Source organism: Capra hircus, chromosome 17, assembly GCF_001704415.2.
Source record: "Capra hircus breed San Clemente chromosome 17, ASM170441v1, whole genome shotgun sequence".
NCBI classification, from domain to species: Eukaryota; Metazoa; Chordata; class Mammalia; order Artiodactyla; family Bovidae; genus Capra; species Capra hircus.
In genome coordinates, this window is record NC_030824.1 from 1,529,875 (window position 1) to 1,800,223 (window position 270,349).

Consider the following 270,349-nt stretch of genomic DNA (forward strand, 5'->3'; position numbering starts at 1 on the left):
TGCACATGATAAAAATTCAAACAGTATAAAAGGCTGGACCGTGAGAGCAAGCCCCGCCTCCCCCGGCCCCCAGCGCTCTCCCCCTAGAGTATCTGTGCTGAGCAGATGCGCATCTCTGTTCTGCCTGTCTCACTCAGTAGATCCTGGGACTTGTAAGAGTTCACATCGGTCTACTTTATCGTGACACCACATAGCATTTCAGTGTCCTGGATGTACTGTTAGTCACTGGTCCCATTTATAGACATTTAGGTTTACAAAAAATTCCATGATGACTATCTGTGTGTGTGTACTTCGATCTGTGTTTATTTGGATGAATTCCAGAGAGAAATGTCTGTGTCAGAAGGTGGAGGCATTCCAGAAGACTTCACAATTTCAGTCCCCACCAACAGTGCATTCCTCACCTCCCTCCTTGCCTGTCCGCAGTCTCTTCCATCTTAAGAAAGGTGAAAAGCCTATGGATTTTTGATTTGGTCTGAATGAATTATGTGAGGTCAATCATGTGTTTCCTTCTGGGACAGGGCTGTAGTTCTGAGTCTTGGGTTAGGGACTTAAACCAAGGACATCAAACCAGTCAATCCTAAAGGAGATCTGCCCTGAATATTCATTGAAAGGATTGATGCTGAAGCTGAAGCTCCAACAACTGGCCACCTGATTGGAAGAGTCAACTCACTAGAAAAGACCCTGATGCTGGGAAAGATTGAAGGCAGGAGGAAAAGGGGACAACAGAGGATGAGACGGTTGGATGGCATCACCGACTCAACATAAATTTGAGTAAACTCTGGAAGATGGTGAAGGACAGGGAAGCCCGTCATGCTGCAGTCCATGGCGTCACAAAGAGTTGGACATGACTTAGATACTGAATATCAAAATCAGATGAAAAACAAGGGGTGAGTTTTCTGGGAAATGTCCACCTTATACTACCCGTTCAGCCCTTAGGTGTCCCATGGATTTAGCATTAAAAACCCCACATCAGTACCATATTACTAGAAGACAAGGGTTTGACATTGTTTACCAAAGGAAGGCAACGGATTAACAACAGGATGAGGGAAACTCTTGTTTCTCCTGCATGTGTGTCCGAGTGATACTGCCTTCTGGCTCCTCTTGTTGAGCCCAGGTCCCCTTGAAGACATGACTGTCTTTCAGGCCTGTGGTTCAAGCAGTGTTGGGCAAGAGTTCATGGCTCTGTAGACCAACAAGTGTGAGATAAAGCTCAAACTTCCATGTCTTTTACATAGAACACAGGTTTGGCCTGCGTGGGTGGTGCCGCCACTGGCTACTTGTCCCCAGTGAAAGGCTGTCTTGCAGGTGGACCAGGCTGCAAGGGACCAGCTGGCAGCTGCCCAGATGCCTAAACATCCTCAGAATTCCACTGCAGGGTTCTGCCCTTTTTTGCAGATGGAACCTCTGAGGCTTCCTTTGGAAGGGCCCTATTGCTCTTGGTTCCCTAAGAAAGTGGACAGGCAGTTTGGCCATGGGAGGCAGAGCTACAGAAGAGTATGCCTTCTCCGCTGCCATACTTCAGTGCTCTGACTGTCCTCAGCACTGCTGGGGGCACCCTCTCCATAGTGAGCAAGACAGACTGGAGAGAGAAGAGTTTCGTGAGGGATCGCCCACTCGGCAAGGAGCCAGAATGTTGCAAGCCTGTGTTTCAGTCTGATAGTTTTCATCTAGTTACTTGCAATGTGCCAGCCCCAACTAGGACTCCTGATGGATCCTGCAGAAATTTCCTTTCAGTTCACAAGGCATCAGACAAATCACTGCCCATTCTGGGTTCCCCTTTCTTCTCTAAAAAGAGCTGGATGACAGTAGAAGTCTTCTGACTTACTAAGCTGAATTCACCCGGAGAAGGCAATGGCACCCCACTCCAGTACTCTTGCCTGGAAAGTCCCATGGACGGAGAAGCCTGGTAGGCTGCGGTCCATGGGGTCGCTAAGAGTTGGACATGGCTGAGAGACTTCACTTTCATGCATTGGAGAAGGAAATGGCAACCCACCCCAGTGTGCCTGGAGAATCCCAGGGACGGGGGAGCCTGGTGGGCTGCCGTCTATGGGGTTGCACAGAGTCGGAAACGACTGAAGCGACTTAGCAGCAGCAGCAAGCTGAATTCACCAGAAATTTATCCAGAGGCCCACAGGGGCAGCGAATAACTGGTCTCATAGCAAGGAGAGACAAGAAAGCCTCCTTAAGTGAGAGGAAAACAATAGAATGGGAAAGACTATAGAGATCTCTTCAAGAAAATCAGAGCTACCAAGGGAACATTTCATGCAAAGATGGGCACGATAAAGGACAGAAATGTCAAGGACCTAACAAAAGCAGAAAAAATTAAGAGGTGGCAAGAATACACAGAAGAACTGTACACAAAACGTCTTAAGGACCCAGATAACCACAATGATGTGATCACTCACCTAGAGCCAGACATTCTGGAGTGTGAAGTCAAGTGGGTCTTGGGAAGCATTACTACAAACAAAGCTGGAGGTGATGGAATTCCAGCTGAGCTATTTCAAATCCTAAAAGATGATGCTGTGAAAGTGCTGCACTCAATATAACAGCAAGTTTGGAAAGTTCAGCAGTGGCCACAGGACTGGAAAGGTCAGTTTTCATTCCAATCCCAAAGAAGGGCAATGCCAAAGAACGTTCAAACTTCTGTACAATTGCACATTTCATATGTTAGCAAGATTATGCTCAAAATACTTCAATCTAGGCTTCAGCAGTACGGTGAACCTAGAAATTCCAGACCTACAAGCTGGATTTAGAAAACACAGTGGAACCAGAGATCAAATTGCCAACATCCGCTGGATCATTGAAAAAGCAAGGGAATTCCAACATCTACTACTTCATTGACTAAGCTAAAGCCTTCGTGTTGATCACAACAAACTGGAAAATTCTTCAAGATATGGGAATACCACACCACCTTAACTGTCTCCTGAGAAACCTGTATGCAGAACAAGAAGCAACAGTTAGAACCAGACATGGAACAGACTGCTTCAAAATTGGGAAAGGAATACAACAAGGCTGTATATTGTCACCCTGCTTATTTAACTTCTATGCAGAGTACATCATGAGAAATGCTGGGCTGGACAAATCACAAGCTGGAAGGAATCAAGACTGCCAGGAGAAGTATCAACAACCTCAGATATGCAGATGATACCATTTAATGGCAGAACATGAAGAACTAAAGAGCCTCTTGATGAGGGTGAAAGAGGAGAGTGAAAAAGCTGGCTTAAAACTCAACATTCAAAAAATGGTCATGGCATCCAGTCCCATCACTTCGTGGCAAATAGAAGGGGAAATAGTGGAAACAATAACAGATTTTATTTTCGTGGGCTCCAGAATCACTGCAGATGGTGACTGCAGCCATGAAATTAAGACGCTTGTTCTCTGGAATAAAAGCTATGACAAACCTAGACAGCATACTAAAAGCAGAGACACCGCTTTGCTGATAAAAGTTCATCTAGTCAAAGCTATGGTTTTTCCAGTAGTCACATAGGATGTGAAAGTTGGACCATAAAGAAGGCTAAAACACCGAAGAATTGATGCTTTTGAATTGTGCTGGAGAAGACTTCAGAGTCTTGGAAAACAAGGAGATCAAACCCGTCAATCCTAAAGGAAATCAACCCTGAATATTCATTGAAAGGACTGATGCTAAAGCTGAAGCTCCAATACTGGCCGCCTGGTGTGAAGAGCGGACTCATTGGAAAAGACCCTGATGCTGGGAAAGACTGAAGGCAAGAGGAGAAGGGGGCGACTGTGATGAGATGGTTGGATGGCATCACTGATTCAATGGAGTTTGAGCAAACTTGGAGATAGTCAAGGAGTTCCTCACGCAAAATCAACTATCACAACACAGCACGAGCCCTAGTACTGGCTGCAACTCACCCGGTCCCGGCCCTCGGCCATCACTCCAATGGCTTTTAGGGTGCCCGACGTTCACAGCCATCCGGGAGCATGCCTTCCCCGAGGCCACCAACGGTTGCGGGACACGCAACCCCCACCCTCCCAACGCTCCCCTCGCCTAGTCTCGTGGCAGATGTGCAACTGCGCATGCGTGGCGCTGACGCCTGGCGCGTGCGTGGCGCTGACGTCCAGCGCTTGCTCTACGCCATGCGCATGCACCTTCGAGAGATCCCGAGCCCGCCGACTTGCTGAGTCAGATGTGCTGGCGTCAGTGTGTCAGGCAGAGGCGAGGCGGTCAGGCCCGGCTGTGTGAGGCCCGCCTTGGGCCCACCCTGGGGACTGAGGCCTCGAGGGTCCCACACCCTAGGGCCCGTGGAAGGCGTTGGAATCCAAGCGAGAAGCAGGGATTTCTTTTTCCCGCCGCCGGAGACCGCGTATTCGGTCTGGACACAGGTGAAACTTTTTCCCCGGTTGTTTCCCAACTTGTGGCTTACAGAAAGCTTTTTTGTATGAATGTCCTTAATGGTGTGGTGCTTTACATTTGCAAGACGCACGACCCACAAGGGAAGCTGCATGTGTTACGTATCTTCTCTAGGTAGTTTCCCCGGAAGGCCCAGCCCTCTGTAGGCCTCTTGTCTGTCACAGCTTCAGCTCACAACTTTTATTTTTTCTGCTGGTTTATCTGTGCTGGTGGCTTAGTTGTTCAGTCGTGTCCGAACCGACCCTTGCGACCCCGTGGACTGTGGCCTGCAGGGCTCCTCTTTCCATGGGATTTATCTGTGCTAGGCTTGGTTTATGGTATTTCTTGAAAGGTTTTGGGGTTTCGTCTCACGTTTAAGAGAATTCTTCCCCCTCTGCCCAATTCTCTTGTATTTTGTCGCACTGTTTTAAAGTTCTTTTCTGTGTCACCACTCCGTGTGGGAAGTATTTTAGTATCAGCAGTAAGGCAGGTGTCAAATTTTGGTATCGGTTTTTCCAGATGGAAATTCACTTACGCCAGCCCCGTGTTTTGTTTTGTTTTTAACCTATTTTTGGCTGCGCTGGATCTTTGTTGCGGCTCATGGCCTCTTGGTTGCTGTGCGCAAGCTTTCTTAGTTGTGAGAGTGGGGACTACTCTGTATGGCAGCGGTGCACCGGCCTCTCATGGTGGTGGCTTCTCTTGTGCGGAATGGGTGCTGGGGCTTCGGTAGTTGCCCGCTGGTGGGCTCACTAGTCGTGGCACACTGGGCTCAGTTGCCCCAAGGCATGCACAATCTTAGTTCCTGGACCAGGATTCGAACCGGTATGCCCTGCATTGTCAGGCAGATTCTTGATTCTTAAATTGCTTAAATTACGGAAGTCCCAGTCTCATTTATTAATTACCCCTTATTTATATTTCACTCTATTTGGTTTTCAGCTTGTTGGTCTTGAGGTGATGCTTACATGTATTAGTGGAGACATACTGTTACCTGCCGGACAGGTAATTCTGATGGGAAGGGTGACGTTCTAGGTGAAACGAACATTGGGGGCATCATCAGCATATAAATGGATCAATCTTCCTTGCTGTTTTTCTTATTAAAATATTTTCCCAAACTATTCTTAGAATTTCTTCTCACATGAAATTTAAAATCATGATAGTCCAGTTTTCTCCCGTTCCTGCACACCCCCAACCAAGTTCCATTGGGATTTAAATTTAAATTGTGCTAAATTTAGATGTAAGTTGAGGGGAGGGTTGATATTTTTACGATTTTAAATTTCCCTAGATGATATGAAATGGTTTTTCATTTGTTTGAATCCTTTACATGTTCTAATAAGATTTTACTATTTCTTCATACGGGTTCTGTAACTTTCTCATTTTATTCCTATATAATCACCATTGTGAATGCAATTTTCTTCCCCATTTCTATTCCTGGTTATTAATATGTAAAAAGCAGATTGTTTAATATAATTTATTTTCTATCTTATAAACTCTGGTAATTTTAAAAATAAACCTGTATTTTATAAATCAAATGTGCAGATTTGCCAGTGTGCCGTTTTAATTGCTGAACCTCTAAAACAGTGTTGAATAACTAATTATTCAAATCTTCTTGTTGATGAGGATGGAGATTCATATATTGGAGTTGAGCAGAATATTGTCTTTTGGTGACTGGTCTTTAAAAGTGTGGAGTTTCTGTTTTTGTTAAAAACCTTGGGATGAAGTTTTTAAACTGGGCTGAAACCGGGGTTGCCGGTCTTGTCTGAGCTGAGCACCAGGGGGCGCCAGTTACACAGGCTGAAATGGGGGCTGTGCGCCCGCCGTCCCCGGTTGTCAAATGCCTTTTCAGCATCTTGATAAAATCGTCTGGAGTTTTTCACCTTTAATCTACTGTCTTAGCGGTTATTTTTGTTAGGCATTGAACGACTGGGTCGGGAAGATCCCCTGGAGGAGGAAATGGCAATGCCTTCCAGTATTCTTGCCTGGAAAATTCCATGGACAGAGGAGCCTGGCAGGTCACGAAGAACTGGACACGACTGAGCGCACACACACACATACCTACAAAAGAAAGCTGTGTTTATAAAATATTTATAAGATAGGAAGAATATGCAGTGTATGTCCATCACCTAGTTTTAAGAAAACACTCTATTATTTCTTTATAATCCCTGTGTGTTCCTCCTGGGTCCTTTCCTCTTTCCTCCTTGCTCAGCGGTCACTGAGAGGAACTGGCAGGAAGGCTAGGGGCCTCCAAACGGAGGAGACAGGCTGCAGGTGTCAGACATGTTCTATCCCTGACTCAAGCAGCAGGAGGAAACAAACTACACGTGTCAGAGTCTCTCCCTTCTGTATTCAGAATTAAAAGGAGGCTGTTATTGCCATGATGACACCTGGTTCCACGTGCTGCGGCTGCTGCTAAGTCGCTTCAGTCGTGTCCGACTCTGTGCGACCCCATAGACGGCAGCCCACCAGGCTCCCCCGTCCCTGGGATTCTCCAGGCAAGAACACTGGAGTGGGTTGCCATCTCCTTCTCCAATGCATGAAAGTGAAAAGTGAAAGTGAAGTCGCTCAGTCGTGTCCGACCCTCAGCGACCCCATGGATTGCAGCCTTCCAGGCTCCTCCGTCCATGGGATTTTCCAGGCAAGAGTGCTGGAGTGGGGTGAACTTAACTTTTCTCAAACCTTGAGCTAACCAGTGCTGTTTTTCTTATGGGAATGTTTTCCTTAAGCTATGTTAATGAACTGTGTATTTACCGTAAACTCTTTCTTCAGGTCAGTTCCACATAAGACTCAGACCCGATAAAGGCGCAACGAACCAGTATGTTTTACTCATACAATTGCTCTCCTAATCTATGTTAATGAAGCTATGTGTATTTTTAAAATTATTTTTTATTGAAGGATAATTGCTTTACAGAAATTGGCTGTTTTCTCTCAAACCTTAACATGAATCAGCCATAGGTATCTCCCTTCCCTTTTGAACCTCCCTCCCATCTCCCTCCCCATCCCACCCCTCTAGGTTGACACAGAGGCACTGTTTCAGTTTCCTGAGCCATACAGCAAATTCCCATTGACTATTTATTTTACATAAAGTAATGGAAGTTTCCATGTTACTCTTTCCATACATCTCACCCTCTCCTCCCCTCTCCTCATGTCCATAAGTCTGTTCTGTATGTCTGTCTCTCCATTGTTGCCCTGTAAATAAATTCTTCACTACCATTTTTCTAGACTCCGTATATATGTGTTAGAATGCAGTACTTACCTTTCTCTTTCTGACTCACTTCACTCTGTATAATAGGTTCTAGGTTCCACCTCGTTAGAGCCGGCTCAAATGCACTCCTTTTCATGGCTGAGTAATATTCCATTGTGTACGCGTGCCACGACTTCTTTATCCATTCATCTGTCGATGGACATCTAGGTTGCTTCCATGTTCTAGCTGTTGTAAATAGTGTTATATGTATTTGCTTGGAAACCTGCCTTTCTTCAAGATTCATGTCGATTGTTTTACGACCCAGGATGACTACCTTGTGCCACCATTATCTCAAAATGTATGTTGTGGGTGAGGGGCCTGGTGGCACTCTGAGTTTTGAGACATTTCCTTTCTCTAATTAGCAGCCTGCTGATTGGTGTATAACATCCTGCTAAAAGACTAGCAGGGGGCACTCTTTCTGCCCCCTTCTGATGTCTGTGTCAGAAGCTTTCTCTGTCTTTTCAGTTCAGTTCAGTCCAGTCATGTCCGACTCTTTGCAACCCCGTGGACTGCAGCATGCCAGGCCTCCCAGTCCATCACCAACTCCGGGAGCTTACTCAAACTCATGTCCTTTGAGTCAGTGATGCCATCCAGCCATCTCATCCTCTGTCGTCCCCTTCTCCTCTTGCCCTCAATCTTTCCCAGCATCAGGGTCTTTTCCAAGGAGTCCGTTCTACACATCAGATGGCCAAAGTATTGGAGCTTCAGCATCAGTCCTTCCAATGAATATTCAGGACTGATTTCCTTTAGGATGGACTGGTTGGATCTCCTTGCTGTCCAAGGGACTCTCGAGAGTCTTCTCCAACATCACAGTTCAAAAGCATCAATTCTTCAGTGCTCAGCTTTCTTTATAGTCCAGCTCTCACATCCATACATGACTACTGGAAAAACTAAAGCTCTGACGAGATGGATCTTTGTTGGCAAAGTAATGTCTGCTTTTTAATAAGCTGTCTAGGTTGGTTGTAACTTATCTTCCAAGGAGCAAGCGTCTTTTAATTTCATGGCTGCAATCACCATCTGCGGTGATTTTGGAGCCCCCCCAAATAAAATCTCTCACTGTTTCCATTGTTTCCCCATCTATTTGCCATGAAATGATGAGACCGGATGCCATGATCTTCAGTTCAGTTCAGTTCAGTTGTGTCTGACTCTTTGCGACCCCATGAATTGCAGTACACCAGGCCTCCCTATCCATCACCAACTCCCGGAGTTCACTCAAACTCAGGTCCATCAAGTCGGTGATGCCATCCAGCCATCTCATCCTCTGTCGTCCCCTTCTCCTCCTGCCCCCAACCCCTCCCAGCATCAGAGTGTTTTCCAATGAGTCAACTCTTCGCATGAGGTGGCCAAAGTACTAGAGTTTCAGCTTTACCATCATTCCTTCCAAAGAACACCCAGGACTCATGTCCTTTAGAATGGACTGGTTGGATCTCTTTGTTTTCTGAATGTTGAGCTTTAAGCTAACTTTTTCACTCTCTTCTTTCACTCTCATCAAGAAGCTCTTTAGTTCTTCGCTTTCTGCCATAAGGGTGGTGTCATCTGCATATCTGAGGTTATTGATATTTCCCCAGCAATCTTGATTCCAGCTTGTGCTTCATCCAGCCAGGCATTTTTCATGATGTACTGTGTATAAGGAGAGGTGGCAAGAATACACAGAAGACTGTACAGAAAAGATCTTCATGACGCAGATAATCATGATGGTGTGATCACTCACCTAGAGCCAGACATCCTGGAAGGTGAAGTCAAGTGGGCCTTAGGAAGAATCACTACAAACAAAGCTAGTGGAGGTGATGGAATTCCAGTTGAGCTGTTTCAAATCCTGAAAGATGATGCTGTGAAAGTGCTGCACTTAATATGCCAGCAAGTTTGGAAAACTCAGCAGTGGCCACAGGACTGGAAAAGGTCAATTTTCATTCCAATCCCAAAGAAAGGAGGTTCCAAAGAATGCTCAAACTACCGCACAATTGCACTCATCTCACACGCTAGTAAAGTAATGCTCAAAATTCTCCAAGCCAGGCTTCAGCAATACGTGAACCATGAACTCCCTGATGTTCAAGCTGGTTTTAGAAAAGGCAGAGCAGCCAGAGATCAAATTGCCAACATCCGCTGGATCATGGAAAAAGCAAGAGAGTTCCAGAAGAACATCTATTTTTGCTTTAGTGACCATGCCAAAGCCTTTGACTGTGTAGAACACAATAAACTGTGGGAAATTCTGAAAGAGATGGGAATACCAGACCACCTGACCTGCCTCTTGAGAAATCTGTATGCAGGTCAGGAAGCAACAGTTAGAACTGGACATGGAACAACAGACTGGTTCCAAATAGGAAAAGGAGTACATCAAGGCTGTATATTGTCACCCTGCTTATTTAACTTATACGCATAATACATCATGAGAAATGCTGGGCTGGAGGAAGCACAGACTAGAATCAAGATTGCTGGGAGAAATATCAATAACTTCAGAAATGCAGATGACACCACCCTTATGGCAGAAAGTGAAGAGGAGCTAAAGAGCCTCTTGTTGAAAGTGAAAGAGGAGAGTGAAAAAGTTGGCTTAAAGTTCAACATTCAGAAAACTAAGATCATGGCATCTGGTCCCGTCACTTCATGGCAAATAAATGAGGAAACAGTGGAAACGGTGGCTGACTTTATTTTTCTGGGCTCCAAAATCACTGCAGATGGTGATTGCAGCCATGAAATTAAAAGACACTCCTTGAAAGGAAAGTTTTGACCAACCTTGACAGCATATTAAAAAGCAGAGAGATTATTTTGCCAGCAAAAGTCCATCTAGTCAAGGCTATGGTTTTCCAGTAGTCATGTATGGATATGAGAGTTGGACTATAAAGAAAGCTGAGCACTGAAGAATTGACGCTTTTGAACTGTGATGTTGGAGAAGACTCTCGAGAGTCCCTTGGACAGCAAGGAGATCCAACCAGTCCATTCTAAAGGAGATCAGTCCTGGGTGTTCATTGTAAGGACTGATGTTGAAGCTGAAACTCCAATACTTTGGCCACCTGATGCGAAGAGCTGACTCATTTGAAAAGACCCTGATGCTGGCAAAGATTGAGGGCAGGAGGAGAAGGGGACGACAGAGGATAAGATGGTTGGATGGCATCACCGACTCGACGGACATAGGTTTGGGTAAACTCTGGGAGTTGGTGATGGACAGGGAGGCCTGGCACGCTGTGGTTCATGGGGTCGCAAAGAGTTGGACACGACTGAGCAACTGAACTGAACTGCAGGGTGACAATATGCAGCCTTGATATACTCCTTTGCCAATTTGAAACTGGTCTTGTGATTCCATGTCCAGTTCTAACTGTTGCTTATTGACCTGCATACAGATTCTCATGAGGCAGGTCACGTGGTCTGGTATTCCCATCTCTTGAAGAATTTTCCATAGTTTGTTGTGATCCATACAGTCAAAGGCTTTGGCATAGCCAATAAAACAGAAGTAGATATTTTTCTGGAACTCTCTTGCTTTTTCAGTGATCCAATGGATGTTGGCAGTTTGATCTCTCGTTCCTATGCCTTTTCTAAATACAGCTTGACATCTGGAAATTCATAGTTCATGTATTGTTGAAGCCTGGCTTGGAGAATTTTGAGCATTACTTTGCTAGCGTGTAAAATCACTGAAGATGATGATTGCAGCCATGAAATTAAAAGACACTTACTCCTTGGAAGGAAAGTTATGACCAACTTATATAGCATATTGAAAAGCAGAGACATTACTTTGCCAACAAAGGTCCATCTAGTCAAGGCTGTGGTTTTTCCAGTGGTCATGTATGGATGTGAGATTTGGACTGTGAAGAAAGCTGAGTGCTGAAGAATTGATGCTTTTGAACTGTGGTGTTGGAGAAGACTCTTGAGAGTCCCTTGGACTGCAAGGAGATCCAACCAGTCCATTCTAAAGGAGATCAGTCCTGGGTGTCCTTCGGAAGGAATGATGGTAAAGCTGAAACTCCAGTACTTTGGCCACCTCACGCAAAGAGTTGACTCTTTGGAAAAGACTCTGATGCTGGGAGGGATTGGAGGCAGGAGGAGAAGGGGACGACAGAGGATGAGATGGCTGGATGGCATCACCGACTTGATGGACCTGAGTTTGAGTGAACTCTGGGAGTTGGTGATGGACAGGGAGGCCTGACGTGCTGCGATTCATGGGGTCACAAAGAGTCAGACATGACTGAGCAACTGAACTGAACTGAAGATGAGTGCAATTGTGTGGTGGTTTGAACATTTTGGGGGCATTGCCGTTCTTTGGGATTGGGATGAAAACTGAGCTTTTCCAGTCCTGTGGCCACTGCTGAGTTTTCCAGATTTGCTGTCATATTGAGTGCAGCACTTTCACAGCATCATCTTTTAGGATTTGAAATAGCTCAACTGGAATTACATCACCTTCACTAGCTTTTTTTATAGTGATGCCTCCTAAGGTCCACTTGACTTTGCATTCCAGGATGTCTGGCTCTGAGTGATCACACCATTGTGGTTATCTGGGTCATGAAGATCTTTTCTGTATAGTTCTTCTGTGTATTCTTGCCACCTCTTCTTAATATCTGTTGCTTCTGTTAGGTCCATACCATTTCTGACCTTTATTGTACCCATCTTTGCATGAAATGTTCCCTTGGTATTATTGCGGAATCTGGAGTCACAAAACACACCTCAGAGGACACTCAAAACAGTGGAGTACAGTTGATTACGCCAGCGGGTCCAAGGGGAATCAGTTCCCAACAAGGAGCCTGATGTTTTTGAGAGGCCCAGTTTTATACCCCTACTACGTGATTGGTTACACGTTACATGTTTCTCTTTTATGATTGAGTTTTACAGCAAGTAGGTGCTAGGAGAACCAACAACTAAGTTTAAAGGTGGGGGGACAATGATTGTACATCAAGGGGGGATGTTTCCATGGTTAATCTAACAGGGGCACCCTGACCTCAACTGCAGTCTCCATTCGCCAGCTGTAGGGAGGGAAGTCTCCAGGAGACCTGGTTTCCACTAGTAAAGGTTTCCCCACTCCTGGCCGGGTTCAGGCCCAGTTCACATCCTGTCTTTAAGATGGATGAGAGGCTTCCGGATGGAGTCTCTCCTGCTTTCCTCACACTGGCCCCAACAGTATCTCTGGTTTTCTTGAAGAGATCTCTAGTCTTTCCCATTCTATTGTTTTCCTCTATTTCTTTGCATTGATCAAAGAAAGAGGAAGGCTTTCTTATCTCTCCTTGCTATTCTTTGGAACTCTGCGTTCAAATAAATGGGTATATCTTTCCTTTTCTCCTTTGCCTTTAGCTTCTTTTCTGTTCTCAGCTATTTGTAAGGCCTCCTCAGACAACCATTTTGCCTTTTTGCATTTCTTTTTTTGGGGATGGTCTTGATCCCTGCCTCCTGTACAGTGTCATGAACCTCCGTCCATAGTTCTTCAGGCACTCTGTCTCTTTTATACTTTAATAAACTTTATCACACAAAAGTTGTGAGCAGACCAGCCTCGTCACTGGCCCCAGATTGAATTCTGCTCCTCCAGAGGCCAGCAATCCTGGCATCTTTCACAGCTCAGCAACAACCTTTCATAACCGTAGTCCAGAATTCTCTGCTTTTCTTTGCTCTTTTTATACTTCCACCGCATTGGTTTGTATTTCTGAAGACTTATTTTGCCTGTTTTTGGACTTAAATGGATAGTGTTTTATTTACTATTCTGCAGTTTGTTTTCTTTTCCATATTATGTTCCAGAAATTCACCCCTGTTGTTGAGTGTAGCTATAATTTATTAATCTTCGCTACTATATAGTAGTGCTGAATATAGCAATGAAAACAAATTACATCTACCATGAAACGTGAAATGCTAGTCGCTCAGTTGTGTCCCAACTCTTTGCCACCCCGTGGACTGTAGCCCACCAGGCTCCTCTGTCCAGGAAATTGTCCAACCAAGAATACTGGAGTGGGTAGTCATTCCCTTCTCCGGGGGTCTCCCCAACCCAGGGACGGAACCTGAGTGTCCTGCGTTGCAGGCACACCACAGTTTTAAAAATCCATGTCTCTGTGATTGACATCTGGGTGGTTCTAGCTTTCTGCTGTTGCAGTACAGTCGTGGATATTCGTGTTCATGCCTGCTGTTGCTTGGATAATCCTTGGAGTACACCTGCTCCGTCACGGGCCATGCCCAGATCAGCTTTTCTAGGTAACGCTGATTTTTTTCAAGAAGCGATTGTGTCCGTTCACATGCCTGTTGGCACCAAGCGCTTCATTCCTGTGGCTCCTCACCTACCCTTGCCGTTGCTAAACTTGACTTGTTTTTTGCAGTGTGATGGGTGCATAGTGATCTCATTATGGTTTACTTTGCTTTTACCGGATTTCTCCTGTGGTTAAGCATCTTTTCATGTCTGTTGGCCATTTGGATTTCTTCTTCGGTAAACTGTATGCTTAAGACTTTTGGTTATTTTTCTATTCTTTTGTCTTTTTATTGATTTATATTTTTGCATATTCTACATACAGGTTATTTATAAGTTATATGTGTTGCAAAAATCTTCCATTATTTAGCATACTTTCTTTTTCCTTTTTATAGTCTTTTGATGAAAACTCTTTAAAATTTAATATAGACTGATTTATCCATTTTTTCTCTTCTATTGTTTGCATTTCTTGGAGCTTAAGAAATCCTTTCCATCCTGAGGTCATGAAGATGCTGTTTCGTATTTTCTTCTGCAGTGTTTATAGCTTTGTTGTTCACATATTTAATTGATCTGAAGTCGACTTTTGTAATGGTGTGAGGCAGGGCTCCAGTTCTGTCCTTCTTCCTGATTGTCCTTACACTCCTTATTGAAAGTCTTACCTTCTCTGTTAATTGACAGCACAGTCTCTTGTATATGAAATGTTCATGTATGAATCTGTTTCTGGATTTTTATTCAGTTGCATTTGTTTTATCTCTTATGCCGGTATCTCTATGCCAGTGACTTAATTATTATAGTTATACAGTAAGTTTTGACATCTAGTAGAGCTAGTTTTACCGCTTTTTCTGCTTCAAGAGTGGCTTGACTCTTCTCAGTATTTTATAGTTCTATACATTAGAACCATTTTATCAAGCCTCATGAGAAAAGCTTATGGGGGTTTCATTGGAATTGATTGTATGTCATCAGTTTGAGAAAATTGATATCTTTGTAACTCTTTCAAACCAAGAAGATGGTATAACTCCCCACTGATTTAGATCTTTCTTTAGCTCTTTCAAGGAAGCTTTGTAATTTTCCCTTTAAAAGTCTTATATGCCTTTTGTTACTATGTGTGTACCTATGTAGCTGATGATTTTTGATGCTACTGTAAATATATGAAAAACTCGATTTCCTGGTAGTTTGTTGCTAGTGAATGAAAATGCGATTGGTACTTGCATATTGATGATTCTAATTCCTCTTTAGATTCTACGGGTCTTCTAAGATGCGTGGTATGGGAGCGATGACAGCTCCGCCAGTCCTCATCTTGTCTGATGCGCGTTGAATCTTATCTCAAGTGTTCCCTGCCTCTGTGGAGACGACCATTCCGTGTTCTTTCTTTTGTTAATGTGGTTGGTTTTTCACAGGTTAAGCTGGCTTTGCGCTTCTGGGGTGACTGTAGGGTTCTCACGTTGCTCAGTTCAGTCCGGCACTCAGTCACGTCCAGCTCTTCGTGACCCCATACTAGATTTGTTCATACCTTGCTTTGAATTGTACCAGCCTTGTGAGTGGCACTAGCTTATAATTTTCCTTTCTCGTACTGTCCTAGTTGGGCTTTGGTGACCAGATTTTACTTGTCTCAAGAAATGAGTCGGGGAACATGTGTCGGGATAGTTTCTGTAAGGCTGGTTATTCCTTGGTCAGCTAGGTCTGGAGTTTTGTGTGTTTATGTGTAAGGCGGTTTTTTTTTAACTAAATTTTTTTTTAATGGTTATAATGGTATTCAGGTTTTTCTAATTTTTGAGTCAGGTTTTATTTTTCTAGAATTTTATCTCAATTTTCAAAGATACTGTTACAGAATTGTTTGTAACACCCTTAAAATATCTCTCTGTCTTCTTTTCACTCCAAATGTTTTTTTGGGGGTTCATCTGTTATTGTCCTTGTCAGTAAACTTTGTCAGTTTCAGTTTTTCTAAGAATCAACTTCGACTTTCTTGGTCCTTTCTGTTACATTTCTTCTCTCTTTCATCAAGTTGTGATCTTTATTTCCTAATGTGTCCTTTGGATTTATCCTAATGGTCATTTTCCTACTCAGATTGGGTGTTTAGTTCATTGTATTTTAGCCTTTGTTCTTTTATAACCTGAGCTCTTAGGCTGTAAATTTCCCTCTAAATACAGCTTTATCTGTGTCCTTTAAGGTTAGGTGTATAATATTTTATAATTTCTATATTTTAGAAATTTAGAATTATAGAAATTTCCATAATTTCTGTATTTTCTGGTTTTTGTTTTCTTCTTTGACCCATGAGTTATTTTAAAGTATATTTCTTAATGTTCAAACATGGTTCTTTTTTCAAATTATCTTTTTGTTATTTATTTTGAACTGTTTTCATTGTGATCTGAGAATGTGGTCTGTATACCAGTCCTTTGAAATTTGCTGAGGCTTTACAACTGGTCCATGTGTGTGGCTAATATTCACAAATGTTCTGTGTGCATTTCAGAAATCAGTATTCTGCATTTACGTGTAATTCCCTGTATGTGCCCACCATACCAAGTTGCTAACTGTGGTTTTGAACCAGTGCTGACATCTTTTGTCTGAGGCCTCATTACTGGGCGGGACACGTTGAGGCCTTTGTGATTTGTCTGGTTCTCCTCTCGATTGTGTCCGTTTTGCTTTACTTTGGGATATTAGATGCCTGTGAGTTTTGGAACTTGGAATTTCGCTTTTTGCTATTATAAGTGGGTGTTTCATTTTCCGGACGTTGACATCTAGTAATATTTTTCGCCTTAGGGTCTGCCTTGTTGTTACGTTTTAGGTGTTTTGATATCTTTTGTTCTTACCAGAGCATTTAAGTTACTTAAATTTTGTGTAATTATTATGTATTTGTTATTCACTTATTCCCATCTTCATATTTGTGATTATTTAAAAAATTTATTTTAATTGGAGGGTAATGACTTTACAGTATTGTGCTGGTTTTTGCCATCCATCAACATGAATCAGCCACAGCTGTGCTTTTCCCCCCATACTGAATGCCCCCCCCTTCCTCCCCACCTGCCCCTCCAGGCCGACCCCGAGCACTGGCTTTGCCCCGCCTCATGCGTCCCGCTTGGACTGGCCATGTTTCACGTATGGTCGTATAGATGTTCCAGGGCGACTCTCTCAGATCACCCCGCCCTCACCTTCCCCCACTGTGTCCAGAAGTCTGTTCTTTGCGTCCGCGTCTCCTTTGCTGCCATGCATGCAGGATCATTGTTACTGTCTTTCTAAAACTTCCATATATGTGTGTTAATATACAGTATTTGTCCTTCTCTTTCTTCCTTCACTCTGTTGTAATAGGCTCCAGTTTCATCCACCTCGTTAGGACTGCCTCAAGTGCCTTCCTTTTTACAGCTGAGTAATACTCCGTTGTGTATGGACCACGACTTCATTAGCCATCTTCCGACAGACGTCTCGGTTGCTCCCATGTCCTCACTATTGTAAGTGGTGTTGCAGTGAACACTGAGGTACATGTGTCTTTCATTTCTGGTTTCCTCGGGGAGGAAATACAGTGGGTCATATGGCAGTTCTATTTCCAGTTTTTTAAGGAATCTCCACACTGTTCTCCATCGTGGCTGTACCAGTTTGCATTCCCAAGGGTTGCAAGAAGGGTTCCCTTTTCTCCACCCCCTCTCCAGCATTTATTGTTTGTAGACTTTTTGTTGATGGGCATTCTGACCAGCATGAAGTGATACCTCATTGTGGTTTTGATTTGCGTTTCTCTAATAATGAGTGATGTTGTGCATCTTTTCATGTGTTTATTAGCATCTTTTCATGTGTCTTCTGTGTGTCTTCTTTAGAGGAATGTCTGTCCATTCTTTGATGGGGTTGGTTGTTTTTCTGGTGCTGAGCTGCATGAGCTGCTTGTATATTTTGGAGGTATTATTTTCTCCCATTCTGAAGGCTGTCTTTTCACCTTATGGTTTCCTTCATTGTACGACAGCTTTCAAGTTTGATTAGGTCTTATTTGTTTACTTTTGGTTTTGTTTCCGTCATTCTGAGAGGTGGTCATGGAGAATCTTGCTGTGATTCATGTCAGTGTTCTGCCTATGTTTTCCTTTAAGAGTTTTATAGCTTCTGGGGTCTTGTATTTAGGTCTTTAATCCATTTTGAGTTTATTTTTGTATATGGTGTGAACAGTGTTCTAATTTCATTCTTTTGAGTGTAGTTGACCAGTTTTTCCAGCACCACTTGTTGAGGAGACTGTGTTTTCTCCATTGTATATTTTTGCCTCCTTTGTCAAAAATAAGGTGTCCGTAGGTGCGTGGATTTATCTCTAGACTTTCTGTTTTGTTCCACTGATCTATATTTCTGTCTTTGTGCCAGTACCATACTGTCCTGATGACTGTAGCTTTGTAGTATAGTCTGAAGTCAGGAAGGTTGATTCCTCCAGTTCTGTTCATCTTTTTCAAGATACTTTGGCTATTTGAGGTCTTTTGTGTTTCCATACAAATTGTGGAATTATTTCTTCTAGTTCTGTGAAAAATGCCATTGGTAGTTTGATAGAGATTGCATTGAATGTATAGATTTTAGGTAGTATACTTATTTTCACTATGTTGATTCTTCAATCCACAAACATGATATATTTCTCCATATGTTTGTGTCGTTTTTTATTTCTTTCATCAGTGTTTTATAGTTTTCTACATACAGGTCTTTTGTTTCTTTAGGTAAATCTTTTCCTGAGTATTTTATTCTCTCCATTGCAGTGGTGAATGGGATTGTTTCCTTAATTTCTCTTTCTGATTTTTTTATTGATAGTGTATAGGAATGCAAGGAATTTCTGTGTGTTAATTTTATCTCCTGCAACTTTACCATATTCATTGTTATTCCACCTTATCTACATTTTTTTCCTCTTCTTTCCTTTTGATTAACTGAAATTTTCTCCCCCTCATACAGTGTTCTTCCTGTATATTAGAAATGTAATATTCCTATTTTTGTATATGTTTTACATAGTACTTAACTCATCAAAGTCTAACTCTATAAGCCATTTTATATTGATGTAATAAGATATTTTGCTAATGTCTTTATTTTCCTTCGGTTCCTGAAATATATTTCCACTGGGAATACTAACATTTTCTCCTCTACTTTGGAGCAGTCACTTTGTTGTTTTCTGGCTCTCTTTGGTGGTCAGAGGAAGTAAACTCTGATCAGTGCTCATTCAGGGTGTCCCCCACCCAAATTTGGGTCCTTTTAAGATCTTGTTTTAAAGGTTTTGCAATTTATATATATATATATATATTATATTTTATATTATGTATATATTAATATATAATAGCTGTGGATGTCTTTGTATTTATTCTGACTGGGGCCTGTTGGAATTGACTCTCTGTGTTGTATATTGGTGTTTCTTGTTAAAGAGCGGATCTTTTTGGTCATTAGCAGAGTGCTTCCCCTCCAGTTTGATCAGACACACATGGTGCGTTTCCTCTTTATCCTCCAGGTCTCATGCTTTTCACCTCTTTGTGCATCTGTGTTGTTTTCTGGACACTTTGCACAGATCACACTTCCATGTCATTAATATTCTGTGTGTAGTCTGTTATAAAATTATTCATTATTTTTAGTAATTTTTAATAACTTTTGTAAGTTCTTTAGTATTTTTGAATGCTTTTAACTTCATTTTCAAGCCACCTGTTTCTAGAAACATATTAAACATGTTATTGTGTCTCGTTAATTTCACTATCCGGAGGAGTTTTGTTATTTCTGATTCTGCTGTTATTTTTGTAGGCCAATGCTTATACCTGTTTGTGGTTGTATTTCCTTGTGTGTTTGGAGCTGTTAATACTGTGAGCTGCTCATTTGCCTTGCAGTTTTATGTCTGGGGTTCCATGAGGCCTGGAATGAAGGAGAGAGCCTCTAGAGAGGATTTGCTTCTCTCGTGTGACTGAGGACATTGCCAGTTTGGGAGCATGCCGTATTCTCTACTAGAAGTTTTCCTGGCTCATCCTGATAGCATTTGGGCTGTGAAGCCAAGTGAGAGTCTACTCCTGATTATACATCCTTAGATTCTTTTTCCTGCTTTGCTTATGACTAACCTTTAAGACAAGCAATTTTCCTTGCTTTTGTAGAAATTATTGATTCCCCATCATATTGAAGGTATAGCCCTGTGGAGGCCAAGCTTTAGGAAGAATATCTCCTACTGGATGCCCTGTATCAGGCGGGTCATTTGAGGCAGTGAAAACTTAGGCTCAATGGCGTCAGTAAATGGCTGTGAGAAGCAGGCTTTAGAGCTCTGATCTCCCCGGGTTTCCACACCCACTTAGTTCTTGGCCTGAGGATTCCTTATACTTCTTTCAGCTCATGGATACCTTTAAGGTGTTCTAGAATTTGACCCTACATGTCTAGTTTTCCACAAAAGATTATCCAGGCACCTAGTCTACATCCAGGAGAAGTCCTTCTTAAACTGGTTGGTATAGTGAATGATTTACAACTAAAAACTTAACGATCTTGCCCCATTCTTGCATTTCTGTGTAAAACCAGCTTGGGCATATGCTCACCAGTTTGGAGTGTGCGTTTTCTGTATGTAGCTAGCTTTCGTGTATGTTGGAGAAGGAGATGGCAGCCCATCCGGTTCTCTTGTCTGGAGAATCCCGTGGACAGAGGAGCCTGGTGGGCTGCAGTCCATGGGGCCTCAAGAGTCGGACGCGGCTGAGCGGCTGAACCACCGCCACCAGCTCTTACATGCTGCTGGCGTATTTGGACATGAAGATTCTGTTCTTCGAGTCTCTTCCCTCCCCTAGCAGGCCCTCCTCCCCTGCCTCCTGGTCAGGCCATCCGGGGCTGTCTCACCCCTGCCCTTCTCTCCAGGGAGAGCTGCCCTTCCAGCAGCTTGGCCAGGACCCCCTGGTGCCTGCCTCCCACAGATGGAAAGGAGGGTGCTGTGTGTGGTTGCCAGTCTTGGATCCCACAGCACTAGGGGGCTGTGACAGATGGGTGGTGCCTGGTTCTCACCCTTGTGGTGCCCTGCCTGACTCCCTCGCACCTGGAAGTGCCGTCAGTGGGAGCACCACCCACTGGGCCCGACCAGCCACCCTTGGATGGGTCCCAAGAGCTAGTGATCCAAGTTGCTTGGCAACCTGGGGCAACAGTGTCTCAGGTAGTGGTTGTTGAGCAGCCCTAGAACTCACCAGGACCAGTGTTCCCGTGGAGAGCGGTGAGAGCCTTGCCTGGGCCCCGGGCCAAACGGTGACCCTGCCGGGTGCCGCGCCAGCCCTCTGCAGCTTCTTCCCCGGGCCTTGTCCCACCAGCTCTTCTGCCCCCTCACCCCATCCGGACCAGCCTCCCACCGCCTGGTGCTGGCACCAAGCAGCATAGAGCCCCGCTCCTCCCCTGTGCCCCTGTGGGCGCTGCCTGCTCCCCTGTGGCGGCCGCGCTCCACCCAGTCACGGACAGACGCAGGGACAGGGCCGCGGGAAACTCCAGATCCAAGGCTTCTTTATTACTGGTCAGAAGGTGCTCACTCACAAACAGTTCTGAGAAGAGGAACACTGAACAGCTCTGCCACAGTCTGTGCAGGGCTGCCTGCCTGCCCTCCAGTGGGTACCCTAAGGCCTTTCATACGTTGATGTTTTCACTTTTGTATTTTTATAAAAACAGAACCAGTCCTGGAGTAGAAAGTAAAACCCTGTGATGACTTTTTAGGACCAAACCGAAGTGTGACAGGTTGGAATAGGAGTTCTGAGGGGCTGGGAAAGGGCCGCCGTGGTCCAGTCCCCCCGCCCAGTGGTTGGTAGAAGCTGCTGGAAGGGGGCTTGAGGAGAGGGTAGGGCATAGCTGACAGGAAGGCCAAACTCAGACAGGAGCACCCTGTCTTCATCATTTTTTCACTTCTACATACCATAGAAATTTAAGCAAAATAGCTATTTTATATATATTTATACCTCATACATATAAATCAGGCAAGTAAAGAGCTCAGGGGCGCTGAGATGGGGTACCCCAGAGGCGGGACTCTGGGTTCTCGGGGGCCCCGGCCACCAGCCCAGGCCGGGCCGAGGCTCAGTTCTTATTGCTGATGCGGGCGTGGTTCTGCGGCGGAAGCGCCTCGGGGCGCGGAGCAGCCCAGGTGCCCGGGCTCCACAGCGGCCCCTGAGGGCCCCTCCGCAGCCGTGGGCGCGGCTGCAGCTCCAGAGACTCTGCTCTCCTGGCTCCTTCCTCGGGGGGGTCCTGGGCTTCCAGCGGGCCGGCAGCTCAGACACAGCCGGCCTTGCTAATTGAGCTGCACAGCGCTCCCAGCTCAAAAGGGTCTGGCTGGCTTCCTGATGTTTTAAAGAGAAGGGGCTCTTGCCAGGACACTTGTGTGGCAAGAAAGCACACTTAGGAAGTGGTCCGCTAAGTGCTGTACTAAAAATATTTACTGAACATCTTGGCTGAAAAGAAATGGGAGATAACTTTTTTCTAAAAAACTGGGAAGTGGCTCCCTGGGAGGGGCCGGTTCCTCCCTGGGGGGGCTGGTGACTGAGGCAGCCCAGGGCCTGGACCGGCCTGCCTGAGTTGCGGGAACTGGAGCTGGGGGCCCCAGGGGGCCCGAGTCCATGGTGAAGGCGGGTGGGAGACCCGGGGCACCTGGGGGCTTGAGAGAACCCGGGTCAGCACGTCCTCCTTCCAAGGTGAGAACCCCAAAAAGTGTTATTAAGAACAGAAGGGAACGGTGGGAGGGGAGGGCCAGGGAGCACTGGACTGAGCGCGTGCAACGGAGGCGGGGCGGCGCTCAGAAGATGTTGGGGCACATGTGCCAGTCCTGCCTCTCCTTGGCCTCCCAGTAGCCCCCCTTGTACACGCAGGCCATCTCCCCGGTCAGCGGGTCCAGCTTCTTCTCGAACCACAGCGGCACGTACACTTCGGCCTCCTTCTCTGTTGGGCGGCACGGCGGGCGCGGGCGTGGGCGGCCTGCCTGCGAGGCTGCACCCGGAAAGCCGCTCCCTGGCCCCCCTCCCCGCTGCCGGAGGCCCCCAGCTCCTCCCAGCCCCTGGGAGGCCCTCTCCCGCCCGCCCCTCTCCCCGCGGCTCACCTTCGTCCACCCCGCAGCCCCGGGAGCAGGCCTCCAGCCGCCGGCGCCGGTTGACGCGCTGCTTCTCCTCGAGCCGCTGCTTCTCCGTGTTGGCCTCGTCCCAGTGGCCCTTCTCCATGAGCCGCTGGTCCGGCCGCAGGCGGCTGTCTGTGGGCGCCACGCCCTCCTCGTTCTCATTGAGCGTCAGGGCCAGTTCGGAGAAGTAGTACATGTTCTCCGCGTTGTCCCTGCGGGGTCCCGTGGGATGAGCAGTCGGGACACACTCGGCCCCTCTGCTTCCCCTCCTGCGTGTCCACCCGCTGAACCCCCAAACCCAGCCTGGCGCCCGCCTCACCCTTCCCTCCCTGCATCTTGCAGGCTCCACCGACCTGCATCTGTTTTGCTGCCTTATACTTCTCTGGGAACTTGCCCATTTCCTCCAATTTTTCATGCTCTCTGCCTGAAGTGTTTTAGAATGCCACTATTCCTTTAATGTGCGTGTAAAAGCACATCTTGTGCTGCTGTTTTGAAGCCGTAAGCAGCGCGTACTGCTGCTGTTTTGGACCTCAGGCAAACACCTGAGGATCAGTCCTGATCCTTGGTATGTTGGCCCTTACATGGCCTGCTTGTATTAATGCAGCCTTCCCACCTAACCAAAAGGTAGAATCCTGACAAAATCTACATGTAACCACAAGGAAAACTCACCGATCCACTCCCTTCTCAGGTGGCCACGGGAGGGTCTCCTGGGTTTATCAGCCCTTTGCTTTCCTTTCAGTACAATTTCACTGCATCTTTGTGTAGTCTTGAGTGTGTATGTGTGTCTCTGTGTATTTTAGATACTTGTTTTTCAGTATAAAAAGAATGTCATGATACATATAACCTTCTGGGACTTGCTTTTTTAGACTTGATGTTATATTACCAAGATGCCTCTATATTGTATGTTGCTGTTCATGTGTTTCATCTACTGTGAATCCTGCTCTGTGTGAATATACTGGTTATTCATCCTGTACGTTGGGATTGTTTCCGTTGTTTCCAAGTTTTTGCTTTGGAGTGATCTTATGCATGTTTCTTGTTATATACTTAGAGGAATTCTCTGGAGTACCTAAAAGTGGGATTTCTGGGCTACAGAGTGCGTGATGCCCTTCTTTAGGAGGTAACAGCGTGGCCCTACCAGCTCACGTTCCCACCAGTGATGTATAAGAGATACTGCGGATCCGTATCTTCAGCACTTGATATTACCAGACTTTTCATTTTTTCAAATCAGATGATGGTAAAACTGCATATCCCGTGCGGTTCTGACCTGCATTTCCCTGATGAATAACGATGTTGACGATTTCATATGATGACTGGCCATGTCGCTTTTTCTGAGAAGCTCGTGTTGATGGCCCTTGCACCTTCCTTGCACTTTTTTTGCTTTATTAGTTAGAAGTTTTGAACCTTTTCTGTATTCATCTGCATTTGGCTGTGCTGGTCTCGGTTGCGGCGTGGGCTTTTCCCTAAGTGTGGTGAGCAGGGGCCCCTCTCCAGGCGCAGTGCGGGCTTCTCACTGCAGCGGTTTCTCTTGCTGTGGAGCGCAGTCTCCAGGGCTTCAGCGGCTGCAGTCCCTGGGCACTGGAGTACTGGCTCAGGAGTTGTTGCGCACGGACTTAGTTGCCACATGGCATGTGGGATCTTCCCGGACCAGGGATTGAACCCATGCCTCCTGCATTGGCAGGAGGATTCTTTACCACTGACTCACCAGGGAAGCCCTAGGTAGATCTTTATGTATTCTTTTTTAAATTATTGTTTTTAATTGTAGTAGAACATGTACGTAGTCTTAATACTAATTGTCAGATGTAAATATTGTGATTACTTTCTCCAAGTTTATTTATTGTCCTTTCACTCTCTTTAAATCATGTTTTAATGAGCAAAATGTCTTTTAATGAACAAAAGTTTAATTGAATACATCAGTGTTTTTGTCTCACTTAATAGGTAATTCCTTAAGTTTTAGAAGATACTCATCTATATTTTCTACTTAAGTGTGTAACTTATTGTTTAACAGTAAGTCAGACTTAATACTTATTCGAAGTCCTTTATTTGGAGTTGATTTTTGTTAGAATGTGAGGGAGAGAGTCACTTAACCTTCTTCTATATGGATAACCATTTTCCCTAGATCCCTTTAGTGAATGGTGCCACCTTTGTTATGTAGCAAAGATATATACACATCCAGGCTGCTGTTTCCAGGCTCACTATTCTGTTAAACTGCAGCTTCAGAATAAGTCCTGGGGTCTAGTAGGGCAAGTCCTCTTTTTTCTGTTCTTCTTTAGAAATATCCTGGCCCTTTATTCTTTAATATAAATTTGAAAATCCTAATATCACGCTCCATGAATAGTTCAGTATTGGGATTTTGCTTGACTTGCTGACTGTGTGTGTGTGCTCAGTCACTCACGGCGTGTCCGACTCTGTGATGGCGTGGACTGTAGCCCACTAGGCTTCTCTGTCCGTGGGATTCTCCGGGCGAGGATAGTGCAGTGGCCATGCCCTCCTCCAGGGGATCTTCCCAACTCAGGGATTAAAACCCATGTCTCTTATGTCTCCTGCATTGGCAAGTGGGTTCCTTACCACTGAGCCACCGGGAAAATCACTATTGGGATTTTGTTTGATTTACTGACTCTTTAGATCATGATACTTTTATAAATATTTAGTCTTTCTATCCATGACCATGGTATCTTTCTCCATTCATTAAGCTCTCCCTTGATATCTCAGCAGAGTTTTATGCTTTCCTCTGTGGAGGTCTTGCATATATTTGTAAGGTTCACTGCCTGGTGCTTGATATTCTCTAATGTGATAATTGGTGTCTTTTCTTAAACTGTACCTTCTGGTGATCTTAGGGTGTAGAAAGGCAACTGACTTCTGCAGGTTAGTCTTAGGTTGAGTCACATAAGATGCTTTTTCTGTATCTCTTTAGATCTGTTAATGGAACAAATTGATTGATGGATTTTCTGGTATAAAATCCTCCTTGTGTACGCAGGATAAACTCGAAATATGACTGAAGAATGTTTTTGTTTTGTTTTTTTAGTACTGTTGGATTTTCTGGTGTGCCATTTTGGGATTGTGCTTATTACCCATGAGTGGGTTTACTGTTCTGTGTTCCTGCTGATTTGCTTTGTTTATCCTAATTTGGTGCCAGTTATATTTGCTTCACAGTATAATATTTTTTCTTTTTTCTATGGTCTGGAAGATAAAATTGGGATACTTATTTATTTCTTAAAAACTTGGTAGAATTCACCTATAAAATGACTTGGGCTTTGTGTTTTCCCTGTCGGAATTTGTTAACCACTGCGTCACTATCTTTAATTATAGGACTATTCATGCTTTTTTATTTCTAGACTCAGTTCTACCAAAAAAAAAAAAATTGTTTTTAGAAAAAATATATTTTTCTAAAAATGTGTCTTTCCACTCTGAATTTTAATGATCTGTTTATACTTTAAACATCATAATAAACATAATGAAAACATCAATAATATGTATTTCCATATTCTCTTGATCAGTCTTGCCAGTAGTTTTCTATTTTTTTCCCTCAAAGATCTACTTCTTACTTTTTAAATTTTATTTTACTTCTACTTTTTAACTGTATTTTCTTTTTTCTTTCAGTTTGTATGTTGAACTTTCCCTAATTTCTTAGAATGAAAAAGACTATTTATAAGCTTATATACCTATTTTAAGGCAAAAATTTCCTTTGAAGCATTGCCTTTAGTACATCCAGCCAGTTTTTTTTTCCCTCAGAAGCATTTAAAACTTCCCATTCTAATGTATTATTTTCCCCATGGGTTGCTTAGCAACCTGAGTTTTTTCCCCGGCTCTGTGGGGACTTTCTGCTGCTTCGCGGAGGCTCTGGTCCGGCGGGCCGCCCTCTGCCGCGCCGCATAGGCTGCTCCGCGCCGCCCCCTGTGCTGAGGCTCTCCTTTGGGTTCAGTGCGCAGTTGAGTTCCACATATGCCCTGTGTATGTTCGGGAAGAAGCGTGATGTCTGTTGCAGCCATGAAAGTGAGGTGAAGTCGCTCAGTCGTGTCTGACTCTTTGCAACCCTGTGGGCTACAGCCCACAGGCTCCTCCGTCCATGGGATTCTCCAGGCAAGGGTGCTGGAGTGGGTTGCCGTTTCCTCCTCCAGGGGATCTTCCCAACCCAGGGATCGAACCCAGGTCTCGCACATTGCAGGCAGATGCCTTCACCTCTGACCCACCAGGGATTACTGAGCCTACACCTGTGCCAGGCCCTGCAGCCATAACTGTATGTATATCCGGTGGCTTTTTGCTCTCCGTTTTGCTGGGGTGTGTTTCCCCATGTAACTCTCAACGAGAGAGAGGAGTGTACTGAAACCTGCCTCCCATTGTGGGGGTTCACCCATTTCTCCCTTCACTGTCCGCATGCGCTTCGACTATTTCTGAGGCCCTTGCTCTACACGCATAATGCTGGTATAATGCGTACTGTTGATACCTTCCCAAAGCACCCAGCCTTTATCATGTAGCAACTCTTCCATTCCTGATAATGCTTTTGCCTGTTTTTGCCTGATAACAACATGGCTGTTACAGTTTTTTTGGTTAGTGTTTTCATGATATATTTATCTTTTACTTTCAATCTTTGCCCATCTTTATACTTTGGATATTTCTTAGAAGGTGCATGCATCTGGATTTTTAAAAATTCAGTCAGTATTTTGCTTTGTAACTAGTGTTTCATCTATATATTATGCTTTCTGTGTTAACTATTTTTATTTGCCTTTCTTTTTAAAAAAATATTTTAAGTGATTTAAAAATCTTCTATCCATCTCCGCTTTCACATCCCTTGGTGTCCTTTGTCTCTCTAGACCCCATTGTGTTCACATCATCTACACTCTTTAATTATGGATTATTGTGGGAATATTTGCTCTTTTCTTTGATCTTAGTAATTACTTTAAAAAAAAAACCATTCACACAATCTTTTATTTTATGTAATGTTCTATAGCACCTTCTGGGTTTTTCCCTTCCCTTTTAAAATTATGTCCAGTACTGTTTTCTTTGTGGGTTTTTGTGTCCCAGACCTTTTGGGGCTGTTCACCTGAGATTTTTTTTTTGTAATCACAGCCTTGTATTTGAATGATAGCTCAACTGGACAGAAACTTTTACCTTCTAATTTCATTCCCTTCATTACTTTGAAAATATTACTCCAACATTGGCTGTTAAAAAAATTTGATGTCAATTTGATTTTTCTTTCTCTACTGAGATCTTCTCTGTTGGGAAGCTATTAGAATTTTCTCCTTGGTATTCTTAGTTTTAAGTATAGTATAAACTAGGCAGACGTTTTTCTGTATTTTTTGTGTCTGGGACTCTAACGGGCCCTTTAACCCCAGTCTCTCACGTCTTCACTTTTATACGGGGAAATGTATCGCCATTGTTCCTTCTAACTGTTTCTCGCTCCTTTCTGTCCTTCTTTCTTTTCCTTTCCTTCTGGGACTCCAGGTAAGCATTGATTTCATGGCTAATCTAGAAGGTTCAGCACGCCTAGTAGACACAGTCCGAAGCCACTGTGCATCTTGGACCTCCCCTCGGGCAGCAGAAAGGCCTTTGAGAATTTTCCTTCCAGCTAATCCTTTTCTGGCCTTCCCTGGTGGCTTAGAGGGTAAAGAATTCACCTGCAATGCGGGAGACCTGGGTTTGATCCCTAGGTTGGGAAGATCCCCTGGAGAAGGGAATCAGCTATCCGCTCCAGTATTCTGTGCTGGAGAAGTTCATGGACTGAGGAGTGCAGTTGTATTTAATGTTTAGATTTTGAACTTCATAAGAGGTTCTTATTTCTTCACTGTTCATGTAGGTTTGGTTCCTCATTTCACACATCTTGGTTTTTCCATCTGGGAGCTCTGTCCTTTAGTGCAGGTCTGCTGGTGGCAAAAGGAGTTGTTTGAAAATGCCTGTTTCAACTTCAGTCTGTGAAGATGTTCTTGCCAGGTGTGCAGCTAATTCTAAGCTGGCAGTGAGTCTTTCTGCACATGGAAGGTTTCATTTGAGTTTTTTCAAGCTTGTGTGACATTGCCAATGAGGAGATGTCTGTCTGTCTGCTGTTCCTTGGAAAGTAAAGTCTTTCAGAAATCTAGCTACTTAGTATTTTCTCTGAGGTAGTTTTACCATTTCATTGTACAGATTTAGATGTGGGAAATTCTCTGCTGCTCTCCCCTCTGCTGGTCTCTTTCTTCTGGACCCTGACCTGCCTGCTGGACCCTGCTCTCAAACTCGACGTGCACTGCCCATCCCCACTGCATCCGGCAGGCATCCACGCTGGGTCCCCGGGTGGCCAGCCTTCTCACTCTAGCTTCTTGTCTTTTTCAGGGTTTGTCTCCTTATCTGAAGATTCTGGTTGGTTGGTTCTGACCTGTAGCCAGTCAGTGGGTTTGCTCTAGTAACCCTTTCTGTGGAGTTCTCAGTCTCAGTCACTTTATTCTCCTTTTGTAGAATTTGCCTCCTTCCCTTTGGTCAGCTGCGCCGCTGTTCACAGCCTCCTGTTTGCTGTGCTTCCTGCCGCGTTTGTGTTCCTGCCGTGGCCCGTGGGGCCTGCCCGAGTCTCTGTGAAGGACTGGGCACTGCCCGTCACACTGTGCCACGTGGGACTCCAGCTGGGCGTCTGCCCCTTCCACGGGGACAGAGCACGCTTCCCGCCTGGCTGGGCGGTCGCCTCTGCTCGCCCCTGTGCCCCACCCCACTCCGTCCGCTCCTGGCCCCGCGGCCCGCTTGCCCCCATGCCCCCACGCCTGGCCCCGCGGCCACTCACGGCAGCGGGTGCTTCTTCCACAGCAGCTTGGCCGGCAGCGTCTGGTAGACCGTTTTCTGCTTCCCGTCTGAGCTGGGGCTGCTGGGGCTGCTTTGCACGATCTTGGCGCACTCCATCTGCTCGTCCCAGGAGCCTGACAGCACGTAGTGGGCCTTGCCCTGGCTGTCACTCACCACTCCTGTCACCTGTGGGCATTGGCAGGGCCGGTGTGGGCACGTGCCCCGCCCCAGGGTCCCCCCAGACGCAGAGAGGCGGCCGTGCTCACCTTCCGGGCCACCTCTTTGGAGAAATAGCTGTAGGGCAGGAACTTGAGCTGGCACCGGTCCTTTGTCTTGTGGTTCACAATCTCAATGTCCCCTGTCTGGACCGGGAGGGGTGCTCAGTGGCTGCTGCCTGCCCGGGCCAGCGGCCCTCCCTGGGGCACCCCCTGACCTGGTCAATCCAGAGCTTGCCCACGATGATGTTATGCACAGTCGAGGTGCTTTTCCTCCACACGTAGTGATTCCCACTGGCCTGGAACTCTAAGTGGATAGCACCTGGAAGCCGGACACACGGTCAGAAGTCATAGCCTGCCAAGCTGGGTCCCAGCCGACCTGCCCCACCCACCCATGATCCTGGGCTCCTGAGGACCAGAAGAAGCATTTGTAGAGACTGGGGACAGAGGATAGGCCAGGGGGAATCCAGGAGGCCTCTGGGGGGACTCGCATTACCCTCAGAGGCCCCAAGCTGGCTTCGGGGTCGGCAGGCCCTCCCCCTCGCCCAGCGCGTCTTTCTGCCCCTGCTCACCTAGCGGCATGATGGAGAGGTATTTCCCCCGGAACTTGCTGGCGATGGTGATCTCCTGCCAGAGGCTCCAGCCATGCTTGGAGAACACGTAGTGTGCGGCGGACGGCGGGTGGTGGCTCACCTGAGACCAGGCCCACAGGTCGCGAGTGTCTGTGGACACGGCCCAGGCCCCTCCCCAACCAGCTGGGGACAGATGCACGGGGGCCCCTGGATCCCCCAGAAAGGAGAGCCACACAGCAAGGGCGTGGCGGTGGGAGCAGCCTGGTTGGGGGAGGCAGGCCGGGCGCCCCACCACTGCAGGCCTGAGCCAGGGGCCCAGGGGTCTCCACACCTGGCTTGGGCTGTGGGGCAGGGTGGCAATGGGGTGAACAAGTGAGCGTGGTGGGCTCTGGGGGGCCTTCGGGCCACTCTCGGGTCACGCTGCACGTGTCTGCAGAGGCCTCATCTGCTGTGCTGTGCTGCACCGAGGAGGCCTGGACCAGGAGTCCCCCGGCCAGCCCGCTCCTGCCCCAGCCGACAGCAGCGCCGCCTGCTTGGCCCTCTGGGCACCTCTGCCCCCCCTCTCCTGCACCGGGCTCCCCGACTGTGTCTCTCTGAGGACACTGCATCCACCGCATCAGCGTTCCTGCACCTGGTCCTTCTCGTCTGTGGCTCCCGGTCACAGAGTTGGGGTGAAGCCCCTCCTGTCTTGCGGCCACCTGGAGCGGCGGCTGTGGGCTCAGCCCTCCCCCAGAGGCTCCTGACACTCCCCACAGTGGCACCCCCACTGCTTCCACAGCCCAGACCTGCCAGCCGCTCCTGGGTGATGAGTGAGCTGCCAGGGTCCCCACTGGAGCCCACCCCCACAAACTCAGGACGTGACCCTGCGCCCTGGAGCTCTGCGTGGCCACCTCCTCGGACAGATGACCCCGTCCGTCTAGCGCTCACACCAAATGCCTGGCTCCTCTTCTCATGCTCCTCATCTAATCCTTAGCAAATCCTGGCTGTATTTCAAAGCAGCATCGAGTCCAGCCTGCCTCCAGCCCCCGGGTCCACCCTTACACACCGCACTCTCCCCATGGCAGTGGGGGGCTCCCCATAAAACGGCCTCCTCTACCTCCAGTGACTCCTCCACACACAGAAAAGCCGGAGGCCTCCTGCCGCCCGCCCCCTTCTCTCTGACCTCAGCGGCTGTCTCTCCTCCACTCTGTCAGCCAAGCTGCTCCCAGACCACCCCTCTTCCTAAAAGAGCCAGAACCATCCATTCACACAGTATCTGTCCCCGTCCCGGCCCATGAGACCCCTCAGCGCGAGCACCTCCTGGTCCATCGTGGGCACGGCTCAGCTCTGTTCCGCTCAGGAGCCCTGGTCATCGCCGCCGCCTTCCCCGGCCCCACTCCTTACAGCCACCCCTCCTGAAGGTGCCTCTGCTCGACCTCTGACCTCCCCTGGTCCGCCTTCCCACAGCCCCACGCGGCAGGCTGAGCACGCCTTTGAAACCAGCCACTGGGCTGCAGACTGGCGGCGTCCTGACTCATCCCTGGGCCCGCGGCAGCGGCCGACGCTCAGCGGCAGCCCGACCCAGCCTGTCCTGGCTGCCTTGCCCCCAGCACGCAGTGCTGCGCCGCTGGGACTGCCCTTCCGCAGACGAGGGTGCCAGAGTGGGGCCTGGGGATCCTCACCCCCAGCCTCCGCCATCGCTGACCGCAGCCCACGGGGCGCAGGCCTTCAGCTCAGCGGAGACCCCAGCAGCTCTAGCCCCCCGGCTCCCTGACAGCCCCCTACAGACGCCCCTGCCCCACTGCTCCGGGGCCTCCTCCCCCCAGCGCTCCTCCCACGTGCCCCACCCCGGGGAGCCTGCACCCCGCGGGAGACCCAGCCGCCTGACCGGACCTTGGCCTGATGGCCCCGAGGTCAGTCCGTGTCCCGTTTGTCTGACCCTGACCCCCGGCCTGGCTGGAGCGGGCGTGGGCCTCACCTGCTCGCAGAGGGAGCGCAGGCCCATGTCATCGAGACGGTCCAGCTCGAAGGTCTCGCCCAGCATAGGGTTGAAGGGCTTGGCGATGCGGTGCACAGTGGTGGAGTAGGAAGACACGGAGAAGGCGGCCACCAGGCACATCTGCTCCACCGCGCTGCTGCAGCGCGCCGCCGCGTCCAGCAGGCGGTGGTACTCCAGGTCCTCCGTCAGCCGCTGGAGCATGGACAGCGGCTCGTTGAAATTCACCTGTGGGCGGGCGGGGGGTCGGTCCGGGCTCTGCATAGACCTGGGGCCGTGACCGCAGCCTTGCTCTGCTCCCGTCCAGGGACGTCACCGCTCAGACCACCGTCACCGGGAGGCTCCTCTGCCGCCCTGCCTGCCCTCGCCCGCCTCCGTTTTCTCCGGGTCCTCTCCACGGTCTGATCTGCGGCCCTGGCAGAGCTGTGAGGTTTACCTTTAGTATCCCCTCCCAGGATGCAGGCGCCGCGGCAGTGACGCCTAGGAGTCGGGGCAAGCAAGTGAGCGGACGACGTGGGCCCACCTTGTGTTCTGAGCCGTCACACAGCTTTCTGCCCTGGGTCACAGGGCGAAACCAAGTCTGACCTGGAGCCCCGGCTCCTCTCTGTGGGGAGGCCGCTGTGGTCGGCAGCCCGCGGTGACCTCGCTGGAGTGGGGGCCCAGGGCAGCCCGGTTTGGAGAGGGCAGGCTCACTCGGCCCACACCCAGCCCAGCCCTGCCAGGGCAGGGGCAGTCCATGAGCCCCTCGTCTGATCAGCAGAGCCCCTCCCTGGCTCCTTCCCCGAGTCCGAGACCTCCGCCCTGGGGCAACGTCAGCAGCGCGGAAGGACACGACTCAGTAATGCGGCACATGCTCGCGTGCCGTTAAAATGACACCAGGGCTGCGTGCACTTCCCTCGGGCCACTGCGCGCACAGCCCCTCAGGGCCCCTACCGGCATGGGGATCTTGGAGAGCTCCCGGCCGATGCAGTTCTTCATGATGCTCCAGAGATTAAGGCTGTAGTTGGGCTTGTCGGGGATGCGGACACGCCTCTTGACTTTGGGGGGCCCCTGGGGCATAAGCGAGGCGCCATCTAGCACCTGCCAGAGAAGTAGAGCTCACCCGTCAGAGGCCAGCGCCGGCTGGCACATTGCTGCGGGGAGGGGCAGGCTCTGCCTGGGCTGAGATGAAGGCCCCCAGGGTGCAGGGCCCCCCGAGGGGCCTGAGGTCAAAGTGCCAGCCTCCCTGCTTCCCCCCGCCAGGGTCCTCTCACTCACGTTGTCTGCCGTCCATTCCACGGAGCCCATAGTCCCTGCCTCAGTTTTTCTGTGGGAAACACAAAGAAGGCCAGTTGATTACAAATCCCAAGGCCTCCTGGGGGCCTGACCCCCTTCTGTCCAGCCCCCTGGGCAGCCAGAATTTTAAAACTTTGTTTCAAACATTATTGGGAAAGGAAGATGACTCTGAGTTGGAAATACTCTGCTGAGCCGACCAGAAATTCTCTAAGGGGTAAGAGGACTCCAAACCAGGCCTCTCCCCGGAAGAAGCCAGGACGGAGGTGGTGAGACGCGCTGGTCCACGAAGGCAGAGGAGGAGCGGCCACAGGTTCTCATGGGCCCCCTCCTGCCTGGCTGGGTTTCGAGGGGCCGGGGATGGCCGCCTGGGCTGGGCAGTGGCACAGGCGTGGGTCTGGGGCTGCCGGGAAGCCAGACGCACCTGGCAACCGGCAGGGAGCCTGTGGTGGGCAGAAGGCCACGGTCCTGTCGGCGTCCCCGGGACGTGGAGAGGCAGCTCCTCCCCAGCTCAAGGTCGGGGCCCCCATGCCAACCAACGCAGCCCCACCGGTTGTCAGCCTGAGCCCCCTGGCGAGAGTGAGCGGCCCTGGCGAGGCCCGCGCCCTAAGCCTGTGAAGCCTGCGCTCCCGCCCCACGTGCTGCCTGCCCACAGCCCCGCCTCCCTCTGCTCCACCCACGTCCTGCCAGCTCGCCACACGCCTGGCTGCGTCCTGAGGTCCCGAGACTCGCAGCAAGGCTGTCAGCTGTCCCGGGTGCTACTACCGTGTGTTTAGACAGATCCTTTCTGAAAGAGCCGGCTTTTATGAGAAATGAAACAAAAGCTTTGAGGTGGAGAATGAGAGGCTTCCCGTCTGGCTCTGGAATGCTGACACAGAGCGCCCCGGACCCTGTGTGGCTCTGCGGCAGGGCCCTGTCTGCCGTTTAAAGTGAAATCCCCGTACAAAAGCCACCTGGGTATTTCTGATTTAAGGAAGAGTACAACCTAATATAAGCAAAACCAGCATCTGGAGCAAGACTGAGAAGAAACCACGAGTGCAAAGAGCCGGAGGCGCGTGGGGGAGGCCAGCCCAGGAGCGGCTGTCCGGGGGCCCACCCGTCCTCGCTGGGCTCGGCGGTCACGGTGATGAAGGACTCGGCGTCTTCCATGGCGTCGAAGTACTCGGTGTCATCGTCCTCACTGTCCTCGGCTTTGCTGGTGAAGAGGCTTCCTAGAGACACACACCGCGCTGCCTCAGCCGGCAGCCGCAGCCTCCTGCCCTCCCCCCTCCCCTGCCCCCGTCCCCGGGGAATGCAGAGCCGCCTTGCTCCCTTCCCCAGAATGCGCATCCCTCTCAGCCTCCTGCCCAGGGAGCCTCCCTCCTTCTGGAAGCTTCCCCCATCTCCCAAAATGCTGGCCAGTGGCCCAGCTTCCCTTTCCCGGGGCGCCTGTGACCTCCGAGCCCCAGGTTAGGTGGGCAGCCACCTGGCACCCAGGAGGCCCAGCCACGGGGCTCATCTTTGGAGCCTGTGCCCGTCATGGGGGTGCAGGGGCACGGGCGGGCACCAGGTGTGGGCAGGAGGGGTGCGTGCCCGGGGGGGCCGCGGAAGCCGAGCCAGCTGGCAGAGGGGACGCCGAGGGAGCAGGGCGGGTGGCCGGGCGCCGGCTCACCCTCGCTGAAGCTCTTGCTGGGGCTGGCGGCCCGGCCCGGGGCGCTGCGAAAGGCGCGCTCGAGGCTGTTGTGCTGCCTGGCCAGCTGCTCGATGGTCTCCTCTAGGTGGATGCGCTGCTCCTGCTCATACTGCAGGGCTCGCTGCCATTTCCGGCTGTGCGTCTCCGCTAGTTCCAGGAAGTCCCTGCAAGCCTGGTGGGGGGGATGGCCCGTGAGCAGAGAGGGAGGCCCCGGGGGGCCATCCCCAAAGGGCTCCGAAACACCTGCGCTGCCCCCTGTGCCTGTCACAGGGTCAGGAGACCCCAGATTTCTCAGAGCCAGCCTGGCGTCTGCCCTGGTTGGCAGCCCGCACGCGGGGGCCATTCCCCGAAGGGCTCAGAAACACCCACACTGCCCCCTGTGCCTGTCAGGGGTCGGGAGACCCCAGGTTTCTCAGAGCCAGCCTGGCGTCCGCCCTGGTTGGCAGCCGGCACTCCCTTACACAGGCAGAGGCTTTACCGTCTGAGCAGCCGTGGAAGCCCCCAGTTCCAGCAGAGGAACTGGGACTCAGAATTCTGTACCAAGTTAGCACACAGTCAGTTACCACAAGTTCCCTTCAGACTTGTGGCCCGCTATGCCATCCAGATTCTGTTCAGCCTGCTGGGTCCACAGGTGGTTCCGGCACCCGCTGAGGAAGCAGGGGATGGTCATTCTGCCCCCATCACCGCAGTGGAGAGGAGGGTCCGGGCCTCTCTTGTCCCTGGAGGGCAGAGTTCCAAGCCGGACACCTCTGGACTTGCCCTTTCTGGACCCCTTTAACGTGGTCAGAAGGGACACTGGCTCCCAGCCCAAGCGGCATTGGTGGTCCCAGGCCGCCACCCTCCCCAGCCACTGCGCTCCATGAACATGGCACTTGGCCCCTCCCCACAGGTTAGAGCCGAGTCCTGCAGGGAGAAAGGCACAGGGGCCACGCAGCACGACCTGAAGGGCTGCTGGGAGGAGCCAGGGGGCAACGCGGAGCTCAGGGCCAGGGAGCACTTGACGGACACCCTCGTCATGAAGGTCAGCCCTGAGCACGCACCTGCACCCTGCCCAGGCTCAGCCAGCTCTCCCGCCCCACAGGGAGCCGTGCCCCCAGCGGGGGCGGCCTGGCCTGTAGAACGGGCCCTGGCCCGGGGCTCCAGAGGGCCGGCTGCTCAGCTGGCCCTGCACATTGCCCCTTAACAAGCCTTTCCCAGGCACCTTCCCTCCGACACCCCATCTCCTCTCACCACCCTCCCCACCCCCCACGTGGTTAGGGCTGCCCTCAAGGAAACCAGAAAACCGTGAGAGATCAGAGTGGGAACACCCAGTTCCTGCATGGGCCACTCGGCTTCTGTGAGTGCATGTCCTGTCCGTGAACCCCAACAGGAATGCCCCGCAGACCCCGCACTCGTGGGCCCCTGTCCCTGCTCACCCAGCAGAGTCCTCGAGGTGGGAGGAGAGGCACTGTCCCTATCTGACAAGAGGAAACAGGCTCAGCCCCCAGCAGCTCCCCTGCAAGGCGCTGGGGAGCGGGTGTGTTCAGGGGCCCCTGCCCTCCCTGGCAGGTCTGACCCCTGCCCGGCCACACCTAAGCCACTGTAACTCGCTTCTCCAGCGGGGCAGGGATTTGTGACAGGTGTCCCAACATGGGCTGGGGCGGGGGGAGAGACTCGTGGGGAAGGGAAGAAAGCTGCTTATGTGCTCAGCAGGCTCTGGAGGTGAAAGGCTGCAGCCCGGCTCTTGCAGGCCTGGGGCTCAGTGGGCTCTGTAAGGCTCACCCCCTGGACTGGAGCTGCAGCCACGGACTGCCGCATGACCCGGGGGCCCCGAGGTGGGTCTGGGGGCCCCGCTCCAGGCCCAGCCCTCCTGCTCCCGAGTTTGTGAGCTGGAGCCAAGCCTGCCACCCTGGGTCCCCCAGTGGCCCCAGCTTCACCCCTGCCCCGCCCCTCCTACAGTAAACCTCAGGGTAGGGGCCCTGCCAGCAGCGCTGACCACCCCTGCAGGGGCCACACCGCCAGGCACCTCTCTCCTGGGTCTGCCCTGGCAGGTTAAGAGGCAGCAGAGGGGTGGGGGGGCCGAGCACCCCTCAGAAACGTCCCCCACGCTTACAGGAGCCCCAGCACCCCAGGTCCTTAACCCAGAGCTCAGCCCACCCTGGGGAGCTGCCAGCCTTCAGCAACCTGAGCGCACACCACCCCTCCCCTGCTGACCTCAGTGACCTGCGTGCATGTCATTTCTCCCCTGCTGACCCCAAGTGCGGCCCCAGTGCCCCGTCAGGTTAGTCTGGACTCCGGCCACCTGTTTGCCACCCGAGGAGGGAGCCCAACTGCAGGGTGCAGGTCCACTCTGCTGCTGGTCTGGGTGGCTCTCGGGCCACTGAGCTGGGGGTGTGGTGGTGTCAGAAACTCACCCCAGAGGCCTAGCGTTGGCAGGTGGGGTGTGCCCTTGTCTCCTTGGGCCCACTGCTTCAGGGAAGACCCCTGCTGGGAGCTCCTAAGCCCCCAAAACTGAGGCCCAGGGAGGAGGGGCTGCCTAGGTCAAGAAGGGGCGAGCAGGACAGGATGCCGGGCCCCTGGCCTGCCCGTGCCCGTCTTGGGTAGGGCGTGAAGGGATCAGGGCTGCCATGTGGGGCACGCGTGACGGGTATTCACGGGTTTCTGGCTCTTGGGGTCTGTGGGTGCCCTGCCCGGTGGCTCGCTGCCTGCCCCATCGGACTGGCCTGGCAGCTCCACAAGGGCCTCTGCCTAGCACTGCTGCGTGGCACCTGCAGCCGTCACTCCCCAACCCTGCACAGATCTGCAGTCACCCCGCGAGTTCTAACATGGGTGGATGCTTTGCTTTTATATAACTCACAGCATTTAAAACAATACTTGTGAAAGAGCCACAGGTCAACCTACATAATTCATACAGACTCAGAACTCCACACGGCCTGGGGTCCCTACGAGCAAAAGCAAGGAGGGGAAGATAACAAGGACCACTGTCCAGCACAGGAAACTCGACTTCGTGTCTTGTGACAACGTGGAAAAGGGTCGGAGAATGAATGGATGAATGAGCCATGTTGCTATACACCTCAGGTTAACAATGCAAATCAGTTTAGAAAAGGGGCTTCTCTGGTGGTCCAGAGGCTGAAATTTCACTCCCCCAATCCAGGGGCCCCAAGTTTGATCTCTGGTCAGGGGAACAGCTCCTGCACGCTGCAACTCAAGATCCTTCGTGCTGCAGCTAAACCTAGAAGAGCCAAGTAAATCCTTATAAAATGACAAAGCCAAGGAGGGAAAGATGACTGGTCTGAAGCTGAATTAGGCTCCCTTCCTCCTCCTCTTGATGTTCATGAGGCTCTAAATATTCTAGAAACGACCGTTTTCTTGCCCAGCTTCTCTCAAACCTAGTCCTAGACCTCCTCCACACTCATCTGCGGCCCGGTCCTTCCCCACACCCCCTCCCGCGTGGCCCCCGTGTCTTCCTCCCTTTCTCCAGCCCCACCACCCTCTGACGCCCACAGGCTGGGGTAAGGGCTGTTGGCGTCCTCACAAGCACTGAGGAACTGTTACAAGCATGGTGTGGCGCAGGGAGGCCAAGGGACCTGCCCAAGACCGCAGGTTGTGCTTGCAGGACCAGGGTCCGAGTCTCCCTTGTCGAGCTGGGTCCTTACACCTGTGTGGGCGCCCCCTTGGGCTGGTGTGGCCCCCAGGGCCTCCCTGCAGTGGAGCCGGGCTCCTTGGGACGCTGCCCCGCCTGGGCCCTGAGGCGGAGGCTGTTGCTGACACAGCCAGGGCTGCCCGCCAAAACCCCGGCGGCTCCCCACCTCACCACCTCTGAAGGACAAGGCCGACGTGGAGCCAGAGGCACAGGGCTGCCTGGACCGCACGTGGCTGGGGTGGGCCATTCCCACCGATGCCAGGGGTCAGGGGTAGGGGTCGTCTACAGGTGATGGGAGCCCGCGCCTTTGCTGCCCCGAGCTGCCTACCTGGCATCCGTCCCCAGAGGCAGCGGTTTCCCCTGAGGCTGCTGCCCTTCCCCGGGCCCCATCCTGGCTGATGTAGAGGGAGCAGGGGCTGGCCTGGCCCCGCTGCCCAGAATGCTGAGCTCTGCTCGCTAAGCTGGATTAGGCCTGGGGCCCGGCGATGGGCAGGCAGCTGGGGGTGGCGCCTGGAGGGCCTGGCTGGCCCTGGCCGTGAGCACAGTCACCTCTCCTCCCTCCCGAGGCCCTGTGCCCCGCCCTGTACAGGAGCAGCGCCCCAGCCGCCGCAGAGCCCCCCACACTGCCCTGGGCCCACACCGGGGCCCTTCATGGCATCACCTTGCTGCCCACCCAGGGGCAGGCCTGTGAAGGTGGCTGAGGGCTGCCCACCTGGGGAGCCCGTTGGGGCCCAAGGGAAGCGGCTGCTGGGCACCCCAGCAGGTGTCCCGTGGGGCAGATGCCAAGGGTCTGGGCTGCGCCCCCGGCCCAGCCACACCCAGAGGAAGGAGGACGCGCACTAATGGCTTTTGTCCCCCCAATCCTAATCCTCATCACAACCGCAGCCTCCCTGCTCCCCACACCGGGGCGGGTGAGCAGGGCACTGGGCCTCCACCTAAGTCTTTGCACCCCTCTCCATGTGGCCCAGGGAGCCTCCCAAAGTCTAGGAGGGTCTGCAGAGCTGGGACCCCTGCTTGGGTCTGGCCTTCCCAGCGGCTGCTTGGTTTCCCATTGGTATCCTGTCTGGCCACAGCTGCCCCGCTGGGCCATGAGGGCGCCGGGGAGTCTGTGAGTGTTGACTGGGTGGCCCTCGGAGCCACAGGGCAGGTGAGCTCAAGGGCCAACGCCCAGGACCGGGTCGGGCAGGCGCCCTGGGCCACAGGGCCAGTTCGGACGGTCTCCAGCCCTTGACACCCAGCAGGTTCCGCTCACCCAGCTCGCAGGGAGGATGGGGGAAGGGCCATGCCTCCCCTGCAGCAGCCAGGCCATGCCCGGGTGTATGGCCCCGTGGCTGGCTCTCAGCCTCGGGCTCCCAGGTTGGCGGGCGGCCAGCCACTTTGCCACATCAACCCTCCCACGGCCCGCATCGTGTGGACTGGCCCCCAGTGCTCTGTGGTACTAAAGGCGGTGAATAGGGGGAAATTCTGCTGAGTCAAAGGTTCTGTGAGCTCCTCTGCATGGCTAGCAGCTCATGCCAGGTCTGGGGAGCTGCCTTCCCCTCCCACCCAGGAGCGGCAGGCTGGCCTCCGTACTCGCCTCCCAATGGTGGGAAGGGACTGCCCAGGTCACAGGTGGCCACCTGGGTAGAAGCACAGCCATCCAGGCTCTGAGACTGAGAACAAGGGTCCCCGAGGAGCCACAGTGGTGCCGAGCTCTCCAGGGGGCCCTGTGGCTCAGGACCAGCCATGTAGCCACACTGCACGTCCACCAGCCTTGCTGCCCCTCTGGGCCGAGCCTCTCCCGGGGCCAGGCCCCCTGCTCCTGTGGGCTTGGCTCAGCCCGGCTGCTGCACACACAGGCGAGCCCTCCCTGGACATGGAGGGCACTCGCTCACGGCCCTGCGGGGGCGGCTTCTCACTTCTGTCCATACTTTAAAATAGCTCCTTCCAAACTCAAAATAGTTCACCCTTGTGGGCAGGAGCCAGTCCCATCTGGACGCCAGTTCGCCAACCAATTTTAGACGGTCCCGGAATCTATTTTTACTCCTTTCCCCAGGCCCCGAGTGAGCAAGCTACTGGGAGTCAGGCAGCAGTCAGCTGGACGGGAGCCTGCCCGCAGGCCCTGGAAGGACCCGGAGGGTGGCTCCACTTGGGTGGGTGCAAGGGGCCCCCCGTGCTCTCCAGACAGGGCTCAGAGCAGCCCCAGAGGGTCTCCAGCGAGAAAGGGCCCCTGCTGACCAGCTCTGTTCCTCTGATGCCCCACAGGTGAGGCCCCGGCCCAGTGCCCGGAGTCGCTGCCTCTGTTTCCACCGGCCTGTTCTGCTGCGGCGGTTTCCCCCTCGCCATCCGCCTCCCCAGCGCCCAGCACATCTGCTCAGCCCACCTTTGTTCTCAGCTCCCCCAGCTGGAGCTGGGCACCCCCCGCCCCAGGTCCAGCTGTGCTGGTTGCGTCCAGTGTCCCAGCAGTCAGGGTCCGCAGTCCCCCGGCGGCCAGCTCTGCCGCAGGCAGCAGGGTGTGTCCCTTGTGGGCTGCTACCTTCCCTGGCAAACGAGGGACCCAGCATGCAGGTCCATCCTACTGGGCCCTCGTCAGGGGACTTGGTGGCCCCCGCCCCCCAGCTTCCTGCACCTCAACTGTCTTTGGTCTTTTGGGGGGCACACCCACCCCCAGCTCTGCTCACTTGCAGGCGGCCCTCACCCTGTTCTGCCCAGCTCGGAGGCGCCGCATCAGGAGGGGGTCCCAGGCTGTCAGCCCACCAGGGGGCACCTCCACACTGGGGCTGCCCTTGCTCTGGGCCTTGCGGTAGCACCTGAATGATCGAAATGACGGTGACAAGGAAGCTGTAAGGACACCAACCTCGTGTGGCCGTTGCAAGGAGCAAACGATACCAGGAAGGAACCGGGGTGTCCTGGGCGCCTGCCATCACTGCCACCCCCCAGAGGCCGGCCCCAAACCAGGGCATCTGCTTCACCACGCAGACAGGCTCGAGGGAAGAAGACAGGAGCGCGTTCTTTCAGCCCGTGGAAACTAACACCCGAAGATGCGCTGGTGACGTGTTAATTCTGCCCTTCTCCGCCTCAGGCCCTGTCACGGAGCCACTGCTGTCACACAGGTGTGTTCTGGCGCTCTGGGGCGGCTCGCGGCCTCCACACCCAAGCCAGGGTTGGGGGTGCCCTGCACACACTTTGAGGCTCAGCCTAGGAACCCCGCTCATTCACAGCGCTGTCAGGCTCCTCCTAAATGGCAGTCGGCAATGCCAGCACGGGCCCGCCTTTGATCAGGCTCATGAAATCGCTCACTAGGGAATTCTGCCAGACACAGCGTGGGTCACTCAGTCGCTCCTGCCTTCTTTCACAAGCCTCTGCCCCACCCCGCGGTCTTTCTCTCTCGTTCACTGACGCTCCCACCTGCCAGACTCTGTGCCACGCCTGGAAGTTACAGGGCTCCTGCAGCATGAGGGAGAGTGGGTCCAATCCCTGCAGGCACCCAGCTCAGCGAGGAGGACGGGCATGATGCTGGGGTAGAAAAGCCCGTGAAGCAACAGGGTCCTACCGCGTCAGCACCCTGGATAAGCCACAGTGGGAGACAACAAAAAGGGGACGTGAATGTGTGCACGACGGAGGCGCCGTGCGGTGCAGGAGATACTGTGCGACCTCCAGAATCAGCTGCACTCCAATTGAAGTAATTTCTCAAAGTCCCAGAGGTGCGTGGACCTGCCGACAGGGCAGAGTGGGATAGGCGGGGTGAGGGCGCGCAGAGGGGGGCTTCCTGACCCTCCTGCCCCCTAGGAGACCACAGGCTAGAGTGGGGAGCTCTGGAGCCTCAAGACCTGGGCTCTTATCCTTAGCAGCTGCCTCAGTCTCCCTACCATACGCTGCTGAGTGGGCCAGGCGTGCAGAACGCCTCGTTGGCAGTGTGACCACGGGAAGTTGGTTCTCTTTCTGTCTGGCTCCCTGTGGGCCAGTGGTCCATCCCAGCCCCTGGCACCAGGGCTGAGCCAGCCAAGCAGACTGTGAGACGGGCCTGGGGGTAGCTGTTGGGCTTGTGGGTGGGCTCAGGAAGACCCTCCCGTGAGAAGAACACGTTTATGATCTGACGGCATAAAGCCCTGTTCCTATTTCTCCGCAGCTGGGCCAGGTCACGCCTCTGCAAGGCCAGGTGACCGGGGTGGTTCTGCACCCTGCTCTGGGCCTCGTCTGGGGGCAGAGCCCGCACTTTCTTACCGACGTGGCAGTTGGGAAATGGGGCTCGGATGACTTTGTAGCAGGTTACTGAGATGTGGGCCACTTGGAGCTGCTTTCCTGAGACGTGAGGCCCAGTGCGACTCCAGCGTGGTGTCTCGGGCAGCCCCACTGGGCCACTGTTAGGGCCACAGGTAAGACCTGCACTTGGCCTTGAGGGGTACAGTGTCTGGTGGGGATCAGACGTGGAAATGGCAGGCTAAGTACTGCTTGGCTGGCTCAGTGGTGCCCCCTGGGGACTGGGGGATCTAACAGGAGGCCCTTCTGGCTGTGGTGACGTCCAGGGGCCTCGGAAAGATGAGCAGGGATCTGCCCAGCATCGGTGTGGAGGGGGAGGGATATTCTAGAAGGCGCAGCACAGCAGAGGCAACACTGCAATATCCCTGATGCAGAACCCCTAGCCTCCCGCTCCCTCGAACATGCATCACAGGGGCCACCCTCGGGGAGCAGGGCCACGGGGAGGCCTGCCTCAGTCGCCATGGTCCCTGGGGCCTTGGAGACCGTCCAGCATGCCTCCCTCCCTGCCCTGCTGGGAGCTCGGGATCTAAAGGCTGAGAACAACGCTGCCTCCCCACAGATCTGAAGGAGGTTCAGCAGCCTCATCCCGCTTCTCTCCTGAAGGCTGGTCAACCCCAGACTCCCAAGGAAAAGTGAAGGTCCGGCAGCCGCCTCCCCGGGGCCCTCCCACGGAGGTGACCACCTAACCTGCCGGCCCCCGCTTCCTGCTCCCCTGCCACGACCCAGGCTCAACTGGAGCCTGTGAGGTGGAAAACCCACCGCTGTTCACCATGCACAGGAGGTCAGGGAGAGGCCCCCAGGTTCCCATGGAGGATTCCCCCGGGTGGGGCGGGGTGGGGGCCGGAAGTGGGGGGGAGAGGTCCCAGGTTCCCATGGAGGATTCCCCTGGGCGGGGTGGGGTGGGGGCCGGGAGTGGGTGGGGGAGAGGTCCCCAGGTTCCCATGGAGGATTCCCCCTGGGCAGGGGTGGGGTGGGGGCCGGGAGTGGGTGGGGGAGAGGTCCCCAGGTTCCCATGGAGGATTCCCCCTGGGCGGGGAGGGGTGGGGGCCGGGAGTGGGTGGGGGCGAGGTCCCCAGGTTCCTGTGGAGGGCTCCCCACAGTCAGGGCAGGGAGCTGGGAGGGGGTGGTGGAAGGCAGGGGCTTGCAGAAGTGGGAGATCCAGCCTCCTCCTCCTCCCGTGAGACCTGGGGGGTCTAGGGGACAACTAGGGCGGCTCCTGCCCATCCTGGGTCCCCACCATTGCAGGAAAGACCCTGGTCCGGCTGCTGCCCAAAGGTAAGAGGCGCATCAGGGTGTCTCAGCGTCTCGGCATCTGAGACGGGGCTTGGGCCTGGGCAGAGGCCACCTTCCCTGTGTTGACCTCAGAGTAGGAGGGGCCTCTGTGGCCCTTGGGGGTCTCACCCCAATCATCATGAGGACTTAACACTCCCCCCGCAGGCTGCACGGACCTGAGCTGTGTCCAGCTTTGGTGGCCCCGGGCAGCTCTCCACGTGGGTATTAATGGTGAGGCCATGGGGAGGTTAAGGGGTCCTGGGCGGGACGGGCCTCGGTCACAGCTCTTTGGTCCAACCCCTCCTCAAAACCAGGGTGGAGGCCGAGGCCTGGCCAGGGTGGGGGTGTGGGCACTCGGTGTCTGTCAGCCACACCGACTCCTGCCGGGTGAGGAGCAGCTGAAGGGAAGGGCCCCCATAAGGAATGGGGCCTCTGCTCAAGCCTGGACCCCCAGCAGCTCACTTCTCTGCCCCTCATGGGAGCTAGACGGGGCGGGGCCCTCCTCAGGGTCACGTTCGCGGCGGGCAGAGCGCAGGCTCCACCATGTGGCTATATCTCCTGGTGCCAGGGCCGCCCACGGGCTTCCTGACCAACCACGGGGCTTCAGCTTCCTTCCCGCCACACAACTCATCACGCGCTCAGGTGGCGAGCCGTCTTGACGGCTTTGTAAACAGACAGGCCTCTGATGCCCGATAAATTCTTTTGGCTAGAGACGTCAGCTGAGCAGCTCATTATTTGGGAAAACCCAGAACAGCCCGTGGAGACGATGCGGCTCCAGGCTCGGCAGGCAGGGAGGCTGTGCCACGGGAGCTGCGAGCGCATTCTCGCCCTCGGGCCTGTCACCAGGAGACGCACGCTGACCCAGGCCCCTGAAGTCCGGGGACGGGGTGCAGGGGCTGGGCGTGCAGTGGGCTGCAGCCCCCGCCATCCCACTGCCCTCGGCTCCCCTGCTGCTGGATGCACGGCCTAGCCTCCGCCCAGGCCCCTCGCTGCAGGGCCCGAGTCCCCAGCCGGGAATTGCCCGCTGCCGCTGTGGCCGTCCTGACACCTGCCCTGGGCCTCGTCCTCTGGACCCGCCTCCACTCCCCACGCCTGGCCCTGGCTCCCAGCGCCACCATCCTGGGCCAGGGTGTGCCCTCCTGGGGGGCTCACCTGGAGGGGAGGCTGTGGCCAGCAGGCCTGTGTCCAGAGGGAACGCTCATCAGGCCGAGAGGGCGGGCCCTGCGGCCCGGCTCAGCCTTGTCCTCCGCCACCACCGAGAGGCCCTCTAGGTTCCTGGTCACGTTGCCCTGTGGCTCCTGGGACCCATGCAGAGGGTGACCCCTGGGGCTGACCCCTCAGTCCACACATGTGGCCCCTCGTTCAGCCCCTTACTCTCAGGTGGGCAAGACCGTGGCGATCTCAGCTGGGAAGCTCTGCTGGCCGAGGGACCCCTCCAATGCCAGGCACCCCCTACATGCACAAGCCCCCCTGCTCGGGTCCCGGACACACCATGTCTGGGCTGGACACGAGAACTGGGGGTGAGCAGCAGCTGTGGTGGGACAGTGTGGCAGCCACTTCCCTGCTGTGGGCACGGAGCTCACTGCTCCGCTCAGCACGGCCTCCCGTGCCCAGGCCCAAAGCGCCTGCCGGGCCCCATGACCAGCTCCGGGCTCCACCTGACAGTGAGGGCCAGTGACCTGGCCCGGCCCCAGGGGCATGGATGGGGTGACGCGGAGGAGGTGGAAAGCAGGGAGGGGCAGCCCGGACCACCCACCCTCCAGTGGGCCCAGGCACTCACGTTGATCATCGCATTGGACGTGATGCGGAAGAGGGTGGCCCGCTCGTTGACCGCCTTCAGCTTCTCGCTGCTCTCAGCCGGGATCCGGAGGCCGTCCAGCTCGTTCAGGGAGCGCTGCAGCGCCACACCGTGCTTGGCCACGAGCTCATTGCATGTGCTGAGGTCGTCCAGCTTCAGCGAGAGGCTCCTGATGGTGCCGTGCAGCTCGCTCTTGTCAGCTGGGGAAGGAGTCCCGTCCTCGTCGTCCCCAGAGTCATCTGTGGAGAGACGTGGCGTGGTTCTCAGGGACCAGCGCACACCACACACCGAGGCCCCTGGGAGGGTGATGCCGGGATGGAAGGGCAGGTAGAGCTGCCCGGGAGAGCAAGCAGGTGAGGGTGGGGTGTCCCCCAGCCCCCTGGTGGGTGGGATGGAGAGGGGAACCAGCTTGAATGGACAGGGCCTGGCTGAGCTCTGCGGGGTGCAGGCAGGGGTGGGCCACTCCCATCCCAGACCTGCAGAGGCCTCGAGTCACAGGCCAGGCTGGCGGACCCCACTTCCCCCAACTCCCCGCACCTCACCTCGCTGTCCGCTCTCCGCCCGCCCATGGTGGCACCAAGCCGCCTGCTCCCTGCAGACACACCGCTGCTCGTGCCCCCGTGCCCCGGAGCTTGCCGGCTGTGTCCCTGGCCCGACGCTGGCCCACCTTCAGCGCCCCCCGGGGCCCCTCCCCCAGGCCACAGTCACAGTCCCTCCCTGCTGCTGCAGCGCTCCCCCAAGGAGCAAGGCCACGCTCGCCTGTGGGCGCCCCGCGTAGACACACTGGCCATGTCCTCTCAACGGCCTTGCCAGGCAGGGGCTGTACCGTCCCCGGGGGGCAGACAGAAGGGGCTTGGAGAGGTGAAGTCTGGCCCCAGAGGTGAAGTCTGGCCCCATACTCCTCCCACCGCTGCCGTGGGCTAGTCTGTCCGCCTCCAGAGCAGCGCCCTCACGCCGCGCCGTGGGGCTCCCCGGCTCACTCCCCTCCCGCCACCCCTTCACCTCTCACAGGGCCCCAGGTGCCCTCGGCGCCCCATCCTGGGAGTCTGGGGTACCTTGGAGCCTGGCACCCGGCCAGCCCAGCCTGCGTTCGAGGGGGCCTCTGTGGAGAGTGGGGCGGGGTGGACGGCTGGCCAGGGCCCTGCAGCCGCTTCAATACCAGCCTGTGAGTGCCCAGGGTTTCCAAGATGCCTTGTTTCAGAAATAATTAGCAAGAAACATATATATATATTTTTTTTTTGGTGACGAAAATCTGTAACCCAAGAGACAGATTTTTGAAAAAAGTACACAGTGTGAGGGAACAGACTTCCTCCCAAGGCAGGCAGGGTGCGTGGGGGCGGCCGTGGCTGAGTCACCACTGCACACGCCCTGAGCTGGGGGCAGTGCCTGGCCAGCCGCGGAGGGCCCGCCAGCAAGGAGGCGGTGGGGGGCAGCGGGGCCGGGGACAGGGCTCACGCCACCCATCCAGCCCCTCCGCAGCCCTGAAGCAACCTGGCGTCTGGAGACTGCACGTGCTGGGCCAGGTCCTGACCCCTCACCTAACCAGTGAGAATGCTGAGCTGCCAGGTGGCCGGCAGACAACGACTGCTCCCGCTCTGCAGGCCTGAAAACGCAGCTCCTGACACTGAATCGCGGGTTTAGGGCCCTGCAGCTAGGGGGTAGAGGTGGATCTGAACCCAGGTGGTCTGCACGGAGGCGGTTCCTCCTCCTGGATCACCTGAGAAAGGCTCGAATGGCTGGGGCGTATCTTGCCGTCCTGGGCGCCCGGCCCTGGGTAAGGCGCTGCCTTGGTGAGTGCACGCTGATGACCTGATGAGGAGATCTGGGGGGCAGGAGGTGCCCTGAGATCACCCAGGGCCACGGTCGTGGGTTCTGCAGGCTCCAGGCCTGCCAGCTTCAGAGCCGGGGCTCTGAGTTACAATGCAGCCTCCCCTCGCTTCCAGGGTTCACCATGTCTAATAACCAGAATGGCCACTGATCGGTCAGTGTGGCTGCCGCTGGGCACCGGGAGGGGCATGGGGGGCACTCTGGCTGTGGTCAGCCTGAACGTGAGCCCCTGTACTCGAAGCAAGAACTGACTGCCCAGACTCTGAGCATCTTCCTGCAGGGTGGCCGGGAGCTGGGGTCGGGGGGAGGTCACTGCACCTCAGCAAGCAGCTCTGGGGTCCGGGTCCGGTCTGGCTGCCTGGGACGCAGGGAGCCGCTCTGCTCCCAGGGCACTGGCTGGGTGTCTGGGGCAGGATGGGAAGGCGCGAGGTCAGCAACTTTGGAGCAGCACAGCCTGCCCTGTGGGGAGGGCCAGTGCCTCCCAGAGAGACGGTGAGGGCATGAGGAGGGGAGGGGAGGGGAGGGGACGGACGGCTGGTCTTGGGTGCATCCCGGGAGGCCTGCACAGGGGCGGCAGTCACACACAGGAGGGCAGGGTTGGGAGAAGGGGCACAGAGCCGCAAGCTGGAGCAGGGAAAGGGCACGCTGAGGAGCCTGGGCCTCCATCCTGTGGCCAGACGGACTGTGTGGGCATTTGAGCAGAGGTCCATGTTAAAGAGGAGGCTCGGGTGGCGGAGTGCAGGGAGGAGCCGAACGAGGAAGGGGACCCTGGCTCCCAGATGGTGCACTCTGGCTGTGCCGAGTCCCAGGCCTCGGTTCAGGGTCTCTGCAAGCAGCAGATCCAGGCTGCACACACAGATAAAGCTCAACATCAGAGACGCAAATGAAGCCACTCGGTGTGACACTGCTCAGGCTGGCAGAAAGGACAGGTGGCATTAACTCCGCTCGCGCTTTCTGAGAGAGAGACCGGCAGATCCCCTCATGCGCATGAACAGGGCGGCTTGCTTCACCCCCCCAACTCAGAAGGGAGCTCTGCTGGCGGGCACGTCGTCTGAGGAAGGAAGGCGCTCGTGTGCAAAGTGGCTTAGGCTGCGGTTCTTGAGCAGGTGGCCCTGGGGGTTCTCAGGCTTTTCTGACCCCACATGTCCTCTGTCCCCACCTCCACTGGGACTAAAACTCAGGGACAATGAGCTTGTGAGAGGAACAAAGTGACCACCCACATCACAACAACACACAGACACTGAACTACCCATAGACTCAAACCCACAGAAATGCAACTGCAGGAGCAGCAGCACCGAATCCCAGGGCCAGGCCGAAGCCACGCTCCCAGCTACGAGGGAGCCCCGGCCGGCGGCAGAGCCCACGCGAAGGCCAGGACCCGCACAGCGCAGCCGCGGGGAGGGCCTGCCAGGCTGCCCAGGGGCGGGAGCACGAGGGGTCGGAGAGCAGAGGCTTGGCCCGAGGGGGCTGAACGGAGTGTCTGTGAGGGGAGAAAGATGGGCAAGTTGGTGGGGACGGCGAGGAAGAGGCCGGGGTGGAGGGGAGCAGCTCTGCACGCTGCTGCTCCTGGGGCTTCTGGCGTTCAGATCAAACCTGCACACAGGACTTCCCTGGTGGTCCAGTGGTTAAGAATCCACCTACCGATGCAGGGTACGTGGGTTCAATCCCTGGTCCAGGAAGATTCCCTGTGCCACGGGACAGCTAAGCCCGTGAACCACAACTGCTGGGCCTTGCTGCTTCGCAACAAGAGAAACCACCACAAAACTGCACGTCGCAACTGGAGAGCGGCCCCTGCTCTCTGCAACCAGAGGAAGCCCGTGTGTGGCAACGGAGACCCACCGGCTAAAATAATTAAAAATAAATAAGAATATTAAAAAAAAAAAAAAACTCGACAGAAAAGCAACTAAGCAGGAGCCTGGCGAGCTGCTCCACCAGCCACAAAGGCCACGACTCCTGAGAGTCGACGCTGGCCTGCAGATGAGAAGGTCGGGTCTGCCCTTCCTCCCCAGGGAACTCCAGGCCAACACGCTGGCACCTTCTAAGAACGACATTCCTCAGCCAGGGGTGCCTGGAGCCTCCCTGGCTCAAGTGACAGCAGCCAACGGCAGCTCCCGGCTGTGGAGCTCGGGAAGAGCCCCCAGCCTGGCCCACAAGCCGGGGAGTGGGGCTGGGGAGGCGGTCAGGGCACGATGCCGGCGGCTCCGGGACGGCGGGACCACGTGCTGCAACAGCCCGTGGAATCAAGGGCTCCAGCCTGTTCTCCCGACACCACCGTTTCTAGAAAAGCACCAACTCCCAAAATACCCGTTGGATTTCACCAGCTAAATGCAAGGACGAATCCTCCTTTTTTTGCTAGAAGAGAATAAATCCATGACATTCGGGTTACTGATGCGTGCCCCAGGTAGCAGTCGCAAGTTCTCCATCCACCCGGACCGGGCCAGCAGAGCATGGCAGTCCACGGCTGGTGCAGGAGTTTCCAACCCTTGGGGGCTACCCTGGGTTGGCTAGTGTGTCCCCCCCAAATCCGTGTCCTTCCTGAATCTTCAGAATGTGACCACAGGACTCCCTGCTGGCACAGTCGATAGGAGCCCACCTGCCAATGCAGGGGACACGGGTTTGATCCCTGGTCCGGGCAGACCCCACGTGCCACGGAGCAACTAAGCCTGTCGGCCACAGCCCACCGAGCCGAGAGCTGTAGCTCCCGAAACCTGGGCACCTAGAGCCTGTGCTTCCGACACGAGACGCCACCGCGATGAGAAGCTGCGACTGGAGAGCAGCCCCACTCACCCCAGCTAGAGAGAGCCTGCAGCGAAGACCCACTGCGGCCAAAAATAAGTGAAAAAAAGAATGTGACCTTGTTTGGGCTGCTGCAGGTGCCATTGGTTAAGATAACACCGGGGTAGGGCCGGTCCTCGGTCTGCTATGACGGATCTTACAGGAAGGGAAGCAAAGATGCAGAATACACGTGTGCTGATGGAGACTGGAGCAAAGCACTAACGAGCCCAGGGGCGCCAGCAGCACCCGCAGCGGAGACAGGCCTGGGGCTCACTCTCCCTGGGCCGTCACAGAGGAGCCCCGCCGACACCTTGACCTTGGACTTGTGGGCTCCAGGGCCGTGAGAAGGTAAAATTGTGTGGTGTGAAGCCGTGGGTTTGTGGAGACTTGTTACCGCAGCCCTGGGAAATGGTTCCCGCAGCTTCAAGTGGCACAGACTTAATTTGCTACAGCCGTGGAGGGCAGAGGCCCTAAGCGCAGGCTCGTGGCGAGGCTGCGCTCCGCCGAAGGCTCCTGGGGAGGGCGTGTCCTCCTTTTTTCTGGTTTGTAGAGGCCGCTCCCATTCCTTGGCTCGTGGCCCCTTCCTCCATCCTCAGAGTCAGCAGACCGGCATCTTCCAATCTCCTGACTCTGACCCTCCTGCCTCCCTCTCAAGGACTCCGTGATTACCCCAGGTTATCCAGTCCCGCATAACCTCCCCAGCTCAGGTCCTCAGCTTAACCCTGTGGCTGCAATCCCTCTGCCACGACGGTAATACGTTTGCAGGTTCTGGGAATTAGGACGCGGACACCTTGGGGGCCGTCACTCAGCCACTGCACCGAGGAGCAGTGCACAGAGGCCTCACAGGCCCCTCCGAGCTCCCGCCAGCCTGGCACACACGCCTCTCCCTGACCACTCGGGGGGTGTCCTAAAGCCTCCACTGACTGCTGTGACTGAGGAGCCCCCAGGCACTGGCCGGACCAGGGCCCCTGGGACCCCTTTTCACCTGGAACTCCTGGGAAGGAGAGGGTTGCCACGGAAACAGCCAGCAGAGCAAAGCCAGGTGGCTATTTTTAGAAGCAGAACCTTTTTCTTTCCCCCTCCATCTTTGAGGAAAATGGATCAACTTTCTGGGTGGGCAAGCCCTGTCGGGGGGCAGGGCAGACTGGGCTGGAAGGTGCAGGAGGGGCACCGGGGGGATGTGGAGTCGGGCGCCCGGAGCTGCCCCGTCTTGCACTGTTTCTCACTTCTCTGGGCAACCTGGCGTTGCCCTCACCTGGCCACAAGCTCCTCCAAGTCTAGCACTGGGTGAAGAGGACCGTCTCCCCTCAGCCACTGTGGCTGGAGATGAGTGAGGGTTGCCCTGAACCCACCAGCTCGCTCCCCAGTGCTCGGCTGGGACCTGCCTCCATGATGGGAGGAACACCTGAAAATGTGAAGAGAAGGTGGGGGCTTCTCGGAGGTAAAGGCTCAATCCTTGGTAGGCGGGCACCAGGTCACAGACCAGGCAGGTGCCCCGAGCAGGCAGGGCCATCAGAGAAACCTTGTCCCGCTCCCCAAGGAGGCGGCCCACAGCCGTTCGGGTGGGCGGCGGAGGCAGGTGGAGACCAGCGGACAGCAAGGAGCGCCACTGGCTGGCGGGGGACAGGACCCGGGCTGAGCGCGCACCCCCGGCCGGCCCCCTGCCACTCCACAGAAGACAGGGCGGGAGCCCTTGGGAGGAGGGCGCTGCCCTGCAGGTGCGCCCTGTGGGAGGGTGGCATGGTGACACCATGGAGGAGGAGGGGGCTGCCCCAGGGAGGGGTAGCAGGTGCGCTGGGCCGCAAGTGGGGCGACCAGAGCCCGGAGGAGGCGCACCCCTGAGGTGCAGCCCCCGAGGCAGGCCAGGGGCCTCCGTGCCGGACAGTGAGGCGGGGGGACCAGGCCAGACGTGACCGGCGCCACCGAGGGCCCCTGGGAACGGGGCTGCCCCTCCACCAGGACACTGTCGGGCCTTCCTGACTGGGGAACCCAGAAGGAAAGCAGGGCTGTCTTCCCAAGGCAGAGTCTGTGGGTCACTAGTCCTGCAGGGGGCTCTGCAGAAAAAGGAACCAATGATTAAAATAAAAAACCACTTTCATAAACAGGGTGAATGACGTCCCTTCCCCCGAAGCAGGTAGGTGACCAAAAGCTCTGAGAAGCTCGGCCTCGAGGACCCTGGAGGGCGTGTCGGGATCTGGTGGAAACATTAGGTAACAATCAGGAGTAAATCGCGAAGCCCCAGCAGGCAGGGGGAAGACGCAAGCCAGAGTGCAGGCATTGGGTGGGCCTATCTCCCCTCCTCCCTCTGGCAGTAGGCACGGGGTGTGCCAAGGGCGGCTTCCTCTGCAGCGGGGTGCAGGGGTGGCCCCCTGACCAGGACAGCTGTCGAACAGGCTGAGTGGGCCACCAGGGGTGGGCAGCCCGGGCTTCGCTCCGCTTCCGCCGGAGGCATCGGGGCACAAGCCACACCCCGCCAACATGAATCTGGAGGCCGTACCGGCGTGACTCTGCTCTCCCCACGGAAAAACAACTCCTGGGGAACCTGTGCTGGCTGGAGAGGCCAGAGGAAGGCTGGGCAGAAATCTCAAGAGAGCGAAGAAACACGCCCCCCTCCTCTTCCTGGAGGGGCTGGGGCCCAGGGTCAGAGCCAGGAGCCATGACAACGAGTGAAAGACGTACACAGGGGGCGCCAGAGATGCCCACCGACCCGGCGCCTCCCTCCTCGGCAGCGCCCAGGAGCCGGGGCCACGCAGCGTCCTCGGGGTGACGGACGGCTCTGGCCGCAGGGCCCCCTCCGGGGAAGCGAACCCTGGTGCAGAGATGCAACATAGAAAGAGACACACAGTTTCAACTGCGGCATCTGCTGCGACACTGGAGGCAGCCTGCCGCCCACAGCCCCTGCCCGCTGGCAGAGCGCCCCGCCCAGCCAGCGCTTCCACCCTAGCCAGGAGTCCACGGGTCTCCTGAAGGAACAGGGGTGCACTGCCGGGGGCTGCTGTTCCATGGCGCCCCACCACCACCCCCGCCAGGCCCCCAGACTCACTCATCTGCCTTGTCCTGGTCTGTGGCTCGCCTAGGGTCCCAAGCAGCAGAGGTGGGCTGCCCCTCAGCCAACCTGAGGTAGAGGTGTGAGGGCACGACTCCACGCCACCCGGGTGTGGGCAGAGACACTGCAGCCCACCCCCCGGCGTGTGAACCCTTGTTAAGGGGCACGGATGCTCCCCTCCCTCTGACCTGCTGATGGTGGGAGCCAGCCCACCTGCGTCTCAGCATGCGGACCCTCCCCAAGGCGCCTGGCCCGCCCAGACGATAGTGAGACTTCTGATGGCGGGGGGAGCTGCCGTGTTCCCCCAGCCTCCACCACAGGCCCCCAAACTCCACCCCACTGACCGCTGGCTCCTGGCTCACAGAAAGCCCAGCAGGCCCACCCTCCTTGGGAAGGGCCTCAGTATTTTTGGAAAAGTGTCTCCAGGAGGTTTTACACCGCAGCCAGATGAGAACTGTGAGGCCTCCCCAGCTGTGTTGCCTTGATGCTGTCTGTCTGTCCCCCGCACCCCAGCTCGAGTGTTGCCCCCTGCCAGCTCTACAGACAGCCAGCAGGGCTGAGGGGCTCCCACAGACCCCGGGCGTCTGGCTCTGGGGCTCCATATTTCCGGGGCCCTATGCTGCCTTCTGAGTAACCACAGAAGATGAAGTTCTATCGTCTTGGCGGCTCAGGAGATCACACAGAATTTCCACGCTGGAATCCAGCCTTTGTCCACGGAGCCCAAAGGCAGCTGGGTGTCGGGGTCTCGCCTCTGCTCCGAGTCCTTTTCTCCATGGCGGCATCACCAGTGAGCTGCCACCTGGGTCCCATCTCGCCGTCAGCTGCGGCCCCCGTGGACTTGGGGCCGAGCTGGGGACGCCAGGAGGGCTTCTTTCTGCCCCCGTCGGCCCAACCCCACTCCCGTTCCTCCCCGCCAGGCAAGGGCGCCCACCCCTCCGCTGCCTGTTGTGGGACCAGAGGCCCCAGAGCAATCAGAGCGTCCTGGGATGGATAACAAGGAGCCCCACCTGTGGGATACCCCAGCACCCACACCGGTCGCGAGTTCAAGGTCTGCGGCAGCACAGCTGAGCTGCTCACGGGAGCCGCCGGCTTACGTTTCCCCGGCCTGACGACGGCCATGGCTACTTATCGGAAAAAATCGGACGTCCACGAGACCACACGAGAGAACTTCCCATGCAGGGCTGTCTCTGGGCCTCAGGGACAGAGAGTGACTACGGCAGGGGGCTCATCACCTCGGAGCCGAGGGGCCCCGGGCGGGCGGGCAGAGGCAGCCTCGTGTCTCTGATGGCAGCCCCGGAAGAGGAAACCTGGCGGCATGTGCTCAGAGTGAGGCCGAGAGAGCGTGGCAGGGGTGGGCTGTGTTTGGAGGCTGTTGGCTCCTCCCAAGGCCCTTTTATTCCTCTCCTCGTTCTGGGTCCCCGTCCGTGCAGCTGGGAGCCTGGCCAGGCCGTGTGTCCACAGGCCTCTGAACATGCCTCCCAGAGGACATGAAGCACAGTGGACAGTCCTCGTCGTGACCCACCATCCTGGGGAGAGCCCCGACCCACAACTGGCCAGGGAGGCTGGGGATGGGGGTCAGCACGGCCGGGGAAGGCATTCCTGCGCCTGGACGACACCGAGGCTTCCCAGTGCCCAGTCCCTCCTCCGCTGTCTGTCTCCTGTGTCACCGGGGACACTGCCGGGCCGGCGGGGCCTCAGCTCAGGTGTTGGTCTGGCCACCAGTAGGCTGTGTGACTCTGAGCAGGTCTCTACCTTCTCTGGGCCCCCGAGTGTGCTCCTGAAAGGAGGGGTCTACCGGGCAGACCCACACTGCTCCGGGGGAAAGGTTCACCGCTATGGTTAAGACAGAAGTTAACGCAGACGTGCCCTCGATCCTGGGGGCGCCTGGGTGGGGAGGAAAAGACCCTGGGACCAAGCAAGCAGCCCCACCGCACCCTGGTTTGCTGAAGAAGCCCTGGGGGCCAGGCCGGGGGCCAGGATCCACGGAGGCCGGGCCACCGGGAGACGGGGCAGAGCGCGAGAGTAACCGCATCCCGGCAGAGCAGGCAGAGCCCAGATCTACCACCTGGGAGTCGAGACTGGGGCTGAGACCCAGAGCCGGGGAAGGAGACGGGGCCAGGGGAGGGCCTGCGGGGGGAGAAGCTCAGGGGAACCGGCCCCCAGCCCTGCCCTCAGCACGGTTCCCTCCCCATCACCTCCCCACCTGCTGGACTAGGGGGTCGGGCAGCCACCCCACAGCTCAGAGGGCAGTAGCAGCAGGATCCCTGCAGACACCGCCGCGGGTAGGGGGCTTCCAAGGCTTGGCCGTGACGGCTAAAGAGGAAAATCAATCTGAAAACAGACCCCAGAAAAGTCCACATTCGAGAGGGAAGCTTGGCCTTTTGAGGAGCTTGGCCAAAGATGAACGAGGCGGACTTCGCTGGCCCTTGGCTCCCGAGAACGCGGGATCAAGGCTTGTGACCCCGGACGTCTGATGGCCCCTGGCTCCGCCCTCCTGCTCGCCCAGCCTCGGTTGGAAAACTGTTCCTACAGGGCCAGGGAGCGTTATTCTCAGGTTCTTGGCTGTTACGTTTCTCACTGTAAATCAAGAGGTTGGTTTTCTGCTTTCCAGAAGAAACGGAAATTGGAAACTCCAACTTGTGATGGTATTTGTGAAGACACTAAAGTGACGGTCCCTAAAAACTGCAGGGGGTGACCAGGAGCTGGTGCGGGGGCGGGGGGGCGGGGAATACGGCCACGGGGAACCGTGGGGAGGGGCACATGGTGGAAATAACAGCCTCCGTTGAAGCCCGGGGAGGGGAGATCCAGCAGAGACGGGGGAAGAGGGGGCGGGAGCTGGCAGGGAAGAACCCTGTCTCATGGAGGAGGGCCACCTGCCCGCCTGGGGCTGTACCTTGCCGTGGGCTCCCTACCCCCGTCCTGGGAACCCCTCCTCAGCAGCTGCTCCCCGAGCCCCCGGGGAGGCTCCTCAGCCTGAGCTGAGGTCCTCTGAGCCTGTCTGGGAGCTTCCCTCCAACTGCAGAGCCCAGGGGGTTCTCACTGAGGCGGCGGGGCTGAGGGAGAAACCTGGGCGCACGGAAAGAAAGATGTACACAGCGCTTGCGGGCGTCGGAAGACAGTCCTGCGCAGCCTGACACCCACAGCTAGGCAGGCTTGAATTACAACCCCGAGGTCTGCAGAGACCCAACATCTTTGGGCCAAGTTTCCACCTGAGACAAGTCTCCAATTGGCTCCACAGTGGCTGGGGTGGGGCTCCCCTTAAATAGGTCAACTTTCTGCGGTCCTGGTCCCAGGCCCACCTGGGCAGGAAGGGGAGGGACTGAGGGAACAGGTGGTGGGGGGCCTCTGGGGGGCTGTGCGGAGGGATTTTTCAAGGCCACTTAGGATCGGAGGACCTCGGGGCCATGGGCTGGCTGTGTGCTACAAAAGGCCCCTTTCCTGGAGCTGGTGAGGCTGGGGCAGAGACCCAGGCAACGACAGAGGGTCCCTGCCTACTGACAGCACATAGTCAGCCTGCAGTTCGCGCAGCCTCCCGGCCTGGGTCTCACCACACCCCGGCGCTGTGGGCTCCACTTCTGGCGCCCTCCAGTGGCAGGGGCGCTGCAGAGGTCCTGCCCCCGTCACCCAGTGGGCAGCTTGACTCCGGGATCTGGATGCTGGGTCCTGAAAGCGGACGTGCCTGGGCGACGGGCACATGAGCCAGAAGACAAGGAAGGAACGGCTTCCTTACAGAGCAGGGAGAAAGGACCCTGGCACTTTACAGTTCATAAAAATGTCCTTCAAAAGTAAAGGTGGAAGAGAGATATGTTCGGATAAACAAAACCTGAGAGAATTTGTGGTTCGTTGACCTACAGTAAACTTGAAAGTAAGTTTGTCAAGCTGAGAGGAAGTGATACCAAATGGCAACTCAGATCCACACAGAGGAGCAAAGAGGGCTAGAAATGACGGCAGGCAGGACCCTGCAGGGTCTCTTGGTGCAAACGCCCCTCTGAGTCTGGTTTGTAGGAAGAAGGCTTTAGTCCCCCTGGGTTCCAAACTCGTCAGGGAGGAGGGGGGATGCAGAACGAAGGGAAAGCGGTGAAGGGAGGAAGGCGATGACATGACTCCGCATAAACCAAAGTCCCGGTTCCTCCACGAGGCATTCACACGACAGTCAGATGCGTCTTGGGCTCTCTGCAGGATGGTGACCCTCACGCAGGTGGAGGATGCTGACTACGCTGAGCACGCTGAGCGCAGGCACACAGACCCCGGACTGGTCGGAACCAGAAGGCTGACGATTCTGGTTCCGGAAACGTCCCCGTTACCACCCACCAGTCAGAGGAAGGCCATGCACCCTATAGACCTCACCCCAAATGTCACCTTTAAACTCAAACTGTCCCTGAAAGCCTTCAGAGTTTGGGTCCTTTGAGCAGGAGCCTTCTCTTTGCTTGGCGCCCTGCAAATAAGCGCTGAACTTCCCTTTGCCACAGACTGGTGTCAGCAGATTGGCTTTGCTGAGAGGGCTGAGAGGACCCAAGTCCGGTTCGGTAACAGAAAAGATAAATGTGTGAGTGAACATAAGAGAGGCTGGTTTTCCTCCCTTTTAAATGTTGTTTAAAGGTAACTCATACAGCAAGTTTAAAAAGTGTGTTGTGTTTTCAAAAGTAAAGCAGGACGCAGCAGAAAGAGGGGGAGGGACCGTGGAAGTATACTGTTGTTAAGGGTCTGACTTATAGCTGAAATGGTGTATGATTTGAAGGAAGACTGTAATAAGTCAAAGATGCCTAATGTAAACCCTACAGCAACCACTGAAAAGAGAGGTATGCAGTTACGAGCCAATATAGGGAAAAAATGAATACTGAAAACATCACAGATGGCAGGAAAAGAGAAAAAAGAACAAAATAGATGAGACCAAACAAACAGCAGAATAGTAGAGATAAACCCAAACACATCAAGCATCGCTGTCGTTTAGTTGTTAAGTCGTGTCTGACTTTTGCAACTCCATGGATTGTAGCCTGTCAGATTCCTCTGGCCATGGGATCCTCCAGGCAAGAATGCTGGAGTGGGTTGCCATTTCCTCCTCCTTGGGATCTTCCAGACCCAGGGATGGAACCCGAATCTCCTGCACTGCAGGCAGATTCCTTACCACTGCGCCACCTGGGCTTCTCATATCAATAATTACATTAAATTAAAACGTTCTCAACATTCTAAAAGTCAGAGCCTTTATCAGATTGGATTAAAAAGCAAGACCCATTATAGGCTATCTTCAATAAAAACCCCTTTAAATATTAGAGCATAGATAACCAGCCACATGCTTTCTACAAGAAACACACTTTAAATATAAAGACATTGATGGGTTTCAATTTTAAGTAAAATACTAGGAAAGGAAACACCAGGCATACGGCAATTACAAGAAAGCTGAATGACCTTAATAACATCTCAAAAGAGGCTTTAGGACAGAGATAAAGAGGGAAGTTCCATAATGACAAAAGAAGTCAATTCATTAAGAAGACACACTCCTGGTTGGGCATGCACTTCCTAAGAGAGTCTGAAAGTAGATGAAGCAAAACCAGAAGTGAAATCTACAGTTACAGTTAGAGATTTCAATACCACTCTCTTAGCAACTGCAGGAAGGTTTAGACAGAAGAGAGATTCGGAAGATGGGAATCTTCAAGTATCCTCTATCCATCAACTTGAGTTAAGCGACGTTTATAGCACGCCACCCCTGCAATGGTAGAATACCCATTTTTTCCCAACAATATGTGAAGTATTCACCAAGACAGAGCAGTGCTAGGCTGTATATCAGATCTCAAATTTAAAGTGATAAGACGCATGTTCTGTGGCTACTACAGAATTAAATTAGAAAGCAATAACAAAAATAAACCTGGAAAATACCCTAATGTATGAAAATTAAATCACACACTTCTAAATGACTAATGGGTCAAATAAAAACCACAAGGAAAATTCGATAATATTTGTAATTGAATGATAAAGAAAGTACAATATATCAAAATGTCCGGTAGTTAGAATGCGGAAAAGGAGTCCAAAATGGCAGTGGCTAAAGGACAAGGAAGAGAAAAGCCCGGGAAAAGAGAAGAAAGGAAGGTCCGAGGACCGGAGTGAGGACCTCAGGTAAAACAAGCAACACTCCTGGCTGGCCCAGTTCACACAGGACAGGCCCGGGGGGGAAGGCAATAAAAAGAGGAGGCAAAGGGCTCGCTCTCGCTCCGTGCGCTGGGGCGCTCTTCCCCTCGCGTCTTTGGATCGACACGCCCTCACGCCTCGAAGATGGGTTTTCCTGCTATCTTCTAAATAAAATAGAGCTGTGACACTGATTTGTCTAAGAGCTATAACACGGTCCATTCGAGACCTGAGAGCTATAACACGGTCTGTCCAAGACCCAAGAGCTGTAACACGCCGAGGGGGCTTTAATGCCCGTCACTCCAAGTCTTTGTTGTGACGAGACAGAGAACCGAGGAGCATACGCTCGCCTGAGAAAAATTTACGGGATGCAGCCAGGGCAGCGCTCGGATGATGGTGCGCGGCGTGACTAGATTCTTACAAAAGAAGGGAGGTTTAAGATGAGCGATCTAAGCTGCCACAGTAAGAAAACTCCCCTGGCGGTCCAGCGGCTAAGACTCCCAATGCAGCGGGCCCAGGGTTCAGCCCCTGCTCAGAGAACTCGACCCCACACGCCACGGCTAAGAGTTGGCACGCCACAGTGAGAATGATCCCGCATGCCGCAACAAGGGTCAGAGGTCCCCAGTGTTGCAATTAAGACCTGGCCCAGCCGAATAAATAAATGTTTCTTAAAAATAAAATATGATACAAATGAGCTTACTCACAAAACAGAAACAGACTCACGGACATAGAAAATAAACCCACGATTACTAAAAGGGGAAGGGGGTGGGGAGGATGCATTAGGAGTTTGAGGTCGGCAGATACGCACCACTATACATGAACAACGAGGTCCTACTGTGTAGCACACAGAACTGTATTCAATCTCTTGTAATAATCCATAATGGAAAAGAATATTTAGGTGTGTGTATGTGTGTAACTGAATCCCTGTGCTGTACAGGAGAAAGTAACATAACACTGTATTAATAAATCAAATGTACTTCATTCTTTTTTTAAAGGAGCTCAGCTGACAGATTCGACCAAACATTTAAGGAAAAAACAATACAGGTTCTACACAAACTCTGTAAGAAAATTAGAGGAGGGAACACATCCCACCTCACTTTATGATGCCAGGATTACTTGATAACAGAAGGACAAGGACAATGTCCAGACAAGGACATCACACACACACAAAGAACAAACAACAAAAACAGCTACAGCCCCATAATATCCTTCACGCACAGAAACAAAAATCCTCAGATACACAAATATAATCCAGCAATACATAAGAAGGGTAATACATCTTGATCAAGTAAAGTTTGTCCCAGAAAAGCAAGGTGAGTTCAGTATTTAAATATCAATCAACGAAAGACAACCCAATTAACAATGGAATTTGAATAGACATTCCTCCAAAGAGGATATACAGATGGTCAATAAACACATGAAAAAATAGGACGCAGCTGCTCTGGAAGACAGTTCGGCCATAATAACCCAGCAATCCCATCCTGGGTATCCACCCAAGAAAAATGAAAACTTTGTCCACATGAAAACTTACACACGAATGCTCACAGCACAGCAGATTCCTAGTGGCCCAAATGTCCGTCAACTGACGAATGGATAAAAGTGGTATATCCATGCAGTGGAATACTTATTTGACAACTTTTAAGGAATAAAATGTCAACCCTAAAGGAAATCAACCCTGAATATTCAATGGAAGGATGGCTGCTCAAGCTGAAACTTCAATACTATGGCCACCTGATGTGAAGAGCCGATTCATTGGAAAAGATCCTGATGCTAGGAAAGATTGAAGGCAAAAGGGAAGAGGGTGGCAGAGGAGGAGACAGGCAGACAGCATCACCGACTCAATGGACATGAGTTTTAAGCAAACTCTGGGCGATAGTGAAGGACAGAGGAGTCTGGTGTGCTGCAGTGCATGGGGTCACAAAGAGTTGGACACGACTGAACAGATGACACCACCCTGATGGCAGAAAGTGAGGAGGAACTAAAAAGCCTCTTGATGAAAGTGAAATAGGAAAGTGAAAAAGTTGGCTTAAAGCTCAACATTCAGAAAACGAAGACCATGGCATCCGGTCCCATCACTTCATGGGAAATAGATGGGGAAACCGTGGAAACAGTGTCAGACTTTATTTTGGGGGGCTCCAAAATCACTGCAGATGGTGACTGCAGCCATGAAATTAAAAGACGCTTACTCCTTGGAAGAAAAGTTATGACCAACCTAGACAGTATATTCAAAAGCAGAGACATTACTTTGCAGACTAAGGTCCGTCTAGTCAAGGCTATGGTTTTTCCAGTAGTCATGTATGGATGTGAGAGTTGGACTGTGAAGAAGGCTGAGCGCCAAAGAATTGATGCTTTTGAACTGTGGTGTTGGAAAAGACTCTTGAGAGTCCCTTGGACTGCAAGGAGTCCAACCAGTCCATTCTGAAAGAGATCAGCCCTGGGATTTCTTTGGAAGGAATGATGCTGAAGCTGAAACTCCAGTACTTTGGCCACCTCATGCGAAGAGTTGACTCACTGGAAAAGACTCTGATGCTGGGAAGGATTGGGGGCAGGAGGAGAAGGGGACGAGAGGATGAGGTGGCTGGATGGCATCACGGACTCGATGGACGTGAGTTTGAGTGAACTCTGGGAGTTGGCGATGGACAGGGAGGCCTGGTGTGCTACGATTCATGGGGTCACAAAGAGTCAGACACGACTGAGCGACTGAACTGAACTGAACACACACACACACACACACACACACACACACACACACACACACACACTAACATCTGAGAACTTTTAGAAATGCAAATCTTCAGGCCCTATCCCGGACCTTCCAAACCAGAAGAATCTGGGGGTGGTGGGAAGGGCCAAAATATAAGAAGCCAATATAACTCATCATTTTTACAGACTGCAAGAAAAGTATTCGACCAAATTCAACATCCATTCATTATAAAATCTCTCAGCAAACTAGGACTGCAAGGGAAATTTCTGCAACATTATAAGAGATGGGCAGGGACTTCCCCGGTGGTCCAGTGGCTAAGACTCTGCACTCCCAATGCAAGGTGCCCATGTTCGACCCCTGGTCAGGGAATTGGATCGCACACGCCCCAACTAAAAGGTAAAGAAAGATACCGCACGCCAAGACTGAACATCCTGTGCGCTGCAACTAAGACCCAGAGCAGCCAAGTAAGTAAAGAAAGACACAAATATTAAATAATCTTTTAAAAGATCTGCAACAAACTTATACTTAATGTGCATCAAAATGTTTGTATGTCTGTGGGCTTGTGCGTTTTTATTTCCTCAAGTTTTGCTGTGTTTTCCCGTTACGCTATAGGCATGAGTCAGGCCTGATTCTTACCCTTTACATGATCGCATTTCCCGGGGAACCCTAACGCTGGCGCCCACGCTGGAAGGGAGGCACGTCTCACCTTCAAGACTGCTTGTGCCACAGCCGAGGGCCGCAGTGAGTGCTTCGGTTCCACAAGGCTGTTCCGGGGACCGTCTCAACTGGACAGCTTGGTGCCACTGAGGCATGGTGATGAGCTCCAGATGTTAGGAGCTGGGCTCGACTGGTCACTCCAATATGGCCCAGGATGTCACCTCTCCAGTTTCAGCTTTCTTATATGTAAAATGGGAAGAACTCAACAGCACACACCCTGAGATAAGCTGGGGGATTTGAACTACTTTATTGTAAAGTACTTAAGGCAGGGTGATACTGGCACATGAAGGGGGAAAAAAAAAAAAGGCTGAAGGGTGAAATGTTCATGGCAGTTCAAGGCTATTATTCGTAACTGCCAAAAAAGGAGAAAAACTCTGCTACAACAGCAAGTGTAGAGGATGATGAAGGGAGTTCACCTACTGCCAATGGAGGGTAGAAATAATCCCGGGCTGGCCGAAAAGTTTGTTTGTGTTTTTCATAAGATGATACGGAAAAACCCAAATGAATTTTGGGGCCAACCCAATATAACCACTTTGGGAAATGACGTGGCGTTATTTTCCAAAGCTCATCATTCACATATTACACAACCAGAAATGGCCCTCGTAGGTATACTCTTGACCAACTTCTGTGCACACGTGCCTGGAGATGTGTACAATAACGTTGTCAGCAGCAAAGTTCATTTTGCTAAGCATCAGAAACATATCCCATGTCCATCAACAGAAGTAGTGTAAATGAACTGTGATGGAGTCAGCATTTCCCCTCCTGGGTATTTATCCAAGAGAAATGAAAGCAAACGTCAGCAAAAAGGCTCGCACGGGAATGTCCGTAGCAGCTTTGTCTGTGACAGCCCCCACACTGAGGAGAGGTCGAGTGGCCATCAACGGGAGACCGGATCAACTGCGCTACATTCGTACAGTGAAATAAGTACTAAGCAATGAGCAAACGAACTTACGATCGTGCGACAGCATGGGTGAACCTCAAAAACATTAAGCTGAGGACTTGCCAGGCGGTCCAGTGGCTAAGACCGAGTTCCCAAACAGGGGGCACACGTTCAGTTCCCAGTTGGGGAACTAAGATCCCATATCCTGCATGCCGCACGGCATGGCCAAGAGAAAGAATAGATAAATACATTTTAACTTTTTTTAAAAGAATGAGATGCCGTTCCTAGCTCTCAGCAGGTTGTGTGTATGTGTGTGGGTGCTCAGTTGTGTCCGATTCTATGCAACCCCATGAACTGTAGCCCGCCAGGCTCCTCTGTCCATGGGATTCTCCAGGCAGGAATACTGGAGTGGATAGCCATTTCCTCCTCCAGGGAACCTCTCCAACCCAGGGATCGAACCTGCGTCTCTTATATCTCCTGCACTGGCAGCTGGATTCTTTACCACTAGCGCCACCTGAGAAGCCCCAGCAGGTTTCAAAATGCTATTGAATGCTGACGTGGGTGTGTGGCAAGATTAGCTCTGGGTTTGAATATTTACCAAGGCTGTTGTTGTTCAGTAATTGAGTCGTGTCCGACTCTTTGCCACCCCATGGACTGTAGCATGCCAGGCTTCCCTGTCCTTCCCTATCTCCCAGAGTTTGTTCAACTCATGTCCTTTGAGTCAGTGATGCCTTCCAACCATCTCATCCTCTGCTGCCCTCTCCTCCTTTTGCCTTCAATCTTTCCCAGCATCAGTATCTTCTCCAATCAGTGGGCTCTCTGCATCAGGTGGCCAACATATTGGAACTTCAGCTTCAGCTACAGTCCTTCCAATGAATATTCAGGGTTGATTTCCTTTAGGATTGACTGACTTGATCTCCTTGCAGTCCCAGGGACTCTCAAGTGTCTTTTCCAGCACCACAGTGCAAAAGCAGCAATTCTTTGGTGCTCAGCCTCCGTTATGGTCCAACTCTCACAGCCACACATGACTTCTGGGAAAACCATAGCTTTGACTACGTGGACCTTTGTAGGCAAAGTGATGTCTCTGCTTTTTAACACACTATCTAGGCTTGTCATAGCTTTCCTTCCATGGAGCAGGCGTTTTAACTTCATGGCTGCAGTTACCATCTGCAGTGATTTTGGAGCCCAAGAAAATAAAATCTGGACTGTTTCCACTTTATCCCCTTCTGTTTGCCATGAAATGATGGACCAGATGCCATGATCTTAGTTTTTTGAATGTTGAACTTGGTTTTTTAAATGTTTAAGCCAGCTTTTTCCCTCTCCTCTTTCACCTTCATCAAGAGGCTCTTTAGCTCCTCTTCCCTTTCTGCCATTAGAGTGATGTCATGTGTATATTTGAGGTTGTTGATATTTCTCCCTGCAATCTTGATTCCAGCTTGTGATTCATCTAGGCCAGCATTTCGCATGATATACTTTATATAGAAGTTAAATAAGCAGGGTGAAAATATACGGCCTTGACGTATTCCTTTCCCAATTTCGAACCAGTTCATTGTTCCAGACTCCATGTCTGGTTCTAACTGTTGCTTCTTGACCTGCATACAGGTTTCTCAGGAGATAGGTAAGGTAGACTAGTATTTCCATCTCTAAGAATTTTCCATAGTTTTCTGTGATCCACACAAAGGCTTTTGTGTAGTCAATGAAGCAGATGTTTTTCTGGAATTCTCTTGCTTTCTCTATGATCCAATGAGTGTTGACAATTTGATCTCTGGTTCCTCTGCCTTTTCTAAAGCCAGCTTGAACATCTTGAAGTTCTTGGTTCATGTACTGCTGAAGCCTAGCTTGAAGATTTTGAGCACTACCTTGCTAGGATGTGAAATGAGCACAACTGTACAGTAGTTTGAACATTCTCTGGCATTGCTAATTCTCTGAGACTAGAATGAAAACTGATCTTTTCCAGTCCTGTGGCCACTGCTGAATTTTCCAAATTTGCTGACATATTGAGTGCAGCACCTTAACAGCAACATCCTTTCAGTTCAGTTCAGTTCAGTCGCTCAGTCGTGTCCAACTCTTTGTGACCCCTTGAATCGCAGCACGCCAGGCCTCCCTGTCCATCACCAACTCCCGGAGTTCACTCAAACTCACGTCCATCGAGTTGGTGATGCCATTCAACCATCTCATCCTCTGTCGTCCCCTTTTCCTCCTGCCCTCAATTCCTCCCAGCAACTGGAGTTTTAGCTTTAGCATCACTCCTTCCAAAGAAATCCCAGGGCTGATCTCCTTTAGAATGGACTGGTTGGATCTCCCTGCAGGCCAAGGGACTCTCAAGAGTCTTCTCCAACACCACAGTTCAAAAGCATCAATTCTTTGGTGCTCAGCTTTCTTCACAATACAACTCTCACACCCATACATGACCACTGGAGAAACCATAGCCTTGACTAGACGGACCTTTGTTGGCAAAGTAATATCTCTGCTTTTCAATATGCTATCTAGGTTGGTCATAACTTTCCTTCCAAGGAGTAAGCATCTTTTAATTTCATGGCTGCAGTCACCACCTGCAGTGATTTTGGAGCCCCAAAAAATAAAAGTCAGCCACTGTTTCCACTGTTTCCCCATCTATTTGCCATGAAGTGATGGGACCAGATGCCATGATCTTCCTTTAGGATTTGAAATAGCTCAGCTGGGATTCCATCACCTCCACTAGCTTTGTTCATAGCAATGCTGTTGTGAAAGTGAAAATCGCTCAGTCGTGTCCGACTCTTTGTGACCCCATGGACTATACAGTTCATGGAATCTCCAGGCCAGAACACTGGAGTGGGTAGCCTTTCCCTTCTCCAGGGGATCTTCCCAACCCAAGGATCAAACCCAGGTCTCCCACATTACAGGTGGATTCTTTACCAGCTGAGCCACAAGGCAAGCCCAAGAATACTGGAGTGGGTAGCCTATCCCTTCTCCAGAGGATCTTCCTGACCCAGGAATTGAACCAGGGTCTCCTGCATTGCAGACAGATTCTTTACTAACTGAGCTATCAGGAAAGCCCATATCAGGAAGTAATGCTGTTATTGGGGGTTATTTCTGTGCAATGGAATTACAGGCACTTTTAATTTTCTTTTAAATGCTTTACTAAATTTTCTACAATGAACTGAATTATCTTTGCAATCTGGAAAAAAATGTCAAAAATTATTTTAACCACCAAATGGCAATCATCCCACTCCACTCTGACAGTCAAGGATTCTGAGGCTACATGGTTTTCCTTTGTGTGGATAACTGAACACTTCTCAGCCGAGTGTGAGAACTCTCACACTGACACCTTCCTGATTCAATCTTTGAAAAATATAGAAAACCCCCCCCAAGTATAAGGCTGCATTTCCCATGAGAGTAAGAGCTAAAGCAAGCCAGAGGCCATTTAAGAAAGCTCCAAACTCTATGCAGTTCATGGGGAGAAACTCCTGGAGTGATGCTCCGGCTGCTGCATTCAGCCTAGGTCCCATCCCCTGAGGAATGCCACTTCCCAGATGACACACAGGGTCATCGCCCTCCTTCTATGGAGGCCCAGAGTCCCCTGCAGAGTTAACACCTGCCGAGGGACCACCGCTGTTTAGAAGGGAGCCTGGGGACTGAGATCTGGGGGAGAGACCGGCCTCCCTGATGATCCACAGTTATCCGCAGCCACTGGGATCACCAACTTCTCACTATGTAAGTAGCAGCTCCTCCTAGCCCCAGGCTGGCAAGAAGAAGGCTCAGGAGGGGAGGGGAGGGAGAAGTGGGTGAGGCAAAAGTGAAAGCTCCAGCTGGAGAAACAGCATGGCATGTTAAAATATCCCGGATGGTGAGCGGCCAAAGCAGGCGACGACGAGCCAAGGGCCAGCTCTCCACCAGAAAGAGCTGCCGGGGGTCAGGGTGAGGTGAAAGTGGGCACAGAAATGGCCACAGAGGAAAGGACAACTATCTCCAGGGCTGAGGAGATGGGGACGGGGGTGGTAGGGAGCTGCGTGGCTAGCGTTGCTCAGGAGCAGGGGCTGCAGGCGGCCACAAGCGGCCCCACGTCAGAAGTCCACCCGTGCCTGGATCTGTGTCTGAAGAGACCCTTGGGAAATCAGGTGGCTTAGGCCCAGTCAAGCAAGCCACTTCCAAACTCTGTCCACTTCCAGCCACGTGACCCCACAGCATGTGGCAGGGTGGCCATCACAGGTGTGTGACCTGTGCAGTCACCCCAAGGCCCCCAACCGGAAGGCTCCCTCCCTCTGTTTAATGCTTAGCTGTCTCTGTCTTGAACCCTAATACTTTTTGAACAAGGGGCTCCATAGGTTACACAGCAGAGCCTGCTAGAGGACGACTAGGTCCAGGGGCCACTCCTCTGAATCCCACCCGCTGAACAAAGTCGAGTAGTGTCGGGGTCTCCAGAAGGTCCTGTCTGGTTTGTCCAACATAAACCAACAAGATTTTTGACGCTTCCCTTTGGGTGTCTACACAAGGGCAGGAGAAGATTTGGCTGAGGAGCCACATGGGGTAAACACAAATAACAACCAAACTTGGCGGGGGGGGGGGGGGGGGCGGGGAGGGTGAAATTCATCTCCCTTTGTTTCGTCAGTTGCAAGTTAAAAGCCTGACAGCACAATTTTACGCCTGGTCTAAACACACTCGCAGAAAACAACGAACGCAGGAGAAGGAGAAGCAGACCTTCACACACAGCCCCGAGCGCTTCACGGACCAGAACCCTCTGGCCAAGGGCGGTGGGGTGCCAGACGGCAGCAGTCACACCCCTTGACTCAGCGGCTGCGCTCTTGGGAGTGTGTCCCAGGACGAAACAGCCGAGAAAAATTTCTCATGCTGCAAAGCCGCTCAGGCGGCAGTCCGGCTCTGGAGACAATCGGGGAAGAAGGGCAACGTCTAACAGAAGAAAAAGGCTCTCCGCAGGCATTCAGCGGGCGCACACTAGGCCTGCGATAATACCAGACATTGCTTATGACGCACAGCCATGTGACGATGGTGACGTTTTTGTCTCAGTGATGTAAACAGGACGTTCACAGAGAAGGAAAAACAGCGGCGTGAGGGGTGAGGAAGACGTGGAGAAACCATGATCTCGAACATCCGATATTGCTGCCTTCATGGTACATTACCCTTAGTGAGGGAGTGAAAGTCGCTCAGTCCTGTCCGACTCTTTGCGACCCCGTGGACTATAAAATCCATAGAATTCTCCAGGCCAGAATACTGGAGTGGGTAGCTGTTCCCTTCTCCAGGGGATCTTCCCAACCCAGGGATCGAACCCAGGTCTCCCGCATTGCAGGCAGATTGTTTACCAGCTGAGCCACCAGGGAAGCTCAAATAACCGTTAAAAATGCTGAACGTACAGGGTGCAGAGGACTGGCCCAGATGAATCTCAGAGTCTGACCGTGAACAGAGCGTGTGTGTGTGTATGTGCGTGCGTGTGTGTGTGTGTGTGTTGGGGACAGGGCTGGGGTGGGGATGTCATCAGTCAGGTAGAGCGGTTGCCAAATGGTTAATGAGCTGGTAAGAGTCAAGCCCCCGGGGCCCCATCCCGTACAAACTGCAACAGCACTGCTTCTAATGTAAAAACATCCCAGGCGGAGGCATGTACCCGGGGGCTTGGCTGGCTGTCATTTCTAGCCTCTCCAGAAAAACATGTGTCTTTTGACCAGCTCCCATAAGGACCACAAGGACTCGGGGCATGCCAGGCCGGCACGCGGAGAGCTGCCGGGGGTGGGGGCAGGTCCATCTCCAGCCTCGCCACCCTGCCCAGCCTGAGCAGCTACTATTCCTGAAGATGTGCGTCAGGCGTAACAGCACCCACGTCAGAGGGAAATGGGACATAAAAGGAAATTTATCTTCGCCCGCCCGAGGCCCGTAACTTCATCTTTATTCATATTGCTCATCTATTTGATCAGATGCTGCTGCCAGCTGGTCTGAGCTCACTGGTGTTTTACAGGAAGACTGGGTGTCGGGGTGTCGGGGGGACTGACTCCTATCCTCAGGGGTGGGTGCTAGGAGCTGTAGGATGCCCTGGATGAGGTCAGGGAAGATGAACCCAGAGCTGACCTCTCAGCCTCGGGTAGAAGGGGCCTGGGGCTCAAGCCTGACCGCATACAGCCAGTCTCAGGCTGCCCCTCTCTCCACAGTGGCTTGGAGGCCCCTCGCCACCCAGCTTCCCAGGACCACTCCAAGCCTGGCTCCCACTTCGACCTCCTCCAGTCCTCATGCGGGGTCACCTGGCTTGGCACTTGGGGAGTCCATCCACTCTCTCTTTGCCTGGAGGTGACAGAGGGCACTGTGTCATCCTCTGGACTAGCCAGACGTTGCTCCTGGTCCACATTTATATGAACAGAGCTGCTGCGCACGGTTGAGCAGGTTGCGCACTGCACAGCTGCAGGAGGCGCCATTCGCCAGACACTGGGAACTTGTTTCTATTATAACACGCATCCAGCAAATTAGAAAAAAGATTATTGCTCTGACAAACCAGAATATGACAAGAAGTCAGAATATGACAACAGTCTCAGGACACGTGGGAGCAAGGAATCTTGAGGAAGGGGTGCCTCTTCCTAGAGATGGGCACCAAGTGGGTCATTGCAGCCCTGTACGTCCAGCCGTGAACGCAAAATGAACCAGCTCCTCAGAAAGAGCGCGTCACTCCCATTTCTGTGAGGTCACCGATGAGAACAGAACCGTGGCTGGGGCAGCCCAGGACCTGTCATGGTCTTGTCACCTCACGCTGCCAGTCCCCTCCTCTCTGTCAGGCTGCTACCCAAGGGGATGGCCCAAGTGCCTGACGGGTTCCAGTTCTCTGCTGCCCCTGAGGCAGAGACCGTGACCCTCTTCCCTCCAGAGCCCTCAGGACCTGGCACACCTTTCCCCACCCTCCCTCTCCTCCCCTCCCCTTGCCCTTAGCACCCTGCCAGCCTGCCCCCCAACACAGTGCCACCTGCAGGCTGTTCCCGCACCTGGGACAAGCCTGCACGTAGACCACCCCTTGGCTACCTGCCCACAGAGGGCCCTCCATGCCGGTGCCCTGCCCACCTCTCTGCCCCTTGGCGCCCAAGGACCACTGTGCCCTCAGGCTGTGTGAACACGCTCAGACCTCCTCTCCACAGCATCCGGGTACCTCCTGTGCCCCGAGTTTGGCCAGCCAGAGCTGTTCCCCGTCACCTGTCCCTTCCCAGCAGGGACCCGGGTGTGCAGGCGGAGAAGAACGCTGGCTGGGCCGGCACGCCCAGCCCCTTGGGGTTCAGCTCCAGTCACCTGGCTGTGGACACTGCGGGGCCCACACAGCCGCTGGGCCACGTTCTCACACAGTGTGCAAAACTGACCAGATTTTCTGCTAAACGGAAGAGACGGGCTCTTCTGTTTTCTCCTACCATTCACTGCTCTTCGCGCTGACTCAGAAACATGCACACATTTTGAGACTTCTCCTGGCGTTCAGCCTCTTTCAAGAAGGAATTCCCCCAAGTCACCACGTTCTATAATTGGCAGGTTCTGCCCCAGAAATCGGACCCCTGGCCCCTCTCACTGAGGCTCTGCTCAGGCCAGGCTCCCCGGAAGTCCAGTGGATTCTCGGTCTGTAGTTCCTGGCACTGAGCCCCATCCCCTCTTGCTTCTCTGACACATCACCCAGTCTTTGCCAAGCTCAGTTCAACTCTGCAAAAAGGGCCGAGCTCAGTTCAACCCGCCGCAAAAAGCGCGGCCAATCAGAAGGTGGAGGCTGGCTGGTGGACACCCAGGGGGCCCTTGGAGGCACCAGATGAGAAAGTGGCCCCCTCAGCAGTGCCATGTGCAGGGCCACCCAAGGCCGCCTGGCCCTGAGCCCTGGAAAGTCTGCCTTGCCAGGGTGAGGAGTCTCTATATTCTGCACTGTCACGGCTTTGCGTTCTGACCAGAAAAGATGCAGAAATCCTACAGACGCCTGTGCGCACACACAGAGGCAAAGGAGTGCCTCTTTCAGCCGCCTAGGGCTGAATTCGGAGGTTACCAATGACCCTGAAAGGGCATTTCCGCATTTGAAGCACCTGTCTCAGTTTGAAGCACAGAGAAAGAGAGACACAAATAAACAGACAGACAGACTGATTAGTAGGTATAGACATGGATTATCTCATTTTAACCTCCTGGCCACCTTGTCAGGTAAGTTGGTGCCATCCGACTTAAAGCCATCCTTTAGACAAGGAAATTAAACATCAAAATGGCTCAGGGGACTTCCGTGGTGGTCCAGGGGTTAAGAATTTGCCTTCCGATGCAGGGGACACAGGTTGGGTCCCTGATTAGGGACTCACAAAGAGTCGGACACGGCTGAGAAACTGAACTGAAACTGAAGGGAAATAGGATCCCATATGCCTCAGTGCAACTAAGCCAGCAGGCCACAACTGCTGAGAGCACACGCCACAACCAGAGAAAGTCCGTGCAGCAAAGACCCAGCACGCTGAAAATTAAAAAATAATAGTAATAATCTTAAAAAGAGAAAAAGGCTCAGAAGCTAGTTGAAGGTCAGGCAAGTGGTGGGGTTTGAACACGCCAGTGCCCACTGATGAACTGCCTCCTGTCAACGGACTCCTGGGCTCTTCCTTCTGTGCCCAGGTCCTTGTCAACCCACTCCTGCCCTCACTGACAGGGTTGGGGGCAACTGAAGCCCACTGAGGAGCAGACACTGGCCTGTGGTCACAGAGCCCACCAGCAGAGTCAGGACGGTAACCCAGGACCCCTGGCCCCCCCAGCCTACCCTGTAGGGACCCTAGAGCCCCAGCCTCTGTGAAGAGCCTCCATGAGCCCAGATGCTGTCCTGCCACTGAATCAGTCACTGCCTGGAACTCAAGGCCTAGTCCCCTGGGGCAGGCGGCAAGCCCAGGTCCCCTCCAGCCTGCACAAAGCTGGGCAATTTCACTGGGACCTTGTTTTCACTGGGACAAATTTCTAAGGGGAAATTTGTCTGGAGCGACCTCTCGAGTCTGAAAGGAGATGTGAGACCAGTCTCACCACGTCTGCAAGCTGGGGACGAGGGCCCCTGCCTGTGTCTGGCATGCCCAGGGGGTGAAGGGCCAGGAAGCTCGCACCCTCCTCCCCATGGAGCTGACAGCTATCCAGGCCTTCCACAGCTCCCAGCTCTGCCTCGTGCGCCTCTCTCTTTGGCCAGCAAGGTTCATCAGGCATTATCCTGCCCGCAGACATACTGTTTGACCTTGAAGAGTGTTTTCAAAATGTTTTTTTGGCCAACCTTTAAAAACTGAGAGATCTCCAGTTTCTCCTGAAAACTCCTCCGTTCTGGCCTTCCTAGGCCCACTTGACACAGGGTGCCCAAGGGAGACACTCTGAAGGCTGCCCATGGGGCCTCTGACACTGAGGCCATCCTGGTGCCGTGTGGGCGCTGGGGCTTCCTCTGCCCAGCAAGGCCAGCCCTGCTCCAAGTACCGTGTCAGACACACCACGTCCTGAGTTCCTCGTTCCCAGACCCACCGTGCAGAGTGGATCCATGAGGGGTAGGAAGGCATGCCTGGCCTGCGGGGGCTCTGCCAACAAGAGGCCACCCTGGCACAACTCTCCAAGCACAGCTGCCCTGGCCACCTGAGCTTCCAGACAAAGGTGAGCGTCCCTCCTGCAACCAAGCAAAAGCAAGTGCACACCAGGCCCAGGGCACCGTTAGCAGTGAGCCTTCTGGAGAACGGCAACCTAGACAATCATCGGCCAGGCCAGTAGATGGAAACCAATTTTAACACTAAACTGATATGAACTTTACCGTTTTTTTTTTTTTCCAGGCTCTAAAATTCACCCTCAGAATAAATCCATCCAAATCACATGAAGAACAAAGCTGCATTAGAAATGACACTACATCCAGAATAAAAACTAGAAATTAAGACCAATCTTCTAAAACCAGAGAAGGCAATATTTCGGACAAAATTCACTTACAAGTTTCTTTAAAGGATTCTCAAGACGGAGTTGTGGTTATTAGTTCCCCATGAAGTAAATTTAAAATGCATACAATTACAAACATCCTAAGACTTCAGATGGTGTTTTCAGGTGAGCTTGCAAGATCAAACGTGGCTCCAGGAATGAAGCTTGGAAACTGACTCCTGGAATGAGGTCTATGCAGGGCCTGGGCCTTCGGAGCCATGAGTGTGATCAGTCAAGCAGGCGAAGTTAATTACAAGGTTTATTACAGATCAGAGGGTGTTAATTCCTAAAAGGAGCCAGTTTCTAATAAATTGGTATTAAGTGAAATTAACTCCCTCTGTGTCTTTCAGGTCTACCTGGTCAAAAAAAAAAATCCCAATTTTCCCCCAGTTTCAAATGATAACATAAACAGCAAGGAAACATTCATTAAGGAAAACACAGCAAGTTTCACTCATGCAAAATCTCCAATAATGAAGGCTTCGAGCATCAGAAATTGCACTAAGGAACTTAAGAAGTTTGCAAGGCTTTAGCCTTAAGACAACTAAATTTTTACCCCCACTGCTGACAAAGGGCTCTCAGGCCACTATGCCTGCACTGTCGTTCAGGACCGCTGTGCCTGCGGAACAGCATCCTCAGGGCTCGCTCAAACCCAGGCGGCCACTTACAGTGACTCTCCTGGTCTGTAGCAGCTTGCTCAGAGGGCAGACGTAGAGGGAGGGGGTCATGCACTGAGCAGAGCCAACATGAAGGCGGCCCTCGGAAGCCAAGAAGCCCTTCCAGGCAGAGTAGGAATTCTGCCCAGGCGCCACAGCACGCGGGGGCCCCCCAAGCAGACTCTGGAGCAGGAGAGCTAAGTGGGTGGATTGAACAAGGCCGCCACTTCCCCACTTCTTTCCAGAAAGCTCTGGACTGTATTTCAGTTCCTTTTTGCAGAGGTTAATCACGGACACATCTCTAGCCGCAGCCCCCTCTCCAAAATACCCGGTGAGGAAAGCGAGTTCGGAGCTCACGCCAGCAGGGAACAGGGACAGGGGTTCCCCGAGTCTCCCCGCGCTCCCCACGCCGCGAGGGAGTGACATCAGAGGCTCGCCGGGGACTGGTCATGCAGCAAGCCGGGCGCTTCGGCGGGCGTGCGCAGGGAGCCGGGCCTCCGGGTCGAAGCTGGGCAGCACTAACCCTTCTTAAATTTATTCAGGCAGCCGGAGCTGCAGAAGGAGCGCACGGAGGCCGCCTCCCAGCAGCCGCGTCCCTTCATCCCCGCGGCGGGGCGGCCTCCAAGCGGCCGGGCGCTACATGGCGCCGCGCCCTGGGGGGCTCGCAGGAACGCGCGCCGCAGCTCGGCGGGCCGCCAGGCGGAGGCGGCGGGCACTCGCGGGTCCCGGCGCCGCGTGACCACAATGCACCACCGCCGCCCGCCGGCCGCCCGCCGCCCGGTGCACGAGCCCGCTGAGCCCGTTAACCCCGTCGGCGCCACGGGGGCCGGGCGCAGCGCGAGCAGCGCGCCCCCCTACGGGAGCGCGGTCTCGGCCAGCACGCCGCCTGCCCGCCCGTGCGGCCGTCCCAGGCCAGCGGAGACCCATTTAAACGTCATATTCTAATATGAAAACCCGAGCGAAGGTGCCGCCCCCTGCAGCAGCCGCTAAGTGTTGCTTTATTTCAAAAGTAAAGATGCCCTTGAGAGACAAGCGCCACGTGGGAAATGGGGATTTCCCCTCCCACCCCCACCTCCAGGGCGGGGGGTGGAGGGCGGTGGTGGTGATTCCGGGAAATCGGGGTCAGTTCTGAGACTTGCTGGTGGCTCAGACAGTAAAGAATCTACTTGCAATGCAGGAGACGTGGGTTCGATCCCTGGGTCGGAAGATCCTCTGGAGAAGGAAATGGCAACCCACTCTAGTATTCTTGCCTGGAGAATCCCATGGACAGAGAAGCCTGGCGGGCTACAGTCCGTGGGGTCTGCAGAGTCCCACACGACTGAGTGGCTGACTAACACTCTCGGAGACTTGCTGGGGAGGCCACCTGTCCACTGTCCAGGAGGAAGGCACCAGGCGGGACCCCAGGGAGCCCACCTCCCTTGGTGCTGCCACTGCAGAGCTGTGGGCATCTGGGCGTCAGACCTCTCTAAACACAACGCTCCTGTCCAGCTGCCTGCAGGACCTCTCCGCGGGATGTCTGACCGGGCATCATAAACCCAATTATCCTCAGCTGAGCTCCCATGGCGCCCCTGGACCCGTGCCCCCGCCCTTCCCAGGTCCCCACCTCAGCTAGTGGCGGCACCATCCTCTAGCTGCTCACGCGTGGACAGACACCGTGGGGTCGTCCTTGACTCTTCCGTCCCTTAGACCCACCTCCCCGTGGTTGGCACATCCCCACAGCCTTGCCCTTGGATGGCAGCACCACCGCAGCTGCCACCTGGGCCGAACTCCCCCTCGTCCTGCCTTTGGACTCTTCCAGAGCCACCCAGCGCGTCTCCAGCCTCAACATCCCGAGAGCACCTGTTCCGATATACTCCAGACTCCATCACTCTCCCCGCTCAGAGGTCTCCAAGTCTCTGAGCGGGCCCCTCGAGTCCCCACGCCCAGCTCCGGCCACACTGCCATCTCGGCGGGAACATAGTCATCACAAAGCAGTCGGAGCCGGGCCCAGCCCCACTCACTGGCCTCAACCCCCGCCTCTCCCCACCCCTCGTCTTGTCGCTCCCACCATCAAGCCCTGGGGTTGCGTCCTGGCCTCCCCAAACAAGCCCCCCTCAACACCACCACCTCAGGGGAGTTCCGTCCATGCAATTTATTGAAGCTGAATCAATTTTCACCAATTTACAGGTTTTCAAACAGTCCCTGTTGTAACATGTAATAGACTCGGGGAAGATGGTGCTGGGTCAACACTTCCCTTCTGGGCCTTTGAAGCAACTGCTACTTCTCCTACCTGAAGAATGAATCCTTAGTGATCATGTCAGGTTCACTGGTCCAGGGGGATAAGGCATTTAGCCACTGTGGGCCTTGGTGTTGGGCTTACAAAATGAAGAGCATAACCGTGATGCAGATGGCCACCAGGGACGGAGTGCTGACCCGGTGCTGGGTGCTGGCCTGTGAGCTTTGCCTGCATTCCCTGAGCTTCTGCATTTAACCCCCAAGGATGGGTTCCTCAACACCTTCTTTACGGATGGGGAAACTAAGGCTCTGGCATACAGGGTCAGCGTGCTCGGAGCCGGCCTGCTCGGGCTGGCCTTGGAGGCCACACGCTGAGCTCTGCTCTGTGGGTCCTTTAGGCAGACTGCTGCTCCCTGGGACCCCGGGTGCCTCACGAGGAAAGATGAGGTGAGACGGGAGCAGGGTCCTGGATGCTCTGGGACACGCTCATGAACATACAGGAGGCTTTCACAGGATGGGTGTGTGCAGTGAACCCAGGATATTGAACCAGACACTCCGAGGGTCATGGACTCAGAACTGGAAGAATCTTCTGAATGCAGAGCTGTGCCCTCCGGCTCAGAGCTGAGAGAGGGGAGGCAGAGGGGCTGTGGGCCTGGCGCTGTCATCACAGCCAGGGAACACTGGGGCTGCTGACCCATCCATCCCCACCTAAAGCCACGCCTGGCCGACAGAAGACCGTGGACAGAGACCCCCGGGGAGGAAACTAAAATAGTACAGGTGAATACAGAAGAAACTCATGCCGTCCTACTGAAGCAAACGCCGGCCGTCGCTGTTTCTTCTTTCTATTAACATATAGTTCCTTTGGGATCCCCGGTGGCTCAGTGGTAAAGAACCTGCCTGCCAATGCAGGAGACGTGGGTTCGATCCCTGGGTGGTGAAGATCCATTCCAGTATTATTGCCTGGGAAATTCCATGGACAGAGGAGGCTGGTGGGCTAGTCTGCACGACTGAGCACGCACACACGCAGTTCTTAAACATTACAAACCATATCAACAATGGTCAGATTCTGTTCATGTGGAATACTTAACAAGCTATGACCTAGCTTCACAAGTGCTCAGAAGAGTGCCAATTTGTCCTCAAAGAAGGAAATACAGGGATTTCCCTGGTGGTCCAGTGGCTAAGATTGTGTGCTAACAGTGCAGGGGGCCCCAGGTTCCTTCCCTGGCCAGGGAACTAGATCCCGCATGTCTTGACCAAGACCCAGCACAGCCAAATAGATCAATTTCTTCTTTAAAGAAAGAAGGAAATACATTAGCTGAAAAGTCTTAGTTGGCCCAACAGCGAGAAGGCCAAGAGACCAAGCAAATGACGACGGGTGGTTAATGCCATCCATTCTGCTGGCCACCCGTCCAAGTCTGCCTCCTAACCTTGCGTGGGTGAGGCTGAACCCCAGCCCTGCTCCCTCCCTCGTCTGCATTCTCACATCGAGGGCATCTCCTGAACAGCTCCATGGATGGCCCCCAACACTCTAAATGTGACTTTCTAAGACCAAGGCATTTACTCCATGCCCTTCCTGAGGGCCACTCACCCCCAAACATCCCGTGCTGGCAACCCTGGAGGCAGCTGCGACCTCCCCTCTAAGCTCTCTCCGACCTCCCATCAAGACCAGCTGATCTGCTGGCCTCAGCATCTTTGGTTTGCTCTCACCTTGACGGTGACCGATCACCTTGTCGCGTCCCACTTGGGTGGCAGTGGCTGCAAGTCTCCCTAGAGGCAGGCCTCCCAGCTTCCACTTGCTACTAGAGCAGTGCTCATCAGAGTCTAGTTCTGACATGTTCCCTGAACTTGCTCAATAATATGGCGCGCACGCCCCCTCAACTAAAATCCGTACACATGTATCCGAGTGTGTCGGTGAGTGGGTGGATCTGTTGTTCATCCCAGTGCCGGAGGCAACAGAGAAACAGGTGCCCGGAAGCTGGTGTGAGGCGTTGCGGGGGTGGGCATGTGGTCGTGCTGTATAAAAAACATAACCACGCCCACACCCTCCCGCCCAGAGTGAACAACGGGAAGGGAGCGCAAGGCTCTGCAGCCAAGGAGCCTAACGGCAGGTGAACGCTTATTTCACCACCTTCATGGAATATCCTGGGACCATTTAGAAGTGTGTATGTGATGACTTTGTAGAAATAAGAAACTGCGCTGAAACACACACTGCTGAGAGGAAAAAGGCAAATTGTGCAATATAGCGTGTGAAAGCCATGTATACGTGGAAATGTTAAAAATAATGTGATCACAGGGAACTTTCTCAAGTCTGGGCTCCCAGAACGCCCGGGGGCTTCTTTCCTTCCCGGGGCCTGGCGTGCCCTGCTGTCGGTTCCTTTTGCTTGTCTGTCTCCCACACCAGACTGTGAACTGCGGGGGGCAGAGACAGTGGTCTTCGCTCACTGCGCTTGGCCTCCAGCGGGGCTCAGCACACGGCGTGTGTGCACTAAATGAGTGAGCCCGGGAGTAAACACGTCGACCAGCTGACCAACGAGTCCATGGATGAAAGCAACTGCGTCACCTCAGGAGCCCTGTCTGGCTCAGTCTCCACCCACACCGCCCTCTGGCCTTGCCAAGTCTTCCACCACTGACCCCATCGCTGACCCCGCTCCCCGACCCAGCACAGGGCACTTCTAACGCACAACACCATGCAGGCCCTGCCCCTCTGCCCTTGTCTGGACCCTGACTGGACCTCGCAGAGGGGAGCACAAGTTTGGGAGTCCCACAGGGGCAAGCTCTGACTCAAATAGGCCACAAATTTCAACCGCTGTGGGGCTCAGGGACCGCCGGACCCCCCCGGGGCTCCCGGGCTCACCACTGTGTGGGGGCTCAGCCTGCAGAAGAGAAGTACTGACCTCCTCTGTGTTGTCCAGAGGACCAAGTTCTCTGAGGGTCTGTCTGGCACACACACTCCTTGTGGGGATGTCTTAAGAATGAAGCCCTTTAAAACAGCAGTGTTCTAATAGCCGTGCATAGATGCTGACTGCCACCATCATTAATAAAGGATTCCACACTGAAGCCAGAGAATTAATTTGAGAGCAATTTATGACAATGTGTTGCTAGGCAATTAAAATAAACTTCCGAGGGGGGAAATTTTTTTAAATTTATCGTTGATTATTTTAGATCAGAAAAATGGAATGGGGGAAGAGCGCACCATTCAAGTCAGTTTGAAAGAAGGTAGAAATGAGACAGATTCCACCAGGGACAGTAGCTGGGCCTGACTCTGCTCACACGTGCCCTCCACTTGGAGAGGCGGCTGAAGAGGTAGGGAGCTGAGTCCGCTGGGCTTTGCCCCTGGGGTAAGCAGGGGCTACGGGAAGGGGTGGCTGGCTTGAGGACCGGCTGGAGAATTAGGATCAGGTCCCACCAGGTCACTCTGAGGACACGGCCTCTTCTCAGCCCCTTCTGCTCCCCGGAATGACCAGCCCACCTGGCCCCACTTCATCACTTGTGTTCGTTATTGACCAAGAGGCCTTTTCTCTCAAAATCAAAGTACTACTTTTAGCAATAAAATCCCTCAAGACAACCAAAGAAGAGCTGGGATTCCCAAGGAATTAATATCCATCTGTCTAGTCTCCAATTCTTTCTCTTTTTTTAAAGATAGTGATGACAGGAACTTCCCTGGTCGTCCAGTGGCTAAGACTCCATGCTCCCAATACAGGGAGACCAGGTTCGCTCCCTGGTTGGGGAACTGGATCCCACATGCTGCAGCTAAGAGTCTGCATGCCTCAACTAAAGATGCTGCGAGCCACAGCCAAGACCGGGCACAGCCAAATAAACAAATACAAACAAATATTTTTAAAAAGAAAGTGACAAGGCTTCCCTGGTGGCTCAGACGGTAAAGCGTCTGCCTACAATGTGGGAGACCCGGGTTCAGTCCCTGGGTAGGGAAGATCCTCTGGAGAAGGAAATGGCCATCCGCTCCTCAAACAAAGATGCTGCAAGCCACAGCCAAGACCTGGCACAGCCAAATAAACAAATACAAACAAATATTTTTAAAAAGAAAGTGACAACCAAAAAAGGTTGAAAATACAGATCTATCGCAGAATGTTCCTCCTTCTTTGTTGCTTATTAAGGGAATACAAATTAAAGCCACCTTGAAGCAGGTCCCCCTTTAAGTATATTAAAATGGTCAGAGACTTATTTAATTAGCACCTAATGCCCGTGGGAGTATAGAGAAGCTGGCATGCTCACTCATCGTTGGTGGCACAGAGCACTGCAGGCTCCTTCCATAGAGACATCCTAGCTCATCAAGGCCTGTGATGATCCCGTCGCCCTTAACTCAGTAATCCGACTCCTGGGAATTTTCCCTCGGGAAACAATTCAAGAGAAGCGAAAAGCTTTCAGTACAAAGACATTCATCACATCGCTGTCTATAAAAGTCCAGATGGGAAACTCAGATGCTCAACAACTGGAGTAAGATTCAAACCATTAGAGCACTGCCACTCGGTGGAACATTACGCAGCCATTAAAGTCACTGGCATAAAGACAGGGAAACTGACAGTGACCATGTGCAGTGGGAAGGGCAGAGCATGGCGGGCCCTGTTTAGGTGACACCGGAGCTGTGAAACACGACTGTTTGTGCTGAGGGGCGAAGGGAAGGGCGCGTGCAAAAGTCAGGAACAGTTTTGTGGGGCTGTGAGGTTACCGGGGAGTGTCCTGTATTCCAGATGCTCTTTATCTTACTGTGTGATCTTTCCCACAAGAACAAAAGCTGAACAAGATACGGTCAAAAAAGTGAATTCTTATATGAAATCCTTTCTTGCGGGCACAAAGGCGATGCAGAAGAGCGGGCTGGGAGCAGCTACCCTGCTCAAGGGAGCATGAGTTATGAGGCTGCAGGATGGCGGGGACAGACGCCAGTGACCAGCGGGCAGGACCTCAGGGCAGAGGAGCCAAGACAGTCTTCACAGCAGTCAGGCTCCTCCCGGGAGGCGCGGGCCGGCGGGGAGGGGCCAGACGCATGGGTCTGAGTTGAGATCTGCAGCCCACTCCCCGGATGACTGAAAGCAAGTGCGGGAGCCCCGGCTCCCTGATGCTCATCCAGACATGGGGCTGCCTTCCTGTTTTGTGCTCAATTGTGCCCCCAAGTTCGCATGTTGAAATTCAAATCTGCCAGACCTCAGCATGTGAGTCTGTTTGGAGGTGATTAAGGTACAACAAGGTCATATACTGGACCCTGATCCAACATGACCGGTGTCCTTATAAAAAGAAGAGACTGGGACACAAACCAAGGGGTGACCATGTGAGGAGACAAGGCGAAGGCAGCCACCGACACGCCAAGGAGAGAGGCCTGAGGATGAAGCCGGCCCCTGCCAACACCTTGACCTTGGACTCTGGCTTCCTGAACGGTGAGAAAAATTCATCTCTGTGCTTTAAGGCCCCCGGGCTGTGGTATCTGGTTATGGCAGCCGGAGCAAACGAGCACGCTTCCTTTGCAGGGTCATGAGGCGACATCACCAGTGTGGGGCAGGCTCTCAAGAAACACCTGGCAAGAGACTCCCCTGCTGGTCCAGTGGCTAAGACTCTGTGTCCCCAGGGCAAGGGGCTCGGGTTCCAGCCCCGGTCAGGGAACTAAATCCCACGTGCCCCAGCTAAGATTCTGCATGCTGCAGCTAAAGGATCCCACGGGCCACGACTAAGACCCGGCACATCTAGATAGACAAACAATGAGTGCTGAACAGCACCACCACCCCCGGGGGAAAGTCAGAGGCAGGGTCCTAGCACCCTGAAAGCCACTGACACAGACAGGCCTGTATCAGAAGACTGGCTGTCAACGTCCATCAACACACCGGTTTAACTGGAGTTCAGAATGGCCGTGAAGCCCGGGAGACAGCTTCTCTGGTGACCCTCATGGCAGGGGGCAGGGCGGGGGAGGCCGGGAAGGATAGACAGCGGCAAAATGGAAGTTCAGTGATGTTGCGGGTTTTGTTCAGAGTCGAAGAGCAAGCACAGGCCAGAGGAGGGTTGAGAATGCGACATTTTAAACCTCCAAGCTCCTTTTCTTCCCCTAGTACTAAAAACAAGCCTCTGATTGATAGATCGTTTAGAAATTCCATAGCACCACAGCCGCCATAAACAGACAAGCAAGGAAGAGAAAACACTTGCAAAACATATAACCGACAAAGGAGAAATAACCATGACTTAAAACTAGTCAGCATCAAAAAAAACCAAAACACATATCAGCATCAAAAAAAAACCACACACACATCGAAACAGTAAAATGGCAATGAATATGAATATACAAGTCACAAAATGCATGTGATTGGTCAATAAGCAGAAAAAAAGTGAATTCAGTCTCATTGGTAGTAACAGAAATGCAAAACAGAGCAAGGAAATGCCTTTTCATTTGCCCATTAGAGTAACAAAGAGTAAAAAGAACGATGGGGTAGATTTTGCTGACAACTCACACTGTTGGGAGATGTAAGTCTATGCATTTTGGGGGGACTGATGATTTAATAGTGTCTATTGATATTTATCATGGCTATGCCTATGCAACCTAGCGATTCCACTCCTAGGAATCTATGCTTTGGAAAGGTTGGCACGAATACACAAAGACACACGAACAAGCAGCAGGCTCACCAGGGGACTCCCTGAGATAGTAAAAGATGAAGGAAACGCCTGTCTGAGAGGAGGGAAAGACTGCACAGATTAGGATACACGACAGGATGAGATGGTTGGATGGCATCACTGACTCAACGGACATGAATTTGAGCAAACTCCGAGAGCTAGGGAAGGGCAGGGAAGCCTGGCATGCTGCAATTCGCGGGGTTGCAAAGGGCTGGACGTGACTTAGTGACTGAACAACAACTGTTCAATGTAACAATGCTGTTACTGTTTTATTTTTTAGCTAGAAATTATAGTGGTTTTTTTATTTTTAAAGACAATAAAAGCAAAAATAAAACAAAAACCGCCACCTATATCAATAACTGTGACATACATGACGTAAAGGTGTATATATACATATACACATATATACTCATATGTGTACAATGAAATTTCATGAAGAAAAAGCTTAGGAAGACGTTTGAAACCAAGGATGATGATGCTGTCTAATTGCTCAGTCGTGTCTGACTCTGCGACCCTGTGGACTGTAGCCCGCCAGGCTCCTGTTTCCATGGGATTTCCCAGGCAAGAATTCTGGAGTGGGTTGCCATTTCCTCCTCCCATGCTGTTATTTTAAAAATGAGATACACCTGATACTTCCCTGCAGGTCCGATGGTTAAGACTTCACCTTCCAACGCAAGGGGTGCAGGTTTGATTCTTGGTTAGGAAGCTAAGATCGCAGGTGCCTCACAGCCAAAAAACCAAAACATAAAAACAGAAACAGTACTGTAACAAATTCAATAAAGACTTCAAAAATGCTCCACACACACAAAAAATCTTTTAAGAAAGTGAGATACGCCTATTTGTGTTGACATGTAAAGATCTACAAAACATATTGGTAAGGGAAAAAGCAAGCTGCTTGTCAATATGCGTGATATGACCTCACATATATGCGTATAAGCCTGTGTGCACGGGTGCCTGTGGACTTACATGGCTTTGTAAACGCACGGGGAGAGCTGGGAAAGGACCATTATTAAAAAAAAATAATAATAGGTGTGTGTATCTGTTTAGCAGGGCGTGAGATGTAGGGAGGTAATGATGGATGCCTTAATTTTGTTAAGTTGAGTAGCCAAAAAGTTCATTCAGGTTTGCCATACGGGGAAACCCTGAACAAACTTTTTGGCCAAGACAATATATTCTGGAATCATTTAAATATTTTACAGTCTTGCGTTTCCTAACCTGAAGCAATCTCTCAGCCAGTCATCGCTGGAAAGAGTGCTGCAGAGTCAGCTCCTGCTCGTGTTGAAAACGGGAGCCTCTCTCATGGTGGAAGGTCAGGCACAGAGCGGGGACAGGAGGAGCGAGCGGGTTCGGGAGCAGGAGGGCCCGGAAGTCGCGTCAGCAAAGCCACCACACCAGTGCACACGGACCAACCTGGCAGGCAGCAACCAGAGAGGGGCTGGAGCATCTGCCGCACCCGTGGCACAATCCCCATGAGGCGGAGCGGCAGGGCCGCCCATGGCGGTGGGCCCTGCAAAGAACGGACACGGCTGCAGCCGGGCGTGGGGGGCAGTGGGCTCAGGCACCTGTCATCCGGGCTGGCGGCAGGCCTCGCCACCCCCGCCCGCAGCGACCAGGGAAGAGGCCACTGCGCTCCCCTCGCCAGGCTCGCTCTGGGGGAGCAGTCGGGAGAGGCGCCAGAGGGGGAGGGAGGCTGTGGTCGGCGGTGCCGACAGAGATGCAGGGAAGGGAAGGCGTGACAGGCCCTCTGCGGCTCAGATGAGCCACCCGAGCGCAGCCCTCCTGACGCCCAGTCCGATGCCCTCCTGGGGCCCTTCCTGTGGCCGGCCCGGGTCACACCAGCTGCCCCCTGTTCCTGGCCCATTGCCACACACCCGTTGCCCTCCAGCCTCCTCTGCCCCCGCCCCCAGGCAGGAGTCGGCTTCCTGCTCCGTGCTGGGCCCGAGGGATGGTGTTCATGGCCAGGGCGCCAAGTCCCATCTCCCTGCTCACGCTTCCCCATCTGGACCTTCAGAAGAGTCCTCCCCTCCAAACTCCAGACCTCCACAGCCACCCGAGTGACCCCCAGCTGAGCCCAGCACTTCTCCTCCGCTCCCTCAATGCAAGCTTTCCCTCTCCAGACAATTCTCTCTCTCAGCTGACCTGAGGGTCAGCTCCCGGGGTCTCTCCCTCTCCCTGAGCCCCTACATCCGAAGGGCCGCTGGGTCCTGACAACATTAAATCCAGAGCAGTTTGCAAATCTATACGCCTTTTCTCCAGCCCCTGGCTCACCTCCAAGGTCTCAGCTTCTTTTACCCCTTCTGATTCATCCTTCCTGCCGCCATGAAATCATTTACTGAAAATACCATCTGCTCCCCTGTCACCTCCTCTCCGTGGTTCCCTGACACCCACAGCAGCAAGTTTTAAGTTCCCACTTCTTGGCCAACTGCAGCCCACCAGGATCAAAGCGGCCCCCAGCTCCCCGCTCCCCAGCTCGCCCAGCTGCCCTTCGCTCTCAAGCCTCTGCTCACCTGGCCTGGGATGCCCTCCCTTTCCCCCACGTGGCTGGCTCCTGTCACCTCTGGACACCGGGGTGTGAGCCTCCCCAAGGGAGCCTTACTGACCGCTCGCCACCTGGAGACTGGATGGTATACTGCTCAGAGGAGAGCCCTTCCTCGGGGTTCCCATCACAACGGCGTGCCTCTCTGCACTCATCACAGGGACTCAAAAGAATGCTGTCTGCCCCCTGCAAACAGCACCTCTCGGGCCAGGAAGGGCTGGGACTCACTGTATTCATTTTCTACCGGGTGGCTTCAAAGAAAGGAAACGTATTCTCCCACAATTCTGGAGTCTAGAAGCCCACAGCGGAGCTGTTGGCAGGGCCACACCCCCCTGAGGGCTGCAGGGAAGGCCCCCCCTTGGCTCTTCCGGCCTCTGGGAGCCCCTGCCCTGCCGCAGCCTAACTCCAGTATCTGCCCCCTCCTTCCCACGGCATTCCTGTGTCCGTCCTCACATGACCTTCCCGTGTGTGTGTGTGTGTGTGTGTGTGTGTGTGTGTGTGTGGGTGGGTGTGGGTGTGGGTGTGGGTGTGTGCATGCGTGTGTGTGAGAGACCAAATTTCCCTTTCTGTAAGGACACCAGTCATATTAGGGACCCCCCTCTTGACCTCATGTTGATTATATCTGCTAAGATCCTATTTCCAAATAAAGCCACATCCACAGGTACTGGGGGTCAGGACTTCAAAATATCTTTTGGGGGGGGGGCGCGGTGCGCAACACAACCCAGGGCCGCTCGCTTTGGCAGCCCCGTGCCCAGCACTAAATCTGAGCCTGAGTGAAGCTCTGCTGATCCCTGTGATTGAGCGGATGATGGAGCCAGTGTGTTCTGGGTCCAGGCAGGGGAGGGAAAGTCAGAGAGGGAGGGCAGCTTGGAGAGGAAGCTCTGAGGCTGGGCCTGGAGAAGGTGGGGGCGAGAAGAGACGTGTCCAGGCCTCGGGAGGACCACTGCCTGGGAGAGGAGCAGGGCTGGGCTGCACGAGAGGCCTTGGCTCTGCGCTGTGCAGTGCAGGGAGCTGGCCTGGCCTGAGGCATCAGCCCTCGTGCTGGAGGCAGAAAGGGGCCAGGGAACGTCTGTCGGGAGAACAGTGACAAGAGCAGAACCGGTGTTCCTGAAAGATGAGTCTGCCGGAAGCACGCTGGGGTGCGTCTATGAGGGGCTGCCCAAAGCAGGGAGGCAGCTGGTCAAAGGCTTGGGCAGAAAGTCAGCAGATAATGAGGAACTGAATCAGAGCAGCGGCAGCATGGCCGGAGGGGATGGACTGAAGCCAGAGGAAGTGTGGTAGGAAAATGGACAGAGCGAGGCTGGAGGAGGTAAGAGAGGAGGAGCCGAGGCCCACAGGGGCTGAGGTTCAAGGCTGGAGACTCAAGAGGTCAGGAGCCAGTGACTGCCAATAGCGGCAGCCCAGGAAGAGCAGCACGCTCGCAGGGGCTGCCGTTAGTTTAGCCTCATGAAATGCCATTCAATTAAAAAAGCAAGCTCGTGGGTACACTCATTAAGGCACCGTTGAGACAAGGCATGTGTGCAAAGCAGCTCTGAGAGACCCACGCACTTCACCAATAATTCGAGTTTATGGGCAACAAGCACGTCTTTCTATATCGACGCCTGGTGTCCAGGCTGTTAGCAGGAGGTGTTCTCAGAGGCAGGCCTCAAGCCAGAGGGGCCAACAAACAGCTGAATAACCTTCAAATTACCTCATCACCCAGAAGATGGAAATTGGTGCAGTCTGCAAACGCACCCACGTGCCAGCAGAGGCCAGATGGAGCGGCTTCCTGGGCCGGGCAGCCGGACCCGACAAGAGCTGCCCACTCGGGTCTTCTCTGGGATCATAGAGGCCCCTGGCCCTCAGGGAGCTGTTTTTGACAGAGCCACCAGCAAACCCCAGGCTCCCCAGAGAGGTCAGTTAAGGGGGGTTTTACCCTGGGAAATGGAATAAAGACCCTCCTCCCAAGGATGAATCAGTCCCTCTCAGCGCCTCAGGCTCTTCGTATCCTGGGAGGTCAGTCCTGCTCATTTCCAAGGGCCCTTCCCCACCCAGCTCTGCTCACGGCCTCGGCCGCTGCTGTCCCAGCCCTGCCCCGGCGTGAGGACGAGCTGATTCGGCGTGCTGGGAAGAGAAGGTCTCAGACGCTGACCCCTCTCCTGCTGGGATCCTGTCCGGCCCACCCTGACCCCCGCTCATCTCCCCTCCTCCTGCCAGCGTGGTGTTGCCAGTGCAGCGTGAGGCTGGGCACTGGACTGTGAGCCTGGTGATGACGGCCCCTCCCTTGCCATCGGCTCGCTGGGGGCCCTCTCCTCGTGCTGGAGAGGCGGGGGCTGCGGTCAGACCTCGGGTGCCTGTGATCGAACCTCTCCAGGCCTCAGTTTCCTCATCTGTATCCCAGATGTGGTGATGGTTCTCACAGGGCTGACATGAGGGTGGAGGGCAGGCAGGAAAGCCTGGCCTGAAGTGAGCTCCCACCCAGGGTCAGCTGCTGTGACCACAGGGCACGTGGGACAGAGGTGGGAGGAGAAGACACACCATTGTTGGAGAAAAACCCTGTCTCAGAGAGAAGAGAACCTTTGGCAACAGCAGCAGCCACAAACCCTTTCCTGGAAGGGGCTTCTCTGGACAGAGACCCCCTCGTGGCCTTTGGCATCTGGGGAGAACAGTCCTTTTATCTGAGCTCCACCACTGGCCAACCAATGTCCTCAGACCCAGGGACAGTCCTCACCTTGAAGACCACCTCCAGGGTGGGACCAGGCTACCCAAAGGCAAACCACCGAGTCCTGTCACAGCCCGCATGGCTTGAGACCGAACACCCGCTATGTGGAGATCTTTGCCTCAGCACACTCACATGCTCCTATTAACCGGCGACAGGGACTTCTTGGGCAGTCCAGTGGTTAAGACTCCCCGCCTCCAAGGCAGAGTGCGTGGGTTTGATCCCTGGTCGGGGGACTAAGGTCCTACGTGGCAGGTGGTGCAGCCAAGACATTAAAAAAAAAAAAAAAACGGTGGTGGTAAACTGTGGATATTATTATTATTGGGTATTATATAATAATAATAATATACCATTATGGACATTATTATTCAGCAGAACACTGAGCACGTACCGTCCTGTGCTAGGTTTACATACTAGGCAGCTGTAACTTTCTCTATTTTACAAATGGTAAAACTGAGGCTGAGAGAAGCTACGTCACGGCATACCGTAAATAAGAGGTAAAGATGGGAACTTGAACCCTGCTCTCTCAATCTACAAAGCTGGGCCTCTTTTCATTCCCTTATATGACACAGCTGTTATGCCATCCCTGACACCATTCCACCAGGAAACCAAGATCAACTGCTTTCATAAAAATAAAAGTTCATTGTTATATCTTTACTTTCTGCCTTGGCCTTGAGAAATCCATTCAGAAAGGTTCCTTTCCTACTTTTCATACCCATTTGACAGATGTGCACAGATGCAGGCTTGCACGTGATACAACCAAGTGCAGGACTTCTGAGCAGAGACTGAGAGTTGGGTCTAAGACTGCATACCATCCAGGCACCCCCCAAGTGTTATCTTCTTACATTACAGAGAACTTGAGCCCACCTTAATTATTGAGGAGGTTTTAAGTTGCTCAGACTGTGAATAAAAATAGGTAGTCTGATTGCATTACAGGTGTGGAGCACGCTAAAAATATACACATACCTCAATTTGATCTAGATATGGAAAACTTTGGGGCTATAAATGTATTTTCAAAACAAACAACACATGAAGCTCAAATAACCCTGTTTCCCCAAAGCAGAAGCAATGGCCTGCTGCTTAGCTGACCTGCCATTATATACTTTCAGCCTCGTACTTTAATGAAACAAGGATGTCAACGAGGATGTCAAAGTACAGCTATGTGTCAGTCATCCTTCCAGACAATGATGCTAGATCTAAAGAGGTTTATTCATCTGGCCAAAAAAGAAAGTATTTACGTGAGAGTAAAAAAACTTACCTACCCAAAACAAAAATGCTCTGGGGTCGAGAAAAACAATCAAGAATAATGTAAACTGAGTATGTGCCGGAGGTGCGGTTGCCGTGCTCTCCCCCGGTGACCTTTCCTCTTACAGAACATTGGTCAGAGATAAATGGGACCTGGCTGCCAGCGGTCTGCTTTATGCAAGTAATGCGAGCACATCCTTGGCATGCGTTTCTGTCAACACTGCAGCTCCACTGCAGCCCACACTGACCCTAAAATCAGCACATCATTTTGCACACCTTCTCCACCTCTCGTTCATCGGCACCGTCACACACCCCATGATCCAAGGAAGCTGCCCACCATAGCAGTTTCTGATGCCCACAGCCTAGGCTAGACAGACGGAACGAAAAACAGACCTCAGTCCTCCGGCGCAAGCCTGTGGAGATTTGGAAGCTTCACTTACACCCATCACTTCCACCCATCCAAGGGTAGAACAAGCACCTCACACAGCTTGGAATCCGGCACAGCTAGACTTCTCCCCTTCCCTTCCAGCCCCTCATCTCCCCAGTACACCCAAAGTCCTCTCTTGAGGCAGGAAAGGCCCCCCAACAGCCCGCCCAGCAGGAATCAAGAGGTCTCTCTGTCTGACCTTGCCAGGTGATGGAGATGGGAACCGAATGCTGGTGGGATCGAAGGCAGAGGTGACCCATCAAGTTTAAACACATCTCCCCCCAGCGGACGGCAAGGCGGGGGGCAGCTTTAGGGACGGAGGGAGCCCAGGGCTCCTCGGACTGGGTAGTTGACCAGCGTGACCTCAGACTGCTTACTCAGAGGCACAGGCCGGCTGGAGAAGGGCTTTTCCTGTGACAGGCACCACCGGAGCTTAAAATCCCCTTTGCTGGGAAAATAGACACACACACACACTAGCGGGGGGTGCCTGCCCAGTACCCACTCCAGAGCTCCTCTGCCTGAGTCCAGCCCACGGGCAACGGGCAGGTGCACTGTGACCCTTGCCCCTGAATTCCTGCTCATAGCAGCTCAGGTGTCAGGAGACCGGAGGAAGGCAGGGGGAGGTCTTTACCTCTCACTTGCAGCCCCAGTGAAGGCTCAAGCCTGTTTTCCCTGCTAAAAGATGGCTGGCCTCTGTCTGGGCTGAATTCCAGTGGCCAGGCTGCCCAGAGCCATCCCCCTGGGGACAGACAGGAGAAGGTGCTGCTCTTCTGACAACAGCCTGGACAAACAGCCCTTCCCAGTGCCATGCAGGGAGCTGCATCCAGGGTTGGGAGGAGGACATGCCTTGGAACCGTTCTTAGACTTCTGGCTGAACCCTTTGTCCCCTGGCTTGCGAGGGCAGAGGGACCTGCCCTCTATCCCAGGGCTGGGGAAGTACCAGGGCAGAGATCTGAGCCCTTAGCCCTGTAGGCTACTCAAGATCAGGGCTGGAAGAAATTTACAATGGGGAAGGGAAATTTTAAAGCCCAAGAGAGCCCCATGCTCCAGTACTCGTCTGCCCCAACCCGGCTGCGCCTGCCCCTTACTCACCCCAGGGAGGGGCTCCTGGGTGTGGAAGCGGGTCTGGCCCCGAGGCTGCGGGGGCTCCTGCAGCTGCCGCTGCCACCGCCGCCGCCGCCGCCTTTCCGTCGCCGCGCTCTCAGTCCATCTCGGTGCAGTGCCGGCTTCCACCGCCGCGCCGAGCACGGGAGGAGGAGGGCGGTCCCCGGATTGGGTGTGTGCTGCCCGGCGGCCCCGCGCCAGCCTCCCCGCCGCGGCCGCCCCTTCAGCACCGCGGACAGCGGCCAGCCCGCGCGCTCCGAGCGCCACCGAGCCGAGAGGAGCCGCGCGCCCCGCTCCGCCCGCCGGTCGGTCAGCCAGAGCGCGGCAGGGGCGCGGCGCGGCGCGTCCTCATTCCTCCAGCCTCCTCCTCACCGGCTTTATGAGGCCACCTCTGCCCCCCAGGGTCCCGCTCTCCAAGAGCGAAGGGCTCCCCGCGAGGCCACTCGCCAGTCCCCGGAGGACTGGACACGCTGCTTCCAGCCCGGTCCCAAGCAGGGACTAGCTCTCCCCCAGCCCAGCAGGCTAGACAAAGGCTAGCTCTCTCCCTGGCGGGACGAGGACGGCGGCGGACAGCGCAGCTCAGCCTCTTAAAATGCGCCAGCATGGCCCGGAACCTGACCCGGCATAAGGGTGCTACCCAGCCCCATCGAGGCCAAAGAAGGCTGGCCCTTCACCAGAATCCAGAGAGGGAGGGGCCCTTGGGTGGCCCTTGGCTCAAGCCCTCCTTTCCCCACTGTCATACACCCTGGGGATGCCAGGAGTTAACCAATTAAGAGTTCCTTTCAGAAACCAGGGAGGGAGGGCTGTTAGGGGGTCCCCGCCTCACCTGAATCCAATTCCCTCCCTCATATCCTTGGTGCCAGCGTATCAATCAACCAACAGATGGGGCTGCTCAGGGGGCCTGGTGACGTCACTCGGAACTGCTTCCACGTTTCTTCATTTCTGCTCAGATCCCTCCCACTGCTCCTCATCCCCGGCCAGGAAAGTCCCAGACTTCAATGGGGGAGCCCTGGCTCTGCCACAGACCAGAAACACGGCCACCATTGGCCACCCTCATGTCCATGCTCAGCGAAGCTCAGCTTCCCTATGGGACATGCAGATGGTGGGCGTGGCGGGGGGCTCCTTCTGGTAGCAAGTCTGAGAAAACCGAGCCTGTCTGGCCAAGCAGAGGGGACTCCACAGAATGGACAGTCACCCAGACCCCGCCTGCTTCATGACCTCCCTCAAGCCTTTCTGGAGTCCAGGACGAGGAGACCCTTCCCTTCACTGGCCTAAACTGGCCACTCCTGCTTTAACTCTCTTTAGAACAACAACTTTTATGCCTCATTAATTCAGGTCCAAAGACAACTTCATTTTTACCATTTGGTCGAGGCTCCAGTTGAAGGGGAAAACCAAAGGAGTGAGTTCAAGTCAAGGTTAATAAATGCTGTCCAAGAAGGCATGAGGGACTCTGCTAAGCAGTCCTGGACTGCGGCGGCTACACAGAGAGCGCAGGGCTGACCACTCACAAAGGGCGCAGGAGTGGGTGTCAGCCGTGCGGGAGGGAGGCGGGACGGAAAGGGTGGGGGTGCGGGCTCCTTCCACTGTCACCCAAGCAAGAAGGGTCACAAGGCACACGTGGTGCCTTACAAACAAGCAGAATCACGACCTCGACCATCTTTTAACATCTTCTTTTTCTCCTTTGAAAACGACTTCCAAGAGCATTTTCCCCCTTTAAGGTAGCATAGCATCAAAATCCAAAGATAAGAAACAGGTCAGGGGACTCTCCTGGTGGTCTAGTGGTTAAGAAGCCACCTCTCAACACTGGGGATGTGGGTATGATCCCTGGTGGCGGAACTAAGATCCCACAGTGACTCAGAGACCCTGCATGCCACAAGTAAGACCCAGTCAAATAAACAAATATTAATAAGTAAATAAATGCACTATCTTACAGAAGAAGAAGCAAGTCAGGCTCCAGGAGAATGGGCTGTGTGGGCTTCCTGCTTCAGTGGCCACAGACATCAGACGAGGGGGTGGGGCACCTCCCAGCTACCTTCCAAACACCCAACAACTGCCAGGCGGACATACTGACACTCCTGAGGAGAGTCTCAAATCTTGGTGCATTTCCTCACTCGGAATGGACTTTCTTGAGCATTTTGTAACAAATGATTCCTTCAGTTTAATTCCTTTGTCTAATGTATGGCATATCCAGCAATCACCAGCATGCCTGCATCCTCACCATCCCAGAGGCCAATGAGAGACCAAGGGAAGTCCATTTCCACACACACACACACACACACACTGGTAGCATAAAGCCCAGAATTTCTACCGACATGACAGGCCACATCTATACTGAAGACCCCCAAATATTCAAGATTTGGAACTAACAGAAACAATCCAAGTCATACAGCAAGATTTTAAATTTCTATTCAGTTGTTTTCTAGGTTCTGGAAAAGCCTAAAGAACTGGGACACAGGCCACGGATTCTTGTCCACAAAAGCAGGATGACACTCCTGCCCCCAGGATGACTTCCCCGCTCTGCCCCGCGGCTCAGGCCCTGCGCCTTGACCTCCTTACACACTCTCGTCCTGGTGGGTAGACCAACTGCCACTGCTGCTGACAACCAGTAAACCCCTCCTGCCCCACCGGGAAGGCCGCCTTTATTGCTGGTGTGGCTGTTAAACCCCAGCCAGGCCCGCCCTCTGCCCTCCCAGCCCAGTGGTGCCCTGCTGGGCCCTGAAAGCCCAAGCTCTTGCATGGTGCAGCCCCTCCTCCCCGCCCACGAGCAGGCTGCCTCAGCTCCACCGGCCCTTGGCCCCCCTTTCCTCCTGACCCCAGCCCTCCTCCTCCTGGCCTGCCACGGCAGCCTGCCGCCTGCGCTCTGCCTCCTCTCTGGACACTTGACTCCTCCTAAGACACTGGCACAGACTGTCACTGCCCCTGTTATGAGCCTGAAATGCCAGCACCCTGCTTCTGACCAAGCAGGGTTCAACTTCCCAGCCAAGGGGCTCTCAGTTAGGCGGCTCTGAACCTAGATAACTGAAGCAGATAACCTCCATAACTCTGGAGGCGCATGTCCCCACAACTCCTGGGAAGTTCTCAGAAACTTAGTGTTCTCCCTGCACGGAGCACACGGGCAGTCAGGGAAACCAGAGATGAGAAATGTGGACTTTCGGAAGTACAGATGGCTGAAATGTCAGGAGCCAGTGAGAAGAACCACTTGGCACGCCGAGTGTGTCCCAAGCAGCTTGACTGGCAAGAAGTTAACTTCAAAATAATGATGATTAATAAGTCAAATAAAAAAAGAGGAAAGGACAAGATGGGTACATAGATGGAGCATTTCAATAGAATTGGAAGTCTATAAAAATAATCAAATGGATATTTCTAGGATTTAAAAATACAGTATCTGAAATCAAGAGTTCATTGACTAAGCTCCATAGCAGAAAGGGTAAGCAGAAAGTAGGATTAATGAACTCAAAGCTTGGTTAATCAAAAATATCCAGAGAATAAAGATGGAAAAGACAGAACGAAGCATGAAAGACGCGTGGCAGGTGGGTCCAAGGGCCTAAAATATGTGTATTTTGTGGCCCATGAAAGGAAGAGGAGGGAGGGCAGGCCAGAAGCAGTCAGAGGAGAAATAGTGGCCATGAATTTTCCCAAATCGCATGAAAGATTTTTAATCACTTTCTTCAAATCATCCTTTTAGCTGAAATACAACCTATGGTAGACTGAACAGGGCAGAGGACTTGCAGACAGCCAGACCTGGGTCCAAAAGCCAGGCTCGGCCACTTACTAGCTCGGTGACTGCAGGCAAGTTACTTGAAGGATGACACATAAAGCATGTAGAAATGCCAGGCAGGTGCACGCGGCAGTGATTATTAATGTTACTCTCGCGGGCTCCAGGTACCTCTCTGATGTCAGGTGGGCTGGGGAGTGTTAGACTCTGGGTTCTCAACATGCCGTGAGGAACATAATTGAGGGGACTTCCCTGGTGGTCCAGGAGCTAAGACTTCTCAGTCCCAAAGCAGAGGGCCTGGGTTCAATCCCTGGTTGGGAAACTAGATCCCACGTGTGGCAACAGAGTACCCAGCGAAGCCAAAATAAACAAACAATTTTTTTAAAAAAAGAAAAACAAGATACTTGAGGCTTGTGTGTTGTTTTTCTCCCCACAGACAAGAACCCAAACCAAAACATGTAACAGCTGCCAATAATCAACATTTATCCCGATAAGACATGTCAACCAATGATAATTGGCCAAAGAGCATTTTACATTCTGCTGGAAAATACTGTTTCTCTTCATCTGAGTTTCACTGCCATGCGCTAGTGGCAAACCCAGATTATGAATGATTCATGCATAGCCACAATGACTAATTAAACCCCGGAGAGATGATTCATTACAAAATACAAATGGAAACTTTTGTTCGTGGGCTTGCAAGTGGATGTCTGCAGGAAGCAACTGCAAGAAGGTTTATAACCTCAGTTTCTTCAGTAAACGAGACTGCAGATGGTGGATGAAAAAATACTTGTATTCATAAATGACATTCTTATCATGCAAACCCTGGTGATTGAAGCTTCTGTACATGGTTCTTAAATACTGAGTTTCCTGCTGCTCTGATAAATGCTTACAGATTTTTTTTTTTTTAATAATCAGCCCTCTGGCTCTACTGCTGACTTTGGTGATATGTACCCACTAGGGATAGAGAGGGAGGCTAGCTGGGTTCTGAACCAAGCCATTCACGGCAAAGGCTTCTGTAACCCCCACTGGCCTGTGCCCAGCCCTGGGAGACGACCGTGACCGTCTCTGTCTTGCCAATCTGAGCTAGCTAAGGCACTCTGCCGTTCCATACGCTTTTCTCTATCCACAAAGTAGAATTAAGAGCGACAAGTATTTCACAGGACAGGACTGTGGCACGGATGCCAGGAAGAGGCAGGACTAACTGTGTCTAGGATCCTCCAATATGTGTAAGGTCTCACAACCGGGTAAGGGCAGTGTTTGGATCAGGGATCATATTGGCCCTGACTGTCAAAGTCCTTCCAAGCAATGGACTTTAAAAACCAATTACCAGGCACTTCCCTGTGGTCCCTTGGCTGAGGCTCCGCACTCCCAGTAAAGGGGAGCCCAGGCTGGATCCCTGGTCAGGGAACTAGATCCCACAGGCCGCAACTAAGGCTCAGCATAGCCAAATCAATTAATTTACACAATATATATTTGCATAATAGGATAATGATTCAAGAGGAATATTTCTCTGATATGAACTGAGTGTCTCAAACATGTATAGAGAAAAGAAAACAATCAATTTTAATGAACAGCTCACTTACCAGCAAAGATCAAAGTCCTGCATGCCACAACTAAGGCCTGCCGCAGCCAAATGATTAATTTTACAACTCCGATTACCAGCTCTTAGTCCCCTTAGTTTCAGGGCAGCCATTTTATGCAGTGAGGCAAGCACAGAGACAACAGAAGAAAAACCCCTTAACTGATTTTTAAATGGTTTATCCAAAAGCTTGCTGGTCTTGAAAAGACCCTTGACCTCATTTGCCAGTGCAGTCTCAGAAAGTTACACCTCAAACCGAAAAAGAAGCAAATAACTAACCAATAACCTATCAAGTCTTCCCCCAACTCTCTCCCTCTCTCTTTAGTAAAAGGCACTTTGCCCATTCCTTTAGGGTTGGTTTTTGCCTTTTGCTGACAGTCTTGCTATTTTGCATGACCTGAAAGCTACCAGCACACAAGCTGTAAGAGCAAACAGCTGTGGAAACTGCAGGAAACACATAAATACACACGCTCCAAATCCAGCTCCCACGGGCAGATCCTGAAGCCTCAGGACTAACAAGGGCACCCTGGCTTTGCTCTTTCCTGCCTCCCCTCAAATCCGTCACAGGTCACGTATGTGTGCAAACTAGGCAAGCAGCTAAAACTTCTACAGAATGGGTGATGCCGTTTCAGGCTGTCCAGTCTTTGCCATCCCTTCTTTCTCTCTCTCCCTAAAAACTGGGCTCAACAGCAGCGTCATGTGGGGCTACATATCCAAAGTCTTTCCTGACCCGGGAATGCCCTCAGGCTGAGGCTCAAACCTGACAATAAGCCCTGCGTGTCATCCAGCCAGCTTCACCTCCAGCCCACGGAGCCCACCACCTATGGACACCTACAACGAAACGTTCTGCGTCTGCCAACCCCAGGAGCCTACATCATCTTCCTTCAGCCCGACCGCCTTGGACCAGGGGGACGGAGTCACCCCCACCACCTCGGTTTCTTTCAGACGACTGCCAGCGTTGCGTGTGTGGAGAAGGGCACAAGATTCACATCCCTGCCACCCTCAAACAACACGCACAAAGTCAAATTAAGCTACACTCTAAAACGGGAACAGAGTTTCCACTGGAGGAGGAGGCAGAGCTGTTACAGAGAAAGAATCTCAAGGAAAGGAAATCTTGCTGTTTGCTGTGTTCTTGGGGTTAGTACTGAGGTCTGTCCATCAGAATTCCTGTCCGTGGGGCTGCCTTCCGGAAGGGCTGCACCCAAACCACCTCCAATCAAACGTTTCCCTCCCCTTAGGGTTCTCCAGGGGCCTGGGGAGCCCAAGCAAATGCCTGTTCCATGTGCTGAACCCCTCAGAGCGGCCCCAGGTGGCCCCAGGGGCTCTTCTGTGTCCTGTGTTTTTCTCCTGATATTTGTGTGCTCTGAAGGTTGATCTTTTCTCTCTGCAGTATCTGACCTGAGTTGGTGGGGTCAATGGAAAGGAAACCTCGCCCATGTGTGTTGGCCACTGGCCCCTGGAAACAGTGGAAGACGTGCAGTCTGGAAAGAAGATGGGCCAGGTCATTTCTAAGAGAGGGCTGATCTCACAGCCCAGTAGTCCTGGCTTTTGCATCAAGGATGCGGTCACCATGTGCTCAGGGCCTCCCCTCTGGTCAGCGCTGGGCTTCCTTTCAGAACCTCTCCCTGAGGCCTCCAGAGATGGCACAGTGCACCCTCCAGGAGCCTCCCTTCAGGCTGCTGCTCGCTCAAGAGGCTGCCGCAGTCCGAAGCTGCCGCACCAGCCCCAGGAGCACCCCTTCACGCTCACTCTTCCTGCACGGTTCGAACTCTGAGGCAGCCAGCAGAGTTCAATATCCCTCAACGAGCTGATGTCGAGCCTTTTTTTTTCACCCTTTTATGATATCTCATGTAAATTTGTACAAAGCTATTAAAATTAATTACTCACCCCCTCCCCTAAGAAGCCTTGAACCAAAAATCAACGTTTACAACTTATTAATTACCACGGTCCCCGGCATTAGAGACTCATTATGCTGGAGCCAGGGGGGTAATCTAATTTTACATGAAAGGGCACGTGTCATTGCGGGAGCTCTGCAAGCCTGAGCTGGCAGACTTGTTTTATGCTCCTCTTGGCGTCTGTCAGGGTCAATCACACCAAAGGCCTTGGCTGGTCTGTCAGCCACCTGAGAGCACGTTCGGCCTTTGGAAAGAGGACGCTGAGTGCCTGCAGCCCAGGGCCTGCTTTGAGCGCGTGGCCACCACTTGCTCGCCACGCGGCAGGGCCTTGGGGCTCCCTGCTGAAGGTTATCCTTGCAGCACGAGGCTCCCTGGGAACCGGGTGGGACTCCGCACGCTGTGCCCCGGCAGCGATTCCAGAGGGGCTGACGGGACACCAGGGAAACGGGAGACCCCCAGGGGCCGGCAGGATGCCTTCCCCTCCCCTTTCCTAGCCCGCAGGACACCCTGCAGCCGATCAAACTCCCCCCACCCCCAATCACCACCATCGCCTGTACTGGCGCCACGTGGGCCAGGCGGTGCTGACACTTTATGCGTCCTCACAGAGTCCGACTCTTCGAAATAAAGGAATGGGCCGGGTGGGGACGGGGGTCTGCTGCCTAGTCTCTCAGTCGTGGCCTCACAGACTGCAGCCCGCCAGGCTCCTCTGTCCATGCAGTTTTCCAGGCAAGAACACCGGAGTGGGGTGCCATCGCCTACTCAGGGAGGGGGTTGGGTTAGATCATTTGTCTTGGGTCGTGTGGCTAGAAGGTGGCACAGCCAGGATCCCAGTTCAGTTGGGTTCTGGCACCTCAGACGCCACGAGCAGCAGGCAGGACAGAGCCCGGCTCTGCCCCGAGGCTCTCTCAGATCCCGGTACTCTTCTCCTTCCCCACGGCCATCACCCCCGGCTGGCATCACCTGCCACCTGGATCCACTGGCCCCTCTGCCACCCACCGTCCAGCCTCATTCTGACACATTCTCCACCTGCCACCAGAGGAGCAGAGCTGAGGCTCCCGCCACCAGCCCTTGGGGTCCAGAGGGGAACCTGGCTGGGAAGACCTTTCACAACCCAGGATCTGGCCCGCTGGTCTCTCCAGCTTCATCTTGGGACGTCCTCACCTCCCTACTCCTCCCTGCTCCTCCTCTCCCACCAAGAACTGTCTTCAGCTCAGGACGGCCATGCTCTCTGCCCGCTCTGAGCCTCACTTTCACTGCACTCCACTCACCATCAGCCCTCTGGGTCTTGGCTTATGCATCACCTCCTCCAGGGAGCCTTCCCTGACCATCCAGACTGGGTTAGGTGCCTTTCACTGTGCTTGCTTTGCCCCGGTCAAGTGTCAGACACAATCCGCCGTGACTGTCTGTGGCTCCGTCTGCCTTCTCCCAGCAGGCAGTGAGGTCCCTGGCTGCACAGACTGGTTTTGTTTTCCACTCAATCTTTATCTCCAACACTGTCTGGCACAGAGAGATGTGCAGTAAGCATTTGTTGTGTAATAACTTAAAATATACTGATCTCCATAAAATTTAGCAAGAAAGCAAGTTTTCTAACTCAGAAGGCACTGCCTGCTCCAGATCTATGATTAAAACTCATCAAAGGACAAACATGGTCTGCAAAAACGGCGGTTTCTGAGGCCCCTTTGTGGGAGAAAGCAGTCATTCTGCGGGTCTCAAGTCCTGGGGATCACTTTCCCTTAGCACAGTCCTGAGTGACCACCCTCATTTCTCAGACAGGGCGGTCTGCTCCAGCACTGCCTGGCTGACGTAAGTGGCAGGGCTCTGGGAAGCTTCTGGGTCCCAGGGACAGGGTCAGCAAGGAACACCAGCTTGAGAAAAGGCGTGTTTTGCATCAAGGTATCATGGTTTTTCTATTTCCAAAAATAACGAATCTCCGTGAATTGCGTTCTCGCTCAAACATTCCCTAAGGCAAAGATTTTACACGATCAGTCATATTTTGGGAGCGACAGTATCAGTGGTATTGCAGAGCTACTTGTTTACTTTAAGATGTGGTGCTTCAGGCCCCGGGGGAAAGAAAAGAGGCACAGTCTGTATCTACAGTGACCTTCCTGATCCGCCTCCACACTAGGGGTCCCAGTGAATGTGATCTGCGCACAGGCCCCTTGTTCTCTGAAGCAAAGAGGACACACAAAATGCTGTAACGCCTGAGATAAATGTCCAGTCATTTTTAAAAGGCAAAATGAAGGCTTCCCTGGTGGTCCAATGGTTAAGAACCCGCCTGCCAATGAAGGGGATGTGGGTTTGATCCCTGGTGCAGGAAGATTCCACCACTTGCCGCAGAGCAACTAAGCTCTTGGGCCACAATCACGGAGCCCAAATGCCTAGAGCTCCTGCTCCACAACCAGAGAAGCCGCCGCAATGAGAGGCTCCCGCACTGCAGTGAAGAGTAGCCCCCATTCACTGCACTACAGAAAGACTGTGCGTAGCAACGAGGACCCAGTGCAGCCAAGAATAAATACATACATTTTTAAAAAGAACTTTAAAAACGGCAAAATGAGTGTGTTCGTCAAGGAAACCTGACTTGAACACTTCCCCTGCTGGGTAGGACTTTCCTGGGTAGGCTGACTCGGTCTCCCTGAGCCTGGGCTCCCCCACACTGCTGGTGGGCATATAAAATCGTAGAACCACTTTGGAAGACAATTTGGCAACTGCTTAGAGAGTTAAACATCCATCTACCCTCTGAGCCAGGCAGGCCACCCCTGGGTATTTACCCAAGAGAAAGGGAGGCACATGCCCACGCAAATGCTTGGACACAAATGTTCATAGTGGCTCCACCTGCAGCAGCCAGGTCCTGGCAACGCCCTGAGGCAGGAGGCAGTGGGTGAGCTGCAGCTCATCTCCAGGGAAAGCAAGTGACACGTGCACAGCGTGAGTGGATTTCAGAACAGGTATACCGGGCGAAAGAGGCCGAACGGAGGGCGAGAGGAGACTTCCCGAACAAGTCCACTCGCACACAGCTCCAGCAAATCAAACGTCACTGTGCCTGGGCAGCTCAGTGTGGCCTGGGGAAGTCGGAGGGGCTGGACACAGCGCAGTATGGGGTGGTGGATATGTCCCTAATCTTGACTGAGGTGGTGGTTTCACAGATATGTACTTACATCAAACTTACCAAATCGCACAGTTTAAATATAGGCAGCTATGCTCAGACTCTCGGTTGTGTCTGGTTCTCTTCGACTCTGTGGACTGTGGCCCGCCAGGCTCCTCTGTCCGTGGGATTCTCCAGGCAGGAATACTGGAGTGGGCTGCCATTCCCTCCTCTAGGGGATCTTGCTGATCCAGGAATTGAACCTGGATCTCTTATGTCTTCTGCACTGGCAGGAAGATTCTTTATTGCTGGCGTGACCTGGGAAGCCCATAGCTGGTTACGGCATGCCTATTTTCCCAGTGGTCATGTATGGATGTGAGAGTTGGAATATAAATAAAGCTGAGCACCAAAGAATTGGTGCTTTTGAACTGTGGTGATGGAGAAGACGGTTTGAGAGTCCCTTGGACTGCAAGGAGATCCAACCAGTCCATCCTAATGGAAATCAGTCCTGAATATTCATCAGAAGGACAGAGGCTGAAGCTGAAGCTCCAATATTGTGGTCACCTGACGGGAAGAACTGACTCATTTGAAAAGACCCTGACACTGGGAAAGATTGAGGGCAGGAGGAGAAGGGGACGACAGAGGGTGAGATGGTTGGATGGCATCACTGACTCGATGGACATGAATGTGAGTGAACTCTGGGAGTTGGTGATGGACAGGGAGGCCTGGTGTGCTGCAGTCCATGGGGTTGAGTCAAACACGACTGAGCGACTGAACTGAACTGATTATGCCCAGTAACAGCATTAAAACAAACACGTATTGAACACCAAAGAGGATGGCTGTGCATCAAATCGTGGTGCTGTACCCCTTAAACTTACAGAGTGCTGAATGTCAAAGACATCAATAGAACTAGAAGAAGAAAATACACGAATGTGTCAAATCAACACACTGTACGGCTTAAACTTACATGAGGTGGTACATCAATTATATCTCAATTTGGGGGACTTCCCTGGTGCTCCAGTGGTTAAGAATTTGCGGGACTTGGGTTCAATCCCTGGTCGGAGAACTGGGATCCCACATGCTGGCCCATGTGCCCAAACCACTGAGCCTGCACGTCACAACTAGAGAGTCCACGCGCAGAGTCCAAAAGATCCTGCGTGTGGCAACTGAGACCAGACGTAGACAAATAAAAATACACAAATATTTTAAAAAATGATATCTCAATCTTAAAAAATGAAAGCTAACTTTTAGAAAAGCGAGAGAGACAGAGAAAGGCTGTCCACTGAGAAACCGTGTGCTCCATACCCTGCAGCTGGGGCAGCTGCTGCAAGCCTCCGAGGCCATAAGACCCAGCACCTTCACGTGGTCAGACCTCCCACGTGGCCTGCTGAAGGCCCAGCTGTCCCCTGGGAAGGCCCCACTTTCCCTCACTGAGAAGACCCTACCCACCCCTCCCCATCAGCCCACATGAGGCCACCATACCGGCCATGACGCTCAGGGCCACCGTTCAGGTTCCCCGGGGCATCCCCGCCCTAACCGGCCAGGACTGACTGTTGCGTGAGGCAGAGGTGTTCTTCAGACGGAATTCAATTTGTGATTATAGATTATCTTCTTTAGCTGCTTTTAGGCAAAAGGACGCCAGCATGACAGCCAATGAAAATCCCACTCACGTGGCCCGTTTCCCTCTCCCCAGGCTCAATGCAATGGAACAGAGGCGATCCCAGGAAGGCGGGAGTGCCTGGGCTCTGGGGAAGCCGCAGTGACTCTTTCAAGCTCCAGGGCCAGCGTCTAAGCACAGCTCCCTGTTCCTGGGTTCCCCCACCAGGCAGCAAGGAAAACGACGCTTTCTGCTCCTGCTCTTCACTGGGTCCTCATCCAGGGAATGTGGCAAAGCACAGCTCCGAGCTGGAACACTCTACATCAGGATTTCAGCACCACTGCTCACACACTCATTCAAATCCTGGGCACCTACTATGTGGCAGGCCCTGCGCTCTGCACGCTCCTGGCAGCCAGCAGTCTAGCTGAGCAGACAGATGTTGATCAAAGCATCCCCACTTCCTAACAGAGATCTCGGGCAAGGTGCTGAGGTCGCCCCTGTGAACAGGGGTAAAGCACCTTCCTCTCAGCAGACCATTCATGACTCACTGAGCCGCTGCCCCAGCCATGCCTGCACCAGACCCAGCTCCGCCTGGGGTCAGCCTTGGTGGCGGGGTGCAGGGAGAAGAAACGGGGTGTGCGCCTCCATGGGTCTCTCTCCCTCTGCTTGGCCCCAGGACAGAATGCTCCGGCCCACCTGCAGTCACCTTACACACAGAGACAGCAAGAGGCGTGTGTCTGAGGAGCGCAGGCTCCAGTGGAGAGGTGGACAGTGGGTACCCTGGCCAGGAGACCCCCAAGTCCGGCCTGCTCACACCCACAACTCAGGTTGGGGTCTGAGCCCAAGGGCAAACGACTCGGTGTGTGGCAAGGACCACGACGCAGGAGTGACGGAAGGCTGCGTGCAGGGGCCGCTGCTTTCCACCGTGAGCACGACTTTCGCTCCTCCTTTCCTGTGTGTGTGTATTAGCGGGACAAGAAAAATCCATTTTTAATATTAAAATTGGGACACGGCATTCACTTTTGGGTTGCTTGAAACGCAGTGGTCTGACAGAAGTCAGATCCACAAATGCCAAGGGGATTAAGCCAAAAGGGCTTAACGGTATTTCAGTGGCCTGAGCACACTGCAGCGGGCTGTGGGAAACGCAGAGTCACAACCGTGTTGCATGTGTCCCCATCTCACACGTGACGAGTCGCGACTCCGCAGGGGCTGAGCCAAGGACAGCATGCTGCTCAGAGTTTTAGCAGCTCCACCGCTCACTGGTGACCGAATGTGCCCTAGGACCCTCTCTGGACAACCGCTTGGCCATTTTCTGAGAGGAGACGGATCACTGCGGCACATTTACTGCAAAAGGGCTGGCACTGGGAAAGAGAAAAACAGCTCTGGACGACTTGTAGTTTTTAAACTCACACTAAATAACCGTGCCTTTCTGCTGGTTGGGGCCTGTGAGCCCCGTATGGACTGAGTGCTCAGCCCAGGAGATCATGCGGTTCGGGCCCCTTCATATGGTTTTAAATAGACTACAGACATTAAGAGTTTTCACTTCGTATTAAATTGAGAATCTGACTGGCACACCTGAAATGCTATATAAGAGGGAAAATAATGAGCTGAGGAATACGGAAGAGCAGGAAGCGCGTCTGAAGCAAGGGGAGTGGGCTGGTTTCTGTGTAACAGGAGCTGGACCGGGCGTGAGAGGAGGAGAAGCAAAGGGCAGGGCTGGGCAGGGGGCGTGGGGTGGGGCACCTATCAGCAAAGGCGCCCCATCACCCAAGCTCGAGACAGCCCTCCGCTATCCCTTCGGGTCTATTGCTACTTCATTCTGGAAAGAAACTGGACATGCTTTTTTTAAAAAGAAAAAGTGTTTCCTGGGACTTCTGAGGCGATCCAGTGGTTAAGACTTTGCCGTCCAATGCAGGGACTACAGGTTTGATCATGGATCAAGAAGGTTAGATCCCACATGCCTCACGACCAAGAAGCCAAAAAACAAGAAGTATTGTAACAAACACAAAAAAGATTTTTAAAATGCTCCATCTTAAAAAAAAAAAAAAGTTTAAAAAGTGCTTCCTGGACTTCCCTGGTGGTCCAGTGGATAAGAATCTTTCTGACAATACATGGGACACGGGTTCAGATCCTGGTCCGGAAGATCCCATGTGCCTTGGGGCAACTAAGCGCGTGCGCCACAGCTGCTGAGCCTGTGTGCTCCAGAGCCCAGGAGCCACAAGAGAAGCCACCGCAGTGAGATGCCCGGGCTCCGCAGCAAAGAGCAGCCCTCACTCCCCGCAGCTACAGAAAGGCCACTCGTAGCAACAAAGACCCAGCACCGCCAAGAATAATTAACTACTTTTTTTGTTTAAAGTGCTTCCTGTTTTTTCTGGTGCTTTCAGGGGAGGGCAGGCATGGGTCCCTGTTACTCAGAGTCTCATCTGTCCAGCTCCCGCAGCTGCACGCAGCCCTGGAGGTGCAGGGGGGCCTGGACGGCAGAGGCTGGAAGCAGGCAGGGCTGCCTGGGGCTGCCTTTCGGGAGCACCTGTCAAACATCTGTGGGATGTGCTGACCGAAGGCACAGAGAGGGAGTAGAAGGTCCTGTTTGCCCGGCCACTTCAGTCGTGTCCGACTCTCTGCCACCCCATGGACTGTAGCCCACCAGGCTCCTCTGTCCATGGGACTCTCCAGGCAAGAATACTGGAGTGGGTTGCCTTGCCTTCCTCCAGGGGATCTTCCTGACCCAGGAATCGAGCCCATATCTCCTGCATCGCAGGCAGGTTCTTTACCCACTGAGCCACCTGGGAAGCCCCGCAGAAGATCGTACCGGTTCTCAAAGAACCCATAGGCCTCACCACCAAGCTGCTAACGGTCATGTATTCCATGCGATAAAAGGTTTGATTGTGCGCCCACAATGCGTGAGCATTCTAGATGATACACACGCACCTCGTGCTACTTGACTTACGCTTGACAAACCTGTGCTCTCTGGGTCACTGGAACTCATATGTTTCCTTCTTGGAAACAATGAGGCCAGGGGAGAGGAGAGTAAAGACCCATGACACCATCGCACCGCTACCCAGCACAACGTTTCCTAGGGAGGCATCAGCAAAGAGAGGGAGCTGCAAAAGCGACAGGGTCCGTGGGCCGTCACCTGTGCGGCAGGCTGGAGCCGTAAGATGCCCGAGCGTCAGCCGAAGGACGGCGGGGTGAGGAAGCTGGGGGCCGGGCTCTGCACAGAACAGAAGCCGGGCATGAAAAAGGGACAGACAAGCCTGCAGAACACCAGCCCGGAACACGGATGCTGTAACGCTGAGTGGAGGAGAGCTCTCGGCTCGCGGTGCGGGGATGTGCGCGGGGAGCCGGGAGGGAGCGGCGATGGCTGCGGCACGGCCGTGTTTTCATTGCTTCTTTCAAGCTGCCTTTCCTGTCACGTTTTAATGGCACAGAGAGTCAAGCTGAAGCAAGAGCGGAGGATGATTTTTCCCGCCGGTTCCCCCTTCCTTCCTCTTCTCCACAGGAGAGTGTGGATTTCCTCCCACAGTGTCCCCGGCTTCCAGCCTGACGGGCGTGTTTGCAAACCAGCCTGTCTCTGCCCTCGGGGCCTCCTGAATTCATCCCTCTCCAGGATAGCTCCTGCCTCCCTCCGCGGACGGGCTGCCTGGGCTGTGGCCGCAGGTGCGCCGTGGCATTTTTCTCCTGAGTGTGGGTATCAGCTGATTGCCATGAGCCGTGATCGCATCTGGGAGACCCTGAGCCTGATGCAATGGGGGCGTTTCCATACAAATGGGCAAGCATGGGCACCTCTGGATAAGTTATGATGGCCAAGGCTCACGGGAGGGTATTTGTGGGTTTACCTTCCCTTAGCCATGCCATGCACTTTCTGCTGAGGCAGTGTTTGCTGGAACAACCTTTATAACTTGCCAAGTATCAAAATGGAAAGTGTGCACTCAACCCAGTAATCCTTTCTCTAAGAATTTACCCTTAGGAGATAATCACACCACAGCCAAAGAAAAGAGAAAGTGAGCACAGAAATGCTTGTCCCAGTGCTTTTTTAGGATAATACGGAAACACAGCAAGCAACCCGAATGGCTAAGAAAATGTTTGATTAAATTGTGCTATATCCACCCAATGGATATCATGCACTATTAAAAATGACATTACAGGGACTCCTGGTGATCCAGTGGTTAACGACCCTGCCTTCCAACGCAGGGGGTGCAGGTTCGATCCCTGATCAGGGAACTAAGATCCCACGTGTCACAGGGTGCAGCCAAAGAAAGAAAAAAGGCACTATAATTAGATACCCGAACAGGTGATAAGATTAAAGAATTGCTGTTTCAGGTGTGACAGTGGTCTCGAATTGATGCTTTTAAGAGTCCTTGTATTTTTATTATTCATTTACTTGTTGGCCACACTGCGAAGCATGTGGGATCTTAGTTCCCCAACCAGGGATTGAACCTTCGTCCCCGGCAGTGGGAGTTTGGAGTCTTAACCACTGGCTTGCCAGGGAAGCACGGAGTCCTTGGATTTGAGAGAGACATGTAAAATACCTGCAGACGGGGTTTGGTTTAAAACAACAGTGGGAAAGCAGATTAGTGGTTCCCAGGAGCAGAGGGAGGTGGGGCACAGGGAGTGAGCGCTAATGGGCACGGGGCTTCCTCTTGGGGATGATGGAAGTGTTCTGGAATTAGAGGCGACGGCTGCACGACGCTGGGAGTGTGCTAAATGTCGCTAATGGTGAATTTCATGTCATGTGTATCTATCACAATAAAAAATAATAATAATGGAGGGTTACCAGAAGATGGGATGAGGTGAAACACGATTGGCCGTGAATTGATAATTGTTGGAAGGCAAGTGAAAAGAACATGGGGCTATGTATGGTATACGTGTGTTAGATACACATGCATGAAACATATTGGATAACTTCCATAATAAAAAGTGATGCATATTTTTTTGGCTCAGAATGTCTGCAACATGTTGAATTTAATGAGCCAGTTTCAATATTGAATATTGTGAATTTTCCCAGTGGTGTGAAATTACATATAAAATGCATCTGTATGCATAAATTAATGTTTCGATGCTATTCAGTAAAGATTTAACTGTGATCATTTCTAGGTTAGTAGATTTGAGATTTTTCTCCCTTTTGTTCATTTCTCAGTATGGTTTGCACTTTTCTTTTTTCCATTCGATCTTTTTACAAAACAATAAAGGTTTTTATCTCAAAAAGCGGAAATGTTTAGGAACACCCTTTTTACCTCAGGCAGCCTCACACAATGGCCCTGGGAAAATGGCAGATTCCCAACATGAGCCACCGCCCTCTGCAGTGGCCGTCTCTGCTGCTAGACGCCCCTGCCAATGATCGTTACTTACCCTCACAACCACCTGAAGACACAGGCAATGATCCTCCCTTTGAGGAGCAAAGAAATGAAGGCTTAGTGAGGTAAAGGGCCTCGTCAAAAGTGACGCAACGGAAGGGACTTCCCCAGTGGTCCACTGGTTAAGAATCAGTCTTGCAGTGCAAGGGACACGGGTTCAAACCCTGGTCAGGGAACTGAAATCCCACATGCCGCAGAGCCCGAGTGCCACAACTTGGGAATCTGTGCATCTCAACAAGAGATCACACAACTTGAGAGACTGTGAACCTCAACAAGAGATCACACAACTTGAGAGACTGTGAACCTCAACAAGAGATCACACAACTTGAGAGACTGTGCACCTCAACAAGAGATCACACAACTTGAGAGTCTGTGCACCTCAACAAGAGATCACACAACTTGAGAGTCTGTGCACCTCAACAAGAGATCACACAGTTTGAGAGTCTGTGCATCTCAACAAGAGATCACACAACTTGGGAGTCTGCGCCTCAACAAAAGATCACACAACTTGGGAGTCTGTGCACCTCAACAAGAGATCATGCAACTTGGGAGTCTGTGAACCTCAACAAGAGATCACACAACTTGAGAGACTGTGCACCTCAACAAGAGATCACGCAACTTGAGAGTCTGTGAACCTCAACAAAAGATCACACATGATGCAGTGAAGATCCCGTGGGCAGCAACTAAGACCCTGAGCAATCCAAGTAAATTTTAAAAAATTGTTACACAACGGAAAAGACAAAAACTCAAATTCAAAAAGGTATGGGTGCCCCAATGTTCACAGCAGCACTAGTCACAACAGCCAGACGTAGAAGCAACCTAAGTGTCCATCGACAGAGGGATGGGTAAAGAAGATAAGGAATATATATATATATATATATATATATATATATGTACACAATGGAGTATTACTCAGCCACAAAAAAAGAGTGAATGAAGCCATTTGCAACACATGCGTGGACCTAGCGATTATCATCCTAAGTAAGACAGAGAAAGACAAATAAAAAGTGACGGCACTTATCTGTGGAATCTAAAAAAAAAAAAGAACTTATTTACAAAACAGAAACAGACTCACAACCAATATAGAAAACAGTATTATGGTTATCAAAGGGGAAAGTGCTGGGGGGGCAGGGACAAATTAGGAGTTTAGGGTTAGCAAATACACACTCCTATTACTAGGTAAGTAATTAGTTCCCTGTCCTGTACATTCAGTATCTTGTAATATCTATAATGGAAAGGAATCTGGAAAAGCATACACATACATATATATGTATGTATATAAAACTGAATTACTCTGCTGTATTCCTGAAACTAACGTAACGTTGTAAACCAACTTTCAAAATTTGTTTTTAAGTTACACAATGACTCAAGGCAAAACTAGGATCCCAAATCTTGTGCCTGCTTTACTAAGCCACATCCCTGCACACCATCATGCAAATGAGACTCAGCTACGCCCCCTGTCGGGGTGAACTTGCCCGCCTGCTGGTTCCACAGCCCTGAATGCCTAGTCTTGAGCTTTGCAAGTTTCTCTCCAAATCAAAAATCAAGCTGGCAAAGGAAGCCAGGAAGATGTCCCACCCCAGCTCGCCTTGGGTTCAGGTCACGTATTTTGCCACTAGTGACGAAACGAGCTGCCAACCCCACCCACGACACAGACTGGTGCTCATGCCCACAGATCCAGGAGTAGGTTAACATTTAAAAGGCAACAAAGCATAAGCCTTCTCAATCTGATAATTACACAGGTAAGTGCTACTATGCCCTTTAGTTACAAAGGAAACGGTCAGTATCAGGATAATTGCCCTGGCAGGAAAAAGATGCTTAAAGCATCTTAATGGTAAGAACGGAGGGAATGCAGACAAGCAACTCTTTAGTTTATCTTTCTGGTCAAACGACTCTGACCTATTAATCCTCATACGAAGTCCACCTCCAATACAAACATTTCAGAATGCTTATTTTTCTACTGAAATAAGGGGGCCACCTCTGGGCCACGGGCTTTTGGGCTCTGCCAGCTGGCAGAGGGTCTGTGGGAAGAGTCGGAACAAACATCGCCCTCGCTTTGGAAACCCTGCTCAGCCTCCCCGAGAGCTGAGCTATCATCCTGCTCGCATTCTGCGCGTACATCCCAACTCGCTGGTGAGTGACCCAGTTACCCTGAGCCTCTTCCGCCAGCACTGACTTACATGAGTCCCTCAGGGGTAAGCCGCTGCCATCTGTATGGGCACAGGGTCACATCTGAATCCAAACTGTCAACACCTCTTACACAACAGAACACTGTTGCTCTGCTAAGTTCCCTTCTGGTGGCTCTCGCCTTTGCTGATGAGGATACTTGAGAACTGACTCCAACTCACGTCCCTTCCCTACCCTGCAGGCCCTGGCAAGGCCAAGCCCTCCAGGGCCTCTGTCCTTCCAGGAAGCCCTGTCCTGTGCCAATTTCTGCTTCTTCCGGAAGGGCCAGAATTCTCTCCCGGGGACACTAACTTTCCCCTTGGTTTCTTCAGACTGAAGAAAGCCCAGCCTTCTCTGTTGGAAGCACGTATGTGTCCCCCTTTCTCAGGCCCTGACCCCCTTTTCTAGTTCCCACCCGACCTCTGAGTCACCAGGGAGAGTACAAGTTCCTTTAAAAAAAAGCCTCAGTGCACTGCATTATTAATTTTTCAGATATGACAACAGTACCTTGACTATATTAAACTTTTTTAAAAGGCATCCTTATCTTTTAGAGACACACCCTGAAATGTTGACAAACATTCAAGTGATGCAGGGTTAGGGAAGAGAGCAGAGACACAGAAACAAGATTGAGTTGATAACTGGTGACAAGTATGGGCCAGTTCCTGAGACTTCTGTCTGCTTCTGTCTGTCATAAGGTTTCCATAACAACAACAAGACTTTTGAAAAGTCCCATCCCCTGGGTTCTGCAGCATCCTTGAGTCCACCTGCACCCTCCTGAGGCTTTTATGCCTCTTTCAACTGGCATGTTCACTGAGCAACAACTCCACGGAGGGGGCAAAGTGAGAGCAACTGGCCCTCCTGCAAAGAGCCCTTAGGATGAGCAGGCTGGTCCTCGATTTTGACAAAACCCCCCAGGGCCTCATTTCTCAAAGTGAGCACAGATTTTTCTCTCCCCAGATACCAGGGTAGGCCCATGAAGTGGAGTGGGGTGAGCTGGGCTTCCTGTCCTGGCATTGCTGAGGGGAAATCTTAACTGCCCCCACCCCGTGCCTCTTACTGGATGAAGTGGCCCAGATGTGAGTCAGGGCAGAGAAGAGTTTGAGAAAGAGAGAGGCTGACTCATCCATGTTTCAGAGGGTTTGGGTGAGCTCAGCCCCTCTGTCCCGAAACCTGTGAGCCAAGGACTACAGGCAAGGACAAGGCCTGCCTCTTGCCTGCGCTGGAAGCTTGGAGGGAAGTGCTGAGACCACCAGGGGCTTCGAGGCCTGAACACCTGAACGCTGGACACCGCCTAATCCAAAGGGCTAGAAACCAGAAACAGACCCCCTCCCCCCCAAAAAAAACTAGGCACAGATCTGTTTATCTGCACATGGGGCCGTGTAGCATTCTGGGGGCCCCGAGTCCACAGCCAAAGCAAGCAGAGAATTCCCACCTCGAGCTGCTGACCTATTGATGAGCAATGGATGCCTACCCTCTTGCCCCCGGTACCACTGAATATTCATCCTGGGGCCACTAGAGAAACGGAAGCCAAACCCTCTGGTCAGCAACGCCTTTTTCGCTGCTATCAGCCTCAGTGACCAACAGTTCACACCCACCGTCCCACTCTCTCAGTCCAGGTGAGGACCATGCAGCCAGAGTCCTCGTGGAGAACGGAGCAGCATTCCCAGGACAGACACAGTCCCTCTTCTCACGGGGAGAGAAGGCTGCAGCCGCACCTGGAAGACAGGCTGCAGCCACACCTGGAAGACAGCGGCCAAGGATACAGACACCAGTGTGCCTGGTGGACCCCCCACACTGCCCCTCGTCTCTCAGGATCCCGTTCATTAAAAAAAAAAAAAATACATGGTAGCGAAATGGAATAAAACCCTCATTCCACAGAAAACATGCCGTTTGGAAACGGGGGAAGCAAGACGGCTGCAGGAAGCCATCCAGGAAGTCTGAGTCGACCGTGTTCCTCACAGGAGACCCATGGGGCGTTGACAGGAGAGCTGCCCAGAACGCATCTTCAAATGGGGTTTCCCGGGCTTCTCTGATGGTCTGAGGTTAAGACTTCAAATTCCCAGTTCAGGGGGCCCCAGTTCAATCCCCGGTTGGGGAACTAGATCCCACATGCCACAGCTAAGAGTTCATATGCCGCAGACTTCCCTGATGGTACAGTGGATAAGAATCCGCCTGCCAATGCAGGGGACACAGGTTCAATTCCCACTCCAGGAAGATTCCACGTGCGGCAGAGCAACTTATCCCATGAGGCACAACTGCTGAGCGCATGGTCTAGGGCCAGCGAGCTCTGACTCCGCGCGTCACAATGGCTGAAGCCCTTGCCACGGGGGCCTGTGCTCCCCGAGAGTGCGAAGTCGCTTCAGTCGTGTCCGACTCCTTCCGGCCCTGTAGATTGTAGCCCACCAGGCTCCTTTGCCCATGGGGTTTTCCAGGCAAGAATACTGGAGTGGGCTGCCATTTCCTCCTAAAAGGGGTCCTGACCCAGGGATCGAACCGGCATCTCTTACATCTCCTGCTTTGGCAGGCGGGCCTTTTACTGCTAGCGCCACCGGGGAACCCATCGCAATGAGGAACCCGTGCACGGCAATGAAGAGTAGCCCCCGTGTGCAGCAATGAAGACTCAGGGCAACCAAAAATTTAGGAAAAAAAAAAAGAGTTCACACGCTGAAACTAAAGACCCCACATGCTGCAACGAAGCTTGAAGACCCTGGGCACCGCAACTCAGGCCTGGAGCAGCCAAGATAAGTCAAAATATTTTTTAAAAACAGAAATATGTACGTTTAAAACGGGAGTTCCTGAGCACCACCTGATCATCTCGTCAGAATCTCAGTGGTCCTCCCCTAAGAATTTTAACGTGCTCACCCTAGTGGCCTTCGTGCCCACCTAAGTTACAGAGAAGTTTTTCAGGGTGTGTGTGTGTGTCTGTGTGTCTGTGTGTGTCTGTGTCTGTGTGTGTGTCTCTGTGTGTATGTGTCTGTGTATGTGTGTCTGTGTCTGTGTGTGTGTCTCTCTGTGTGTGTGTCTGTGTGTCTGTGTCTGTGTGTGTGTCTCTGTGTGTGTGTCTGTGTGTGTCTGTGTGTGTGTCTGTGTGTGTGTCTGTGTGTGTGTCTCTGTGTGTGTGTCTGTGTGTGTCTGTGTGTGTGTGTGTCTCTGTGTGTGTGTCTGTGTGTGTCTGTGTGTGTCTGTGTGTCTGTCTGTGTGTGTGTCTGTGTGTCTGTGTCTGTGTGTGTGTGTCTGTGTGTCTGTGTCTGTGTGTGTGTCTGTGTGTGTCTGTGTGTGTGTCTGTGTGTGTGTGTGTGTCTGTGTGTGTGTGTCTGTGTGTGTCTGTGTGTGTCTGTGTCTGTGTGTCTGTGTCTTGTGTGTCTGTGTCTGTATGTGTGTCTGTGTCTGTGTGTGTCTGTGTGTCTGTGTGTCTGTGTCTGTGTGTGTCTGTGTGTGTCTGTGTCTGTGTGTGTGTCTCTGTGTGTGTCTGTGTCTGTATGTGTGTCTGTGTCTGTGTGTGTCTGTGTGTCTGTGTCTGTGTGTGTCTCTGTGTGTGTCTGTGTGTCTGTGTGTGTCTGTGTGTCTGTGTGTGTGTGTGTCTCTGTGTGTGTGTCTCTGTGTGTGTCTGTGTGTCTGTGTCTGTATGTGTGTCTGTGTGTGTCTGTGTGTGTGTGTCTCTGTGTGTGTCTGTGTGTCTGTGTCTGTGTGTGTCTGTGTGTGTCTGTGTCTGTGTGTGTCTGTGTGTGTGTTGTTGTTGCTGTTGTTTAATCCATGCCAGTCAACATTTTACTACCTTAATGAGCTCATGAAAGACTTCATTAAGCCTGCTCACCTCAGCAGATGAGGCTGCTCCTTTTCGGGACGGGGGATCTGAGGGCTGACGGCTGGAATGGGCCATGTTTTCCGTTTGTCCTGAGGCGAGCGCACCCCACCCGCTCAGCCTCAGGCGGCTGTGGGGGGGGGAGGTGGGGCGGTTGAAGCCGTGGCTCAGTACTTGAGGCATTCTCCGAGCTCAGGAACAGCTCCCTCCCCACACTCAGCAAGCCAGAAAGCCCGCCTTTCAGGAAGCCATTCCTTCGAATGAGAAGAGTGCCGAGGGGACCAAAGCGAGACCACCATCTCTCCAGGCCAAGTGCGAGCCGAGGCACAAAGGCAGCAGGCTTTCCAGGGGCTCTCTCCAGAGCCCAAACAGCCCCCTCCCCACTCCCCAGGGATTTATTTTCACCTCGAGGGATCACGGCCAACAGGAACAGCAGGAAAGCCTTCCAGGTCCTACCTTTAGAGGATTTTCATCTTGAAGCTCTAGGACGGCAGGCTGCCCAGATGTTCTTTAGGCTCAGCCCCCAGGGCCACTGGCCAGCCACCCCCTGCAGCCCCTGCCTGAACGCCCACCTTGGTTGCTCTAAGGGCAGAATCTGGGCGGCCTGGGGGTAATTCTAAGTGCCGGGCTGTGATATCAGAATAGGGCTATGACATCAACGTGGGGGCAGGTCAGCCTGGGGGAGCAGGGCAGGAGAGAGGGAGCCCCCGAGGGGCCAGATTAGCCACCCCCCACCCCACGGCAGGAGCAAGGCGCAAGATAGGGGTGTCTGGCGGTGGCTTCACTGCTCACAGCCTCCTGGGGCACCCACTGGGAGGCGGGCCTGAAGATCTGAAAATGATTCACAAATGCTGAAAGGTAGGTGGCAAGCCAGCCAAGCGGCCGGCGCTTCGGGACGGATTCAGGCACTAATTCAGGAACAAGGAAAGCAAATGAACCGTCTTCTAGCGCCCCCCTGTGTCAAGTGAAAGGACACGCTCTGGTTTCTGACTGAGAAGCTCCCAAGTGGGCTGAGCGTCACGGTCCCCCCAAGATGCAGCTAAATGCAGGCAGATGAAAGGCGAAAGACGCTTTACAACCGAATAACAATAAACAAACTGCAGTATACGTATGTCCTAATCATTGTATGGGACGCATTTACACTAAAACATAATTTGTTGTGTGTTTGAAGTTCAAATGGAACTCGGCGGCCTGTATTTGTATTTACAACAATCTGGCAATCTTATCTGGGGAGGTTTTTCTAATGCAGGTGCCCTCTGCCCACCCTATTCCCAACACTGCTCTCATTCATTCAGATTTATCACTGCCCAGCGACCTGGGAGTCTGTGTTATTTTAAAGCTGCCAAGGTGACTGTTATCAGTAACTACAGCTGACTTCCCTTGAGCATTTGCCAAGCCAGGTGCCAGGTTCATTTCACCCACTATGTCAGCCCTCACCGCACCTTCAAGGGGTGGTTCTATGATTAAGCCCGCTTCACAGAGGAGAGAAGGAGGCAACAGAAAGCAGCACCTTGACCAAAGTCACACAGCCATGAAGGGAGCCACGGGCTGTGATCCCACTGACTTAGAAATCTTTGAATTGGAAGGATGCTGGGAGGCACACAATCGGCTGGTGGGGGAGCCCCTTGCCAAGTTCAGCATCACTGCTGACACAAACACCAGAGTGTGGACCCCAAGGAAAAGAGTCATCATGGCGGGGGGACCCACATTCCAACTAGTGGAGACCAAAACAGAAGGTCAGACTGACACAGTGACCTTCCTTCCACATGCACCGAGAGGCTCGTGCAGGGGGGACCCCAGCACAGGGAGACCGCACTGTTGTAAAAACAAGGCGGAAGCTTTTCATGTACTCACCGGGAAAGAATCCCAAGATCTACTGTCGCTAAATAGAAAAAAAAAAAAAAAAACCAGCAAAGTAGGGGATTGCACTTTTTTAAAATAAGTACTTATTTGGGGAACTTCCCTGCGGTCCAGTGGTTAAGACTGCCTTCCAATGCAAGAGGTGTGGGTTCAGTCTCTACGCAGGGAATTATGACCCCCCAGGTTGCACGGTGCAGCCAAAAAAAATGTACTGATTTGAATATACACATGTAAAGACATATGATCCCGGAAGCTCAGTGGCCCCTGCGTGGGAGAACAGGGTGGGCAGCCGGGCAGACAGTCAAGGGCAGACTTCACGGTGTGTGCCTTTGAAACCGTTGGTTTACGAATCTTATAAAGACGTTACATGTTAAAAAAATTAATGCATGAAAGTAAAAAATAAAATGTCTTTCTTAGGACTTCTGAGCCAACCTTCCACCTTGGCAAAGGCAGCAGCTCTGGTGGTTTTCAGTCTCCGAAGTGGACCTTGGAGAAAGTCTGGCCTAAGGCACAAGCCCACCGTCCTGGTCTCCCGCCAAGCCTTCTGCCTCTGGAGCTGACCCACCACAGAATCCAAAGGTTCTGCTGAAGCCCAGGGACCAGGGTTGACCCACGAAAGGCACACCAAACCCCGCCTACCACAAACATCCCCACCCCGAGAACTGCCGGCCGCCCCTGCCGCCTAACGTCCATGGGCTGCTGAAGACGTGGAGCTGAGTGGGCAGGGCGAGGTGGGTCAGCCGGTCGGTCACCACCGCCCCCACAACACTCAGCTCCCCCGTCTCCAGGCCCGCGACACTGCACGCACTCCCGCCGTGCCGAGCGCTGGCTACCTGAGTGGCTGCTCATCATGCGGACAGCCTTGGCCTTGGCCAGCTCCAGGGCAGTGATCCACTGCTGCCGCTCCACCTCCGAGCCGGCCTTGAGGTGGTAGGTCCTGCCCCCGCTGGTCAGCACGATACCGCAAGAGTCCTCTGTGTCGAAGTGCGCAGTGAACAGGTTGATGGTGGCACGGCAGGTGTGGGCCATCTCCCCCTGATTTCTGTGGGATGCAAGAGGAGGGATGGGGTGAGGCTCCCAGACTCGGTGGTTCTGGACCAAGGGTCCCCAGCCTCCGGGATCTATTGCCTGATGATCCGAGGTGGCGCTGATGGAATAATAATGCCAATGAAATGCACCTAAATGTAACACACTTGAATCATCCCCAAAACATCCCCCGCCTCCAGGTCTGTGGGAAAGCTACCTTCCACGAAACCAGTCCCTGGTGCCGAAGACGTTGGGGACCGCTGTTCCAAACTGAAGAAGAGACCTCCAGGCCCCTCCCTGGAATCTCAGACCCTTGGAGCTGGCGGCGGCCCTGACGCCAGTGCTAGGAGATAATGCCTCTCAGGGCTGACGTAGAGGCTGGGCCTTGGCGGGGGGTGGTGCTCTCAGTGGGCAGAGGGGCCGAGGACGCAGGGCCCACGTCAGGGCCACGTGCAGGGCATGCTGGCTGTGCTCTGAGCCCTTGCAGACACCAGGAAATGGAGAGGGGAGACAGCCAGGGCCCTGCCAGGCAGCATAGACTTCCAACTCCACCCCAGGCTCTTTCCACCGAGTCTCAGAACCAGAGTTGGAGCAGGGTGGGAACCCACTGCTACAACTGTGATTAGAGACCCGGAACCCCAGGGGGTGGACTTGGAGGCCCCTCCCCTCCACTTGCTAGGAATGACCTGGGAACTGAGATCTAAAGAGCAAAGAAACCACCGTTCTCTTCTAGCCCCAGGAGATGAGGGCAATGGCTGGGCCGATCCAGTACCCCTAGTTACAAGGGACTGACTCTGTGCTGGTTACAAGATCATGGGGCTAACGGTTCCAAAGTAAGGGGAACATGCATATGTATCACTGAGTCCCTTTGCTGTCCCCCTGAACTATCACAGCATTGTTAATTGGCTACACTCCAATATAAAATAAAAAGCTTAAAAAAAAAAAGTAAGGAGAAGCAGACGTGACTGAGGCCTGGGCCTTTTCCAACTGTGATCACTGTCTGAAAACTGCGTTCCAACTACCATGACTGGACCTACTTAACTCACTCCTTCAGACACTCACTGGAAATTCAGACACCAGTCCTCCTCCCCATGACAAACCAAAGCTCTGTCCACAGAGGCGGTGGGGAAAAGGAAGAGCAACCGGTCAGCCCGTGGCCCTGCGGGTGCTGGAGTCCCTGCGGCAATTCCGCTGCTCTTCAGCGCTCACTTACTTTCTCTGGCTGTCCGTCACCTGTTACTCTCTCGACTCTTCTACCACTTCTAGAGTCAAATGACAACAAGACATTCATCTTTCACTGGAACAGCTGCTGCCGTTTCTGATTCTCTCCTGCTTTGGTTACATTCCTTAGAGAAGATGAGGTGTGGCTGACCTTGAACGACATCAGGGGTGAGAAGCACCCAACCCCCTGCACAGCTGAAATCTGCTGGGTGCTGGCGGAGGGTGCAGAGGACCCAGAATGGCCAGGGGCGGGGGGGAAGAGGATGGACACCGACAGCAGCATCGGGATGCGCCACAGCAGCACTAGACAGAGGAGCCTGCTCCACAGCCTTCTTGCATCATCTCCCAGGCGACCCCAGCGGGCCACCAGGACAAGGACCCTGTCACTGACCGGACTTGCTATGTTCCCTCTCAGGGAACGGGTTGAAGTGTCTTTGGAAGATGGTGGTCCCCCTATTGCAGTTCAGTTCAGTTGCTCAGTCGTGTCCGACTCTTTGTGACACCATGGACCACAGCACGCCAGGCCTCCCTGTCCATCACCAACTTCCAGAGTTTATACAAACTCATGTCCATTGAGTTGGTGATGCCATCCAACCATCTCATCCTCTGTCATCCCCTTCTCCTCCTTCCCTCAATCTTTCCCAGCATCAGGGGCTTTTCAAATGAGTCAGCTCTTTGTATCAGGTGGCCAAAGTACTGGAGTTTCAGCTTCAACATCAGTCCTTCCAATGAACACCCAGGACTGATCTCCTTTAGGATGGACTGATTGGATCTCCTTGCTGTCCAAGGGACTCTCAAGGGTCTTCTCCAACACCACAGTTCAAAAGCATCTGTTCTTTGGCGCTCAGCTTTCTTTATAGTCCAACTCTCACATCCATACATGACTACTGGAAAAACCACAGCCTTGACTAGACGGACCTTTGTAGATAAAGTAATGTCTCTGCTTTTTAATATGCTGTCTAGGTTGATCATAACTTTCCTTCCAAGGAGTAAGCATATTTTAATTGCATGGCTTCAATCACCATCTGCAGTGATTTTGGAGCCCCAAAAAATAAAGTCAGCCACCGTTTCCACTGTTTCCCCATCTATTTGCCATGAAGTGATGGGACCAGATCCCATGATCTTAGTTTTCTGAATGTTTAGCTTTAAGCCAACTTTTTCACTCATCTCTTTCACTTTCATTAAGAGGCTTTTTAGTTCTTCTTCACTTTCTGCTATAAGGGTGGTGTCATCTGCATATCTGAAGTTATTGATATTTCTCCCGGCAATCTTGATTCCAGCTTGTGCTTCCTCCAGCCTAGCGTTTCTCATGATGTACTCTGTGTATAAGTTAAATAAGCAGGGTGACAATATGCAGCCTTGACGTACTCCTTTTCCTGTTTGGAACCAGACTGTTGTTCCATGTCCAGTTCTAACTGTTGCTTCCTGACCTGCATATAGGTTTCTCAAGAGGCAGGTCAGGTGGTCTGGTATTCCCATCTCTTTCAGAATTTTCCACAGTCTATTGTGATCCACACAGTCAACGGCTTTGGCATAGTTAATAAAGCAGAAATAGATGTTTTTCTGGAACTCTCTTGCTTTTTCGATGATGCAGCGGATGTTGGCAATTTGATCCCTATAGAAGTGGGAGGGCTCACACCATTGGAGGCATGAGTGGACCAGAGTATCGCAAGGTGTGGAGCGTCCTGGACACAAACCTTGTGCATTTTCTCCAGTTCCCCTGACTGTCTCCTCCTTTGTCTCTGTGTCAGCGCTTCCTCCTTGTCCAGCTGTCCCTCTGCTTATGGACTTTCGTAAAATGACAATGAGAATCGGGAAATGGGGGTGAACGGGGCAGATACAACCTCCCTCCCCCTTGCTTCTGCGGACTGCTTGGCGGCACGTTTTCTCCTCACATAAATTCTGGAGGAGTCTGTGCGCCAGGCCCACTGTGTCTGCCGCTCAAGGTGAAGTGACATCCGGCTAAGGAAGCGCACTGTATCATCGCTTCTGTCCTTCCACTCCCCAATTCTGCTTCACTGCCCTGTGATTGCACCTCTCAAAGTGTTGACTCTTTAACATTTCTTGCCTTGGACTATGCTTTCTGGGGGATTTTCACAAAAAATGTCTACGGGCAAGAAAAAGAAAAAAAAAAGGACAGGCAGCAAGTTTCAACCCAGACATATAGAAAGACAAAAGCTGGGACATCCCTGGTGGCCCAGTGGTTAAGAATCCGCCTTGCAATGCATGAAACATGGGTTCCATCTGTGGTCAGGAAACTAAGATCCCACATGTCTCAGAGCAACTAAGCCTGGGTGCCACAACCAGAGCGTCCGTGTGCCACTAGGAAAGATCCCCCGTGATGCAATAAAGATCCTAGGTGCTGTAACTAAGACCTAACGCGGTCAAATAAACGAATACATATTTTTAAAAATGAATAAGCAAAAAATGGGTAAGATAAAAAGATTCCTCTTACCCAAATCCAGGACAACTTGAGCATCAAGATAAATGATAGTGATAGGTATTAACCCATTGGATAAGCTAGAAATCCATGAGTTCACTCTGACATAAATAAGTGAATAGGGAAAAGCTCTTTTTAAAGAGCAACCATCAAAGTTGTAACTGATTCATGCAAGAATCACCAAAGGGTGTTAAACACCAGTGGGGATTCTAGGTGAGGAACAGTTTTACAGAGCCTCAAGGTGCTTCCCCATAAAAATATTTTCTAATCAGTCATTAAATTAATATTATAAAAGTAGCTTCACAGTTGGAAAAACCTGGCAAACACCATCTTAACGAAATGATGGAAGCCATGTTTGTTAGCAGTGGGACAAAAGAACACGGTGTGCCTCCTGGGGCTCCCCTGGCCATCCAGTGGCCAAGATTCTGAGCTTCCCACGCAGGGGGTCTGGGTTTGATTGCTTGTTGAGGAACTAAGATCCCACATGCCAGAAACAAACAAACAAACAAAAAACCATGGCGTGCCTCCTGATCCGGAGCTCGCGAAAGGCACAGTATGCATCCTATGGTGTTCCTGCCGAAAATGCAGAATGACTGAGCAACTTCGCTTTCACTTTTCACTTTCATGCATTGGAGAAGGAAATGGCAACCCACTCCAGTGTTCTTGCCTGGAGAATCCCAGGGACGGGGGAGCCTGGTGGGCTGCCGTCTATGGGGTCACACAGAGTCGGACACGACTGAAGCGACTTTAGCAGCAGCAGCTTCTAAACATAAGGGAACTCCAGGCAATCCCATACTGAGGCATGTTCTACAAAGTAACTGGCCTGAATTTATCAAAAACTCTCAGGCCACCAAAGACAGGGAAAAATGGAAAACTGTTCCAGACTGAAACTAAAGTGACAAGACAGGAGAACCAAATGCAATCTATGGTCCAGGAGTGGATCTTCTTCCCTGAAGGGACATGTTTGGGACAACTGGCAAAATACAAACGGGGTCCACGGGTTGGATGGTGGCACCGTATCAGTGTTCACACCGTGCATACGTCAGAGAATGTTCTGGGTTGAGGAATGCACGCTGATGTGTTATGTGATCACAGGCCTCGTGTCTGATACTTATTCTCCAAGAGTTAAAAAAATAATAATACAAATATATTGCTGTGCTAAGTTGTTTCAGTCGTGTCCAGCTCTGTGACCCTATGGACTGTAGCCCACCAGGCTCCTCTGTCCATGGGATTTTCCAGGCAAGAGTACTGGAGTGGGTTGCCATTTCCTTCTAGAGAATGATAAAGTGATAAAGTAAAGGCAGTATATTAACCGTTTGGGGCGGGACTTCCCTGGTGTTCCAAGGGCTGGGATGCTGTGCTCCCAATGCAGGGGGCCCGGGTTTGATCCCTGGTCAGGGAGCTGGAGCCCTCGTGCCATAACTAAGGTCAAAGGTCCTGTGTGCTAGTACCGGGACTGAAAGTGGAAGTGTTACCTGCTCAGTCATGCCCGACTCATTACTACTCCATGGGCTGCAGCCCCGCTGGGTTCCTCTGTCCATGAGACTCTCCCTGGAGTGGGCTGCCATTCCCTTCTCCAGGGGATCTTCCCAACCCAGGGATCCAACCCGAGTCTCCCACATGGCAGGTGGATTCTTTACCATCTGAAGCGTGGTTGCTGCTGGGACTAGGGGCAGCCAAACAAATGAACATAAATATTAAGGAAAATAATTGAGGGATCTGAGGGGTGGGCATTCTTGGTACTATTCTTGTAATTTTGAAATTATTTCAAAACAAAAAGTTTATTTTAAAAAATCTGAGAAGTAGCAACAATTATACTGAATGGACTCTATTTGGATCCTGATTTCTGGAAACTTTAAAAAAATAATTGTAATCAATGGGGAAAACTTATCACAGGATTATATGAAATCATGTGTGTGAACCTTGTGAAAATTGTAAAGAACCATAGAATTTAAAGAAACTTTCATTCAAGAAATATCCATTGAGTGCCTACAATGTTTTTAATTTTTTAAAAATCAATGGGGAAATTTTAATATTTACTGAATATTTGATAATATTAAGGAATTACTGTTAAATTTTTAGGCATTTTAATGCTGTTTAGATGAATTTTCAAGAAACCTTCATCTCTAAAGAGATACATATTCACTATTATTAAAATTATTTTTTAACTTAATCCTTGGAATTAAGTAAAAGATGTCTGGGACTTACTTCAAATTAAAAAAAATTTTTTTATGTGGACCATTTTTAAAAGTCTTTATTGAATTTGTTACAATACTGCTCTGTTCTTTATGTTCTGGTTTTGGGGCAGTGAGGCATGAGAGAGCTTAGCTCCCCGCCCAGGGATCGAACCCGAAGCCCCTTTGCTGGAAGGCTGAGTCCCACCCACTGGACTGCCAGGGAAGTCTCCATGGGACTGACTCCAAATCAGGGGAGGGCAGGGAGGCCTCATGGTGAGACTCACTGACACTAGGTGATGGGGTATCAGCTACTGTTACGTGTTTGAAAATTTCCATAGTAAATAAAATCCATTTAAAATCTGTCACATTGTAAGTTCGTCCTTCCTATGTATGCTGACGGCCAACAGCGGTGCTGAAGGACTTTGGGGACGGGTCCCCGTGAGCCAGCTCAGGAATGGGGCTGTGTGCGAGAGTGTCTCCAGAGCGAGATGACGGGTCCCTAGGGCACAGGACAGGATCTACTTTGAGCTCAGTCATGAGCCTACACAGAACAATTCAGGGAACTTGAACAGATTTAATTTCTTAAATCATCACACAATCCATGTAGCTGCAGTCACGAACTACAGAATGTCCCAGCCTCCTAGATTCTTCCTTTAACAAGCGATCTCTGAGCTCAAAAATTCAGCAGCACTAAAGCAAACCTCCCCCCAAATGCCACATCAAGCAAGGGAAAGTAAAAGTTGTGTCTGACTCTTTGCAACCCCATGGACTATACAGTCCAGGGAATTCTCCAGGCCAGAATACTGGAGTGGGTAGCTGTTCCCTTCTCCAGGGAATCTTCCCAACCCAGGGATCAAACCCAGGTCTCCAACATTGCAGGCAGATTCTTTACCAGCTGAGCCACAAGGGAAGCCCACATCAAGCAAAGGAAGCTAAAAAAGGAAATCAGTTACCAAGACAAGAGGAAGATTAAAATGTCACTTAAGAAGAAATCAAAATTTAACACACTATGACAAATCTTGACAGCGTATTAAAAAGCAGAGGTACCATTTTGCCAACAAAGGTCCGTATAGTCAAAGCTATGGTTTTTCCAGGAATCCTGTACTGATGTGAGAGTTAGACCTTAAAGAGGGCTGAGCGCCAAAGAATTGATGCTTTTGGACTGTGGTGTTGGAGAAGACTCTTGAGAGTCCCTTGGACTGCAAGGAGATCAAACCAGTCAATCCTAAAGGAAATCAGTCCTGAATATTCACTGGAAGGACTGACGAGGAAGCCAAAGCTCCAATACTTTGGCCACCTGATTCAAAGAGCGGATTCATTGGAAAAGACCCTGATGCTGGGAAAGACTGAGGGCAGGAGAAGGGGGTGAAAGGATGAGTTGGTTGGATGGCATCACCAACTCAAGGGTCGTAAGTCTGAGCAAACTCCAGGGGATAGTGAAGGACAGAGAAGCCTGGCGTGCTGCAGTCTGTGGGGTCACAAGTCAGACGTGACTGAGCAACTGAACAACAACAACAAGGACAATTAGGAATTTAAATGTAGATTATGAGTTTATTGATGGTGGGACATGTGGTTTATTCAAGAATTCTACTTTTTCCCTTCATGGCCTCTGGTATTATCGGCACTGACATTAATATTACATGAAATAATCTTACATAAAAGTCGACTCCCACCCAGCTTCGATGGGAGCAGAAACAGCAGCTCAATTCCCGTCGAGCCATGACAGCAGCCTGCAAAATCAAAGTTCCCACACCATCGGCACGGACTCCGGAACAGAGGCTGAGTTCAAAGCAACCTTCACCCCGGGCACGTTCACGCTTTCCTTCAGTCAGCATGGCAGGCCAGGCCCCGGGGTCTGGTCGGTGAGTAAGACAGATGCAGTTAGGGTCTCCGTGGGACAGTCTCTCTCTCCCGGGCCCCCACAGCATCCAGCAAGCGTGTGTGGCCTCCTGGGACTTCCTGGGTGGTCCAGTAGCTAAGACCGCGCACTCCCAACGCAGGGGGCCTGGGTCTGATCCTTGGTCAGGGAACTAGATCCTTCCCACAGGCCACAATTAAGAGTTCAAATGTCGCAGCTAAAGACCCCACATGCTGCAATGAAGACGAAGGATCCCGTGTGCCACAACGAAGACCTGGAATGGCCAAACCAATAAAGATTCAAAGAAAAGAAAGAAAAGAACACGTGGCCTTCTGTCTCTCCCCCAGCATCTGGACTGAGCAAGGGAAGGGTCCTGTCAGCAGAGAGGGGGCTCCCCACGACACAGTTCTTCAGCTCCAGAAGGACAGTCCACAGTGTGGCTACTCCCGAGAGAGAACTCAGGTACGTCTTCTTCGTCCTCTGGCAAATCCAGCCCACTCCCCTTGACTGGACCAGTGAAACAGGAGTGTGGGGTTACACAGGAGGCTCTCACTCGTTAAGCATTCACTGCCTGCAAATCTCTTCCATTCAGAACATCCCCGTCACTTACGAAAGAGCCTACCAAGTGCTTCTTCCTGCGTGCTCACTCTGGGATTACTCCCCCCGGGGAAAGCCAGCAGCCATGAGGTGAGGACACTTCGGACGGGCCCAGGGAGCTAGGAGCGGAGGCCTCCTATCCACGGCCAGTGCCACTGGGCTCAGGCAGGTGGAGGGAGTGGCCTTGGAAGTGCATCCTCCAGCCCCGGTCAAGCCTTCAGGTGAGTGTCGCCCTTATGAGACCATCCCCAGCCACAGCTCCTCCAGCTAGCCGCCTACTCGTGAACTCCTGACCCACACAAACAGTAAGGTGCTTATTATTGTCTTCTACCACTGAATGTTGTGCAACTGTCGTGGAACAATAGAGAAAACACAGGATGCTGAGTCAGTCTCTCTGAAGATGAACAGTGGGGTCACATGGACAGGGTAAGTCCAGCCATTGCAGGGCAGAGAAACACCCCCAGTGAGGACAGGTGCTGTCTGGAAACCCATCTCAGATCATGGAAGAAGGATGCTCTAACAGAGTTATCTAAGGAAGCCCAGCTTATCTTGGGAGATGAAGGTTTATTCTGTCACCTGAGAGATTTGCTCAAGGCTGGTGCGGAGGAGGGCAGAAATGCTACCGGAAGAAATCAGTGTATTCACCCTACCAAGTGTAAAACAGACAGCTAGAGGGAAGCTGCTGTAGAGCACACGGCGCTCAGCTCAGTGCTCTGTGGTGACCTAGAGGGCGGGACGGGGGCTGGGGTTCAGGAGGGAGGCGATATATGCATACTTGAGAGCTGATCCACTTTGTTGTACAGCAGAAACTAACACAACATCGTAAAGCAACTATACGCCAATAAAAAATGATAAATGAAGAAGAAAGAAGTCAATGAACAGACAGATGGCTGGACAAGATGACCTTTACCTTCCTTTTCTACCTAGACATTCTCCCCCCACCAGCTTCCCAGGCCCCGATGGCAGGTCTGTGCAGCATGTGGCCGGCTAAGTTACTGAACGCTGACCTAACATGCGATGGGCCTTCTGGGAGGAAACAGATGAAATATGATCTGCGGTCCTGGCCTTGAGCAGCTGCACGTGCAGAGAGATGACCCGACACCACGGCGTACAAACTAGGACCGCAGTGGGAGGGGGAGCAGGTGGGCTGCAGGCTTGCTGGGCTAGAGGGCCCCAACAGCAGGTCGAGAAGATGACCCTGGTGGGAGAGGAGGCACCACGGGAGTCTGCTCAGAGGCCGAGAATGTTGTAATCTCACGTCCAGGAGGCACGGACTCGGTAAACTGACAGCCAAAATAAAGTCAAGTTTAGGACAACTGTGGGATTCAGATGAAGAAAATCGCTCTGTGCCTGCATCTGGCAAAATAATTTAACTTTCTAAAAGCGGAAAATTCAGGGGCAGTGCCTTCCTTATCCCCACCCAGCCTGCTCACAAGTCTCCTCAGACTGGAACCTGGAAACGCCATTAGCCCTATTCCCACGCGGCCCTGGGCTCAGGGCAGGGGCCTCCGCTGCCCCCGGACCAAATCCAATATCAACAGTAGGAATAAAGGGAGACGAGCACCTGGATGCCACTGCTGCAGCCCCAGAGAGCTCCCACGGGTCTGTGCAGGAGCAGGGAGGCCAGAGGACACGGGAGGCCCAGCAGAAGCATCCCTTGGTCCTCCTCTACCAGCTCAGCCACCAGCTCCTGGCTGCCTGGACTCTGACCTCCAAGCCACTGAGTCAAGAGACCTGCGTCCCTCGATGTGCCAAGCTCAGTGCCAGGCATAATTATTTCTGATAGCTCATCTCCCTTTCTTCCAGTTGGTCGACCCATCAAATTCTCAGGAGGCTGGGGCTGGAAGGAACCCTGGAACTCACCTTACAAATGAAGAGTGTGATAGCTGAAAGGGAGGTTGGAGGTTGGGATAAACTGAAGCTTCCCTCCACCCAACCCAATTCTTAAAATCCTCCTTGAATTACACTTACATGCCCACGTCCTTTGCCACGGGGATTTGCAGGATCACCCACTGGAGTGGGAGGTGGGTGAGTTCCCACCCCACCGACACTGGGTGGGGTTACGTGCTTGGACCCGGCCAGAGGAGTGTGGACAGGAATGAAGGTGCGTGGCTCCCCCAGCCCACAGGGCAGAGGAGGGAGCAGGGTGTCGCTTGCTGAGGCGGAGCTGGGGCAGATACCCAAACAAAAATAACTGCCTCCCTTGGTTTATTTTTTTAATATTTTTTAAATTAATTTTTATTTATTTGGCTGTACCAGGTCTTAGCTGTAGCATGTGGGATATAGTTCCCTGACCAAGGATGGAACCCAGGCCCCTTGTATTGGGAGTGCCGAGTCTTAGCCACTGGACTACCAGGGAAGTCCCGACCCCCTCCTTGCTTTAAGCCTCTGGGTTTGGGGGTGGTCTGCTCTGGGGCTGCCTGATCCAGCAGGAAAGTGAGCTGAGGACCCAGCTCTAACTCCCTCTCTGTCAGGATGGTCAGAGCCCGCTGTTACCAGAGCGTGACCGTGGAGGATGAGGTCAGATGACCCTGGAGAGGCAGAGCTGAGGCTGGTCCTGCGGGTGAATGGGCTGCATGGGTACGGGAGGAAGGGAAAGTAGAGAAGGAGGCCCCCCGTGTGGAAAAGCAGGCGCCTGTCAGCAGCCTCTGTGGGCAGCCTCAGGGTCTGCTCCTGATCTCCGCCCACCTCCTCTTAGGCTACTGCAAACACTGTGTGAGTAGAGGGCTCTGCAGCTAGTCACAGCAGTCTCGAGAAGGGGGACGCGACCAAAGAGGCCCATCTTCTTGGACTTCGCTTCCCATGGTCCCTGGGGACAGAGCCACAGCTGGACCCTGAGGATGATAGGCTGGCACGTTCAGTGAGTGACCGCCTTTTCCAAAAGGGTTTGGTTTCCACCTTCACATATGTGGTCGAGTGATCTTTGACAGGGGTGCCAAGGCCACTCAATGGGGAAAGGACACTTCTCTTCAAATTCGCTGCCATGTGCAGGCTCAGCCGTGCCCAGCTCTCCGTGCGACCCCACGGACTGTAGCCCGCCAGGCTCCCCTACCCGTGGGATTCCCCAGGCGAGAATACCGAAGTGGGCTGCCGTTTCCTCCTCCAGGAGATCTTTCCGACCTAGGGCTCGAATCTGCACTTCCTGCATCTCCTGCCTTGCAGGGTGGATTCATTACCACCGCGCCACCTGGGAAGCCCGCTTCAACTAACGGGGCTGGGAAAACTGGACACTGTATCCACATGCAAACAAGTGAAACTGGACCCTTAACTTACACCATATACAAAAATGAACTCAAACTGGATTAGGGGTCTAAGACAACCCTGGGCCCAGTGACCAAAGCAGCACTGCCGGAACCGCAGTCTCAGGGTCAGGTCTGGTCCGTGCCTGTTTGCCCTGCTCTCTTGGGATGCTCCCTCTGAGGGAAGCCAGCCCCGCGGGAAGCAGCCCGTCTGCTCTGAAGCCACGGTGCTGCAGCCCCAACCAGCCGTGTGAACAGAGCACAAGGAGGAGCTTTGAGACCCTGTGGCTTGAGAGAGAGGCTCGGCCAGCCTCCAGATGCTCCAGAACCTGCCATCCCAACACCAGCCACCAGCTGACTGCGGCCCCACTCGAGGGCCTGAGCCAGAACTGTCCAACCAAGCCGTTTCTGGATTCCCACTCAACAGAAAACTGTGGGCAATAACAAAACCATTGTTGCTGTTTTAAGCCTCAGAGTTCCGCAGCCGTGGATAACGGGCAAGCCTAGTGCACGTAGGCAGCTGACCTTGCCAATAGTTTCAGTGTTTAGCAAAGACCTGATGACAAAAAGTCCTGCTTAAAAAAAGGGGGGGGGTGCCTGCTGTGGGGTCTCATGCGGGGACTGACCCTGAAGACGGGCGATGCAGGGTATCTCCTGAATGAAGGAAACTGGTGGGAACCGAGAGGGGACCAAGGACCCCCACCATCTCTTCATGGGAGAGGCTGCCCACCTGCAGGTCTCCCAAGTGGGACCCGGAAGTGTCTACAAGGGGGATCTGGAGGGACGGCTTATTTGGGTGGGAAGACACAGCTCCTAACACTAAGAGGACAGGCTCCGGTGGTAGAATCCCAGAAAGTGTGGGGTTCAGGTCTTAGCTCAGCCACCCGCTAAGCGACACCAATGCAGTGGAACAAACCCTGGCCTTCTCAGTTGCTGCCAGGACGTGATGACCTTTCCCCCAGGTCTGTCATCAGATGGGATGACATACGCATAAGCACCTTATTCACCACTAGCGACAGCCGCTCAGGCGTGTCCAGCTCTTTGCGACCCCACGGACTATCCAGTCCATGGGCTTCTCCAGGCCAGAATACTGGAGTGGGCAGCTTTTCCCTTCCCCAGGGGACCTTCCCAACCCAGGGATCGAACCCAGGTCTCCCGCATTGCAGGCAGATTCTTTACCAGCTGAGCCATCATGGAAGCCCTATACACCACTGGTCACTGTTCAAATACAGTCACTGTGGAATCTAAGATAGAACAGGGTAAAAATACAGGGTACTGTCTCCATCACAATTTTTGTGTCACGCGTTGAAGTTTGCCTGGATGACTCAAAAGCCTTAAATACAGCTAGAACAGCCTCTGCCCAGCTCATGAAGACACCAGGCAAACAGAACACTGAGGTTTGTACCTCTGCCTCCGTTCCTTTTCAAGATTCCTGCAGGTCAAAGCAGGGTGGTGTCAAGGCCATCTCCTGTTTTCACATGACTCATCCTAGCACCTGCCAGCCTCCCAGCTGGCATATAGTCAGAAATGGCTGACTCCCGCGCTGAGCCAAGACAAGTGCAAGAAAAGCCTGGAACATCTTTTCAAGCCGGTCACAGGACGCTATCAACACCATCAGGGGCCTTTCCAGAGGACTCCGGAACCAACCGAAGAGGCTGCACTAGGCAAAGAGAAGGCCGGATGATACGAGTATCAGGGAGGACTATGCGGCAGTGGGTTGACACAGCATTTATTCCGCCTTTCCTGTGTGAACCGTATCCTTGAGTAACCCAAGCAGATGAGGGTAAATTTCTCTTTATAGAAGTATTCCTGCTAATAAGTGAGGAAGAATGATAGAATTAGGTTAATCTAAGACTGACTGCTACCACCTGCTAACGTCAAAGACCAGGAAGTCACCAGACATCACGAGCTCCTGATGGAGGAACACGTCACCACCTTATCAAGCCTCCAGCTCCATCTGCCACGCTAGGGAAATACGGAGGACACAGGAACACGTTAACCCACATCAAGAGGAGGCAGCCAGCAAAACTAGAGGGACCCTCTTTTTTCTAACTTTTCAAAAGTTGATTAATATATTTGGCTGCGTCGGGGCTTAGTTACAGCACTCTGGACATTCACTGTGGCGTGCAGGCTTTTCTCTAGTTGTGGTGACCGGGCTTCAGAGCACATGGGCTCAGCTTCCCCATGGCTTGTGGGATCTTAGTTCCCCGAACAGGGATCAAACCCACATCCCCTGCATTGGAAAGCAGATTCTTAACCACGGGACCACTGGAGAAGTCCCACAGACTGTGGGACATTCTATAGGCAGACCTTATTCAGGTCCTGATATAAACAAATGTATCAAAAAAAACAGTTATGAAAAAAAATTTATGGCATTCGAGGCCACTGAAACTTTGAACACTGACTTAATATTTGATGGTAACAAGGAATTATTGCTAATTTTAGTTGTAACAATGGTGCTGTGGATATGTTTTTTAAAAATCCTTATCCTTTAAAGATACTTACTGAAATATTTACAGGTGATGTATGATATTTGAAGTTCACTTCAAAATGATGTGGGGTAAGGGCACTCAGATGAAATAAGATTGGCCAGGAAGCTAATAATTGTTGAAACTGGAGAAATGGGTGGATGCGGATCCATTTTACTACTGTCTACTCTTACAGATGTTTTAAATTCTCTATAACAAAGAATTTTAAATGTAAACGAATACAGTGAGCTCTCAATATCATCACATATCCTTGTCTTAGGATAAGCCTCTGAATAGGAGCTGAGAAGCTGGGCCATGTGTAGCTTCTGTAAAAAAAAAAAAAAATCCCCCCCCCCCACAATGGCATCTGGGAATCTACAAGACACTATGCCCAGCACCCCAGGCGACACCATAGAGGGGGACACAGCCCCATGCTCTGGCGGCAAGGAGACCGGCCAACAGCCAGCTAACAGGAGTAGACAGCCAAACGACACAACACACAAAGGGCCGTCAGAGGAATGATGGTTCTGCCAGCCCCACTCATCGCGGGGGATCCAGGCAGGTTCAGGCTGCGATGACCTGGAATTCGACTGCCCGGCGAGGCTGCCTGCAGCAGTGGGGAGGGCTGCACTTGCTGGGAGGTGGTAGGTGCAGGGATCTGAAGGGAAGAGTGAAAGGCATGTGGCTGGCAGAAGGAGCATAAGGTCGGCTGGGCAGAAGGAGACTTGAAGACAGAGGAAGGAGGGTGGAGGGAGCTGACTGGGAAGGGCAGTGAGCGGTGAGTCCAGGGAAGCCACAAACCGTAAGTTATATTTAGGGAGACAACACCTACTGCTGCTTCAGAGGACAACACAGCCCGGTTCTGAGCCAGCTCAGCAAGGCCATCTGCCCTCTTCTTGGTTTAGGCAATGGCCCAGCAACGCAGATCAAAAGGTGTGCGTCAAGATCGTGAAACCAGCATTCGATGCACAGAGCTGTGGCTGAACATGTGACAAGCAGCCAAGAGGGGTGAAGCTAAGTGACCGGAACTCTGAGAACTTTTGAAAGCGGAAACATGAGGGAAAAGAGTTGCTCATAAAAGAAGAAAAGCGCAGAGTGCACAGCGTGACCCTGAGACTCGCTGAGTTTGCTTCGTGTGTGCAATTACCAAGGGAGCCTCTTAAAGCCACATCCGTGTGGTGACACCTCGTATGTGACTCAACACACATTAAGCTGCCAATACCAATTTTAGTTCAGGGGCATCGCTCATCATCTCCTCTCTGCATGTCACCATCCAGAGTAGTCGTCCAGGAAACAGGCCCATTTCCTCCGTATTTTGTTCCCTCCTGGGATAAACAGATATTGATCTTGGTTTAAGGGAACCTCACATCCTTTTCACAAGCCTGTCTTTCTTTATTGACATCTTTTGCCAACTGCATCCCAGAAGACTACAGGAGGTGTGAAAGCCATAGGCTTGAATAGCCAGCCCCCTGGGAAGCCCCACAGCACTTTGCCTGAACCCGCTGGCCTCTTACTGACTGCCAGGACGGATGCAGAGATTGGCCAGGAACTTAATTACCGTTGAAACTGGAGACTGGGTCCCTCCTCCTCCACCCTGTGGTTCCACGATGCACACGTGCTTGTCTCCCACGCTGCCTGTACACTGTTGGCCCTCAATAAGTGATACAACCAAAGCTGCGGTACGTTCGCTTTCACCATGTTCCAGACTGTGTGCTGGCTCTGATCTTGGATTAACAGACCCTCCCCGAGGAAGGTACAAGGGTTCCCAGCAGCTGAAGAACTCACACCAGACATCTCACCAAAGGTGCAAAAGGAAGATCCTGTGGAGGAAGGAGGTCCACGTGGCGAGTGTACCCTCGTCCTGGGCAAACCCAAGTCACCGAAGGGCCTCGGGGAAGGTCTAGGTCAGAAAAGTGCCTGAGATGAGACGTCCCTGGTGGTCCACTGGTTAGGACACTGTGTTCACAGTGCAGGGAGCTTGGGTTCGATCCCTGGTTGGGGAACTAAGATCCCACATGACACACACAGCCTCCCCCTCCCAAAATTTTTTAATTAAAAAAAAAAAAAAGGAAGATGCCAAACTTGGCCACAGCGTCCCTTTGGCGCAAAGCTGTCTGCAGATGTGCCCACACAGCAACCCTATAAACTCCCAAAGGAGAAAGATGTAGTTCTTAGGTCAGTCTGGGGCCATTATGGATATTTCAAATGTGAGAAACCCACAGTAGGGCGGCTGCTAACACGGGATGGGACTGTTGAAAGAGATTCCTGGAGAGGACTGGAAAATATAGGGCCCTTGGGGCAGGCAGGTGGCGCTATACCAGGGCCCCCCCCGCACCCCCCCGCCCCCCCCTGCACCCCCCGCCCCCCCACCCCGTCCAGGGCAGAAGCTGGAGGCTGGGACACCAGCTCAGCAGAAGGCAGACCTGAGCCATGACGTGGCACCAGCAATGGGGAGGAGGGGTGGACGCAGGGAAGGAGACAGGCAGGGCTTGGCAGTTTCATCTGATGTAGGGTGAGGGCGGCAGGAAGCAGCAAGCGTGACTCGGCTTTCCAGCTACTCACAGAAAGGAAGGTAGGAGGAGGAACGGGCTGTGTGGGGAAATTATAATTTGTGTTACAGCACCTCGCTAAAAGATGCCTTCTCCTTGCAAGGAAAGCTATGACAAACCTAGACAACATATTAAAAAGCAGAGACACCACTTTGCTCACAAAGGTCCGTCTGGTCAAAGCTATGGCTTTTCCAGTAGTCATGTATAGATGTGAGTGTCAGACCATAAAGAAGGCTGAGTGCCAAAGAATTGATGCTTTCAAACTGTGGTGCTGGAGAAGACTCTTGAGAGTCCCACGGACTGCAAGGAAATCAAACCAGTCAATCCTAAAGGAAATCAACCCTGAATATTCACTGGAAGGACTGTAACTGAAGCTGAAAATCCAGCTGAAGCTGGCCACCTGATGTGAAAAGACCCGCTAGAAAAGACCCTGGTGCTAGGAAAGGTTGAAGGCAACAGGGGAAGGGAGCAGGAGAGGATGAGATGGTTAGACAGCATCACCAACTCAACAGACGTGAATTTGAGCAAACTCCGGGAGTCGGTGGAGGACAGAGGAGCCTGATGTGCTGAAGTCCACAGGGTCCCAACGTGTAGGACATGACTAGCAACTGAACAACAAGCCTTGCTAGGAACACTGACTGACGTGCCCTGTCTCCTCCAAACATACTGCCAGTCCTCTTGGAGGCTCTTTGCAACACCTTCATGCTAAACTTTAAAGAAATGTGTACACATTCTCAACCTGTGCACTCCTTCCCAGCTTCCTTATGGTCTCATAACATAAAATACTGGATGATATTTCAAATTAAAGCTGAATCCAATATAATAAGGCCCCTTCTGGGGTGGATAACCTAGTGGCTTAACCTGAAGACTTGTACTTTCAACTTCATGTTTTCGGGGACATTTTGCAAATGGATGGTCTTTTCTAGCTCCATCCTTTTAAGCATCACCTAAAGTGACATCATGGAGAAGGAAATGGCAACCCACTCCAGTATTCTTGCCTGGAGAATCCCATGGACGGGGGAGCCTAGCAGGCTACAGTCCATGGGGTCGCAAGAGTCAGACAAGACTTGGTGGCTAAACCACCACCATCAAAAAGACTGTCTCAGGGGATTAAGATAAGACTACACTTTCACTGTGCAGTCACATATAAGACTCTGCTTTCATTGATGAGGACAAGAGTTCAATCCCTGGTCAGGGAACTAGACCCCACAAAACTTGCAGCGCTGCAAAAAAAAAAAAAAAAAGGAGTCATAGCCAAAAAAATGAATGGGCATGACTGTGTCCCAAGAAAACTTTATCTAAAAAAAATACTAGGCCTCCCTGATGGCTCAGTGGTAGAGAATCTGCCTGCCAATGCAAGAGACATGGGTTAGATCCCTGATGCCAGAAGATCCCACACGTTGAAGAGCAACCAAGCCCGTGCACCATAACCACTGAGCCTGTGCTGTAGAGCCTATGCTCTGCAATGAGACGCCCCTGCAATGAGGGCCTGTGCGCCGCAGCTGCAGAGCAGCACCCGCTCACCACAAGGACAGAAAAAGCACACGCAGCAACAAATCCCAGCACAGCCCCCCAAATTAAGTAAACAATGAAATTATATACACAGAGAAAAAGTACTGTCTCCAGGAGAGCTTGCCTCTGAGGTGCGGCCTCACTGGAGGAGTACTTGATCCATCCTACAGGCAAAAACGTCTTGGTCGCCACCCTAAAGTGGGCCTGATTCACCATGTGTTCAATGGGCTTCCTCAGCTGGAGGACTTTGAAAACTTACTTTCAAGTGACTGGAGCCTTCTCTCTTACAGATCCAGACTGATTTCCTTGGTCCCTTTCTCGATAACTGGCTTCGCCATTCCTACCCACAGATTAGCCTGAACAATAATAAATTAAAACCTTTTGGGCGGACTTCCCTGGTGGTCCTGTGGTTAGGAACTGGCCTTGCAATGCAGGGAATGCGGGATCGATCCCTGGTTGAGCAACTAAGTCCACTCACCACCACGACTGAGTCCACGCCCTCTGGAGACCACGTGCTACTACTAGGAAGTCTGCACCAGTAAAAGGTCCTACACGACGCAACGAAGATCCTGAGGGCCACAGCCAAGACCCGATGCAGCCAAACAAATATTTTTTAAAAGTTTTTGTTTCATCACTTGCTTGAAATCATTTCCTGGGAAGCAAATGTCATTTCTAATGTTGCCGAGCAGGCAACTTGTATAGAACAAAACAGACTTGTTTAATCAAATCAACTGTGTCATTAATGTGCATAAAGCTTATGTTTCAAACATTCTTGCCATAAGGACTTGGGGCTAATACCTTTTATTTTTTAAGATTTCTTTTCCATTTCTTTTTTTTAATTTATTTTAATTGGAGGCTAATTACTTTACAATATTGTAGTGGTTTTTGCCATACACTGACATGAATCAGCCATGGGTGCACATGCATTCCCCATCCGGAACTCCCCTCCCACCTCCCTCCCCATCCCATCCCTCAGGGTCATCCCAGTGCACCAGCGCTGAGCACCTTGTCTCATGCATCGAACCTGGACTGGTGATCTATTTCACATATGATAATATACATGTTTCAATGCTATTCTCTCAAATAATCCCACCCTCGCCTTCTCCCAGAGTCCAAAAGTCTGTTCTTTACATCTGTGTCTCTTTTGCTGTCTCGAATATAGGATCATCATTACCATCTTTCTAAATTCCATATATATATGGGTTAATATACTGTATTGGTGTTTTTCTTTCTGACTTACTTCACTCTGTATAATAGGCTCCAGTTTCATCCACCTCATTAGAACTGATTCAAATGTATTTTTTAATGGCTGAGTAATATTCCATTGTGTATGTACCACAGCTTTCTTATCCATTTGTCTGCTGATGAATATCTAGGTTGCTTCCATGTCCTGGCTATTGTAAACAGTGCTGCAATGAACACTGGGGTACACGTGTCTTTTTCAATTCTGGTTTCCTCGGTGTATATGCCCAGCAGTGGGATTGCTGGGTCATATGGCAGTTCTATTTCCAGTTTTTTAAGGAATCTCCACACTGTTCTCCATAGTGGCTGTACTAGTTTGCATTCCCACCAACAGTGTAAGAGGGTTCCTTTTTCTCCGCATCCTATCCAGCATTATTGTTTGTAGACTTCTTGATAGCAGCCATTCTGACCGGCATGAGATGGTACCTCACTGTGGTTTTGATTTGCATTTCTCTGATAATGAGTGATGTTGAGCATCTTTTCATGGGTTTGTTAAGGGCTAATACCTTTGAAAAGTGAAAGTCACTCAGTCGAGTCCGACTCTTTACGAGCCGACTCTATATAGTCCAAGGAATCCTCCAGACTGGAATACTGGAGTGGGTAGGTGTTCCCTTCTCCAGGGGATCTTCCCAACCCAGGGATCAAACCCAGGTCTCCCACATTGCAGCCAGCTTCTTAACCAGCTGAGCCACCAGGGAAGCCCATACCTTTGAAAATTCTGCATTATAATTATGAATTCTTCTCTAATTTCAGGTAGTTACACGTTCCCTGTGAGATGAGAACTTAGGATGAAATTTTTAAAATGGGAACTAACAACCAAAAAAAGAGCACAAAACCATATTTCCGTTATTGGTATTCAAATAGTCAAACAGATAACGTGATTAAGTGTGCTGGGCAATAGAATAACCTTGCCTCCTGTATTTATATTCCTAGCACATTGTTGGAAAGAAGTAAAAACCTGCCAACAATTACCCAGGCCTCCCAGAAATGCTTTCAGTATGTGACAATATTTACAAAGAGCATCTTGTTATTCCTGATAATATGAATGTTACTAAGCCCAGCTGTTGGCACTGTGTACTTTCTCCCTTGGAACAAACTTGACATTGAGTGAGCTTTTCCAGCAAAATCTAGGACAGAAACACTCGAGGAAGCCACACTTACTGGAGAAATTCTCATCCACCCCCTCCCCTGCCAATTTTCTATCAAAGTAAAAATAAAGGGGACTGAAATGCAGGTCAAGACTACGATGCAATACTCATTTAATTGACAAAATCAACGCTGACAGTACCAAGAGCTGCAAAGGACAGGGATCAGAGATCCACCAAAAGCTCTTATCTGCCCCCAGGGGGACTCTAAACTGGCACAACCGCTCTGGAAAAGAGCTCGGCGTTCCGCATTCTCCACAGCCCTGACACTGCGCCTGCAAGGACTCCCGCACGCACTGACGTGTCTCTGTAGCCGCCCGTCAAGAGGGGCAGGGCCTCCTAGGTGGCTCAGGGGTAACGAATCCACCTGCAGTGCGGGAGACCCAAGAGATGCGGGAACCCACTCGAGTACTCCTGCCTGGGAAACTCCACAGACAGAGGAGCCTGGCAGGCCACAGTCCACGCGGTTGCAGACAGTCAGATACGACTGAGCAGGCACGTACTACCAAGAGGAGCAGACACAGGTAAAAGGCACACTTTCAACCCGGGCTGTCACAAAGCACCCAAAATTAGTCCCCCCAAGTCATATGTTGCACAAGATCCCTTTTCGAAAAGTTAGAAATGGTTGAGGGACTTCCCTGCTGCTCCAGCGGCCAGGACTCCATGCTCCCAATCGCAGGGGGCCCGGATTTGATCCCTGGTCAAGGAACTGGATCCCGCATGCCGAAATTAACACCTGGTGCAACCAAATACATAAATATTTTAAAATAAAATAAAACAAGATTTTTAAAAATAAAATTAAAATGGTTGAAATGGAAATCTTTTTTTCTTTAATTGCATATAGATGTGCGAGTGCTTAGTCCCTCGGTCGTGCCAGCTCTTGGAGACCCCATGGACTGCAGCCCACCAGGCTCCTCTGTCCATAGGATTTTCCCAGGCAAGAATACTGGAGTGGGTTGCCATTTCCTTCTCCAGCATACAGATGAGATAAGACTAAATTTAAAAAAAGAAAGTGGATGTTGATCAGGATTTGGAATGATAGTTATCCTGGAGAGAGCCAGGCTGGAGCACAGGATCAGGCAAAGAACACAAGAAATGTCCAAACCAGGCTTTGCTCAGTTTCAAAACAAACAAACAAACAAACAAAATTTACAGTTTTTCCAAAAGGGAAGCTACCAAGAGAAGAGGCTCCGGTTCCTTCCCCAGCAGCCACGTCACCCAGCACTAACACTGACTCTACCAGGCCCCTAAGGAAAGATCATGAAAGAAATGGTAACTTTGGGGATTTCCCTGGTTGGTCCAGTGTCTAAAACTCCGTGCTCCCAATGCAGGGGGCCTGGGTTCAAACCCTGGTCAGGGAACTTAGATCCCACACGCTGCACCTTAGAGTTCGCATGCTGCAACTAAAGATTCTGCATGCCACAACTAAAAAGAAAGAAAGGAGATCATGAAAAGAGTTCTCTCAATCTGTTCGCAACACACAAGCACCAGAATTTGCCTCTATTCCAGCCTCACACATTTAAAGAGCCAAGCACCTGTGTGAAGACGGAGGCCTGGATAACCCACCCTGAGCTGTCAAGACTGTGAGCAGCAGGCCTGGAGGCTGCTCAGCCCTTGAGCCCAGCAGGCAGGACGGCCAGGCCTGGTCTGGAAGGCAGGGTTCAGACCACAAGCAGGGACAGCAGAGTGGTGTCAAACACCTGTGGCCTTGGGAGGCCTGAGGGGAAGCAGACCAAAGCATCTTCCAGAACGCAGAACTGGAGTGCAGGGGAGAGGTGAGGCGCGATCCCATTGCAGAAGGGCCTTTTCTGCACTCGGAGACTAACTCAGCTTCTGTGGCACTGGAGACACCGCCTTCAGGCTGGGCACCTCAGCATACACCACCCTTGAAGCTCACTATTCAGCCTCAATTTCCCTTCCTGTAAAATGGGCCTGAGAACATCTTTGTGGGGGGCTCACATGGGGCTAAAGGAGGGAGAAAGCTGTATAAACATCAAGGATCGTTCATCCCACCCAAGCGACTGGAGCAACAATTTGGCCCACCTTGAAATCTAGAAACGTCCATGAATCAAACTACAGAGCTGGACTGTGCAAACACACACACACAAGAAAACTTGTTCCCACCCTTTCCTCTCCCCTATACCAGTATTTGTCCCCACATTCTAATCAGCAAACAAGAAGAATTTTTCTTCACTACCCAGAGAATCTAGACATTTCAAGTTACCTTGAAAGGCCAACTTGTCTATACATGGTTATTCATATCCTAAAAAAAAGGGGGGGGGGGACATTTTTGTTCTACTGATTAAAACAAAACAAAAACACATGAGGTCAGGTTTTCCACTACAACTAGGCCTTCCTGCCCCGGTGGGACCCGAGACTCATAAACATTACCTTGACCCCGACTACTGACTCTGAGTAGTACCTGGGAAGATACAAATAACTCAGAAATGCTGAACTCAAGTTTGAACTGGCATCAGTCCTCACATCTGGGACAGGCACAGACTTTGGAGCGCAAAGGACCCAGGTCAGACTCTCTCTCCACTGCCTACCCGGTCCGGTGGCTCTGGACAAGACACGTCCCTCAGGTAAACCTCAGGACTCCTCATTTGTACAAGAAGACAATCCCGGAACCCACCTCACAGTGTGATTTTGGGGATGAAATAAATGAACATTTATTCACGTGTGGTCCACAGTCCACAGGTCCTATGTGTTACGTCCCTTGCCTATAAGAAGACAGGATGACACTTCTTTATAGCAAATCACTGGTGATCTCTATCACTGCATGTGTAGGCGAATGTTTACACACCAGACAGGGTAGGGAAATGGGATAAAAACATCTTTTGGAAAAGGATCTCGTTTTTCTCAGTTGCCTAACTCTGAGAACACTCTGTCCTGTGATGTGTACGGTGCAGCCGAGTGGGCCGAGGGGGTACCACAACACCACACGAGACGGTCACGTGAGAAACACAGGTCAGTTTTCCCCCCTGCCGGGAATTAAAGACAGCGATCCGATCCCCACTTTGAGGGGGAACCATCGCTTAAGGTCAGTGGAGGTCCCAAATAATCAAGGGCATCACAAATTCAACTATCCTCTAGAAATCGTGTTCCAAAAAGGCTAGGAAGGACCACATGAATGCTCCAGTGGGTCACCTGAAGAGGCTGCCCAGCTGCGAGTAAAGTGAGCAAAGCGACCTGAGTTTCAGAAAGGCAGGGCCTCCTGTTTGCAGTGGCAATGGAGCCGCACTTCAGGACTGTGGTCCTGAGCGACATCACCTGGGAACCTGTTAGAAGAGCTGACTCTTGGGGCCCCTCCCGGACGCCCTGCAGCAGAACTTCAGCAGGATGGCGGAGCAATGTTCCAACAAGCCCTTCAGCGAACCCCAACGCTTGCTCAGGTTTGAGAATCTATTAGGGTAGAGAGTGATTCAAGATCTCAAAGTTTAAACCACCGGTCCCCAGGAAACATACCAAGGCAGCCTTCAGGATCTTTCCCCCTTTCAATCCGTTTTAGTGGAATAGTGTTACCTATCTCACCACTAGACTTCAATTTTGAACCCCATGCTGCCTCAGGAATAAGAAAGGCCACGGTGGGACACTTCCTGATTCTCTATTGAATGTCAAGATGGGCTCCTGAAGTGTCTGAGGAGGCTGAGTCTGCTGTGCCCCCAGGCCAAGGCCAGCAAACAGCAGACACTAGGGAAAGTGGGAAGCAGTCTGACTCACTGAGGAGGGAGCAGGAGCCTTTCCCACATGTGGGTCCTAAGGGGTGAACGAGGTTACTGCCCCCTCAGCCCCTAATACAGTAATTTTAGCTCCTCAACTAGAAAGCTCTTGTTTCAAGGATGTTGGGGGTTCCGACTCTGGATAGCTGCCCCAGGTCACCACCAGGGCCAGAGGGGTCCCCAGGCCCCAGATCACTCCCTCACTCCAACCTCCCTGCTCACTCCCCAGACCCAAGCTTGCCAGAGGTCACGTCCACAGGGGACTCCCCTGCCAGAGTTGAAGGTTGGCCAGAGGCATTATTTCTCCTGCTAGAGTGCCTGTTCCCAAACATCCTGGGCCAGTGGTCACACCCTCCAACCCTGGATGCCCTCCGTCACCATGACGGCAGCATCACCACCCTTCACACTCAGCCGCGACTCTGACACCTCCATACCTGTAGTAAGACAGGAGGCCATTGCTGAGCACGAACCAGCGGCGCTGGTAGCCCTTCAGGTAGTTGGTCCACTTGAGAAGCCAGCCCTTGAAGTTGTCCAGAGGAAGTGAGACCACGGGGACAGCGCACGGCGAGCTGCTCCCAGGCACTGCCATCCCAAGGTGTGTCTTCAGCTGCCCCGGGCGCGGGTCCTTTGATGCCGGCAACAACCCCGACTCGGGTTTGATCTGGGGCACGCTCCCCACTGCTGGCCCCAGCGCCGGCACCTGCTCAAAGGGGGCCTTGGCGGGGGGCCCAGGCCCCGGGTTTGAGCCCCACTCTTCCCGGGGCCCCGACCCGGTCCCCAGCGCCGGCAGCAGTTCCAGTTCCTGTCTGAACCCTGGCCTGGGCTGAGACATCTTCTTGGGCTCAGGCTCCGATCCTGGCGCCCGCTCAGAAACTGCCTCCGACACCTGTTCTGACACCAGCTCCCGCTGAGGCTGGGGCACCGGCTGAAGCTGAGGCTTGGGCTCCGGTGCGGAGCCGGGCGTGGGATTGTTCATGCTCGGCGCCGCCGTGTGGCAGGACAGGCAGGGGACAACCGTGAAGAGCGACGACAGCCCGCGGGAGCGGCCGCCGCAGCCGCCGCCTCGGCACAGAGCGGCCGCTTTCCCCATGGAGCCCGCCGACCCGAGCGCGGCCGAGCCGGGGGGAGGGGGACGCGGGAGGCGGAGGCCTGGGGCGGGGCCGGGGGCGCCGTCACGAGCGCGCGGCGGGGGCGCGCGCGGGTCCCTCCGCGGCCCGTGCGCCCCGCGCCGCCCGCACCGGCGCTCCGTGGTCCTCGCGGCGCGCAGCCGGCTGGACTTGAACCCCCGTCCTTTCCTTGAGTCGCCGGCTCCCGGCTCCCGGACTGGCCCTCGGAAGGCGCTCAGGAAACACTTGTGGGGCGAGAGCTCGGCGAACGGGCGACACAGAAGGGCCGGCGCGCTTCGGGTCACCAACCCTGCCTGCGCCCCAACCCGTGCCAGGCGCTAGGGGAACAATGAAGAATGCGGAGCCCGCCGGCTCCCATCGCAGCTCTGTCCGCGGCCCCGCGCCGGCTCTCCCCGCCTCCGACCCGGGGTGGGGTCGGGGGCGGGGCGGGGGTTCGCTCCACAAAACCCAGAAAATGCGCCCACAGCACAGGGGCCCAGCCGGATGACGCTAAAAGCTGAGGAGGACGCCGCCGCGCACCGCCCCCGCTCGCTGCGGCAGGTGTTACCTGTCCGGGGTCCCTCTCCCTGCGACCAGGCTCGGGGCCAGAGCCACCGCGCCCCCGCCTACTGGGCCAGCTAGCCTCTACTTCATCCAGGGCACTTCGCTGCAAGTGGCAACGAAGTTCAGACTCTCTAAAGGAACAGAGAGCCTTTAGTGGGCCACGCGGTGTACTACAACAAGCACCACCTCCAAAAGAGAAGTTCCGGACTCGGAGCTCCTGGACACCCCTGGGGAATTTTGGCTGGCCTCTGTGAAGCTTAGCCTGTGGAGTTTAACGTGTCTGTGCATTTTTCTAGAGAGGTCCCTAGTTTTCATGGGCTTCCCAAAGGAGTCTGTGATCCCAGAAAGGTTAAGTCCAACTGATTTTAAAGTATCTATCCCAAAGGGAAGGTCATGGTTGCCACAAACAAGAGGAAATAACAGCTTGAAAGGTTGGGTACTGGGCTTCCATATTCCTCCAGACCGGACTTCTGTGCAGGCTCCCCTCTGCTAGTCCTTATGCGCCCCTCACTCACTGTCCATTTCTGATCTTGTGACAAAATCACCTGTGCAGGGACCAGCCCCCTACTCAAAGTGATGGCGGAAGCTGAGCAGACTGGAAGGTCCTAGAAACAGAGGATGCAGATATGCACCCAAGCAGAAGTCCTACCATCTGGTGACTCTGAGACCCCTTCCTGGGGCACCTGACCCTGAATGATTGATGGCCTTGCCTGAAGGTTTTTGTGAGTTCTAGGGTGCAGAAACCTATGCATCTGGGTATATCCCACAAATACTAAGATGGGCCTCAAACTTCAATGTGCTGAGTCGAAGAAAAGTGGTTGCCTCTTGGAGACAGCCGGTAGAGGGGAAGTGTGCAAGCAGGAAAGGCAGTGAGGGGCTCTCTCTGCATTTATCCCATTTTGAACCTCTTGAATATTTTAACCAAGTGTCTGTTTCACCTGTTCAAAAATAATGTTTCAAATCTCTCCAGGGAAGCTTACTATAAATTCAGTTTTCCATCCCCATCTCCCTGGGACTCTGAGTCAGTAGGTCCGATGTGGAATTCAGGAGCACGAATCTTAGTTTTTAGTCATTTATTTTTGACCTCACCATGTGGCCTGCAGGATCTTAGGGCCCCAGCCAGGGATTGAACCCATGCCCCTGGCAGTGGAGGTGGGAGTCTTAACCACTGGACCACCGGGGAAGTGCCTAGGAGCCCGCATTTTTATGAGTTCCCCAGGGGTTTTGGAGTGGGTGAATCTTGGACCACATTTGTTTTAAAGGTTTTTTTTTTTTTTTTAATGTGGCCCATTTTTAAAGTCTTTATTGAACTTGTTACAATATTGCTTCTGCTTCATGTTTTGTTTTTTTTTTGACCACCAGGCATGTGGGCTCTTAGCAGACCAAATCCACACCTTCTGCATTGGAAGGTGAAGTCTTAACCACTGGACCACAAGGGAGGTTCCCATCATGGACCACATCTCGATGGGCAGTAATGTGGAGGGAAAATCTTGGGCTTTGGGAGTCAGAGCCGCTAAAGAAATCCCAGCCCAACGACTCTCATAGCTGTGGGAACTTCAGCCACTTCACTGAGCTTCCTCTTACTCATCGGTGAAATGAAAATGAGGAAAATAATCCCTACCTCACAGCTTGACAGTAATAGAATCATGTATGTAAAGCTCATTTAACATAGTAAGTGCTCAGTAAATAATCTCTATTTAACTAAAGAGGGTTCTGTGAAATGTTCGGCGAAATGAATAAAACAGGCCAGTGAAGTTTGATGAACATCATGCTTTTCATGCCAATAAATTTAAGCATCTTGGGGTGGGGTCTGCAAGCGCCATGTCTCCGCAGCTTCCACCGCTGCCTATGGTCCTAAAGCCATGGGCACTGACCTCCCTGGCCCCTAAAGATATGTAGTTTGTGATCGCCCCAAGGGATTAGAACATGAGTTCCTTTAAAATATTTAACTAATTTCTTCAATGTTGAGATCATAATGCTTGCACTGTATAGAACAAGTAAACACATTATACTGTGAAAGAAGAACTCCCCTCTTCCTCCTCTCTGGGGCTACCATGTTGATAGATTCTTTTGAAAAAATATATATGTTTAGGCATTTGCACTTTTATTGGTTTGGCTACATCCTTCATCTAGTTTCTGATTGAGGTGTTTCTCTTTTTCTTTTTTTGGCTGTGCCACATGGCATCTGGGATCTTTAGTTCCCAGACCAGGGATCGAATTCATGCCCCCTGCAGTGGAAGTGTGGAGTCTTAACCCCTGAACCTCAGAAGTTCCAAGTGTTGATAGTTTCCACTTATCTCTCCAGAAGAGAACAGGTTTCTAAAATGAAATGTAGTTTTCGCAAATTACATGTACATTTTAAATGTAAGTTCGAACTTGTGGTAGGTTTCATTATAATCTTAAAGGGGCCCATGACCCCTTCACAGAGAACCACCGACACGGAGACTTCTAGTTCAGGGTATTTAATAAGAACCTGTGTCTGCCTCCCATCTTTACTGAGACCCAAAGAGACCCCACTGAAACAAAAGTGGGACAGCTTGCCAAAGTACTAAGAGTTTACCAACAAACAACTAGAAACAAGACTTTATTTAACAAACGTTCATTGAATTCATATCATACGCGAAGTCTTCTTCTAGGCCCTGATGATGGAGCATTGAAAGAAACTTGACAGGGACTTCCCTGGTGGTCTAGGGGTTAAAACTCTGACCTTCCAATGCAGGGGCATAGGTTCGATCCCTGGTCAGGGAACCAAGATCCTACAAGCCATGTGGGAGGGCCAAAAAAACAAAAATAAATAAAATAAGAGTAATAAAATATTTTAAAATTTTAAAAGAACTCTGACAAAAATCCCTGTCATTCTGGAGCTTATGTTCTAATAAAAGGAGACAGAAACATCCCAATTAAATCCTTTAGAAGGTGGCAGAGGCCATGTGGCAAAAGAGAGCAGTTAGGAAGGCTTGGGAAGGTCATGTTACAATCTTAAAGATGGGTCACTAAGGAAATTCCTTGGAGGGCCCAGGAGTTATGACTCAGCGTTTCCACTGCAGGGGGCCAAGAGTTCAATTCCTGGTCAGGGAACGAAGATCTCACGTTGCATGGCCAGAAAGAAAGAAAGGTCACTGATAAATGAGAGATTTCAACAAATGCTTGGAATATGGAAAGAGGATGCACGCTCTTATGAGGGCAACAGGTGGAAGCAGCAGCTGAGAACAGTCTCTCAGCCAGCTAAATGGGAGGTGGGGACTTGAGAGAACCCAGGGAGGCTTCAGGCTCAGAGTCAACAGGTTATGGCGGAGGGTAGGAGCAAGAACACGGAAGTGAAATGGGGGATTTTATTCCCAACTCAGTGGATATGAGTTTGAGCAAACTCCGGGAGAAGAACAGGGAAGCCTGGCATGCTACAGTCCATGGGGTCACAAAGAGTTAGACACAACTGAGTGACTGAACAACAAATTCCTCAAACTAGCCTGTGAGCTCACAGGCATTTTGTGTTGATATTGTTTGTATGCCGTACACATATTTTCCAGTATCCTTTTGTATCTGCTCAGTTTATAATAAACATAGACTCATATACCACCTTGAGCAGGGGTTGGGGAATAACTGCTCCGACCCACTGCCCCACCCCTCTCTACACCGAAGGCTGCAAAGTGAGGGCCATACTTCCCCCAGGCAGAAAACAGTACGTCTCTGCTCTAAAGAGACTGAATGAAACATCTGAGGCCAGCCAGGGCTGGCGGAGTGGATGTCGGCATCACAGAACAGAGCCCTCCTGACTCTGTCATTTCTGATTCTGCCCCACGCAAAGCTTCCAGTCAGATATTCTCATTCGGCAAAGGGACCAGAGGTAAGCCAAGCCTAACTGCATAATGGCAGAGGAAATGTACACTGGCTGGATTATACAGGGCACTTGCTAAGGGACATAAAGCTGGGAAAGCAGCTGACTTGGGATTTGAACTGAGGCCTTCCGGAAGACCTGTGCTCTTAGCTACATGCTGTCCCACCTCCCTCTTAACTTGTACATCTCTTTTCTTGGGTAAATGGGACACAAACCAGCATATATACCTTTGTGTCTGTGGCCACAAGCTGACCTGGATTTTTCTGGCTCTGCTGAGGGCAGGAGTTGCCCAGCAGATATTTATGGAGCATCATGTGTGCAAAGCTCTGTGCCACATCTCGGGCTTGAGAATGGAAGTGAAGAGATCAGCCACCTGCACCACCCCCCTCGGAACAGTTGCAGGCGAGAGAGCCGAAGCCCAGATAAAGGTTACTGGGGACACAGGGGGACCCAGCTAAGGCCTGCTCCGGGCTTGGCCCCTCAGCCCTCAGAGCCCTGCAGAGTCAGCAGCTGGGCCAGGCTCTGAATTGTAATACCCAAGTGATACTTCCCGCTTCAACAGTAGGCTGGGCTGCGATGCGTCCATCGTCTTGTTTGTGCTAGGGGTCCCCAGGAATGAAGTGACCCAGACCCTGGTTCACAGTAAGTGCCTTTGAGATCCCAGCTGAGTGCACAAGCATCTGCTGACCCCTTGTGGTCACCATGGGATATGCACTGGCCCGGCAGCAGTTGGACCTCTGGGACTTTCTGCCCTGGTGACCTCATTTCTCCCGTCACTTTCCTACCACTTATCTCGTGGGGTCCTCCCTACAATCCCAGCAGATGAGGGGAGCCAGAATTCACATTCCCACTTTACAAACGAGTGGCAGGCCCCGGAGTCTAGTCCCAGACCCACCAGTGATTCCTTACCTGAGCTTGGCAAGTCAGTTCCCCACTCTGCCTCAGCTACCTGTTGATGAAATAAGAGAAGCGGCCTGTTCGAGGCAGCTCTCAGGTCTTCCCAGTTCCCCAGACTCTCAGCACAGAGAAGTGACTTGCTCGAGGTCAGAGTGAATCAGGGCAGAGGCGCTCCCAGCGGGCAGGTCACCCCAATTCCCCACAGCGGTGGGGAGCAGTGAGGGTGTCACGGCAAACAGGAGAATCAGCTTCTCCACATTTGTGTTCTGTGGGCTGAAGCGCCACATGGACAGATGGATAAGTGCATGCTGGGTGGATGGATGGGAGGATAGGCGGATGGGACAGACAAGAGCTGTGGGATCACTCTTAGCTGTGACTGCCTCCCCTGCTCCCCAGCTAGCTGCCCCTATGGTCATCTGCTGAGGCCCCTGGCAGGCTGCCCCACATCCACTTGCTGAGATCTGATGCCCTTGCCTGACACCCTGGAGCTGGGACCTGCCACGACGTCCCAGCATCCTCACCCAAGACTTCCTCCCTGCCGTGTCAGTGACCACATGGTCAATGGCAGTAGCCTAGGAGGAAAGTCAAGGGCCAGGGCTATGTATGGGCATCCATCACAGAGCAGTTCCTGCACCAACAATGGCTGAAATTGAGGGTGATGCTGGAAATGAAGCTGAGCATCACCGGGGCAGCCAGATGGCAAGGAAAGAGCATGCCTTATGCATCTCACAGGCTGGTTCAAACTGAGCGACTCTGGGCAAGTTTCTTAGCTTCTCTGTGCCTTAGTTTTCTCATCTTAAAAGTGGACATGGGTCTTCCCAGGTGGTCCAGTGGTTAAGAATCCACTTTGCAATCTAGGGGGCACCAGTTTGATCCCTCATCTGGGAGGATCCTACATGTCTTGGGACAGCTAAAACCCACGTGCCCACAACTACTGAAGCCTGTGTGCCCTAGACATGCTTCACAGCAGGAGAAGCCACCACAATGAGAAGCCCGTGCTCCGTAACTAGAGAGTAGCCCCCACTCTCTGCAACTAGAGAAAGCCCGTGCCCAGCAATGAAGACCAAGAGCAGCCAAAAATAATTTTTTTTAAAAGTGGGCATGATATCTGAAGAGTACTCTTGTGAATACTGAGTGAGGTAGGATATAAGATGTCTTGCGTGTAACAGGTGCTTGGTAAAGAGAAGTTCCCTCCTTTTGTCCCAGGTCATGGAGAAAATCTAAAGGAACCCACTGTGCACTCAGCAAGATTTCTGAACTGGGAAGGTTTTTCCAAGTGCCCTGTGTATCTGGTGAGGTGTATCTGGTGAAAAGGGAGGAGGGAAGGAAATGCCATCAGCAAGAATTACAGAGTACACCCAAGACACTCTATCCCACTAAAAGAGTATCATTCACCTGTCCCCTGCCATCAGCATGGTTCTTCAGACACAAAGGATGTTCCACAAAGGTTTCCTGAGGACCAAGCTGAAGACATCTTTTCATAGCTAATGGGCAATGGTCAGGACTACTGCGTCCTGTTCTCCCACTTCCCGGGTGGGCACGCGCCTCATCCACACCTCTGTAACTCTCCCCAGTCTGTCCAGCCCAAAATGGGCAACAAGTTCCCCTTAGCCACATGGTAGAAGGGAGACCTAGGGCTCCTTCCAGTTCTCTGGGAAACAGCCGGTCTTGGGCAACTGACGTCACAGCTGAGGTTCCACAACATCATCTGTGAACTCGCGCTCCCGAGGGGCCCCGCCTCCATATCTGACTATAGTGATGAAGATTGGGGGCTTATCACAGGCCGTTTAGGAGGTGGCCTTCACATTAGACAGGCTGAAGGTAGACTTTGTCACTTACTAGCTGCCCAACCGTGGGCAGGATTCTGGCTCTCTGAGCCTCAACATCTCATCTATAAAGCGGGCTAATAAAATTACCTACTTTGTTGTTGGGAGGATTCAATGACTCGTGTTTGAAAACAACTGAGCTCTGTGCCTGAAACATGAATGCTCAATAAATGTGAATATGTCAGTGATTTTAGTTATGGGAATGGGATGCCAAGGGAGACTTCATTTAAACTAGGAGTTCCATGTGTGTGTGTATGCACTGGACTAAAGAATCCCTAAGGCCCTCCTTAGCTTCAGGATTCTATTTCTCGAATATCTTCCTATCCAATACTCCTTCATTTCTCTCATTGATTTTCCTTCCCTTTTATTTTTCCTCTCCACAATTGGGCCACCTCATGCCCACAGGTTCAGCTGGTTTTCTGGGTGACCCCACCTACCCTCTGCACCCACCAGGCTTGGGGATGCCATCTTGTTCTTGCTTTAAGTCAGGAGTCACAAATGACACTTTTTTTTTTAGTTAAAAAAAAAAAAAACCAGCTCCACCCTCACACCCACCAGGAGCATCTGCATTGCTGTTCCCTTCTCTCCTTCACTGCTGCTAATGACAATATGATGGCTTTCTCTACTACTCAAAAAACTATTTTTATGTAATTAATGTATGCTTGCTTGCTTATAAATGCCTAATTTAAAAAGAAAAAAGAGCTTGGCATATTTCTATTTAAAAAAATTAGGGGCCTCTGCAGAATTTCATTACTTCTTGTTCCTTACTTAAATGCAAAATCCTCTGGTTTTTAATGCAAATATGGGAAGACTAAGTCCGCCTGTGAGTTGGTGGTTTATAAAGTGACTTACTAGGTAGACATCCCAAAGCTCCCACCCATCTCACTCCCAGCGTTCCCCCAGTCTGCTGGGCCACAGCATAGGACTGCAAAGACCCTCTGCCAAGGCCAGCCAACCAGAGGAGAGGAGAAGGGTGGGTGTGGCTGAAGGCTAGACAGGGGTGAGGCTTAGAGGCTGCATTAGGGGAAGATTTAGCAGGGGCAGAGTTCTCTGGAGAAAAGTGGAGCTTGGGTGGCTTGGTGGGCCCTCTGAAGACACCAGGATCCCCGAAGCCTTTCTTTCCCCTTTCTAGGCACAGTGCCAGGGAAAAGGACTGTTGTTGAAATGAAACGAATACTCAAAATATAAGAAACACATCAAAATGCTAGCAGTGGTTGGTCTAATGGAAGAGTTTTTGTTTTTGGCAAATGTGGTCATATTGCTTGTATAATAAAACTTAAAGTCAATTATTCCAATCAGTTGTGCTTAGCCAAGAAAACAGACAAAAACCTAGTAAGGTTTTGGCTCCCACTGAAAAGTAGCGTATTCTCAAAGGAAGAGCATTAAAAGGGAAAACAGAAGCTTCGTGGACATCTGGCTCTCCATCCCCGGATGAGGACTGTCCTTACCTAGCAGCTGTGGTAATGCCGAACGACCACTCCCCGGCAGTCAGGAAACCTGCTTCTAGTTCTCTGCCACTAACTTGCTGTGTGACCTTGGGCAAGTCAAGCCATTTCTCTGGGCCTGTTTCCTCATCTGTAAAGTGAGGGGACCTGGTTAACTTTAAAAAATATGTACCGTGCCCTTACTCTGGGCACAGTGCTGAAGCTGTAATTAAACAAAGGAATAATCACTTAGAAAACACTGACTGCTCAGTGTTACTGGGCATTGTGGTTACAGAGATGAACAAGTGAGTAACCCGGTCGACATATTCACAACATGGTCAGGAAGACAGAGCAAAGAGACAGCCAACCGCATGCTCAGTGCAGAGACATCAGCACACAAAGGAAAGGCCTCTCCTGGTGGGGTGGAGTGGCACAGGAGAGGCCTGAACTGAATCTTGGGGATCCCTGGCTCCTACTCTCAAAGGCTGTATAGTCTGATCTAAGGCTGGGACAAACATCCAAACATCTACCATGAAAGGCAGAGTGAAGCCACCACAGGTAAGCCAAGTTCAGAGAAAGGGGAACCTGTGCGGCTTGGCCTGGGTTGTGGAGGGGCAGGCGGGAGGCAGAAGATCAGAGAAGCTTGTGGGGGGTTGGTGGGGAAATGGCATTGAGATAAGCCCTGGAGGGTGAAAAGAGCTTCCTCAGAGCCCTGAAGATGATTCTAGATGAGGAGCCTGCAGATGCGGCTGGGGCAGCGGGCAGGCCAGGGCGGCAGGACTGGCAAGGCTGGAAGCTAAATGAAGGCACTGTGGGGAGAGCCCGTGGGATGACGGGCCCTGGGCCAAGTGCTCCACAGCCTCACGCCGGTTCTTGGAGGCGGTTCCCACACTGCTGCCTCGTTTTTTCACATAAGGAAACAGAGGCTCAGAGAGGTTACAAAGTCTCACAGCTGATGGACGGCAGAAACGGCTCTTAACCCAGGTCTGCCTGATGCCCCACCTGGACTCACCACCGGAATGCCAGGCAGTGGCATTACCAAGCCCTTCCCATACAAGGTACCACTGTCCCAGCACACCTGGCCTGGCACTGCACCAGACACGTGGGTACCAGAGGTCAATTTCTGCCTTAACCTTGGAAGCCGGCTCGATTCAGTCCTTTCCACTTGGGTAGCTACAGGACTATCAGGACTGCCTTCACCAGAAAAGAGGGGATGGGACTGGGCAAGAAATAGCAGCATTGCCGAGCGGCTTTGTGCTCCACTGTCCACGGGTCTCATTTATTGCTGTTCCACAATAGTGTAGACTGGCTCGCTTCCAGCTTGTCTCCGGTCAGCCTAGCATCGTCATGGCCCCAGGATGGACCACTCTGCCTTGACTAGGGTGGCTGATCTTTCCTGTTAGGCTGAGCTTTTAATAGGATCTTGTTCCCTCGGATGGTATCCAGGTACTGCCGGATGTTTGTGGATTCCCGTCGCCAGCGCCCCAACTTTCTGAGCTGGTCTGTCATGAATTTCTTTTTCAGGTGGTCATACAAGTGGTTCATCTTTTTCTTGGTCTTGTCTGCAGCTCTTATCTTACAAAAAGCAGAGGTGAGATTACTTCACAGTAAGAGGCATCTGTGCTGCTGCTACGAGGTGGAAAAGGAGCTAGATGAACTCAGTATTCCATCAATAACTTGGCTCACAGGGAGCTCCATTTCCCTGTTTGTAGAGTGAGGGCATCGAGCCAGCTCACTCCTGTGGTACCTTCTGACAGTCTGCAGCCTCAGAGCCTAACATCTCTGTTTGGAGAGTGGTCAGGAGGAGGGAGGGAAAAGGGTGCATCTTGTAACCCCCCCTTCCTTAACTCTTATCACTCAGTCCCTATTACTCACTTGGTGCCCCCTGCATATTGTCGGTGACACCCCCTATGTCACACTGAACTGGACTTCTTTTTGGCCACACCACACAGCTTGTGGGATTCTAGCTCCTGGATATGAATTGAACCTGCGCCCTCAACAGTGAAAGCACAGAGACCTAACCACTGAACCACCAGGGAATTCCCTACTTATTTCTTCTATTACGATATATCGCCAAAGTCCCCACAGGACATAGCCATCCCAGTTGAGAACCATGGCCACACATGCAGGGATACCAGCCATTATCCACTGTTCTCAGAGCATTGTTCAGAGGGTTCCCAACACACTAGATATTCACTGCCCTCCTGGATGGCCCTGGGAAATCAATGGCTGGCGCGAGCCATCTCCTCCCCTAATGGGAGAACTTTGTGGGGGAGAAACACTGCTCTAATTCCACTACACCGTGCCACTGGAAGCTTAGCAGAGAGAGAAACACTCACATCTCTACTCTTCTTTTGGTCTTGGTGACACTTAAGATCTGCCACCATCTCTTAAATCTTTCCCACTGTTTTCAATGTCAGAATCTCATGGGTCCTTCCGGATTTGGTCCTGGAACATGGAGAGGGGCTCAAAAAAGCCAAGAAGGGTACAGCAGCTTAACTCTGGCCCGCCTGCTCTAGTGGAAGAAACGGGCACATTCTGAGAGTCCATCGTACTCACTAGTCTCTTCCTCACGCCCGAAACACTTCCTGCCCCGTGAGCCCTGAAGATGCATTTAATGAACTAATCAGTCAGGGCCTGTGGGATGGTGACACTGTGGTTTCCCTCTTCTTCTGAGGGTTTTGGGTAAGCAGGTCAAACCTTTCTTGTCAATAAGCAAAAAAAAGAAAAATCTCAGTTCTCATGTGGAAAAGTGGGAGATAATCCCTGAAGGAAAAAAAAAATGACCAAATGGTGTCAATGCTAATTCAAGCTCTAGAAGCAAGACTTTTTTTTACAGGAGATTGTAGGAATCCACTCAGGGGCTCCCTAAATAGCAAGGTAATGTGTTTTGAGGGAAAAAAATGTCACAGGCACCAAGAGATGTGGAATCTTCCTTGGCTCCTTCAAACAAGGAATAGCTATGACACTTTCAGTAACCCGGAGTTCTCAAACAGGCTTGTATTTAGAGCACCTTGATGGCCTCCTACCACCTCTAAGATCTGAGAGCTCCCTCCAAGGTTACCGGGAGAGTGAAATGAACATGGATCAAGCCACTAGCGCCCTCTAATGGAAAGGCTTGTGATGACTTTACCTCCATCTCATAGATTCGCTGTGCACTGAGGTTGTCACGTATTATCACCCGAGATAAGTGGCTCTTGGGTAAAAATTTTTTCATTGCTGCTTCACTGGAATTCATTAAGCTGCAGAGGGAGGAGAAGGTGGCACAGGCTTGATGGCTGGGGTCAGGACTAGAACACAACCTGATCTGATGGGATCCTGGGGTAGTGGCTGAGCCTTCCTGAAGTTTCTTGGGAGAGGCACTGCCCTATCATAACTGTCAGAGGAGCAAGGGAGTAGGCTTAGGTTTCTTCCTGTGGAATGTGTGTGCCTAAGGGGTGTTTCTTGGATGCTGAGAGGAAAATAAAATCCTGAGAAGGATGTAGAAAGGTCAGAGTAATCCACAAGAGAAGTGTCAACAGGGACTTATAAGTGTCCAAGGGAGCAGTCATCTGAAGAAAATGCAGGATGAAATGGGAAGTGAAGGTCTTAGAGGAAAGAAGCAAAGTCAGAGGGATAAATTTGAGGGGGGTTGGTTGGGGGCACTCCATGAGCCTAGGTCTAAGGGACATCCGGGTGGGGACAGTCAAAGGAATCAGGGAAAAAAAGAGAATAAAATGCTTGGACACAGGTTATGTTGGTTAATTGGGAAATTCTAAGGGAAAAGGATTTGGGGAAAGTCTAGACAGGTAAAGAAAGTCTGAAGTGGACAAACACTTGAGGAAACTCTGGACGGTGAGAAGCAGAAGTTGGGATGGGATGGGGTGTGGTAGAATGAAGCCAGGTGCTCCAGGCCAAACTAGAGATAACAATTTGGTTAAAATGAGGAACTGATCAAAAATGGATAATACCAGACATTGAGTTTTCACTTTTGATAATTTGGTGACACCATGAAGTGGTTTTGCAACTATATATATATCTTTTTTGCCTACTTAAAAATAATTATTTGTAATATTTTCCTCCTAAAATTTGGAAACTATCTAAATATACAATAAGAAAGCAACTGAATAAATTGTGATTAGGCCATACAATAAAATACTAAGCAGCTATGGATAAAACAGACATCCACAGTGTATGGGGGGGCAAGTTTACAATAAACTTTTTTGTGACATATTCCCTCCCTACCACTGAAAAAAAAATGCTTAAGCATGTTGCAGTACATATTTATGAACAGATCTGAAACAATATACAACACAATGGAAACAGTGATTGTCTCTAGCCATTCATTATGCTTGTCTGATTTTTCTATAAGTGTACATCATTCTGATAGGACAACTGTTAAAGGATAAAACACTTTGAAGGACTAAAAAACTTTTTATCCTAATTCATTTTCAGCCTGTTTGGAACAGCGATTGTCTCCAGATACTCATTTTGCTTGTCCATCTGATTTTTCTACAAGTGCATACTATTTTGACAGGACAAAAAAAAAAAAAAGGACTAATTTTAAAGGATAAAACATTTTGAAGGATTAAAAAATTTTCCCCCTAATTCATGTTCAGCCAGTTTGAAACTGCTTTTCTGAATGCTTTTACATCTACAAACAAGTAGAAACAAACACCCCTTATCTCCCATTTACATTTTTTAACAGAAAAGACATGAGGAGATAGAAAAGACTCCTTTAGAGATCAAGATGCTCACAATCAAAAGTCCCCTGAATTCTGCTGGGGGGTAAAAAAAAAAAAAAAAAAAGGCGTAAAATACCTAAAGATACACTAAACAGTTCACCCACTCAGTGGTGCACCAAATTACCAATACTTCCCGGGAAGGAGGGAAGCGGGGAGGCCACGACAGGGAATACTCCCTTTCAAGTAATAATGATCATTTTGAACCATAATGCTGCCAGAGCAAGGCCTCTGTGGGAGCCTGGGCGGGGGGTACTCTGAGGGAGTGTGAAATGGAGGAAGCGAGGGGAAGCTGAGGTCTGTGGGGACAGGGCCACGGCTGAGGGAACTAAGGGCTTTCCCTGGGTCACTGCGGATTCAGACTGAGGGAAGCGTCAGGCCTGAGGGAACCTGGGCGTCCCGGCTGGTAAGGACGTTCGACTCGGCCCAGGGGGCGCTAGGAACCTTCTGGACAGACGACGTCAAGCCTGGGAGACTACAGGCCGGGCCCGGGCGTTCGGAGGATACTGGGTTGAGGTGGGAATCTTCAGAGTCCGGGCTGAGGGCGTTCGGGCTCCGGAGAGAGTGAAGACCTGGACGGAGACATTCAGACTCTCCTGGGGTCTAAGAAAAGCCCCGGCTCTGAGGCGCCCAAGGTTCTGGAGAGCCAGGACCAAGATCCCCGCGGCTGCCGAGGGAGCAGAAGTCTCAGAGTTCGGCTTCCCCGGGTCCGAGCTCTGACGAACGCTCTGGGTACCCGGGCCGCACCTGAAGAAAACGAGCGGCTGCGCAGTCCGCGGCCGCAGGAAGCAAATCTTCGGCTGGCTCCCTACGTGAGTGTCCCGGCGGTTACCGAGCCTACTGTGCCGGAAGAAGGCCGACGCCGGGTAGGTGCCAGGACTGGTGGTCGCCTGAGGGGCGACCGCACCGGCAGTGGGCGAGTCTAGGTTCCATGTCACCGACCGGAGCTGCTGGCCAACCGCTGAGTTTTCGTCTTCCGCTTTGGCGAGAAACTCGGGAATGGGAGCCTTCTCGGGGTCCATGCTCTTCTGGGCGCGCGCAGACGCGGAGTGAGCGCCTGCGCAGACGCGGTGCGCGGAGCACCGCGCGTTGCCGGGGAGACACGCAGGAAAGGCGGGACCAGGGGCATGGGGTGGGGTGGGCGGGCCGTGTGGGCGTTGCCCGGAAGCCTGCGGATGAGGCGGGATTGTCCCTTCGCGACTGCCGTGGCGCCGCCCGGTGCGTTGCCATGGAGACGGGCTGGGCGAGAACTAGTGGGCTGCGGCACGCAGAGCCCCGACCCTACTTCTCGACTAGGACTGCTGGGGTTCCCGCGTGATCGCAGGGCGGTGGCCGGTGAGTCCGGGCCCGGCAGCTCCAGGACGGGGAAAACGAGGCCGGGGTTTCTCCGGAGACCCGGCACAGCCCATCTCTTTCCGCAACAAGGGACCATTGCTATGGAAACCGGAGCCCCGGGCCGGCGGGGACAGTGGCTCGTGGGTCGTGACCGATCTTCTCTTACCCGGAGACGCTCGCCCAAAGATGCTTCCTGAATGCACTTGCCCTCCCGCCCGCGAGAGAGAGGTAAGACCCTGAGGTCTTCATACAGCGGGCAAATAAGCCCATTCCAACACCAACTCCCTGGGAAATCTACCTGACTCACCCCTGGAAGTGGCGCCTTTCTCCCGTCAACCCTTGGACTATGTTCCACGTTTTATAACCCAGTATTAACGAAAGCCCCATGGTGTTTGCCCACTTTTCCCTCTAGGAAGATCGGCTGTTTTGAGCCTTGCTTTGTGACCCTAGACAGGTCCTTTCCCCCACTCTGCCTCACTTTCCCCGTGTATAAAATGGAGATACTAACTCCAGACACCGGCTGGCTGTAAAATGGTGACACTGAGATGCCGACGAGTCGCTCTTTCTCCCGCTCTCTTCCCCTCAAGTTAAAAGTTCTTCAGATCTTTCGGTCATTTCTTCAGGCGATCTTTGCAACTCTGTAGCCCCAGCCTGAAGTAACTCCATTTACTCTTCATTCTCATAATGCCCTAGATTTTAACTTCCCTAACAACAGCAACAGTGGTTAATTATGTGCCAGGCCCTGTGTTAAACACTTTACATGGATTACCTCATTTAATCCCCACACGATTCTTTTTTTTTTTTTTTGAAATGTCACATTTAATGTTTCACCACCGTACTTCAGATCTACATTGTACAAAGTGACCAGTAAGTATCCCACAGTAATTAACCAACCTCTGAGATTGTACTTTCACACCAGTGTCTTGGGCTCTTTTGATACTAAACACGTTTTCATTCAATTGAACTGAGATGCTGCAGTTGGGTTCTCAGGAGCCTTGTGAAAAAAAAAACAAGCATACCACACCGTCTTTGTTTAGTAAGTCAGTATTTGTTGCTTCCACAACAAACATTTACTTCATTGAAGTTAAACTTCCAAACATAACTTATTAATAGTCTTCAGGTTCAGCTCAGATCACTCAAGATGCAAATTCTCTGGTAAATCCAGATAACTTAACAATAATTTTAGCAGTTAATTGTCCATAACACACACCAAGGTTTTTCCTAGAGCAGTTTTAGGTATTTCTTGTACAGGTGAAAAATGATCTTCAATTTTCTTCTCTTTTTAATCTAAAAGTTGGAAGGTAAAAGATTTTTTAGGGTAGGCACTATTATCCCTATTGCTCAACCCTGTTGCACACATAATTGCCTATTTAATGTCTGTCTTTCCCGTGACACTTTGAGTTCTGTGAGAGAGGGCCCATGGCTGTCTTGTACGTTTCAGTATCCCCAGCACCTACCACAGTGCCTGATAAGTGTTTCTTGATTAGTATGAAAATGACTTTACTCTCATCACTACCCTCACCTTCCAGAGCAATGTCTTCTCACCACACTTTTTGTCCCTGTAATGAAAGGCTGCTGCAGCTGCTGCTAAGTCGCTTCAGTCGTGTCCGACTCTGTGCGACCCCATAGACGGCAGCCTATGAGGCTCCCCCGTCCCTGGGATTCTCCAGGCAAGAACACTGGAGTGGGTTGCCATTTCCTTCTCCAATGCATGAAAGTAAAAAGTGAAAGTGAAGTCGCTCAGTCGTGTCCGACTCTTCGCGACCCCATGGACTGCAGCCCACCAGACTCCTCCGTCCATGGGATTTTCCAGGCAAGAGTGCTGGAGTGGGGTGCCATTACCTTCTTCAGTAATGAACGGCAGTCTCCCCTAATTCCTATTGCCCACTGGGCACTAATTTTGGGGGCCTTCTGTCCACTTCTCTCTGAGTTTTCAGGTAATGAGGATCCAGAACGTCCCTTAGCATTTGGGCTTCCAGCTGGTTGAGGGTGGGGCTTTTTCCCTGACAGTAAAGAATCTGCCTTCAGTGCAGGAGATCCAGTTCGATCCCTGGGTAGGGAAGATCCCCTGGAAAAGGAAGTGGCTACCCACTCCAGTAATCTTGCCTGAAAAACAGATGGAGGAGCCTGATGGGGTACCATCCACGGGGTCTCAAAGACTGAGTGACTTTCACTTTCACTTCACATAAGACTTTTAGAACAAACCAGTCCCATCTGCCCTGCCTACCTGGGGTGAGCCTATTGCACTGGACTCTGGGGGTACTGGCAGGTAGGATTTGTCTAGGCAGACTTTGACCTTCCTCTCCAGCAGCCTAAGAACCACCCTCACCTCTAGCCAGCTCCTCCCCCTAATTCTAGAGAAACATGGCCAGAGATCCCGTCTTTTCCAGAAAAAACTCTCGGGGGGGGGGGGGGGGCGGGCAGAGTCCTGGTTGTTGTAGTCATTTCTTCATTCAGCAAATATTTTTAAGCACCTGCTTGTGTGAACACGCAGCTTGGCACCGGCGATATAGTAGGAACGAAGGCAGAAACAGTGATAAATCATGAGAACTCACAGACAGGGCATGGCCAAAGCACATCTTCAGGAAATGTTAGGAAGGAGGGCACCTGGGACCTGCCTGGAGCTGGTACTGGATCACGTGTAGGGGAGGGGTATAGTCCCAGAAAGTTTCCCTCAGGAAGTGGCCCTTGGCCAAGATCCCAGTGCTCAATAGTTCTCTGCTGAATGGGACAGACTAGGACTTGACAGGCTTGTAAGGAAAGGGGGTTCTGGACTGAGAGCAGGAAGGGCCCTGGGCCAGAGAGGACCAGTGTCCATGCGGAACAGAACATGACTCAGCCCAGCCGAGGCCATTCAGGACATGAGAAAGGTTAAAAGCAGGGTGGAGAGGTGGGCAGGGGGCCAGGCCACAAGTGACCTTGACAGCCACGCTGAGGGGCCCCACTGAGTTGTATGAAGCAGGGGGCCCTGAACTGGGGCTCCTCATCTGTCTCCTCTCCCTCCTTGCAGTTTTCCATGGACACAGCCTAGCAGGAAGAGGCCGCCTCTATGTCTCACGGGCCGCTGACCCACCGGCCCAATGACAGCATCCCCGTGTGCCTCCCCGGTTCCATTCCGGCAGCCCTCGGTCAGCGGCCTCTCACAGATCACCAGCAGCCTGTATATCAGCAGCGGGGTGGCCGCCAACAACAGGCTCATGCTGTCCAGCAACCGCATCAGCACGGTCATCAACGTCTCAGTGGAGGTGGTGAGCGCCTTGTACGGGGACATCCACTACGTGCAGGTGCCCGTGGCCGACACGCCCACCTCGCGGCTCTGTGACTTCTTCGACCCCATCGCAGACCACATCCACAGCGTGGAGATGAAGCAGGGCCGCACGCTGCTGCACTGCGCCGCCGGCGTGAGCCGCTCGGCCGCCCTCTGCCTCGCCTATCTCATGAAGTACCACGCCATGTCCCTGCTGGACGCCCACACGTGGACCAAGTCCTGCCGGCCCATCATCCGGCCCAACAACGGCTTTTGGGAGCAGCTCATCCACTATGAGTTCCAGCTATTTGGCAGGAACACCGTGCGCATGGTCAGCTCCCCCGTGGGCATGATCCCTGACATCTATGAGAAGGAGGTGCGTCTAATGATTCCACTCTGAGCCATTCGGCCAGCATGTGCCCCAGGGTCACCGATCTTCCACCAGGATCTGTGCTCAGACACCCTCCTTTTGTCAATACAGGAAAACCAGGTGACGCCTTTTATAAGGGCAAGGAAAAAGGAAGGGTGCTGTAAGTTCTTAATCTTATCATTCACATCTTTAAAGAGTCAGCTTACTACATGTAAGATGGTGAAGATAAGTTTTCTTCCCAGGGAGTGACAGGTCATGGCTGCTGACCAGAGGGGAGGGTGAACCAGGTGGTACCCAGGTCAAGTGGACCAGTGCCCAGTGCACGTAGCAAGCCTGATGGGCTGACTAACCCAGGAATGAGTCTTTCACAATCCTGCCTCATTCTTTCGAACCCAAAGCCGGCCTTAAGCATCATGGCACCTCCTGTGCTTCTCACAGTTTAGGTGCCAACCTACTGGATGAGTAGCCTTCAAGCAGTGTTCCAGAAACTCTGGGAGCCCCAAGGCAACCCTGCTTTCACCTTTAGCCACCATTGTCCAACTCTGGTTTTCTGGATTGATTGGACTTACACATAAGATTGTTTTCAAAGGAAGTGTTCTGTTGTGTAAAATTTTTTTTTAACTTTTTTTTTTTTTGAGCATTGCTCTGCATGGCAAGCTCTTCTCCAGCTTTTGATGAAAGGTGACATTGGTCTCTGTCTCGGGCCACGTGTGGAGAGCAGGTCTGACATCGGCCCTCAGCCCAGAAGGTTGGAGCTGTGAACCGACACGCAGCCTTGTCACCTCCTGCTCATGTGACCGGTGACCTCTTGGAGCCTGAGTTTCCTCATCCCAGTGATGACAGCTCTTTCCTCCTAGGGTCGTCGTGAAGATCAGTGCTTCTTTAGCACGGTGCCCCAGCGCGATAGGTGCTTGGTGTAACCAACCGCTCTCCGCACGAATGATGCGCTGGCCCCGCTGGCCCGGGTCTGAGTCATCCTCCCAACAGCAGCTCCCCGCATCTGTGCACAGCCCCTTATTGCTCAGAAAGTGCTCTTTCCAAAAGTTGTCCTGCATGGGGAAAAAACGATTTCAGTCTTCCCGCACTCCTGCCTTGCAGGAGGCCTAGATCTCGGAGCCCTTTCAGGTTTCCCACTGTCTTTAACCCCTGTGTCACCTGGGAGTCCTAGAACAAGGAGCTTCTCCCAAAGGGCCTTGTTTAGATCACCGGCCATGAGCGCCAGCTCTGGCCTAGCTGGCCGCCGGGGTCCACAGGGGCGTGTGCCAAAGGGGTGAGTGAGCGAGCCCCACCTGAAGGTCCTGAAATCCAGGGTGGGCCCAGGGTGTGCAAGGATCTGGGCCAAGACCAGCTATTCTAACCCAGAGGTTTTCAGACCAAAGGACAAGTGCTCCATCTGGGTCCAGAGCCCGGTGGGGGCCAAACACGCCTTCTCTCCACACCCACCCCTCCCCTGCTTTCACAAAGAGCCTGCCCACGGGTATCATTTTAGGGTCTGGGGAGACCAGTCTCATTTTCTCGATGAATAAACAGACCCACAAACGCCAGGGCTGGTGTGGTGAGGGCTCCACAAAGCAGAAGAAACCCATCTGAAAGAAACCCAGGTGGGAAATTTCTTTGAAAGCATTTTTTTTTTTTTTAAGAGAAGTTTATTTGAGTATATTTTGTTTCAGGTTCTAAAATGGCTAAACTAACATACCATAAAAGTAACTGTCTCCTGCGTAAGGTTCTGTGTGTTTTACCACATTTGTGCCACCACCCCCGAAGTCAGGGTGCAGAGCAGTCCCGTCACCGCAGAATTCCCTTACGCTGCCCCTTCGCCCCACCCCAGCCACTGGCAAACCCGTCTGCGTTCTCCATCCGTATAGATTTGCCTTTTCCAGAAGGTCACAGACGCAGATCACAGCGGGTGTGGCCTCTGGAGCCTGGCTTCTCTGAGTGTGTGCGAGGCTCACGCGTGTTGCCTCTCGGGGCCGTGTGCTGTCCCTTGCCGCGGTTCATTTCTCTTTCACAAACCACTGAAGGATATTTGCCTTGTTTCCAGTTTTTGGCAATTTTCAATAAAACTGCTACAAATATTTGTGTTTAGGTTTCTATATGAACAGAAAATTATCTAAGGTATGTACCTAGGAGTGAGATTGCTCAATCATATAGTTAAAGGTTTAACTTTAAAAAAAAAAGAAAAAAACAAACCACCACATTTCCAGAGTATCTCTGCTTTTTTGCCTTCCACTATGAGAGATCCGGTTTCTCTCCAGTATTTGGAACTGCCAATATTTTTTTATTTTAGCCATTCTGATAGGTGTGTGGTGCTTACTCCTTGTGATTTTGATTTGCACTTCCCAAGTGGTTAATGATATTAAGCTTGTTTTTGTGTGTTTAATTGCCTTCCATGTTCCCTCTTTGGTGAAGTGTCTTTAAATTGAGTTGTTGTCTCACCAATGAATGTTGAGAAATTCTTTGTTTATTCTGGATTGTTGTTGGCGTTGTTCAATCACTAAGTCGAGTCAGACTCTTTGCGACCCCACGGACTGCAGCACACCAGACTTCTCCTGAAGTTTGCTCAGATTCATGTCCATTGAGTTGGTGGTGCCATCCAGCCATCTCATCCTCTGTCACCCCCTTCTCCTCCTGCCCTCAATCTTTCCCAGCATCAGGGTCTTTTCCAAGAGTTGTCTCTCCGCATCAGGTGGCCAAAGTATTGAAGCTTTAGCTTCAGCATCAGCCCTTCCAACGAATATTCAGGGTTGATTTCCTTTAGGATTGGCTGGTTTGATCTTGCAGTCCAAGGGACTCTCAAGAGTCTTCTGGAAACAAGCCCTTTATCAGATATGGATCTGTAAGTATCCCCCCCCCCCCGAATTTAGCATTCTTTTCATGCTGCTCTTTAAAGCGGCTCCTGCAGAGCAGAAGTGGTGTAAGTGGATGAAGTGCTCCTTTCCAGGTTTTCCTTTTATGGATTGCTGTTTTGGCGCCACATCTAAGAACTCTGCCTAACCTCCTATCACAAAGATTCTCTCTAGTGTTGGAGAGCTGACATTTTCTCCTTATTTCCGTGATCCTTTTGTATGAGGTGTGAGGTTTAGTTTGAGGTTCATATTTGTTCATATGGGTGTCTGATGGTTTCAGCTCTGTTTGTTGAAGGCTGTCTTTTCTCCTCCACTGAGCTGCCTTTACAGAGTCTGTTTTTATGCTCTTCATTCAGTCTGATACGCGTGTCTGTCTCTCGACCAATACCACGTTATCTTGATGATTGTAACTTTTAGAGTGAGTCCTACGGTATTCCTACTCTTAGAGAAGCGTCCATTATTTTACGGTTCACTATGATGTTAGCTATAGGCGTTTTTGTAGTTGCCCTTTATTAGATTAAGGAAGAGTTGGGAAGTCGTCTCCTGTTTTCTGGAAGAGATATATGGATTGGTGTTTCTTTAAATGTTTGGTAGCCTTCTGCAGTGAAACTGTTTGGGCCTGTAGATTTTTTTTTTTTTTTTTTCCAAAAGGATTAACAGTGAATTCAATTCCATTAACAGTTAAAGGATTAATCAAACTGTTTCATCTTTGGTGTGTTTTGGTAGTTTGTGATTTTCAAGGAATAGATCCATTTCATCTCATGGATCCAGCTTATGCACGTGGGATTGTTTATAATCCCTTAATATTCTTAGTGTCTGCAGGGTGACGTCACATTTTCATTCTCCAAACTGATAATTTGCCTTCTCTGTTTCTTTGTTAGTCTATAGCTAGATGTTTATCAATTTAAAGAATCTTTTTAAAGAATAACCTACCTTGTGTCTTTCATTTTCTCTATTGTTCTTACCTTTTCTATTTGACTGATTTCTGTTATTTGTTATTTTCATAGTTCTTACTTTGAGTTTATTTTTCTCTCTTTTTCTAATTTCCTAAGGTGGAAACTTAAGAGTGTGGATTTGAGAGCTGCATCCCACAAAGTTTTATATGTTGCATTTTCATTTTTGTTCATTTCAAAACATTTTTTTTTAGTTTTCCTTGCAATGTCCTCCTTAACCCGTGTATTATTTAGAAGTGTGTAGTTTAACTTTTAAGTATTTGGAAATTTTACCACCATCTCTGTTGTTGGTTTCTAATTTTAAATACCATCTAGGTCAGAGACCGTAATATTGTATGATTTCATTCCTTCTAAATTTGTTAATGTTTACTTAAAAATGTAGGATATGGGCTGTCTTGGTGAATGTTTCCTATGCACTTGGAGAGGGGGAGATGGTTATTTGGGATAGAGTGTTCAGTAAGTGTCAGTTAGGACCCATTGATGGATGGTGGTTTTGTTTCCTTGTTGTATTGATTACTGAGAGAGGAATGTTGAAGTATCCAACTAAGATTGTGGATTTGTGTACATCTCCTTTCAATTCTATTAATTTTTTGTTTCATGTATTTGAAGTTTTGTTCTCAGGTGCACACATACTTAGGTTTGTTACATCTTCATGGTGAACTGACTCTTGTTATCAGTATGCAGTGTCTCTTTTCCTTCTTAATTTTCTGAAGTCTATTGTCTGACATTAATAAAACCACTCCAGCTTTAAGTGGTATTTGCATTATATATCTTTTCGCATCCTTTTATTTTTAACCTGAAGTGTGTTTCCTGTAGACAGCATTTGGTTGGGTCTTTTTAAAAATTTATATCCAATTTGTCTCTTAATTGGTGTGTTTAGGCCCAAATTATTGATATTTGGGTTTAGGTCTACCATTTTATTGTTTTCTGTTTACCCTTTCTGTTTTTTCATTCCTCTGTTTCCCTTTTCATGCCTTCTTTTGGATTACTAGGATTTTTAAGTTATTCCACTTTAATTTTGTTTAGTTTTTTTCCAGAGGTTGCACTAGAGATTTTAACGTACATACTTACCTTTTTGTAATCTACTTAAATTAGTATCTTACCACTTCTCACTGGCATTCATATTGGATCGTGCATTAGTTTTCTCTTGCCACCATAACAAATTACCACAAACTTAGAGGCTACAAACAATGCCTGTTTATCACTTCGCGATTGATGTAGGGCGCGAGTCTGGCTGGGCTTAACTGAGTCACCTGTGCTCAGCCACGCCCGGCTCCGCCGCGCTGTGGTCTGTAGCCCTCCAGGCTCCTCTGTCCGCGGGACTTCCAAGGCAAGAATACCGAAAGGTTGTTGCCGAAACACGAAAGAGGCCGGGATTCTTGGCCTCCGGAGGAGAAGAATTCAATCCTGGACCAGAGACGAGACTTGATTGCGCAGAGCTCTTGTGTAGTAAAGTTGTGTTAAAGTATAAAAGAGATAGAGAAAGACATAGACATCAGAAGGGGGCAGAAAGAATACCCCCGTGCTAGTCTTTAGCTGGATGTTATATAGCTACTAGCAGTATGCTAATTAAAAAAAAAAAAAGGAAATGCCTCAAAACTCAGAGAATGGCACCAGGCCCCTCACCCACAAGATGCATTTTGAGATAATCTTGGCACCAGATGAGTCATCCCGGGCCATAAAATGATTGACATGATTCTTGAAGAAAGGCAGATTCCCATACAAACAGTTTCATTAACAGATTAGGAGAACAATGAATGAGTATAACATACTGGTTTGTCAAGTCGGTTCTGAGCCTTTAGGCAAACCGACTTGAAGACAGAGTCTGGGGTAAATGCATAGCATATTAACATAGCTTAAGACGAACATTTCCATAAGAAAAATGCATTGGTTAGCTCAAGGTTTGAGAAAAATTAAGTTCTGGTGGAGTCATAATCTTATTATGGCAACACAGAATTTTAAGGGAAACCTTGTTAAATTTGTATAGAGAAGGGAAAAAATGTAACATGAGTTTGTTTCCTCTTGCGTTTGAGAGAGAAATGTCTGACACTTGCAGCCTATTTCCTCCGTTTGGAGACCCCTGGCCTTCCTGCCTGTTACCCTCTCAATACTAGAGTGGGTTGCCATTTCCTCCTCCAGGAGATCTTCCTGACAGGGGGACTGAATCTGCGCCTCCTGCCCTACAGGTAGATTCTTTACCCTGAGCCACTGAGGAAGCTCGCGTCTTCTGCTTTGGGTTCACAAGGCCAAAATAAAGGTGTTTTGTCAGGCTGAAACCTTGTGTGTTTTGTTTTGTTTTTAACTGGAGGCTCTGGGGAAAGATTCTTCTTCCAAGCTTATTGAGACTGTTGCCTGAATTCAGTTCCTTGAAATTGAAAGCGACCCCATTTCCTTCCTATCAGCTGGGGGCTGCTCTGTGCTCCTAGAAGCTGCCTGCATTCCTTTCCACGCAGCCTCCTCCAACAGTAGGATTGCTGAATCCCCGCTCAGGCTTTGAACACCTCTGATCTTTCCTCCTGCCGCATCTCCGAATCCAGTCAGACAGAAATCTCTGCCTTTAAGGATTCACGTGATTAGACTAGGCCCGCTCAATAACCCAGACAGTCTGGATTTTAAAGTCCATAACCTCAATTACATCTGCAGAATCTCTTCTATCATGTAAAGTAACGTTCACATTTTCCAGGCAACCGGGCATTTGGCGGAGGTGGATATCCTGCTGATTGTAGCGAATTTTCTACTGACCTGTCTTCAAGTTCATAGATTTTCTTCTGTTGTTCTGCTACTAGGACCATCCAGTATATTTTCAATTTTTGATTGATGTATTGTCTTAGTTGAAAGTTTTTTAATTGGTGATTTTCTGTATCTCCTATTTCTCTGCTGAGACTTCCTGTCTTTTTATTTCTAAGGTCCTTTTCTGATAAGTCCAACACTGGGGTCATCTCAGTGTTTACACTCTCCTGGTTCTTTGTATGTAGAGTAGCTTTGGATTGTGTCCTGGGCATTTTGAATAGGTCTTGGTTAAACCCTATGGAAAATGTTGAGTCTTTGTTTTAGGAGGTAGTTGATCCATTTAGGATCAGTTCCGGTCTGTCTCGAGTGGGCCATTAAAAACAAGAGAACAGCGTTAAGTGGAGTCACTTAATGCTAAAACCCACGTCCCCAAACCAAGACTCAGCTACAGTTTCAGTTCTTCCAGAAATGGAATATTAAACCAGTCAATCAGGAATCACCTGATCAGCACAAGTTAGATAATCGGCCTGATAGACTCTGGCCATCCCCTAAGGAAAGTTTACTTGCAATAAACAAAGCCATTTTCTGCCTGGAAGAGCTTCCTCATGCCTGCTCCCTCCTGCCCCTAAAAGTCCCTCAGAAGGGGCCTCGGGGTCCCTTCTCTTTGCCAGATGGATGTTTCTCAATTCATGAATCACTGAACAAAGCCAACAAGGTTTTAAAAACTTACTCATCTGATTCTTTTTTTTTTTTTAAAACAGTGCCAGAGTTCGATGGTTGGTTTTCTGAACTTTCGCAATGTTAGGTCAAATCTGTCCTAAGCTAGTGCCACCCAGGGGCCAGCCTGAAATCTGAGTGGTCTGCCCGCTAGTGTCGAAGTCACTGGGATGCCGTTTGGGGTCAGATCCATGCACATGAACCTGTGGGATCCTCTTCTCAAGCCTCCCACTCTCCGTGATTTCTCCAGGCTCTCCAGTTGGCAAGGCCGCCCTTCCCCTGGTCCTCCAGCTAGAAACTGGGGCTTTCAGTCTCCCTGCCCTGCCGCGTGCGTCCTGTGACCCCAAGTCTCTGCTCCGGGACCAGGTGACAGGATGAAGAGAGGAAAAAAAGCAAGGGACCTCCCCCCACCACACATACCTTCAAACCACAGCCCTTCGGGTCAGGAGTCCCCTGAGCTTCCACCGCCAGGTTTCCACTTCACGCGAGGCTTGCCCGGGGACGGGACTATATAAGGGGGAAAAAAAGGACGAGAAAGGGGGTTTCTGTCCTGAAGAGTCCTCCCTCCCCACTCCTCAGAGCAGGAAGACAAGGCTGCTTTTGGAGGCCTTTCTTTCCACGTCCACTGCACAGCCCCGGGATTCACGCTGCCTCGGAGGCCAGGCCAGCAGATACCAGGGCAAAAGGCAAGACAGGCGACTCGTCATCAGACTCTTATATCCCAGATTCTGGTTTCCTCTCCGAGTCCACCTGCTACTTCTTTTTGAGAGTCCTCAGAGCTGCTTCCTGCATTCCATCCTGGGTTGTTAGTTGCATTCAGGGGAAGGACAGACTATACTTACTCAGTCTTAGAACTGGAACCCTCAGAAATGTGTTTTTAACAATGAAAGCCTATTGGTGGAAAAAGGAAAATAAATACAGTGTATCTACAATACGATCCTCAAGTCAGCACTTTGGTGTTATGGTGTATTTCCTTCTTTCTATATAATTTTTGTTCATCATTGAGAAGATACAATTTTGGAACCTCTTTTTAAAAGTTGTTCTTTTAATATTCAGGATGGGATATGGCAGGAAGGATTTCACATCCTAAGTGGGAGACGTTGGGGTTGAGAGGTCCCAAGAGGGTCCAAGCCCACAAATCTTTCTAGACTTCCTTTGGCAAAATAGCAGTAATGCCTTTTCCCCGAAGAAGAAAATTTTTGCTGACGGAGTTGGGGAACACCCAGCAGACACCTCATGTGCATTGGGCAGATCCCATGCACCCCTATAATCTCACACCCTGGCTCCGTGGTTCACAGCAGACTGGGGCGCAAGGAGGGGCAGAACCCCAAGAGTTAGGAGGTGAAGACCGCACCCTGCTCTTCCATCTCTGCAAGATGGTTGCTATAACCTGAATGTGTCTTCCTGAAATTCACATGTTGACGATGGGAGGTGGGGCCTTTGGGGGTAATTAGGCAGTGAGGTCATGGGAGTGGAGCCCTCACGAATGGGATTATTACCTTTATAAATGAAGCTTGTGACCCAGAAGCAGGCCCTCACCCGACCATGCGGAGACCCTGGCCTCAGACTTGCAGCCTCCAGAACTGGGAGCAACACATTTCTGTTGTTCTCAAGCCGCCTGTCCACGGCATTTATTGGGAGCAATACATTTCTGTTGTTCTCAAGCCGCCTGTCTACGGCATTTCGTTACAGCAGCTGGACGTCCTGTGGCCATCTCTGGGGGCTTCCATTTTCTGTATGTATAAGGGCTGAACTGGACCACCTGGGAGACTTGGCAGAGGTGCAAAGGGTTTCTGGTTCATCTACTGGCAAGCTCGCTTCAGCTGATTTGATGCTGGGCTACAGCATAAGAAGCATGGACAAGGGTCCTTCCGCCAAAGAAAGTTTCAGCGTGTAAAGAGAAGTGCCCCCGCCCAGGCAACAAGAGCTGCCTGGTGGTGTTCAGAGGAGGCAGGAGGCGCATGGTGGCCACTGCGGTCAGGAGGGCACAGATGGAAGCTGAGATCCCGGGAGGCCATTACCAGAAGTGTTTATTGTTCCATCGTGGTCCTTGCCCGATCGGAACCTCCCATGGCACGCCGTGGTATTCTGTGTCATTTCCTGGAAGTATTTACCACTGAGCAGGAACAGTGTGATGATGGTCGGTTCCTGGCATCCCTGAGCTGATTCGGGAGCAAGAGTCCTCGTTTGCCCTGGCCCCCTGGAATGAGAATCCAAGGCCCCCCTGGGGAGGCTGGGCAGGGGCCCCCTGGCAGCTGGGGCTGAGACAAGGCAGCCGCTTTGTTCTGAATCTACAATGGCAGGATGCCCAGCACAGAGCCAGCTTCCTCCAAGGCAGGGCAAGGGGGTGGGAGGCGGGCCGAGGGCATGCGCTGGGGCCCTGGGTGAGCAGGGGAAGCCTTGGGAGAGGAACTGGGAGGCGCCTGGGGTGAGCCCGTCTGCTCACATGGCTCAAGGACCTAGTAAGTTTGTGAAATAAAATTCACGCCTTATGTTAAGGCAGGAAAAAGCTCAACACAGTAAACTCTTCTCTGCCTTTTCCACCTCCCCTCTGCCCACACTGTGCGTTCTGCATCTGCAAGTACGCATCGGCCAGAACACCCCATCAGCAGGAACACCTGCTCAACCACAAAGAGCAACATTTCTCCCAGCATCGAGACAAGGCCTCAAAAGATAATGCTCCTTCTTGAAACTTGGAAGGGGTCACATGATCCACCACGGCGACGCTTAGACGCAGATTACGTAAACTGTCATTTGATGTACAGCCCTCCGTCTCAAAAACACTTGCATAACTGTTACCCTACTCCTAATGGGCAGAACAATTCTCAGAGCTTTCTGAGATGCTCTTCCCAGGTTACAGTCTTCAAACTCAGTGCAAATAAAATCTCTCATTTCTTTCTTAGATCGACTGGTTCGTTTTTCATCCAGTTTCAGCCACTATTGCTAAGTACTTGCCCCATATTAGCCCCTGCAGCCTCCCAGAGCCAGACAGGCTTGTGAGGCTCTGTCCCCACCATCCCCCCGCTTAACACACAAGAGGCACAGGAGGGGAAAACCCCTGCCCAGGGTCACACAGCTCAGACATGCCAGGGCTGGGGTTCGAACCCAGGTCTGACCCCTGCTTTTGACTTGTGTTATCTCCCGCCTACTCCATCCATGGCAGGTTATGTGCTGGTGCTGGGGACACGGCGGTGAGCAGATGTCTCGGAGACAAACCAGTTCTGAGAGCGGGATGTGCTGGCAGCCCTTCCTGGAGAGGTGCAGGGAGCTGGGGTGACCTTCAACTGTGGCTGTCAACCCAGACTGGCGTGGGGTGGGGAAGGCTGGGGTAGGGAACCGCCCCCGAGGAAGGTGACATCTGTCATCCCGAGAAGGCTTCCCAGCCGAGACTGGGTACAAAGAGGGAGGCTGGGGAGGTCAAGTGACTCACCGGAGGCAACAGGACAAGTTAGAAGCAGAGCCTAGAGGGCTGTCCATGGGAATCACCTCCTGAGCCCTTCACTGTGAGGTTCTCTGTGAAGCCAGGGGAAACCAAACAGGTCAGACAGCGAGAAAGGGGACCAGGACACACTCCCAGGCTTTCTGACTCCCAGGCCAGCATTCACTGTGCCCACTCCAGCAGGGAGTGATTAGGAGGGGTGTACCTCTGACTTTGAAGGAAACACCTCAATGCTGGGTGGTCCCCAGGTCAAGCACGGCTCCAACTCCCCCCTGCCCCCCTACCCTGACCAGGGGCTGGCTTTGATCAGACAGGAGGCTCACTCTGAAGCCAAGCATTCCCCGGGGCCCAGGGAGCTGCAGGAGGCCCCTTTAAAGGGGAAGGGTCCTGAGGACCAGGGAGGCCCACCCGCCAGAAACCATCTATCCTCTGTTCCATCTGGCCAAGCCTCAGGGTGGAGCCCGGAGGTATTCAGGCTACACCAGGACAGGGCTGGGCTGGTGGCTTCTCTGACTCACACGGAGGGTGGGTGTCCAGTGACTCAGCCGAGGCCCACTTCCCCTCCGCTAGACCCGCCTGCACAGAGGCCAGGGCAGGCAACTCTGCACCAGTCCTGCCTGTGCCAGGAGCTCCCCAGGCCCTCGTTGCCCCGACCCCAGCCTGGGCCCGACCCTCCGTGTAGCCCTGACCACAAATTCCAGCCACATGAAGGAATTAATAATCTTCTCTGAGTCCCAGGCACTCTAGACCCCAGCCCCGGCCTGGCCAAGATCCAGACCCCATCCTCCCATTTTCCAGATGCACCTAGAGCCTCAGAGAGAGTGGGTGACTAGCTCACACTAGGGACCAAGCCCACTGGCCCCATTGTCCCCCCTCCACCCCTGGCCCTGCCCACCAGGTCCTCGGTGGAAATCCTCTCCCCGGGGATCACCAGCCCATTTTGCAGATCTGGAAACCGAGGCTCAGAGAGGGGAGGTACCTGCCCCAGGCACAGTGAAGCGGGCAGAGCAGGATTAGGTCCCCAGAGTCTCTAACCGAGGCAGGGACCGTATGGTTTTTAACAGGGGGCCTGCAGTGGAGACAGGTGGGTGGCTGGAGTTAAATGCCTACAGCCAAGGGAAGGATGGGAAGTGAGGCAGCTGGGTCAGGCCGGCTCCCCAGATGCTCCACCCCCCACCCCCATGCTCCTACTGCCATGGGACCACCCCATTCCTTGCCCCCTGTGCTCACAGCCCTGGACACGGCCCCTCACCCAGGCCTTTCCTTCCTCAGGCTTCTTTTCTGGTTTTTCTTTTAGAGGAGAGTTGTACACTTTGGGTTTTCACCCCCAGGCAAGGGTTTAGCCATGAGAAGGGAGAAGCTGATGTAGGAAGACCACGGACTGGGGACCAGCATGTGCGGAAACTCCAGTGGGCGGCTGGGTGTCACGGGGTACCTGATGGAAGTAGCTGTGGATTGAAGTTGGCGCTGATGCTGGGAAAGATTGAGGGCAGGAGGAGACGGGGTCGACAGAGGATGAGATGGTTGGATGGCATCATCGACTCAATGGACATGAGTCTGAGCAAGCTCCGGGAGATAGTGGAGGAGGAGGAGCCTGGCTTGCTGCAGTCCGTGGGGTCGCCAAGAGTCAGACACGACTTAGCGACTGAACAGTGATAATGGAGGGGAGAGGGGAGAGGCCTCGGGGCTAGGTCTGACCTTGTCCCACGAGCCGCGTGGAGCCACAGAAACCATGCGTTTTAAGAGATTCCCCTCAAGGCTGTGGGAAGATGGTGTGAGGGGTCAGAGCAGCGGTCTGGGCCAGTGTGGGGGCTGGCCAGGCCCCAGTGAGGGCGGGAGCAGGTCCTTGTTTCTGGGTGGGCGGCTGGTGTGCCTGTGTTTCCTTGGCCGCCACCCTGAGAAATGACACAGGTGTACAAGCAAAAATAGTTTATTTGAGGACGGAAGACCCAACGTTGGGGGGCCCAGGGCTGAGGCCACAGCAGCTGCCTGGAGTTGGCACAGACGACCCCCTGGGCCCCCTAGCTGCCTCCCCCACTTCCTGGAGGAAGGATTGTGCGACCGCCAAGAATCATCGCCATCATCACCACCATCACTGTCAGAACGTTGGTGAGGTTTTCCAAGCTTAGCCAGCAATTTTCAGTGCTTGACCCTAATCGTCATAAGTACTCTGACAAGCACAGCGACTGTGCCTGGACCCACCATCCAGTGGTGAGTGGGGTCTGTGATGAGGAGAGGCAGGCAGGAACAGGAGCCGGGGCGCTCTAGGAGACCCCACTGCAGCCTCCATGGCGACCCTGCGGGAAGATCTGTCTCCCCCGATGGCCCCAGCGGCTGCCCACTCTTCCGTGGCCATGGGCCAAGGCTGGATTCAGGCCGGGGCAGTCCCGGGTGGTCCCTATGCTCTCTCAGGTCTCAGAGACCCTTGCCAGGCTGGTCCCTCCGCCGGAAGCCCCGGCGGGTAGCCCAGGAGGCCACGAACTCGCAGTTGTGGTAAAGGAACATTCCAGAAAGGGTGAGCGCCACGCCCACGTAGCTGAGGGTGTTGAGGCGGCTGCCGAACAGCAGCCGGGACAAGACGAGGTTGCCCACGACAGTGAGGTTGCCCAGGACGTGGACCGTGAGGGCCGAGGTGAGGGCCAGCAGGGAGAAGCTGGCCAGGTTGTACAGCACGGACAGGAGGCAGCTGAGCAGGACACAGGCCCAGAGGCGGGAGTCGGTGGGGGTGGGCGGCGGTGCCACGTCGGCCTCCAGCACCAGGGCGGCACCGGCCAACAGGCAGAAGCTGGGCAGCGAGGTGGCGTACAGCAGGGTCACCGCGTCCAGCCGCTCTTCCTGCAGCAGGGCACCTGCAACCAGGGCAACAGCCGTCAGCACCGGGCGCCAGGCGACCCCCCACGAGGCCAACCTGCCCCGACCTCCAGGAAGCCTGCGCCAGCCCCTCCGGCAGAACGAGGGGCTCCCGCTCTGAAACGGGACGGTCAGACCACCTGGGTGGTGACCCGGTCCGCTCCTGGCCAGCTGTGACCTGGCCCTTAACCTCTGGAGGCCCTTAACCTCTGCAGGGTCCAGGGATAATAAAACCTTGTGCATGCTATGTGGCTTCAGTCGTGTCCGACTCTTTGCGACCCCATGGACTGTAGCCCGCCAGGCTCTTCTGTCCCTGGGATTCTCTAGGCAGGAAGACTGGAGTGTGCTGCCATGCCCTTCTCCAGGGGATCTTCCCGACCCAGGGATCGAACCCAAGTCTCTCCCGTGTCCCCTGCATCGGCAGTCGGGCTCTTTACCACTAGCGCCACCTGGGAAGCCCCAATAAAACCTTCAATATGCAGATTAAAATAATGTACATAAAGCCCTTATCAGGTAAGCTTCAGTCAGTAAGCGTAAAAAAACAGGAGAAATAAGCCTGTTATCACTGACTCCTCCCACAAGCTGAAACAATAATCTGTGATATCCCACTGATCAATAAATGTGAAAAAAAAAAAAAATCTCCAGGGGCTTCCCAGGCCCTGAAGAAAAACATCTTGGACTCATAACCAGCCTTGAAGGTGCTGAACCAAGGGGCCCCAGCTGTGCTTTCTTGGCTTCGGCCATTCTGGCACTCCCAGCCCCACGGTGTGGCTGCCACGCTGCCCCCTGCAGCACTCCCAGCTCGGCCACGCACTAGCTATGTGGGCCTTTACGTTACAAGAGAGAGAGTTTGAAAATATTCAAAACCATCTGAGTCACATGTTCAATCACTTGTGACCACTGGGATGACAGACAGAACAACGAGGTCATTGTTGGGCCCAGCTGTCACTCACTACGTGAGTGTGGGTGTGTTTTGTTTTGTTACGATTTTTTTTTTAACGTGGACCATTTTTAAAGTCTTTATTGAATTTGTTTCAATACTGCTTCTGTTTTATGTTTTGATTTCTTGGCCAAGAGGCATGTGGGATCTTAGTTCCCCGACAAGGGATCGAACCTGCACCCCGTGCACTGGAAGATGAAGTCTTAACCACTGGACTGCCAGGGCAAATCCCTGTCACTCACGGTTTACCGCAGATAGTTAGCACCTTTCACTATGGACGCTGGAGCTTGTCAAGACAAATCCAGGACACAGAGGAAACCCTGGGCTTTGCAAGGAAAGAGGGCATCCTAGCATCTTGCACACGTCTGCCTGTGTGTGTACACATTACCACCTAGTTGGTTCACAAAGGAAGCAGGGCCCGTCATAAAATCTCACATGGCTGAGCTGAAATGACGGTACTTGCAAAGAGGCGACGGCGGTTTTGTGCCTTCTCCAAGTTTTCGTGGAGAGAGATGAGTAAGGTCTCCCCAGCCCCTCCCAGGGCTCTCTCAGCCTCAATGTGTTTTCTGACACACACTTTCCAAAGAACCACAGAGGCGCTTACTCAGAGGCTATGCTTAGGAAATCTTATTTCTCTCTCGATTTCATTTTGATGTTTTGGCTTTGTTCTCTAGGCAATGGTCCTTCTGTCAAGCATTTCTAGAAATGAACAGATAACTGGAATGCCTCCTGTATGGCGGCTCCAAATTTAGCACTGTTACGAGCTGCCTGTGGCTTTCGTGTTCAAGGTGCAATCACTGGCAGGTGGTCAGGATTGCAGGTGAACTTCACCTTTGGCGAATTTCATTCTCTGAGAGCCAGGCAGGCAGGCTCTAACCTCCCCGCTCGGCCCCATGCCCCACGTTCTATAATCCAGCCAGCCCTCCCCCTCCGCCCACACACTGTCCCCTCCAGCCCAGGAAAAGAGCCAGTTACCCCACCGACCTGTCATCCGGCCTCCTCAGCGACCTCTCCCCTGCCTGCTTACCCCAAACCCTGCATTTCAACTTCTCCTCCAAAGGCATTTCCGTTTCATCATCCGAACACGCCACATTTCAGCCACATGCAGACTAACACCCTCTGGACGCCGTTCTGTTGGCTTTGGGCTTATCCCACCTCTGCTCCATCACGAGCTGTGTGATATCACACAGGTCACCCTCTCTCTATGCCTGTCCCCTCACGGGAGCACAGGCGGAGTAACAACATGCCCTCACGGGGGCGTGTGAGGTGCTGAGCGCAGGACCCGTGCCCAGGGGCAACTGCTGCCCATGGCGGCTGTCATGACCCCATACGTGCAACCCCGCCAACCCCGCTGGCTGGCACCGCGCCCTGGCAGGGCTTGCATCCCGCTCCCAGAATGCCCTTTCCTGCTCTGGCCGTGTGAAGAGCGGGGCGCAGCACGGACCCATAGTCAGGGCGCGGCTGTCACCGCCACTGCCTGCCTCCTCCCCCAGGCAGCCTTCTCTGGTCTCCCCGAGAAGCAGCCATCCCAGTCACAGCTGGGCCCACCGTGGCTCTAGCACTTCTTCCCTGCTTTGTGATCGCTCCTTCTGAGGGTGTCTCCCCACCAGCCTGAGAGCTCAGCGGACGGGAATGGGGTCAGGTGATGCAGGTGGGTGTGGCTGAGGATAAGTCTCAGCGCGCTGGCACCCCATCTCCCAGCCTTTCTGTGAGGGGAGAGGACCACTCCTCTCCACACGTGGTCCCCCCAGGCCTGCAACTGGCCCAGGAAGGAGGCAAGCTGCTGGGTACTCCTCGACCTGGACTTTCATCCTCTGCTCCCTTGGAGTGTGCCATCAGGAAAGGAGCTGGTGTCAGTCACTCACATTCTAGTCTAAATTGGCCCTGGTGACTTTCTTGGAAAGTCTGCGAGTAGGAACCTCTTGTCTAAAACCCACCTCATCCCTGGCCTCCAGTCTGTTCTGACCCACCTCTGTGCTGGGCTCCCATCTCTGTTAGCCTCCTAAGCTCTCTCCTTAGCATCCTGAGCCAAGCAGCTTAAGCAGCCTACCAATTCTTCCATGAGACCATTAACAAATTCACCGTTTAAGTGGTACCTTACCTGTGCCAGGCCCCAAGTCAAGTGCTGGGGACATGAAGCTGCCCCAAAGCTAAACCATGCCCTCTCGGAGATCCTGCCTGGTGGGAGGCAGACAGGTAACCAAGTGGCTATAATATCAATACAAGGCACATGGAGTCCTGACGGGGACGCAGAGGACCCTGTGGGAGCCCGGAGCCAGCATCCAACCTGCCTCAGGGGCAGGCAGGTGACAAGGAGGGAGCTGGCAGAGCCAAGGAGGCTAAGGTGCCTGATGCCAGGCACCTGCCAGCCCCTGTCCGTGTGCCCGAGGCCTGGCCGGCCACAGCCTGTCCTGCTGGCCGGGGCTCTTCTCGGGTGAGGAGGCTGGGCCTCAGCAGGTGTGGTATGGGCCTTAGGTTGAGGCCTTCCTGGCCTTCTGGCCCTGCTCAGGGTGGGGCACAAGGTCAAGTTTCCCACTGACTCATGCCCAGAGCTCAGGCCCCAGCTCTCAAGTAACCTGAAGGCAAAAATAGAACTGGGCTTTGGCCCTGCCTCAGGGCCCAGGAAGATGGGGACAGAGCCTCTGGGTCCTGATTCCAGGGCAGGCCTGAGCTCTGACTTCAACCTTTCCTGGCTGCAGGCTGCCCTAACCCCAGCCCAGTGCCCTTGGAACAACCTTTTCCCTCTTCCAGGCCTGGGTCATAGGATCTCAGAGCCGCAAGGGAGGGAGAGCAAGAAAGTCCTGAGACTCTGTCAACTCTGACCTCCTCCACCAAACAGACAGGCAGACTGAGGCCCAGACAAGCTCCAGATCCGCCCCAGGTCACCCAGGAAGTATGAGCCCACATGTGGCTGGAACGCAGGCCTCCCTACCCTGAGTAGGCGGCAGAGACAGGGTGGGGGCTGTGACTCGAAGAACCCTCAGTAGGACAGGCAGGAAAGTGATTGCCTCCCTCCAGCAGAGTGATTTCGCAGGGTCTGGGTTTGGAATCTCCACTCTACCCTCTGCCCAGAGCCCCCAACCCCCTTCCACCAGAGCTAAGGTCCAGAGTCACATGGACCAGGATTCTGGTCCTTTGGAGCTGTGTGACTCTGGGCAAATCATGAATTTCTCTGGGTCTCAGTTCCATCATTTGTAAAATGGGGATGAAATAGTGGTTGCCATGACAACTCAAAGTGAACACCTAGTATAGGGCCTGTTACACTGCAGTTCCCAGAAGACACCACCCCTTCCCAGACTTAGCAAGCCCCACCCTCCGCCCCACTTCCAAATCCTGGTTTACCATCTTGCCCTCTTTCTCTCCCACCAGTTCCCACTGTCAAGCCTCCCTCTGGGTCCACAGTCTTATGCCACATCACTAGGACAGCATGGACTCTGCCGGAGTGAAGTGAAAGCCGCTCAGGTGTGCCCAACTCTTTGGAACCCCCATGGACGGTAGCCCGCCAGGCTCCTCCATCCATGGGACTTTCCAAGCAAGAATACTGGAGTGGGTTGCCATGCCCTTCTCCAGGGGATCTTCCCCACCCAGGGATTGGACCTGGGTCTCTTGTATTGGAGGCAGATTCTTTACAGTCTGACTGGGTTCTGCCTCGGCTGCTTACATGGCCCAGGGCAAGCCCCTCTATGTATCAAATGGGGACAAAACCAGCTGGGCCTCTAGAGCCTAAGTTTGAGGCCTGGAAATCACTGAGCAGTTGGCCCTTTCTGAGCCTCAGTTCCTGCCTCTTCCAAAGCCACATGCCTCAGTTTGGTCATCAGTTAAATGGGATAGCGGCCATACCCCTTCAAGGGTTCCCGAGGCCACACTCCCACAGTCCCACCTGGGTTCCCACCTCCTCAACCAGTGACTTAGGTTACTCACTCTGCTGAATGGACTTGAGGCCACGGAGGCAGGTGGCGGCCAGCAGGAAACCGCAGCCAGCCGGGGGCGTCCGGAGCTCTCCCGCCAGGCTGCAAGCGGCCCCCAGGCAGAGCGGACCCATGGCCGCAAACTGCAGCGGGTGGTGGCGCCGGCCGAGCAGCAGCGCGGACAGGGCCAGCGTGATGAGCGGCGTGGTGGTGGTGGCCAGCTGTGCCAGGTCCAGGGGCACGGCGCTCAGGCCCACGTTGCCGCAAGCCATCGAGGCTCCGAAGGTGAGGCTGAGCAGCAGCACCTGGCGGCGGGTCTGCCCGGGCAAGGGGCGCCGCGCCCCCCGGTGGCAGGCCCCCGCGGCCGCCAGCATGTGCAGCGCCGACAGCAGCAGGGGCCGCCCGAAGCCGTGCACCGTGAAAATCCACTTGTTGAGGCTCGACATGCTGGCTCCCGCCAGCAACCACACCAGCGCGGCCACGGCCACCCGGGCCCGGCCAGGCCGCCGAAGGGCCTGCGGGGTGTCAGGGGGCCACTCGGCGGACCCGGTCCACCGAGCGCCGCCAGCCACCGCCACTGCCTCGGCAGAGGTCATCCTGCCGTCATGGTGCTCCGGCGGGCAACGGCACATGGGTACCAGTGGGGCCGCGGCAAGAGGCCGGCTCCCCGGTGACCAGCCCTGGGCCACCAGAGAGCCCCACCTTGGACCAGCCCCGTCTCAGGCAGGTGCGGGCACAGCCTCTGGCGCCCAGCCTGCGGCAGCGGAGGTCCAGGAGCTGTGCGGTGTCCTCAGCGCGGGGAGACCAGAGCCCAGGTCGCTTCAGCTGGGATGCCAGGCTCTCTGGTGCTCAAGCCTGGCCTAGTAAGCGCCGGGCACCTCTGCCCGTGCCAGGCGAAGTCTCCACTCTCCTCCCGCCCGAGTGCCCACGCTACGCTTAGACTGAATCCTCCATCCCTTTTCCCTTCGGTCCAGTCCCCGGGTCCTCCGGCTAGTTCACGCCAGGCCTGGTGGGGGGCGATCCGGGCTCCCGCGCCGGGTTGGTGCCGGTGGGTCCGGTTCGCTGCGTCCGACACTGCCCAGGCCCAGCAGCGGGCAGACGCGCCGGCCCCGCGCTCCGGCCGGTGTCAGGCGGCGAGTTCGGCTCGGCTCAGCTCGGCTCCGGCAGGGCCTGCGCTGTGGCTCCGGCTCCCGGCGGCTCCGGCTGCAGCGGCGGTGGCTCCCGCCAGGCTCGGGCGGAGAGCGAGGCTCCGCACTCTAGGCCCCGCCTCCGCGGCCGCCCCACGCGCCCCACCCGGAAAACTGGGCCGAGCCGGGGCCGCCACCTCGGGTCAGGCCCCGCCTCCGGAGGGCCGTCTCGCCCCGCCCCCACGCCGCCCGCTCGGGGCTCCTCCTCCGTCCGCAGACCACCCCCCGCCCCCGCCGGGGTGGTCAGCCTGTCTGTCCTTCTCCCCGCATCAGTGGGGTATCAGGCCCCGCCCCACCCAGCGCCAAGGCAAGCCCCCCAATAGAGACGAACACAGAGGGGTATCTTCCTGATGAAAAACTCCTAACCTCTCAGGAGATTCCATCTTCAAGGACCCCCCCAACCCCGCAGCAGACTCCAACCTAGTCCAGTCTCGGGACCACCTAATCTCTGGCCACAGTTATCCCGTGGGACCTCAGCATCCAGAAGAATTGGCCCACCGGGCCCCTAAATGCCCCTCCCCCGTTCCTTAACCCTAACCCCTCCTCCGTCTCCCAGCCCGGGGCGGGCCCCTCTCCAGGCAGGCAGAGGGAAGCTGAATCACCACGGCCACGGCCACCCGCAGCTGCAGAAGCAGGGTCCCGCTGGCCGCTCTATGTACCATCCCCTGGGCCCTCAGAGCTGACTCACAGCTGAACTTTCCTGGGGTCCACCCTCTGCCCCCGCTGGCCGGACAGAGAGCTGTAGGTGGGCCGGGAGCCAGAGCCGCTGCCACTAAGCTTTTGCCCCTGCCTGGGTCTTGGCTTTCCCATCGGAACAGACGGGCTGCTCTCTGAGCTCAGGGCCGGGTAAACAGCACACCCCAGAAGCAGGACAGACTGATCAGAATTCCAAGCTCGGAACTCCTCTCTGAGCTCTGGAGTCCAAGTGTGCAAGGATCACAGGTGTCCACGGCCCGCTGTGAGTGAGCCCCTTTGCTGACAGCTTCCTCCTCTGTGGAAGCTCCTGTCCCCTGGGGCACGGTTCGCCCCTAGCCTTGTTGTCTGACCGGCAAGCCATTGATGACAGCAACCTGTCTGGAGGAACGAGACCGCAAAGGGGAGCGCTTAGCTCGGTCCATGGCGCCCTCTGGTGGTCAGAGTGCAGAATGGCTGCAGTTCAGTTCAGTTCAGTCGCTCAGTCATGTCCGACTCTGCGACCCCATGAATTGCAGCATGCCAGGCCTCCGTGTCCATCAACAACTCCCGGAGTTCACTCAGACTCACGTCCATTGAGTCAGTGATGCCATCCAGCCATCTCATCCTCTGTCGTCCCCTTCTCCTGCCCTCAATCCCTCCCAGATCAAAGTCTTTTCCAATGAGTCAACTCTTTGCATGAGGTGGCCAAAGTACTGGAGTTTCAGCGTTAGCATCATTCCTTCCAAAGAAATCCCAGGGCTGATCTCCTTCAGAATGGACTGGTTGGATCTCCTTGCAGTCCAAGGGACTCTCAAGAGTCTTCTCCAACACCACAGTTCAAAAGCATCAATTCTTTAGTGCTCAGCCTTCACAGTCCAACTCTCACATCCATACATGACTACTGGAAAAACCATAGCCTTGACTAGATGGACATTAGTCAGCAAAGTAATGTCTCTGCTTTTGAATATGCTGTCTAGGTTGGTCATAACTTTTCTTCCAAGGAGTAAGCATCTTTTAATTTCATGGCTGCAGTTAACCATCTGCAGTGATTTTGGAGCCCCCAAAATAAAGTCTGACACTGTTTCCACTGTTTCCCTATCTATTTCCCATGAAGTGATGGGACCAGATGCCATGATCTTCCTTTTCTGAATGTTGAGCTTTAAGCCAACTTTTTCACTCTTCTCTTTCACTTTCATCAAGAGGCTTTTTAGTTCCTCTTCACTTTCTGCCATAAGGGTAGTGTCATCTGCATATCTGAGGTTATTGTTATTTCTCCCGGCAATCTTGATTCCAGCTTGTGTTTCTTCCAGTCCAGTGTTTCTCATGATGTACTCTGCATATAAGTTAAATAAGCAGGGTGACAATATACAGCTTTGACGGACTCCTTTTCCGATTTGGAACTAGTCTGTTGTTCCACGTCCAGTTCTAACTGTTGCCTCCTGACCTGCATACAGATTTCTCAAGAGGCAGGTTAGGTGGTCTGGTATTCCCATCTCTTTCAGAATTTTCCACAGTTTATTGTGATCCACACAGTCAAAGGCTTTGGCATAGTCAATAAAGCAGAAATAGATGCTTTTCTGGAACTCTCTTGCTTTTTCCATGATCCAGCGGATATTGGCAATTTGATCTCTGGTTCCTCTGCCTTTTCTAAAACCAGCTTGAACATCACGAATGGCTGCAGGTGTCCCCTAATCCCCATCGCAATCCTTGGACTGGAATTAAAAATGCCCAGCCCGCTGTTGATTCATACCAGCTGAATCAGAGACCCTCTGGTGTGTCCAGGAATGTGTTTTGTTTTATTTTCCTTTGGTGATTCTGAGACCCGCAGGAGCCTGCAAATAGTCCATATTGTAGAGCAGGAGATTTCCAGATAAAGGACAAAAATATGCAGGAATTAATATTTAGGGAGGGTTTCTCCAGGAGGGGTTGCAGGAGGGGAACTGAGCCAGCCAAGGGGGCGGCTCCCCCTCCCCCAACATTTCCTGAAGAGGAGGAATCAGGGCCCCTATGGGTTAGATTAGCTTTGAGATTTTTGTCAGTTTTCCTTTCAGCTTCCTTTAATTAAAAAAAAAAAAAAAGCAATGAATTAAATGCAGGAGATGTGATTTCGGTCCCTCGGTCAGGAAGATCCCCTGGAGGAGGACATGACTAAGTGACTTTCACTTTAGTAGTTTTTAATTCAATTTATCCATTCATCCAATTGCTCAGTCGTGGAAATGACTCTTTGCGATCCCATGGACTGTAGCCCACCAGGCTCCTCTGTTCATGGGGATTCTCCAGGCAAGAATACTGGAGTGGGTAGCCTTTCCTTCTCCAGGAGATCTTCCCAACCCAGGGATTGAACCCAGGTCTCTCTCATTGCAGGCAGATTCTTTATCTGGTGGACCACAAGGGAAACCCAAGAATACTGGAGTGGGTAGCCTATCCCTTCTCCAGCAGATCTTCCCGACCCAGGAATCAAACTGGGGTCTCCTGAATCGCAGGCGGATTCTTTACCAACTGAGCTATCAGGGAAGCCCTCAAAAATACTAACCACCCTCCCATCTTCTCAGAGCTGAGCCAGTGGGGAGTGGTAGGCAGTGTCGACACTCTCCAAGACTGCCACAGAGCCCTTTGACCTGCCCTGCCTGGTGAGAGGTGAGCTATGAGGAGAGAGGAACCCTAACCCTGGGTAGGCCTTGGTGGGAAGGAGAGATCAGTAAACCCCGGTGTGGGAGTCGGGGGAAGGGGGAGGGGCTCGTGCTGCTGAGGTGGTGGGGGTGGATTCAGACCAGGTCTGTCCAGCTCCTGAGCCCTAGTTTTTAAGCTGCTTTGACCTGCAGGCACCAAGGCTCTCTACAGGATATTCCCCTCACGGAAGAATGAGGGGGTGCGCCTAGCTTCACAGAACGCAGCAGGGGCTCCTTCGAATTCCTTGCCGCGCCCCCCTCCTCCACCGCCAACCAAAACCCAGACAAGCCCTAAGGAGCCTGCCCCGCCCACAGGCTCCCAGAGCCCTCAGGTCTGAGTACTGCCCTTGGGGTGCTCACCCCCTAACCCCCATCCCTTAATCCCCTACCCCCAACCCCCTACCCCTCACTCCCTAACCCCCAACTTCGGTGTTAATCACCGAAGCAGGTGATTCGGCGAGGGACCCTGGGGGCACAGGAGGGAAGCAGCACCCATTTCCAGCAGCTGGGCTGCAGAGGCTGTGGGACAGGTCTCTGCATGTCCCCAGCCCAGTCACTTTGCTGTGGGGCCTCAGCCTTCCTGACTGTGATCTGCCGTGGGCTCACAGGCCTGACCCGAGACGCCTGCCCACAGCTGCGGGTTAGGGAACACGTGGCGTGAGGGGACGTGGCTTGTCTGCAGACACATAGCTCTAAACGTGGGTCAGACACGAACCTGGGCCCCATTCCCAGGGAGGGCCTCTGCTTACGACAGTTCTTTTTTTTTTTCACTTTTTGGCCTCGACCAGGGATCGAACCCACGCCCCGTGCCATGCAAGTGCAGAGTCTGAACCCCGGGACAGCCAGGGAAGTCCCCATCAGCCCTTACTGTGGACATGACTGTCCTCACCCACCCCCTCTCAGGGTCCCTGCGGATGGAGCCAGACTAGACACCTGCCCCAGGGCCCAGAAATCGGCTGTGCCGGTCGGACCCCTCCCCAAGCTTTGGGACACAGGCTGAGAAAATAAAAGGGGGCTGGCAAACTGACCACGCTCAGAGGAAGCTGGCTGAGGGGGAGGCCGAGGAGAGGGCCTGAGTGGGTGCAGGGCAAGGAGCCAAGCTTCCCGGCTTCCGCTGCCCTGCCCCCACCTCTACAGCCCTCACTTGGTGGGCTGGGCCTTCCCAGCAAGCAGCCTGATTGGAGCAGGGTTCAATAGCTTCCTGCTTCTTAGAGCCAAACACGCCCCGACTAAGACAGGCCCTGGGGGGAGGACCACATCCAGACCCTGGACCACCGAGGGTCCTTTACATCAACCCCCGACCCATAGCCTGGCCTGTGATCTGCCCCAGCCAGCACTTTCCACCGATGGGAGGGGCCCTGGCTTCCTTGGGGGGACGGGGGGGGGGGGGGGTGGTTCGAGGTAGGGGCAAGGGCGGGGGTCAGTGGGTGAGGATCTTGGCTCTGCCACCCCCTGGCTGTGTGACCTGAGGCAAGCCGCAGACCTCTCTGAGCCTTCACCTTACTGTGAAGGGGTCACAGGGCTGGTCCCAAATCCCTCTCTGGAGCACCCTTGGCCTAGATCAAGGCGGGACAGGGGAACCAGCACTCTGGGGGGCTGGGCGTGGACATTACACCTTAAACACAGAGGTCCTGTTTTCATTTGGCTTTCAGATCCTTTGACGTTTGTCTCAATATCAAGGCAGTTTCTATTTTTTAAAGATTTTTTTCTGATATGGACTACTTTAAAGACTTTATTGCATCTGTTACGATGTTGCTTCTGTTGTATGGCTTGTTTTTTTGACTACAAGGCATGTGGGATCTTAGTTCCCAGGTCAGGGATCAAACCTGCACCCCCTGCGCTGGAAGGCGAAGTTCTAGCCCTTGGACCACCAGGGAAGTCCCTTCAGAGTGTTTCTTAAATTGCCTACTTCCCTCACCTGCCCAGACCCTAAATACTGGGGGAAGAATCACGTGTTTAATCTGTGGTGTTGCCGACTCCATGAGAGTCACGGTAAAACCTGACGTGCAGTCAGAGGGTCCCTCACAGGGCAGACCTCCTTCCTAACCTTGGTGCGACGGGGCTAACAGGGTGCCTGCCTGGCTAGAACCCCACTTTTCAGAGGGGAACCCAGAACCCAGCCCTTCCTGCTGACAGGCAGGGTCGCCACCCCACTGGCAGCTGAGGCCCTGACCGTCCTCTGAGGACAAGCTCGGGGGTCCTGGGCCTCCAGCTGAATTTGGACTCTGCCATGTAATCCCAGCCATTGCCAGCTAAAAAGTGTCACTTGCCTTCTGCCTCTACAAGAATTAAGTCACTAGCCACTGCAGGCGCTGACCTTCAACACACCCTGAAAGGAGTTCACGGTGGAGATCGAGAACGAGGTACTCTGCTCTGGGAAAAGCTGGAAGAACAGGCCACCAGGTAGATATTTTCAGGAGACTTTATGAGCCTAATTCTTGCATCTTCTCATATCTGGAAAAGCACTAAGATCATTAGTGGAGCCATCTGCTCCTCGTGGCTAGCAGTAACCTTCACCAGATGAGCAGGAAGCTTCTCCTAAACTATGTGCTTAACTGCACATACCTCCTCCACTAAAATCATATATATACATATATACTGAACCCCTTACCTCTTTGGAGCAGTTTCTCAGAGCTATCTAAAATTCTGCCTCCCAGGCCATAGTCTCCATTTTGCCCCGAATAAAATTTAACTCCCTACTCTCATGTTGCGTTTGTTTTTTTTAAGTCAACACAATCTTTGAAGGCCCTGGTTTTCAGTGTTTGCGTGGAAGAGCCTGGAGGCCTCCCCAGGTCTATCTGTCTCCTAAATCACCACCCCACACCCCAGCCCCGGGCCACTTCGGGCAAGTCACTCTCCCTCTCTGAGCACTGATTTCCTCATCTGAAAGCAGAGAGGAAAAGAGAAACATCCAACCTCAGAGTTGTGCAAGAAAGCATCGAGCAAGTACACGTCCCTAAACAGTAATCGGCGTCACCACTGCCAGCCTCGGTCCCCCAGGACCCGGAAGGACGCTCACTCAGCCTCCTCCGATGCCCACAGGGCTGTCTCCCCTCCTCTGCTCCCGGCACCTGCACTGACTCCGAGCTCAAGGCATCAGGACGCTGGGCCACGTGCACAACCAACTCTTTAATCATTTTGGAGGTGGGCTGAGAGCTCTGCAGAGACCCTCAACAGCCGCTACAACGCAGCCGGCTCTGGGGTGGCAGCCGGCTCTGGGGCGGCAGCCAGCTCTGGGGCGGCAGCCTCGACGACAGAGTGGAGAGCTGGGGTCAGGGCTGCAGGGCTGTCCTCGAGGGACCCCCATCGCAGTGAGCGGTACTCATGAGGTGGCCAGGGAGGAGTCTGAAACATTTACACCCTCCGGCCTGTGAGTGACCTTCACGGGTCACCTGCGGGGCCAGGTAGGACCAGACCCAGGCACACAGACCTCCTGGGGGAGGTGCTGGGCTCCCTGCTCCAGGTGGCCGGTGGTTTAGGACCCCCGCAGGGCTGCTGGCTGTGGGATCCACGGACAAGTGTGCAAGAGAAGGCAGCAGGATCAGGCGTGTGCCCATTACCGGGGTGTCTGGAGGGAGGGCGGGAGACAGGAAGTGTGGGAGGCAGTGGGGTGGGTGAGCCCGGGGGGCTACCAGCTAACCAGCCTCAGCTCGATGGTCTCTCCATCCTTGGGTCTGTAGTCAGCAATACCTGCAGAAATAGGTTGGGGAGGTGGGTTTTAACAGGGCAGAGTGTACCCCATCCCGACCTCACCTTCTAGACCCCTGCCCTGTAAAATGGGCTCAGGGCTCAGTGGTGGGAAACCCAGGTTCTGTGCAGAGCCAGTGTGGAGACTCAGGACTCAGTGTGACCTCAGGGTCGCTGAGACCCACAGGCTCACTTTGCAATGGGGAACCCCCCAGGCAGGTGGGAGGGCATGAGATGGCACCCTAATAACCACCGTGGGGCCAAAGGGACCAGAGACCCTGACAACACTGATGGGCAGGGTCTCTGTCTTCACGGCCCCTCTGAGGGGCCACCCAGAAGAGGGACCTGCTCGGGGAGGTCTGGGGAGAAGCAGGGCCACGAGTGCAGTCAGCCTGCACTCCCGAGGCACCATCCAGGCTCCGGCACGACTCCCGGATTCAAGCCTCAGCTCTGTACTCATAGGGGTGTGATTCCGGGCAGGTTATGTAACCTCTCCGAGCACTGGTACTCCCATGTCTAAAATGAGGGTAGTGATAATATCAACAACCTGGCCCTCCTTTTTTCCCCAGGGGAGTGGGCTTCCTGCTGGACTGGGGGGCCGGGTCGGGGAAGTAGAGGACACCACCACCCACGTCTGTCTCAAGGCTGCATCCATCAGGCTCTCCCCTTCAGCTACCTCCTCAATCCAGCCTTTATCGGTAATAGAGGCCAGATCTGGTCTCTCCATCTGTAGCCTCTTGGTTTTATTTCTCAGTTTGTCCAGAAGCCAGGCAGGAAGAAAGACGGCTTTTTACTGGGCTCCCTCAGTAAGTCCCACCTTCTGTAAAGCACTCGGCCCAATCCCCTGGCACAAGGCAAGTGCCCCCTAGAAGTCCCAGATACCAGAAGTGGGGACAGATGATCCTTAAGAGTTTGTCCAGTGATGGGGCTGATGCTCAGGGATGCTTTGACAGTGTGGGGAGTTAAAACTGGAGACGCGCTAAAGGCCCAGCAGGAGTTGATAAACTGCGGTCCGCCCATTCCATCCCACACTGGGGCTGGGCCCTGACTGGCCTAAGCCAGGCTTGCGATGGTCCCCTCTCTCCAGCCAGGGACGGGCGCAGAGGGGCGGCTCCTGGTAACAGGGAGGGGTCCAGGAATGCACCTGAATCCCAAGTCTGCCTTCGAGATGCCAGGGAACGTGTGCTGGGCAACTCACAGACAAGTTTCCTGCCTCATAAAAGGGAGCAGCCCCTGGAAGACCCAGAGCAGCTTCTCTGGAGGAGGAAGCCAGCAAAGAGAGGAGGAGGGTCGCGGGGAGGTGGGGCTGGGGCTGAACTCCTTACTCCCCCTGGAATCTGGTCACAGGAGCCAAGAGATGGGCCAAGGAAAGCTGCATCGTGGAAGCTAGGTTGTGTTACATTACTGTTCCTTGCAGCCCAAACCACCCCGCTGGGTGATATATTCTATGTGGCTATTACAAAGAAAGGGGAAGATCTACACACACCCACATAGAAAGATGGCTACCATATGTTCAGGATGAAAAAGATAAACTGCAAAACCGTGTATCAAGTTTGCCATCCAATACGCCAGCCATTAGCCACACGTATCTATTGAGCCCTGGAAAGGGACCAAAAAAAGATGCAAAATATGTCATCAACGATTCTGCGTTGATTACATCTTGGAATGATATCGTGGACGTACTGGATTAAATAAGATGTATTGTTAATGTTAGTTGGATCAACTGCAGAATTTAGGATTACACGTGACGAGGCTCACATTTTATTTCTATGGGACAGCATTGCTATAGAGTATGGCTTCATTTTTACGAGAAAACAAACATACATATTTTTTTAAATTACCTGGAAGAAAATACACCAGAAGTTAAAAAAAAAAAAGTTAATCTCTGGGTAGTGGATTGTGGGCAATTTTAAATTTCTTCTTTTCTGTCTATCTGCTTTCCCAGAGTTGCCACAGTGACATACACAAAAATTCTTAAGAATACAGTTAAATGTATTATATGCAAACTTGAGTGTCAGTGGTGACCTGAGGCTGAGCCCCAGGAAGGTTCTGGGGAAAGCTGGGGTGAGCTGATGAAGCCTGGGTTGTGGGACAGGGCTGGGCTGAGGAACACATCCGCAGGGGGCTGGCCACCAGACTCACCTTGCTGCAAGGGGGTGTCAGGAGCTTGGAGAACCTGCCAGAACTCACGTTCCCCAGCCTTTTTCCCCAGCACGGAGGTCAGGAAGGGGCCTGACAGGGTGGCCTGTGTTCTAAACCTACCAAAGGGACAGACGAAGAGAAAGAAAAGGTGACTTTTGCTCCCGTCAACCCAAGGGCAGAAGCTGAACCACTCACAGAAAGCAAACCCTGCTCTCACTTTCAGGGCAGTGCTAGCCAAGCCCTTCCTGAGCAGCCTCACCAGGGGCCCTTCCTCCATGCCTCCTCTCCAGCCCCCCAGACGCCTCCCACTCTGGGGGCTGACCTTGAAGCGAGGTGAGAATCAGAAGCTGCCAACGCCCAGAGTGAGGCCAGCAGGAGGAAGAAGCAGAACAGGTGAGACAGAGGCAGAGACACCCTGGGGCATTTCTGTGGCTCAGTTGTTTAGCCGCTAAGTCGTGTCCGGCTCTTTGGGGATTCCATGGACTGTAACTCACAAGGATCCTCTGCCCATGGCATTTCCCAGGCAAGAATACTAGAGTGGGTTGCCATTTCCTCCTCCAGGGTATCTTCCCGACTCAGAGATCAAACCCGAGTTTCAGGAAGCCCCCTCTGTGGCTCAGGGGCACCCCCATTCTCTCGGCTGGGATGCTAAGTCTTCCCTCCAAGTCTACACACCCCACGCTGCCTGCTACCAGAGAGGCTTGGATTAGATTCCTGGCCTTTGCAATCAAGACACTCCTTCACACCAACCCTCCCTGAGCATGGACACGGCCGCCAAAATGACTCTCTTTAGAGGCCGTGGCCGTCCTCTCTCCTTATCAGTGGCATTGGCCTTGGAGAGGGAGGGTTTTCATAGTTCTTGCCCTCAGGGTGACCTGGTCAAAGGGAAGGTTTTAGGGAGCAGCCCATACCCAGATCTCAGGGGCCACGTGGCTGCCCGGAGCGCTGCTGGCCTGCCTCGCTCCATTGCTCTCTCCCCTCTGTCTCTTTTTTGCCACCTGTCTCTCTTTCTCTCTCTCCTTCCAGAGTCCAGCTTTCTCTGCCTGCACTCATGTGCCTCAAACATGCCTCCCTTCTGGCCCCTGAACCTAGCTCAGGCACCCTTTCTACCACCAAGAGAATCATTTCTCAGACTGGTATCCCTGACATTTTCTCAGAGGTCCTGCAGTTCTGAATAAAACTGTCCAAGTTGGAACTTCCCTGATGGTCTGTGGTTGAGACTCTGAGCTTACACTGCAAGGGAGTCTGGGTTCGACTCTGCTATGGAAACTAAGATCCCACACGCTGTGGTGTGGCAAAAAAAAAAAGTTCAAATTTTTTTCCATTTTGATGACAATGTCCAAACATGACCTTGGTAATCCCAGGTGGCTCAGTGATAAGGAATCTGCCTGCCAATTGCAGGAGATGTAAGAGACCCGGGTTCGACCCCTGCGTTAGGAAGATCCCCAGGAGAAGGAAATGGCAACCCACTCCAGTATTCTTGCCTGAGAAATCCCACGGAAAGAGACTGGCGGGCTACCGTCCATGGGGTCGCCAAAGAGTAGGACACACCTGAGCAACTAAGTATGCACGTCAGCTAGGTGCCCCCAGTGCCTGCCAAGGGCACCCGGCGTGTGGGGGCCCAGCGGTGCGGCCATCATCGCACTGCAGGCTCTGGGGTCCGCTGGGAGGCACTCAACCTCTGGGCTGGACCCCCACCGAGGACCCCTGCCATCTCATTCAGGTGACACGGCGGGGCCCAGAGCAGTGCTCTGGAAACGCTCATCTCTGATCCATCCCATGTCAGGGTGAGAAGCAAGCAGAAGGCCACTGTCCCACCGCACTCTGCAGAAGGGTTGGCCAGGTGACTCCTTCATCACAGGGATCGGACCAGGATCGTTTGATACTACACATTCTCATCCTTCTGAAAGCTAGCCTGTGTTGAGCGCTTACTAAGTGCGTGACCCTGCGCACCAAAAAGCACGTGTTAATACCACGTCCTGTCTGCCCTCATGCCCTAGTTCCCGAAGGGGCCCTGGCGGGTGGGAGGTGAGGGGCACCATGCCGTCCTCATGAGCTGCAGGGAAGGCATCTGGCCTGTTCCCCAGCTGGAGAGCGCGGAGCTGGAATTCCAGGGTCTGCCTTGGGAGCCTGCTCTCCCAACCCTGACGCCTGTTTTCACCACAGCATGGGGGCGTCGGGGGCAGAGCAGGGGGAGAAAGGCTGGGCCTCTCCCGAGGGAGCCCACTCTCCACCCCCTGCCTCACTGGGTCCTGTTTCGGGGGATGCCGGGTCGGGTCAGGTGAGGGCCGGGAGGTGGGGAGGTCTCACCTGAATCTTCCGTGCTCCTGGGCGTTCTTCAGGACGTCTTCCAGGGAGGAGCCGGCAGGGACAGAGACAGAGTGTGTGTACGAAGGGGAGACGCCGGAGACCTTCAGCACAACGTCAATGAACTCCGGGACTTGGGCCTGTGGCGGGGTCTCCGGAGCCGGTTCCAACAGGGCTATGCCGGGGAGAGGGGAAGGGGCAGCCACTCTGAGGGTAGGGGGCCAGGCCTTAGTCCTCCTTTCTCCCCAGGAAGACACTGCGGCCCATTGGGACCTCCTCCTTCCCCTGGGCCCCCTCCCCATCAATACCGCCTCCAATACCACCCAGCTGCTTTCCCAGCCTCCCCAGTCCCTCAGCTCCCACATCCCCCACCACCCAAGCTCAGTCCCCCTCCCACCTACCTGCCTCCCCAGCAGCCCAGGGGGTCCTTAACTAGAACATACATCTGTTCACGCCATCCTCCGTTACCTCTGCGGGATCCCCTCCTTTTCATCCTCCTGCCTTCCTGCCACTCCAGCTCATCCTCCCAGACCCCATGCTGTAGCGAGACCCTCCCTGCAATTCCAGACTGTACGCCTCTGAGCCTTTGCCCTTGACACCCCTTCCCCACTCTGCCTTCCCCCTCTCTTCTCCACTGGCAAATCCCACCCACCGACCCTAGTCCCTCCCTCAGATGAAGCCCTGATTCAGGCAGCTAACTTCATAATTCAGGGAGTCATTATGAGGTATGTGAGCTAATCAAATTATTAGCTGGGGAGCTAATGTCTCTCCCCATCCAGCCATCCATCCATCCATCCACCTATTCATCCATCTACACATCCACCCATCCATCCATCCATCCATCCATCCATCCATCCATCCATCTATTCATCCATCCACCCATCTATTCATCCATCCATCCATCCATCCATCTATTCATCCATCTACACATCCACCCATCCACCCATCCATCCATCCATCTATTCATCCATCCACCCATCTATTCATCCATCCATCCATCCATCCATCTATTCATCCATCTACACATCCACCCACCCACCCATCCATCCATCCATCCATCCATCTGTTCATCCATCCATCCATCTATTCATTCATTCAAACATCTCTGTACTGGGCATCACACAAGGGGCTGAAGAGTCACAGCAAGCCTGTAGCTCACCGTTTGGGGTCCCTCCCCATACTGAGCATCCAGAACCTGTGAAGGCATCTTAGCTGCAGGTCCATGCACACCTGCAGACCCCCGCTGATTCAGCAAATCAAGATGGAGCAAGATCCCCCCCACCCCTATTGGGACAAGGAGACTTCAGTGCAGATTGAAAAGAGCAGGGCTTCTGTGAAAAGCTACCTCTTGGAGTCTGGCAGTCTGGGGAGATGAGATCCACATAGCTCTTCTGGTTCAGGACGGGCAGCAGCTGAGAGATTATGAGAGGGTTCTGGAAGGTCTTGTGCTGTAGGCTGGCCTGCAGAGCAGCCTTGGCCTTGAGGCAGGCCATGCCCAGCTCCACAGTGGGCCTGATGGAGCCCGTCAGCAACTGGGGATGGAATGGGGAAGAGAAGGAGGAGGCGGGTCAGAGGGGCCGGGTCTTCCAGCCCCTGGCTGGTCCATTTCCCTCCAGCCACTAGGGTAGAGCGTGGCCCCGGAGTCTCTTCCCCACCTGCAGAGCCAGAGGGGTGCTGTAGACATTCCCGAAGTAGCCCTCTGGGGTCTGGGCCTTCAGGATCTTCTCCTGCACTCTCCTGAGGGCCAGGCTGATCCTGTCTCTCTGGTTGGGGTTGAGGTTGGACAGCTCCAGACAGGAGAAGGCCAAGCCTGCCATGGCCATGGTGTCTGCAGGGGACAAAGTAATGTCTTTGCTTTTTCACAGACTGCCTAGGTTTGCCATAGGTTTTCTTCCAAGGAGCAAGCATCTTCTAATTTCGTGGTTGGGGAAACTAAGAGTCCAAAAGCTGTGTGGTATGGCCCCCCCACCCCCAAAAAACAAAAACCCACAAATGAACAAACGAAACAACTCCCCTGGTGATTCTAAAGCGCAGGCAGGTTTGCAAGCGAGTGGTGTAGGATAAGGTCCTCTTGACCCTCCCTCCTCCAGTCTCTCTCACTAACCTCGATCCGGTGACCGACCATCCCAGTTTGCCATCCTGGAACCTGGGCAGACTGGGCTGAGTTGTTCCCCCCAGCGGGTGGAAACTTTCTAAAATGCTGCTCTGACCCTATTGCTCCCCTTCCTCCAGCCCTCCCGCAGTTGCCCGTTACCCCGAGGTCCTTCCCCGGGCTGACGCTGCTTAGCTCTATCCCCTGTTAGAGGGAGATGCACCAGGACAAGAGAGGGCCCTGGAGACCCACGTCACACAGGAAGGAAGCAGATCCAGAATCCAGGTCTCAGGCCTCCTGCTTCATTTTTGGGTGTTTTTTTGGCCCTACCTCAGGGCATGTGGGAGCTTAGTTGCCTGGCCGGGGATCAAACCTCTGCATTGGAAGCACAGAGTCTTAACCACTGGACCACCAGGGAAGTCCCTTCCCAGCTTACTCGATGAGAACATCATAGCTGTGTGTCCAGCACTTTCTCCACCGGGCACCATGCTATGTCGTTTACTTATTAGACATCTCCTTGCACGAGACAAGGCGCTCAGGGCCAGTGCACTGGGACAACCCTGAGGGAAGGGTTGGGGAGGGAGGTGGGAGGGGGGTTCAGGATGGGGGACACACGTACACCCGTGGCTGATTCATGTCAATGTATGGCAAAACCACTACAATATTGTAAAACAATTAGTCTCCAATTAAAACTAGTTAATTTTAAAAAACCAGACATCTCTTACTGAGATGTCGCGGAGGGGGTTATTTTACCAGAGAAGCTGAGCTAGGAAGGCCGGCTGAGCTGTCCGGGGTGACCTGCAGTAAGAGTGTGGTGGAGGATGGGGGGAAGAGCTTTGACTCACAGCCCCTGCACCACAATGAGCCCTCACCGTTCCACCTCCTAATGGACCCGAGAGGAGGGGTCCCAAGGAAAGGTGAGCCTGGGCCCAGCGGCTGCAGGGGCACCAGCCTGGCCTTCAGGGTGCGGCCCACTCACCCACAGAGATGTGGTCCTGCAGGAGATGCGGCTCGTGTTCCACGGCGTACAGGAGCTTGCCCACCACACTGTCATGGACTCGCTTCTGGTGGACACACAGGGCCAGGATGCCCAGGCCGTACTGGTAGTAGCTGGTGCGGGGGTGGCCCTGGTGGTTGTGCCCTGGGAGCGAGAAAACCACGGGGTGGGAGCATCACGCTTGCCCCTCCCGGCAACCAGCCCCCCGCCAGCACCAGCTTCCCGACACCCTCCTTTGGGTGGTGAAAGTGAAAGTCGCTCAGTCGTGTCCAACGCTGCAACCCCATAGACGCATACTTGCTGAGACGCCACTGAGTGTCAGGCACTGTGCCTGGAGGTGTGGACAGTGATGAGAGGCCAGGCACAGCGCAGCCAGTGCTAGCTGAGGACTTGCTCAAACCCAGCCCAGGCAGTGACATGTCAGTATGCGGCTGGCTGTTCTCATTTTCTGAACAAAAGTTTGCCTTCTCCCTGGGCCCCCAGAGGCAGGGGAATAACAAGTCTGGATGAGATCAATTGCTGCTTCTTTAGGGAAGAAATCAGCCTGTGTTGTTTATCAAGCCACTTTAACTTTTGGGGTGTCCAAGTAGAAATCTGGTGTGGCAGTTTGTCTTAGAAGCCATAGGAAAGCAGATTTCCCTGGGGGTTGTGGTGGTTTCTGTAAAGAAAGCTGAGCACTGAAGAACTGATGCTTTTAAACCGTGGTGTTGGAGCAGACCCTTGGACTGCAAGGAGATCCAACGAGTCCATCCTAGAGGAGATCAGTCCTGAATATTCATTGGAAGGACTGATGCTGAAGCTGAAACTCCAATACTTTGGCCATCTGATGTGAAGAACTGACTCATTTGAAAAGACCCTGATGCTGGGAAAGATTGAAGATGGGAGGAAAAGGGACGGCAGAGGATGAGATGGCTGGATGGCATCACTGACCCAATGGACATGAGTTTGACTGAACTCCAGGAGTTGTTGATGGACAGGGAAGCCTGGCGTGCTGCCGTCCATTGGGTCACAGAGTCGGACACGACTGAGCGACTGAACTGAACTGAACTGAACTGAACTGAACTGAACTGCAGTGGGGTGGGGTCTGCCTGGGGAGGGAGGAAATGCTGAGTGCTGCCCTCTGCTGGTGGTGTGTGGGCACAACCTCGCCTCTGCCTCAGGGCCAGGTAGTTGCTCTCCCACCTGAATTCTCTCTGTGAATTCTGAGCTGCCGAGAGGACTGGCTGCCCTGCTCACGAGACCATGATTATAACTGAATTGTGGACCGAGGTCCAAGGGGCTGAATAACAGAGGTCTCTGAATAGCTGGGGAGCCGGGGCAGGATTCTCTGAGGCAGTGACCCAGGGGAGGGAGGGAGGGAGGCGGAGGCCTATAGCAGTGAGCTAGAAGAGGAAAGAAACCTTCCAGATAGGGGGTTCCCTGGATCTGTCAAGACCGTGGTTTGCGAGATGAGCTGAGAGATATGGCCGGGGTGACTGGAGCCCACGGAGGGGCGGACGTGTGGGTGGGCAGGGTCTGCAGAGGAGAAATGGGCAGACAGACTGGGCCTGAGGGCTGTGAGCACAGCAGTGAGCAGCTCCTGCAGGGTTTACACAGTGCTAACAGGATCAAATGTATATTTATTTTATTTAAAAAAAATTTTTTTTTTGCCACACCTCGTGGTATGTGAGACCTTAGTTCCTCAGTTCAGTTCAGTTGCTCAGTCGTGTCCGACTCTTTGTGACCCCAGGCCTCCCTGTCCATCACCAACTCCCTGAGTTCACTCAAACTCATGTTCATTGAGTTGGTGATGCCATCCAGCCATCTCATCCTCTGTCGTCCCCTTCTCCTCCTGCCCCCAATCCCTCCCAGCATCAGGGTCTTTTCCAATGAGTCAATTCTTTGCATCAGGTGGCCAAAGTATTGGAGTTTCAGTTTCAGCATCAGTCCTTCCAATGAATATTCAGGACTGATCTCCTTTAGGATGGACTGGTTGGATCTCCTTGCAGTCCAAGGGTCTTCTCCAACACCACAGTTCAAAAGCATCAGTTCTTCGGCGCTCAGCCTTCTTCACAGTCCAACTCTCACAACCATACATGACCACTGGAAAAACCATAGCCTTGACTAGATGGACCTTTGTTGACAAAGTAATGTCTCTGCTTTTTAATATGCTGTCTAGGTTGGTCATAACTTTCCTTCCAAGGAGTGTCTTTTAATTTCATGGCTGCAATCACTATCTGCAGTGATTATGCGCCTCCTCTATTGGAAAGTGGAGTTTTAACTGCTGGGCTGCTGGGGCAGTCCCTAGGTTTATACTTTAAATGCTCACTCTGTGTGGGCCGGGTTGAGTCAGGAGGCAGGAGAAGCAGAGGGAGGCTAAGGAGTAAGAAGGCTGGGCAGTTGTCTAGAGGAGGATAATCAGACCAAGCTTGGTGGCTGGACAGCAGGACTTGCCAACAGAATGCATGCGGGGTGCAAGAAAGGCTTGATTAAGGATGCCTCCTGGAGCAGGTCCAAGCCTTCTCGATGAATATCAAGACAGGCAGAGCGGAGGGCAGGAAAGAGGCCTGAGGAGAAAACCCACAGCTCTGATGTAGACGTTCCACGATGCTGGCTGATGCGCCCTCCCCGCCCCTGGCAGCCCGCGCCTCCTCACCGATGGCCGCCTTCTCGTCCTCCAGGAACCGCTTCAGCTGGGAGACCAGCCTGTCCCCCTTGCGGCCTCCGACGAACTCGCAGTTGGCCCGGAGAGCCAGCAGGTAGAGGGCCAGTTGGCCCATGGAGGGTTTGGCCTGGGAGTCATTGCCGTCCTTGCTGGAGGAGGGCCTAGGACCAAGCCAGGTAACAAAACTTTTGAGAAAGGGCCTTCCTGCTAAGCTTGCCTTGGGGCGCACTCCCTGCCAAAATGACAAACTGGGGAAAAAAATCCTAGCAGTTGGAAAGTTTCTGAGACCTGCCAGAAGCAGATGTACTCAGCGATGTAAGTTGTGAGGTGTACGTCACACATATTTCATAAAGATGTCAAGTTGAACTCAAGGACAAACTGAGAGCTCTTGAGTCCAAGTGACCTGTCTGCCCCGCCATTGTGGCCACGCTTCCCTGCAGCCTCCCTTTCTTCCTCTCCCCGCCCTGCGTCCACTTCCCAAGAGGGAGTCCAAGCACGAGACGCTCTCTGGTGGTCCTGACCCTTCGGCCCTCATTCAAACTCCCATGCGGGACCTCAGGACAAGCCCCACCCAACTTAACATCCCCTGGAAAGGGAGCGCAGATAGTCCGATGCTGCCGCTGGGCTCAGTGTGAAAGAGTGCGGCCATGGATTAGTGATGTCTGCCTCAGTCAGGCAGAGGGCGGTACAGAGGCCGCACGAGGGCCCTGGATTGGTGTCTCCAGTCCGGTCAGACCAACCCCACTCCGCAGATGGAGGGAGGCCCAGAGGAAGTGAAACTTGCCCTAAGGTCTCCCAACAAAGCAGCGATAGGCCCAAACCGGAGCGCGGGTCTCCTGCCTCCTAGGATGAGGGGCAGCCCGGGAGAAAGGAAGAGAGAGCATGGCCAGACCTCAGGAGGCTCTGCTGGTAGCTGAGCTTGAGGCTGTGCAGGTAGTGGGCTTCCTTGGCCCCAGCCTGCAGTCTCGAGAGGCGCAGGCCCACGTAGATACTGGGGTTCAGCTGCTCCGGGGAGAGCCGGTCCATCCAGGGCAAGAGGCGCTGGCCCAGCCTCTCCACCAGCGTGCTGTCCACCTCGGTTATCTCTTAGGAAAGAGAAGAGACCAAGTGAGGGGGCAGGGCCAGGCCACCAGCGGCATCTTATCAAGGTCTTTTCCAAGGAATAAACATCCCCACCTTTATGGCCACCGGCCACACACCCGACTCATATGGGGGAATCTGGTTTTAACAAGAGGCAGCCGGCAGCTGGAGAGAGTGGCTGGAGTGGGCCAGGAAAGAGGTGGTGGGCCCAGGGCAGAAGAAGCGGGTACCAGACAGCCACTCTGCTCATCAGAGACTGGGAAGCGATGGGGGATTCCCCAGGCACCGCGCCCCAGCCCTCTTGGTCCTCAGCCAGCCCTGCCTTCCATGTAGGTGCTGGGAGCAAAGAGGAAATAGAAGTTCAAAGCTGTGGGCGTGTCCCACCTATTTACAGAAACTGCAGCCCACGTGGGAACAGGTTAAAGATCCAGTTTTTAAAACATAAATAGACTCACAGATGTAGAAAACAAAACTACAGTCACCGTGGGGAAAAGGGGAGAGAGGCATAAACTGGAAGATCGGGACTGACATGCGCACACTGAAAAAATGAAAATGTTAGTTGCTCGGTCATGTCCAACCTTTTGCAACCCCATGGACTGTAGCCCGCCAGGCTCCTCTGTCCCTGGGATTCTCCAGGCAAGAATACTGGAGTGGGTTGCCATTCCCTTCTCTAGGGGATCTTCCTGACCCAGGGGTCTCCCCCAAGTCTCATGCATTGCAGGCAGATTCTTTACCATCTGAGCCACCAGGGAACCCCAAGTACATACTACTCTCTCTCTCTATATATAAAACAGATGACCAAGTAAGGACCTACTGTATAGCGCAGGGAACTTTACTCAGTACTCTGTAGTGATCTATATGGGAAAAAAATCTTTAGTGGACATAGGTATACATATAACTCATTAACTTCGCCGTATAGCAGAAATTTACATTGTACATCAACTATATTCCAATTACAAAAAAAAAAGAAGAAGAAGAAAGAAAACAGCACTGCAGGCTCACTGGCTGTCTGGTGAACTTCCTTGGGGGCAGATCTCAGAATAATGCTTTTCCCGCCACCTGAGTTTAGGTGAGAAGGACCTGAGATTGTGAGCTAAACTGCTGGAAAGCCAGTGTCACTGTTTGCAGCCATTCATCTGTGTGCTTCAGGATTCACCCACGAGCGAAGCAGAAGCCTCAGGGGTATTTCCCAGCTCCAGCAGACAGGAGCCGGCCTCCCTCAGGGAGGGCACCTGGGCTGAGGAGGTGGCCTTGGACTTTTCCCGGCTACTTCCTCCTCCCTGGTTAATGGCGGCTCAGATGGTAAAGCATCTGCCTGCAATGCGGGAGACCCGGGTTCCATCCCTGGGTCAGGAAGATTCCCCCGGAGGAGGGGAATGGCAACCCACTCCAGTATTCTTGCCAGGAGAATTCCATGGACAGAAGAGCCTGGCGGGCTACAGTCCATGGGGTTGCAAAAGACACGACTGAGCGACTTCAATTTCACTTTCTTTCCTCTTAATTGCAGTGCGGATTCCAGCTGCTGGGCAGCTACCCCCCCAACCCCCACCCCAAGAATGGAGCAAAGGAGCTTGAGGGGCGGGTACGTCTCTTTTCCTCGCTCTTTCTCTGTGGCTTTCTGTGTGTCCACCTCCATTTCTGTAGGAATTTCTCTCTCTCTCTCTGTCTCTGGATCTGTCTCATTCTCTCCATTTCTCAGCCAGTCTGTCTGCTTATCCATCCTTCCACAGTTCTCTTTTCCTCTCCCTCTTCTTCAAACCAGAGAGGGAGCCCCTGCCCTGAGCCAGGGCTCCGACCTCCAGCGGGTGAGTCAGCTCTGGGATTAGAGAGAGGGGAAGAGAAGCTGGTGCTCTGAAGAGAGGCAGGTAAACTCGATTCAGTCTCAGCAGGAAGGAGCCTGGCAGATTCCCCCGGGGTAATAAAAGTGAGCCTGGGTGAGCGCGCTGCCCTCTGGGCCTGGGGTTCACAGGGCTGCCCAGCTCTGCCAGCCGAGGACTCGCTCTGACAATGGGCATCCCTGTCATATTCGCAACCACACGGGGCTTGAAACTGGCAGAGCAGAAATGCTTGCATCACACCAGGAGGAAGGCCAGGGAGCATTCTCAACCCCTTTTACAAGTGAGGGAATGAGACTGGGGGCGACTAAATAGCCTGGCAGCAGTGGGCTGTACCCCCAAACCGAGCCCAGCACTCTAAAGGGGTCAAGCCTATGGACGAATTGTTGAAAGGCTCATACCCTGGGGACTGTCTGGACAGGAACCAAGAGCCAAGGGCTTGAGGGGTCAGAGACTCCTGGTGCCCACGGAAGATCCTGACCTGGAGTTCTGAGAACCGAGTTCCAGCAAAGTCCTGGAAAGCCACGGCGCCTTGGGCAGGCAGTTCACCTGGTCCCTATGACCCTTGACCGCTTCATCCGTCACCTGGACACAAGTGAGCCTGCCTCTCGGTTTCTCCATGGGTCACAAAAGATCCCGCTGGTGGGTGCCTCCCTTCCTGCCTCTGTGTCCTGCAGGGCTCCAGGGCGTCAGCAGCTCTGAGCCTGTGTGCTCTGACTCCTAGACAGGCCCTGAGAGGCCCCCGGGGCACCAGGCAGGCCCCTGGATGTGGAGTGCAAAGCTAATGCCTTGCCATCCTCACACCCTGGGTCTCCACCTGCTCACCTTCCCTCTGTCTGGGGTGCCCCCCTGCCCCCCACACTCCTCTCCTCACCGCCACCAGCGCCTTTTCCTTTGGGTCTCAGTTCCTGCATCGCCTCCTGGTCCTCGGAAATTCCACCCTTTCTCCCTGAACTGGCGGCGCCCAGCTCTCTCCCTCCAGGCCGGGGGCTTCCTTTGGCCACAGCCCCCAAGCCTAGCATTGACTCGCCTCTTGACCATTGTCCCTTTCACTAGAACAGAAGCTCTATCTAGCTGGGGCAGGGCTGGGACCCCTTTCTTGCTCCCTGTTTCTTCCCCAAAGCCTAGTCCCATACCTGGCATAGCGAAAGCTAGGTCAACATGTACTGAATGAATGAATCAACAAATGACTGATGTCATGGAAGCGACCTCGTCTGGTAGCAAGTCAGACATATAGTTCATCTCAACACAGCGCGCTAAACGTGTTCAGGTTCAGGGAAGTCCAAACCGCCGTGGGAGCCCCGAGGGGCGTCTAAGTCACCCCCCAACACACATCCGAACCTCGGTTTCCCTCCTTGTATAATGAGGGGCTAAGACAAGATGGTCCTCTCTCCAGGTTAGAGCCAGTTACTCACCGCAGATTTGGGCTAGCGCTCCCAGGCCCCCCAGCAGGAAGAGGAGGGCCCCGAGGTGCCCCATGGCAGGAGCAGGGGCTGGACAGCAGGCGGGGAGCGCGACAGGCTCTTAGGGCTGGCCGGGTAGAGAGAGGCGCTCCTGACCACAGCGGTCACTGCTCCGAAAGAGGCAGCTTCCTGTCACTGATTAATCCCTCCACGCCCGTCGGCACACTGCTAAGTCAGCGGAGGGGAAAGGGAAAAGGTCTACAGCAGAGGGGAAAGGGCGGCCAAAGACCAGGGGAAGGAAGGGCAGAGCAGCGCAGGCCTTCCTGGAGGCGGGGGCGGGGGCGGGGGCGGCCAGCCACACCTTCCCCGCCGCCCGAAGAGCCCTGGACGGCGCTGCAGAACGTCGGACTGCTGATCTGCTCGAGTCTGTCCAGCCACGCCAGTCTGTATGCCCTGGGCCGTTCCCGCGGCAGACAGGCACGGCTGGGGTGCCTACCTGGTACCCCTCCCAGAAGGAGACCCTGAAACCGCCCACCCCGGCCTGGGACAGGGGAACGGGACTGAGAGCTGGGACAGTCACGTGAGCAGTCAGCTGTTATCTGCCCGCCTGCTCAGAGGGGGCGCGGCCGCTGGACCCGGACCAGGCCGCCCAGTTTTCTCAACCAACCGGAAAGATGGGCGCCTCCTGGGAGACAAAACAAAGCAATTTAAGGAGCGAGATTTAATCATTAGACACACGAAGCCACGGTTAGCAGGGCCACTTGCAAGGACTAGGAAAGTCACCTAGAAATAGTCTCTGCAAGGAGAAGAGAGAACAAAGGCTTCCCCGTCCACCAAGCCCCACAGAAGAATCTGTGTCCAAGAGTTAGCTCTGGAGGTGCTGTATTAACCTTGGCATCTCTGAGTCTGAAATGGTTTCTCCTGTGTGAGCCAAAAGGGTTGGAGAAGATCATTCTAATTAAGCTCCCTTCCAGCTCAACTTTAGACCTTAAAACATCTTTTTTTTTTTTTTTGCTAAGTCACTTCAGTCATGTCCGACTCTGTGTGACCCCATAGACGGCAGCCCACCAGGCTCCCCCGTCCCTGGGATCCTCCAGGCAAGAACACTGGAGTGGGTTGCCATTTCCTTCTCCAATGCATGAAAGTGAAAAGTGAGAGTGAAGTCGCTCAGTCATGTCCGACTTGCAAATACAATTTTTTTCTGCAATCATTGTATGGGTAATTGCCATGGCTCATTCTTTCAAGACAATCTGGTTTTGTGCCTGACTTCTCACAAGCCAATAAATACAGACAGAAATATATACAGAGACGTGCATCTGTTTGCAAATATAGAATTAGACCATCTAGTGCAAGGAGGCTGGGTGTGGCCCATCAGGGTGACGCTCTCCTGCAGACCCTCGGGTTCAGACCTCCAGGGGGACCTTGGAACTCTGTGGGCAACGGAGCGGTCATGGTCTGGGTCAGGGCTGCCCGGCTCCCCAACCCTCGGCAATGAGTCTGTGTCCTGCCATCTCCACACAGCAGCCTCTGTGAGAAGCAGCTTCCTTGGGAGAGTCACCACCTCCGATCCCTGAGAACTTGAAGATGCCGCGGTGACTAGCAGGGGAGGAGGTCCATTTCCATAGATATTAGAAATAGCCTGACTGGGGGTGGAATGTTTTAGGTAATGCGGTCAGGGGAAGTGAAAAAGAAAAGTATAATCATTTGGTTCGGGACTTCTGTCTGGGGGTCTGGAGCTGGGAAAGTGCTTCCCAGGTGGCTCAGGGGTAAATAATCTACCTGTCAATGCAGGAGACATGGGTTCGATCCCTGGGCAGGGAGGATCCCCTGGAGAAGGGAATGGCAACCCACTCCAGTATTCTTGCCTGGAGAATCCCATGGACAAAAGGACCCTGGCGGGCTACAGTCCATGGGGTCGCAAAGAGTCGGACACGACTGAGCGACTGAACTGAACTGAACTGAGCGACTAAACAACAGCAACAAGCCGAGAAAGTAAACACTGGCTTGGACTGGGCAGGTTAAAGTTTTCACGTCTGTGCGTCCAGGCAGGCACAGACAAAGCCAGCTGCGACGTGAACAGGAAGCATTATTTCTCCCAAGGTCACATTACAGCTGTAAAGTGTCCCAGTAACCATGCTGTTTGAGTGACTATTACTTTTTTTTTTACTGGGATTTCTTTTCCCCCCTAAAACCACAAGCCATCCATAATTTGCTGTTTGAAACTGTTAGTAAAAAAGACACAGTCTTGGAGGCGCCAAGTCACTTTGACAAGGGAAGCTGCTCCAGTATGTATTTTCCGGACTCAACAGTCCCTGCCTGTCTCAACTTTGTAGTTTTCGGGTAAACAGGATACTTTGCTGTCCAGACCTCAAGCTGACCCTTCTCATGCAGCCCTGGGCTGTGTTAAACCCACCAAAATACTGCTTGATTGGGACTTCCCTGGCAGTCCAGTGGTTAAAACTCCTCGCTTGGGGTGCAGGTTCCATCCCTGGTTAGGCAACTAAGATCCCTCATGCGGTGTGGCCAAAACAATTAAAAATAAAAATACTGTTTGGTTTACATTTTACCTAACCCAACCCTTCACCCAAATCCTGTAATAACCTTTCTCTGTGTGTGGTCAGACCCCCACAGTTCCTCCACCTCATCTCAGTGGATCAACTGAGCTGATTCTGTTAGGCTAAAGGTTTGTTCTTAGTGGTCTCAGAATGACTGGGCTAGGACACAGCCTAAGAAGGAATCCAGCAGGGAAAGAAAAATAAATTGTAGATATGAACCAGGACATATTGCACAGCACAGGGAATATAGCCAATATTTTGTCAGAACTAAACATGAAGTACAACCTTTAAAAGTTTTGAATCACTGTGTTGTATACCTGAAACTTATACGACATTGTACATCAACTATACTTCAATTTTTTAAAAAATGGTGAAAAAATAAATGCATGAAGGTGGCACGAGGAGAACAAATATAACAAACGCATGACTGTACGGTCACACACCGGATATCCATTCTCTTAATTAAAAGTGAGCTGGGAAGACCCCCTGGAGAAGTGAATGGCTACCCACTCCGGTACTCTTGCCTAGAGAATCTATGGACAGAGGAGCCTGGCGGGCTACAGTCCACGGAGTCGCAGAATCGGACACGACTGAGTCACTAACATCCTCACCTTCACATTAAAATCTTAGAGCCCATTTAATGTAGAAAGATGTTCATACTTAATCTAAAATTATAAAAATGATGTAAGTAATCCCTTGGACTGCAAGGAGATCCAACCAGTCCATTCGGAAGGAGATCAGCCCTGGGATTTCTTTGGAGGGAATGATGCTAACGCTGAAACTCCAGTACTTTGGCCACCTCATGCGAAGAGTTGACTCATTGGAAAAGACTCTGATGCTGGGAGGGATTGGGGGCAGGAGGAGAAGGGGACGACAGAGGATGAGATGGCTGGATGGCATCACCGACTCGACGGACGTGAGTCTGAGTGAACTCCAGGAGTTGGTGATGGACAGGGAGGCCTGGCGTGCTGCAATTCATGGGGTCGCAAAGAGTCCGACACGACTGAGCGACTGAACTGAACTGAACTGAACACATGTGGGTTGCCCCCCAAAATAGAAGACATGTTAAGGGAGAAGAAGGAGATAGAGGAGGCAGTCCAGTGGCTAAGTCCCTGCTCCCAATGCAGGAGGCCCGGGTCCCATCCCTGGTCAGGGAACTGGATCCCACATGTCACAGCTAGGAGTTTGCATGCTGCAACTAAAGATCCCGCATCGCCACAATGAAGATCAAAGACGCCCTGTGCCACAACTAAGACCTGGCATGGCCGAATAAATAAGTAAATATCTGAAAAAGAGTGAGGAAAAGGGTGCTGGCTGGGTCTGTAAGAATAAAAGGACCTGCACATAGCCGCTACATCATGAGGGCAAGAATTGGTAACTCGGATGCTAGTAGACATTGTTGTTGCTGTTGTTCAGTAGCTCAGCCGTGTCCGACTCTTTGCAACCCCATGGACTGCAGCATGCCAGGCTTCCCTGTCCTTCACCATCTCCCAGATCTTGCTTAAACTCGTGTCCATTGAGTCGGTGATGCCATCCAACCATCTCATCCTCTGTCATTCCCTCCTTCTCCCGCCTTCAGTCTTTCCCAGCATCAGGGTCTTTTCCAATGAGTCAGTTCTTCACATCAGGTGGCCAAAGTATTGGAGTTTCAGCTTCAACATCAGCCCTTCCAATGAATATTCAGGACTGATTTCCTTTAGGATGGACTGGGTGGATCTCCTTGCAGTCCAAGGGACTCTCAGGAGTCTTCTCCAACACCACAGTTCAAAAGCATCAATTCTTTGATGCTCAACTTTCTTTATGGTCCAACTCTCACATCCATACATGACTGCTGGAAAAACCATAGCTTTGACTAGATGGACTTTTGCTGGCAAAGTAATGTCTCTGCTTTTTAATATGCTATCTAGATTGGTCATAGCTTTTCTTCCAAGGAGTAAGCGTCTTTTAGTTTCAGAATTGCATCACCATCTGCAGTGATTTTGGAGCCCAAGAAAATAGTTTCTCACAGTTTCCACTGTTTCCCTATCTATTTGCCATGAAGTGATGGGATCAGATGCCATGATCTTTGTTTTTTGAATGTTGAGTTTTAAGCCAGCTTTTTCACTCTCCTCTTTCACTTTCATTAAGAGACTCTTTAGTTCCTCTTCACTTCCTACCATAAGTGTGGTGTCATCTGCACATCTGAGGTCATTGATGTTTCTCCCAGCAATCTTGACTTCAGCTTGTGCTTCATCCAGCCTGGCGTTTCACATGATGTATTCTGCATATAAATTAAATAGGCAGGGTGACAATATACAGCTTTGATGTACTTCTTTTCCAATCTGGAAGCAGTCTGTTGTTCCATGTCCAGTTTGAACTGTTGCTTCTCTACCTGCATGCAGGTTTCTCGGGAGGCTAGTAGACGTATGTACTAGAATCGAACAATTAAATGATGGCAGACTGCAGAGAAAGGGCAGGTTTCTCGCTGTTGGAGAGGGGTTTACAGATAAGCACAGGGAGGAGGCTGGAATGATCCGTGTGGTGATGGGTTAGAGGTGGACACATCAGTATGAGTTCAAGGTTAGCTTAGTACAGACATAGATGGTTGCATCCAGAGCTAGTGACAAGTACGTGTGTACACAACAAAATAGTATACACAAACATAACGTTTTGCTCTGTCAGCTGAGAGAGTCTAGAAGCAAAGATACCACAGTAGCAATAAGATTACCAAATGCCTAGGTTTTGGTTTATAATAACCATTCTCCAATTAAAGAAACCAGGTTCCTCTGGTATATGAAAGGAACCGGGCTGATTCCCTGATAGCTCAGCTGGTAAAGAATCTGCCCGCAATGCGGGAGACCTGGGTTCGAGCCCTGGGTTGGGAAGATCCCCTGGAGAAGGGAAAGGCTACCTACTCCAGTATTCTGGCCTGGAGAATTCCATGGACTGTATAGTCCATAGGGTCGCAAAGAGGCGGAGTAACCGAGCGACTTTCACTCACTTTCACTTTCACTTCCCCTAGTATGGCTGATACCAGGACTAGGACAAGAAATATGCAAGATGAGTCTGGTGCATCTTATAAGGCACACACACACACAGACACACACACACACAGATACACCACACACACACACACACACACAGACACACCACACACACACACAGACACACCACACACACACACAGACACACACACACCACACACACACACACACACCACACACACACACACACCACACACACACACACACACACACACACATACACGGATAATGTCAAAAAGACACAAAAGCAAGCTGAAAGGGCCCCCTAGTGGCCAAAGCTGGAATATTTTGAGCAATAAAATTAAGTGACATTAGACTATAACCCAGTCTTACGGGATAGTGGGACACAGTGAAAAGTTGGCCGTCTATAAACCAGAAAGCTGGCCTTCTCCAGACGCCAAATCTGTCCGCCCCTTGGTCATGGACTTTCCAGTCTCCATAATTGTGAGGAGTAAGTTTTTGTTGTTTATAAGCTACTAATCACTGCAGATGGTGACTGCAGCCATGAAATTAAAAGACGCTTACTCCTTGGAAGAAAAGTTATGACCAACCTAGATGGCATATTCAAAAGCAGAGATGTTACTTTGCTAACAAAGGTCCGTCTGGTCAAGGCTGTGGTTTTTCCACTGGTCATGTATGGATGTGAGAGTTGGACTGTGAAGAGAGCTGAGCGCGGAAGAACTGATGCTTTTGAACTGTGGTGTTGGAGAAGACTCTTGAGAGTCCCTTGGACTGCAAGGAGATCCAACCAGTCCATTCTGAAGGAGATCAGCCCTGGGATTTCTTTGGAAGGAATGATGTTAAAGCTGAAACTCCAGTACTTTGGCCACCTCATGCGAAGAGCTGACTCACTGGAAAAGACTCTGATGCTGGGAGGGGTTGGGGGCAGGAGGAGAAGGGGATGACAGAGGATGAGATGGCTTGATGGCATCGCCGACTCGATGGACGTGAGTCTGAGCGAACTCCGGGAGTTGGTGATGGACAGGGAGGCCTGGAGTGCTGCGATTCATGGGGTCGCAAAGAGACTGACTGAGTGACTGAACTGAACTGAACTGAATGGGATTTTGTTGTACCCGTTGGACAGACTAAGACATATGGGTGAGAGACAAATCTCTCACGCAGAACAATTTCCAGTAATGACCATGGATACTCTGCCTTCAAGGAGGGGAAGCGTAACTCCGCAGTTCTTAAGGGTAGGCTGTTCCGAGTGACTGCCTTCCAAAAATTACAGTGTGAAAAAGGGGTGGGAGGAAGAGCATCTTTACAGGGGAGAAACTTGACAAGGGCTGCCTTGACCAAATGACCAAAGCCAGCATGAACAGCGATACATCATGTTGACAGCGCACACCCTTGTCAGGACGCAATGAAAATAGCACTTCGCCTCCTCCAACCCACAGTTTAACCATGAGTTGAAAAAAAAAAATTCCAGAGAAGGCACATTCTACAAAATACCTGACCAGGACGCCTCAAAGCTGTCAAGTCATCACAAGCAAAGAAGATCTTAGAAACCGTCACAGCCTAAGGAGATATGACAACTAAATGTAACAGCATGTCTTGGAATAGAAGGGAGAAAAGGATAATAGGTTAAAAAATAAGGAAAGCTGAATAATGTATATTAATAATAAAGTATTGATATTCGCTCATTAATTGTAACACATTTACCATACTGTTAGATGTTAATATTAAGAGCTTCTATGCTCTCGCTTCTGCCGCCGTCAAAGATCCAGGTTTGGTCCCTGGTCAGGGAACTAACATCCCACAGGTTTAAAAAAATAATAGTAACAATAAGCGAAACTGACTGTGGGGTACATGGGCACTCTTTGCACTATCTACTCAATGTTTATGTGAAGCTAAAGCTGCTCTAGATCTTCGCTGATGGTTCAGCGGTAAAGAATCCGCCTGCTAATGCAGGAGACGCAGTTTCAATCCCTGGGTCTGGAAGATCCCCTGGAGAAGGAAATGGCAACCCACTCCAGTATTCTTGCTGGGGAAATCCCATGGACAGAGGGGCTCGGTGGGCTACAGTCATGGGGTCGCAAAAGAGTCAGACACGACTGAGCGACTAGACAACAAAGTTGTTCTAAAAAAATAAAGTATTTTTTTTAAAGGAGGAATTTCTTTAAAATGATCATCTCATCACTTGTGTGGACTTTGCAGGTACTTTTGCTGGTGCTCTTAAATAAGTCATTCCATGCTCTGGAGGGTCTACTGATTTTAAGCCGCTTGGGGGTCTTCTGGGAGACTAAGTTAAAAGTGAAGCTATTTTACCAGTTGCTCAAAGACTCACTCACATCTTAATTTTAATTGTTCTTAGTAGAAACCAAAATCTTAGTATCATCTTTTTGAAGGTTTATCAAATATCATAGTTGATTGATTTCAATTTTGTCTCAACCAGCCCTTTCATACTAATTTTATGCTTCATTTTGCAAATTTAAATTGACCTCTGCTGGATCCATTTACTTTTATGCCTTGGTCCAAAAGAACCCAACTCATATTTGGGCAGTTCTGCACTTGGTCCCCAAAGCCCACCTGTTTTCTACCAGGGCTCAGTGACAAGCCAGGAGGGCTTTCTTCAATGGTGTATACATCTCTGCAGTAGATGGCATGACCTGCCCGAGAAGTCCAGACTTCTGCTTTGTGATTCACGCGCTGGGGCTTGCCATAAGCACCACACTGCATCTTTCCTTCCACTGACTCCACCAACAGCACAGTGTCGGCTGGATCGGATGGTCCAAGTGGGGCATTGTTTGCTCTGCAGGCAGGACCTGCTTCAGAGCCCTGTCTTTACGTATCCTGCCTGATCAGCATGATATCAGTATAACAGATCAGTGTAATGCCTGTGGGCTCTTCCTACGATCTAGATCTCTTCAGACTAATATTATGACGGAAAGCAGGAGAGTTAACATAGCCCCAACATAAAACTAGATGAATATTACTGTCAGTTCCACGAGGATGAGAACTGTTTCTGATCCTCTTTTTTTGGCCTCAAGGTATGCAGGATCTTAGTTCCCCAACCTGGGATCGAACCTGCCTCCTGCAACGGAAGCATGGAGTCTTAACCACTGGACGGTCAGAGAAGTCTCTGATCCTCTTTTCTAAGTGGATGGAAAAGAATACACTTGCTTAATCAATTTCAGGAAACCATATACCTAGGGCTTCCTGGTGGCTCAGCCAGTAAAGAATCCACCTGCCAATGCAGGAGACCCCGGTTTGATCCCTGTGTTTCGAAGATCCGCTGGAGAAGGGAATGGCAACCCGCTCCAGTATTCTTGCTGATTTGCTCTAGCAATGAAACAATTTCAAGCATAGCAATTGTGATCAGGGCTATTACTTGCTTGAGTACACAGTAATCTACAGTCATCCTCTATAATAAATTCAGTTTCTGCAAATATCAGACTGATGAATTAAACAGAGATGTGATAGAGACTGGGCTTCCCTGGTGGCTCAGCAGGTAAAGAATCCGCTTGCAAAGCAGGAGACACAGGAAATGGGTTTAATTCCTGGGTCGGGAAGATCCCTTGGAGGAGGGCATGGCAATCCACTCCAGTAGTCTTGCCTGGAGAATCCCATGGACAGAGGAGCCTGGTGGGCCCTAATCTAACACACACTTGTGACAGAGACTGCCACCTCTGCGCCCCTTAGCTCCTTCATGGTGGCACCAGTCTCTGCCCTTCTTCCCTCTCTCTTCCCCCTTTCTGCAGCACTCCTCAGTCTTCTGCTGTGAGCACCACATCACTCTGGTTTTCCTCACACCTGTCTGGCAATTTCCTGCAAAATCTTTGAGTCACCTTTCCCTATCCAGTTTCCATTTATTTTTTGCTTTGTAGAATAACTAGATTTTTACTTTATTTTAGCTTTAATTAAAAGTATATATTAGGGCTTCCCTGGGGGCTCAGTGGTAAGGAACCGCCTGCCAACGCAGGAGACATGGGTTCTATCCCTGACCCTGGAAGACCCCACATGCTGCGAAACAACTAAGGCCCTGCACCACAACTCTTGGGCCTGTGCTCCAGAGCCCTGGAGACACAACCACGGAAGCCCGGCAGAGCCTAGGGCCCATGCTCCACGAGAGAAGCCACGGAAATGAGAAGCCCGTGCGCCACACTTAGAGAGTGGCCCCCACTCCCCACAACTAGAGGAAAGCCCAGGCAGCAGCAAGATCCAGCACAGCCAAAAGCAAATAAATAAAATTATATTTTTCAAAAAGTACATGATAGAGGACTTCCCTGGGGGTCCAGTGGTTAAGACTCCACGCTCATAATGCAGGGGACACAAGTTTGAATCCTGGTCCGGGACTAATATCCTGTGTGCCTCAGAGCAACTAAACCTACAGCGCCACAACCAGAGAGAAGCCTACGAGCAACAACTAAGACCCAGTGCAGCCCAGAGTAAGTAAATACATGCTAATTTTCAAAGAGAGTACATAATGAAACACAGTTTTCATAACAAGCACTGGCCCCTGCTTAATGTCTGCATTTACCTTTAAAGGGTGAGTTCTACGACCAGGATAAGGCAGTGATAAAGAATCCGCCTGCCAATGCAGGAGGTGCAGGAGATGTGGGTTGGACCCCTGGGTCAGGAAGATACCCTGAAGGAGGAAATGGCAAGCCACTCCAGTATTCTTGCCTGGAAAATTTCAGGCAGAGGAGCCTGGTGGGCTACAGTCTATGGGGTCGCAAACAGCTGGACCCGATTGAGCGTCTATAACCACGACCTTGGGTCACGTCACATTCACAGGGCCTCAAAGTTTTAAATTTGAGGCAAAATCCTAATGGAGTTTAGAAGCTTGAAGGAAGAAAACATCAAATTTTACAAATTTTATCTATTTCCCAGACCACACCACTTGGTATATTTGTATAAATCTTGTAATTATCCTGTGAGAACACAATACGAAATTTGTGTATACGTATTAAAAGCTCAAACTGTTGTAGCCACGCAGTCCAGGAAACAAACTCACTCAGAAGGACAAGGCAGATAGTGGAGTGCAGTTTATTACACCGGCGCGCCCAAGGCAGAGTCTCCTCTTAGCCAAGGACCCCGACCAGCATTTGTGAAAATCTTTTATACCCCATGTGTACGTGTCTGAACCCACCACTCCAAATTCCTTGAGACTTACATAAACCAAGGAAAATACAATCCCAATAGCCCCATCATTCACGTGCTCTGTGCTCAAACAGTCAAACAATTGGCCAATAATCTATAAACCCAAGGTTACACACAGAAAAATGTATGGCCTGTCTGGAGGAAGGGGTGATTAGTGTATGTTTTCTCTTAGGCAAAGACTAACCTAGATACGACCTTCAAGGCTCCCCTGTCTGGAGGAAGGGGTGATTAGTGTATGTTTTCTCTTAGGCGATGAGTAACCTAGATACGATCTTCAAGGCTCCCCTGTCTGGAGGGGGCCTTATCCTTCTGTTGTTTTCATAGGCACTAAACACAGAGTTCCGAGTCTATTGGAAAGGTGGCTGGGCATAATCAGCATGAACAGGCCTAAGATGGAGTCCAGGCCCTATGAATTTCTTCTTCAAAACGTGTTAAATGTGCGTTTTATTTTTATTTTTTGGTGGCACCCCAGGGCATACAGGATCTTAGCTCCTCGACCAGGGATCGAACCGGCATCTGGTGCTGAGGAATCGTGGAGTCTTAACAACTGGACCGCCAGGGAGGTCCCTAAATGGGCATTTAAAATATACAGAACACAAGTTCTGTAACTCCGCTTGGCCTTTCGTCATTTTTCAACCCTCTTCTAAGGCTCAGAAAGTATAAGCGGCCTCTCGAATCTCTCCACCTTCGTGAGGAAAAAAGTCGGCTTGTGCTCTACGTATACCGGGTAACAGCCAATGGACACAAAGCAAAGCCAATAGCGAAGAGAGAGCACCCTCATTTACCGCCCAGGCTGCCTCTCAGACGACCGAGACTAGTTCCGACCACGCCCAGCAACCGCTACCATAACAACGCAACCCGCTCCCTCACCACGGAACGCGGTTCCCCTCTGCATCCCAGAAGGCGCTGCGCCGCCTCTAAGCCTTCCGCCCCCTTCCATCCCAACATGCAACGGGGCTCTAGACGTCAAGAGCGCGTCATCATGATGATTATAAAAATGCCCGAATATCCGCCTTTGCTTAAACATTAAAAATGCCTGTAAGAGGCTCATAGATAGGAAAGAGCCCGAAAGGTCAGTCTTAGCTATTTTTTTTCAGACGGTTTAGTTGTAAATCTCAGGAGAAATGTTCCATCTTTTCCTAGATTCGCTCAGGCACCTAGTTGGACAGCCCGCGTAGGCCGGCGGCGTGGGGGCCTCGGGGTCCTACTCGGGGCACGTGTGGAAGGAAGTGGCGGTGTCTGTCCGCGCGGCGCCTGTACACCATCCAGCGTGGAGCCATGGGAGGCCTGGAGAAGAAGAAGGTGATGGGCGAGAGGCCGGGGCAGGGGGCTGGGGCTGCCCCAGGAGGTGGGGGACGGGAGCGATGGAGCCTGGGGGTTCCCCGGCCTTGGACCGTCGTGGGTGCAGAAGCGGCTGGGATCAACACGACAAGAGACAGCAGCCAGAAGGGATCCAATGAGGGGCCGGGACGGCAGTACTCGCTGTGAAATCTGAAAAAGAAACCTGGGGTAGAGCTGTGAAAGGGAGTTGAGGTTACCAGGCAAAGCTTCACCCCAAAACAGGCCGAGCTGGAGGACAACTCATTACTGAAAGCCTCATGAGCCTTATGTAGAGCTCACCGTTTTGTCGAGTTCATCGTCTCTGAGACTAGTGGCTCCCTTTTTCTGTTGAATCAGGCCTGGTTCTAGACACTGGGGATGGAGACATAAACAACCAGATGTGGTCCCTGCCTTCCCGGAGTTCAGTTTTTGTGGGGAAGTTGGACACTAAACAATCAAATAAGATGGTCACAAGCAAGCCTGGCAGGGGAAGTCTAAGTGCCAAGGTCGTTAGATGGAGAGGGCTCATTGTGTGCAAGAAATCAAACAATATCAGGATGGCCCAGGAAGAAGCAAACCAAGGGAAGAGTGGCATCTGGTGAAGTTGGAGTGGAACAGGGACCGGGTCATGCAAGGCTGTCAGGCACAGAGAGGAAACTGGATTTTATTCAAAGTGCAGTAAGAATCAACTAAAGGGAGAGAATGTGATTTATTTTTCAAGGAGTTGTTCTTGTTGCTGTATGGAGAATCCTCTTGGTTGTAGGAAGAGATTAGAGAGGGGATGAGGAAGATATAGTGGCCTCAATTGTTTCTTTCAGCTCACAAGTTTCTACAGCAGATTTGTTGTTGTTTGCTTGACTGCACCTGGTCTCAGTTGCAACTTGAGGAATCTTCTTTAGGGGATGTGATATCTTTAGTTGCCGCATGTGAACTTAGTTGCATGTGGGATCTAGTCCCCTGACCAGGGATCGAACCTGGGCCCCCTGCATTGGGAGAGTGCTTGGGACCACCCAGGCGGGTCTTGACTGCCAATTTGTTTTTAACCCAGCAGGCCTTGAGCACCTAGAAAGTGCCTGCAATTGGAGCCATAAAGATACAACATAGCAAACCTGAGCTTGAGACACAGATGCAGACATGTCAGTGGATCATGGCAATTTTTAAAGCTGTGACCGTTTTGACATTTTGAGCCAGATAACTGTTGAGGGGAGGCTTATGCTGTGTGTTTGTAGGATGTTTAGCAGCGTTCCTGACCCCTTACCCACCAGGTGCCAGTAGCACCTAACAGCCCCAAGTGCAGACTCCATCCCCCTGTACACCTGGGGAGGAAAGTCACCCCAGTTATCTTTGATTATCTCCTTAAGATTTGAAGATAAGAATGGTGACAGTGTGGCATAGGGCAGTGAAGCAGAAAGTCATCTTTGTGTCCCCAGGGTTTGGCGTGAGCCTGATCCCTTAGACAGGTAATAAATGCCTTAAGGTTACGAATGAAGGCAGGGCGTGTTTTGTGACTTTGGGGTTAGTCATAACATACCCCTTAGGAGGCTACGGGCTTATCCCTTCAGAGCTGGACCTGGCCATGGAGGCCTATGCTGTCGTAATCCAGCAGAAGACCTCACTGGTGACATTGTAGGGAGCTGGTATGGCATGCTCCTGGTCTCTTGGGACACAGAGCTTTGAGCGAGGCAGCATCTAGCGCTGCACACATCCAGGTGATCGCACAAGACCACACGGTCCTCGGGGGCAGGTAGAGACCAGGCCTTTTGTCTTTTGTTACCTCCTAGCATCTAGCTAAATAAACATTGGAACATAGTATAGGTCTTATGGTTGTCTCTTGAATGAATGAATGACTGGGGAAGGAGGGAGGCTGTGTGGCTTAGAGTGTGCGTTTTCAACCAGACAGTGTCATCTCCAAGGGAACAGGAATTGGTTGGGGGACATGTTTGATATTACAATGATGTGTGCCCCTCTGAAGGACCACATTACATAAAGAGAGCTATACCATGTCTACGGTGTTAACATTTTGGGAGGCTGTGAGAGAGGGTGATGAAGGGGGAGAAAAGGTCTAACAAGCCCTCCAGTGGTGGAAAGGCTGGTTATAATGAAAAATAAGTTGAGAACCCTGGCTTAGTGGACGAGGCACTCAGGCTCTGGACTTGGACCTAGGTCTGAATGCAGCCCCAGCTCTTAGAAAGCTGTGTGACCCAGGTAGGTTATTTTTCTGAGCCTGTTTTCCCGCCGTGTGACATGAGAATTTTAATGGCACCCACGTCACAGTGTTGTGGGGATTAAATGAAGTAACGTGTGCAAGTCAGTCATCATCATGGTCGATGCTTAGGGCTACTGCTGAGGGCTTGGCGCGGCACCCGATCCACAGCAACCTCACGGTGCCCGCATCACACAGATGTGTGTGTCCTCCGTGCCGACAGCTGTAAGGACCATGCGGGCATGCTCCCTCCCCGCGGCCTCTTGGCCATGAGTCCAAACAGTCGTCGCCTTTTGCATGAGGAATGTCCAGAAGTGGCTGTCTGTCACTGCAGCCATTGTTAATGGAGAATTGATTTTCCTCCCCAAGTATGAACGAGGTTCTGCCACCAACTACATCACCCGAAATAAAGCCCGGAAGAAGCTGCAGCTGAGCCTGGCCGACTTCAGGTGAGCAGTAAGACCATTTTGCCTTCTTACCATTTGGGTGTTCACTGGAGTAGCTCTTCGAATTTCCCTCAAGGGCTTTTCTTTTACATTCACAACTTGAGTGACTGGTGTAAGAAGCCTAGCTTTCGACCTCTGTCAGGTTTCAACACCCCTTTCTTCCTCAGCTTAATCATTTCTAGCTTTTGATTTAAAGTGAGAGATGTGGGACTCTTCCTTCTAGACACTGAAACACTTAGAGGCCATTGTTGGGTTATTTATTGACCTGATATCAATGCTGTGTCCCAGGGAGTAGGAAGGTCCGTGGAGAGGGAGAGAGACTGGGCAGTAGCCAGTCGGGTGGAGCCATCAGAACGCTGTGTACAGTGTTTATTGATTAAGTTAATCATCTTAGACCAGTGTGATGCCCTAAAATTGATTGTAATAGCATCATCAAAGATTACTAATCACAGATCACCATAGCAAATATAATAATGAGGAAAAGTTCGAAATATTGTGAGAATTAGCAGAATGTTTCAGAGGCACGAAGTAAGCAGATGTTGGCTCCGATAGACTTGCTGAATGCAGGGTTGCTCAGACCTCCAATTTGTTAAAAAAAAAAAAAAAAAAAGGCTGTCTTTGTGAAGTGCAGGTGTCCCTGTGTGCGGCTGAAGCACCGCTTTCTCAGCGAGGCCTCTCCTGGCTCCCCGTGCTGAAAGAGGTGCCTGCAGTCGGCCCTGCTTTCTCAGCGAGGCCTCTCCTGGCTCCCCGTGCTGAAAGAGGTGCCTGCAGTCGGCCCCCGTCCGTATTCCTGCTAGTCTCCTTTCTGGTGCTCTGGACACTCTGCATGTGTCTGTCAGGACCTTGTGGTGGTCAGGCTCCTTCCTGAGGATGTGCGCTTTCCCAGGGGCAGGGCTCCTGTGCTCCTTGCTCACTGTGGTTTTCCAGGTCCAGCATGGCCAGTGCTCAGCAAAGTTTGCTGATAGAAGGAATGGCATTTGTCTTCCAGGCGGCTGTGCATCCTGAAAGGAATCTATCCCCATGAACCCAAACACAAGAAGAAGGTTAACAAGGGCTCCACAGCTGCCCGAACCTTTTACCTCATCAAAGATATCAAGTTCCTCCTCCACGAACCCATCGTCAACAAGTTCCGGGAGTACAAGGTGAGGCTGGGCTCCGGGGCCTGCCGGGAGCCCTTCCCAGCTCTATGGAGACCTGCTAACACTGATCTCAGGCAGGTTGCTTGATCTCTGTGAGCAAGTCTCTACAAAGCGTGAGGTAATTCTCCCTCCAGATTGTGTCGGGGGGATTGACTGAGCTCTTTCTGTGTGGGAATCATTTACACAGAACCTGGCCAATGATTAACACTTGGCTTGTCATACCTTTCCCCTAGTTCTTTTGGGAAAAAGTAAATTAATTGCCTGTGAGGCAAAGATTGTAGTCTTTCAGGGTCTCTCTGGTGTATTTTCTGCTCAAAGAACCCCATCTGATTCAGGTTCTTTCTGAAATTGCTCCCAGGAGATCAGGCTTTTCATTCTGCAAATAGAAACCATTAAATGCTTAAATACCAGGGAAAATAGAGATCTAATTATACCAACCGCAAATAATTGAAAGTGACTGCTGGTACTGTAGCCTTTGCCAAGCGACAGGGCCAGGCTGAGGGGTGCAGCTGCTGGTGGCCCTCTCCACAGAGCCCACCGAGGTGCAGCTGGGGTTTGTGGCCTCCTGAGTTAATGACAGTGGGCCCCTCGTGGGACTGGTCACTGCTCACGACCACAGTGGAGGGGGCCTCCGAGCATCTGGGGAGCACAGAGGACAGGCCCGCCCTGAAGTGCTTGGAGGGCGGCAGCGGTCAGTTAAGAGGACTTTCCGGGGCCACCATTGACCCCAAGTGTGTTTTCCCCTGTGTCCCTGCCCCACATGTGGGTCCATGGCTTGCTTTCACGGACACACAGGCTGGTGTTTCTGGCCTGACCTCCTGGCCCTGACCTGCCTCACTTCTCAGTTGGAAAATAGGTCTGAAAACGTTAAACTTTGATGTAAACACGTGGAGTCAGCACGTCTGAGTGCTTATCCCTGTTCACCTGTCAACCGTGTGGCGGGCTGGGTTGGGTTCACGGCTCCGTGGAGGTGGCCGAGGGGGCAGATGGTGCCGGCAGACAGCTGTGGTTGGCTTCTGGAGGCCTCAGGAGTCCCCCCAAAGCCGAGCATCCCTCCCCCACAGAAGGGCTGCCCAGGAGCCCCTGGCCCACATCAGCGGTCTCCTCCTCCCCCAGGTGTTCGTCCGGAAGCTGCGGAAGGCCTATGGGAAGAGTGAGTGGAACACGGTGGAGCGTCTGAAGGACAACAAGCCCAACTACAAGCTCGACCACATCGTCAAGGAGCGGTGAGCGGGGCTGCGACCTGGCACTGGGGGCACAGTGGGGAACATGGCCGAGACCCCACCCCCAGAGCTGGCCTCCTCTTGGAGGAAGCAGACCGGGAAACAACTCCATGTTGTTCTAATGGTTGCATGTCCACACGAGTGCCGTGGGGGATGCTCTCTGTGAAGGGAACTGGAGGACGCATGTGACTTACAAGCTGGTCAGAGGAGGTGTCTGAGGGCAGACCTGAGACAGCCAGGGTAAGTGTAGTTCAGGAAGAGCAAACAGGGAGTGCAAAGGCCCTGTGGTGAGAGAGAGCCAGAGCCCTGGGGGGGCACGGACGTGCGTGGTCAGTCCTGGCAGTGTGGCTCGACGCCTCTGACATCAGCTGTTTCTTGCCCATCCTTCTCCACAGTCCCCCTCTGTCACTGATTAAATCGGGGGTACGCTTGGTAGTGCCTGGAGACACTTCCGGTTCTCATGACTAGGATGGTAGGGGGGTCTCCTAGTATTTAGGGGCCACAGATGCTGCCCAGCCCCCTGTGGCACACAGGGCAGCCCCCACCGCCCAGAATAACCTGGCCCAAACTGGCAGCAGTGGTGAGATTCAGAAACCCGGGGCTCCCTGAACGTCTGTCTTTCTCTTGGGGGCTGTTGGCCCGGGAGCGCTCAGCTCCGAGCCAGATGGACTTGGTCTCCCTAGTTGGGGCAGCCAGCTGAGCAGCAGCCCCAGCCTGGGAGCTCTACGGAAGGCGTTCTCACCCCAGCCCTGCGGCCGCAAGCTGGGCGGCCCAAGAACAGCTGCTGCTCTGAGGGGCTCCTCGCTGACGGAGAGCTGGCGAGTGTGACACGGCTGTCCTGTGGAAGGAATGAAAGAAAGGTGCATGAGCAAAAAGCAGTGTCTGGATTCACAGGCGCACCAGGTGGCCGTGTGATGGTGCTCCCGTTCTGCAGCACCCCCTCTTGGCTCAAGAATGAGTGGCGTGTGGTGTTTCTAGGAAGGGCTCGGTGGTGGGGGTGCTCTGTGAGGTGGAGAGTGAGGGGACTTGGAAACGTCCAGGGGCTGCCCGAGGCGCGGGCCTCTGCGCCCGGAAGCCGAGTGCCTCTCCCATTGTCTGGCGCGAGGCCCCCGCGGGCCTTTCTCTCAGGCTGTGTCCGAAGGCTCGGCCTCCCCTCCTGACCCTCAGAGCTAAGTGGGCTCCTCCTGGTTCCGCAGTTCCTCCCAAGGCCACGGGGAAGCCGGTGCTGCCAGCCCCCGGGGCGTGGCCCGGCTCCCCGTCTGGGAGATGGTGGTGGCCTGGCCGGGCCTGGTGCAGGGAATGGGGCCTCTGGGGGGGCTGACGGGCGGGGGCAGCGGGGTGGGAGGCCCCTCGGGAGCCCAGGCGCAGCGGCCTCATGAGCGCCGCCCCCCGGCCGCGCAGGTACCCCACGTTCATCGATGCGCTGCGCGACCTGGACGATGCCCTGTCCATGTGCTTCCTCTTCTCCACCTTCCCGCGGACCGGCAAGTGCCACGTGCACACCATCCAGCTGTGCCGCCGGCTGGCCGTGGAGTTCATGCACTACGTCATCGCCGCGCGCGCCCTGCGCAAGGTGAGCCGGGCTGCCAGCCGGCCCGCCCGCCACCCGGGGGCCTCACACGTTCCCCCGCCCGCCCCATCCCCCCGCCACCTGGGGCCCTCACACGCCCTCCCGCTCCTCCGCAGGTCTTCCTGTCCATCAAAGGCATCTACTACCAGGCCGAGGTGCTGGGCCAGCCGATCGTGTGGATCACGCCCTACACCTTCTCCCACGACGTGAGTGCTTCCCCCGGGGAGGGTCTGTGCCGGGCCGTGGCTCCCTCTCCAGTTCCTAGACGGAGACGAGGGGGTGGGCAGGGAGGGGATCGTCGTGTCCTGCAGAACCAGCTGGGGTCTTGAGTGCCGGCCTGGTGGGGTGGTGAGGGTGGGGGTAGTGTGTGGTAACAGGAGCCTGAGCCAGCCTGGCTGCCGTACCTGCTGGCTAGTTGGCCTCGGGCACGTTCCCCTACCTCTCTGTGCCGCGTTTAATCAGGCGCCTGCACTTCTAAGCCTTTGTCGTGAGGATTTGAGGGAGAAGAGCTCTCACAGTGCCTGGTCCACAGGGGTCGCGGAAAGAAGAGTGAGCAGTGGCCAGGCCGAGTGCGCCTGTGTGCATGGCCTTACGTAGAGCCCAGCCTGCCTCCAACCCGTGGGGTCCTCCTCACTCTGCTTTCTCTGTTTTTCAGACTGGGGGGGTTTGAGGCAGGATCCATGAGGGGAAATGCTGACTTGGCCTCCAGATGGGGGTTGTCAGCCCCGCAGGGTCACAACTGATTTCTCGTGCGGTGGGCCCGTGTGGGGCCCGCTTCCTGCTTCATCAGAGACCTGGCTAGATGGTGGGTTTGCTGGCCGGGGAGCGGGTGCTCCAGCCTGAGCTCATAGTCGGGGTCCGCTGGGTCCCTCCCTGCTCCTTAGTCTGGGCTGGGCTGGGGGGCTGCTGGCTGGAAGCCCTCCGAGGCCCAGCAGTGGGGATCGGTGGCAGCCTCCGTGGGTAAGAGGTGCTTGGCCCCCAGAGCCCCTGTGTCTGCCCCGGGAGCCGGCGTGTGCGAGTCCGTGCTCTTCCCTGTTTTTGCCCTGCCCTGTCCCTCCTCTCCCTGCTCCTTCCTGCCCGCCCTCCCTCCTTCCCCAGCCCTCCCTCTCCTTCCTGCTCTCTGATGTCCCACCCCCGCGCTGCTCAGACTGGCCTTTGTCTGTCCCGCGGGGGTGAATAGGGCCCTATGGGGGCTGGCCTCTACACAGCTGGTGCTGGGGGCACGGGGGAGGGCACGGGCCGCCCCTTCCTCTTTCCTCTCTGGCCAGCTCACTGCCGCTGCCTCCGCCCAGCAGGAGGATGGGGGACCCGGGCTGGGTCACAGCTGGGGCCCTCGTATGTGCCCCCCCACCCCCCCTGCACAGCCAGTGCTGGGCTCCCAGCAGCAGGACCCAGGCAGGTAGTGGGGTTCGGGGGGCTGCCAGGCCGTGGGGGAGTCCTACTCACATGCCCCCAGGCCTCTGGAAGGACTGAGGTATCAATGAGGGGACAGGTGGGACTGTGCTCTGTTTTTGCCCAGGCAGGCAATGTTTCTCAGGAGCACCCTGAGGGTGGGCCAGGCGGCCGCCCGGCCTGCCCCAGGTCCTCGGACTATGCCTTTGGTTTGAGCCTGAGGCAGGGTCATTAGAGTCTGAGTATTGGTCCCAAAGGTCCCGCCAGGGCTTGTGGGTGCAGTGTGCCATCCACCCACTGCCCCAACTGCCCCTATCCAGGCAGGTGGGTGGTTCCAGGGCCGCCTTGCCCAACTGTCACCCAGGTGCTTATGGGCTAGCCCCAGAGAAGACAGTAAATGAAAATTGTGAGCGGGGCGGTGGAGCAGGCGTGAGCGGCCTCTGCAGGGTGGAAGTCTGACCTGCAGAATGAGGGGGCAGTGGGCATCAGCCAATACTGGGCACCTCAAGACAAAGGCTTCCCTTTCTCACCACTAGCGGGGATCTGGCCCTGGCCTCCAGGACAACCCTTGGGACACTTGTCCAGAGCCTGACTGGTACCCAGGATGCTCCTGGGTGGGGACCTCCTGGACTCTTGCCAAGAGGCTGAGCTCTGAAGGCAGGGCAGCCCCCAGGGCCCACCTGGTCCTAGGGCAGCCAGAGCCCCCACTCCGGGTGGCTGTCCGTGTGCTCCTTGCACTGACACCGCCTGCACGCCTGCTGTGTCCGCAGCACCCGACAGACGTGGACTACAGGGTCATGGCCACGTTCACCGAGTTCTACACCACGCTGCTGGGCTTTGTCAACTTCCGCCTCTACCAGTCTCTCAACCTGCACTACCCGCCCAAGGTAGGCCTGTCCCCCGGCGGCCCAGCCTCTCTGCCCGCAGGGAGGTGGGGACTGGGGCCTCCCTTCTCTGACCGTCCCCACCCCGCCTCCCAGCTCGAGAGTCAGGTCCACACAGAAGCAAAGACCAGCGAAGACGCCTACGCGCTGGACTCAGAGAGCTCTCTGGAGGTGAGAGGGGCTTCCAGTGCTGGCCCTGCGTCCCCCAGAACCCAAGCCCACCGACGGCCGTCCCAGAGCGGTCAGTGCTCCCCCTCCCCACGCTGCCCCCACCCCCGCCCGCAAGCAGCGTCTCTACGGCCCCGCTTCTTTCCACAGAAACTGGCCGCCCTCAGTGCCAGTCTGGCCCGCGTGGTGGTGCCCACGGAGGAGGAGGAAGCTGAGGTGGACGAGTTTCCTGCTGATGGGGTGAGCGCTGCGCGGCTTTCTGGAGGCGGGCCGGGGGCCCTGAGGGGTTTAGGAGGAAGCTGGGGAGGGGCTCATCTCCAGCCTCTGCCTCCCGTGGGGGTGCGAGCGGGCGCGACAGCGTGAGCGGCCCCTCTTCTCGGCAGGAGATAGCGGCACAGGAGGAGGACCGCAGGAAGGAGCTGGAGGCACAGGAGAAGCACAAGAAGCTCTTCGAGGGCCTGAAGTTCTTCCTGAACCGCGAGGTGCCCCGCGAGGCCCTGGCCTTTGTCATCAGGTGGGGGCCTGACCGTGCCGGCTGGGTCCCACTCTGGACTGGGGACCCTGTGGGGGCGAACAGGTGTGTTCTGGGAGGGTGAGCTTGTGCCTGAGGACCCTCGTGGGCTCCCCCTGTGCCTGTAGGAGTTTTGGGGGGATCGTGTCCTGGGACAAATCTCTGTGCATCGGGGCCACCTATGACGTCACAGACCCCAGCATCACCCACCAGATTGTCGACCGGCCTGGGCAGCAGACGCCGGTCATCGGCAGGTAGGCCCCCGAGGCGCTCTTCTTCCTCCACGTGTTTGGGTTTCTGGGGGCGGAGGTCTGCGTCCAGGGCCCTGCATCCGGGTCCTCGGGGGGCCCGTGACTCTTCTCCACTCTCGCCCTCCGCCAGGTACTACGTGCAGCCCCAGTGGGTGTTTGACTCAGTGAATGCCCGGCTCCTCCTCCCTGTGGCGGACTACTTCCCCGGGGTGCAGCTGCCCCCACACCTCTCGCCCTTCGTAGCAGAGAAGGAAGGCGACTATGTGCCTCCAGAGAAACTGAAACTCCTGGCCCTGCAGCGGGGCGAGCACCCAGGTGCGTGGAGGAGGCTGGACCAGGCGGGCTGGGCAGGCTCCTCCAGGCCCTCCTGGGCTCCCAGGCCTCAGCTGGCCGCTTCCCTGGTTGGCTACGGAGGTGGCACGCTCCAGAGAACTGGGCAGTCAGTGGGGACACAAAACCTTGTAAGCCCTCCTCGGAGTGACACGGCTTAGGAGGAGGAGGTGTTTGTGTTCTAGACTCACGTGTCAATTGGTGTCCAGCGTAGCTGAGCAAAATGGTCTGGAAGTTTCTGTGGGAGGCAGCAGAGCTGAGGGGTGGGGGGCCTGGAGTTTGCTCTGAAGGCAGCTGGGCCCGGGGGGGGGGGGTGCTGGGGGGCCGTGGCCGAGCCAGCCCTGCTCTGCCTGAAAGGTCTGTAGGGGTGCAGGTTCTCACACCGCGAGGGGAAGAGCAGATCCCAGGGTACAGAATTCTTGTTCTTTGTAGGAAACTTGAATGAATCCGAGGAGGAGGATGAGGAGGAAGACGACGGTGATGGCGAGGAAGAGGAAGAAAAAGAGGAGGAGGAGGAGGACATGGAGGCTGATTCAGAGAAGGAGGAAGAGGCCCGGCTGACCGCCCTGGAGGGGCGGAGGCTGGAGGAGAAGACGGAGGCCCAGCTCACTGCCCCGGAGGAGCGGACGCTGGAGGGGAAGACGGAGGCCCAGCTCACTGCCCCGGAGGAGCGGACGCTGGAGGGGAAGACGGAGGCCCAGCTCACCGCCCCGGAGGAGCAGAGGCTGGAGGGGAAGGTACCTGGGCGTGGACCAGGGTCTCAGCCCCAGAAGCGGCGCCCCACCCCCCCCAGCCGTCTTGGTGCCAGGAGGGCGGGAGGTGGAGTGTGGCGTCAGCCTGTCCCCAGCAGCGTCCTCCCTGTGTCCCCAGAAGCCCAGGGTGATGGCAGGCACAGTGAAGCTGGAGGACAAGCAGCGGCTGGCCCAGGAGGAGGAGAGCGAGGCCAAGCGCCTGGCCATCATGACGATGAAGAAGCGGGAGAAGTACCTCTACAACAAGATCATGTTCGGCAGGAAGCGCAGAGTCCGCGAGGTGAGTCTCCCCGCCCCACCTCCCAGCCTGAGGCTCCAGGTGGGGCCTCATAGATGAGCTTCCTGGCCTGGTGGCTCTCCTGGGCGGACTCTGGGCCAGGGAAAATCTCTAAGAGTGCTGTGTACAGCAGAGCCTGAGGGGTGGGAAGGTGGCTCAGGCCGCACTGCCTGCTCGGTGGTCTGTGCTGACAGCCCCCCAGTGTTCTTTTGTGCATGTAATAACGTGGGTGTTATTTGGGGGGCATCACGCTGTGCAGCCTGGAGGAGGGCATGGCAACCCACTCCAGTAGTCTTGCCTGGAGAATCCCATGGACAGAGGAGCCCGGTGGGCTACAGTCCGTGGGGTCACTGAGCGTTGGACACGACTGAAGCGACTCAGCACACACACACGTGCCACGCAGACAGCGCTGCGCCTTACTGTGCTTCACAGATGCGGTGTTTGTAGAAAAGGGAAGGTTTGTGGCAGCTCTGTGTGGAGCACGTCTGTTCAGCACCATTTTCCCAGTATTTTCTCATGTCATGTCTCTCCGTCACCAGTGACAGTGGTAATTCTCACACTGTTTCAGACTTTTTCATAATTATTATCTGTTGTAGTAATGTGTGATCAGTGTTCTTTGATGTTACCATCACTAAAAGACTTCATTGAAGGCTCAGATGGTGGGTAGTATTTTTTCAGCAATGAAGTCTCTTTCAAAGAATGTGTATGGATGGTGTTTGTAGACACGATGCTACACACTGCTTAATAGACACCAGCGTAGCACAAACGGAACTTTCATGTGCACTGGGAAACCAAAAAGTTCCTGGCGCTCTCTTTATTGTAGTGCTTGCTTTTTGGGGGTGGTGGGTGGACTCACACCCAGAGTGTCTCCAGGGTCTGGTCTGCCTGAAGACCATTCTGCTGTGCTTGTCATTTCGTGTGAGCCGTCCATGGCGTCACACAGTGCCCGCTGACAGGGCTAGACTGTCCCCCTTTTCTAGTCATTCTCAGGAAACATTCTTGAGCACCTCTCCGCCTTACTTCCAAGGGCCTCTCTGCAGGGTAAATTCTTAGGCGTGTAATTGCCAGGTGGAAAGGCCTGCCTGTTTTGGAAGTAGATCATGCCAAATGGCCCAGGCAAAAGACTGCTCCAGGCCGACCCTTCCCGCAGCTCCTGGTGAAGGTTTGAAAGGCCCCTGCTTTGCCAGGCAGAGCGGGTCAGTGGGGCAGTGGCCTTCGGCCCTGAGGGCCTACGGTCCTCCCGGCTTGCTGGCGGCCCGTGAAGTAAGTCATAAAGGCAGAGTGAAGACCCGGTTCCTCACCCGAGGCTCTTTGGATCGATTTGCTTTTTCCCCGTGACGATTTGCCCGTTAGCTTAGCTGGAAGCTCTGCTTTTAAGGGGTGGCCTTGAGTAGAAGGGGGAGTCCCCATCCCGCCCTCTTCCCGCCCATCATAGCTTAATTCTCCCCTTCCTCCTCGCAGGCCAACAAACTGGCGGAGAAGCGGAAAGCCCATGACGAGGCTGTGAGATCGGAGAGGAAGGCCAAGAAGGTGCGAGCACTGTGAGCAGCAGTGGCTTCTCATCAGGCGAGGCCAGCTCACGGCAGTGGGGCTGGGCGCAGGCACCGGAGGGCCTGGGCGAGGCGACGGGCCTCCACTGCTTGTCAGCCCCTCTCCCCTCTCTGCCGGCCCTGGCCTCCGCTCGCTCTCTGGCTGGGCCTACAGGCAGCCCTGGCCTCGCTTGGATGGCGCTCCCAGCAGGTGGCTGCGCAGAGGAGAGGCTTCTGTGCCTGGCCAGACATCAGGCTCCCAGGAGCCAAGTGCCACGGGATGGGGGTGGGGGAGCCCAACCTGCCCCTCCCTGACTGCTCCCATTCACCCTGGCTTTCCGCACCCCCTTCCCCACACGCGGTTGGCCCCGTGTGTGACGGGCAGAAGGTGGGGAAGCATTTGTTAATAAACAGCTGGAGTTGTGCAGCCAATTGAGTCCTGTGTTCACAAGCTTTCCTGGGGTTGGAGAAGGGCTACCTTGTACCCTGGGCTCCAGCCCTCGGTTCTCACTGAGAGGGGCCGGTCACTGCCCAGACGCCTCTGGATGTCCGTGGACCCCACATTCCAGCCTGGAGACCTTTGCTCTGTGAAACACTTCCTCACGTGTAAGCTGAGAGTGGAAGTTCGGGCGCCTTTGTCCCGGGGGTGTGTAGTGGGCTCAGTGACGCTCTAGAGACTCACTAGTACTAGGCGTGTCTGGTAGGCAAAGCGCTCAGCGAACCCCCAGCATGACTGCCACTTCCTGCTGCAGTCTCCCCTGGAGGCGAGAGCCAGTGTCTACGCGTCTGTGGGGCCTGAGTGGAGGGGCCACGGCTTTACCTGGCGGGCTTGTGGGCAGAGCTGCCGGGGGCCCCAGCGTGGCTCTGCCAGCAGCCTGGCTTATAACCTGGGCCGGGCCATCCTTCCAGTTTCCACTTGACTCTGGCAGTGCCCCATCTGGACTGCCAGTGCCCCGTGGCAGAGCCAGGGCCATGGACTGGTCACTCAATCCCTCCCCGGTCAGGCAGGGAGATTCTGAGCCACCGCCTGCCCCAGCCCCGCTCTGTCTACTGTAGGCCACGTGCTGTCAGGAGCAGGGCCAGGGTGGGGACCTGGAGGTTTGGAACTGGGCTTCTACTTGCCCAAATCTAGGTGCCTGAGGGCCTTGGCCTTACGCCCTTCACTCTGTAGAAGCATCTGGGCTCTACAGAAGTCTTCAGGGCAGTGTCTTGAGACCCAGCACGTGCAGGGGGAGGCAGGAGCTTGGGCAGGCTCTCAGGCTGAGGCCGAGAAGCCTGGGCTCCTGGGCCTCGCTGTGGGTATCCAAAGAGAGCCATTCCACTGACATGCTTCATAGTAGGGAGGGAGGGGGTGGTGGTCTTCTACTGTCAGGGCCTCTGGAACAAAAGTGCAGCCCGAGGGAATACCTTGAGTGTGCTTGGGTGGGTGTGCACCCCAGCGCCGTAGAGGCTGGAGAGCCAGCAAGCCCATCAGATACGGAAAAGTTGCTGGCAGTCATGCTGATGTGGAATTTTCCCCATTCCAGAGTCACCCAGTAATGGCGGGGGCAGTGGGGCTCTGACGTGGCTTATGCCCCACTGGGTGACCAGCTGGTTTTGCACTGCCCACAGCTGGAGCTGAGCATTCCCAGCTCCAGGCAGTCATGAGTCCCCTTCCTTGGGCTTATCCTCTGGGGCAAAGGAGGAAAGCCTAGGACTGGAAAAGTCAGATCCTGAATAGGGTGCCCTCATCCTGATGCACTGTGCCTTGCTGGGGACCTTGGGGAAGTGGGGTCAGCCCCTACTCCTCTCAGTTCAGATGCAAAAAAAAAAAAAACGTGTCCCCAGTTTGCACTAGCTCCGGAGCCAGAGGCTGTACCTTCCATTGAAGATAAGCAACTAGAGTAGCCGCCTCCTCCCCAGAGCTGGGCTGCCATCACCATCACCACGCCACCCCGTTCCCCAGGCACCCTCGAATCCCCTCCGTGGCCGGGAGATCGGCCGAGCCTCGGGGTCCGGCGGCGGGACAATGGCCCCGTTGGCGCATTTGAGACAAACGCGCCTTGTTGGGCCCGCGGCGGGGGCGCGACGCTGCGCCCCGGCGCGCTGAATGCGGCTTCTGTGCGCCCGGGGCGGGCGCGGAGGGCCGGGGAGGGGGCTGAGGCCCGGGGCACCCATTGGCCGCGGCGCCGGGGTGGGGGGGCGCGGGGGCAGGGCCAGGCTGGCGGCCGCACCTGGCCGGAGCGGGTGCGGCGGCGGCGGCGGCGGGGGCGGGAGCATGGTCCAGGCCCGGCCGAGCGGGGGGACCCGGCGGGTACGCCCCGCCGCCTTAGTAAGCGCCCGGGCGGCGCGGCCCGTGGCCGAACCTGCACACCAAGCCCGAGAAGGACCGGGACAAGGTATGTCCTGGGGGCCCGGCACCCACCACCAGCTTGTGCCCTGCCTCACTCTACCCCCTGGGGTCCCGGCCGCGCTGCTTCACGCCCCGGAACTGGGGCTGAGCTCGCCAGACTCTGGACCCGAGCGGTACTCTACCACTCCAGGGTCCGTGCGCCCATCCCGGCTGACAGAGGGTGGGAAGACTGGAGCCTGATGGGGAGCAGGTTGGTGTTCACCCGGCCCTCCTTGTTTCTTCCCCAGGCTCCTGTTTCCAGGGTTTACCCAGTTCCTGACTTGGGGTGGGTGGGGCGGGAGCTGGGCTGGAGCTGGGTGTTCATTAATCATTAATCTTGGACAGGGTGCCAGAGGGAGGAGAGGCGGGGATGTTCCCTCTTCCCACCAGCCCTCCCCAGAAGAGGGGCGGTCAGAGCAGGGGCTGGGCGTCAGGATAAAGGCTGGATCCCCCCTGCCTGTGGAAGGCCTTGCCCTCTGCCACTTGGCGGGCAAGGCCACCCAGGAAAGACTTGAGGGAGCGGGGCTATCTCTGGGGTCCGAGAAGGGTCCCCTAGCTAAGCCAGCAACTCCCGTGTTTCCTGGACCAGTGCTCAGAAAGGGGTCCAGCTTGGTCTGCCCACCTTGGTACCAAGCCAGTGCTTTGGCAGCAGCACAGAGAAAGGCTGTGGTCCCTTCCCAGCGGGGACCCCCCTCCCACCTGCACAGAGCAGGAGAGGTGGTGGGCACACAGCTGGCTGCAGTAACCCGGAGCAGCGGGAGGGAACGCGAGAGGACGGCAGGCCCGACACCTGATCACCTGGGTTGCCCAGGTGACAGGCACCATGGAAATCCCCAGGAGGACGGTCCAGATGGGTGGATCCAACCTCTCCCTTCACGAAGAGGGTGACTGACCTAAGGCCCAGAGAGGGCAAGGCCGTGGGCAGGCCTGCACTGAAGCAGGCGCTGCGCAGCTGCACCGTACCTTACCCCTCGGAGGAGCCATAATTACTAATCCTGTGATCCCAGCGGGGACACTGAACTTCAGAGAGATTTGGGGACTTTCCCAGGGTCACAGTTCAGATGTGGCTAAACGGACTCCAAATTCAGAGACGCGCCTGAGCCCCGGTTTCAGGACCCCAGACTTGCTCAAGATCTCTCTCTTCTCTGCTCCTTTTGTGGGGTCCTAGCCTCTTCGAGTTACCATGGCTGCCCCCAGCCCCCAGCTCAGGACCCTCCCCCGCGTGTGCCCCTAGCTCCCAGCTCTGCCTGACACTCGGGGGGTGGGCAGGCTGCTGCCCTGGGAGCAGAAACAACAGAGCCCTGTTCCCAGCTGCCCCCTCGGGCCGCTTCCTCCCTGCTTCTCACTCAGGCAGAGCCCTGCCTGAAGGAAGCGCCCTGCGGACAAAGAAGCGTGCAGGCCTCTGGTGCATCGCTGGTCTGATGGGCGGGGGTCCAATCCAGCAAAGGGAGGAGTGTGTCCCTCCCTCTGGGCTCTAAGGGACTTGATCGTGTCACCCCGGTGAAAGTGGCAGTGATTAACCTGGGAGAAGGATACACAGATGCTGGGATTCCAGGCACGGCAGCAGGCTTGTGAAGGGTTTTTTGCGCCCCTTGGACTGAGCAAGGAATATGGACCATCCCCATTTAGGAGCCATACCCCACTCCAGACAGGGGAGGGCACGAGGGAGCAGAGTGCCCACAGGGGTCAGCGGGCAGGGGTCGGGGAATCGCCTGGTGAGGAGTGATGGTTCAGAGGAAATGGGGGTCCAGAAGAAACCTCTCTCCTGCCCGCTAGCCCCAGGGCAGCGATGAGGTGTGGCTTGGGGACCCCCAGTAATATCGATCCCAGTAATGCCCAGACTTGCCATGGGACTCCAGGCAAGTCATTCCCTCTCTGTGCCTTGGTTTTCTCAGATGTGGAGTCTGGGACATGGGGACCTTGGCTCTGGAGCATGGGAGGTATGTGGGTGCTGGAGTGGGGAGGTGGTCTCAGGAGACTGCAATGGCGGGTGCTGCCTCTCCTGCCTGGTGGGTCTAGAAGGGTCAGGATAACAATCCGAGGTGTGTGCAAAGGGCTCTGCATGCCCCATCCCGTTTGATCCTCACGGAAGGTCGTGGTATCCCTATTTGGTAGAAAACCTAGGTTCAGAGAGGGGAGGTCACCTGCCCAAGGTGGCCCAGCTCGGGAGTGCTGGAGCCAGATTTCTAGCCAAACCTCTCCAGGATTAGCAAGGCGGGCGGGCAGATCCAGGGCATTGTACCTAGCAACTGCTCAGCTCCTTTTGAAAAACCTTTATATTTTACATATTATTATGCAAATAAGTGCATGACATACCTTTTTAAAGAAACGTTTCAGTCACGCTAGAAGGTACAGATGATGGTACTGCCAATGCCCACACACTCACCTCCGGGGATCTCAGGAGTTCTGAAGCTGATACAGAAGCGACTGACTGCTGGGTTAACTCATGTTGTTAACCTAACTCTTCAGTTAGGGCTGTTTTGGGGCGACTCAAATCTTTCATCAGGAGGGCTGGTGATCTTGTCTGTCAACGTAAGAAGACCTGTGGGCGGAGCCCACCATTGCAAAGCTAGCAGGTGACACCAAAGGTTATCTGTTGCGGTTGCAGGTGTGTTTGCCATTAGGCGTCATGGAAACAGGTGACTGACTGCAAGATCAGAAAATCTTCTGAGTCATCAAGTTACACTGACCTCTTCTTAGTCAGCTGCCAGACCCCCGACCTAGCTGCAGCCATCCCCCCAGCCAGGTGGGGGCGGTAGGAGCAAGCCGTCAGGGCTCCTTGACACTTTCGGAGGTGGTTCTGCAAGTTGAAATGTCTCTCTGCGATCCTCCCCTTCTCTACTCCAGCACCCCACTGCAGAGGGTCTCTGAGAGGAAGCTTCTAGATTCTCGCAAGTCAGTCCCCCAGCGCTCCTGGATGGAGAGCCAACCTTTCCATCTGCCCTTTCAACTGTGTGGCTCACACTTTTCAGCTTCTTCTCTGTCCCAGACCCTTGCTGCTTCTTCCCTGCTTTTGGACACTGAGGTTCAGAGAGGGTGGCTTGCCTACACAGGTCACACAGCTACGTGGGGCATGGTTCAGACTAGCCATGGTTCCCTCCTCCTCCAGCCAGATGGAAGTTTTTCAAAATGGAAATATCGTTATTTTTCATGTTTTTCCAGAGTAATACAGGCTCTTTGTAAAAAACAAAATTATCTGTGTGTGAATATTATGTGTGTGTGAAAGTGAAGTGAAGTCGCTCAGTCGTGTCCGACTCTTCGCGACCCCATGGACTGCAGCCCACCAGGCTCCTCCGTCCATGGGATTCTCCAGGCAAGAGCACTGGAGTGGGGTGCCATCGCCATATGTTACAGACGTCATTTTCATGAATACATATGGGATCATTGGATGCATGCCACATAATATATTCTGTAAAACAGTCCTTCACTTAGGTGGTGGCGAGCCTTGGCTGTGGCCGCAGCGCGTGGGCTCCTCTCTACTCGTGGCTCACAGGGTGTAGAGCACGGGGGCTCAGAGCCTGTGCACTCAGTTTCCCTGCTCCTGGGCTTCGTTCCCCGGCCAGGGATCAAACCTGCATCCCCCGTATTGTAAGGCAGATTCTCAACCGCTGGAAGTCCCCATCACATGGTATTTCCAACCATCCCCTCCTGTTGGACACTGAGGTTGTCTCTGTTTCGCTCCTTCGCTAAACACCACTGCAGTGGCCGTCTTTGTGCTCCATCTCAGATCTCGTTTGTCCTCTTTGAACAAATTCCCATACGTAGAAGTGCTGGGTCGGAGGCTGGGCACTTTTAGAACTATGGTATTTGCTGCCAAACACACACCCTGAGTGGGGCTTCCCTGGTGGCGCTCCTGGTAAAGAACCCGCCTGCCTGTGCAGGAGACGTAAGAGACCGGGGTTCGATCCCTGGGTCGGGAAGATCCCCCGGAGGAGAACATGGCAACCCATGCCAGTGTCCTTGCCTGGAGAATCCCATGGACAGAGCCGCCTGACGGGCCGCAGTCCATGGGGTCACAGAGTTGGACATGACTGGAGTGACTTGGCACATATACACTGTATGTGCGAGCACTGTAGGGAGAGTCTTTCTGCTCTCCTCTTAAAATCTCCTCCCGTGTCCCTATGAGATTCCCTTCCAGCCACAGGAGACAGCTAGCTCTAGGACACCCTCCCTCTGCCAGGTCCCTGTTCCTATATGTACCCGCTGAACAAACGGTGATGCCCATCGGTGAAGGAATGGGTTCAGAGATCAGTGGTTCTACAAAATGTTCTGTAGACAATGGCTTTGGAGGCCCTTTATCTCCTTGGGGACAGGGGGCTCTTCCCCTCCCTGTTCCCATCAGTGCAGAGGTCCTCTCCTTCCTCACATTTTCCCTGGTGACCCCATCTCCTCTTCCGGCCTCAGTTCCCACCTCTGTGCCCATGGGCCCCATACTCTCTCGCCCGAGATCTCTCTCTTGCACTCGAAGCAGAGGTTCCTCCTGCTCTTTGCACATTCTACAGGCACCCTGTACACCCCAGACTCAATGTATCCTAAACTGAAACTGACCTTGTCCCCCTAACCCCAATACCAAACCTGCCCCTCTCTTAGCCTCCCCTTCTCAGGGACTAGCTCTGCCCCCAGCCAGCCAGTCACCCCCAGCAGGAATTCTTCCCCCCCACCTCCTCCACACCCCATCACCCACCGAATGCTGTCCATGCCATGATCTACGGGGGGTGTCCAGTCCGTCCCGACTTCTTCCTGGTCCAGGTCCCTTCACACCTGCACAGCCCTGACCACCACCATCTAGATGTGCCTGCTTCTCCCACTCCTTCCCACCCCTACAGCTCATTCTTCATCCTGCAGCCTGACGGGAGCCCCGTCTCCTCGCTCCTCTGCTGAAGACCCTCCCAGGGCTCCTCTTGCCCACAGGACCCCAGCCAAACCCCTTAGTGTGCTTCCCGAGGCCCTGCGTGTCCTGCCTGCCCCTGTCCTGGCTGTGCTGCTAGTCTTCCTGCTCACGCACCCAGCCTCTGCCAGGCACATGTGCTGGACACTCCCAGCCAGGCTGGCCGCCTGTCAGCTTCTCAACTGCCCTGGGCCCTTGCACAGGCCTTTCTCTCTGCCCGGCTTGTTCTGCATTAGTTAATGCTAGCCGCTGAAACAGATAAGCCTCAAGTTGGTTTTCTTTGTGTTTCGGCTGCACCGACTGCTTGCAGGATTTCTGATCTTCTTGTGGCATGCAGGGGTCTTTGGTTGCTGCGTGTGAAGTCTTAGTCGCAGCCTGTGGGATCTAGTTCCCTGACCAGGAATCAAACCTGGGTCCCCAGCGTTGGGAGCGCAGAGTCTTAACCACTGGTCTGCCACGGGAGTCCCAAGTCCCAAGTTTTAAAAGGCTTATTAACACAATGGCAGTTGTGTTGTCTTTTTCCTGAATTTAATCAGATGTTTGATGATCAGAAACGCAGAGATCCGGGTTCCTCCCACCTCCTGGCCTTGCCCATCTCCAGACCCACTCACCTAGCAGGTGGGAAAGGAGATCACAGAGACTGGCCCACTTAACCTCACCAGCTGTCATTTTGCTCCTATTCCACTGGCCAGAATTTAGTCACATGAGAACACTGAGCTAAGGCAGTTTAGTCGCGTACCCAATGAGAAGGGGAGTTAACTGCCTTTGGAAATAGTAAAGCGCGCCGCAGCTTCTGCCAACAGAGTCCCCTACGCCAGTTCTCCCTGGCCAGCCCCACTCCCGCCCCTCCAGGCTGGATCTGGTGTGTTCTCTGCACCAGGAAGCTCTGCCTGTGTGTCTCCATCACAGCACCCGCAGCTGTCTGCCTGCTCCTCTCTCGCCCCCAGCCCTGAAAGCCTGGGCTCTGTGCACTGGGCGGCCTGCACCTCAGTGCTGGGCGTTGTACAGGTGCCCAGTCAGTACCTGCAGAATACCTGTACTGCTGGCCCAGTGGCAGAGAATCCACCTGCCAATGCAGGAGACATGGGTTCGATCCCTGGCCCGGAAGGATCCCACATGCCACGCAGCAGCTAAGCTCGTGGGCCACAGCTGTTGAGCTTGTGCTCTAGAGTCTGGGAACTGCAGCTACTGAGCCCACATGCTGCAACTGCTGAAGCCCGCATGCCCTGGAGCCTGTGCTCCGCCTCAGAGAGAAGCCTGTAGACCACAGCTAGAGAGCAGCCCCGGCTTGCTGCAGCTAGAGAAAGGCCCATGCAGCCACAGAGACCCAGCACGGCCGAAAGGAAGCAAACAAAACCATACAGAAAAGAAAACTTTCCGGTGGGGGCGGAGCCAACCAGAGGCGGTGTCACTGACACTTGGGGAAGAGACCCCTCTGGCAAGGCTGCAGGCACAGCTCTGTGATCAACACTGCACTCTGGAAGGCTTGGCTCCATGCAGCTCTTCTTTTTTAAATTTATTTTATTGAAGTATAGTTGATTTACAATGTTGTGTTAGTTCCTGGTGTACAGTAAGGTGATTCAGTTATACACACACACACACATATATATATTCTTTTCCCATTACATATATGTATTTTTTCCATTATGGTTTATTACAGGACACGGAATATAGTTCCCTGTGCCCTACAGCAGGACCTTGATGTTCATCCATTCTCCATATAATAGCTCACGGCTTCTAATCCCAAACATCTCACTTTAGAAAATGCTTTTACTCATGCCTTTTCTTCATACGTCCCCAAACTGCTTGCCAATTCAGTTCAGTCACTCAGTCATGTCTGACTCTTTGCGACCCCATGAATTGCAGCACGCCAGGCCTCCCTGTCCATCACCAACTCCCGGAGTTCACCCAAACTCATATCCATCGAGTCAGTGATGCCATCCAGCCATCTCATCCTCTGTCTTCCCCTTCTCCTCCTGCCCCCAACCCCTCCCAGCATCAGGGTCTTTTCCAATGAGTCAACCCTTTGCATGAGGTGGCCAAAATTTTGGAGTTTCAGCTTCAGCATCAGTCCTTCCAATGAACACCCAGGTCTGATCTCCTTTAGGATGGACTGGTTGGATCTCCTTGCAGTCCAAGGGACTCAAGAGTCGTCTCCAACACCACAGTTCAAAGCATCAATTCTTCAGTGCTCAGCTTTCTTCACAGTCCAACTCTCACATCCATACATGACCACTGGAAAAACCATAGCCTTGACTAGAGGGACCTTTGTTGGCAAAGTAATGTCTCTGCTTTTTAATATGCTATCTAGCATATCTGCTTATCTAGCATATCTAGTATATCTGCTTTTTAAGATGCTAGCTGCTTATCAAATATACTACCACTCAGAGTAGTGTTCTGCATTGTAGATTTTGATAAAAGCAATAAAAAGATCCAGAGTGCTTGAGATATCCATGACAGCCATGGAGTCATATTTCTTAATTACTACATCAAAATGCTATTGTTTTATTGACTTCCCCTTGTCTCAGATGTTAAACTCTCTTGACCTGTTATCATGTTTTAATTAAAAGAGGAATCTGCTTTGAATCAGCGCTCATTGGTTTTTCGATATCCTATACCATGGCTCAGTGGGTGAAGAATCCACCTGCAATGCAGCAGAAACAAAAGATGTGGGTTTGATCGTTAGGTCGGGAAGATCCGCTAGAGAAGGAAATGGCAACCCACTCCAGTATTCTTGCCTGAAAAGTCCCATGGACAGAAGAGCCTGGCAGGCTACAGTCTGAAGGGTCACAGAGTCGGACACGACTGCGTGACTAAACACGTGCACGCGTACCATTCACATTTTCAGTTCAGTTAAATTCAGTTCGGTTGCTCAGTCGTGTCCGACTCTTTGTGACCCCATGAACGGCAGCACGCCAGGCCTCCCTGTCCATCACCATCTCCCGGAGTTCACCCAAACTCATGTCCATAGAGTCAGTGATGCCATCTAGCCATCTCATCCTCTGTCTCCCCCTTCTCCTCCTGCCCCCAATCCCTCCCAGCATCAGGGTCTTTTCCAATGAGTCAACCCTTCGAATGAGGTGGCCAAAATATTGGAGTTTCAGCTTCAGCATCAGTCCTTCCAATGAACACCCAGGACTGATCTCCTTTAGGATGGACTGGTTGGATCTCCTTGCAGTCCAAGGGACTCAAGAGTCGTCTCCAACACCACAGTTCAAAGCATCAATTCTTCAGTGCTCAGCTTTCTTCACAGTCCAACTCTCACGTCCATACATGACCACTGGAAAAACCATAGCCTTGACTAGAGGGACCTTTGTTGGCAAAGTAATGTCTCTGCTTTTTAATATGCTATCTAGCATATCTGCTTATCTAGCATATCTAGTATATCTGCTTTTTAAGATGCTAGCTGCTTATCAAATATACTACCACTCAGAGTAGTGTTCTGCATTGTAGATTTTGATAAAAGCAATAAAAAGATCCAGAGTGCTTGAGATATCCATGACAGCCATGGAGTCATATTTCTTAATTACTACATCAAAATGCTATTGTTTTATTGACTTCCCCTTGTCTCAGATGTTAAACTCTCTTGACCTGTTACCGTGTTGTAATTAAAAGAGGAATTTGCTTTGAATCAGCGCTCATTGGTTTTTCAATATCCTATACCATGGCTCAGTGGGTGAAGAATCCGCCTGCAATGCAGCAGAAACAAAAGATGTGGGTTTGATCGTTCGGTTGGGAAGATCCGCTGGAGAAGGAAATGGCAACCCACTCCAGTATTCTTGCCTGAAAAGTCCCATGGACAGAAGAGCCTGGCAGGCTACAGTCTGAAGGGTCGCAGAGTCGGACACGACTGCGTGACTAAACACGTGCACGCGTACCATTCACATTTGACGAAGCCTTAACAAAACTGCTGGCATACGGGAAGCTGCTATGTCTCTACTGTGGTGAGTTTTAAGTTATGGGTCACTTATCATAACTGAAAAACTGGCTACTAGTAACTTGTTTTCATGTCCAGCCTCCAGACTAATTTTATGGGAGAGGAAAATGTACATTTCTGGAACCAAAACTGCATGCAAAATGAACTGGTGTTGACAAGAGGGTTAGAGTATTAGCATGCATTTGCATCTTTAGAATTTCGTCTTTGTTTTTCTGGATATAAATGAATATATAATAAAATAGTGGAAGTCTAGGTTATACTACACTGAAATTTCCCTCTGTCTTTCCCAATTTATTTTATGGTCTGTTCCTTTGAGTGTCACTGGATCAGAAGGTTCCTTAGGCATCTTCTATCATTCTTCAAATAATTTTCCTAACAAAACTCTTATTGGGTGATCGTTCGCCATTCTAAAATGAAGTTTTTGTATGGTAAGTGCTTGTGGACGTCGAACGCCAGCTAAAGGCCGGCCAATAAAGAACACTATGAAAATTAGTTGAATCAAATTATACAACGCATTGTATACATTGGCTACTAGAGCAGTGTTGTTGTCAAAGAGAAAATGAAGTAATCAAATTCCAAGTAGAAATATTAAGAGCAGAAGCAAAGATTTTCCCTTATGGTTGGCCTCAATCCACTATGACAAGAACAATATTTAGAAATACGAAAATTTCAGGTTAAAAAACAAGTTTACTTGGCTGCACCAGGTCTTAACTGTGGCATGTGGGGTCTTCGGTGACAGCATGAGGGATCTAGTTCCCTGACCAGGGGCTGAACTGGGACCTCTGCACCGGGAGTGTGACCTCTTTGCCGCTAGACCACCAGGGAAGTTCCCAGACTTGCAGTGCTTTAATTTTTCCGAAACTCTGTTACTGGTACATATGTGTGTAAATAAAATATTTACATGTCTCTTCTTACTAGATTCCCACTCCTCTCACACTTTCACTTCTTGCTCAAAAGCTCGCGCTCCATTCCCACCTGGACCAGGATCTTACCTCTCCCCTCTACCTCCCGGCTCTGGGCTTGTCACTTCCTCTCCTTGCGCCTCAGCTTTCTCGTCTACAGTACAGAAGGGGATAAAGAGGGCTCCCTGCAAAGGTTACGAGGGTGCATGATGCATGGCGAGTCCCGAGCACAGGATGAGACTCCGGTCCAGAGTCCACGCTCATCAACCTCCATGTCTGCTGTTTGATGCCAGCCCTGGACTGGGCTCAGCCCCCAGGGAGAGGAGGACCCTGGGCTTCCCCTGTGTTCCGTGGATGCTGGGCGGGGCTCTGGGGGAAAGAACGCTGAGCACACAGGGTCAGACGCCTGCTGCTCCTTCGGAGGCACTGGCAGCTGCTCGGTTTATGAAAGTGCTCGCTGTGGCATCACTGACTGTCACAGTAGTGATTATTATCAATTGATGGCGATACTTGGGTCCCTAGAGCCCCGTGCATGGGCCATGGTGGGGGCTCTGGGCATCAGTGTTGAAGGAAGGATTTGGTGGGGTATGGGTGGGGAGGCGTTTCTGGGCACCCTCTGTCCATGAGCAACGCTGAGCAAGGATGAGAGATTCCAGTGCCTGGGCTGAGCCTGAGGGCTCCTAGACCCACCTGTTCCTACAGAGACTGGGAAGGATCCGCATCTCTGATCAGCCCAGATCCCTGGAGGCTGATCCAGGGGTGTCCTGTGGCACCACCTCACCCAGGGTGGAGGCAGGAGAGGCAGCATTTCTGTACCTTTTTGATGAAGAACCTGGAGCTCAGAGGGGTGAAGTCTCATCAGACTCGTCCTCCTAGTCCTGCTCAGGTACTTTGCCTCCAGGGGACCGTCCTGGTTGAGGTCCTGGCACTCTGGGCTCTCCCAGCTTTTAGGCCAACCTTGGTCTCAGGTCGTGCCTTGGGCATCTTTAAGCCCTAGAGTTTGGTAAGTCCGTGTTTTGACTCTGGTTCTGTCTGCTCATGGCTAATTGTGTGACCTTGGACAGGTGAATTCACCTCTCTGAGCCTGGGTATCTTGACCTGGGGAGTGGCTAATGGTTGTACCTGACTCAGAGGGCAGCTTTGAGACTTAACATGAGATGTGATTGGAGAAGCAATTAGCTTCCCCGCTCACCTGCCTTCGTGTCCCTCCCGTGGCCTTTAAGCCAGTCCCAGGCTCTCTGCAGGGCTCTGCGGCTGCCTGTGTCCTTGGGCCAAGGACGCCGGGGACCTTGCTGAGCCCTTGGATGGAGGAGCTGCCCGGCTGCTGAGGTCTAGAGAGGGTGGGGGGGGACCACCCAGGGGGCAGAGGGCTAGGGCAGCACCCGCAGAGTATAGGACACCACCTGCTCTCCCCAGGGAGGGAACTCATGAATATTCACGGCTGAACAAGAGGGAGCCAGCCAGCACACTCCTGGGTGTCATTGGAGCGTTCCGTTTCCCAGTGACCGCAGAGGCAGCCTGGCTCAGGCTGACGTGGCTCAGGCAGGGAGAGGGAAGGGGCAGCCAGACCTGGCCCCAGGTGAGTGTGTCTTCCTCTGCCCTGCGCACGGCCCCTGGGGGAGCAGATGCCCTGGGACCGAAGCCTGTCTGGTGGTGACACCCTAGGCTGGAAGGCTCACCATCCTGGGCTTGGGGTCCCTGTGTGGACGCTGCGGAGGATGAGCCCCGTTTCCTCTTCTTTCCCTGGAGTCTGCTGGCCCAGCTGAACAGGAGGACTGCTGGGTCTGGCCGGGAGCCAGCCATCGGCACACATGGAGGGCGATCTGGCTGGGGTAACCCAGGAGGACAAGCATAGAGGGGGTGGGGTGGGGAGGGGGATGGCCCCCCTGAGTGCCTGGGACTGTCCCGCCATAGCGGAGAAGGGAGACTCAGGCTCTAGCCCTGTCTTTGCTGCTGCTGTGCTGTGCGACCTTGATGGGGGCTCTGCCCTCTCTGAGCCTCAGCCTTCTGGAGGCACCAGTTTCCAAGGTGGAGGCTGGGAGGCTTGGGGTGTGCTGCGATCGTCCTCAGTACCCCAAGGCCTTAGGCGTCCCTGATGGTTCAGTGGTAAAGAATCTGCCTGCCAGGAGACACGGGTTCGATCCCTGGGTGGTGAAATGCCCTGGAGGAGGAAATGGCAACCCACTCCAGTATTCTTGCCTGGAAAATGCCACGGACAGAGGAGCCTGGCAGGCTACATTCCATGGGGTCGCAAAGACCTGGACACGACTGAGCAACTAAGCCACCACCACCACCTCATGGCCTCAGACCTGGGACTGTCAGCTGCCTGCAAGCCTCGGCCTTCTGTGAGGTCCCACTGTACACACCCTTTCCTCTGGGGCTGGGGCTGGGCCTGCGGCACGCTGGGCAGCAACTGCCAGGGACATCCAGGAAGACTCACATTGCGAGCCAACAGCTCGAATCCCAGTTCTGCTCCGTGCTTTGTGACCCAGAGCTTCAGTTTCCCAGTATGCAAAATAGGGGTGACAGTGGGGTCTGCTTCTGAGGATAGCTGGGTGGAGTCAGTAAGATGCTCTGGAAAAGCCCCCGTCCCAGGGTCTGGCTCCTAGAGGGGCTCAGAAGTGACACCAGAGGGTGGCAAGGGCCCAGGGCCCAGCACCTGGCAGGGCAGGCCCGGCTGCTTTTGAGGAAGCCAGAGTGGGAAATGAAGGAATGAATGAGGGAAAGCCCCGGTGGGGGTCAGGGGGCGGGCCTGGGCGGGGCCAGGCAGAGCCTGATTGGTGGTCCTGGGAGGCTGGTCTGCCCCCTGCTGCCTGACCTCGCCCAGAGCCTCAGCAGCAGCCTCCCTGAGTTCTGGAAGGTGCCCTGGTGAGTGGGCTCCTGAGACAGGGGTGGGCCCTGGGGGGAGTGAGTCAGAGGGCAGCAATCCGAACCCCTCCACATTTTAAAGTCAGAAACCGAGGCCTAGGGCCCCACTCAGGGCTTGGGCTCAAGTCTGAGGTTCTGGCCCAGCCCAGGACTGCCCTGTGGGACCCCAAGGAACAGGAGGCCGGTTGAGGGGGCGCTTGAGGTGGGGGGCAGATTTGCGCTTGGTTGGCAAAGGGGACCCATCCCGAGGATGACAAGAACAGGACTTTGAGCAGGTTCCCACTCTCTTTGAGCGGTAACCATGTGCCAGCCACTTTGCCTGCTTCATCTTTGCGGGGTAGGGCGGGGACAGAGCTAGCGCTATCAGCCTCCCCATTTTACAGATGAGAAACTGAGGCGCCAAAGGGTTCCTGTGACTGAAACCTGGGCCTGGGGCTTCCGGGTCAGCACCTCCCTCTCCTGAGGTCTCTCTGTGACCAGACCATCGCAAGCTGACTTTCCCCACCTTGCAAGCTTTATCTATCCTTTAAATATAGTAAATACATGTTATTGCCTTTTTCTGATTAAGAAGTAATATATTCTCTTTAATAAAGAAATCCAACCCTAACAGAAATGCAAAATATAGGAGTATTTGCTCATATACCCCTTCCCTAGCTATGCAGATACCACTATTACAACCTAGAACACGCCCCTCCAGGGGTTTCTTTCTGGGTCTGCGTGTATTTACCATCACCTATATGGACTTGGCGGCATGCTGTCCCAGAACTTTCCTTTTTCATGTTAGTAGGTCACGGCGTGGTTTTGAGCCAGTCCATTCAGCTCTACCTTTTTTTTTTTTTTTTTCTGTTAAAGCGGGTGCAGATGCCTCCGTCTGGGAATGGGCCTTGGTTTGGGCAGTGAATTCCCTGCTGATGGACACTGACGTGGTTTCCTTTTTTTTCTGACCAAACTGCTGTGAACGCCCTTACTTGGGTGACTTTCCCCAAGTCTTTCTGAAGAAGAGTTAGAACTGGGAGGGTTTCTACAGTCTTCCTTCGAAAGGAAAACCCTCTGGAAACACTTTCCTTCCCTCCCGACCCTGTCCACCTTGCCCGCCTAAGAGTGGACAGAGATATGTCCTGTCACCAGGGAGGCCAGGCTCCCTCCGGTGAGTTTTTTCCTCTGCAAATTGCTTCTTCGTGTCCTTTCTTGTGAGAGCACTTTCTAGATGATCAGCGGGGGACTCAGGGACTGGTCAGGTAGGCCTGGAATGCCCCTTCTCTGGCAAAGGTTTGTGGGTGCCTCCGGTCACTCTCCCAGGGGTTCTCCTCCAGGCTGGCTGGCCGGCCTCTGGCCCCAGGGTCAGTGGTGACGTGCCGTGTGTGTGATTGCGGGCGGCATGGATGACCTCTCACAGCCTCCAGTGCCCGGGGCCCAGCGCAGCACGGAGTGGAAAGTTTGAGACCTTGGCTTTGCAGCTAAGGGGCCATGCAAAGATCCCCTGAGTCCCAGCTCTGTCCTGGACCCCCACAGCTCGGCCTGAACAGCCCCCATTTCAGCTCAGGCCTCAGCCCCCTGCTGACGGGGTCGCCACGGTCAGACCTAAAACCTAGCCCCCAAACGAAAAACCAGGAAAGTGAAAAGTGAAGTGAAGTCGCTCAGTCGTGTCCGACTCTTTGCAACCCCGTGGACTGTAGCCTACCAGGCTCCTTCGTCCATGGGATTTTCCAGGCAAGGGTACTGGAGTGGGTTGCCATTTCCTTCTCCAGGAGATCTTTCCAACCAGGGATGGAACCCGGGTCTCCTACATTTCAGGCAGACGCTTTACTGTCTTGAGCCACCAGGGACTGAAAAGTAAGACCAGGCTGCTGCTGAAAAGGCTGTGACCGAGGGAGAATTTCAGGGTGAATGGACTGCTCCAGCTCCTGGGCTGCCTGCTGCTCAGCCTGAGGTCACAGACTGGTCTCAAGGCGCACAGGTGCCCCCTGTAGACACAGTCCAGCGGTTCCCTGCTGAGAGCTGGAGCACTCATCCGGCCACCGGACATCTAGTTAAATCTGATATTCAGAGAAATACTGAATAATTGTTAGTATAAGTATATCCTAGGCATTATTTGGGACACACAGATAACTGAAAAAATTTGTTGTTCACCTGCCATTCAGATTTAAGCTGGTTGACCCAGCCTGCCAGCAGCTGGAGAAGAGGCAGAGACGTGGGCAGAGGCCTGTATGATCTGAGTCCTCTCCTTCCTCACCCTCAGCCTCAGTTTCTCCACCTGGTCCCCTACAGACCCCATGGGAACGGGAGCCAGTGCGGAGAGACAAGGAGCTCAGCCGCTCACTGGACGGCTGGGAAGGGTGGCAGGGGGGCCAGGCAGGCTGGCTGAGGCTTCAGAACGATGAGAGACTCAGGCCCCAGGGCCCTCTCTGTAGACACCCCTGGCCCGGGCCTGGGGGTACAGGGCACTAGAAAAGGGTCTTCTTTTCCTTGTTTTATTTAGACGATTTCATTATGAAGCCCAGAAAGGTCTACAAAAAAAAACAAACAAACAAAAACTGATAACACCCATACACCCACCACTAAGCTCACAAATGCAAACTGACCCAGGCAGCAGAGCCTTCCCCTGCTACTTGCCCCAGCCTTTCCTGGCGTTGGCTTTGTCCACCGTGTCCATCCGCAGCCCAGATGCTGTCCTTATCTGGACTGCTGAGGTGGGGGGGCTGCACAGAGCTGGCGAAGGCAGGTCCCAATGTTAAAAGCTGCCTCTCAAGCCAGCCAGGCCCGGGATGGTGGTGAGGGCTCCCTGGGGCGGCCTCCTAACATGTGGCCTGTTCTGCACCCCCCACCCACCCCCCGCAGGTGTCTGAGATGCCGCTGCCGCAGAAGAAGCGCTGGGAGTCCATGGCCAAGGGGCTGGTGCTGGGGGCACTCTTCACCAGCTTCCTGCTGCTGCTGTACTCCTATGCCGTCCCCCCACTGTACACTGGGCTGGCTTCCACGTGAGTGGCCCTGATGGGCAGCCGCGGGCTGGGGGTAGCAGAGGGTTGGCTCCCACTCTGATGACCAGGGCTACCCCCTGGGTGGCCACCCTGTGCCTGCATCATGCTATGTGGGGCAGAAGTCCCACTGAAGGCGGGGGAACTCACCGTGGAACCCTGAGCCTCGGTGTCCTCATCTGCGAAGTGGGTGTCACCATCTGCACGGTGGGCTCCAGTGGGGCCGGGAGGTGGGGATGCCCAGTCCAAGAGCACTCGGCTGGCACAGGCCTGGATTCAAACTGCGGTCTGCCCGCCTCCAAGCCTGGCTCGTAACCATGAGGTCATCCTGCCTCCTCATTGGGCTGATCACCTACCCAAGCCTGTGCCCTTCGTTGGAGGTATTAAGTCGAACTAGAGGAAATCCCCATTTTTGCATGCAGGGTTTCATGTGGTCCAGCCTAATACGAATTCATGATAAATGTACATCACAGTGGCCACGAATGAGACTTGTTCTTGTCCTCACAGCAACACCACAAAGAGGGTTACTGTCCCCATTTCACAGAAAAGGAAAGTAAGGCCAGATAGGCGAAACCACTGACCTGAGCCTTGCAGCCTGGAACACTGGCCCATCTGGTCCCCGGGCTCCCCGACCATGGCGAGTCCCCGGGGCACCGCCCCCACCCCCAGCCACCTGCTCTGTAGATCCGGGGTGGAGGGGCCTGCAGGCCGAATCCTGAGGCTCTGCCACCCCTCTATCCCCAGCAGGACCTCCGAGGGCGCGGCACCCTGCTCCCCCGCCCCGAGTGAGCCAGAGGCTCCCACCCCGGCCAACAGCTCGGCGGGAGGCTGCCAGCCGCGGCGGGACATCGTGTTCATGAAGACGCACAAGACGGCCAGCAGCACGCTGCTCAACATCCTGTTCCGCTTCGGCCAGAAGCACGGGCTCAAATTCGCCTTCCCCAACGGCCGCAACGACTTCGACTACCCCGCCTTCTTCGCGCGCAGCCTGGTGCAGGACTACCGGCCCGGGGCCTGCTTCAACATCATCTGCAACCACATGCGCTTCCACTACGACGAGGTGCGCGGCCTGGTGGCGCCCAATGCCACCTTCATCACCGTGCTCCGCGACCCCGCCCGCCTCTTCGAGTCCTCCTTCCACTACTTCGGCTCCGTGGTGCCCTTCACGTGGAAGCTCTCGGGCCGCGACAAGCTGGCCGAGTTCCTGCAGGACCCCGACCGCTACTACGACCCCCGCGGCTACAACGCCCACTACCTCCGCAACCTGCTCTTCTTCGACCTGGGCTACGACAGCGACCTGGACCCCGGCAGCCCGCAGGTGCAGGAGCACATCCTGGAGGTGGAGCGCCGCTTCCACCTGGTGCTGCTGCAGGAGTACTTCGACGAGTCGCTCGTGCTGCTCAAGGACCTGCTGTGCTGGGAGCTGGAGGACGTGCTGTACTTCAAGCTCAACGCCCGCCGCGCCTCGGCCGTGCCGCGCCTCTCGGGCGAGCTGTACCGGCGCGCCACGGCCTGGAACGTACTGGACGCGCGCCTCTACCGCCACTTCAACGCCAGCTTCTGGCGCAAGGTGGAGGCCTTCGGGCGCGAGCGCATGGCCCGCGAGGTGGCCGCCCTGCGGCGTGCCAACGAGCGCATGCGCCGCATCTGCATCGACGGCGGCCGCGCGGTGGACGCGGCGGCCATCCAGGACTCGGCCATGCAGCCCTGGCAGCCGCTGGGCGCCAAGTCCATCCTGGGCTACAACCTCAAGAAGAGCATCGGGCAGCAGCATGCGCAGCTGTGCCGGCGCATGCTCACGCCGGAGATCCAGTATCTGATGGACCTGGGCGTCAACCTGTGGATCACCAAGCTCTGGAAGTTCATCCGGGACTTCCTGCGGTGGTGACGCCGGGCCCCCCGCCGAGGAGGGCCCGGCGGGGGTCCCGCCGGCCACCCCCCTGCGGCCCCTCCTGGTGCCACCCCAGTCCCTGGGGTGAGGTGGGGCTGTTCGCAGGGGTGCGACCAGCCAAGGACTGGGCCCACCGCACACAGGGCCTAATTGAGATCAGTATTTGACTAATTAGAGTTGTTATTTTAAATTAAATCCCCCTACCCTTCCCCCCAAAAGAATGTTCTATTTTCTGGCTCCCCTTAAAGGGGAGACTTCAGAAGTAAAAGAATTTGATGTGTTTTTGTTAATCAGCCTCAGTGGTGCTGACTGGCGCGGCCCTGGTGTGTTTGCGTGTAGGGGGTGTGACTGGTGGGGATTGGGGGAGCCCAAGGCAGCACAGTGGGCACCTGTGGACAGAGCCCAGGGGTTCAGAGCCCAGGGGTTCAGAGCCCAGGGGTGGGACGGGGGTTGGTGTGTGTCTGTCACATGCTGAAGCCCTTTGTGGTTGAAGGACTCCCGGGAGGTCCCAAGACCTAGAAGATTGTGTGGGGGTGTGTGTGTGTGTGTGCATGGGAGTGACAGGGAGGTGGGGAGCACTTAGCAGGCCCTGGATCCAGGCTAAGGGTTCCTGGCACAATCTCATTAGTCCTCACGGTAACCCTTTGAGATAGGCGCAGTCCATCCCATATACGCGTATGAGACTCACATTCTGAGAACAGAAGGGAATTGCTTGAGATTTACGTTGCAGGATGAATCAGACCCTGTACTAAACCATCTCCCCAGGACCCCAAACCCTTTCCACAGCCAATGTCTGTTCGCCCTGTCCGTGCCAGCTCCCTCTCCCCCACTGACCTCTCCAGGCTGCCTCATCCTCTGCTTGGGCTCCAGAACTCCCTCAGTCCTGGATTTCCCCCTCCCATCCTAGGGTTCAGTTTAATTATCCAAAAAAAAAAGGTATTTATTAGCTGTTGGTTGTGCACCCCAGCCTTGAGCTGGTCCTGAGCAGACAGCAGTCAGCAAGATGGCCCAGGCCCTGCTGGAGCTCAAGTCCAGAGAGCAGCCATGCACGTCAAGTATGAGCAATCCGGGTGGGGATCTGTCAGCTCCAACCACCTGCCTCCCTCAGCCTCCCCAAGGGGACAAAGGCCTTTCCTTACGTCTCTAACCAGGAGACAGCCGCCAGATGTGGAAGGCAGAAATGGCAGCCAGGAGACTCTTGGAGACCTGTTTGTGCCAGGCTCCAAACCAAGTGCTTATATATCTTATCCGAATATTTACAGCATCCTAGCTTTAGAGACCAAAGTTCAGAGAGGTTAAGTGACCTACCCAAGGTCACTCAGCTACATAGTGCCAGGGTCAGAATTTGAAGCCAGATAAGTCAGCCCGATCAATCACTCAGCCTCCCTGGGCTTGAATCAGTCTTCCTGCTGGAGTGAGCTTCTGGTCCAAGCAGGGTAGGAAGGAATGAGGGAGACCAACTGTTTCAGTTTCCTGGGGTCTACCTGGTTTGAGCCCTGAAAGTTCCCACACTGCAGGAAACACCTCAGTCCTGGGCAACCAGGACTTCTGGTCAGCATGGGACTGGTTTGACCCCACCAACCACCTGGGGCTACTGCCTGCATCCTCATAGTGTTCCTTGTAGCAAGAGATTTGCACGCTCTCGGAGTCTTTATTTTATTCATAAGGAGAGATACAAGCGAAAATAAATAAAACTGACAATAGCTAGGTGTATTTGCAGGAAATGCTGTAACTGACTCCACACTTATTAGAGAATTTTCCCTCCTTTTATTAATCAGAGAGAGATGTGACTTAGTGCAATGTTATAACTTTCTGGCTCGTGGAACCCCGTAATTCTATTTCCCTGGAACCCTAAGGGCCTAGAAATGCCAATAATAATCTGATATATTATTTCATTATTTATTATTATGAATATTGGCACTTTTAGGCCCTTTAGGGGATCCAAGGAGAACAAATCTGGCCGTTAGTAGATGCTAATAACATAAAGTACTTTATCAGCATTTATCATCTGCCTGGTTTGTTTTGAAATCAGTATAGTTATTAACTCACATATTAACATAATTAACATTTTGATAATGAGGAATTGCCAGATACTGAGCAACCACCCTGTGCCCAGCACTGTGCCATGTGGGAACACGCTCAATACCCTTTGCTGCTCTGAGAAGGTGATGGAGACACAGAGAAGCAGAGCCGCCAGCCCAGGGTCACCCAGTCAGCCAACCATAGAGGCAGGACGCAAACCCAGGTCAGTCAGCTGCCAAGCTGGTGCTTGCAGCCCCTAGACCTTCAGCGCCATTCCAGTTGGCCACCTCAGCCTCAGGACTGAGGGCTCTTCCAGGGCTGAAAAAGTAGGAGGTCTCCAAGCGGCCCTGCAAGGGGGTCGCCTTCAGGAACCGGACTGCCCTTGCTATATCTGGACAGCAGAGGGCGCCATGGTACCAAGTTTAGTCTTGGCGGGTTCTCTGTTCCTGGCCAGTGTGGGGCGACCAGGCCTCTGTAGGCCGGACCTGTGAAAGCCAGGGAGGGATCAAGGCTGCCCCCAGGGGGAAATTCAGTGAGACTACTTGTTCTCTCTGTTACGGGTTGAACTGTATCCCCTGAAAAGACATACCTGAAGTCCTACCTCTCAGGTCCCTATGACTGGCATTTGGAAATAGGGTCTTTGTACATGTAATCAAGCAAAGACGAGGTCCTCGGTGTGGACCCTAATCCAATACAGCTGGTGTCCTGATGAGACATGGAAGTGTCATGTGAACACACATGGATGCCCAGGGACCGCGCCACGCGAAGACGGGCAGAGGTTGGCGTGTTGCAGCTACCAACCTAGGAACGCCAAGGGTGACGGCCACCTCCGGAAGCTGAGAGGCAATGAAGGATTCTCCCGGAGTTTCAGAGGGAACATGGCACCTCGATTTCAGACTTCTAGCCTCCAGATCTGTGAAAGAATAAACTCCTGTTGTTTGAAGCCGCCCAGTCTGTTGGGACTTTGTTAAGGCAGCCCCGAGACAGTAACACACTCCCCCGGGTCAGCACTCTGCCCCTCACCTGGGCCCCTCTTTCGTCCCTCCCTCAGGCTCGCCCCTAAGAGCCACCCTCCGCCTGTAGCCAGAGGCCGTCCTCTGCTCCAAGCCCCTCCCCCACCATGGTCCCTGCTTCCTGTTCACGAGAAACCAGGCGGCCACATGCCTCTGGGGCTTCGCACATGCTGTTCCTATGGTGTAAAGCCCCCTTCCCTTTGCAGGCTTCACACTGTTACGTGTTTTCAAAGCACGCTCTGCCTTCTCTCTCTGGGCACCCTTCTCTGACAACCCAGCCCCCAGGCAGGTTCGGGGCCTCCAGGCTGCACATTGCAGCTCGGCTAGCCCAGGGTAGAGCCGTGGGTCTGCCTGTCTGCGAGGCCCCTCCAGGCCGGGGCCTGGGTCTTATGGACACAGTCAGCCTCCAGTGGCCTGGCACACAGTCAGCTCTTAAGAAATGTTGAAAGACAGAGGAAAGGGCCCAGTGGTTAGGATTCCACGCTTCCATGGCAGGGGCGTGGGTGCAAATCTCAGGGGGACTTAAGATCCTGCAGGCTGCACAGTCGAGAAAAAGGAAAATAGAGAGAAAAATGGGAAGGAAGAGAAGAAAGAAGAAAGGAGGGAGGGAGAAGGTGAAAAAGAGGGAGCGAGAATAGGGCAGCGGGAAGAGAGGGAGCTATTTCACCCTTGAAGGCCGACTTCACACCTGTCCTAACTGACCTGGTCCCTTATCCCTGCCGAGGGTAACACCTTAGGCAAGGCACACGAGTGCAGGGGTGGTTTCATTGGCAGAGAACTCACGTGACCCTGGGGTGGGGCCCAGTCGGGGGGCAAGCTGAGGCACCAGAGACCCGTATCAGAACCGAAAAGGGAGAAGCGGCCCCTTCCAGCTTCCCTTGCCATCACTTCTTTGGCAAGCTCTTATTGAGCACCTACTGGGTACACTGTGGGAGTGCTTCTCTCAGACAAGTACCTACTGTGCGCAGGTCCCATGAGTACACGAGCCCCCCGTGTCCTAGTTTTGGGCTCTGGCTTTCTTCTTGTCCGCAGCTGGGGCAGCTGACTAGCCAGGAGCCCCTGTCACCGCTCACTGGAGGCCAGGTGTGACCCAGCTCCAGGTGACACACCCACCTGCTGGATCTGGGCCTGGGGAGTTCTCTCCTCACCCCTGAAGCCTCGTGCCCTCAAGGCTGTGATGAGTCATGGGCAGTTGCTCCAGACACATGGGACGGCCATTGGAGTCTGGGACACACAGTGAGGTTCCAGGCCTCTGTTGGGGGTGAGTGGTGGCCTTCCTGGCTCAAGGAGGCTCCTGCTGGGAACACAGGAGCCGGGGCGGGGGGGGGGGGGGCGGCGCGCCGGGAGGCAGGGTGGAGAGCAGCCCCTGTGTGTGTAACGACAGGCGGTGTCACCTTTCAACATGCTGTGGGGCAAGCTTCCCTGCCCTTGTTTCACAGAGGAGGATGTGAATCCAGGCCAGTCAGGTCAAGGGTCAGTGCCCTAGGCACCTGGCAAGGAATGACCTCGGCCAGGAAGAGAGGACAGGCCTGGCAGGAAGGGGTGGGGCTTCTGGACAGGGGTAGGCATGGGCGTAGCTACCAGCTCAGCAAAAAACAGGAGGGCCTGCAGGGAGACACACAGTGGGGCCTGCACGCGGGACCAGGGAGCCGGACCCCACACCGCTGTGGGCAGCATGAGTGGGCAAGTGGGTGACCTGAGCCCCTCGCAGGAGAGGGCACTGGCCCAGGTGAGTGTGGCAGGGGGTGGGGGAGGGGAGGGTCCTACACGGACCTCAGTTTCTCCTAATGCCCCAGGGGCCCCGGAGGTCCCTCTAAGCTCTGTAGCCCCAGGTCTCTTCCCAACTCTGAGGGTCTTGGAGACCAGTGTCTGCACTAGCGCTGTCCAATAGAGACATAACACGAACCGCAAATGCAGGCTGCCTATGTCACTTCACGGTTTCTAGCAGCCACATTAAAAAAGGGAAAAGAAACAAGTGAGATCAATTTTGATAATATATTTTGCTCATTTACTTTTGGCCAGATTGTAGAATCTTAGTTGCTGGACCAGGAACTGGCCCTGGGCCTCGGCAGTGAAAGCCGTGTCCCAACCACTGGACTGCCGGGGAATTCCCTAGAATATATTTAACCCAATAGAGCCAAGTTGTTACCATTGCAACAGTGATATGTAATCAGTTGCAACAACCTATAATCAATATAAAAGGGTTGCTGAGATTTTTTTGGTACTAAGTCTTCGGAATCCTCTATGTATCTCATACTCACGGCAGATCTCGATTTAGACTGGCCACGTCTCAGATATTAGTGGCCACCCTATCGGGCCCCACAGGTGAGCGCTGCAGGGGTGGCAGGTCCCAGCCTTAGATATGACCTGGGGGACTCAGGAGCAGGCACGCATTCTTTCTAGCTCGTTGGGGTCTTTCCCTCATGCCTGAAAACGGCAAGTGAGGGCTCCAGGCACAGTCGCTCACCTCAGTAGCATGGAGGGAGGCCCTGAATCCTGCCTTCGAAGAATTCTACATCTGAAAGAGGGCAGATTCCAGCTAGGCTGGGAGAATAAGTCCTGTTACTAGACAACTGGGGTCGAGGATTAGGTCCAGGGGCCTCTCTGGCCGTCCCGAGGTTGGGACTCGTTGCTTTCACCGCCAAGGGCCAGGGTTAGATCCCTAGTCCAGGAACGAGGATCCCGCAAGCCCCGTGACTCAGCCAAAACAAACAAACAGAATTAGGTCCAGATCTTGGCAGAGCAGGTCATGTGAGCCTCAGATTCCTCCCTTGGCGGGGGAACGGGTGTACTAGTGGTGTCGCCTCAGGATGAATCAAGTGATTAGCTCAGGGCCAAACACTCCCTTGTGCTTCTTTCTTTCTTTAAATATGCGTTAAAAAAAAAATTCTCCGTTTATTTGGCTGCGTCGGTTCTTAGCTGCGGCATGCTCGGTCTTTGTTGCAGCATTTGAGATCTCCTTCTTCGACCAGGGATCAAGCCCAGGTCCCCTGCGCTGGGAGCTTGCAGTCTTACCCACTGGGCCATGAGGGAAATCCCTTCCTTGTGTTTCTGAGGACAGAGGTTATCAGCTCATTTGGGGCTGGGGGACCCAGAGCTAGTTCTTTGACCCTCCTACTTGGAGTCGAAGGAGACTGAAACGCAGGGAGAGGAGAATGACTCAGGCCAGACGGCACTGGGACTGCTGAGTCCTGGCCCAGGTCCATGAGTCCCGAGAGCTGGTTATGTCTCAGAGTCAGCGACATTCACACAGAAGTGGCGCCCGCAGCCCTCAGCCCCTGGAGAGGGCTGGGGCCCAGCTAAACTGCCCCATCACCTCCTGGGGCCTGTCTGCAGAGGGTCTTCTCAGGCTGGGTGGAGTCACCCCTCATTCAGGCCTGGATGACGGGGTCTTGATCAAACCCATGATTTGCCTCTTGCTGTGTGACTCTGGGAAAAGTGCTCTACCTCTCTGAGCCTAGATTCCATGTCACTTACCCTCCCACCTGCATTGACCTGGGGGCTCCCTGAGGGTGGAGAGCTGGGCCCTTAAGAGGACCTACCCTGCCCCCATTGGTGTAAGGGAAGTGTCAGCCCTATTAATCTCATTTATTCCACATTTCAGGGAATTCCCAGGCAGGTCCAGAGGTTGAGACTCTGCAGTTTCACTACTGAGGGCCTGGGTTCAATCCCTGGTTGGGAGCTATGATCCCACGAGCCACATGGTGCAACCAAAATAAAAAAGGAAAAGGAAAAAAAAAATCTACATCTCATTCTCTCTTTGGGCAACTGGTTCATCACTATTATGCCATTTCTCAAAGGGAGGAAGGGAACCGTTGTGACTTGGCCCAGGCCTCGGCTCCCCCAGCACAGGTGGGCCCCCTCTGCTCAGGCAGCCTGTTTCCCGCGGGCAGGCGGGCTCTGCAGGCCTGTGGGACCGGCCTGTCCCCTGCGACCGTGGGGCACTGCGGAGCCCTGCCCACCCGGGTCTCTCCCTGCTCTGCCCTCAGTTCCGGGAGAACGTGCAGGATGTCCTGGCCGTCCTGCCCAGCACTGACGACTACTTCCTGCTCCGCTGGCTCCGAGGTGAGCATGGACAGCAACATGGGATGAAGGTCAAGGGCATACGAGGTCTCTCTTGTGTCACAAGTTGCCCCAAATCACAGGCATTGGAAGCAACCACAAATATGTATTATCTGTGTACACAGCTTCTGTGTACAATTTTAATTTCTAATCAAGTAAGTATCAACAGATATAACCTAAATAAACAAAACTTCATTGGCATCCTCAGTGATATTTGAGAGTGGAAGAGGCTCTTGATTTACATAATTCCCGGCTCTGTGATTCCACCAGATTTGGAGGGTCTGATCTCTTCATGCCTTTGGAGCATTAGGAAAAGAACCCTGGGTGCAACAGGGTCCCCAGGGCCCTGGCAGTGGCCTTGGGTGTGGCAGGGACTCCATCTGCTGTTTCTCTGGGCACCTTGTCTTCCTTGCTTCCTCTTGGGTAGTGCCTTCTTTCTCTACCTGTCACCACCAAGGCCCACCCAGAGGCACACCCACTGCCATCAGCCCAGGGAATCAGGGAGGCAAGAGGTAAGGGGGCCAGGGAGCCCTCCCAGCCCCCTGGGTAGCCAAGGCCTGACCCTTCCGAGGCAGCCCCCAGCACCGGGCATCCAGAGCCTTCTTCCCTGAGCTCCTGGACTCCTCCCAGCACCTCTGAGTGGACAGTAACCCAGAGGCCAGTAACCCTCCGAGGGGCCCAAGCTAGGACTCACTGCCCCCAGGGGTCCACAACCACCACCCTATCTCCTCCTTGCAGCTCGGAGCTTTGACCTGAAGAAATCAGAGGACATGCTGCGGAAGGTGAGGGCAACCCCTGCAGGCCCCGTTTCCTGCCCTTTGCGGCATCTCAGCTCGTGGGCCAGGGACTGAATGCGGGCCTTCAGCCACGAAAGCCCAGAGTCCTGACCACTGGACTGCCAGGAGTTCCCGGTCTTTCCTTCTTTCCATCCTTCTTCCTTCCTTCTTTTCCTCTTTCCTTCCCTCCTTTCTTGCAACGACCATCTACTGCACCTCAAAAGTGAGCCTCGCTGGTTCTCGCACTGGGGAGAGTGCAGTGGTGGAAAGAGAGAGAAAAGAAACCAGATAACTAAATAGACAAGTCAATTCCTGAGAGTGGAGGTTGCCACCAAGACAGTGAGGCAGAAGGAAGCGAGGGAGGGCAGGAAGGCCTTCCTTGCTGAGGGTGATGTGTTGGCTCCGGCACGAACGCCCAAAAGGAGGCAGCCGTGTGACGACTGGAGACAGAGGGCAGGGCCGTGCAAAGGCCCTGAGGTGCGGGGGAGCTGGAGTAGCCCAGGCGCCCAGGAGGTCGTGCCTTAGAGAGAAAGGGGAGAGATGCTGCTGAGTGGGTGGCCCAGGCCCATCCCTGGGGACCCAGCAGGCCACCTTGGGAGTCCAACCTTTTGACTAAGGGTGACTGGGAGCTGGGATTGGAGTTAGGGTTGGTCTGACCCTGCTTGTGGGACTCCCTGGGAAGCCATGTGGGGACTGGAGCCTGGGGACCAGGAGGGATGACTCAGGGAGAGGCAGCTATGGATGCAGGCTTCGCATGGTCCTTTCGGAGTCTTTCCATCCTCATCTGTGTCAGACCCCGTCTCCTCCGTCCCCCTCACGTCCCCACCCTCAGTTCTGGGTCCGTGGAGCCCGGAATGCCCTGGCAGGCCCTCAGGGGTTGCGGGCAGCGGGGCCTGGCCTGGCATCCCTGGGTCCCCGCAGATCCTTCAGCTCAGGAGGGGTCTTTAGCTGCGCGACCCCTGCCCCCCGTGTCTCTAGCATGTGAAGTTCCGGAAGCAACAAGATCTGGACAACATCCTCACGTGGCAGCCCTCAGAGGTGAGCCCCCGGCACCCCGCCTGCCCCAGCGCCCAGCTCTCCGCCAAACCCGCTCCCAGCGCCCAGCCCTGCCCTCTCGTGCATCCATCCAGGTGGTCAGGCTGTACGAGCCCAGTGGCTTCTGCGGGCACGACAGGGAGGGCAGCCCCGTCTGGTACCACATCATCAGAGGCCTGGATCTCAAGGGCCTCCTCTTCTCCGTCTCCAAACAAGAGATTCTCAGATTCAACTTCTGGAGCCTGGAGCTGCTCCTGCGAGACTGCGAGCAGCAGAGCCAGGAGGTGGGGGTCCCAGGGCCCCTCCCAGCCCCCTGGGCCACCGAAATCTGGCCCCCTCCAAGGCAGCCCCCAGCATGGGGCACCTGCCTCCCGGAGCTCCTCGGCTCCTCCCAGCACCTCCGAGTGGACACAGTTCGGGTGACCTGCCTTCCCAGGGGCAGAGGAGGGGAGGGTGCCCGTCGGGACGGCCCTGTCTCCCTGCACCTGGCTTCCTGGCATGAAACCTCCACGCCAGGTGGAACCAGGATAAGCCGGGCCCAGCCCTACCTCCTGTGGGCTGTGGGGGGCACAGGCCCTCCTGGGGTCTCACCTCTCAGCATTCCCTTGCAGTTGGGGAAGAAAGTGGAGAAAATCTCGACTGTTTTTGATTTCGAGGGGCTGAGCCTGAGGCATCTGTGGAAGCCAGGAGTGGAACTTGTCCAGGAGGTGAGGGCGCCCCACCCAGGGGGCCAGGTGTCCCCTCGCTTGCTGGTGTGGGCTGGGTGTGGGGAGGTTCTCCAACTCCACCCACAGGTTTGCGGCTCCTTTTCTTTTTAAATATGTATGTATTTACTGATTTTGGCTGCCAGATCTTCCCTGTGACGCACAGACTTCTCTCTCGTTGAGGCTTGTGGGATCTTAGTTCCCTGACCAGGGATCCAACCCACGCTCCCTCCAGTGGAAGGTGGATTCTTGACCCACTGGATCACCAGGGAAGACCCTGCAGGGATCCTTTCAAACCTGAAGTGTCTCACGGCTGTGCCAAGCCACAGCCATCACCCCAATATCACCACCGCACGTCCGGGAGGTCACAGCAACAGGGCCTGGTCCCCAGGCCGGTCAGGGTCCCCGTGGGTGTCCCTTCCCCTCTTATATTCCCTCCCCGCTCACCCCTCTCTTAACTGGGAGGGGGCTGGGAGCAAGTCGTCAGGAAGGGAGACCCTGATAAGATCTGCCTCCCCCTGGGCAGCCAGCCTGCCTTTTCTTTCTGCTCAATCCAGGATAGCAGAGAACCTAAAAATTTTAACATTTCAAGAACCACCACGAGCGACTTCCCAGCAGTGCAGTGGTTAAGATTCCACGCTTCCAGTGCAAGGAGCCAGGTTCAATCCCTGGTTGGGAAACTAATCCCATAAGCTGTGCAACGAGGTCTGAAAAAGAAAAAAAAAAAAAAAAAAAGAACCACTATGAAAACGTACTAAATTGAGAACACCAGACTCAAAAGGCCACATATATTCCCTTGATATGAAATATCCAGATTAGGTAAATCCATCAGAGACAGAAAGCACACTGATAGCCAGCCAGGGCTGCAGGGAGTGGGGAAGGGGTGACTGCTAATGGTACGGGGTTTCTTCCGGCATGGTGAGAATATTCTGCAACCAGACAGTGCTGACGGTTGTGCAGCTTGGTGCATACGCTGAAGCCGCTGAGCTCTACACTGTGAAAGGGTGAAATTTACGGTATGTAAATTACACTCCAATTTAAGAAAAAAAAAGCCATGCCTTGCAACTCTGAATGTTTCTTATGCTGGAAGCCGGAGAAGACAATGGCACCCCACTCCAGTACTCTTACCTGGAAAATCCCATGGGGTCGCACAGAGTTGGACACGACTGAAGCGACTTAGCAGCAGCAGCAGCAGTATGCTGGAAGTGTCTTGTTCCCAAAGCCACATAGAGGGGAACCTTCCAGAGACATGACTGAGGGGGATTTTTTTGGTCTGCAGGAGGTGGGGTCATCCCCTGGAAATCTGTCAAGAATTTGCACTAGTGGCTTCGGGGGCATGTCTGTGATGGGGACCCAACAGACTGGAAAGCGGGAGCTCCTCTTGTCCGGGGGGTTTTGGGGCGTCTGGAGAGGCCTCAGGGCCCTAGGGGGGCGGCATTTAGGCACCTGCATCTTGTGCGTTGACCTGAATTTGACCCTACAGTTTTTCTCGGCACTTGAGGCAAACTACCCTGAGATTTTGAAGAATTTAATTATTGTGAAAGGTGAGTGAACCAGTTCCATATACGCATAAGTGGGGTGGGGGACGATGCAGGGGACATGGAGGCAACAGGCAGGGAAAGGAGACCCCAGGAAACCCTGAAACGGTGCCTGTCTCAGCCCCCAAGCTCTTCCCGGTGGCCTTCAACCTGATCAAGCCGTACATCACTGAGGAGACGCGCAGGAAGGTGGTGATCCTCGGAGGTGAGTGGGCAGCTCCTCTGCAGCTGAAAGCCTGAGCTGAGGGCGGCCCCTCCGCAGACCTCAGGGTTCCCGAACGCGAGGGCACCAGGCTCGGGGACACAGCTGCTCTGCGGGACCCACTCCCTTAGGCAGCAACTGTTGAGGCCAGTGTGTCCTCCTGCCAGAGGGCTGAGGGGCCAGGAGGGCTCTGAGAGACCCCGAGAGGCAGCCTAGGTGAGGGCCGCCAATTCTGGATGGAGGGACGTGAATTTGACAGTGACTTTGTCTGTTATGAGCTGCAAGTGGGCTGAGTCACCGGCTCTGTCTGGGTCTCCGGTTCCTCAGGCTTCCCTGTAAAATGGGGGAATAAGAGGCAGGTGTTTCAAATTACACGTGTGCTCAGCCGCTCAGCCGTGTCCGACTCTCTGCGACCTCTGCTCTATAACCTGTCAGGCTCCTCTGTCCATGGGATTCCCCAGGCAAGTAGACGGGAGTGGGGTGCCATTTCCTTCTCCAGGGGATCTTCTCGACCCAGGGATTGAACCCCCATCTCCTGCATTGGCAGGAGGATTCTTTACAACTAGCACCACATGTGAGCTGCAAGTGGGCTGAGTCACCAGCTCTGTCTGGGTCTCAGATTCCTCAGTTTCCCCCCATAAAACAGGGAGAATAAGATGCAGTTTTTCCAAATTACATACCTGATAAAATTTGGAAATTTAGAAAAATATAGAAATATATAAGGAAGAAAGAGTAAATCCTGTCACTCAAGGAACTATTATTAACATGTACTATCTTTTCAAAGAAACTCATTTTAAAAAATGGGTTCATACCATGTTACACTGTTTTACAACCTACCTTTTTCACATACCGTGTGATAAACTTTATTCTATTTTGGTCAAGTCCAAAAGTTAGGTTGTTTGTAATTTTTTTTTTTTTTTTTACCATTAGGGAAGATTGAGGCGTGAAGATGCTTATAGATGAATCATTGTACACGTCCTTAATTTTTTTTCCATGAAATAATAGCCTAGAAATGAAGAGTTCTTTTCCCTTAAAGGAGAATGCATGGGGGAGTCCCTTTTGTTTCTGTGTCCACACCCCAGGGTATGTTGGGTGTTCACCTCTGCTCCCTCCTACTTTGCTCCCATAATGCTCTCGTTCCTTCGTGGACCGACCTTGGCTTCTCAGAGCAGCGTTGGGGGAGGAGGGCTGATCCACTTTGCCCCCCAGTTCTGAGAGTGCTGGAGCTGCAGGAGCTGAGGGCAGGGACTGACTGGAAGGCTGAGTTCAGTCTCCGAGGGAAAGGCAAGCCCAGGGTAGAGCCAGCCTGTGCTCAGCGTCATGCTCCAGGAGACACTGATCTGAGTCCCTGCAAAGATGGTGGTCCAGTGGTTAGACTCAGCACTTTTATTGCCGAGGTCCTGGGTTCGATCCCTGGTCAGGGAACTAAGATCCCACAAACTACGTGGCGTGGCCAAAAAAAAAAAAAGATGCCTCATGGGCCAACACCTGGATGGATAGTGGGGGGTACCAGGGCTGAAGGGGCAGGAACTGGTCACACAGACACTTTGGACCTAGATCTTCTTGGCTTCTGTCCTGGAGGCACTGAGAGCATGTGGGAGGTAGGGGGAGGCTGTCATATGGCACAGGACGGCCCTGGGCTTGGCCCCACTGCCCTCTGTTGAGCCCCTGACTCCCCCACAGAGCCCCACTTTTGTCCCCACAGGCAACTGGAAGCAAGAGCTGCTGAAATTGATCAGCCCTGACCAGCTGCCAGTGGAGTTCGGGGGGACCATGACTGACCCCGACGGCAACCCCAAGTGCCTGACCAAGGTCCGGTGCCCAGAGGACAGGGAGGGAGGGGAGATAGCCGTGGTGCTGTGCCTGCTCACCACCCTCGCCCACAGATCAACTACGGGGGCTACGTGCCCCAGCATTACTACCTGCGCAACCACGTGAGGGTGCAGTACGACCACCAGGCGACCGTGGGCCGAGGCTCCTCCCTGCAGGTGGACAACGAGATCCTGTTCCCGGGCTGCGTGCTCAGGTGGGCATGGCACACCCCTAAACACACACACCTGGGCACGGTCATGAGGGGCCCAGAGCCCAGGCAGGTGGCAGTCAGTGGGGCCCTCTCCCCTGCAGGTGGCAGTTTGCGTCAGACGGAGGGGACATCGGCTTCGGGGTTTTCCTGAAGACCAAGATGGGGGAGCGGCAGCGGGCCGGAGAGATGACGGAGGTGCTGGCCAGCCAGCGCTACAATGCCCACATGGTGCCGGAGGACGGGAGCCTCACCTGCACGGAAGCTGGCGTCTGTGAGTGTTGGCAGGGAATGGCTCCTCCTGGACCTGGGGGTGGGGGGCAGATGCATTGCTGTGCATCAGGTCCCACCAGGTAGGGGGCCCTGGCTCCGGGCTCTCAGGTGTGGCAGTGGCACCCATGTCTAGTACCTGGACAGGAGGGTGAGGTCCCAGGTGGGCGTCCTCTCTGAATGTCTATCCTGCCAATGTAGACGTCCTGAGGTTTGACAACACCTACAGCGTGATCCACCCCAAGCACATCAGCTACACCGTGGAGGTGCTACTCCCGGACCAAACCTCCCTGGAGAAGATAGAGAAATTCTAAAGCCTCGCAGTTCCCGCACCCTCCTCTGCGGCCTCTGGGTCTGCAGTGAGCTCACAGCCTTCCCTGGCCAGGCCCCCTCCAATGTCCCCAAGGATGGGAATCCTACTGAGCTGGTCCCAGCCCTTCTGTCACAGTGGGTCTGCATCTTCGGAGCTGCTGGGACCGTGGCGGCCAGAAAAGCAACAGAAAAACTCTCCAGCCCCTGTGACTCAAGCTCAGAGAAAACTCCTAGGCCCTTTTCTACCAACCGATACTGAGTCGTGAGTTCCCGTTCTGAAATACATTGTGTTAAAACAAAAAAATGTGCAGGGCTTCCCTGCTGACTCAGTGGTAAAGAATCCGCTTGCCAACGCGGGAGACGGGTTTGATCCCTGATCCGGGAAGCTCCCACACGCCGCAGAGCAGCTGAACCCGTGCCCCGCAACTACTGAGCCTGCGCTCTGGAGTCCAGGGGCTGCAACTACTGACGCGTGAGTGCCCGAGAGCCCGTGCTCCGCAAGAGAGACCACCACAGTGGGAAGCCTGAGTACCGCAACTCGGCAGTGGCCTCCTGCTTGCTGCAACTGGGGAACAGCCCACGCACAGCAGTGAAGACCCAGCACAGCCAAAAATAAATAAATACTTTTTAAAAGAAAGAAAATGTGAAATATAATATGACTGACAGAACTGGAAACAATTGCCACTGAAAAGATAATGCATTACTCATAGTTCCCAAGAGAAGAGGGCATGGATGCCACAGGGGATCACCCTGAGAAACAGGGGGCGTGGGTGGGAGGCAGGGGGGTCATGAGATGGAAGGAGGGGGAGGACCTGCAGGCAAAAGCCTTTGTTATGGTTTCCCCAGAGGGAATGGGTGAGGCGGGGTCAGCAGGCTTAGAATTGGCTGTTTTGAGTGATTTCCGCAGGCTCTAGGGCCAAGGGGTTGTCCCATTTGTCTGGAACCTGGTGCTGGGTACCAGCTGCCCTGAGTTTGAGCCTGATACAGGAGGAGGCTGGAGTGTGGGCTCCGTGTTTGAAAAGCACACTCGTGGGCAAGACTCTCTCTTGTTGTTCAGTTGCTCAGTGGTGGCCAACTCTTTGCGACCCCATGGACTGCGGCACGTCAGGCTTCCCTGTCCTTCACTATCTCTCGAAGCTTGTTCAGACTCATGTCCATCAAGTCGATGATGCCATCCAACTATCTCCTCCTCTGTCGCCCCCTTCTCCTCCTGCCCTCAATCTTTCCCAGCATCCACATCTTTGACTGTCTCTCTAGGAACTGGCTATTCCTGGGAGGGGTGGTCCCTCCAGGGTCAGCAAAGCCCCAGGTGTCAAAGCATCAGAGTACAGAAAATAGGAGATGAGACTAATAGTTACCTAGCAAGCAGCTGCGCCGCTGCCCCTCTGAATACACATTCCTTCCCCGGCAAGAAAGAACTCTTGGCTCACACGTTCTCCTCCCTAGTGTGAGGGTATCCAAGAATTGGTGCACCTGCTCAGCCTCCCTCCTCTCAGGGACTCCCCTGGTGGTCCAGTGGCTAAGACTCAAACTCCGAATGCAGGCTGCCTGGGTTCATCCCTGGTCAGGGGACTAGATCCCGCATGCTGCAGCTAATGTCCCTGAGTCACAACCAAGACCTGAAGCAGTTAAAAAAAAAAGAGGAAGAAAGAAATTGCATTTTGTTTCAACAAAGTTGAGTTCAGTTTATGCCAGCTCTCTTCCCTATTTCGATAGCTAATGCTTAATAAAATCCATCCTTACCTCTTTAACTAGCATTTGACTTTGTTTATCTTTGACACTACCCAGCTAGACACGGTTGATACAGGAAGTATCCACCCTTGTGGAAAGTTCTACTGAGTGGTGACGTACATCATGGGGTGTACAAGGTGGCCTTCTGAGGAGAGGACCACCAGAGAGAAACTGACCCTTCATCTCCTCCAGGAAGCCCCACCAATGAGGCAGGGTAGAGGGAAATCGGACCACTGATTAATAAAAATAGGAAAGCATAGAAAGATATTTGAGAAGAAGGAAGGGGGCATTCTAAGTTGTAAACAAACAAACCATGCATAAAAAGTGTGAACTTTCAAAGTCTGATCAAGGTAACAAGTGAAGCTGAACTATTAATAGTAAATTCAGCCTGATAACCACCAGTTCAGGCTTTAATCACCTTGGGAGAAACCCCCAGATATAGGCCACCCAATCCAGAGTTAATTGGCCAATAACTCAAAGCTCTGATACCAAGAAATATCTAAAACATTTTTACTTTTTCATTTGGATCTATGGAAATTTAAAGTTCCAACAAACCAGTGAAAAACAAATATTGAAATTTAAAGATGCCAAAGAATACAGTTGTAACCCAAGGACTACACCAAAGAAAGGTACGGAAACAAATAGATGGTTGTTGTTTAGCCACTGAGTCGTGTCCAGGCCTTTTGCAACCGCATGAACTGTAGCCCATCGGGCTCCTGTGTCCATGGGATTTCCCAGGCATGAATACTGGAGTGGATTGCCATTTCCTTTTCCAGGGGCTTGTCCCGACTCAGGGCCTGAACCTGCATCTAGTATACTGGCAGGTCCAATACCTGCCAAAGGTATTCTCTGAGACACCAGAGAAGCCCAGGAAACAAGGATAAGAAAGAATCAATAAAGTAATTTCACGTGGGATGTCTCTGGAACAAGCTTAGATAAAACTGTAGTAACGATTTTTGGATTCCCTGGGTTTCTGTATTTGCTATTCAGGTATTTGAGGTGCTCAAAACCATCAGCTGTAATGAATTTGTAGTTCACAGGTAAGGTATAATTCCCATGGATCAGACACCAAGTAACTGTTTGATAATTCCCCAGGCGAGGTTGTGACAGAGCTCTGGTTTGGTACGGAGTCAAGGCTCCGACCTGTCCTGCTCACTGTTTGCTCCCTGCCCACCTCCACTGCAAAGTTGTGCAATAGCGTCCTGACCAGTATTGCCTCTCTGAACATCTGCCTTTGCCCTTACCCTTCACACCAGGCCCAGGGTTATCGTCCTGCCACAGGAGGAATCACATCTGTGTCTTCTTCGAAAAGCTTCAAAGGCCACCGCCCACTCTGATAGCTGATAGGCATAGTTCCTGCGTGGCCTGACCTCAGTCTTTTGAACCCCCTGCCCTTGGAGTATCCCTCTTCCCTTTTGCCTCTGGAGGCTTCTTTATGCAAACCCATCCATCTAGAACATCTTCCTCCTACTCAAATACCCCCAACTCAAATACCACTTCCTCTGGGGAACATTCCAAGACCTCCAGAGCAGTGGTCTTGCTCAGACTTCTATTAGAACCCTCTATCTTCAGGCAGCCAGGACAGATATTGGTTAAGGATACAGGACTTGGGTGCAAATAAGGGTTCAAACCCTGGTTCAGGCTCTTACCAGCCTGTGAGACTCAGTCTGGCACATGTGAAATGGGCACGTGGGTCCAAAGATGAGCAGGAAACATGACCCATGCCTTCATTGGGCTGACAGTTAAGGGGGTGAGTCAGATACCAAACCAAGCCATGTCTAATGAGAGCAAGTCTCTGCAAAAGAGAAGCAGGGGGTCTGCCTGAGCATTGAGGAGATGGGAAGGAGGCAGGGAGGCACGAATAGGCAGTATACGAGGAGGAGGGAAGGGAACGAGCTCAGGTCAGAAGGAATGGCATGTGCAAAGGCCCTGTAGCAGGAGGTAGCAGTGAAGGGAGACAGATAGCTCCATACACGCCCTATTTCGTCGTTTGCAGTTTGGAAAGGCAAGGTCTCTCTTGTCTTTTGTAGAAGAAAGACAGGTATCTAATCATGGCCCCTAATCCGCCTCTTTCCCTGGTCCCAGGTCTTTGGGGGCAGTTGGTCAGAATCCCCTTGGCCACCTCTCTCTCTCCCAGGCCCTTGTGCCATCTCCGTTTCTAGGGTACAGATGATGGTGGGGGTATGGTCATGTAAGGTCCTGCCTTCCCTGGGGTCACCCTGAGTTGGTTGGGGGAGCCAAGGAGACACTCCCCCAGCTGCCCTAGAGCCTAATTTCCATTCCTCAGGCAGGCCCAGGTGTGAGGCCGCCCTGCCCTGGGCATCTGAGTCAGGTGGACCTTCTCTCTCCACCTTTCCACCCAGGGTGACCCAAGCCAAGCCCTACACTCCTGGAGGAACATCCAGTGGCATTTGCCCAGCCTAGACATCCACAGAATGGGATCGGTTTAGCCGTGATGGGAGAAGAGTGGGCAGGAGCTCCTGGCAGAGCTGATCTCATGCCAACAATGGCGACACCCTTCACCGCACCAGCTTCCCTTCAGTTAGCAGGTTACAGGTGTGAATGAGGACTGCGAGCAGGGCCACTGAGAGATGCCAGGAATTTTCGGAGCAGCTGGGAGGTGGGAGGGAGAGATTCCGCCCTGAGTGGGCAGGGAGGTGAGGGATCGGGGTCGCATACCTTGACAGTGCCGTCATCACAGCCCGGCTTCTCGGCCCGTGGGTCAGGAGCACCAAGGAAATAAGCCACGTTTCAGAAAGTGGGAGGAGACGGCACATTACATAAGAGGGGACCCGGGTGCCTGGCGCCCAGATGGGTAGAATGGAAGCCCTCCATGCCCAGCGGTGGCTCAGGCTCGGGGCAGGACAGCTGTTCTGCGTGGGAAAAACAGGGACTTAACATGTGACCTGGAACCATCCTCGGCAGACAGAGGCTTAGCACCTGGCCCTGCACCAACTGTCTAGATTCCAATCCTGGCTTTGCTGCCTGCCGAGTGTGAGACCTAGGGGGGCGGGGTTTGGTTTCAGTTTCCTCACCCATAAATGGGAATAATCGTAGTACCAACCTTAGAATGTGTCTGGAGAATTAAATGAGACAATGCTGGACTGTCCCATACGGCAACCACTGTCCGCCTGTATTAATTTGCTTGACTACCTCAACAGAGCACCCACACCGAATGGCTCCAGCAGTGAGATTTATTGCCTCGTAGATCTGGAGGCTAGAAGGCCAGGATCAAGGGGCCAGCAGGCTTGGTTTCCTTCGAGGATGGGGAGGAAGAATCTCTTCTCTGCTTCTCCCCTAGCTTCTGGTGGTTTGCTGGCTATCTTTGGTGTTCTACGGCTCATATATAGAAGCATTGCCCTGATCCCCGCCTTCATCTTCACGTGGCCTCCTCCCTGTCGGCACGTGTGTACCCAAATGCCCCCTTTTCATAAGGACATTAGTCATATTGGATTAGGGGCCCACCCTACTCCACTCTGACCTCATTTTAACTGATGACATCTGTAAGGACCCTGTTTCCAAATAGGCCACGTTCTTAGATACTGGGAATGTACGAACTGGGGGGCGGACACGATGCAGTCCATAACGCCACGAGTGGGGAGTTCCCTGGCAGCCCAGTGGTTGGGACTTCTCGCTTTCACTGCCACGGGCCTGGGTTCAATCTCTGACTAGGGGACTGACACCCTGCCAGCCATGAGACGTGACCAATAAAAACAAACCTAAACAGACGGGGAATTCCCGGGTAGCTCAGTGGTAAGGAATCTGCCTGCCGATGCAGGAGACACGGGTTTGATCCCCCCTCCGGGAAGATCCCTTATGCCTCGGAGCAGCCGGGCCTATGTTCTAGAGCCTGAGAAGAGCAATGACTGAGCCCCCACGCCACTGCTTTGAAGCCTGCGCCCTGGAGTCTGAGCTCAGCACCAGGAGAGGCCACCGCACACTGCAGTGAAGAGCAACCCCACCCGCTGCAACCAGAGAAAAGCCCCCTCGGCAAGGAAGGCCCAGCACAGCCGGAAGTAAGCAAATAAACACACAGCAATGTAAAGACAAGCAAACGGAAGAACATCGTGCGTGGCTGGCCCAGCGTTGGAAATGAGGCTGGTTGGAGTTGAAATGTGCTCCCCAAAATGAATGCTGGACTTCAATGACTTAACACACAAAAAAGAATGCACGGTCAGTTCAGTTCAGTCGCTCAGTCGTGTCTGACTCTGTACGACCCCATGGACTGCAGCACACCAGGCTTCCCTGTCCGTCACCAACGCCCAGAGCTTGCTCAAACTCATGTCCATCGTGCCGGTGATGCCACCCAACCATCTCATCCTCTGTCATCCCCTTCTCCTCCTGCCTTCAATCTTTCCCAGCATCAGGGGCTTTTCCAACAAGTCAGTTCTGCGCGTCAGGTGGCCAAAGTATTGGCGCTTCAGCATCAGTCCTTCCAATGAATATTCAGTACTGATTTCCTTTAGGATGGGCTGGCTGGATCTCCTTGCAGTCCAAGGGATTCTCAAGAGTCTTCTCCAACACCTCAATTCAAAACATCAATTCTTCAGCGCTCAGCTTTCTTTATAGTCCAACTCTCACATCCATACATGACTCCTGGAAAAACCGTAACTTTGACTAGATGGACCTTTGTTGGTAGAGTAGTGTCTCTGCCTTTTAATATGCTGTCTAGGTTGGTCATAGCTTTTCTTCCAAGGAGCAAGCGTCTTTTAATTTCATGGCTGCAGTCACTATCTGCAGTGATTTTGGAGCCCCCCCAAAATAAAGTCTCTCACTGTTTCCATGGTTTCCCAATCTATTTGCCATGAAGTAAAGTGATGGGACTCAATGCCATGATCTTAGTTTTCTGAATGTGGAGCATTAAGCCAACTTTTTCACTCTCATCTTTCACTTTCATCAAGAAGCTCTTTAGTTCTTTGATTTCTCTCATTATTAACTTATTGATTAAATAATGATTTCATTTATGAATCATATTGATTATACACCAAAATGATAATACTTCAGAGGCATTAGGTTAAATAAACTATATTATTACAATTAAAATTTTCATGTGTCCAAATTTTAATTTAGTGTGTTTAAAATTTAAGTCTTTAAATTTTAAAGAATTTAAAATTACCAATGTGGCTCCCATTACCCATTAAACAGCCTGAACTAATATTTACAAAGCCCTTAGAACAGGGCTTGGCCCATAGAAAACACTGGGAAAGTGTTAGTTAAATAAAGACTCCTCTTTAGAGGTGACTTGTTACCTGTGGTATTTAAAAAATATGACTTCCCAAGGAGTGAGAGAAGTTGGGGACAAGTCTCTTCTCTTCTCCGCCTTTTCTTCTATTTAGTGGATTTTGTTTTACGTTCTGGAAACATAGGGCTTCCCAAGTGGTGCAGTGGTGCAGAATCCGCTGCAATGGAGGAGAGGCGGGGAAGATCCCCTGCAGGAGGAGATGGCAACCCACTCCAGTATTCTTGCCTGGAGAATCCCCTGCACAGAGGAGTCTTGTGGGCTACAGTCCATGGGGTCGCAGAGTGTTGATCACGACTTTGCAGTGAGCACACACACCGCGCGGCATACGGCACATGGTCCTACCTCCTCCAACTTGTTTCACGGTATTTTTCCCATGTTGTTATAAAGTCTTCATCATCATATTAAGCACAGTGGTTTTCCGAAAAATTGTTTCCAGTATTCCTATTAGCCACAAACAACTTTAAGCTGGAAACATTTTGTTGGTTAGGATTATTATTGGGTAACGTGGTAGACGATTGAAGGAGTCTAACAATACATACTGTCTGTAGTTTCTAGAAAAGCTGAAATGGAGTTGCAGTCCTGCCAGCAACATATGAATGTCTCCATTTCACCAACTTATAACGAAATTTATTATCGTTTTTAAAGCGATTTTGTGTCTGTGTATGTGTGTGTTTATTTTGTTTCGTTGCTGATTTGTTGGAGGAAAAAGCGTATCATTGCTTGTCTACATATTCCTTTGGTGACCTGGAGGTTAAGCACTAACCACTTGATTATTGCCTCTGTACATTCTGTCTTCTGATAACTGACACCTTGTGTCCTTTGGCCATTCTTATCTATTTGTGTGCCTTCTTTATAATGGCATTTCCCAACCTCTTTTGGAACCAGGGACCAGTTTTGTGGAAGAAAATTTTTCCATAGACCCCAAGGGGGTGAGGGGTGGTTTCAGGATGACTCAAGCACATTACATTTTTTGTGCCCTTGATTTCTACTATTATTACATCAGCTCCACCTCAGATCATCAGGCATTAGATCTCAGAGGCTGGGGACCCCTGCTTTATAACGATATCAATTTCTGTCTCATTTTATTTTTTCCCAAATTCACATTAGCCAATATTGACTTAATGCCTTAATTCCATTTCTTGTTTCACAGATTTTTGTATGTTTATATAGGCAAACCAATTGATTGCCCTTTGCGATTTCCGTCATTGTTTTTAAGTGCAGACCATCCCCTTCTAGAAACGTGGTAAGCGTCGCTTTTACTTTCTTTTAGCCTTTGGTAATTTCTTTTTCTTTTTTCCCCTTAAGATTTAAAATCCCTCCAGGACAGTACTGCCCAAATGAAATATAATGCAAGCCACAAATGTTGAGCCACACATGTAATTTTAAATTTTCGGGTCATCACATTCTTGAAAAAGTGAAAACAGAGAAGGCAGAGGGCACAGAGGATTTTTAGGGTAGTGAGCTTGTGAATTTACTCTCTATGATACCACGATGGTGAATATGTCATTAGACATTGACCAATCCATAGCATGTACAACACCAAGTCATCGATTGTAATAAACGTCCCTTCTGGTGGGGGATGTCCACAGTGGGGGAGGCTGTGGGGTGAGGGGACAGGGGGCGGTATATGAGAGCTCTCTATACTACTTTCTGCTCAATTTTGCTGTGAATCCAAAACTGCCCTTAAAAATAAGTTTATTAATTTAAAAAATTATAGATTATTAAAAAGTGAAAAAAATAGTGTAATTAATGTTAACAATATATTAACCCAATATATCAAAAAAATTACTTCAACATGTAATCTGTATAACAATTAATCAATGAACTCTTTCATTTCGGGGAGTGCTGTCTTCAAAATCTGGTGTGCATTTCATAGTTACAGCTCATCGCCATTTGCACTAGTGACAAGCCACGTTCCCAATGCCTGGCCACACGTGGCTGGAGGCCACCAGCTTGGCCAGCAAAGCGCAGAACGTGGTTTAACCAAAAGTGAGGACAGAGGGTAAAGGTTCCAGTGACCAGATTAACCACCCTCTTCACCTTCACCTCCCACCTGTTCCTCTCCCTCGAAAATTCCTGCCCAGGCAACCTGGGTTTTCTCACCATCCCTGGTGACCTCTGCCTGGCTCTCGGATGCCGCCCTGGACCCCTGTGTCAGCTGCCCAGCACCTTGGACTTCCCAACCCTCCACCACCCGCCCGGGGCTGCCATCTGCCCACTGTCACCTCCCAGTCCTAGGCTTTGGGCTGAGGAGCTCACCCTGGGGAGGGAGCTCCCCACACTGCCCAAGGCTGATGACCACTTCCTCCCGCGCTGGCTCGAGGTGAGGCCAGCTGGGGTCGTTGGAGGCTGACAGGGTGGCAGGGAATGGAGGGTGCTTCAGGAAGGGAGGGAGAGGGTGCATTTTTAGCTCTCTACCCCGGTAGGTCATTGCTCTGGTGAGTCTTGACAGTAATAACTATGATTAGGAGCCCATCCCAGGTTGCCTTATGCAATCCTCCGGACCATCTTTTTTTTTTTTTTTTTTTTTGGCCAAACCTCAGGGCACGTGGGATCCTAGTTCCCCAACCAGGGATGGAACCGGCACCCCCTGCATCGGCAGAGCGGAGTCTTAACCACTGGACCACCGGGGAAGTCCCTCCTCCAGCCTGTCTTGAAGGCTGAA

The 270,349-nt window shown here is 53.0% G+C and overlaps 8 protein-coding genes across 10 annotated transcripts; 4 read left to right on the forward strand and 4 right to left on the reverse strand.

Annotated features, from left to right (window-relative positions):
* On the reverse strand, positions 21,147 to 142,913 carry OSBP2 (oxysterol binding protein 2). Its single transcript, XM_018060974.1, has 14 exons — positions 142,258 to 142,913; positions 117,461 to 117,669; positions 46,120 to 46,376; positions 35,186 to 35,378; positions 34,631 to 34,745; positions 33,520 to 33,568; positions 33,196 to 33,342; positions 32,245 to 32,490; positions 30,288 to 30,408; positions 29,934 to 30,037; positions 29,767 to 29,862; positions 29,502 to 29,686; positions 22,745 to 22,971; positions 21,147 to 22,587 (listed from the first exon to the last, which is right to left on the reverse strand). The coding sequence occupies exons 1-14, from the start codon at positions 142,911 to 142,913 to the stop codon at positions 22,445 to 22,447; spliced, it is 2,748 nt and encodes a 915-aa protein (XP_017916463.1). The 3' UTR covers positions 21,147 to 22,444.
* C17H5orf52 (chromosome 17 C5orf52 homolog) lies at positions 152,727 to 157,284 on the reverse strand. Its single transcript, XM_005691637.3, has 3 exons — positions 156,944 to 157,284; positions 154,609 to 154,717; positions 152,727 to 153,050 (listed from the first exon to the last, which is right to left on the reverse strand). Exons 1-3 carry the CDS (start codon positions 157,216 to 157,218, stop codon positions 152,853 to 152,855), a joined length of 582 nt encoding a protein of 193 aa, XP_005691694.3. The 5' UTR covers positions 157,219 to 157,284; the 3' UTR covers positions 152,727 to 152,852.
* On the forward strand, positions 157,348 to 163,223 carry DUSP18 (dual specificity phosphatase 18). 2 transcript variants are annotated; one of them, XM_018060975.1, is made up of 3 exons: positions 157,348 to 157,531; positions 157,622 to 157,759; positions 160,542 to 163,223. In XM_018060975.1, exon 3 carries the CDS (start codon positions 160,612 to 160,614, stop codon positions 161,176 to 161,178), a length of 567 nt encoding a protein of 188 aa, XP_017916464.1. In that variant the 5' UTR covers positions 157,348 to 157,531; positions 157,622 to 157,759; positions 160,542 to 160,611; the 3' UTR covers positions 161,179 to 163,223. The 2 variants fall into 2 exon arrangements, with proteins under 2 accessions (XP_017916464.1, XP_005691693.1); XM_005691636.3 differs by having other exon boundaries at positions 157,348 to 157,759.
* SLC35E4 (solute carrier family 35 member E4) lies at positions 173,748 to 180,799 on the reverse strand. Its single transcript, XM_018060976.1, has 2 exons — positions 179,545 to 180,799; positions 173,748 to 174,682 (listed from the first exon to the last, which is right to left on the reverse strand). Exons 1-2 carry the CDS (start codon positions 180,161 to 180,163, stop codon positions 174,249 to 174,251), a joined length of 1,053 nt encoding a protein of 350 aa, XP_017916465.1. The 5' UTR covers positions 180,164 to 180,799; the 3' UTR covers positions 173,748 to 174,248.
* Positions 187,173 to 202,827, reverse strand: TCN2 (transcobalamin 2). The gene is made up of 9 exons (XM_005691634.3): positions 202,262 to 202,827; positions 198,824 to 199,016; positions 197,923 to 198,092; positions 195,270 to 195,431; positions 193,854 to 194,026; positions 193,544 to 193,730; positions 192,202 to 192,373; positions 189,892 to 190,007; positions 187,173 to 187,752 (listed from the first exon to the last, which is right to left on the reverse strand). Exons 1-9 carry the CDS (start codon positions 202,323 to 202,325, stop codon positions 187,691 to 187,693), a joined length of 1,299 nt encoding a protein of 432 aa, XP_005691691.2. The 5' UTR covers positions 202,326 to 202,827; the 3' UTR covers positions 187,173 to 187,690.
* PES1 (pescadillo ribosomal biogenesis factor 1) lies at positions 214,126 to 227,361 on the forward strand. Its single transcript, XM_018060977.1, has 15 exons — positions 214,126 to 214,232; positions 216,823 to 216,902; positions 217,888 to 218,041; positions 219,155 to 219,264; positions 220,663 to 220,834; positions 220,948 to 221,037; positions 222,994 to 223,110; positions 223,204 to 223,278; positions 223,426 to 223,515; positions 223,659 to 223,789; positions 223,915 to 224,040; positions 224,168 to 224,352; positions 224,800 to 225,104; positions 225,238 to 225,399; positions 226,858 to 227,361. Exons 1-15 carry the CDS (start codon positions 214,209 to 214,211, stop codon positions 226,939 to 226,941), a joined length of 1,905 nt encoding a protein of 634 aa, XP_017916466.1. The 5' UTR covers positions 214,126 to 214,208; the 3' UTR covers positions 226,942 to 227,361.
* On the forward strand, positions 229,180 to 247,051 carry GAL3ST1 (galactose-3-O-sulfotransferase 1). Of its 2 annotated transcripts, none has more exons than XM_018060978.1 (3): positions 229,180 to 229,303; positions 244,730 to 244,869; positions 245,611 to 247,051. In XM_018060978.1, the coding sequence occupies exons 2-3, from the start codon at positions 244,739 to 244,741 to the stop codon at positions 246,752 to 246,754; spliced, it is 1,275 nt and encodes a 424-aa protein (XP_017916467.1). In that variant the 5' UTR covers positions 229,180 to 229,303; positions 244,730 to 244,738; the 3' UTR covers positions 246,755 to 247,051. The 2 variants fall into 2 exon arrangements, with proteins under 2 accessions (XP_017916467.1, XP_017916468.1); XM_018060979.1 differs by having other exon boundaries at positions 245,614 to 247,051.
* Positions 251,353 to 262,320, forward strand: LOC102190250 (putative SEC14-like protein 6). Its single transcript, XM_005691632.2, has 12 exons — positions 251,353 to 251,521; positions 253,782 to 253,857; positions 254,593 to 254,636; positions 255,609 to 255,668; positions 255,761 to 255,949; positions 256,277 to 256,372; positions 257,853 to 257,913; positions 258,029 to 258,112; positions 259,815 to 259,921; positions 259,996 to 260,135; positions 260,234 to 260,403; positions 260,601 to 262,320. Exons 1-12 carry the CDS (start codon positions 251,360 to 251,362, stop codon positions 260,711 to 260,713), a joined length of 1,302 nt encoding a protein of 433 aa, XP_005691689.2. The 5' UTR covers positions 251,353 to 251,359; the 3' UTR covers positions 260,714 to 262,320.

Excerpts from the sequence above, each read along its gene's own strand:
- LOC102190250 (XM_005691632.2), top strand. The coding sequence starts at position 251,360 with ATGGGCGTAGCTACCAGCTCAGCAAAAAACAGGAGGGCCTGCAGGGAG. Across the intron at positions 254,637-255,608 it reads CAGAGGACATGCTGCGGAAG|CATGTGAAGTTCCGGAAGCA; the intron begins GTGAGGGCAACC and ends CCGTGTCTCTAG. Across the intron at positions 255,669-255,760 it reads TCACGTGGCAGCCCTCAGAG|GTGGTCAGGCTGTACGAGCC; the intron begins GTGAGCCCCCGG and ends GCATCCATCCAG.
- PES1 (XM_018060977.1), top strand. The coding sequence starts at position 214,209 with ATGGGAGGCCTGGAGAAGAAGAAG. Across the intron at positions 214,233-216,822 it reads GAGGCCTGGAGAAGAAGAAG|TATGAACGAGGTTCTGCCAC; the intron begins GTGATGGGCGAG and ends TTCCTCCCCAAG. Across the intron at positions 223,111-223,203 it reads ACCTGCACTACCCGCCCAAG|CTCGAGAGTCAGGTCCACAC; the intron begins GTAGGCCTGTCC and ends CCCGCCTCCCAG.
- GAL3ST1 (XM_018060978.1), top strand. The coding sequence starts at position 244,739 with ATGCCGCTGCCGCAGAAGAAGCGCTGGGAGTCCATGGCCAAGGGGCTG. Across the intron at positions 244,870-245,610 it reads TACACTGGGCTGGCTTCCAC|CAGGACCTCCGAGGGCGCGG; the intron begins GTGAGTGGCCCT and ends CTCTATCCCCAG.
- OSBP2 (XM_018060974.1), bottom strand. The coding sequence starts at position 142,913 with ATGGGGAAAGCGGCCGCTCTGTGCCGAGGCGGCGGCTGCGGCGGCCGC. Across the intron at positions 46,377-117,460 it reads CATGATGAGCAGCCACTCAG|ATGACTCTGGGGACGACGAG; the intron begins GTAGCCAGCGCT and ends GTCTCTCCACAG. Across the intron at positions 29,863-29,933 it reads GCAAGCTCTGGATTGACCAG|ACAGGGGACATTGAGATTGT; the intron begins GTCAGGGGGTGC and ends CTCCCGGTCCAG.
- TCN2 (XM_005691634.3), bottom strand. The coding sequence starts at position 202,325 with ATGGGGCACCTCGGGGCCCTCCTCTTCCTGCTGGGGGGCCTGGGAGCG. Across the intron at positions 199,017-202,261 it reads AGCGCTAGCCCAAATCTGCG|AGATAACCGAGGTGGACAGC; the intron begins GTGAGTAACTGG and ends CTCTTTCCTAAG. Across the intron at positions 193,731-193,853 it reads GCACCCCTCTGGCTCTGCAG|TTGCTGACGGGCTCCATCAG; the intron begins GTGGGGAAGAGA and ends TTCCATCCCCAG.
- C17H5orf52 (XM_005691637.3), bottom strand. The coding sequence starts at position 157,218 with ATGGACCCCGAGAAGGCTCCCATTCCCGAGTTTCTCGCCAAAGCGGAA. Across the intron at positions 154,718-156,943 it reads CAGCCGCTCGTTTTCTTCAG|CTTAATGAATTCCAGTGAAG; the intron begins GTGCGGCCCGGG and ends CTCCCTCTGCAG. Across the intron at positions 153,051-154,608 it reads AGCGAATCTATGAGATGGAG|ATAAGAGCTGCAGACAAGAC; the intron begins GTAAAGTCATCA and ends GCTTTTTGTAAG.
- DUSP18 (XM_005691636.3), top strand. The coding sequence starts at position 160,612 with ATGACAGCATCCCCGTGTGCCTCCCCGGTTCCATTCCGGCAGCCCTCG.
- SLC35E4 (XM_018060976.1), bottom strand. The coding sequence starts at position 180,163 with ATGTGCCGTTGCCCGCCGGAGCACCATGACGGCAGGATGACCTCTGCC. Across the intron at positions 174,683-179,544 it reads CCTCAAGTCCATTCAGCAGA|GTGCCCTGCTGCAGGAAGAG; the intron begins GTGAGTAACCTA and ends CCCTGGTTGCAG.